The 247,858-nt window shown below is 51.1% G+C and overlaps 55 protein-coding genes across 55 annotated transcripts, besides 2 other annotated features; 27 read left to right on the top strand and 28 right to left on the bottom strand.

The window, feature by feature from the left end:
- Window positions 1-6,693: 6,693 nt before the first annotated feature.
- Window positions 6,694-10,023, bottom strand: CTRU02_205916 (cytochrome p450; the record flags this gene model as incomplete). The annotated part of the gene is made up of 7 exons (XM_036722990.1): window positions 6,694-6,853; window positions 6,904-7,067; window positions 7,123-7,248; window positions 7,302-7,595; window positions 7,655-7,889; window positions 7,944-8,256; window positions 9,936-10,023. 7 exons carry the CDS (start codon window positions 10,021-10,023, stop codon window positions 6,694-6,696), a joined length of 1,380 nt encoding a protein of 459 aa, XP_036585288.1.
- A 2,946-nt stretch (window positions 10,024-12,969) lies between these two features.
- On the top strand, window positions 12,970-14,035 carry CTRU02_205917 (uncharacterized protein; the record flags this gene model as incomplete). The annotated part of the gene is made up of 3 exons (XM_036722991.1): window positions 12,970-12,997; window positions 13,053-13,200; window positions 13,264-14,035. The coding sequence occupies 3 exons, from the start codon at window positions 12,970-12,972 to the stop codon at window positions 14,033-14,035; spliced, it is 948 nt and encodes a 315-aa protein (XP_036585289.1).
- Window positions 14,036-15,298: 1,263 nt separating this feature from the next.
- On the top strand, window positions 15,299-16,931 carry CTRU02_205918 (FAD dependent oxidoreductase/monooxygenase; the record flags this gene model as incomplete). The annotated part of the gene is made up of 5 exons (XM_036722992.2): window positions 15,299-15,814; window positions 15,865-16,027; window positions 16,080-16,275; window positions 16,337-16,522; window positions 16,673-16,931. 5 exons carry the CDS (start codon window positions 15,299-15,301, stop codon window positions 16,929-16,931), a joined length of 1,320 nt encoding a protein of 439 aa, XP_036585290.2.
- A 1,175-nt stretch (window positions 16,932-18,106) lies between these two features.
- On the bottom strand, window positions 18,107-20,423 carry CTRU02_205919 (3-phytase a precursor; the record flags this gene model as incomplete). Its single annotated transcript, XM_036722993.2, has 8 exons — window positions 18,107-18,673; window positions 18,729-18,845; window positions 18,896-19,130; window positions 19,182-19,243; window positions 19,300-19,391; window positions 19,450-19,612; window positions 19,693-19,777; window positions 19,828-20,423. The coding sequence occupies 8 exons, from the start codon at window positions 20,421-20,423 to the stop codon at window positions 18,107-18,109; spliced, it is 1,917 nt and encodes a 638-aa protein (XP_036585291.2).
- A 3,741-nt stretch (window positions 20,424-24,164) lies between these two features.
- Window positions 24,165-25,555, bottom strand: CTRU02_205920 (taurine catabolism dioxygenase; the record flags this gene model as incomplete). The annotated part of the gene is made up of 5 exons (XM_036722994.1): window positions 24,165-24,609; window positions 24,690-24,859; window positions 24,909-24,976; window positions 25,027-25,257; window positions 25,312-25,555. 5 exons carry the CDS (start codon window positions 25,553-25,555, stop codon window positions 24,165-24,167), a joined length of 1,158 nt encoding a protein of 385 aa, XP_036585292.1.
- A 5,359-nt stretch (window positions 25,556-30,914) lies between these two features.
- CTRU02_205921 (uncharacterized protein) lies at window positions 30,915-33,465 on the bottom strand (the record flags this gene model as incomplete). The annotated part of the gene is made up of 6 exons (XM_036722995.1): window positions 30,915-31,021; window positions 31,185-31,340; window positions 31,439-31,481; window positions 31,576-32,460; window positions 32,525-33,195; window positions 33,252-33,465. 6 exons carry the CDS (start codon window positions 33,463-33,465, stop codon window positions 30,915-30,917), a joined length of 2,076 nt encoding a protein of 691 aa, XP_036585293.1.
- A 7,539-nt stretch (window positions 33,466-41,004) lies between these two features.
- Window positions 41,005-42,723, top strand: CTRU02_205922 (uncharacterized protein; the record flags this gene model as incomplete). The annotated part of the gene is made up of 1 exon (XM_036722996.1): window positions 41,005-42,723. The coding sequence occupies one exon, from the start codon at window positions 41,005-41,007 to the stop codon at window positions 42,721-42,723; it is 1,719 nt and encodes a 572-aa protein (XP_036585294.1).
- A 416-nt stretch (window positions 42,724-43,139) lies between these two features.
- CTRU02_205923 (SWIM zinc finger protein) lies at window positions 43,140-44,714 on the bottom strand (the record flags this gene model as incomplete). The annotated part of the gene is made up of 1 exon (XM_036722997.1): window positions 43,140-44,714. The coding sequence occupies one exon, from the start codon at window positions 44,712-44,714 to the stop codon at window positions 43,140-43,142; it is 1,575 nt and encodes a 524-aa protein (XP_036585295.1).
- A 6,262-nt stretch (window positions 44,715-50,976) lies between these two features.
- Window positions 50,977-53,577, bottom strand: CTRU02_205924 (sulfate permease; the record flags this gene model as incomplete). Its single annotated transcript, XM_036722998.1, has 3 exons — window positions 50,977-52,511; window positions 52,565-53,105; window positions 53,155-53,577. 3 exons carry the CDS (start codon window positions 53,575-53,577, stop codon window positions 50,977-50,979), a joined length of 2,499 nt encoding a protein of 832 aa, XP_036585296.1.
- A 2,973-nt stretch (window positions 53,578-56,550) lies between these two features.
- On the top strand, window positions 56,551-58,111 carry CTRU02_205925 (mitotic check point protein; the record flags this gene model as incomplete). The annotated part of the gene is made up of 3 exons (XM_036722999.1): window positions 56,551-57,057; window positions 57,118-57,932; window positions 57,988-58,111. The coding sequence occupies 3 exons, from the start codon at window positions 56,551-56,553 to the stop codon at window positions 58,109-58,111; spliced, it is 1,446 nt and encodes a 481-aa protein (XP_036585297.1).
- Window positions 58,112-61,400: 3,289 nt separating this feature from the next.
- Window positions 61,401-63,051, bottom strand: CTRU02_205926 (izh family channel protein; the record flags this gene model as incomplete). Its single annotated transcript, XM_036723000.2, has 2 exons — window positions 61,401-62,732; window positions 62,854-63,051. 2 exons carry the CDS (start codon window positions 63,049-63,051, stop codon window positions 61,401-61,403), a joined length of 1,530 nt encoding a protein of 509 aa, XP_036585298.2.
- A 2,790-nt stretch (window positions 63,052-65,841) lies between these two features.
- CTRU02_205927 (THOC5 family protein) lies at window positions 65,842-66,595 on the top strand (the record flags this gene model as incomplete). The annotated part of the gene is made up of 3 exons (XM_036723001.1): window positions 65,842-66,197; window positions 66,254-66,497; window positions 66,554-66,595. The coding sequence occupies 3 exons, from the start codon at window positions 65,842-65,844 to the stop codon at window positions 66,593-66,595; spliced, it is 642 nt and encodes a 213-aa protein (XP_036585299.1).
- An 8,761-nt stretch (window positions 66,596-75,356) lies between these two features.
- Window positions 75,357-77,505, top strand: CTRU02_205928 (sphingomyelinase family; the record flags this gene model as incomplete). The annotated part of the gene is made up of 3 exons (XM_070204635.1): window positions 75,357-75,917; window positions 76,031-76,256; window positions 76,340-77,505. The coding sequence occupies 3 exons, from the start codon at window positions 75,357-75,359 to the stop codon at window positions 77,503-77,505; spliced, it is 1,953 nt and encodes a 650-aa protein (XP_070061739.1).
- A 262-nt stretch (window positions 77,506-77,767) lies between these two features.
- CTRU02_205929 (uncharacterized protein) lies at window positions 77,768-78,094 on the top strand (the record flags this gene model as incomplete). Its single annotated transcript, XM_036723003.1, has 1 exon — window positions 77,768-78,094. One exon carries the CDS (start codon window positions 77,768-77,770, stop codon window positions 78,092-78,094), a length of 327 nt encoding a protein of 108 aa, XP_036585301.1.
- Window positions 78,095-78,803: 709 nt separating this feature from the next.
- CTRU02_205930 (ThiJ/PfpI family protein) lies at window positions 78,804-79,672 on the top strand (the record flags this gene model as incomplete). Its single annotated transcript, XM_036723004.1, has 2 exons — window positions 78,804-79,380; window positions 79,458-79,672. The coding sequence occupies 2 exons, from the start codon at window positions 78,804-78,806 to the stop codon at window positions 79,670-79,672; spliced, it is 792 nt and encodes a 263-aa protein (XP_036585302.1).
- Window positions 79,673-80,489: 817 nt separating this feature from the next.
- Window positions 80,490-82,153, top strand: CTRU02_205931 (FK506-binding protein 4; the record flags this gene model as incomplete). The annotated part of the gene is made up of 4 exons (XM_036723005.1): window positions 80,490-80,573; window positions 80,700-81,176; window positions 81,232-81,892; window positions 81,948-82,153. 4 exons carry the CDS (start codon window positions 80,490-80,492, stop codon window positions 82,151-82,153), a joined length of 1,428 nt encoding a protein of 475 aa, XP_036585303.1.
- Window positions 82,154-82,944: 791 nt separating this feature from the next.
- CTRU02_205932 (Serine/threonine-protein kinase cbk1) lies at window positions 82,945-85,525 on the top strand (the record flags this gene model as incomplete). Its single annotated transcript, XM_036723006.1, has 5 exons — window positions 82,945-83,059; window positions 83,211-83,871; window positions 83,941-84,415; window positions 84,587-84,679; window positions 84,734-85,525. The coding sequence occupies 5 exons, from the start codon at window positions 82,945-82,947 to the stop codon at window positions 85,523-85,525; spliced, it is 2,136 nt and encodes a 711-aa protein (XP_036585304.1).
- Window positions 85,526-85,726: 201 nt separating this feature from the next.
- CTRU02_205933 (endonuclease/Exonuclease/phosphatase) lies at window positions 85,727-87,166 on the bottom strand (the record flags this gene model as incomplete). Its single annotated transcript, XM_036723007.1, has 1 exon — window positions 85,727-87,166. One exon carries the CDS (start codon window positions 87,164-87,166, stop codon window positions 85,727-85,729), a length of 1,440 nt encoding a protein of 479 aa, XP_036585305.1.
- An 828-nt stretch (window positions 87,167-87,994) lies between these two features.
- On the top strand, window positions 87,995-89,712 carry CTRU02_205934 (WD domain-containing protein; the record flags this gene model as incomplete). The annotated part of the gene is made up of 2 exons (XM_036723008.1): window positions 87,995-89,061; window positions 89,121-89,712. The coding sequence occupies 2 exons, from the start codon at window positions 87,995-87,997 to the stop codon at window positions 89,710-89,712; spliced, it is 1,659 nt and encodes a 552-aa protein (XP_036585306.1).
- Window positions 89,713-90,116: 404 nt separating this feature from the next.
- On the bottom strand, window positions 90,117-96,587 carry CTRU02_205935 (E3 ubiquitin-protein ligase ubr1; the record flags this gene model as incomplete). The annotated part of the gene is made up of 2 exons (XM_036723009.1): window positions 90,117-90,384; window positions 90,442-96,587. The coding sequence occupies 2 exons, from the start codon at window positions 96,585-96,587 to the stop codon at window positions 90,117-90,119; spliced, it is 6,414 nt and encodes a 2,137-aa protein (XP_036585307.1).
- Window positions 96,588-98,378: 1,791 nt separating this feature from the next.
- Window positions 98,379-99,589, bottom strand: CTRU02_205936 (WD repeat domain-containing protein; the record flags this gene model as incomplete). The annotated part of the gene is made up of 2 exons (XM_070204636.1): window positions 98,379-99,301; window positions 99,367-99,589. The coding sequence occupies 2 exons, from the start codon at window positions 99,587-99,589 to the stop codon at window positions 98,379-98,381; spliced, it is 1,146 nt and encodes a 381-aa protein (XP_070061740.1).
- A 537-nt stretch (window positions 99,590-100,126) lies between these two features.
- CTRU02_205937 (RNA recognition domain-containing protein) lies at window positions 100,127-100,830 on the top strand (the record flags this gene model as incomplete). Its single annotated transcript, XM_036723011.1, has 3 exons — window positions 100,127-100,209; window positions 100,256-100,472; window positions 100,531-100,830. The coding sequence occupies 3 exons, from the start codon at window positions 100,127-100,129 to the stop codon at window positions 100,828-100,830; spliced, it is 600 nt and encodes a 199-aa protein (XP_036585309.1).
- A 65-nt stretch (window positions 100,831-100,895) lies between these two features.
- Window positions 100,896-101,739, bottom strand: CTRU02_205938 (autophagy-related protein; the record flags this gene model as incomplete). The annotated part of the gene is made up of 3 exons (XM_036723012.1): window positions 100,896-101,069; window positions 101,155-101,373; window positions 101,428-101,739. The coding sequence occupies 3 exons, from the start codon at window positions 101,737-101,739 to the stop codon at window positions 100,896-100,898; spliced, it is 705 nt and encodes a 234-aa protein (XP_036585310.1).
- Window positions 101,740-102,686: 947 nt separating this feature from the next.
- On the top strand, window positions 102,687-104,924 carry CTRU02_205939 (glycosyl hydrolase family 47 protein; the record flags this gene model as incomplete). Its single annotated transcript, XM_036723013.1, has 3 exons — window positions 102,687-103,275; window positions 103,345-104,684; window positions 104,742-104,924. 3 exons carry the CDS (start codon window positions 102,687-102,689, stop codon window positions 104,922-104,924), a joined length of 2,112 nt encoding a protein of 703 aa, XP_036585311.1.
- A 1,610-nt stretch (window positions 104,925-106,534) lies between these two features.
- On the top strand, window positions 106,535-108,468 carry CTRU02_205940 (amino acid permease; the record flags this gene model as incomplete). The annotated part of the gene is made up of 3 exons (XM_036723014.1): window positions 106,535-107,082; window positions 107,139-107,348; window positions 107,400-108,468. 3 exons carry the CDS (start codon window positions 106,535-106,537, stop codon window positions 108,466-108,468), a joined length of 1,827 nt encoding a protein of 608 aa, XP_036585312.1.
- An 881-nt stretch (window positions 108,469-109,349) lies between these two features.
- Window positions 109,350-111,123, bottom strand: CTRU02_205941 (uncharacterized protein; the record flags this gene model as incomplete). The annotated part of the gene is made up of 2 exons (XM_036723015.1): window positions 109,350-110,753; window positions 110,821-111,123. 2 exons carry the CDS (start codon window positions 111,121-111,123, stop codon window positions 109,350-109,352), a joined length of 1,707 nt encoding a protein of 568 aa, XP_036585313.1.
- A 1,748-nt stretch (window positions 111,124-112,871) lies between these two features.
- On the bottom strand, window positions 112,872-113,872 carry CTRU02_205942 (oxidoreductase C4H3.08; the record flags this gene model as incomplete). The annotated part of the gene is made up of 3 exons (XM_036723016.2): window positions 112,872-113,301; window positions 113,355-113,793; window positions 113,845-113,872. The coding sequence occupies 3 exons, from the start codon at window positions 113,870-113,872 to the stop codon at window positions 112,872-112,874; spliced, it is 897 nt and encodes a 298-aa protein (XP_036585314.2).
- Window positions 113,873-114,919: 1,047 nt separating this feature from the next.
- CTRU02_205943 (uncharacterized protein) lies at window positions 114,920-115,063 on the top strand (the record flags this gene model as incomplete). The annotated part of the gene is made up of 1 exon (XM_036723017.1): window positions 114,920-115,063. The coding sequence occupies one exon, from the start codon at window positions 114,920-114,922 to the stop codon at window positions 115,061-115,063; it is 144 nt and encodes a 47-aa protein (XP_036585315.1).
- Window positions 115,064-117,707: 2,644 nt separating this feature from the next.
- On the top strand, window positions 117,708-119,210 carry CTRU02_205944 (uncharacterized protein; the record flags this gene model as incomplete). Its single annotated transcript, XM_036723018.2, has 4 exons — window positions 117,708-117,890; window positions 117,947-118,443; window positions 118,496-118,573; window positions 118,631-119,210. 4 exons carry the CDS (start codon window positions 117,708-117,710, stop codon window positions 119,208-119,210), a joined length of 1,338 nt encoding a protein of 445 aa, XP_036585316.2.
- A 4,040-nt stretch (window positions 119,211-123,250) lies between these two features.
- CTRU02_205945 (superoxide dismutase) lies at window positions 123,251-124,111 on the bottom strand (the record flags this gene model as incomplete). The annotated part of the gene is made up of 3 exons (XM_036723019.1): window positions 123,251-123,732; window positions 123,786-123,984; window positions 124,040-124,111. 3 exons carry the CDS (start codon window positions 124,109-124,111, stop codon window positions 123,251-123,253), a joined length of 753 nt encoding a protein of 250 aa, XP_036585317.1.
- A 4,521-nt stretch (window positions 124,112-128,632) lies between these two features.
- Window positions 128,633-129,227, top strand: CTRU02_205946 (uncharacterized protein; the record flags this gene model as incomplete). The annotated part of the gene is made up of 3 exons (XM_070204637.1): window positions 128,633-128,841; window positions 128,916-129,066; window positions 129,150-129,227. 3 exons carry the CDS (start codon window positions 128,633-128,635, stop codon window positions 129,225-129,227), a joined length of 438 nt encoding a protein of 145 aa, XP_070061741.1.
- Window positions 129,228-129,682: 455 nt separating this feature from the next.
- Window positions 129,683-129,811: a sequence feature (Protein overlapping with rRNA (CTRU02_205947, KAL0939337.1) was converted to a misc_feature.).
- Window positions 129,812-130,361: 550 nt separating this feature from the next.
- On the bottom strand, window positions 130,362-132,377 carry CTRU02_205948 (uncharacterized protein; the record flags this gene model as incomplete). Its single annotated transcript, XM_036723021.1, has 1 exon — window positions 130,362-132,377. One exon carries the CDS (start codon window positions 132,375-132,377, stop codon window positions 130,362-130,364), a length of 2,016 nt encoding a protein of 671 aa, XP_036585319.1.
- A 1,098-nt stretch (window positions 132,378-133,475) lies between these two features.
- CTRU02_205949 (uncharacterized protein) lies at window positions 133,476-137,808 on the top strand (the record flags this gene model as incomplete). The annotated part of the gene is made up of 5 exons (XM_036723023.2): window positions 133,476-134,130; window positions 134,291-134,482; window positions 134,544-134,568; window positions 134,637-135,224; window positions 135,486-137,808. 5 exons carry the CDS (start codon window positions 133,476-133,478, stop codon window positions 137,806-137,808), a joined length of 3,783 nt encoding a protein of 1,260 aa, XP_036585321.2.
- Window positions 137,809-138,025: 217 nt separating this feature from the next.
- Window positions 138,026-139,394, bottom strand: CTRU02_205950 (protein phosphatase methylesterase 1; the record flags this gene model as incomplete). The annotated part of the gene is made up of 3 exons (XM_036723024.1): window positions 138,026-138,192; window positions 138,252-139,078; window positions 139,168-139,394. The coding sequence occupies 3 exons, from the start codon at window positions 139,392-139,394 to the stop codon at window positions 138,026-138,028; spliced, it is 1,221 nt and encodes a 406-aa protein (XP_036585322.1).
- Window positions 139,395-142,097: 2,703 nt separating this feature from the next.
- CTRU02_205951 (transient receptor potential domain containing protein) lies at window positions 142,098-144,468 on the bottom strand (the record flags this gene model as incomplete). The annotated part of the gene is made up of 3 exons (XM_036723025.1): window positions 142,098-142,450; window positions 142,505-144,085; window positions 144,150-144,468. The coding sequence occupies 3 exons, from the start codon at window positions 144,466-144,468 to the stop codon at window positions 142,098-142,100; spliced, it is 2,253 nt and encodes a 750-aa protein (XP_036585323.1).
- Window positions 144,469-145,159: 691 nt separating this feature from the next.
- CTRU02_205952 (uncharacterized protein) lies at window positions 145,160-145,483 on the bottom strand (the record flags this gene model as incomplete). The annotated part of the gene is made up of 2 exons (XM_036723026.1): window positions 145,160-145,253; window positions 145,281-145,483. 2 exons carry the CDS (start codon window positions 145,481-145,483, stop codon window positions 145,160-145,162), a joined length of 297 nt encoding a protein of 98 aa, XP_036585324.1.
- A 422-nt stretch (window positions 145,484-145,905) lies between these two features.
- CTRU02_205953 (uncharacterized protein) lies at window positions 145,906-146,237 on the bottom strand (the record flags this gene model as incomplete). Its single annotated transcript, XM_036723027.1, has 2 exons — window positions 145,906-146,118; window positions 146,190-146,237. 2 exons carry the CDS (start codon window positions 146,235-146,237, stop codon window positions 145,906-145,908), a joined length of 261 nt encoding a protein of 86 aa, XP_036585325.1.
- Window positions 146,238-150,992: 4,755 nt separating this feature from the next.
- CTRU02_205954 (C2H2 finger domain-containing protein) lies at window positions 150,993-154,394 on the bottom strand (the record flags this gene model as incomplete). The annotated part of the gene is made up of 1 exon (XM_036723028.1): window positions 150,993-154,394. The coding sequence occupies one exon, from the start codon at window positions 154,392-154,394 to the stop codon at window positions 150,993-150,995; it is 3,402 nt and encodes a 1,133-aa protein (XP_036585326.1).
- Window positions 154,395-158,422: 4,028 nt separating this feature from the next.
- CTRU02_205955 (uncharacterized protein) lies at window positions 158,423-159,124 on the top strand (the record flags this gene model as incomplete). The annotated part of the gene is made up of 3 exons (XM_036723029.1): window positions 158,423-158,438; window positions 158,590-158,657; window positions 158,777-159,124. The coding sequence occupies 3 exons, from the start codon at window positions 158,423-158,425 to the stop codon at window positions 159,122-159,124; spliced, it is 432 nt and encodes a 143-aa protein (XP_036585327.1).
- A 2,223-nt stretch (window positions 159,125-161,347) lies between these two features.
- On the bottom strand, window positions 161,348-162,658 carry CTRU02_205956 (fungal zn binuclear cluster domain containing protein; the record flags this gene model as incomplete). The annotated part of the gene is made up of 3 exons (XM_036723030.2): window positions 161,348-161,889; window positions 161,945-162,265; window positions 162,352-162,658. 3 exons carry the CDS (start codon window positions 162,656-162,658, stop codon window positions 161,348-161,350), a joined length of 1,170 nt encoding a protein of 389 aa, XP_036585328.2.
- A 1,404-nt stretch (window positions 162,659-164,062) lies between these two features.
- CTRU02_205957 (uncharacterized protein) lies at window positions 164,063-164,273 on the top strand (the record flags this gene model as incomplete). Its single annotated transcript, XM_036723031.1, has 2 exons — window positions 164,063-164,097; window positions 164,171-164,273. 2 exons carry the CDS (start codon window positions 164,063-164,065, stop codon window positions 164,271-164,273), a joined length of 138 nt encoding a protein of 45 aa, XP_036585329.1.
- A 9,657-nt stretch (window positions 164,274-173,930) lies between these two features.
- Window positions 173,931-174,176, bottom strand: CTRU02_205958 (uncharacterized protein; the record flags this gene model as incomplete). Its single annotated transcript, XM_036723032.1, has 1 exon — window positions 173,931-174,176. The coding sequence occupies one exon, from the start codon at window positions 174,174-174,176 to the stop codon at window positions 173,931-173,933; it is 246 nt and encodes an 81-aa protein (XP_036585330.1).
- Window positions 174,177-176,847: 2,671 nt separating this feature from the next.
- On the top strand, window positions 176,848-177,744 carry CTRU02_205959 (DNA-binding protein; the record flags this gene model as incomplete). The annotated part of the gene is made up of 1 exon (XM_036723033.1): window positions 176,848-177,744. One exon carries the CDS (start codon window positions 176,848-176,850, stop codon window positions 177,742-177,744), a length of 897 nt encoding a protein of 298 aa, XP_036585331.1.
- A 2,932-nt stretch (window positions 177,745-180,676) lies between these two features.
- CTRU02_205960 (ww domain-containing protein) lies at window positions 180,677-182,177 on the bottom strand (the record flags this gene model as incomplete). The annotated part of the gene is made up of 4 exons (XM_036723034.1): window positions 180,677-180,978; window positions 181,065-181,489; window positions 181,556-181,811; window positions 182,054-182,177. 4 exons carry the CDS (start codon window positions 182,175-182,177, stop codon window positions 180,677-180,679), a joined length of 1,107 nt encoding a protein of 368 aa, XP_036585332.1.
- Window positions 182,178-185,419: 3,242 nt separating this feature from the next.
- Window positions 185,420-185,726, top strand: CTRU02_205961 (uncharacterized protein; the record flags this gene model as incomplete). The annotated part of the gene is made up of 2 exons (XM_036723035.2): window positions 185,420-185,422; window positions 185,496-185,726. 2 exons carry the CDS (start codon window positions 185,420-185,422, stop codon window positions 185,724-185,726), a joined length of 234 nt encoding a protein of 77 aa, XP_036585333.2.
- A 643-nt stretch (window positions 185,727-186,369) lies between these two features.
- On the bottom strand, window positions 186,370-187,556 carry CTRU02_205962 (calmodulin; the record flags this gene model as incomplete). Its single annotated transcript, XM_036723036.2, has 6 exons — window positions 186,370-186,416; window positions 186,672-186,896; window positions 187,025-187,150; window positions 187,266-187,281; window positions 187,392-187,451; window positions 187,554-187,556. 6 exons carry the CDS (start codon window positions 187,554-187,556, stop codon window positions 186,370-186,372), a joined length of 477 nt encoding a protein of 158 aa, XP_036585334.2.
- A 2,292-nt stretch (window positions 187,557-189,848) lies between these two features.
- CTRU02_205963 (caspase domain-containing protein) lies at window positions 189,849-191,377 on the top strand (the record flags this gene model as incomplete). Its single annotated transcript, XM_036723037.1, has 4 exons — window positions 189,849-190,179; window positions 190,230-191,055; window positions 191,114-191,283; window positions 191,352-191,377. 4 exons carry the CDS (start codon window positions 189,849-189,851, stop codon window positions 191,375-191,377), a joined length of 1,353 nt encoding a protein of 450 aa, XP_036585335.1.
- A 332-nt stretch (window positions 191,378-191,709) lies between these two features.
- On the bottom strand, window positions 191,710-195,457 carry CTRU02_205964 (uncharacterized protein; the record flags this gene model as incomplete). Its single annotated transcript, XM_036723038.1, has 3 exons — window positions 191,710-193,771; window positions 193,817-194,559; window positions 194,627-195,457. 3 exons carry the CDS (start codon window positions 195,455-195,457, stop codon window positions 191,710-191,712), a joined length of 3,636 nt encoding a protein of 1,211 aa, XP_036585336.1.
- A 958-nt stretch (window positions 195,458-196,415) lies between these two features.
- CTRU02_205965 (uncharacterized protein) lies at window positions 196,416-197,036 on the bottom strand (the record flags this gene model as incomplete). The annotated part of the gene is made up of 2 exons (XM_036723039.1): window positions 196,416-196,802; window positions 196,896-197,036. 2 exons carry the CDS (start codon window positions 197,034-197,036, stop codon window positions 196,416-196,418), a joined length of 528 nt encoding a protein of 175 aa, XP_036585337.1.
- An 811-nt stretch (window positions 197,037-197,847) lies between these two features.
- CTRU02_205966 (ATP phosphoribosyltransferase) lies at window positions 197,848-198,989 on the bottom strand (the record flags this gene model as incomplete). The annotated part of the gene is made up of 3 exons (XM_036723040.2): window positions 197,848-198,218; window positions 198,276-198,845; window positions 198,917-198,989. 3 exons carry the CDS (start codon window positions 198,987-198,989, stop codon window positions 197,848-197,850), a joined length of 1,014 nt encoding a protein of 337 aa, XP_036585338.2.
- A 2,406-nt stretch (window positions 198,990-201,395) lies between these two features.
- On the top strand, window positions 201,396-203,583 carry CTRU02_205967 (sucrose transport protein; the record flags this gene model as incomplete). The annotated part of the gene is made up of 5 exons (XM_070204638.1): window positions 201,396-201,799; window positions 201,862-201,887; window positions 201,946-202,257; window positions 202,315-202,386; window positions 202,445-203,583. 5 exons carry the CDS (start codon window positions 201,396-201,398, stop codon window positions 203,581-203,583), a joined length of 1,953 nt encoding a protein of 650 aa, XP_070061742.1.
- A 663-nt stretch (window positions 203,584-204,246) lies between these two features.
- On the bottom strand, window positions 204,247-204,786 carry CTRU02_205968 (ER membrane protein; the record flags this gene model as incomplete). The annotated part of the gene is made up of 1 exon (XM_036723042.1): window positions 204,247-204,786. One exon carries the CDS (start codon window positions 204,784-204,786, stop codon window positions 204,247-204,249), a length of 540 nt encoding a protein of 179 aa, XP_036585340.1.
- Window positions 204,787-207,569: 2,783 nt separating this feature from the next.
- On the top strand, window positions 207,570-210,504 carry CTRU02_205969 (uncharacterized protein; the record flags this gene model as incomplete). Its single annotated transcript, XM_036723043.1, has 3 exons — window positions 207,570-207,851; window positions 207,909-209,819; window positions 209,941-210,504. The coding sequence occupies 3 exons, from the start codon at window positions 207,570-207,572 to the stop codon at window positions 210,502-210,504; spliced, it is 2,757 nt and encodes a 918-aa protein (XP_036585341.1).
- A 14,116-nt stretch (window positions 210,505-224,620) lies between these two features.
- On the top strand, window positions 224,621-226,133 carry CTRU02_205970 (uncharacterized protein; the record flags this gene model as incomplete). The annotated part of the gene is made up of 4 exons (XM_036723045.2): window positions 224,621-225,033; window positions 225,103-225,167; window positions 225,244-225,724; window positions 225,818-226,133. The coding sequence occupies 4 exons, from the start codon at window positions 224,621-224,623 to the stop codon at window positions 226,131-226,133; spliced, it is 1,275 nt and encodes a 424-aa protein (XP_036585343.2).
- Window positions 226,134-235,896: 9,763 nt separating this feature from the next.
- Window positions 235,897-238,656, top strand: CTRU02_205971 (anaphase-promoting complex subunit (Cullin family protein); the record flags this gene model as incomplete). The annotated part of the gene is made up of 1 exon (XM_036723048.1): window positions 235,897-238,656. The coding sequence occupies one exon, from the start codon at window positions 235,897-235,899 to the stop codon at window positions 238,654-238,656; it is 2,760 nt and encodes a 919-aa protein (XP_036585346.1).
- A 1,586-nt stretch (window positions 238,657-240,242) lies between these two features.
- Window positions 240,243-240,371: a sequence feature (Protein overlapping with rRNA (CTRU02_205972, KAL0939362.1) was converted to a misc_feature.).
- Between the last annotated feature and the right edge of the window lie 7,487 nt (window positions 240,372-247,858).

Consider the following 247,858-nt stretch of genomic DNA (forward strand, 5'->3'; position numbering starts at 1 on the left):
CCCTATCTGTTGGAACGGTAGGTAGGAATCTCGTAGATAGTACGATATCCTTATAACAGGGTATTAGAGTAAGGGAACTTGTACTTATGAAGTAGGGCTTTAATAGTAAAGAATGTATAGGCTTATATTGAAGCTGAGTTGGTTGAGGAACTAATAGCTAGCTAAGGGAGAGAATTAGGCTAGTTATATAGTAATATAACGTCGCCTATAATAGCTAATATAGGAAGCTATAAGCTAGGTTTAGTATACGTAAGTATATACGTCAACTAGCTTATAAAGCAGCTTATAAATCAGACTAGAATCTTCTTTAACTAAATAGACTTTTAGATAAGGTTAAAGAGAGTATTCCATAGGGATCTGAATGTCATATGTTTAAACTAGCAAGCAGCCATTCTTAGCTAGTTACTTTTGTAAGTCCTACTAAGTCTTAGATAAGACTAAATAGGATAAATAAGTAAAATAGAAGTATAATATACTTATACTTCTAACACTATCCTATAGAGAATCGAAAGTATAATCGATCTAGTAGTATAAAGTAACTAGGCAATCGACTTTATAAACGCTAGCCTATAGTAACTAGGTTTCTATATAGGTTTCCTACTTAAGACTTATAAGAAGAGGAATCTTATAAGCCTCGAGCTATAGAACGAAGTTTCTCCCGATTTTGCCGACTAGTTAGAAGAAGACTTTTAGAACGTACCTCCCCTAATCCTACGATTCTTTAAAGACTATTTAATTGGTAACGGCGTCTATGTCGAAATAGATAGTAAGAAAATCTCGAAAAACGTAGTATTAGCCTTTAAAAAGGAAGAATTCTACTACTAGTTACCCTAAGAACTCGAACAAGGCGTTAAGAGATATCGTAACCTAAAGGCTTTGATAAAAGACCTTAAATTCTACGAAGAGATTACGAGACTGGTAATAATAGCTAATAGTATAGGAGGAAGAGTCGAACCAACCCTATAGCTACCTCCTCTATAAGAATAATAATAGTAGTAACTACCTTACCGACCGCTATATCCTACGGTCTCTCTGTTAATAGACTTCTAACTATACAAGTTAATAGACCGTATCGGAAAGCAATTAACAGAATTCGCAAAACTATACCCCGACGATATAAAATATAGCGGCGATATATACGATATACTCGAAAAGAAGATACTAGTATTCGTAGATTACTATAGAATGCTAGGAATTTATACCTCTTAATATAACAAGGTACTTCCCCTAATACTGAAAGGAATAGCTAAAACCTACTTCTACGCCTCGATTAAAGTAATCAACCTACAGCCTAACTTCGAGACTATAATTAACTAATTAAAATCATACTTCGAGACTAAGGAAAGGTAATAAGCGTACGTTACGTAGTAGAATATAACTACTCTTCCCTAAATCATTCGCGATAACCCTAGAAAGACTAAATCGGAGTATTTTAACATACTATATAATAAATTAAGCAAGATTCAGCCTAGTTTGCTATAACAAGATCATAATGACCGATCCCTCTATACCTAACTTTTATACGCTTATAGAGATATTCTAGAGTATATAATAGCGTTATTTATACCGGCTAAGACGTACGAGGGACTTCGTAGCTAATTAATCTTGTCGATCGAGATAGCTACCCGTCTTAACTAATAATAATTTAACATAGTAGCTAACCTACTAAAGCAGTACTAAACCGATAAAACTTTCAACGGTCGAAGGCGTTATTTACGATATAGTTATTTATTACGAAGTCGATTATTACGAGGAAGAAGCTATGACAAACCCTTATTACTACTAACGCCTAAGAAGTACTACGTATATAGAAAACCTAACTGCTAGTTAACTAAATATACTATAGAAGAGAGACGAAAAGCATACGAGAAGTTTAAAACTACCTAATATGCTTAGGATATATTACTTCTAGCATATAGCTAATTTCTCGTCTAATATAAGGGTTTCGATAGGTTAGACTTATAACCTACTGCCGAAGACCCCTAGCAATACTACTACGTAACTAAATAAACTAGTAAAGGTAACGAAGAGGAAGAGACTAGTAGCGATAGTCAATTCTAAGTTACCGCCTATTTTACTATAATAGCAATTAATAGCAATAAGATCGCTACGATCCTAGCAGACTAGTCAACCCGCTATGCTATTACGAAAGAAGACTTCTTCCGCAACTAACTAGAACCGAAAGAGCTACCTTCGCAATTTATACTCGAGAGACGCTACTCTGCCTAGAACTTCCAAGGGATCATGCCCGACTCGGGCGTAGCAGGATTCTTAACCGCTAGCTACCTATAATTTATAGCCTTATAACAAATTTATAAAGGAATTACGTTAAATACTAAGGCGGCTAGCGGCGTTATAGTAAAATTCGGCGATAAGATACTACTAAAGTCTATAAGGACTACTAAAGTGCTAACGCTGTTTAGAAGCGTTAAATTTTATATTATTAAGACTAATACTCCCTTCCTTATATGCCTAGGAGATATAGACCGATTAAAGGTCTACTTTAATAACGTTACGAATACCTTTATCTAAGGAAATAAGGTCGTATCTATTATTCGTAAATAAGGCTACCTATAGTTATTACTCGATAAGGAGAAACTACTTGCCTAGAACTACTTTATAGATGCTAAATTGCAATAGGTTTACCGTCGCTTCGGATACCTATCTATTTAACGATTACATAAGGTGCTTTAGAAGGCTAGCTACCTAGTTGAAATTACGGTAATTAAGCAACTATCGAAAGTCTACTATCGATACTAAATGCATATACTAACGCTATCACGGTTTAAATTTACGTTATAAGACGATTACGAATTTAACTACAAAGTTATTACCGACGTAATATACCTTGAAGGTAATAGACTAGTCTTCTACGTCGTCGATACCGCTATAGCGTTTAACGCTACCCGGTTCCTTAAGGATATTTCTACGAAAGCTACTTAGGAAGCCCTACGCCTCTGCTAGATAGATATATATTAAGGACCCCTAGACTAGCTAGTTACTAATGCTAGAATAAACTTCTACTTAACAAAATTCCGAAACGCGGCGAGAAGAATAGTAATTAAAATCAAGGAAATTCCTATAGAAGCCTATAATAGTATTAAGAAAGTTAAACGATACTATATACCTCTAAGGAAGGCATACGAAATCATCAAAATAAAAGACTTAACAATTACGCTAGAATCAGTACTTTAAATAGTAGTCAAAGCAGTTAACGATACTACTAGCCCGAACGGAATAGTACTAATACTCTTAGTATTTGGCTTATACTTACGAATTACTAACGATTTGCTACTATCTCCCGAAGTTATAAGGCAGGCGAAAGCGATTAAGAAGGCGATAAGCGAAGTATATAAACTTTACGCAAGGCGACAGGTAGTAGAAGCTATCGCTACCCGTAATAGCCTTGATATAAAGCTAATTATTAATTTACTACTACGGTCGTAAGTATGAGTATAGCGCGAAAAGAAAGGCTAGACCAGACTGTTTACTTTAGTAGCTATAAATAGCAAAACCTATACTATCGATACGCTATATAGTCTAAAGACCTTCTAGTCTACTATAGTTAAACTATACTACGAAGATCTTAATTAACTACTTAATTCCATTGCCGCGCTAGAAGAAGAAGAACCCGAAGCTAAGATACTATAGTAGGAAGTAGTATACGACGAAATTATCGTCGCCGGTAGAGGTAGTAAACCGGACGAACCGCAAGAGGCACCGGAGCTACTAAGAAGACGCCTAGGTAGACCCCGGAAGAGACTACTACTAATCGCTTACTTTATAAAGGAATTTAACGATAATCCGGATTATTAATAAATATTCCTATCGATTAAGGAGTAAGTAGACGAAGAATTAGTAATCAAACTACGACGAGAAGGTATTATTACTATACTAGGCAAACCGTTTGAATAGTTAACTAAATAAGAGATTAACAGCCTTATCGCTAGAAGAGTATTTAAATTTACTTAGTTTAATAAGAAAAGGTATTAGAACGTATAAATCTTCTAATCTCGTATCGTTAACAAAGTCAAGGGTAAAATAACTAAACTCTACGAGAAATCGAGACTTATAATATAAGGTTATGCTAACGATAGTAAGAAGGCTATATTAACCTAATTACTAACGATTTAGTAGGCAAGTTAACGGCTAATTCTATTAATTACCTTATTACTCCTACGAGAAGGGAAATAACTATAGCTTTAAGATATTATATAAGCTTATGTTTAATCTTCTATAAGGCTTAATCATACTATTCTCGCTTACCTACCGAAGCAAATTCAAGACTAGTTGTTGGAACGGTAGGTAGGAATCTCGTAGATAGTACGATATCCTTATAACAGGGTATTAGAGTAAGGGAACTTGTACTTATGAAGTAGGGCTTTAATAGTAAAGAATGTATAGGCTTATATTGAAGCTGAGTTGGTTGAGGAACTAATAGCTAGCTAAGGGAGAGAATTAGGCTAGTTATATAGTAGTATAACGTCGCCTATAATAGCTAATATAGGAAGCTATAAGCTAGGTTTAGTATACGTAAGTATATACGTCAACTAGCTTATAAAGCAGCTTATAAATCAGACTAGAATCTTCTTTAACTAAATAGACTTTTAGATAAGGTTAAAGAGAGTATTCCATAGGGATCTGAATATCATATGTTTAAACTAGCAAGCAGCCATTCTTAGCTAGTTACTTTTGTAAGTCCTACTAAGTCTTAGATAAGACTAAATAGGATAAATAAGTAAAATAGAAGTATAATATACTTATACTTCTAACACTAGTACTTAAAAAGGACTATTATAAAGGTTATAAAGCCTTTATACGGAATCGTAGAAGCTAGAACCTACTAGTAGGCAACGTATTATAAGCATTATAGAGAGAATCTCTAGATAGTTACTTCTTCGTACGATCTATGCCTATTAATCTTATCTACCGAAAATCTATACTTTAGCTATATCGGTATGTAAACCGACGATACCTTCGGTTTGTTAGACAAGGCGTTCTTATAATTAGAAGACGAATAGTTAGAAAAAGCAGCTTTTATAGCAAAAGCGAAGAATATCCTTATAATTAACAAACCCTTCTAATTTAATAAAGGGATAATCATGCTGTTAACTAATAATTCGATTAATTTAAAGCAAAAAGGATAAGCTAAGAAGTTACGATATATTAAGACTACTAAACCTAACTTAAAATAGTAATATATCGAACAACGCGCTAGAAAGGCGTATATCGCGTTAATTTGCTAACCTAAGGCTTATTTCGATTTATCTACTACTGCCTAATACTAAGACCCCTTGCTAGAAGCGATAAAAGTACTAAATCAACGGATTCGATAGTAAATAGAATCGCCTAACCGAGGAATAACGTTTATCCTACTCGACCTTATAATAGCTAAGCTATTCGTTTTCGTTAATAAGTCGTTTGCTAATAACTACGACCTTTCTTCCTAATTAAGGTTTCTAATTATCCTAGCTAACGATACTTCCTCTAATAGTAATAACGGAGAATTTACGATTTATAATAACCTCGTTTATTATAGCTTTATAAAAAGTAAATAAGTTACTTATAGCGTATTAGCGTTAGAGATCTACGGGATAGTTGCTAGCGTCGATATAGCCTACGCTTTTGCTATAACCCTAGCGATAATTACTAACTACCTTAACCTACTAACAATTTAGATAGTTGTCTATACTAATTCTTATTTGCTATACGAGTGTCTTATAAAGCTAGGTACTACTAAAGAAAAGCGACTTATAATCGATATTATAGCGTTAAGACAATCGTACGAAAGACGAGAACTATAAGAAATTCGTTAGATTAATAGCGAAGACAACCCTGCTAATGCCCTTACGAAGAGCAAACCAAATCGAGCCCTCGAGAGATTCGTTGATAGCAATACGATAACGATACGTATAGAGGGATAGGTAACAAGACCGTAACTACGGGAGAAAGTAGGGATAGGAGGCCGAATTAACGAGGAGACGGAACTATATAGGGATAACGTATTCCAACCGCTTCAACACTATAAAAAGAGAGTTTCCAGTGTTGCGATAGTTGGAATACGGAGTCGTGTAGCACTTCCAGCCATACGCCCGCCAGGCTGAGAGGCCCAAGCCTCCCAGACCCACGTGACAGGCCAAGGGGGGATATCCCCACCTTCTAGTCAACAACACTACTTTCAACTATCATGAACTATCGATTAGAACCAATTTACTGTTATTTGTTATTGACGAACGGAATTCCGTTTCACCCCCTGTGAACCCTACACTTACGTCCCTGCAGTTAACTTATGATTTACTCTCGATATACAAAAAATCTATCCACCTAATACATAAACTACAACCAACGCATCAGTTAACACACCTTACCCTAGTAAGGGCAAGCATCCCATACTTATCTGGATTTTTGAAGCATCTTTTTCTATGTTCGGAGTTCAGGCTAACGCCCCCAATCACGTTTATCACGAAAATGATAGCTCCATTGCGGAAGGCATTTCATATGCTAGCTGAGGAGCAATTTAAAACAGAGTAGAGCCCTCTATGGATCTTTGAGTCCTGTTTTCTTTCTACCGACTCTCAATTTCAAACTTAAACATCAACTAAGCTCGGTATCCGTGCGGTTTATAGTTAAGAAGCCGTCTAAAAAAAATCCTCGGCTTTTGGTGCCGCCTTTCTCTCCCATGGCAGCCAAATATCAGCCGGAGGAAACTTTGACACATGGACCTGAACCAACAAATCCGAATGTGAAGGAATCACGCAACTCCAGATCTTCCTTACTCAAAGTGGTGTCTTTCTCAAAATTGAACCGAGACATGAACATAGCCAAGGCCAGAGTGATTTCAGCGTAAGCTAAGCTACGTTCTGTCAGTGCTCTGCTCAATATTTGCCTATACGTGACACTTACTTGATCCCCAAACACTGCCTTGCACCTTTGGAAAAAGTGACAAGATACTTCTCCAGTTGTTTCCCCTCGGGCTCGAGCCAACGTTCGGGTTTGAACTCCCGGGCGTCGTCGCCCCAGATTTCTTTGTCAGTATGTACCGTATATGCGGACATTCCGACAACCGTCTGCGTGCTTGGTTAGCTTTTTGTTAAGTATTCTCTGTCGCTTAAAAATACCTACTCCTGGGGGAATAACTTTCTGATCGACTATCAGAGGGACAGTTTTGGATTGTGGCGGAGGGACAATACGAGGCAAACGGCCAGGCACAGCTGATGCGAAACGAAGTGCTTCCTTTACACATGCAGACTATCCGGGTCAGTTTCCTTTCCTGGAGAATATGTTATGTGCGGAGGACTCACCAAATATGAAAGTTTCTCAAGATCTTTTAAATCATAATCCCTGGCCGACTTCAGGTTTGCCCGTTGGATTTCGGTTTTAAGGGTGTCGTATTTATCTGGGTTGCAGGTGAGTTGGTGAACTGCCACAGCAAGCGTAGTTGCAGTGGTATCAGAGCCTGCAATTATAATGTCTGTTGCTTCTGCTAGCATTTCTCTGTCGTCCAATTCAGAAAGCCCATCGAAGATGGTCTCATGTTCGGGCGACTTCCCCGCAGCCTGCGTTGCTCTGAACCTAGCCACAACATCCTGGATGGCCTAAATAGTTTGTTAAAATACAGTGTATAAAACAAACTTGGTAGCAGGTGAAACTTTACCTCCGAAAGACGTATCATGTGTGCAGCTGGGCCTCCTAGCAGATTGATGAAGGCTGGTGGCATCTTGTTCAGCACTGTCCGAATTAGTGGAAAGTAAATTAGATCCCAGATAGAATCGGCAGCGATGTCAAAGACTTTCAGAAATTCTGCTTCAAATTGACTTCCTTTGGCATTGTCCGTTAGTCCAAAAGAACGACCAAAGCCTAAGTCTGAGATTATATCTATCGTCATGCATCTGAGACACATCAGCATGTTTTAACATACAATACAAACCGGCCTTGGCTCGCACCTGACAGCATTGTATATATTTAAAGAGTGGTTCTTATCCATTCCTGAGACTATGGTGCAGAGATTGTTCACCTTTTCATACAAGAGGTGTTGCATTCCGCGGATGGAAGATTTGGAGAAGAAGTTGTTGAGCATCTTGCGTCTTTGGCGATGTAGACTGCGATCAGTCTCCACGAAAACGGAGTGTGGCGTCATGAAGGCTTCATAGAAGTAGGGATGCTTTGCAAAGGCATGATCCTGGGAATACAGCGTGTGGTAGAGAGTAGAATCGGATATATGAAGCTCATTAGGTCCAATGCGGAGCGCGCGTGTGTCTGCCAAACCAGGCGTTAGAGCAACCAGCAACCGGTTCTAACAACACTTACTGTATTTTTGATGCAGTTTCTCAAACACTTGCGCTGCCCGACCAGATTTGTTGACTGAGTAGAGCCACCATGTCGACAAGGCCGCTCGGCGTGGGCCACGAAACGAAGCCAAGGGATGAAAGTAAAGGAGGTGAACCACACGTAGAAAACAGCAGGAAAAGGCACCAAGTAACAAGAAGCCCAGAGATTTCCACGTAACGAGATTCTCAAATGAAAGCAAAGCATGAGAAAACATTTTTTGCGATGGTCAGGAAAGAAATTCAAATTGTATGATTCAAATCTTTTCAAGTAATTTACAGATACAAAACGTGGCAATATATATCCCAGCCGACTTGGTACCAGAAGTGTCGTCCGCACAGCATTAGCCCTCGCCAGTGGCCTTCTCATGCGGTCAAAGCTAGTGGACCTGTTTCGTGTGGATCACGAACTGATTGTCGAGTGCTGTTCGACCTTACAACCTATACATAGGTTCGTATTACGTCCGTAGTAGTAAGCGGTCTCGGGTCTCAAGAGTTGGCGTCGCGGAATTCTTAGTCTTGACTTTTCCGGGTGCGGGGACGGCTGTGGTGGGGAGCCGTGATCGACGCACATCTCGTGCACGGCCCCATTTTTTTCCCGTGCTTCCCAATACTGCCACTGTGCAGGTCCGGAATCCTAGCTTGCCTTGTCTTCAGTTAGCTGCCAACTACATGCTTACCCGTCAAGAGTGGATTTCAGGGGAACCCAACTGCCGGAACATTCACCGCCTGGCCGAAACAGAAGCCGGCAATCACCAAGCTACACTCACGACATCTGCCAGAGGCGGGAAGCAGGTGGTGTAGGACCCCGTGCCACGTGTAGGGTAAGGAGAGACGTGGTGTTCTCTAACACCCGCACCATGCAATCCCGGACTGAATCTCTCTCTTGTGAGTATTGTGGAGAGGTTTTCCGGCGTAAAGAGCATCGCAACCGCCACATGCTTCGGCATTCAGGCCTGAAGCCTTTTAGTTGCGTCGCTTGTTCGAAGACGTTCCCTCGAAGGTATACACAAACCTAAAAGCCCTTCATCCAGCCTTCCACGTAAGTAGTCCGTGCTGACGGCTCTCTTCACAGAGATTCACTGGTCCGGCATTGGAGCACTCATCACCCACATTCCGAGTTGCCAGACTATCCCCCCAGACGCACGCCGCAGGCATGCATTCGCTGTGCTAGATTGAAGCAGCGTTGCGATGGCGGCCTTCCATGTCCTCGATGCGCCCGGCAGAACAGTCGCTGCGAGTACCCGCACGCAAAGCAACCAAGCAGGACAGAATCACAAGTCACTCAACGAAGCGTTGCAACGAACGCAACTAGTGATAAGAGCGATGCAAATCAGAGTTCTGCCTCTCACCAACAGTCTGATGTTATGGCTAACGTAGCTACATCTCCTCCTCGAAGCTCACATGTGCCATTGTTACAGGACTACTCAATGACAGTGGGTCATGCTCCTACATCTTCCATGGGACACCTGATAGATCCGGCATCTGTCACTAACCCCCCGGGCGCTTCGACGTTTGACATTTGTTCAACAGTTGACAGCTCCTCCGCACTTAACGGGACTGCTTGGGAAGTGGGTGATTGGTTGGCCCCTAGCAGTTTTCCCTCCTTACCAGGTATCCATGGATCCTCCATATTCGACTTGACAGGACCGAGGATAGCTGGGTTTCCATTCTTCCCAACGACGCCGGATCTTGACATCTTTCAAGAAGGCCATATCGGCATAGAGGATCCCGATCTCATGAGGCAATTGCAGAATACCACAGAGAGGATCGCTCCCTTGGCTGACGCGCAACATCAATCTCGAAGCGGCACTAGCAATCCGGTTCAAGACACCAGTGGCTCCAGGTCGAACCAACTAAGTTGCCCCGTGCCTGTTGTGTTTCAAACGATTAAACATTGTCCAAAGTTTCCTATCACTTCACCAGATCAACTTCAAGTGGCTAAAACCGAGATATTCGGTCATATCTCTGGCATTCCGAGCCACGTAGTCGACGCTATACGGTCGTTCTACAACCAGCAGCAGGACTGCGACTCACCGCAGTTCATAAGTACAGATATTCTCCATGCATTTGTAGAACTGTATATGGAATATTTTGACTCGACATTCCCCTTTCTCCATTCAACTAGGATGAGAGGAGACAAACAATCATGGGTTTTGATTATAGCCATCGCAGGCGTCGGAAGCCAATATTCCGAGATCCCAGACGCAGCACAGTACAGTGTAGTACTGCATGATTTGTTGAGAAGGGCCTTGGAGATTCAAGTAGGTTTGTTACTTCGAGTCTCTGGAATCTTAACTCACATACTCCGTAGATACGAACGCGACCTACTTGCCCAGATATTGATATAGTACAAAGTCTTTTCTTGCGTCATGTATTACTATTTTTCTCTTCTGGTCAAAGAGATCACATCATGTTACAGTTTGAAAAAAGCATACTCGTCACCACTCTACGGTTGTTTGCTTCTCACGATCGTATGATTGAACATGAAGTCGATCATAACAACACCTATGATGAATGGCAAGCTTGGCTATCAAGAGAAGAGAAAATCCGTCTCGTATATTGTGTTCACGGTGTGTAACAAGAGCTCAAAAGATACATTCAGCGCTAATCTCCTCTCAGCCTTGGCGTGTCTCAATCTCATCTTTTTGGATCAACCTCCTCTGTTCAATTTAGCTGACGTTATCCAAAAAATGCCTTGCGATGACGCAGCTTGGCGTTGCTTAAGCGCGGAGGAGTGGCGACATAACACTTGTGAAGACTCAGGTATATGATGCCCATGTGTTACTTTTGTCTAGTTAGGTAGCTCACGACTTCCAGATCAGTCACTTTGTGATGCCAATGATGAACAACAAGGCGGAGCAGACCAGACTCTTTCACAGTTTGGTTCTTTCGTTCAGCGAATACATGTGATGGAACTCTATGTAGATGAGAGACTACGAAGTCGTCATTTACGCTCATCAAAATTCTTGAAGTCAATCTTGACTAGTCAGAAGCTTTCAGAGCAGGATGTAGATGAGAACTTGTCTGGATCGAGTATTCCAAAGCCGGTCAAGAACGGTCCTGATGATAGCTTACTCGTCGATGAGTATATCGAAACGCAGGTTTATAACCACCTGAGTAGTCGAGACACACTGGACTTGGTCGTCCATGTGGTGGCAATTTTGAGGCTTGTTCCACTGGGTACGCTCTACAGGTTCACTGGTTGGCAAACTGACGAGGTTGGGATTGCGAGATCTAAAGCTTTCCTCGAAAAGTTCTTCCATCACAACCGTACCGCAGCCCGTAAGTGTCTCTGGCATGCGACGGTTATTTTTTCAGAGCTTCGAAACGCGCAGTATTTTGCTTGCTACAACTCATTAAGCCTATGCGTCGCAGTGTGCTACATCTGGGCATATGTGCATCTCAATCCAGAGCCACCGCAGAGAGAGCAACCATTCGCGGGAACCTCAACCAGGGTCCAAGCAGCCGCAATAAGGTTGGACAAGCTGGTGAAAAAGTTGGACGTGAAGAAGTGGATAATGTCAGAGGAAGATGGAGAAGTTCATATCACCGGTGTTGGCGTTTTGAGAGGCCCTAACAGCGGTCTAACACTTCTCACGGATGCAAGTAAAACCTTGAATAGGCAGGTAGCCTGGCCAGTAGTATGTCGAGGGTTGTCAGAAGCCTTCATGCTCTTGAAACGCGGCGATTTGCCAAGCAAAGTGTTACAATAGTCGGAAGTCCGGGTTGAAGTGGCTCCATGGTCGCCCAGCTGCCGGCTGTCGACCGCCAGGCCTCACGTGGGTAGGCGACCTCAACTGCCCACGCTACGGGCAACTGGAAGGGATATATTTCGACACACACTTCAATCTGCCCTTCTACAGCCTCTTATACAGATAAAACAACTTTTACCATAGCTTGAGAGGAGCCCTTCCCCTATGCCCACGTGGGTGTCTTTATGATGCCACCACGTAGGGTCGAGTGAGGTAGGGAGCAAAGTCGACCGGGCTGTTGCTGGCAACTTGTCAGTTGACACCCCAGGTCTTAGTGAATCCTAACAGAATTAAACGGGTTCCAGTGTTTGAATTGTACTCTATTTTGTGTTACGTGATATGCTTAGTTTATGCGAAGCCTCTGTCTTATCTTTGGCAGTTCGCTTTTGCCGAGAGGTCTAGCCGAGACTTTGCTCAACCGAAGCAGAGAAAAGAAAGATGGAGCATCTCTGATATCTTAAGGCACTAGCCTAGGATGAACTCCGCTAGACAAATTGGAAGGGCCTCGAATGGTTGACATACCTCTACCTAGATGTAGCCGCTCTATTGCGCCCAGCTGACTAGAATTGGTATATTAAGAACGCGACCTAATGCACATCATCGCCTAAAGTAGCAGTACAATCGTGGTTCGGCATCCTAAATACGTCCGGAACCGACAAGTGAATAATAACAAGCACTGCGTATTGGGGGTGGTTTTCTGCCTCCAGGGATTGTCAGCGCGGGAACCCCGCCGGAAGCCCCGCAGCGGCGAACGTCCAACTACCTATATTCAGATGTCCTTCACATCTCTTGTTCCACGATGGTACATCGACCTTTTCATTTGAATGTCTCGAAGCCTTAAACAAGCCATCTTTTGAGTTCAGCATTTGTGAGCACCGCGAGATTTCAGAATGGACCGTACCACACTGGAATGGTTTGGTTAGTGGATTGTCATCTCAAGCGTGCAAAAACGCTGCTAATTCCAGCCTGCCAGGAGCCACAACCTACCGACTTAGAGCCAAAGGTGTCACTATCTTCTTGGATACATGGCTAGATAGACCGGCCGTACTACCACAGTATCTTGGAGTCGATGATGTGAACGAAGCAGATTACATCTTCATTTCTCATGCTCATTTCGATCAGTAAGCTCTAGTATGCTCTCCTACTCTATATGTTGCATGACTGATGGTTTTCACTACCCGTAGTCTTCCAGGAGCTGATCGTATTGCAATCAAAACGGGGGCAATTGTAGTAGCGAACTGTGAGGCGATCAACTGCCTGAGGAAAGCTGGTGTTCCCGAGGAGCAATTATTTCCGGTCCAAGGAGGAGAACGTCTCCCATTGTTTACAAAAGAAGTTCGGCTTCAAGCACAGCGTCATGAGGTACCTTTGGCTGAATTTCCACCCGGTCGACCTCCTTATCCCCATCACTCTCTTGCAGCATTGTCAGTCCATGTGTGGCCTTCTCTACACTGCTTTATGCCGCACCCGACACCAGAAGTCATGGACACTGGAGTTCCATATAGGGACGAGAATCCTTATAGCAGCACACTGGATATCACTTTGGGCATGAAGCATTACTTGCTCAAAATGGGTGATGTAATTCCACCAGAACGCATGACTGATGGTATGAGATCGTTCTGCACTTACGTTGGCGACCGTGAGAGGCACATCTTTTCTCACTGCGATGGAGGTCAACTCATGTTTAACATCATTATCGACGGCAACGCTCTGCTTTGGAGTTCACATTTGGGTGGTTATGAGGGAATCCTAAAAAGCATCGAACCTAAACCCCGAGTAGCGATCCTCGGCATAGCTGGGCGAGCCAATCTCAACGGCAGACCATTCGTTGGGTCGGCAGCAGAATTCGCTGCGCAACAGATACAATGGCTGGGGCAGCCAAGCCAGGTAATATGGTGCTTGCAAGATGAAAGGTCAGAGATATCCACCACCAAACACGAAGTCTTAAATAAATAAGCTGATCCATATTCTAGCTGCATCATCCCATATCATGTGGATACAACTGCTGCCAGCGAAACAATTGAAAAAGAAACAAATTCAAAAGTTCTGCATTTGGAGCCAGGGAAACTTGTCATCCTAGATATGTAGCTGTTTTGAGTTCGAGTTTTTGTAGGACACTTTAGGAGACGCCAGTGAACAGCCATTCTAGCCATCTAAAAAGGATAGTGAATCGGTGTATACAACCATTGAATCAACAGGACACTCATTTCAATACTTAGTAGAGTACGGTCAAGATTGCCCATATGTGGTTGATATTATTCACTCCAAATGTACTACAGAAAAGCAAGGCTTTGCGTAGAATCGAATCTAAGAGTGCAATCTAGGAATACAGAAGCTATGTCAGGGCATGTTAGCACTAAAATGCCGCAGAAGTAAAGTCGAAATATGGAACTACAAAATCAAGGCTAAAGAGATTTGGTAGAAGGACGAATTTGGCAACAGCCAGTTCAACCCCCTAGGTACGCCCTTAACTCTACCTGTGAAGCTAATCCAATTTTGACAACAAATCACAAACAAAATCCTTGGAACAAGTAAGGATATAACAGGAGCCCACTCTCAATATTGCATGTATAACGATAAACCTTAACAAGAATCAGTTTCTCCTTTTGTAAGGCTACAACGTGAAAGTCACGCATCATTGTTACAGGCTGTTTACGACTTCCAACGAGCTCTATTCTAGTGGTAATGATAGCCAAGGTGTGCTTGATACAGATAACTATGTCCCGCATGCACAGTTTCTGATGTTGAAAGCCTGCGCGTCGGTCTACTATGTAAAGCCGAGACCAAAGAAACAGGAACAGACACAACGAAAGCTAGCTAGCCATTTTAATCCATCCATATGACGTATTCGTACTAAGATGGGCGGGCATTATGAAACACCAAGGTTTGCGTGTCCGTCTTTTTGGCTTGGCAACGGCAACCCCACGGCAACCCCGCCGGCAACCCCACAACGCCGATTGTTCCGACTGTTGACGAGGAAAAGGGGAACGGCGAGCAAACATAATGCGATGGCCGAGAGACTTCTGAGGTGCCTCTGGTTTGTCCTCAGGCACTCAGACTTACATATCAACCATAACACGATTCATTAGTGAGGCGCAGCTGTTTATGGTACGGTCTATATAACGGCACTTAGGACTTCTTCCAGTGAGCAAAGGATATACACCGACTTGGAGTCTTGAGGCGCCTCAGCAAACGGTTTTTCACGTACATTTTATCATCATGTCTAATTTCCGAGTCATCATCATTGGTGGTGGTCTATCAGGCCCCCTTCTTGGGAACGGTCTTTTGAAAAACGGGGTAGACTTCGTTCTGTATGAACGTGACTCTGAGGACTCCAAGTACGAAGGGTATCAGATCAGGCTGGGAGATGGGGCAATGAGAGGATTTTCAGCTTGTCTCACACAATCGCACACAGAAGCCATCTTACGCAAGCTTGGAAAGTCGGCCAACTCAGCTCAGACTGCGCCATCAATTTTTACGTCAAGGTTTGAGCAGCTGGTCGACTTTTCGAAAGTACCTTCCTACAGCAAATCTTCGGCCATTAACCGAGTAGTTCTGCGAGACCTTCTAATGGAACCGATCAAAGCCAGCAAACGAGTTCGATACCAGAAGGAGTTCTCGAGCTACGAAATCATTCACGACAAAGACGGCTCGGAAAAGGTCAAGGTCAATTTTCGAGATGGGTCGTCTGATACCTGCGACGTACTCATTGGTACCGATGGCAGTCGCTCAAAGGTACGTAACATTCTGTTTCAGTAAAACCATTGACTAAACTCGGCAACTAGATCAATCGACAAATCGGATTAAATAACTTGGTAACTCTCAAGTCGCACTGGGGATTTCTGGTAAAGGGCAAATTGCCGTACACTCGTGTGCTTGAACTGCCTGAACATTTGCGAAAGGGACCAATTATCGTGCTTTCGAAGAGAGTATCATTGTACTATGCTCGTAGGTTGACAGTTTCGAGGACTTGGCTGAGCATACGCTGACTGCTTCAAAGTATACCTTCCAGAGGATTTTAGTGGCTCAAGATCTTTCAACGACACTAAGAGCGTCATTTCTTACGACGAATCTGCAGCATCATACTACTGGGGACTGAACGTTCCCGTGGAAATGATTCCAGACAATAAAATCGAGAACGTCAAGGATCGCAGACAATTCTGTCTAGATGTTATCAAAGATTGGGCTCCTGAGTAGTAAGCAAAGTCTTGATTCTAAACGAACTCGAGCTGGCTGACAGTCCGCTCATTGCTGTAGTCATCAGATGCTCAGCGTTGGCAAAGGCGACGAGGGAGCATCGGATATGCATGTTACTATGATCACAGCTAGCACTGAGCCAAGCTTGAAGTGGCGCGAGAAAGTTCAGAAGGGAGCAGTCGCTGGTGAAGGACACCCACGAGTTTGGCTTGCCGGAGACGCAATCCACGCAATGCAACCCAATCGGTACGTCAAACCAAGCCAATTCTATGGCACACATTAGGCTCAATAACCGATGGCTACACTCGAACAGACGTCACTCCGACGCTGTTCTTCAATTCCGTAGTCTGCGGGCCTCAGAAAGCGTCCATCTTTTGTTAACTCTTCTCTTTGCAGCGGTCAAGGCGGCAATCAGTCTTTGTCCGACTGCGCGGATCTTCTTCCTCAGCTGTTAAACCTCCATTCACTGTCCAAAAAGACGTCAAGGCCTCCACCTAACCAAGCCATTATAACAGCTTGTGCGGAATATGAGGCAGCTATGATTCCTCGAGCCTTCAACTGGGTTCGAAAAAGTGGAGGCAGCAGTTATCCGGTAAGTAAATGTGTGGCTGTATCTATATGTAACTGTTACTTCTGTGCTGCAACCTACAGATGACTGCCGATGCTGACTGTGGGCAGAACATTGATTTCGACGGCTGGATGGGAACTCTTCTGAAAGTCGCCTCATTCGTTTTGCTGCCGTTGTTGCAAATGTATAACCGATTGACGGCGAACGCAGGCAACTAGATGAAGGGTTTGAGATATGATATCATTTGTGTTGCATCCTTGTGTATCTATATGCGTGTAGCTTTGATTAACCCCGGTTGGAGGCCTTAGCACGCCGCTTTAGCCATACAATCATCTCAAGTAATGTGATGTTTATAGCTCAAATAGTCTATGCCAGTGGGACAGAAAACGCAGATTATTGTAGAATTCGTGAAGAGTGTTCGAATGAACGGAGACAGGGTATCGAAGATACACAATGACGAGACATCAGAGAGATAAATAACAGCCAGGACTGAACTCGCAAACTTCAAGTGCCCCGAAAAATTCTCGCTTGCCTCCAGAGGCTCTTTCTCAGGAGATGGATTGGTAATATCCTGCTCAGGAGTCAAGACACCTAAGCTGGGTGTTGAGATTCGCAATAAAACTGGTCACAGACATTCTCTCATGTATCTAATAGATATTAAATGACGATTTGAAAGGTCGAGGGCCATTCAGAGACAATCAAAAACAATAAATAATGTTATTTGCCCTTGAATTTAACATGGAATTCCTTGTACATAACATCGGTTTGTTGAGACACTGGGGAAAGCATACTCAGCAATACCAGATACCCAGACTGGAAACTTCATAGTCTATCTCATCTTAAGGATCTGTCACATACGACCATACCCATTGGAAAACTCGAGATCCCGTCCGCTCTCCCATAGATAAGCCAATGAGGGCCGGATTAGTAGTTGGGTCGGTGACGACCAGCGAATACCTGGTGTTGTATGTTTTTTGCCATCATGGTGCGCTCTACTGGCTGGGATCACAATTTTTGGCCACAAGAGAGTCAAGGGCAGAGAGGTATGTTTCGCTGAGGACACAAGTTCGAAGTTGTTTATTATACTTTTCTTAAACCTGTTGACCAAGCACTTTACTTTCGGTAGCTGATGGGAAGAAAGTGACTAAAGAAACCTAAATTAAGCGCCCAAACGACTCCAAATAAGAACACTGTATCTTCACACGGCAATCCTCCCAATATATACACACAAACATACACTTAAACCTTACACTTACTTTCCCTTACATCGGCCTGCCATCATACACAACTCCATACGGCACTGTCTCGATATCTCCATGGCAAGCCCTCTCGTAGTCCGCAAGCTTCGGCATCTCCTCCTGCACCTTTAAGAAAGTATCTAACTCACACCAGCCGTCCTTCCTCTCGGCATCACACTCCGGAAAGCTCCAGCCAAGTGGAAGTGTCCTCTGGTTTAGTACGAAGTGGATGTACTTCGTCTCCCCTCCCTTATCCTCGTACCCAGACCGGTCAGCCTTGAACGGCTTCGGCGTCTTGATAATCTCGATATCGAGACGCGCGCCAAACGGAGTAATATGCGACACCGTGAAGTTGTGCGGGCCGGGGTACTCTGTGGGTTGTAATAGCTGTGCGAACTGCTTGAAGCCAAAGGCCGTGAGAATGGAAGCGATATTTGTGTCGTGGGAGAAGTCGAAGTACAGACTCTGGTTTAGGGGAAATGTTTCGGTGTTGTTGTCCAGAGTGACGTTGATCTGAGAGCCGGAGTAGCCGAGGGTGTGGTTCTGGAGGCGGGCAATGACTTCTTGCTGCCATCCAATGCCCACCGCACGCTGAAATTGGTCAGTTTGGAGTCTGCGAAGAACGCTTTCATGACACATGACTTACTCCTGTGGGGTTCTGAAAGGCGTTGTTGCCAGCAAAGGCAAGGTCGACAGAATACGAGAATCCGACCCACTCGTCGTAGGTGAAGAGATCGCAGAAGCGGCTATATCCATAGGCAACCTTATAGAAGTTAGCTTAATCGTCCCTCAGACCATAAAAAGTCGTCGTACCGTCTCATAGGGGCACATCGTCTGGGCGGCGTAGGAGTCATCAACAGTCCACTCGTAGCCTTCCACCAGGTCCTTCAGGCGAGCCGTAGCATTGGCCAGATAGTTCGAGGCCCAGATCTTGGCGGCCTCATTGCCTCCATTTTGCTTACGAGCGTTGGGACAGTTAAGGTAGCCGGCGAGCGAGTTGTTGGCCCTGTCCTGCTCGATGATAACCTCAATGGTTGCGTTTTTCGTCCTGCTAAGGATAAGCCACGGGCCATGTACTATATGATGCAATTGAACTTACCATTCAAGACCGAAGAAGCCGGCAAGCCAATACTCAGCTGATTTCAGCATTCTGTCTTGTGTCTACGAGCGTATCAGTCATCAAATACAGTGCGTTCCAAAAAGGGGTCGCATCCTACTGTAGTTCGCACGATGATCTTGCTATTCGGGTTGTAAAGAGAAGAGTACATGTACGAATGCAAGATACCCGAGTCAAAGAGTTCCTGACGACCTATGTTCGAGAGTTAGCAAAGTCACTCAAAAAAACATTAGCATACAACGCTCCTCACCCTTGGGTACGAGAATTTCATGTCCAAGTTGATACTTCCAGTTCTTCAAGAAACCCAGAGCGCCCTTGACTTTGAGCTTGTCTTGAGCCTTGGCGATCCTCTGTCCAAAATCGAAGACGTTGGAGCCTAATGTCGGATACCTTGACCCGTGACGGGAGAGCATCTAGCGGCTGTCAATTCTCCAAACAGCTTGAACTCGGCCATTTCTCATAATGGCCTGAATGTGCGAACGGAAGCCCATACCTGAACCTGAACAATATCCGCACCCTCCGGGAGAGCATACTCCTCAACACCAAACCCAGGACTGGGCTGATACGGCGTAAGGTATCTACTCCTCGTCAGTGCACATCCATCTCCGAGATTATATCCAAAACTCACCCCATCATGTTGAAGATACTCTCATTGGCACCTGACATCCCCTTAATTGGCACGTCTGTCTGCAGCGGAGCATTCGGCACGTAACTCCCTGTTGGCAAGACCCTCGTTTGTGCCATGAATGCAGGTTTACCCGTCGCCGTCGGGCCAGCCCACAGTTCGGGGCTCGTCCTGAAGTACTGCGGCACATCATCGTCTGGTCGACAAGGGCACTCATCATCGCTCAGGTTCTTCCAAATTCCTGACGGGCCCTTTCTTACACCGCCGACATCCCACGCGAATCCCAATACTACGAACGCGATGACGAAGCCTAGGAGGGTGAGAAGGATGGCAAGGCCGATAGCAACCGTCGCGCGGCGATAGCTCCGCTCGTTGGGTGAGACGTGGTGATCGTCATCACTCAAATCAATGGGGAAGGTTGCGTCAGTGGGAGTGACCGGCGGGAGGGCAGGGAGTGGCTTTTCGCTTGGGAGGGGCTTCTTCCTCCGCCCCGACGATCCGGAACGACTCCGGCGGGGCCGTTGCTGGTGGTGGTCTCCGTAAGGCGAGTCCTCTTCTTGTCCCGGGACCCGGAGGTACCCGGCCTGACGAGGTGCCATTTTCCAAGAGGTGAATGAAACAAGAACTGGTCAGCAGCTTGATAATGAGAGCACAATATTCCTCCCGCTGTGGCTTGGCGTAGTTGACGGAATATTGATGCACGCGAATTCGCACTAGGTCGGACGCCGGGTCTGTTGGTCGACTCGGTCGATCAGTCGGTATGCGACGGAACTCCACAACACGCGCAAGAACCGGCGATCAGCAGCCAGCCAGATGAGCCCGGTGACAGAAACACTTGAGGGAGAGGTGGAGGGGTGGCGGTTGCAGGTGCGGGTGCGGATGCAGGCCGGGAAAGGGAGCAAACGATCAGACGGACTACGTTTCACGTCTGAGTGCGCAGCGTTTCTTCTATCGATCTGTCAAAAAGCAAGGAAGGGTATATCCGAACAATGCATACAGAAGCGGTCAACGCAGTAGCAGCAATATTGTCATGAAAAGGTCGCCAGTATCGGCACGGATGCAGAGAAAGGGGGCGTCTCCCCTGCTTATCGGGATCAATGTTCCGCGAGACCCAATTGGCCGCCCTAGTGGGGGAGAAAGGGGGGGAAGCCGAACAGAGCGGGAGGAAGCAACGGGTTGGGAGGAAAATAACAAAGCGAACCGTACAAGGTTTAATCGCCTGGTGCCTTGCGGATGACACGCGCCACAGAGTCCAGATACGACGGTGTGATGGCAATGGTGATAGAGGCGTCGTTTGAGGGGGCTAGATATGCTCAGGGTAGGGAGGCTCTGAGTTAGGGGGCACCTGTCGTTGGATACGGCAATCCTATTCGATGACGACTCCACTACCTGGCTAGTCTTGGCTCAATCGGGGCGATGGATCCGGTCCGCAGAACATTTGCTTTGACCAATGGGATCGCTGGGAATTGCCCCGGGCCCAAGCACTGACTTGGAGGATTTCTTTGGAAACACGTGATGCTTGGGAATAGTAGTGGACTACATGCGGTCGGGGGCTGGCATAACCGTGGGGTCTATTTTCAACCAGCTGGCTTCCAAGGCCATATCCCGCTGTCACCGGAGCTCATCGAACGACACCGCGTTTCTGTCATCCTGACGACAACTTTCTTTTTCACCCACCTGCATATCTTCTGCTTCATCCAACCACGTCCTAATGAGGACAGGTTTGCCGTGCAGCTACTGTTCCGTAATCAGCCACCAGGGACTCAGCTCCTTTCTAGCTCCCCCTCCAGCTCTGACCCCAGCTCTTTTTAGCGAAGCGAACACTCCCACGAAATAATCACCATTCCACCAAACCCCTGCCCTACCTACATTGCCATGGGGCTCGATACAACGTACTGCACATATTTGACATGGACCCCGAATCGGTTGTTGTTCAATACGGATGAGCCCGCGCATGACTCCATCTTCATCTTGGCCGCATGCAGCAAACGGCGTTGATTAGGTCACCGTGTCGCTTATTTCCTAGAACTCCTCCCACTTCCTGTCTAATCATTTTCTGGTGACCCATCAGCTTTGCTTTTTCTCATCCTTTTTTTTTTTTTCTTTCTTTCCTTGCAAGATGCTGCTTAGCGCGCGCAAGGTAATAAGAAAGGACAAGGTAGGAAAGCAGAACAGGGCCCAATGTGCAAGTCCACCTCCCGTACAACTGTCTCATTTACAATGACGCCCCCAGCTCATTCGTCTCTCGATCGATCTCCCACGCTAAGAACCGATCACAACTCCCCGGCGATGTACAGCATGTCTTTGATGGGGGAAAAAGCAACGATTCGTAATCCAAAATTGGGGAGAAGCAACACAAACTTTTCAAAGAAGAGCTGGATGGGGACCGTGTTGCAACCGAGACCAACGCAGACTCTCCTACCCGCACTGCCGACGTCGGACCAGAGTCTTTTCAACCCTCTTGTGAAGGAGCTCCATGTGCAAGCCCAAAAAAGAAACTCCTCCTTAGTTGAACCCTGATTCCCCCTCAATGGCCGGCATACCAACAGGCCGCGGTTTAACCCTTGCTTGAACCATGATGGGAAGGTGTTCGTCAAGGGCAATCATCGTCATGACCCAGCCCCAGACCCTTCAACATTGAAGACATTTGAAAAGAAAAATACCCCGGCGTAGGGGTCTCAATACTGAGTCGATGCGATCTCAAGATAGCAAAAGTTCCCACAAGACTACCCTTCAATGTCTTCTTTTTTTTTTTTTTTTTCCATGCACACACCGTCGCCCTCTCCCTTGTACAGAAACAACGTACCTTTTTGTTCCGGTAGACCCCTCGATCCCGTCACTGACCCTGGATGCCGGGGAGTTTGACGACTGTAGCCAGCGATCCGGCAATCTCATGCACCTGATGAAAACATGCATTCTCTTCGGCATCAGTGACACCACCTGTCTGGCCATGGTGCAGACGTCAGACACCAGTCACTGTCCCGTCAAGTCTGCAGCCACATGTTTGCCTTCATGTTAATGGCCGACCTGGCGAAGTCGTCATCATCTCAATGCCGTGCATAACTTGAACCAGATGTTGAAACCGCTACTACTGCCTACCTCCATTGGCTGAAGGAGGAGGGAAAAAGAAGAAGAAGAAGAAGAAGGTTGAGCTCACGCCCTGGCCCCGATATCTGCGGCCTGCCATGCCCAACATGTCGGTCAGCCGTCGACCGGTCAATCTTTTGCAGACCGGAATGCACATGTTATCCGATGGACATTTGCCCCCATTTACGTTGGAATCTTGGGCATGAATGCTTGTTCAAGCCGAGTGTTTGCTTTTCTGCATACCCAACTGGCCTTTCGAATGCAAGGATGTTTGGCATTGCACCTAAGCGCCACATACACGTATTCGTACATTCAAGGCCAACCAAGAAGAAAGCACAAGAGCTCGAATTGCAACAACCCAAACATCTATCCGTTCATACAGTACAGAGTTTTCCCTTGTTACACGTGCAACAAATATGGGAAGGGGAGAACTTCTGGTTACGCTCTCCAGGACGAAATTTTTGGGAGAATCACCGACTCAAAGTTGCAAAATGGCACATTAGCGATTCGATATTCTCACTAAGTCTGGCCATTCTGTAGGTTCCCGTTCTTCGGTACGAAGAGGTTGTTAAGGCCGTTATTGAGACTTTCTGAGGCGGTCACAGATGGCTAGCTGAAGCAATGGCTTGACGTCCACTCTCGCGGCATTGGCAACCGCACACCGGTGTCCTGAACCGTCCAATCATTGATTCCGGTCTCTGACCGGTGCTGCATGCTTGCAGAGTTCCAGCACCACGGTCGTGTGATCTGTGACCGCCTCCATATGCAGCCACATAATTGGCAGGCAGGGAACCGCGCCGATTTGTCTCGCTCATGGCTCTGCAAAGGGTCAATGATCTGCGCTTTTCTCACCATGAGCCTCAATGGTTGGGAAAGACGGTGAATGGGTAATTAATTTCTATTACAGACAAACTCCTAGTTTTACATCCCATCCATGTACCCATGCTTTTTTCTTGCCGGGTTCTACTGCGCGAACTCCATCTGACTCCGTGCGCATCTGACCATGAAAGACAAGTAAGGAGAATAAACTTTTGGGGGGTTGGCGAGGGTAATAATATACGGTGAGGGAAAAAGCAAAGAAGAGAAGATGCATTTGTCGCTCCACGCCAGAGTGAGTCCGAGTCCCCAGGGATAATCAATGCAAGTCCAAGAAATGCAAGTCCAAGAAATGCAACCGTGACGCCCCTTCACCAATTTTCGACCATGTTCATTCGAGTGACCCTGCGCAAAAGTTGATAATCGAAAGAGCAGAACTAGTTGGGATACTTCCTCAGAGGGAAAAAAGCATCAGGCATGGGCTCCAGATGCCAAACACGGTCGGCGGGTTTCTCGAAGGCGTTGAACCACTCGCGCTGAAGCTCATTGGGAATGGACCAGCCTAGCTCCGTGTTACGTACTCGCATTCGTACAAGATGACGCTTTTCGCTAGGACCTTGCCCATTGACAAAGCCCTCGCGACGATGGAGGATGGCCAAGTTGTTGATGAAATGAATATCACCTGGTTGAGTCTGAATCTCAAGCTGTGTGGCCTTGGCGATGGTCTCAACTGCGTCGAGGGCCTCGATCTGCCGAGGGGTGAGGGAAGGGAGATGGTCAGGTCGGGGGTGGGTAGCATTGCCCATCAGGGGAGTGCGACCGAAATTGATGATGATTTTGCCATCGTGGTGAAACAGGACTGGACGGCACTGGAACTTGGGGCTATGAATAAGTCAGCATGCAAACCTAAATCTATGTGACTGACAGCAGATGCCACAATGACATTGGGGGAGTGAACATACAGGGCAAAAGGCCAATCTGAACGGGCTAATGTTCGGATAATATCCGGTCGAGTGGCGGCAAGGATATTGTAGACGGTGTGGGCAGAGGCAATAATACACTTGCCCCCAGTTGCAGCAGTGGCTCTGGTCAGCCAACTCACAATGTCGCCTGACTCTTCGTTGTGAAAGGTCTGAGTGTTTGGTTAGTGACTTGTCGACGACACGAGCAAAATTTCTTACAATGGATGATGTAGAATGGCGGTGGTGATCTGCCTTGGCTTGGGTAGTGTTGTCGGCAACAATGTGAACTGGGAAAGAGTTTAGTGATTTGCAGAGCACGGGCGGTTACCCGACGTACCAAGCATGTTTCCCTTCTTGTCCTGGCGGCCGCGCTGGTTGGCAACATACCCCTGGATGCCAAGATATAATACCGTGAGATCCTCGATGGAGTGTTTCTGCGGGTCAATGCCGCGGACTACAGCAAAACCCTTGCCATGATGGATGTCACCAGCAAGACGGCCAAGGGTAGCCCCTAGGGTAGGAAGAGGGAAGTTTTCCTGGTCAACCAGATCGCCGTCAAGTCCCAAAGCTTTGGAGGAACAGTTAGCGACTAGACTTATCGAATGAGCTAATTTCAAAATACCTTTGAAGTGTTTCAATGCAGCCATGAGCTCATCAAGATCTGAGTTGGTGAGGTAGTATGTGTACTGCAACTCTTGAGTGAATTGCGGGCCAGTCCAGGCTGATTCGAGGCCCAGTGTCTCGGGAAAGCCAGTGGGGAGATCAGGCATGCCCGCGACTGGAGCGTTGCAGTCGATCTGATAAATGTGGCGAGCAGCGGGTGGTACGGCAGCACCCATGACCGGGCCAACAGCAGTGGACGCCATCTTGCTGATGTGAGAACTGAAAACCGACGTGTTAGAAGCGGACAAGGTGCCGCAATGATTAACTCGCAGCAAGGGTCAACAAACCTGTAGGTCTCTGTTTTATATTGCTGGCTGTGATGAGTCTTGGGGCGTAGAACGAGGAAATGAGAGCGTGAATAGAAACTGAATCAGGGAATGGCTTGGAGCAAGACTGAGAGAGAACTACGCGACGACCGAACAGTCTCACGATCGTGAGAGAGAATACGTGTAGAGGTGGCTCCTGCGTGGAAACGGCCAGGCCTGAATGATGAGGACAGTCTTGTATACTAGTCCAAAGGAAAAGAGTAGAGAGGGACGAGGGTTAAAATGGCGACGTTGGCGGGAGAGGAAATTGTTGAGAGAAAGATGATTAGGAGGAGTTGTCATGATCTGGCAGACACCTAATATACCTTCTCGTGGGCCCCTTCAGGATGCAGTTGCAGTCCCAGTCGGTGTGGAAAGAATTCTCGAACAAGGCGGCAGGCAATATAGGCAGGCGAAGAAGGACAGGCGAAGGACAGCAAGATAACACGGCAAGAAGCAGCGTGATGTATGGGACCCTGGGAAAGCGGTTCCGGGAATGCGCCTGCCCGCGTGTAGGGGTTCGATGGCGACGAACTAGATGTAAGGAAGGAAACAGAAGGCGAGGTATGGGTACCGTAGTTGACAGTGTCGTCAGGATACTGTAGATGGCTACCTCAAATGCGCACGCCCGGAAGCAGGAAATCTCGCGGGAGAGCGGCAAGGGCTATGTGTAGTGAGCCGGGCCGTTGGGAGGGCTGGGGGGAGATGAGGCGATGTGATGCGATGCGAGGTTGTCCGTCAAGACATTTTAAGTCAAGGCGGGAGAAGAAACGGCCGTGAGGTCAGAGGACCAAAGAACGGAAGGGAGATGGAGTCGAAGCTACCTCAGGTAAGGTATCCAGAATAAAAATAAAGAATAGGGTAAGGAAAGTAAGGTAGGGACGGGATGCAAGGCAGGCACTATGCAAGAACGAGATGCAAAACGAAGCAAAGCGAGGCAAGAAGAGATGCAGCAAGGAAGGGCGGCACACACCTTCTACCTTACATTTGCTGCAAGCACTGTCATGGATCTTCCAAATCGGAGGGAAAGAAAAGATGGGTATTTCGCATATACCAGATAGGTAGGTATGGATGGTATGGGAGGCAAAGCAAGGTACAGCAAGCACGCTACCGAACCGGTGAAGTGCCGCTTCCCTGAGGTAGCCAGCCATACGGCCAAGTGTGCAACGGCATGATATGGAAGCGCACAGCAACCTCGCAGGTACCCGGCGAAGAAGAAGAAACGAAACAAGAGGAAAGGGTGTTTTGGGCTGGCCGGGCTAGGCCGAGCCGTGATTACGATGAACTACCTGAATCCAGCATGGGGATAGGAAAAAAAAAGAATAAAAAAAAGAGTAGGATAGGTACGCGCACACCCATTAAACAAACGATTGCTGTGCTTCAGCCAGCCCTTACCTCCTGGTCCTACCATACTTTGCTCATTCTCCGAGCAGGCATGCCCTTAGCTCGAGACATGGGTGTGGACATGAGAAACTGCACGTAAGAGTTGATTAAGCAATTGGTGTTGGTTCATGTGAAATGGCGGAGCCCACAAGGAAGGAGGGGGAATAAAAGATCGAGAGGGGGATGGGAGTACGAGACGCAAAGAACAGTGGCAGAGGAGGGGTGAGTACCTGCAATTATCCAGAGCAAGGGCCCAGTTCTTTTTTTTAAGAAGCTCCATTACAGCACGAAGGAAACGACTAGTTTGAGCGCATTGCCAGGGATACAAATAAATAAAAGTCGTAAAAGCAAGCAAGCAAGAGAAATTGAAATACAGAAGGTCTTCCTTGGATTGAAAAATAAAAGTAAAAATAAAAATAAAAACCATAGCAATCTTAGGCTTGTTGTCAAGAGAATCATTGATGTGTACGCTCATGTGTATGTTTGTATATGGTGCGTGTATGTGCCATGCACGTACGCACGTACAGACGGCTAGCTGGCTTGCGCTCAGAACAGCAACCAACCACGGAAACGGCCCAATGCACACGAGAAACAGAAACAGAAGTGGACTTACGCTGTTGGGGCACCTCGTGGTGGCACGGATGTCGCATTTCCATTCCACGTTGGGATCTTGACGGAGATCGAAGACATGTGGTGACTGGTTCCTTGCCATGTACTCTGTAGATAGACAGACTGACGCTTCCATGCAGCTGGAAGGCCAGGTACTGGTGGATAAGAGGAGGAATGCAACGGGGATTGTAGCGAGAGGTCGACATCAGGAACATGGAGCACCAATTCTCCTCCCTAGCAGTAGAAATGGCAGGGTGTAGAAGATACAGGGCGTGCATTCAGCAACTTGTATGATGACTTCGCGCTGAGAGAACCACGTTTTGTGGCTAGCGCCTCATGTGCCAGCGCGATCGACGGAGACTTATGAGAGGAGACGGGGAACACAAATGGGATTTCCGGAAAACTGAGGAAGGGGGGGAAACACTCAGGCGTGACGTTCCTGGAGCTGACAAGCCCTGGAAAATTTATGGAAAGCTGTGTAACGTACTCACTCTTGAGAAGCTCAAGTATCGGGACGACGTCGGGACGATTGTGAGTCGGAAACTTCAGCCACGCTCGAGCGGTGTGATTGGCATCACCTGGCTCCGCACTCTGTAAAATCGGGCGATGCAGAGTCTTGTGCGCCCCGGGAGGGAGATTATCGCAAATGACAGCCGATCCGATCTATGTTGCTGATTGTAAGGGTTGTACCATATTGTGACTATTCTTCTGTGTCCCTAGGCTAAAGCCGGGTAAGTCGCAGAATGAACGACCAACCTCCATCGGACTTCAGAGGATGGCTACCCCAAGCTCAGATTAGCTGTATCCTGTCGCTTCCCAAAATCGCTTGCTGCTGGTCACCACACTTACCCAACCCTGTCCGATCATCGGGGACTGCCTAACAAGTCGCCCATCAGACAGAACGGGGGTGAATCGTATGAGGATGTCCCTCATGGTGTATGACTGGTAAGCCATGGATGATAGCGAGATGGAGCATAAAACGATGTGTGTGGAAATGCTACGGGAGGGGGAAAATGAAGAATGAAAAGCAGAGCGTCTTGGGTTGCACGCTGGAAGACGCTGGTGGCTAGCTGGCTGGCTGGGACGCCCATCGCAGATAGTATCGCGTTCGTGTGAGTGTGTCCAAGGTATCCATGTCTAAACGTGGAGTAGGCGGCATGGGTAACGTAACTGATGTCCCGGCAAGAAAAGCAATGAAGAATACCATGAAGACGTGTACCTGCTAAATGCACATCGAGCACAAGGTACGTACCGAAATCGCGGGCACTTTTCATATGCAACTGTGGATAGGGGCGTTATGTCCCACAGACGCACGTAACTGGAGACATACAGGAATCGAGAATAGAATGAAGAAAAAGCAAGAAAGGGATTTGAGAAAAGGAAGGAAGAAAAAAAAAAAAAAGGGCGGAGATGAGGTAATAGTGAACAACGAGGGAGTCGGTGAAAAAGGGAAATGGAGAACTTCTCAACCCCTCGTCAGACTTGGGTGATATACAGAGAAGGGCATGTTTTTCTGCTCTCTTGATCCTACCTTGCATTTCCCACCCACACGAAAGTAGGCAAGAAGCCGAACAGTAGGAGAGCAGGGTGTGGAAGCCGCAATCCTTGACACCGATGGTTGGGGCTTGCTGCAAGCTGTTCCTGGGCGTAGCCTTATTGGCAAGTCAAAAGGTGTGTCTGGTGACTTCCAGTGGGAGGGACCCGGTGGGGTACCGATACGTACTTCCTAAGTTCCGGAGTATCCACTTTCGACTACACCTCATCCCCCCGCCCACCACATCTCCCACTTGGATACTATCTCCGTTCAGAACAAACCTTGCAACTTAATGCAGGTGCAGGCTAAGTTTGTGTAGTTCTCCGGGCCACTATCCGTACCGCTTGCTAGATCGTACATGTGCCAAGGACAATTTCTCCCATCCCAGAGTTCCGAAGAAAGGGTGGGCAAGGTAGGAATGCGAAGCGTGCGGCAAGGACCACCATTCTTTCTTCTTCACTGTTATGCTTCCTTTTGCTGCCCCTCCGTTTAATATTCATGCTCAATCTTGCCACAAACATCGCTTGGGTCAAGAGATCGTGAATTTCGAACCAACAGAAAGTCTAGACCGGCATGTACTCCCTCATTTCCATACCCACCTCGATATGCATGCTTGCTGAACGGCATTCGTTCGTAATCTCCTACCACCATCTCCATCCCCGTCTTCCTCCCCTCCCTAGTCTTCTGCTGACCTCCTCGATCCCCAGAGAGAAACATTCCGATGTTCATCTGTACTTTTTTTTTTTGGCCTGTTTATCTGTGTGTCTAAGGTGTCTTGTCTGGGATTTAACTTTTTGACAGCACTGGCTCGGCCCGCGAACCAGAAATGCAGATGAAATCTGATAGAAAAGTGGAGACTGTCACGGCCGGTGAAGGACTCCTGCCAAATAACATTCGACTCCACACCTTCCACGGAACGCCCGACTGCAGCACGCCTGCAGGACCCTGTCAACGGCGCACGTATTGCTGATCAACAAGCCACCCCGAGACATCATCCATCAAGAAAAATCAAAGGGAAGGATAGTTTCTGAACCGAGATTGGACCAGAAAGAATGACTGTTGATCATGAACCTGGTCGGATGCATTTTACACTCCATTTACATCCCCATCTCCAGCTTCAGCACCAGTAACTAGCTCCATCGGCATCCGGATCGAGTTCCATTGTGGATCTGCCTCTCGCATCTGCGATCAAAAGGTGCTTGTGAACGGGCACTATGATTTCGTCTCTCCACAACAAATTGTACACGTACTACCTAAGACGCACGATAACGCAATAGAAAGAACGGGAACTCAGGCAGACAGCAACATTCTCGCTCTGGAGCATGTTCTCCACTTTTTCAGTATCGTCATCATCCCCATCATCAGCTCATTCGTTCTCCCTGACAACCATGGTATCCCGAAAACAACGAGCCACTAAGACGCATTCTCCCTTGTAGCTCGCCAAACCAAACAGACATAGACAAATCTCCAATTGAGCGTCCCGGTCGAATGAGAATAGGAGAAACAGGCAAGGGCATGAACGAGAAAAAAAGAAAAAAAAAACACCTGAAAAAACAACTCCACATCCATGCCGGACGTTGAAAACCAACGACTTCGCTTTTGGCCTGCCCATATTGCGCCTTAGCTTATCGCCGCAGTACCTCCCTCCCTGGTTCCAAGAATGATCCAAAAATGGGGACAAATAAACGCCCCCGGAAAGCACACCACTCACGCCATGAAATCGCCCCCGCTTTAGTATACCCATTCTTGGGGCTTCCAGTCACGCTGGAACAGCTGGCTAACGAAAAAGTATGGCTTCTCGTACTCGTTGGCGTGGTGTAGCTTCTCCCATTCGTGTCCTGGTTTTGTCATGTCAGCCGCTAGTTCAACAACATTGTTGGTTCCCCCCTCCACGCCACTTCTCGTCCGGAAGGGAGCAACGAAGCGCTATGCAGAGGGCGATCTGAAGACCAAGATTGGAACCTTCTCTGTGCCTCACGAAAAAAGAGAGCAGTCACTTACTGTGCGCCATGGCCTGTGATCGCGTCCATTGAATAAATTGCATCGCCTGTTCGTCCAACTGGGCAAGCTGCCGCATATCTTGTTCTTTGAAATCTTCGGTAAACGGCAAATTTCCCTTGTTGCAGTAGTGGAAGTACGACAGAAGAATCGTACCGCCTATCCATCCGTCATTCGTCAGCATGTCTTACTCAACAAAACACAATTGAGGTAGCGGCAGTAATGAAATGTTGCCCCATCCCGTTGCTCATACATACCCCAGTGGTACTCTTTCACCTCTTGCTGTCGAGCGAACTTTGTCTGTTTAACAGTCACGAGTCAGTAAATTTTGCTCAAGTACAACACCCAAGACCACAAATGACCGAAAACTCCCAGCCTACTACATCCTACTTGCCTTCATCCCATGTTTCCTGGCATACGAGGCATCGTGGTTCGTAAGAAGTGCTATGTTATGCAGCAATATGAATGTGACAAGGTATGTGGTCAACCACGTCTTCTGCTTGTTTTGCTGTGTCATCTTCTGTAGTCTTTCCAGCATTTCCCGTCGCAGTTTTGTCTGTATATGCTGAATAAGAACCAAGTCCAGCTGTGCACCCATAACTGGCGGTAGAGGTATACTCCCGTGCTGTGGACTACTGCTGTCCAGAATACCGTGATCCATGCCGAGCGTCTCGTTTCCTACGATCTCTACCGACTTTGTCGTCAAACGGACGGCCAACCACAACTCCAAAGTGTGAAGCAAGAGTTCCCGCTCCTCTGCGGACGTCCTCAAATCTTGAGATAGCTCCCAGGCTTTGCGATAAGTGGCATAAAGAAGATGGTCTCGAGCGCCCATTACGCCCTCGATAACCGAGGTAAAGCATTCGACAACGCCTCTCCTAATGTAATCTTGGTAGGCCGACTGGGCTTCATCGAGATCCGTAATGGCGTAAGGGGGAATTGGCACAGACTTTTTGATACCATCAAGAGTAACCCAAGATCGCTCCAGCTTGTCTCCTCTCTGAGGGACGAATTGCCGCACATGAAGCTGTACTGACATGCCGCGCGTGTAGCCCTCCGTTACTTCAATCGTCTTTACCTCAGACGATGCCCAGTTCGCAATGTTGTCTACAGGGCCGTTGTCTCCCCAACGCAGTGTCCATTCAAAACCATGTACCTGCCCTGGCTTCATGCACTTGACTTCCGTAAGCTTAGCACGAACACAGGGCTGCCGAGGTAGTTGTTTGTGCTTGCTGCATGTTAGACAGCAACCCGTTGGGTCCTCTGGGTCCGGTACACACTGGCCGCAACGTCAGCCAACTTTCGGAGTCGTCCCACGTTGGTGTGATTTAGTGAATACTTACGCGTATTCTTTGCATTTTGCACCGTACACATGAGCCCAGTTTCCTGGTGTTAGCTGTTTCCTGTCGCTGTTTGATGTCCTTGAAGGGACCCCGCTTGGAAGCCGGCGGCCGCTGGTGAGGGTAAACAATGTCGAGTCTGGCGCTTGCTGCTGGCTGGCCCAAATCCTCACTCTGGACACCTATCTCCATGGTATACGGTGTGGTCATAGAGAAGCCCGAGGTTGTAACGGGTATCAGCGATTGGTGTTGCAGGGTGGAAGGCACGGCCATGTCAATCATGTTCCCGTCGTAGGGAGCTGGTACCAAGTCACTCGCGGGCACTGCATGGTTCGTGACATTGGATAAGCCATGAGATACCTCAGCAGCAGAAGTTGAGATGTTGGTGTAGTAGGGTGTCTCAGGGATGTCAGGAGTGTACACCAAGTTGTCAGGCGCACCGGGTGGAGCCGCCAGTCCTTGACTAGTACTCTCTCGCACAGGTTGGTAGCTGGTCACATAGGTACTCATCAATCCGTTTTCTTCGGTAGGGAAAGAATTGGCCCCGCTTGGCGAGATAGTTGTTGGCACGTAAACATCCTGCTGGGCGACATCTGCCGAGGGCCGCTTCTCAATCTCATAGCCGGTAGTTGTTCCATAGCCAAACGAGTTTGACTCAGGAATCAATTGATAGCCTGGCAAATACTATGTATCAGAGTTACTAACGTCATTGGGACAAGACATTACACACCATCAGGAACAGCAACCGGATAAAAGCAGTGCTGACAGCAAACAACCAGGTTTGCTAACCGTTCGGCCAGGCCGTTAGCAATACCGGAACCTTGCAAAGCCGATGATGGTCCCGCATCGACACTGGTAAGGCGATGCTGTCCATACTGTCCAGCCTGGTGAGCTTTCTCTGAGGAGTCCTGTGGAAAGGAACTGCCTGGGAAGTGGGACGACATGGGGTCGTATTGTAATGATCTGTGTCTTTTGTTAATGTGTTCAAGTTGTGATTCGTGATAAGCTTGAGAAGCTATTTGATGAAGCTGAGGGCCAGAGAGATGGTATACCGATGCGACTTCGGTAATCTGTTGTTGTAGGTCGGGGGGAAGGTAGTAGAAGTCAAGTGGGAGTTGTAATGGAAGCGGCGAAGTCTGTTGCGCTGGCACTATGGAAGAGTCGCTCTCGGTGCCAGGAGGCCGGCGCCTCTTGAGATTATTATGATTCTAAGACGAAATCAATTCACCGCACATTTGGGTGACAGGATAGAAGGGGGAAGGGGCGTGATCAGCAAAGATGAAAAAGTCAGGGCTAACCAAAAGGTATGAGGGAATGATGTGTGTGTAATGATGCGGGTGCTGAGACGGCAGCTGGGCTGGAAGGACAATGGGGAAGATCGGTGATATATCCCATGCACGCTGCCGCCAGCCGGGAAGCAGGGACATCTCTTACCATGATTGATGCAATGAGAGAGGGTGTGTTGGACAGAGCCTAGTAGCGAGACCAAGTACCACAACCGGTGGCATGTATAATGTATACAACAGAGACAAGCAGCAGCAGCAGTAGCAGCAGCAGCAGTAGGCAGGCAGGAGTGAGCAGGCACAGCAAGCACAAGGGGAGCGTAGAAAATTGCGCCTCACCGGGAGGGGGTGGGGGAGCTACGGTCTCACGAGAGCCATTGCCACATAATGGCACCCCTTGTGCGCGAGTGGAGTACTGAAAGAGGGCAGGTAGGTAGGGGAAAGGAGAGGAGGGTTGATGACTCGGCAAGAAACAGGCGGCGGAGAAGAACAGGTCAGTGTAGGGGAAAGAGGAGTGAGAGGTAACAGTAGGGAGTCGGGCTAGAATGGGCAAATGTGAAGAGCGACACAGAAAGACAGAGGCAGGCCCTGTTCGACAGCAGACACACTCGGCCGAAGGGGGGGGAAACAACCAAAGGAAAAGGCGGCAAGTGCGTTGCGTGCCGGTTTGGAAGCGAGCACACTGGACTGTCTGTCGCTCTGCTTTCTAGATGCGCCTGCTTCTGCTTCTGTTTCTGGTCGGTTTCTTGTTGGCTCTTCGCTGCTGTCACAACGTGATTCTGACCGTGGTCTGAGCCTATGTGTCTCTCGCTGTCTTGCCCGCTCGACAAGATTTTGGAGCCTCTGGGGTCCTCGTTGCTTGCTTTGTGCAATGTCGCCTGCGGTGGAGCACAGCGTTGCGCGCGCGGGCTGGCTAAGATCAGAGAGAGTGCCGATAGAGATTCTGTTACTGGCGATTGGCGTAGCCTGTGCTGGTCGGTCGGTCTGTCGAAGGAGTCGAGGCTGAAGTGAGAAGACTCGGTGAGAGAAGTTGAGGAAGTGGGCTGCACCCGTGCTGAATTGTATTTCACCGGTCTGAGGGGTACTCATGAAAAAGACAGGGGTCCTTGAGACCACGCCACGCGAGAGGAGGAGCCGAGCATCTTCCCGCCCCTGCCGAGTGGATGGATTTCAGGCTGCCCGTCTGATGGGAACAAGGCAGCAGGGGTGGGAAAGAACGGTATGGTACCAACCGTTGTGAGCACTGTTGATCCTGATTCTACCTCTCAAAGTGCATCTTCTCCTGTGCTACCAACAGTTGCCTGCTTGCCCTGTTTACGCCTCGGAAGGCTACACCAATAATGAAAAGAACTTCCTTCCGCAGCTAGGTCTGCAGATATCCTAACTGTTTTCCATAGTAAATACAATATACTATCGCCCGAAGAAGGATGCGCCGTCACTTCCAGTTTGGCATCGGCTGGTTTCGGGAAGGGGAAGGTTACTCGAGGCTGGGCGTTGCCTAACATGTGGGTTTTCAGGTGCGAGTTGCGAGTGCTTACGTGAAGCTGTCATTAGTGACCCCATGCGGGCGACGACGTGATCTGACGAGACTGGGAAGTCATCATCATCCATCGCCCGGCTAACAGCTTGTACCGTGTAACCAACAGGCCGAGTCAGCCAACCATCCTGTGTACAGCCGCGACCCCTGAATTTGATTCATTCATCACCCATGAACCAGTCTGACTTCTATGCTTTTTTATGTTTCATCGGAAAGCGCCACGGTCCCAAGGGTCTGACACTATTCATTCTGTCTATCAGGTGCCATTAGGTTGCTGGAGCAGCTGAGATAGATGTGCGTCAACGTGTACTGGTTGGTTGGTGCGTGGGAATGAAAATTGTGAGAGTTTAGTTGTCGAGTTTCTTTGGGGGAAAGGACCTGTCGTAACCGAGAGACTGTCACCGCTTATCCGAGAGACGGCACGAGGGGTTGGTCTTAGGAAGCGTCTGGGAAAAACATTGTGATAATACCCCTGTCGCCTCCACCATAGCGAGGTTCCAGAATAACGGTCAACAAAGAATCTTGGGGAGAAGCTTCATCTCCGTCTTTGCGGATCGTGAGTATTTAGTTGGCCAGAAATCGCATCTTGATTGGTTAGACTCCCAGTATATCGGTCGATCGGTCAGACTGTCAGTCGATTGTGTTGGTAGCTCGCATATGACTGAGGAACAATTAGCACTCTTTGCCCTAGACGATGATGTAGCCGCTCTGCTCCAGTAACCGGGTGTGCGTCCACCACCACCACCACCACCACCACCACCACCATCGCCGCCGCCGCCGCTGCCTGATTCCACATGGCCTGGCCGCGCCCGCCGCGCTGGGCCGTCAAGCGAGGCACAGTGTAAGGAGCCCTGCCGGTTGTCAAAAAAAGTGAAGCTTGCAGGATGCGCACTTTCGACAGCCCCATGTTTGCCGAACAGCCCTTGACCGCCTTCGATACCCCCTGCTTCCTCCCCCCCCCGGGTTAACCATGGTGGTCGGTGGCTAAACGCGTGGTGATTCAATCAAATCTTGACTAGATGATCCAGGAATCTGAAATGAGCGCGACCTGCAGCTCGCCCGCCAGTTCCAGAATAGTACCGACCTGCGTATTTTTTTTTTTCTTCTTAGCCACGACAAGTTGTCCTCATCCGGAAATCACATCTTTTAACCTGTTGGGCAGTTGACGAGGTGCATGATGCGGATTATGCAACTGGGCGACCCGGCAGAGAGCAAACAATGTACCTCCTTCTCGTCTTGAAAGAAATATGTCGGTCAACATTTTGGCTCCTTCTTACTGGTAAGGGTATCTATCGAGAGCAGGCCCTGCATGTGCGGCCGCCACGAATGACGGATGCCTCAGTCGATGCAGCTGATGAGGTCAGGGAAGCCCCCACTAATAGCCTCGTATCAAATCAACATCCGACGTTCCTCTGCATGATGCCGTACCGGTTTGTGTGAGGCGAAATGAAGTAAAGTAATATGCTCTGGCCGTACAATGTAGTTGATCCTTGAACCAAGCCTTGTTGTCTGCCGGGCCCATAAGGTCTGTTTGGCCCGTGTCTTGCCAGCAGCAGTAGCAGCGGCACAATTGAAAGCAAAAAGCAAGCATCAGGAGGAAGAGTGAGGGGCAACGGCGTGGTGGGACGCAGGATACTGTAGATGGTTTAAGCTCAAATGGGCAACCGGTGAGCTGGAATCGTCGTGTGTGGATGGTTACCCAACAAGCCGAGAAATTCGATCCGTAATCGTATGAACGAACCCTGGAACGGTCAGATGACGGGGCGTGTGCTGCTTCCATAAGTAAGTGCAGCGCGAATTATTGCTAGGTCCACCTGCACAAATAACACGTCGACTGTCAACCGGCCGTCATGGGTCTTTCTAGCGTCGTCGGTGTGCTTTTTCTCCTAGCCCTTTTCCCTGGAGTATACTTCGTACCAATATTTCGTACAAGCGGAATCTTGAACATCGCATTTCGTGCTAGGGTGTAAAAATCCGAGGGGGGGTGCACTTGGGTTGATGGAGGGCGGGACCGAAGGAACGGGTGTATCCACCGTAGTGGAAGTAACTTCGTGTGGGTGCCAAGACCGGTAGCAAATAGTCGACAGAGCGAATCAACCCACTGGGATGAGAGTCAACGCCCAACTGATTGCCAAGAGGCGCAGGGCAAACACTTAATATCAATCTGGCAACCGTTTCCCAGGGCCGCGACATTGCCTTTGAAAGGTCGATGTTAAACAATAGGAAGCTGCCCGTGAGAGCTATCACTAGGCGATAATCTCACTTAGGCATTGGGCCTAACTTAGAGTCTGTGTGTGAGCGTGTGTGCCAGTTTTGCGGGTTTCCTTTCAAGTCAAAATAACCTACAGTGTTCCATATGTAATGTAAGTGCAGCCGCACTTGCATGGTCCGCCTTTTGCGGAAGAGGTTCCGTTGCTATCGCTTCTGGCGGAGCAAGGACAACCTTGCGCTTCGGTCAAGCTAAAGTGCGTGGGCGGACGGGTAGCAGACTCGGGCGCCAGCATCTGCCCATGGCATGGAGTGGATATATCCACCCGGTGTGATGGGCATCGGGGGCTGGACAAGGTTCCTACGGAGCGCTTCTCACAAAAAGTAAGTGGAGAAATTGTCTTTCCTTCTTGAGCTGTGCTCGTCTTAGCAAGTAGCTATTTGACTGGTCAGAGTGGGAGGTATAGGGGAGTGAAACTTTCTGCAGCTTGCATCCAGGGTGTTTAGTTTCGTCCTAGATCTATCTGGTCCTTCGAATAATCACTGGCGATCGTAGAGGGGAAGGGCAGTGGTTCACTTGCTTCAACTCATAACGACGCCTTGTTGGCCCAGGTGTGACGGCACGGGATGCTCAAAGATTATCTCCTTCCATCTTACCGAGTGAAATAAGCCGAAAGATGCCGCCGCTAGAACCTCGCTAACGCCCTCGCTTTTTTTCTGCCCCACCATTGAATATGCGTGTGTCGCTGAGGGAAAGCCAGAGAAGAGAGTGGTATGATGGTTTAACGGCTTGCAGCGAGAAAACAGTGAGTGCTTCAGCCGAGCAATCGGCAGGAGAAATGTGCAGGTTCGTGGTTGGCGATGTGGATGTGATTCCTTCGCTACCAGAGTAAGACTTCTTGTTCGGCAAGTGCGATGTGGAAGCAGAATTAAGAAGTGTTATCTGTGCTTTTCGAGAAGTTGAACAGGGAACCATGATGAAGGGCGGGTGACCTTAGCAAAAGCTCACGGCATGTGGGATGAAGTAGATCTTACGGATCTCCGAATGTTCACTCATGTGCCCATGAGATACATGATGTACACTACGATAGGCGGAGATGGTTGGCTGAGAGGTGGCCAAGCTAAATCAACGAGCAGGAGATCCGTTCCGCTTGCGATCGGGCAGAGTTTTGCAATGGGTCTTGGAGATGGCGAGGAGCGAGATCTAATCCTTCATTTGAGTCCCCTGTCACGTGGGGTACACTCCAACTTCTTTGTCCGGATGCAGCGTCGAACCTTCCCAGGACGGAAGAGCGTCTCTAGCACACCTAAACGGCTGCTTTAGACTGAGCGTACCTGGCACTAACCTCGTAGATACAAGTCTGGGTGGGTGCCGTGACCCCCAGGCCAGTATGTTTCCCTGACGTTGTCCAGCTTGGCAGCAGCTTCCCAAACTCCCTACTGTGATACGTTCTTTCCTCGGTGCCGGCAGAAAGCCTCCAGATGTAACTATGGGACTGGCGCCTCCAGCTGCAAGTACGGTGCTTTTCAAGCAATGAGATCAGTAGAAGCAAGGCAAGGACCGTCCCATTACAGCCTCCCATGTATCTCTCCGTCCATGTTGGTGGTTGAACCACCTACTCAGTGAGACAGGCATGTGTCGTGGGTCACGAAACCAGTGGGATTTGTGCTCATTGTCGAACTAAATACGGATACAGTGCAGGGCTTTTGATGATTAGCCTTATGCTATAACATCTTACCTTGCTTGAAATTCCTTCGCGCAACGGGCGGTCCCGTCCTTACCATACAGTGCCAAAGGAAAGGGAATTATCGATTGAGACAGCCTGCTTGAATAAGCCTGCCAAGCCAAATACGCAAGGCAACCAATTGTGTTCCCCGAACATCGTGAACCACTCGAGACTATAAATGTACTTAGCGCCGGTCACTTATCAACATGGAGTTGACGAATACGGATACTCGCGTCAATAATTCTTTTTGCAAGCTTCTTAATGGATTTGCCTGCCACCAGTGTTACTGGCAACACTCTCCCGGAGGCATCTTCCGGTCAGCCTCTGGTACTCTGATTACGCGTTGCCACTCGACAGCCACTGGATGATACTTTCCTATCATATTTCATTTTGACTACTTCGGCCATCGACCAGCGATTTGGCAGAACAACTGGGGTTGCTTGTGTATAACGGAACATTGCCTGCATGATGCTTGCTGCATCGTCAACCCGGCGCTATCAACAGTATTCTGTGTGAAACTAGCTGGTCCGAAAACCACCTCGTCAATTCTGGCTTTCCAGGTTTGCAGTCACTGTAATCCCTCCCACTGGTGGATAGCCACTGCAACTACATCGCGGATTCATTTGGCGAGGGGCTGGTTTTAATGGGTGGGGCTATGACTGGGAAAGAAGCAATGGTTGCTAGAAATCGCCGGAATGAGGCAACCATGAAGAGAAAAAAGAAACGAAAAGTGTTGGAATGAAGCAATGATGGGAGGAGCCAATTGGCTTGGCACTGGACGTAGTTTCACTTGGCTTGGTCTCGCCTAGGTCAGCTTCCTTCCCTCAGCATCATTCCACAACCGTACCTTCCTTCCAACTGGAGTTGACCTACCTCGCACCAGCACGCAAGATCGCACCTGACTTCCCGCCTCGCCTTATACACGTGGTTACTCAGGCAGCCGCCGCAGCTCTTGGCAAGCCGATGCGGCTTACGAAGTACGGCTAAGGCCAGGTGTCTGGCGCCATTAGACAGCCCTTGCTGCAACGTGAGACTCCGGCCCAGATCGGCAGTCACGCAACTGCCTTGATTTGAAGACTATACTCCGTAAGTTGAAGCTTTGTATCAACTTCTGTCTATCGAGTATGGACTCACACAATTACAATCGCCAATCACCCTTGCTTTTTGCTGTCGACCAATCTGGTCTTGCTTCTTGCAGTCAGCCCCGACCAATTAGGTGACACCCTCGCAAACCCGTTACATTTTTATGCAGCTGCAGGGCAAGCACACAAAAACAAATCGGAGCCCGGCATGATCATGCAAAATATCCCCCCATGCCCGCGATCACGCTTAGAGCTGCAACTTCCCTGGTCTCCCTCGTCACCAACAGCGTCCATTCCAGCCACCTAGAACCTGCGGCCTGGTGCAACCTCGCTCCGCTGCTTGCCAACGTCTTCACTGGCTCGTAGATAATCGTCCCACCCAGGTAGAGCCGGCCTGACAGAGGGGCCTAAGTCCCCATCCTCTTCCTTCGCCAACGCACTACAGCATTGCACGACACAATCTTCCCCTCGAAGACCTGTCACTTGATCACCCCGTCCTCCTCCCCCACGCGCCACCTCTCACTTTGGCTAGCTCTGACTACCACATCTTCCTTCAATGCCGTGAAACACCTTCGCTACAGGACCTTCTACGCCATTGGGCCATTCAACCTTACTTGTTTCTGGTGCTGGATGCATTTGTCGCAACATGGAGTTGGCGTCGGACATAATTCACGACATCATCCATCCTACCGCTGCCTTCTCTGTAGCCCTCCATGGCGACCATACGACTCGTGGCGATGCCAACCCGCGTCAGTTCCCATTGTCAGACTGGGGGGTTTCCCAGCTCAATCCCAAAAACAGAATCGACAGCCTGGATCCTTTGCCTGAGCCCTTGTGGCGTATTGACGGTTGCACCGGACTGGGGACTCAGTTTTATGTGCTGCCGTTATTTTTGAGCTCCATACCGCCCATGCGCATCGACGCCTTCATCCCAGAGCAGTCGACGCAACCTCAAGAGGTACGGCAGTTGTTGGACCTAGATGTAGCCTTTCACACAAGGGATCGGGCTCGAGTCCAGCAGCTCAACATTGCCAAATACATTCTCCGTGCTCTACAGTACTGGACCAAAGAACTCTCTGAGCCTGAGTCGCTCTTCACATCGGTGCCATTCGGCTCTCGAATTGTCTTCAAAAACCTGTCGCTCAACTTCAGATCCATAGAAATCAATATTGCGCCAACCTATTATTTGGAACGACAGCTACTCTCATCCTCCGCCCTAACGGAGATGTGGGGGTCTGCAGTCGAAATACCTGAGTGTATCGACATATCCGAAGTACACGTTATCGAGCAGATCCACGACAGCGTCTGTCTTGTCAAGATCCAGGGCGTCTTGTGGATCCTCAAGACATTGACAAGTTACACCAAGTATTTGTATCATGAGCTAAAACTGTTGCTATCAGTGAAGCCACACCCAAACATCATGTCACGTCCGGCTCACCTTATCACGAAGCAATGTACTTTCGGCAGCAAGGTAGCCGTGCTTGGTTTTACTCTTGAGTATCATCAGTACGGTACCATGAGAGATATTGTGCCATTCTTGCGTGCCAGCAACACATTGTCGCCCGCCGAGCAGTTCAAATGGGCCATGCAAATTACCTCTGGTGTTATACATCATCGGGAAACTTCCGGTACTTTCTATCCAGACCTCCGCCTCGATAATGTAGTACTATCCAAGCATCGAGATGCAATCATGGTAGACTTTGAGCAACGCGGAGTATGGTGCGAATTTGCCTCTCCGGAAGTCAACGCTATCGAGTACATCCGCATCTTGGCTACCGATGAAAGCATGCCCGAAGATGTCAAAGACCGGTACGCCGAGATCTTGAGAGGGATTTGCCCAGAATTCGAGGCACTTCAAGATAGAGAAGAATACACTAACCCGGCCAAGGGTTACAACATCTGTTGGTGGGGTCTAAGCCCTGAGGAACAGGAAGCATCAGAGGTCTATATGCTCGGGAGGGTGCTCTGGTGTCTTTTCGAAGGAGCCGGGGCTCCACAGCAAACCTCTATTTGGCAGTCTTATCGTCGTGAGGCACACATTGAGTTTCCAGCCTACCTGAGGACGCCAATCAAGCTGAGAGCTTTAATCGATTATTGCACTCGCGGCCGTCGAGTGACACTGAACAGTAAGATCGTTAGAAAAGGAAGCAAATTGGTCTTCGTAAACACAGCGGACAGCGATGGACAACAAAATATCAGAAGTGCAGCCGCAGCCTGGTGGAAGAAGGAGGTATCGTGGGCAGAAGACTTTCTGGCGACAAGAGAAAAGTTGAAAGCAACTGGAGAGTGGAGAGATAACTACTTTGGCAGGCCTTCTCTGCGCGAGGTGCTTCACGAACTAGCTAAGCTGAAGGAAGAAAGTTGAAATTGTACAAAGAGAATCCTAGACATGAAGACAGACACATACAATTAATACGTAATTTAAGGCGGTAAACAGAGTTACTAGATGGAAAACCGACTATGATATGTTCAATTGCAGAAAATCTCCGTCGCAGACGAAAACATACAACACTTCAAAGACATCAGTACTCAATGCTGCAGAAGTTTGTACTCTATATACATGACATACGGTGGTCTAAACGAATAAGAGGCACCAACAAAACCTAATGGAATGGAGATGGGGTGGGAGGGAATAAAGTTGGAAAAGTGAAAGATAAAGAGGCGAGTGTCACAGACGGCCAGACAGAAGTGAAGCATTATAGGAAGCCAGCCTCCTTCAAGACTAAAACATTCCGAAGGTTACCAGTGGAAGGCTTCGGGCGAGGGGCGAGGGTCGATAAGTCACTTCACCCTCTTGCTGTCCCTATCAGGACCCTGGCTCTGACGCTTCGATCCCGCCGCGGACGACTGGGAGGCTACACTAGCCCTTCTCTTTAGCCTTGCCATCAAAGACCGGAGCTTCTCGACATAACTTGTCGGAGCACCGTTGACGCCCAGCCGGTCTTGGATGACATCCAGACTATGTAGGAAGGGGGCTGCCGCGTCGGGCGGAAGGAGGTTGAGGATGCTCACTACGAAACCCTCGTCGCGATCGCCCACGAGACGGAGATATATATTTCGGTCTTGGCGCGAGAGAGACGCTGCCGTCGCTCGGCCTGTGCTTGGTGGTATAAAATCACGGTTTCGCTCAACGACTCCTGAAAGAATGTGGATGAGCGCCCTTGCGGCGCTGGAACGCTCCCAGCCCTCCAGCGGCCGCTGCCGCTTGAAGATTGCGGCTCGTATGAGTCCTACAACTCCTGTAATGTGGCGCGCTGCCCATGCTACGTCTCGCGGTCCTTCAGTCAAAGTGGTTGAGGTAGTGCCGGCAGCGAAAGCGTCGAGTTCATGCAGGACGCGGTCGACACGCTGTGACAACTTGCGAAAGGGGTCGCTGACTGGATCGGTAGGGCGCATTTTGGAAAGAAAATAGTGGAAGAACTCGTCGTTGGTAAGAAGCATGCGGAAGATTGTACCTTCCAAGTCATGGCGCTTGATGGGGTTCTTGTTGATTATGACGGCAGCTTTCTTAATACTTGACGATACCAGATCTGGACGGAAGTCTTCCGGGGCAGAAGCAGATGTGACGACGGCAAGCATCTCGCGGATCTCTTGAATACGACGAGGAATTGGACGATCTAGGTAGTCTTCGCTATCACTTTCTCCCGAGTCTTCGGAGTCGCTGGAGCCATTGACATGCTCTGACTCGTCTCCGGCGACGGTAGTCGGATCAAAGATGTTACAGTGAAGGCCATCAGCCAGAACGTCCAAGTGGAAGGTTGAAATGTCTTTGTACGGGTCGCCGATCTCCTCCGGATAGCCACCAGAGGCCATGTTTAACGGCAACGTTAGGTCATGGTCGTATAGTGTTTGCTTGGAAAGCTGGTCTAGGAACCAAAGCAAATGCTCGCAAGGTGGCGCGTTCTCCTCCATGCAGGAGCAATAGGGTTTCGGCCAACGGCTGTCGGGAGAACCGATACGAATGGACCGGTCCACAAGCTCAGTCATATGGAAGGCATAGTAGTTGTCGCGTAGTAGACATTTTTTTAACGATAGCTGTGGTGGATGGTCAAAAGTGTCCCTGACGCGCTCGCGGGCCTCGGGTGATAGCCTGTCAAGGTTATAGCAGAGTTTGGAGGGTGACGTGACGACGATGGGTTCGTCCTCTTCTCTCCTATCATCGTCGTCATCATCGCTCATGGAGCTGCTGCCTGAGCCGCTCTCAGATTCGGAGTCCGTATCATTGTACTCGGAGGAAGTTCGGGTGGCTTGCTGGTGAGCCTGTGATCTGGTTGTGGGAGCCATCTTGCTGAGGGAGAGCTCTTCAAACTTGAAGTCTTCAAACTTGAAGAGGGGAACAGCAGTGGGAGAAGACATTAAGCTGAGAAGGTGCAGCAGGGTTCTATATGCTTCTCGGGACTGAGCATGTTGGGGTCTCCATGTTGATACGTCTCACCGACTTCTTATAGATGAAAAGGACCAGGCATTTACCAGAGAAGGAGTGGGGAGCGGCTGAACGAGGCCAACGAGTAGGGGACCCATACAGAATCAATGTTGGCGATGCTCTTTACCGTTGGAGCAGGGATTTAAAAAGAGACCTGACGAGGCCCGATAAAGAACAGGTGCTCACACGACTGCTGGGCGTCCACTGCTGTGGAGATGATATAGAAATGGGGGGGAAGGATATGCGGTAACAGAAGAGATGGCAAACTGAGGCCGGCTACTGGCCGGCATCCCCCGGTCTGGAAAGACTGATCAGATCACCTTCTAGAAAGAAACAATTCCATTTTTTCTCAGTCCACGTTTGGCATTATCCTTGGTCCCCTAAAGACCATTACCCTGGGATGATGGGAGTTGCCGTCCGTAAGCACACCACATATAGTTGGACGGTGACGACAGACTTTGGGGTTATGAAACTCGAATCAGGTGGTTTGCAGAAGTTTGGAAGGCAATCAAGGCACCACAGATTTCAGAAATACACAGAGAGAGGGCGTGGAAGGTCCAGTGTCTGGACAGGTGTGGTGCACGAACAAGGTGACAACGGTCCTATGAATATGGCCCTGTTGTTGTGAGGGCAGCATGCAGGGTGGGTATGAAAACCGAAGGAAGGATCGCAGAAGAGTTTTTGCATGACGGCGATGAGGGGAACAAATGACTTCGTATGTGTCGCGACCTGTGGTTCGCTGGAATGCGATGACGCCCGAGCATTTTTGTGAAAGACGAGTAGTCGAAGTTGGGAGTTGGCGGTACCCTAGTCCAGGTCCGGGTGAGAGGTAGTTAAAAGTGGGACTTTGCACGGCCGACACCGAGAGGGATGTTCCCCGTTGTGTTGCTCACCTCGTGCCATAAGGCGGAGCTTATCTAATCGGGCTCACCTTTGAATTGGCTCTTACTCGAGGCTCGGTTCTCAGCCACTGGCTTGCTCTCCTAAGGAGTGCTCTTATTGGTTGAGTGCCAGCGCCCTAGGGCAGGTTGACCCTCCTTCTGGGCCGCCCACACGGGCCGCTGGAACCCACTGACCTACACTGAAAACGGAACACACAGCCCCCAACGGCCGCTGAATAGGCCGGCTGCCCCGTCCGGATCCCATCTTTCTTCCACTCACACAATGTTCCTAGGGGACACTTTTAGACTGCTAGCCTGTCACAGCCTCTCCAGGCCGCATCAAACGCGACCTATACCAAACTTTTGGCCAGCCCGGCCCTCTCGTTCACCTCACAAGGCAGTATTGACGAGCAAATACCAGTCTGCTGGTAACATTCTCAGAAACGCCTCGCCGTCAGACTTAATGGCTCAGACGGTAATGTATATGGCCAGGCTAACCGTGAGGGCTTCGGCTCAACAGCTGCGACCCCGGACTGGTATGCAAACTGCATGCTGGTCGCCTGCTCACATCGTCATTAGTCCCAAGCTACCGGATTCCAACCAGACATATGACCAGGAAATACTGATACAGCTGTTGGCCCTAAGTTGCGCTGCGGCTGAGGTACACAATAAGTTGGTGCCCCATCTATTGCAACTGATGCAGCCAAGTTTCAACGGTCTGCAAGGCAGACGACAAGGGCGAACAGGGCTACTCCTAATCACTGGCTGCGTGCTTGCGGGAATGATGACATCGCTATTCATAGAAACTGGTGGTGAGGGGGTCATCGTGTGGCGCAAGGCTGAATTGCCACTGGCACTTTTAGCCGATGGGTATGTTTCTTCTTACTCTGGCTTTTAATGGTCCGCAAATCACCATGATATTCACTTGTCACATCTGGCAATGGCATGTGCTTAGATGGGTCAGGCCGCCAAGTTGGTAAGGAATATCATCTCAAGTCACATAAAGACAGATTGGCGCAGGCTAAGAACAGGCCAATGACAGGCGGGGATGGTTGAGGGCTCACTATTATGGCCGTTGACGATTCCGACCCTTGATCATAATTGGTTGCCCTTTATACAGAAGGGCCTAGCATGAGCGATGAACTAGCTAGCTAGCCATCAGTGCCATTTGGCAACCCAAAGTCAGGCGAGCCGTTACCGTGTTGAAAGCGAATTAGGCAGCAGAGCATCATGCTCAACCCCCGACACATTCTGATGCCCATCATCGGCCAGGCCGTAATAGCAAGGCGCTACTTCGGCTTCAGCTGACTTGATAGGATGAACGTGACCAGAAGGCCTTTTGATCATGCATGAGTCACTCATTTCCCGACCCTCAGTATATGCGGCCTTTCCCACTGAACAATTCTACCGTCTCATTCTTATCCAGTAACAGGGCACTCATGAGCAGAGCGAAATCCCCCTCCTACCTCGAATCTGTTCATTGTTGAAATGTGCTCGTCTGTATAATTGCTCGGGCTTAAGCTATACCCCCTTGAACGGCTTCAATCTGCTCACCTTCTCTGAAGGCTTTTGTGCTCTCGTGCCGCAATTATTGTTCTCGGGTATCTCTAAGTTCAATAATACCTCCGTTTTCAGACCTGCCAGATGGCTTTCTTACGATTCTATGTCACATCACATACTGGCCAAACGATAACAAACTTCGGGTATCTAAGTCCGGGCTCATAGATCTCGTCGCAATAGTCGAATCACCGGCAACCGGGTCTCTTTGGCCTCGCATGGGTAAGCGACTTCAACTACCCACATGGCGGGCACCTGGATGGAGGGGATATATCTTCTACCCATCTCAACCTACACTTCTCCAGCTTCAGCTTCCATAGACAGGAAATTAGATTTCACCGCACTTCGAGAAATATCCCTCTTCTTACGCCCGTACGGTTATCCTGCGACACTGTGAAGTGTCAGATCCGCCTACAAAGTTGCAGTGGCAGCCGCACAATAGTCTCCAACACGTGTAAAACAGACGTGCTACCCCGTTGGGCTAAAAGCGCAAATTTATACGTAACAAGTCGCTAAATTGTTGTTTGGCTGCACTTAAGTAGGGAATATGCGTAAGCACAGCTTACGCCACATCAACCGTGCATAGCCCCTAACACCCACGATGTAAAGAGACTGACCGGTAGTCGGTACGTTTAAGCAAATAAATGAGCAGGTGGATATTAATGAGCCACCTAAGCTTGGATTAACGATGTATGGCTTGACTTGAAGTCGCATACTAAAGTTTAACAAAACATGTCCAAATGCGACTCTCTAATGTCACAGTATCCCAACTAGAAATAAATCAGTAGACGTTTATATTCGGTAGGTAACCAAACCAGCCTCAATAGTTCTTCACAGAATCACGTCTTGCTGTGGCAGAACTAGCCACGTCGATCGCTGACGTCGAATTGCTGTTAAGCAGAACAAATTTGACAGGTAATAACCATTATGTAATTGACTATTAACACGTCTTTTATTTTGAGGTAATTGGGGCGAAACGTGTGGGAAGACGAACTCTTCTATTTAGCTTATAGAGTAAGAGGAACATCATGCGTATCTGGAAAGGACAGCAGGCTCGTTTTTTCAAATATGAAAGTTATCATTCCTGCATTACTCGCACTACTTCTATTTCTGCTATTCTAAAAGCTCCAGTATATGCTTATCACATAGCGCTGTTAGGTATCCTAAGCTAGTTACGCTTGGAAGCTTATAGGGGTCAATAAATGTCTTTACATTCGCAGGTTTACTTCGGCAGCTTTTTTTTGTAGAAGACTCTCATGAAACTCTAAAAGATTAACGAGTTAAAACTAAGTATCTTCCTTGACTAGTTCTACTACAAAAAAAGTGAGGTGATATTTCATCTTGTCACGACAACAATGCACCTGGGACACCTGCTTGTTAATTTTCAAGAACTAATTTTAATGTGTCAGGAAGGAAGCTGGTATGGCGGCAATAAAGATTAATAAGTGCCATATGCAAGGAAAACATTAGCAGGTAATATTCTATTCATTAAAAAAGTTCCTATGAACTGACATCAACGATAAATAAGGAAAACGTTGGATTTTCGGATGTAGATAATGAAATTTTTCGCAACTCGTGCGGTTTACGGAGAAGGGCAAGACACAACAATTAGTTCGACGTTTATTGTCTTTGGCTGCAACATGCTGCGTAATAAGAAGTGACTGTTGGTCTTGTGTATAGCGCTGCGACTGAATTAGCATGTACGGCCATTTCGGCCTGTCTCGAGCAAAGGGCCTAATCTCGAACGAGACTATAAACAACTTCATTTACATATTCATAGTCGCCCAGATGCCAAATAATTTTGGGCTGCTTGCTACATGATGTCTCTATTTATATAGTTGAGCGCACATTTTCTCTTTATGAAACAGGAAGTTACTTCTACAGCTTTAGCTGTGTCAGCAGACAGCCTTAAGTTCATTTCGAGTTCTTCAAAACAGCCTCTCTCTGTGCTCGAAACCCTGTATGATGCTGATATTGAGCTACTGTTGGCAACAGATCTGCTTGCACTTCACTTCGAACTGACGCTGAGGTTGACCACCGGCTTTCCTCACCACTGGTGTACCTATGACCTCGAGACCGGAGTCTGAAGCTGTGTCGTCAATGCCAAACAGGTGCAAAATTTCTCGCCCGTCACGGGTAGGCTGCATGCCACTCTCTACATTATATTCAAGGCCGATGGCAAACTGATTTTCTCCGCGCTCAAGATGGGCACTCTGTTGTGGTTGCAGGAGGATTGGAACTTAGCGTTGGCGGCGATATCGAACAGCATGAGGGGTATTTTGAATGAGAATGATGACAACACGTTTTGCATATTTGTACCCTGTCAGAGATTTATGGCCCTCTGTGTGAGTGGAAGCACGGAGCAAGCCTAAACTGTTTGCATTTGCATTAAAACATTTGAGATGAAGTAGGATTGATGCTTGTGTCTGCATCTGAATGCTAGAGCATCTGTTGCCTCTAAGCCGTCCTCGATCTTCGCTATGCTCAAACTGGAGATCAACCTTCGAGCACCAGGTGTCAATTACTGTACTTCGTACTCCCACTTACAGAAACCGATCCTTGTCAACTTCCGCGCTATAATACTACATTGCCTAAGTCCAAAGAGGCCCACAACATAAACTAGGCAGTAATACATAAAATCGAACAAGTGGAGATGAGCATCGGATCTCAACTGAAAGGGCACTCCTGACTTCGTAATACGTCCGTTTGTGGAAATAAGACCCTTGCGTACTTTAAAACGATTGCGGTCACGCGTAAGCCCGTAACTAAAGTTAGGCAATACAGCGTCAGATGCGGAACAGAACGGATAAAGCCGTTATGATGGCGTTCTGACTGAATTGCGTATTGAGAATCAAAGTCGCACTTTTGATTGCTTTCCGAGATTGGCCAGAAGCTGCGGGATGGGCACAGGGCTTGCTCTTCACGATTTTACCTATGAATCATATGAGCATATGGGTTTGTTGTCTTGGGTCGTCGCACCCTCCACATGCATAAGATGAAATACTCCGCAAGTCAGCTCGTAACATTGGTCACGGTAAGCGAAGAACTTCAAGAACAATAGAGGGTACATATGTGGTCTACAATAGCTGTTGAATGGATTATTGCCTTCAAACTCTCCTACACCTAAGACATTACTCCAGGTTGCTTGTCAGTTGAAACATTGCCATAGTGCTTAATGCTTCTGGATTAAAGGAGTTTCCCACCTAGCTAGAGGTTAAAGTATGCTGTTTGGGAACTATCAGGGGCGGTTACACGACCTTACTCTCTAAAGAGAGCAGTGTTATTCAGAAAGAACCACATCCTGTTTTTATTTCTTTTTCCTCTCGGAGCGTCTGATGCTCTTTTTCTAAGGATATACACGCAACAATCACTAGAGCTCATGTATTGTAAGGCTGGTCAAGTAATGTATCACGCTGCAGCGCCCTTAATTTAACGATGCTGCACATGTATCACTATTGAGAAGTATATTCGAAGGCTGCATCATGCGGGCAGTAAGGTTAAAAATAAAGAGGCAATGAGATAAAGACCGTCGCTGTCCAGTCACCTGTGCGTAACTCTGATCGGTCAGATAGAATAGCATGTTATTATGCCGAGTCTATTCAAGCTCGTGGCCTTATATGCAATAGCGTAACGTAAATATGACAAAACACTGCGTGTGCTACATCATCTAATAAGCAACTTTTCATGATCCATCCGCACCAATCTAACAAATGTTCCCACCAAGGGTATCAATCGCTAATCATATCAGAACTTCCGTTTAATCACTAGATGTATCCACGTTCTTTGATCCGTGAGCTTCATCTCCTCTTCCCTCACTGTTTGCGATAGCGCTTTGCAGCGCGCTCGTCAGATCGACGTGGAACAGCGGCCTGTTAAGGCCATGAACAACAACACCCCTCCGCTTGGCAGTTCGCTCCCTACGCTGCTCATGGTGCATTCCCGACGAGGCGACAGGATCTATCTCGTCGTATGCTCCACCACTCTTGCCCAATTCTTCATCTGCTTGTCTTGAGGACTTGCCATGCGACGAGATCTCCTTCTCGTTGGCCAACTTCTCCGCAACAGAAGCGGCAGATTCAGCGCCACCAATCTCTGCCACACTGAAGATGGACTTCCATCTGTGCTGTAGGCCATCGCCACGGTCGGCAGGATATCCAAAACCGGCAGCGACGAGCGCACGCTTAGTCCAGCGGTTGTTAATACAGGCAATGTGCCAGTTGACCTTGTCAGGGGCAGCGTAACGATCGAGCTGGTTGCGAACATCAATGAGCTGCTGAATGGAGGTAAGATCGACGTTGTTGACACAGCTGAAGTCGAGAATGATGGCTTTGAGGGTGGGCTTGCTCTCAGCCTCGGCAAGCTGGGCCTGAGCCTTCTTGGCTTTGCGAGACGGGCCCGGGTCGTTCCACGGGCGATCGCCAATGCTGCCATAAGCATCTAAATTCGTACGGCGAGTATGCTTGAAGATATAGTCGGTAAGATACTCCAGAGAATGGCTAGCATTGGGATAGTTGAAGCCCTCAGAAAAGCGGTAAATGAAAATACCGGGATAGGGGCTGTCAAGCGAGACCTCAGGGTTGGTGCCATCGCCGTGATCAATCGGGAGGAAGACATTGCGAGCGGCGTTGTCGCCGGCGTCGAAGGTTCCGTACTCGCCAACGACTTGTCTATGGTCGTCGCCGATAACGTGGTCGCCGATGACGGAGTGGATCTTGACCTTGCCGAGGAAACGGCCCTGACCCCTAAGGATGCGCCACAGAAGAAGGACAGCGGAAATGCAGACGGTCGCGTAGATACCGTTCTCGATGGAAGAGAAGATGGTAACAAAGACACCAACGAAGAAGATGACAACCTCAAGCGGGGATACACGCCAGAACTGGTAAACGGTGTTGGGAGGCGTAATCAAGTCTCCGACGGCGTGGATGATGACTGCTGCGAGAGAGGCACTGGAAATGTAAAAGAACACGGCCGTCAAGGCGTAGATGGCAAGTAAGACGATAAGACCAGTAATGACACCGGCGAAAGGTGTTCTGACACCAGCCTTGGACTTGATGGCCGTACGACTGAAGGATCCGGTGGAAGGATAACCGCCGAGGAAAGGAGCGATGACGTTAGTAACACCAATAGCCACAAACTCCTGAGAAGGGTTAATGGTGTAGTTGTTGACGCGACCGAAAGACTTAGAAATGGCTACGTGCTCGATAACCAGAACGATAACACTGGCCGGGAGGAATGGCAGAAAGGCACTGATGAGATGGGTGTCGATTTTCGGGGTGCCGACATCTTGGAAACCTGTGCAAATAGTTAGATTGGACAGCCAAGGCAAGTGTAATCATCGAACTGACCTCTAGGCACTTCTCCCAGAATCTTGAACATTGGGTTGTCTCGCCTATGCATGTTGACCAGCCAACTGATCATGGTGTAGAGCAAGATAACGAACACCGTGCGCAAGGTTGAGAGGAAGAAGAACAGCTTCGACTTTTGAGGGTATCGTTTCGCGGCGGTAGTGAAGACGTATCGAAGCAGGTAGAGCCATGCCAGTGCAGTCAAACCCATAGCCGCATCCATCTTCGTCTTGGGAAGGTTCTTGAGGGTATTAATGAATACCATATAGGTAGCCTCGCGCGTGTTTACACCCTTGATGCCCATCAACGTCGTGAGTTGACCGACAGCGATACTGATGGCAGAGCCAGTCATGAAGGCAGACAAAGAGGTCAGCGAGATTAGGTTGACAATCCATCCCATACGAATCAAGCCGATGAACAAAATGATAGCGCCAGCAATGATGGCCAGTGCTGACGCAATTTGATGGCCTTGGTATTGGGGAAATTCTGCTTGGACGTCGGTGATAAGGTTGCCGACGACAGTTGACATGACAGCCACAGGCTATGAAGGGTTAGTTCAGCGCATAAAGTTGGGCTGGGTTTCAACGTACGCCAATAGTAATATCCTTAGAAGTAGCGAAAAACCAGTAGATAATGACACCCATAAAGGATGAGTAGAGACCGAACTCGGGATCAAGCTTCGCGAGCAAAGCGTAAGCCATACCCTGGGGAACCACAACAGCGCCGACTGTAACGCCGGCAACGAGGTCACCAAGGAACCACTGCATGTTGTAATGACCGATCCAGTTGAGGAATGGGAATAGGGAACGAAGGTATTCGAGGGCCTCATCGCCTGTGGGGAGGAGCTCCAAAAACCATTCTGCGGTTGTTGGCTCCTCTTCCACGAAGGTGTCTGATGACTGGACTGAGAAGACAGATTCGCCGCGCAGCATCTCTTCGTTCTCAGGCCGTTCAAGCTTTATGCCCAAGACCTTGGCTAGGCCATGGCCAATCTTGGTTCTCGTGCTCGTCATTGTATTTGAGCTAGCGAGGTGTGACGGGGTTGTCGAGCGTGCAACTGGAAAGGCGAGTGACCAGAAGGTATTCGGCTCTCACTCGGGCGAAGATGAACCAAGGCTATATACAACTTTCTGGGGTGGTTACTGTGCCACACGGGTTGGGCCCACGCCAGACGCCGCGGAAGAAACCGACTGAGCGGTGGGTGGAAGGAATGAGAACCGGGGTGCGATATGCGCAAGCTGAATGTCGGAAAAGGCAACTAGAGCGCTTTCAGTCCTAGAACCTCAACGGAGGTGGCGGTTTGAGGCAGGAGGTGCGAAATTGACACCTGCCAAAAAGCCCCTTGCAAAGTTGCGCAATCGGTCCAGAGATATTAATTGGCTCAGGCCCGACTCAGGAAGCTGGTCGTGATTTGACAGCGTCTGATGAGATCAACTGATGTGCTTGCAACCAACAGCCGGGGAGGGGGTGTGTATTCGTTTGGCAACAATGACGACAAGATATCGAGGTTGGAAAAAAAAAAGGAAGCGGGAAATGTTGCGCCCGAGAGGCGTCTGTGTTATGCAACTGAAATGAAAGCTCTTCAGAAGCTCTTCAGAAGCTCTTCGAAGCTCTTCAACTGGTTCTGAGAAACGCAGGCAGTCAGGGTTAATAATTGAGTTCAGAGACTTCGGCAGTGGAGAGCGCCAAGGGAGGCTCTACGGCTCTCCCGCTGGAACAAGGCGATGGATCTCGTGGGCCAAGAGATGTGGCACCGGGATGACGGCGGTAGCCAAGAAATGAAGATTTGAGAGACGCCGAGGAGACGACGACAGGCAAAGACTGAGAAAACCCTGACGGGGGGTGGCTCAAGTGTACATCAAAGGATGAATGACAGGGGAAGATGGCGCGGATTTAACAGACGAACAATGTCCTGTTGGAGGGAGCAAAGGAGTCTTTGTTGTGGTGGTTTGTATCCGCACTCCTCCCGCAACGTATAAACCGGGGCGATGTCGCCATCGAGTCTTTGCCGGACCAAGGTTAGCGGAGCCCACTGATGGAGACGGGATGTGCAGCAAGCCCAATTATCTCATGTCCACACGAGAGGAGGCATATCCATTAGATATTAGAAATGACAACAGGACGGGACAAATCCGCATAGGTTTTTTTTTCCAATAAGCGCGATTAGGCGGAAATACGGGCGTGGGGGAACGGACCATGTGAGAAGTAGTTGGCGGTCTCGGAAGATGTATCGTGTGGTCAGCTCAGGAACCAACGTGGGCGCAGACAGCAGCTGCGTTACAAATGCACATTACCAGGGGAGAAAACTCGGGGTCCTTGTTCCCGAGTGGACATTCTGGAGACTACCGACACCGGAGTGTCGTCAGAGATGGGGCGGGACAAAGCTCTGCCTTGATGGCAAAGGTGATAATATGGAGATGTTGAAAAATCAGAGCTGACCGTCGGATGAGGATGTGCTTTCTGCCTATGCAACAAGTGTTCCAACGGAGGGGGTCGAGTCCCCAGAGAACTACCGCTTTTGGTGTGTTGCTGACCAATTCAGCCAATGATATTTAGCTACAGCAACTCGGCGATGGTGCAATAGCACCCTTGTTTGAGGTGATGTCTAGTGGGGCAGATGATGCGGAGATGCTCAACCTGGTTGGACCATTTCAGTGATGGATAGTTTGCCCCCTAGGCGAGGTGTGGTGTGAAGCTTTCTCAGGTGCGAGCATCAACTGGGCTGAACCTTGACCTGGCTGGAATCAATCTCCAAAGTGGCCGAAATGGTCGGAACGCTATTTCTTTCTAAACGTGCGAATGATACCGAGTGAAGTCGGTATTTAAACTGAACAGGATTGGATGGGGACACACTCTATCTAGTACTATCGTGACGGTCGAGGTTTGAGAATCTGGAGGGACCGGGGATCGGCGGCCCCAGGTTCCAGTGATGGAGATTGTGGATGGAAACTCGAGCACTTTGGATAGCTGCCAGCCGGAAAAGTTTTTTTTTTTTTCTTTTCCTTTTTTCGGTCATTCTGAGAAGAGTTACAAATTGCTCACAGACTCCGTTTAGGCGGGTGTTGCGGATGACTAGACGTCATGGGCTCCAGCCCGTGCCAACTGCCAAGACAACACTACCTTAACATGACGGAAATATTGCGACTAATATCATTCAGCCAATGGCGGTAGTTTTTCCGTTCCGAGGAAAAGATACCAACTTACATAAGAAGCGATGGTGGCTCATTGCTGGCAGACTGTGGCTAATTCACTTTGCTGTGGCTCAGTAAAATTTCCCTTTCCCATTATGCTCAGGACATCCAGGTCAGTCAAGCCCCTTTGTTGTGCATTGCCAGCCACGGCCCGAATGCACCAGCCTTCCGTTTATCATAGCGATGACCTCCGCCTGTTTTAATTGTTTTGGTTTTCAGCTAAGAAAAGGGGAAAGAGAGATCTTTGGAAAATAAGGAAGTTTTCAGTCATTCAAAAGGGGCTTGCATGCGCTGAAGCAGCATACGTTCTTGGTCTGCGAGGCTGGTGCTCTCTTCTTCAGATTGCCTTCTTTGGCTTGAGCTGAGCACATTGGCCAGTCAGGATGGCGGGAGCTGAACCCCAGCACGCGAAAAAAAACATGAGCGGTTGGACAGTCGCGGGCCCCCCTCCGGTCCCCTCTCACCGGGCAACTGAGCCGCCTTAGTCAGACAGCTAACGACCAGCAACACCAAGCCCGCCGTCGCTGCACTGTCACCATTGGCAACACCAAAAACTGCAATCACCAACCTCCTCACCCCGCCTTGGGCCAAAAATAGTAGCCCACGAGGTGTTCGTCACCTCGCTACGCTGTAGTTGCCCCTTTTTCTACCAGGTGTATCTTGTGATCCCCCGGCCCTACTTTTGTTTGATTATTTTCGTATAATTCCCCATTTTGTAATTCGTGTTATCCCAATTCATACAAGTAAATGTAGCGAAACCCTCTTCCGCTATCCGCTATATACCATTTCAGAAACATGTCATCGAGTCCGACAAGGGATCCATTCGCTGGGCCCCCAGCGCCGCACGCCTTTGTGCACTCACAGGCGAAAACAACCGAGCTCCTCCCGCCTCCCTCGCCACGGACGCATCGCGCTTTGCGCAAACTGCAGTCGGCGCACAACCTGGGCTCCAAAGCCGCTCTTCAGCTCCAAGCCTTGCAACCGCAGCCGTCTCTCATTTCTCAGCAACGATTGACTCAACGCAATATATCTCCTACGCGTCGCGATGCCAGCTCGTCCTCCACCACGATGCATAGATCACACCAGCGAGGGCGCTCCAACAGCGATGCGACGAACACGCACCACCTGAATGCGCTGGCCGCTAGCAAGCGAGGTATTGTGGGCGTTAACCCACGATACGCGAACATGTCCCTCTACCAGCTTATCAAGGACGGTCCGCCGGATGGTGATGCAGTCGAGGCATTGGGCATGGCGCGCCGCAAAGTCCTCAGCGAAGGTATCAAGAGCGACAGCGATGGCATGGTACACCTCCTCAAGAACCCCCAGCTCTTATACTCTCCTAGCTAATGCGCAGCCAAATAGTCAACATTGCGCATCTACGTCTGGTTAATCCTTCTTGACACTCCCGTACTACCAACCGACGACTACCTCGCCCTGATTCATCGCGGCGCGTCTCCAGCCTACTCTAAAATCCGCAACGACACCTTTCGCACCCTCACCACCGACCCCCTCTTCCGCAGACGCGTAAGCGAAGCAAGCCTCATCCGTCTCCTCAACGCTGTCGCATGGCGTCTGCACGACCTCCGGGAGGCGCAGCGCAGCCGTGATCGCGACCGCTCCCTTAGCCGGCCCAGCACTGGGCGTAGTTCTATATCTCATGACAGCTCGGCCTCAACAGCCACCGCGCACTCGCAGAACCCAGCCTCGCCATCTGCCAGGAACCGAGCGCGCGCGTTAACGCTGACGACGGAGGGCTCCGAATCCAGCCATGCGGGAGAGCCCGGGACGTATGTGCAGGGGATGAACGTGTTGGCGGCGCCGTTCCTGTACGCTGCACGTAGCGAGGCGGAGGCTTTCGCAGCGTTCTATACTCTTCTCACGCGGGAGTGCCCTGGATATATCCGAGGCGCTATGGATGGCGTGCATAAGGGCTTGGCCTTGGTGGATAAGGTCTTGGCTACTGTCGACTCCAAGTTGAGCGGATACCTTCATTCCAAAGGTCTAACGGCTGAGATCTACGCTTTCCCGTCGGTGTTGACTTTGTGCGCCTGCACGCCTCCACTGCCTGAAGTTTTGCGGCTATGGGACTTCTTATTTGCATACGGGCCTCATCTGAACATTCTCTGCATTGTAGCCCAGCTGATGGGTATGAGAGACCAGTTGATGAGCTCGCCAAGGTACGTTACTCTGTCAAGCCTCGGAGTAGAGGTTGGAATGCTAACAACGAACCAGCCCCAACAAGCTTCTACGCTCATTCCCTTCCTTGCAGGCGGACAAGATTATCGAACGCACGCTCTGGATCATAGAGAGGATACCGGACGATACGTACGCCGCTATTGTTAAGCACGCCCAGTAAATTTTCCGATATCCAAATGCCCTTCAGAGGCAAACGAACCAGGGCTGGAACAACCTGCTCCTGCCCAGAGCAACCGCGACAAGATCAAGGGGTCAAGAGTGCGACACATCCCTCAAGCTACGCAGAAATCACGAAGATGCCATGGACGTTTCAGGGGTATGGAAGACGTTATGAAATCCCCTTTTTTATGAATGTTGCGACGGATTGTACTATACGAAAAACCTTTTACGACTTGATGATGTGAACACACAAAAACGAACGGGGGTACCGAAACGAGGCTTAATGATATTACGCAGCCACAGGTGCGAGAACACGAGAAGCACGAGTAAAGAGTAAACGGGAAACGGGGAACGTTATGTTGCTCATGTATACATGCCTAACCTAAATAATGCGATTTGACGTATATGAACGCTTGTAATGCAGCCCCCTTGAGCCGTACATGTTTGTCTACATTCTTCTCGTATAGCGCCACTTAGGAAGCGTGCGTGATGTTGAGCTGCTCCCATAAATTCGTCAATATATCTTCGTTCGGCAGGAATATACCAGTCGAGTAGCTAGTCACAATGATGAACAATTTGTACAGACTATTCAGGTCCAGCACCAAACCATCAGGTCCCACCTAAGCGCAGACGCCGTTAAATGTGCTGTATTGACGTGTGATACAAATAGCAGCACCGGTGAGCATGATTCAACCCTTCCAAGCTCATCACCGTATACGCGAGGATGCCCAGCTCAGTCTCCGCAATTTCTCATAACTTGCGTTGTGCTTAAATGTTACGGAAAGAAAAAAAAAACGTCATGATGCTTCAGATGTACTATGATACACCAAAATCAGGTTTACTTGAGCTCCGAAGGGCGGTGGCCACAGATTCAATGATTGATCCAAGTCAACTCCTCCAACCGAACCGCAAAGCTCTGTAACCTGTGGCAAAGATGGCATCGAGTCGCTACTAGATAAGCCCCAGATCCCGCACTCGATCCGTGTTAACAAGCAGTAGTTCTAAGGCTTGGGTCCCATCAAGACGAAATCGAGACGTGGCGATTAGGTTAGGTAGGCGTGTGATGGCCACCCTTGTTCCACAAAGACAGCTTGAAACGCTCTTTATGCAATGCTCGACAAACCGTATACTCTGATTTCTCAGACAAATGCCCATGGGTATAGTGATATCCTCTGTGGTGGTGGCACTTGTAACACTGGGTAGATTAGAGATGGAGATCAGCATCTCGGCCTTGAACCATATACGCCGGGACGCCTGAGATTTCGGTAACAAGACACAGACAAGCTACACAGGTAAGTCATAACGCTGGAAATACACCATTTGGATTGTTGAGATTAAAAGAAGGACCGTAGATGATGCGAGAAGCTACATGTACGTTATGAGTGGAGGTGAGGCTTAGAAATGGGAATAACGTCTCACAAATGACATGAACTGACAGCATTCGTCCTAGAAAGCTCACATGAAAACGGGCATCAGCAATCACGAAGATGCGGCCATTATCAAACCACTCCAATTGCGTTACATGCTCCTACTATCTTCAAAATGCTTTCTCCTGCACGGCTTGGTCCACATGCTGTTGCCCAGGGGATCAAACAAGTACTCCTCTCCGATTCTGTTTCCTCAACTGATGCCTTCTTCCTTTTCCTGCTGCTATTTATTTTCACGTGGCTTCTTATCTGACGAGATTTCCTTTTACATAAGAAACAGTGGTTTCAGTGCCCTCACACCTCGAGCCTCGATCTCCGTCAAGCTGGACTTTACTTGCCTATGCCGCAGAGGGTTGCGAATAAGTAGTGAACGCCAGGGCGGAAAACACTAAAGTAGGAGGCTCTTATCATATTTTAGGGCTTCATACACAGATACCCGTGAATCAAAGCCGCAAAAGATTGGCAGGGAAGAAGGCACAGCCGAGTTTACATTGCAGATGGGAAGGTAGCGAAATACCTACCCCTCAACCACAAGCAAAATCTGAATTACAGTGGCAACGTACTGTCTTTAGCATGGTATTGTCTGCATCAGGCAGGCTGGATGTCGTCGATCCTTCCGAACAAAGCCACATCGATCGGATTCGCCTCCACGCCACAAGCTAACACCATGGAACGCCACTACTTCAGGCGCTCTTGACAAGCTTATCATGATGAAATGGGTTTTAAAAACGGAAGGAGGAACCCTAGCGGCCGGCTTCTCAGCAAATCGCACGCCTTAAGAGTGCCTTCTGTGTTTACTTCCCCTGCGGTGGCTATGGCTGCACAAAGGACACACTTGGCCAGCTTCGTTTGTCCTGCCTCGCGCTGTCGTTATTGTTGTCTCGCACGTCGGAATGTCGGTTGATCGAAGCTGGATACCAGCGGCTATCTGTTTAGTTCTGTGAGCATCATACTATGTAGGGCCTGCATACGTTATGAGCCATGTGTTAGGAACGTGTACGACTCTAGTGACAGGTGCTAAGGCTCCCAAGGTTCGATACGGGATAGAACACTCATTACATGCATAGTCTGGAGTCTGATCATCAACTAGTCATGCATCGTACTTTGATGATGTTTTAGAAGGTAGAAGCTTCGCGGATAGAGAAGGGTGCCGAATCTCGTCTTTTCTTCAAGGTGTTTTTACTGAGTGGAAGTTGGTTCAGAAACAAAATCACATTCTTGCGCATCAATGCCACTGTAGGCTGCAGTCAAATTCTTGAGTAGACGGGCTTCGACATCTATTATTATTCACGCATATCCTATGCTTCTAAGCTTTAAGCTACAATGTAGCAAATTCTAGTCTATCAGGTCCGTTCCGGAACCACTAATCGCAAGTGCACCGAGCAGTGTAGGCGTGAGAAATACGCCAGGTTTGAGCATGACAACTTTTATGACCTCATCATTATTATCCAGGGTAAGTATTGATTTGTTTTCTCGTCATAGCGGCGTAAGGCGTTGCGGCATTCTCGAAGGGGTATTGGGCCTCGTCCTTACCAAGTCATTTCGTTAAGCCGTGTGGGCATTAATGGCGCGTCAACGGTGCACTCAAAGCGATCCTTGAGCAGTTTGAAGCTACAGCGCTGCCCGTGAAGAGCGCCGTAAAAAACCATCTTCGCAGACGTGTCGTGTCTTACACGGTTGCTCTCAAAGGCGCGACATGCCGCGTTGCCAGGAGTGGGTGGGCTGAAAGTATGTACACAGGAGTACGATCCCCTGGCCCTTGGGGACTAGCAATCGCCCTTGCGGGCACCGAAACTCCGCTGCGGGAAGCATCGATGACCGAGAAGTAAGATCGTTGTATATAATCTCAACGAACCGTTTTGCTCAAAAGATGGAACATTCCGCCTGAGCTCTCCGGAAAGCATCCGCAAAGAATGACTGCATCGCCGTGTAGTGGAAAAGAATACCGCCAAGAACCGCAAGATGCCACAGGTTATGGCTGCCACCAATATAGTCAAACATGCCAGGGCACCATCTCTCAGGAATCTTGCTCGCGTAGACAAATGCACCCAAGAGGTAGACAAAAATAGACTTGGCAATGGGCGTATAAAATGTCCACACAAAGTCCGGGCCGTGAGAAAAGTACAGCTGCAGGATGGGCAAGAAGCCTGTGGCGCCCAGGCCAACGAAGAACGCAACGCGCGCCCATGCCATGTCCGCTCCGTTAAAAGTCGGATGCCAAGGGAGAATGACGCCGCCAATACCCAGGATAGCAGTCGTGGTCATGTAAGTCCATCGGCTTACAGGGTCGCAATAGAAGGCCGTGTATTCAGTAGTCACAATAGATGCAGCGATGAGGAGGGAGATGCCCGTATAATCCACGCACGCAAAAATGGAAATCGCATCGACATCCGCAACAGCGTTCATGGTGTGCCAGATAGTGGAGCACACCAGCGTCAGGCATGCGGTAAAGAAAAAGACAGCAGCGATGAAGATATCGGTCTTGGTGCTGAGCGAGAAGTTGACGTTGCGGGGATAGAAGTACAGCGCCACAGCCAGAACAATAACGAGGCCGATGGCATGGGACCAGATGTTGACGAGCTCGTTGGAGATGCCAAAGGCGGACTGGACACACTCAAGCTTTGATTCGGTAAAGCGGTATCCCTTGCGAATGTGTGGATTGATGCGCCAGGGCATAGGCAGGTCGTCGTATGTGATCAGCTTCGTCTTCCTAGCACGAGCAATGGCGCGCTCAATCTTCTCCTCAAGGCTCTCAGCAGCGCGCATGGCCCGCTCGATACCCTCGTCAACCACCTCGCGGGCGAGTCCAATGCCGCCATCAACAACTCGACGTCCCTCGGACATAAACGCCCCGGCAGCATCGGCGGCATTTGCCAATCCTTGCTCGCGAAGCTTGTACGCGCGGTTCTCGTAATCCGTAAGCATATCGTCAAGGAGTTCGATGCCGACCCGTGCCTTCTCGTTCAACGACTCGGCCGAGGCGAGGGCTTCCTGGTAGCGAGCCTCGAGTGTCTCGACCATGATGTGGAGGCGGCGGCGGCCGGCACCGAGGACCTCCTCGGAGGCATGGGAGCATCGGGCGCGAACAGTTTGCAAGGTGGAAAAGGCTCGAGAGATGCTCGCATCGAAGGTGAGCTCGCCATATTCTTCAATGAATTCAAGGCGTCGCTCCAGCTCGGTGAGGAAGAGGTCGACCTGTTCAGGTGTAACCAACACATGTCAGCAGCGGGACCTTTTTTTTAATCCTCCGACGCTCGGCGGGAGGTGGGACCAAACAAAACAAACATCATCACCAACAACGTGATATAAAACGCACCTTAAGTAACAAATGCTCCTCTCCATCCATGATGTGGCTGACAATCGATTTTCTTCTGGGGATAAAGAAAGAGTGTCGTCGTCTCCGGGTAAGTTCAGTGCCCTCGGCCTGAACGCCAGATGCCGTGGCCGCAGTGAAGTCGTCGTCGTCGTTGTCCTGGACGGCAGCGCCGGAGCAGGGGGATTGGATTGAAGCCATGTTGACTAGGGGTTCCATTACTGTTATACAAAAATAGAGATTGCAGTAGCCGTTCCGAGCTCGAGCGGTTCGAACTCGGCAGGAAGGAACAGAAACAGGAGTCGTGCACCAAAAAGGTGTGATTTGTCTCCGCCGACAATAGTGTTCCGCCTGCAACGAATAAATGTCCCGGTTCCTTGGGATTGGCCGTCAGTTGCACCGAATGTAATGCAGAAGCGTTGGCGGCTCTGCTTTGGAGGTTTGAAGGTGCGTAGGTTGCAGCTGCGGCGAACCGTCGGTGTTTGCGAACGAGACCACGGGTGGGAGGCGAAAGAGTCGATTGGCTTATACGTTTAGGGAAATGGGGGGCTGCTACTTTTGTTCGGCTTCTCCACGAAATAAAATGTTCTAGTCTGTTGAGGGAGGGGAGATTTGCGGGCGGAATCTCAACAATGCTGGAGTGATTGGTCGAGGCCAAGAACGTGTGCAGCAAGAAGCAGATGTACAGATCGGCGGCAGGAGACCTGGACCCTGATAGTAGTGTGATAGCGGAGGCGAACTGCGACTTTTTAGGGCGACGGTCCTGTGATTCAGGTTCCTGATAGGACTGGAGCAGACGCTGTGGTGGTTTGCATGTGTTTGTATATCGTTCGTCCTTTTTCTAAGGAAAGGCACTTCGGGAGCAGGTACGTATTATATGTACCTCAATTCAAAAGACAGGGAGGGGCAAGTATGTGTAGAAGAGAGAGAGTGTGTGTGTTTGTGTGAGCGCGCAAGAACGGATGAGGCGGAAGTATTTGAGACGAATTATTGGTATTGCCTTTTTTTGTTGTTGTGGCGGGCAATTACGAGGCCAAGATTGTGCGGTGAACAAGCAAAAGATAGCAAGCACACCGTTTACTTTTTGAGTCCCCGAAAGCCGATAAGTAAGAAAAGGGGATGATGAATGAAAAGAGGTCAAAACCCAGAATGAAGAAAGGGTTGCAGAGAAAGTGACCAGAACCCAAGCTTGCCGAGGGAAGATGGATTACCTCACAAGAGAGAGAATGACCAGGGTTATCTCTTCGGGGGACCTGTTCAAAAGGGTAGGTCATGGGAGAGCAGAGGAAGATCCGCTCTCCGGGAGAAAGTGGGAGGAGGAGCACCCAACGGAACGCTACTTTCGTATGTAAAGAGAAAACAAACAGTCAAAGTATCCGTAATACTAACTAAAAAGCGGTCGTCTTGCCGCTTTGCGGTTGCTAAGACGTACAGGCTACATGACACTTTACTAAGGGAGTAAGATTGCATACGAAGGCCTGATGGAGATCTCCAGCATAGTAAAAGGGCCAAGGATCACAGGCCCAACGAGCCCCTCCCGCGCGCATTGCGAAGACGGGCCCTATGGCTCTTCTGAATGGATGTCCGGTAAAGTTCGGGCCAGCGCGCGCCGTGGCGGACATGGCGCGCCACCAATAGCGTCATTCGATGCCACGCATGAAATCCACTGTCGAGGTTATTGGACCAATCTCATGTTTTGACGTCGGTCGCCCCAGGACAGGTGCAGAAGGTGCAGAAAACAGTCCTGCTTGGTGTCGGAGAGAGACACCGCATTGCTGCAGGTCAAGCTGGGCTGCCGTGGACTGCCCAATTGGAACAGCCAGTACCCATCATCCCCCCACGCGTTTTATGAGTGTACCTGTATCTTTCCCTTTGCTTTTTCCTGAAGAAGCAACCGAGGGTGCTGGGAGCTCGACGATCCTTTGGTGAAGAGCATTCTGTCCTTGGTCTGGTTGTGCACGGAGAACTTGGTTAAGCATGGAATATGTGTTAGTAAAGGCCTTTATGTTTCGGAGTCCGACGAATGACAACTACATACAGCCTGTTTGGTGTCAGCTTGACTGATGATGTAAAGTTCGCCAGTCAAGCCAAGTTCTTTTTCTCATGCCTCTCGCAGGATACCGCCCTAGCGTGCCTAATGATGGCGTTTCCGAGACCAAGATATCTAGCCTGAGCGCCGTTACGATAACGCCCGTCATACTAGCGACATGCGGAAGAACGCCCAATGCCATGCCCAACATGTCTGACTTCTAGTGCTCTGTTTAATACTGCGGCAGAGCTGCGGTGCATTCCATACGGCCCGTGTCTTAACTCATGGGGGGACGCCGAACAGGTGGATGACTAAAGTCAAACAGGCGCAAGATTTCAGCGGAAAAGAGAAGAAAGACTCAGTGAGACGCATTCGTGCAAGGCATCTGTGAATGGCTTGGATGGCTGAGATGACTGGCCCCAGGAAATTGGCACTGCTTTTGCTGAGTTTAGGTGAGACGGCACGCCATCCGTCGCCCTGCAGCACTGGAGATGCCCACTAACAAAGTTATCCCAATCTCGGAGCACGGTCCCCATGGCTGCCGTCAGTTTCTCTCCAATGCCCGTCTTGTTGCTCCAGCAAAACGCTCAGCCCTGCTACCTCTGCTGCAATTCCCTGTACTGCAGCAGTGCATTGATCTGCCTGTACCGCTTTTCAAACCCTGCAACGCCTGAATCTTAGGACCCCATCCCGCCGACAGCGCTTGAGCCGTTCTTTGTCCCGCGCACTCTCATTCCTGTCCGATCCGACCCAATCTTTCAGCCTTGCGAACGCGGTCGCGGCCGGGCCAACTCGACACGACCCAAAACATATTCAGCCTTGACCGTTGCATCACAAGGTTTTTTTTCTTTTTTTCTTCCTAATCTCCGACGACACGCGGCTACTCAAACGATACCATTGCCTTGAATCTTTGCTATTCCCTTGAACAGAATCTATCAATCACCCTAGTTCCCACAAAAATCATGACGGTCAACGAACTGGTGTCGGATCCTAAGCTGTCCGTGGTCCTGCAGACCTCTGGCTACGCCCAGGACCAAGCCGCGAAGCTCTTGCAGCTCCTCACCGACGTCACCCACGCCAGTCAAGACACACTCTCGCCTGAGCTGCAAGCGAACCTCTCCAAGGAGCAGAAACTGCTTCTCACCAACATCTCACACCTGCGCGGCTTCCATCGCGCTGCCAACTTCACGGCCCGGGAGACGAAGGCACAGACGGCTGAAGCCCGCCATGAGGTCGACCGCCTACACCTGCAGCTACAGAACCTATACTACGAACAGAGACATCTCGAGGGAGAGATTGAGGCCTGCGAATCCTACGAGTATGTGCATATGCGGGTCGCGATTGTCCCGGACGAGGTGCTGACGATAGCTACAGCCACACTTATCAGAAACTTCCACTTATCCCCGTAGAGGAGTTCCTAGAATTGCATCCGGAGCATGCTGACGACGACGAGAATGCCTTGATGGTTGCGCGGATCGGCCACGAGCGGGCGGAGCGGGAGACGCTCGAGCAACAGAGGTTGGAGTTAGTCGGAAGGAAACAGAAGCTTATCGCCGAGAATAAGAAAAGGAAAGACGACTTGGCCAATCTCGACAAAGATCTTGAGAAATTTATTGATGTGAGTCTCCGTTCCCTTCTGGAATCGACTTCATCAACCACTGACAACCAGCCCAGGCCGCGAAACCTATCCAGGAGCTCTTCGAGAAGGTTGCTTGAGAGCAAGGAGAGATCGAACCCATGGTCTTTACTCACTATGTATCGCAACTGCAGCTCTTTAAGGGACGTTCATCCATTGCGGACGGATACCGATCCAAGGAGAACATGGCCTCAATGGTTTGACTTGGACATGCTCCTCGACGCACTCTACGAGAAGTAATATCGATTATCCCACATTCACGTCGACAGGACAGAGCATCGAATACCTTGGTATCTAAGGGGGGAGGGGATTCAACAGGGCCATCTGCGGACAGGCGAGACGGACTCTCAAGGCCAGAACGGCGTGAATAAGCGACCAAGAATCCCCGTTCTCGCCCTCACTTGGTTGAAGAAGATGCGGTGTCCTTCTTCAAGGATATCTCGGCATCTATCGTCTGCGGTTACCGCGTGCAATCTGACGGAGCAGGTTGGGGGATGAATAATTGGCTCACTCAGCGAGCCGCATTTTCCGGACACCAGCGGGGCCTTGATGGCGGCCATCATCCGGACGCGGAGGGAGCTAGGTTGGTTTGAGCTCAAAACGGTCCAAAGCAGACAAAACGTCTCGACCCTGCGATCCAACAGCGTAGGTCGCGCCACATCTTCGGTTTTGACGGAGAAGAGAGAAGATACCGTCATGCCGTAGCCCGGTAGCTTGAAAAACAATGCAAACCCGACACATTCACCGTTCGGACTTTAATGCCCGTTGTGGCACTGTGACATGACATCTCCCCTCCGCACGCAGTCCGGAAAGGGCTGCCGAAGCGGTTTTCCATGCGGGTAATTCGCAATCACCGTTGCCCGGCCGCCACCACTTTGTTCTCCGAGACGGCACATGCCCGACTGACTTTGATGGGTGACAGACAGCGCCAGCGGTCCCGGCAACAGCAGCCCTTTGCAACATGGGCTAGGTTGGCGGGGGAGGGACATTTCATTTTTTTGGGTGGACACAGGGCAGCCGAAGGTCTCACCTCGGATCCGATGATGCGACATGTCAGTCCCCTACGGTGACTGGTTGGTTGATCCGTCCGGCTGTCGGGGTTTTCTATTTGTCCTGTATGTATGTGAGACCTCTGGGAGACTCGGGAGGTTTATTTGGCTTTTTGGGCGTCTGGGGCAAACCGTTTCATCGACATACGACGAGGGATGCCCCCGAGCCCTATCTTCCCCCTCCCCTGTTCGAAGGGAAAGTCAGGGAATGGGAAACATGCGGGTGGTAAAAGGGCCCCGTGCAAAAAAAGAATGTCATCTACTTGATCAGACGCTCTTGTCTCGGGCCAACTTTGGCCAGATTGTCCAGATTGTTCGAGAAAGTGTAGAGAAGACACGGAGGGACGGAGGAGTTCCCTAGCCCGTGAAACCAGCCTAACCATCAACACGGCAAGTGTCCTCGTTGCTGATGACTTGGCGATGTATACGATTTATGCCCGCGTCTTCACCATAGCAGGTCAAGTATAAAGTTACGACAATCCTTCGACCTTCTTGCAGGCAGTGTTTCAAAATCGTTTCCCGCATTGGGCAATTGCAGATACTATGTACCAGTCGGCCGACAAAAAACGGGGGTGCCCGGCGGGGCATGGACACTAGTAGGCAGGCACTCTATGGGTGGGTGGGTAGTGAGCATGGCATAGTGTACCGACTCCACGGAGCTGTCTGAATCGCAACACGTTGAGACATGCCAGTCTCCTGCCATCAGACGAGTCTGAGGGTTCTGGCTGTCAATGAAGGTGCATATCTGCGACAGCAAAACCGTCAAGCAACTAGTATACATGGACAACGATGTAATGCGAATTGGACGGCGGAAGGAGAATGTAGACATTCCAGACCCAACGACAACTTTTGAGGCTTTGGGAGTCATGTGAAAAAGGGATCGCATGTTGGCCCCAACTCAATCCTATAGGGGAAAAAAAAAAGTATCCCCTGAGAACGGCGCGACATTGGCTACTGTGTTCTTACGGATATGCCGTACCGAATACGTTGATGAATCAGCGTATTGCTCGCAATTGAAGTTGCGACTAGCTTGAGTCAAGTTCTTTCAACCTTAACTCCAGCTCCATCTTGGCAGTAGTCAGGGTGATTGAACCAATACGGAAGTGCAAGCGAGGCGAACGGAGGAGAAGAAAAAGAGAGAGAGAGAGAGAGAAAAAACAAAACCCCTGCCAGGGCCAAGTTGCCAAGGCAGAAGCGCAATGAGAAATTGCAATCTCTCGAGTGTAATAACTAAAGAGTGGGATAAGCCAGCCAAGCTGCCAAGGCATATATGAGGCCTAAGGATATAACAGACGCGGTCGCTACCCGTTGGATCGCGTCGATGGTGGTGTGACAGGAACAGGCTCCTGCTCCGTATCTCTGCAATACCTTTTTTCTTGGCCTCCTTTTTTTTTTTTTTTTTTTTCCTCCTTCCCATTCACCGTTGCGTCTGCATGTGGTATAGTTAATGATGATCCGCGAATGCGGGTCAGTGTGGGTGCCACGATTCCAAGCTAGAGAGAGTCGGGCTTATATTGGAGGGAGGGGGGCAACGGCGAGGCAAGGTTTCTTTCGAGAAAACACTCCGATCCCAGTCGAAATGACCCGGTCCTAGAACTAGGACGCCAGACAGTGACTTCGAACGAGTACGATGAATGAACAAGTGAACATGTTAACAGTAGGGCAATTTTGACATGACCAGTTGGCTGGCAGGAAACCTCGAACTCCAGGTTCTTGAAGGCCCACACCTAGCCAGTCAGGTTCGGAGCATCAGAAACATTCAATCTCAAACGCCGACCCGCCAAGGATTTCCCACCCCACCACCCCGGCACGTTCCCTCCACTGCTATTACTGTATCCGTACTTTTTGCGTTGTCGTCTACCGCTATGTCACTGGCTTGGCTTCTCGGTTGGCTTAAGATCACCACCAGTGGAAGTCCGCGGGAACGGCAAGCTTGCTAGGTCTTCAAGCACAGGAATTGTGCGGTTGTTCCCTCGCAGCAGAAATGTATTGAGACAACTAGAAGATTTATTGCCGTATTTTGCGCAACAGGCTGACGCGAGAGCTGCTCACGCGGACTGAGCAGCGCTTCAGGCGCTGAACTGTCGCTTATTCGTCGCTGACGAGAAAGGGCCCTTATCCATTTCTTCTCAAGGCTGCATCCTCCAGTACGGCAAAAAGCAAGCTCTCGCTTGTGATTTTGAAATTGCGGAGAGCTGTGGATACGCTCTTGTAAGCCGAAGGATACTTGGTCAGCGTGGAGCAAGTCGTTGGGGGCAAAGTACTCGTGTATTATTCGAGATACTAGGGAACTTTAGCTTGCTCTGGAAGAACAAGCACAATATGTTGCAGGGATGGTCGCCGCGTTCTTTTCCTTCCTTGCCTTTAGTCCTTGAGCCTTGGAAGCGCCACTCCGTCTCCGTGCGCTAAAAGGTAGATGTCGTTCGTTGGTGTGCTCCTGTCGTACAGAAGTCTCTGTACACCGATATTTCGTTCTGCGCACTTTGCCTACTACAACCACAATACGCTTCTGATTCTGCATTCTCCTCTGCGGTTATCCCATTTAAGGTGCGAAGAGAATGCGCTAAAACATGTGGTGTCTTTGGCCCTACCGTCGATAGCACGGATATTCGAAAGATGGCTTAATTGCGGTGAGCAGAGAACCACTCGGATGCGTTAGTATCAAACTGCACATTCAATGACGAATTTGCGGCTCGCGGTGGCATGCCGTACTAAGAAACGAAGCTCAGTCGAAGCTACTCAAGTCCGTGGCCAAGGACGAAAGGAAGGATATGCGCTTGTCAAGCACATGACTATATCGGGCGGTGTGACAAGGGCATCCACGCACCGTAGCAGACCATGTGCAGGTCGAAATCTCCCGTACTACGTATCGGCTGCCGTGACTGTTGGATCCCCCCTACATAGTATAGGCACACTGGTGGCCTGGCCAGCTCCAATAGTGGAGAATTGGCTGCAGTGACATGCGTTTTCCTTCATTCGACTGATTCTCGGTTCAGAATTTTCTGATTTTTTTTTTTGTTGCAATTCTGAATAGGAGAGAACGAGGAGAACGAAAATTGGTGAGCGGTCCTCAGTCTCCCATCATCTGGCAACAGCGATATCCCAGCTCGCCACGAGATCCTAGACCGGCACGGCAGCCGGTGGTAGATGGTATTGGAGGAGGGGAACGCACTAGGACTGGCTGGACTGGCTGGTTGGGTTGGGGGGAATGTCAAACTCGGCGACAGATTGGCACCAAATGAAGGTTTGCGATGGTGGGACGACCAAGAAAAACATGGTAGGGCCTCGGCCTCGAGCTAGTTTAGCAAAGTGCGATCATTATTGCAACCCCTGGAAATGTGTTAGACGGACTGGTTGAAGGTTGAATGCCATGGGATGACATTTGTTATGAGGGGGCATGTAAACAACCAAGCAAGCTGTCTTGCCCTGCATACCCTGTATTGACGCTGTCGATATTAATCTTCATTGGCATACCGGTGTCGTGAACTGCTTGCGTGGGCGCATTCGCATTCGGTCATCGATCAACTTTTCCCGACCTTTTTGTCCAGCATCCCCCGCCCAGGCCCTATGACGACGCCGCCACGGTATGACTGTGATGATGACGACTGCAGCCACAGCTTGCCATGCCATGCTGAAGCTCCAGATACGCCTCTCTTTGGTAGGCAGCGGCTATGGGGCACTCCAAGCTTCACTGGAGGTAAGTCTCAAGCAAATCATTACCCATACCCACCTGCGAGGGTGTAGCTGGCGACGACAAGTATACCTCCTAAGCCTTGATTGAGCCACGATTGTGCACTGCTTGGCATACGTACCACTTGCATGCGGGCCGGGTAGCTGTGGTTGCTGTTGTGCATAGTGTGCCATCCGCTCCATTGTGTATAATCCTTCAAACTGCAGCTTCGGCTGCCGCTCAGAGGTAGCGTGGTACAAGCCGCCGCGGTATATGCCCGCCGTGTGTCTCAACCTGGTTTCGCACGCATGGCAAAGGTGTAGGTAGCCACGACGGGTAGACTGGGGAACCACCTTTGTTCCGTTGCCCTGCGACATAGAATGGTTAGATTTCATGGCTCGTGGCAGTTCATTGCTGGCTCGTTCTCTTAGGCCAGGCAGGCATGAGTACAAGCAGGGCGCGCGCCACCACAAGCAAGTGGCTTTTACTCAAAGATTGAGGAACAATACCACGTCCGGTTCGACTTGTTCTGCTTGTGTAGGCGGCGAGTGTTGTCCGTTACCGAGCAGGGGTGGGACTCGAGAGCACATAAGCCAAAATATCTCGTCCAGCCAGACTCAGCAACATGTTTTTCGAGTAAACGATGCCCAAGTGTGGCTGTCGAAGGACTTTTCCAAGGGAGAGCTGCTACAACGACTAAACTCCCGTGTTGCCCGCAAACAGCAACATATGCACAAGCACGCTAGATGACTCGCATTCGTTAGATGTTTGGTTGGCTGTTTCCAGGAGCCTTGGGGCGAGGAATGGAGGGAGACAATGGCATTGGCTTCTTGGCTCAAGGTGGTGAGAGCATAGGATGAATAAAGGTGAAATTCCTAGGTTCAATGTCCCCATTGAGGTAACTGAGGTCAAAAGGTGTGTACGTAACTAAAGCAGGCAAGAAAATTAACCCATTGTTACGGAGTACTTACACGAGGCATGTGCCTTCCGACCAACTGCCTCCAAAGCAAGCAGTTACCTGTCCATGCATCAGCTGCAACAATAGGGTCAACCAAAAGTGGGCGATGCTTGTTCAAGCAAAGACAGGACAAGAGATGTTTTCGAGAGAAACTACTAGGTTTGATGTACGGTGTCTGAAGCAGCCAGCCACCAGCCTACACCTCGAAGGCTTACTACGCCGCCCCTAAATAGCCTTAGCACGGAGCTAAGAACACAACCTGAAGCGCCTGGAAGAAGTCCTTTATATGGCAGGTCCTTCTAGGGAAGTCGGGAAATACTTCTCATAGCAAAGCCGATGAAGAGTGAATAAGAGCCGTCATCACTTGGCTATATTATTAAGCACTCAAACATCTGGCTTCTTTGTTCACCAGTCCCGGGCGACGCTACGGCGGGCTCAGCAGACTTGAGCCGGTCAGAATATAGTGCCAGTGGAGAAGAGTGTATAGTAAGGGCAGGCTGGGGGCGGTGGGCACTGTGGCTCCCCCAGGCCAAGCACCGCAAATCTGGTACTGGGGGAGGTATTTTCAAATCCCCTAAAGGGGATGCCGTTTGGACCAACCAGCCCGTCAGAGCGGGAGGAGCAACCCTACAGCACCTTAGCGTTACTAGCGTCCAAGGGCACTGACAGAATGCGGCCCTTGGCCCCTTAGCCCTGCCTCCTGTTGTTTTGATGTCGCCCATGGGTACGAAAATGACCGCACTGTGCGGGTATTTGTCAGATTGTCACCTTTTGTGAAGGTCAGGTACACCTGCAGTTTGTCATCTGAATGCGGACGCCCATTGGGGGTTGACTGCTGGCCAGAACCCTCGCTGAAGAACGAACAAACCACAGCCCCAAGGACGAGGAATACAAACAAGAGAGGCGGTCTCTCAAGAATGCGTTCAAGAGGGGGTAGCAAGGGGGAAAGGAAAAAAAAAAAGTTGCCTAGCGAGGCTGTGCAATTGCCCGACGGACGCCGACTCGCAAGCGATGATGACGCAGACGTGGTAGACGACGACGCCAGACTCAAGCAGACAGTAATAGACAGTAAAATATACACGAAAAAGGATCCCGCGCGATGCGTATTGCGATGTGTCTCGATTAGGGCGAGGTTGTTAAGCTTGGCCTTGTACCGTGTGCCCAGGCAGAACGAACGATGGAGTGAGGCATATTAAGCCGAGCCACTCAGTTGAGCCATCTTCTGGGACCCATCCAGGCATAGCGAAGAGGGACGCCATGGCAAACGAATGGCGACATCGTGCTGCCGTCCAAAGGAGATTTTGTGGACGAAGAAAGCGGAGAGTGAGGCGGTGTTGACAGTAATTCTGCTGTGGATGACTAGAAGGGTTGGAGGAGAGAAAGTAGGAGGGACCTTAGCGCGACTGCGGGTACTCCGTACACAGTGTGATGCTCTGCAGCGCCGCCGCTTAGCCGGTAATCTTTCATTGCTCATTTCCCGCGGGGCGATTCAGTGCAGGCGCAGAAAATTCCCAAGCCCACTGAACCCTGCTTTAAGTCCGTGCAACCCCTGTCGGTTGCGAGAACCCACGTCGCACTTCGCTTTAACGCAATTATCGGAGGAATACAACTGTAGGAGCCAGAGAGACAGAGGCAGCCCATCAAAACTGATAGCAGGCGAGATGCACTAGCCCCAGTACGGTACACTAAGTAAGAAAAAAAAAATGCACCCCAGTGGTTTCTGGACCTCTTGATATCCCTACTGCCGACCAATTGGATTCCTTTCCTATTTGAAAGACCCGTTTTGCTATCCAATCATCAACCATGGCCAATCAGCCAAATCCAGCCAATGCCACTGTGGTCCATTGCCCATCTCGTTAGGTCTCTGAGAGAGCTCACTGAAGTGATGGGGCTGTAAGGTACATCTGCCCTCCTGGCTCCATTGCTCCAGTCTCACCCCAGTCTCTTACGGCTGCCATCAATTTTGCTGGGTTATCCCCTGGTCGTCGTCTCGCCAATCCAGAGGTCCCCTGGCTCCTTCGTCCGCTCCAGTCCCGCATCCCCAGTTGCTAGGCTCGCGCTTCTTTGCCGTGATGCTGCTCATCTTGTCTCGTCCCGTTGTGTTTTCTGCTGGCTTTTGTCTGGTCTTGCTGGCGCAACTCTCAGTGCTTCTTCACAGTCTTCTTCTCTGTACAGTGCTGTAAGAAGGGTAAGTGCCGGGGTTGGAGGGGGAAGGTACAAGCATCCGGCAAAGGACCATTCCCTTTCACTCCCCCCCGTGCGGCTACTTCAGACCTTCCTTTGGCTCAGACGCTGGCGCGTTTATGTATCTTTTATTAGCCTTACCTGCTGTGTGGTACTTCGCTGGCCTCTCAAACAAACCCAGGTCCAATCTGATCCAATACAACAAGCACGAAGCTCCCAGCTCCCACCTCAATTCCTAGTACCAGCACCAGCACCAGCACCAGCGCCAGCACACACACAACACACACACTTCCTAGGAATAGTAGCGTGTGCACCCCCTTTCCCCCCTTTGGGGTCGTCTCGATTGTACCGTGTCCACCACCTCCATGTTCCAGTCCCAGTCCCGTCCTGGTCTGTCCTATCCAAGAAATCATCCACTCTCTCAACCTTGCACTTCTTTCCCTCCTTCTCCTTCTCTGTTCCCGTCCCGTATCCATTAGTTGCTCTCCTCCTCGTGAATATCATCCGACAAGACGCTGTCTAATTTTCCCCCAGTCCCTCCCTTTTTTTTCCTCTTTCTCTCTCTTCCTCTCCTCCCCTCCTACTCTCCAATCACTCCTCCCCTTTCGAGACAAGAGAGAGAGCGCGAGAGACCACTATCGACCTGTTGGGTAGGGCTCCATTCGACAGGCAGCCTTTGCAATTTCGGGTTCTTGGTTCCTACTTCTTGGTTCTCCCTCCTCTGCCCTCCGTTCCTCTCTCCCTTCTCCGCTTGTTGCTTGTAGCTGTCGTTGGTCTCGCTCTCCCTCGAGCAATTTGACCCCAGGCTTCGCACATTCCCTCACAAGCCTCTCGCGGCTGCTCGATTCGACTCATTGACAGGCAGACACAGTCGCCTTCCGTTGTCGACCTCTCGTCACCGTCACTGTCGCTCTTCCGCCGACTAAACACCTCTCGCTGCCATCGCGCTTCACCACAACACGCTCTAGTGGTTCATCAACATGTCCATCTTCGCCTGGGCCTCGCGCCGCGCAGGCGGCCTGGCCATGCTGTCCCTACTGGCCCTGAGCTACTGGGTGATCTCGAAAGAATCAGCTGCTTCGGCACATGGTTACAATTATCTGCATCAAGACAGCCTTAGCGCCATCACTTCGACGACCAAAGGCGCTGGCTACTGGACCGTCATATTCGCATACTACTGCCTGTTTATTCACGTCCTTGTCTTCGCCTTCCCTATTCGATGCTGCTACGCCGTCTTCGACATGACCCGCAACATGAAGAAGATCGCCCGAAACAAGACCTTGAGAGATTACAAGTTCTCTCATCGTCGCCGTGGCTCCTCTACCTCTTTGTCTAGCTCCGAGACTCTGACATCCCACGCCTGTTCTGCCTCTAGCAGCGAAGCTGGAGACACTGAACCTGAGCTGTATACCGACGGGGATGGCGAATCCGATCGCGTCATTCACGCCATCGTTATTCCCAACTACAAGGAAGAAATGGACACTCTCAAGGAGACTCTGGAGGTTTTGGCCTCGCACCCCCAGGCCCGCAGCTGCTACGATGTGAGTTTCCCCGCTGGCGCCTATAGTCATTCTCAACTTCGCTGAGTTGCTCCGCCACTTGAAAAAGCGCCTCTTGCTAGTCAACACGTTCAATTGCTGACATGTCTCGTTAGGTCTACTTGGGAATGGAGCAACGTGAAGCGAACGTCGAGCTCAAGGCGATGACACTCATCCAGGAATTTGTCAAGAAGTTCCGTAGCATCGACTACACCATCCACCCGTCTGACATTCCAGGAGAGTCTGCTGGCAAAGGAAGCAATGTCGCTTGGGCTGCCCGCAAGTTGAGCCAAAAGTACTCAATGACTGCTCGCAAAGACGTGATTATCACTGGTATTGACGGTACGTGCGCATGTCAGACTCTTAGATTCTGCCGCAGTCAATGTTTCCGATTTTCTGCGCGTGTAGAATGATTCGCTGACAAGAACGTGGGGTATCTACAGCCGACAGCCACCTTTCGGCCAACTATTTCGCTCTACTCACTACCATGCACCTGTCCTACCCCGAAACAGCAAAGACCACCTTGTACTCGGCGCCAATCATCTTCGACCGCAACGCGCATGCTGTTCCCGCCATCGTCCGTGTTGCCGACATTCTCTGGGCCGCTGGTGGTATGTCCGGATTGTATGGCGGCTCGACAATCGCTCCTCCCACCTCCGTCTACTCTGTGCCACTTGATTTGGTCGACCGTGTCGGCGGCTGGGACTGTGACAACGAAGCCATCGGAGAGGATCTGCACATGTACTTGAAGTGCTTCTTTGCGCTCAACGGAAACTTGACCGTGAGGACCGTGCTCAGCCCCGTTAGCCAGAGCAACGTTTGCGGCAATGGTTCTAAGGGCCTTCGTGGACTCTACTCCGACATGCAAGCTCGGTACAAGCAGGCGATGAGACACATGTGGGGTGCTCTCGATTCTGGATACACTCTCCGCAAGGTTGTGGAACTCTGGCAGGAGCGTAAGCACACCTCTCGCGCCTTCCGCCCGTTACACACCTCCCTCGGTGACGCCTCAGACGTCTACGTTCCTGAGGCTCCTTTGGACCAGAACGACTCAGAGCAACCCCGCGAGAGCGGCATTTTCTCAGACGTTACTCATGACACCCTACAGGCCCCCAACTGGGAGCGCATCGTCTATCTTTTCCACCGCATGTTCGAAGCGCACTTCTTGCCTCTGCAAATGACCATTCTTGTTATCGCCTCGACTCTGTATGTCTGGGTTACTGAAGGCAACGAGGAGGTTGCTCACCTCAACTGGATTTTCGACATCTGTAATGTTTTGCGCACCCTCGGCTTCATGGAGATTGCCCTCTACTTGTTCTTGTACGAGGGCTTCCACCGCATCTGCGTCAAGGCTCGCCAGCGTGAGATGTCTGAGGCTGGTCTGTCCGACGGCATGAACTTCTCGTACCGCTCTGTCAAGAAGAACTTCATCGATTACGCCATGGTCCCCCTCGTCGCTCCTATTTACGGAGCTATCCCTTGCGCTCAGGCGCAACTGTGCCATTTCTGGACCCTAGACCTGGTCTACTCAGTCAGCAAAAAGGCTACCCGACAGAGGGCGAAATCGCTCACAGCAAACGACATGGCGTAACGAAACTTTCTTCCCTTCTTTGTTATCCTTTACCTACCTTCAAATGGATCTCGCTTCCTGTTTTGGAGCGTGATGGTTTCTTTTATTTTATTTTCGATTCGAAGCACAGCCCACTTCTAGGAAGACCCACCAAGCGGCGGTTTTAACTCGATTACGTGTTTGAAGATGCTGAGGCCCAAGAGCCTCACGTGTAAATAGATGAGGGCATTCTTGATATGCATGGCATGGCATGGTATCGGCATTCTAGAGATATTGGGGATTCATGGGGCCTCAAACCGGAGTTCTCGGAGCAATACGCAGGAACTTGACGAGCGAGAGAGCCGTCCAAGTGCATTCGCTTATAAGGAAGAAGGTGTGGAACAGAAGCAGCAGGACATATCCACGCCAGCATCATGACGTTCGACTACCAGAGGCAGAAAGATGCCAAGAGGGTGGGGAAAGACGACTGCATCCGCTGGGGACAGGACAAGCCCAGCAGGAACAACTAAAAACGGGTTCCGAAAACCAACAAGGGAGGCCGATACGACAGAATCCCAGGAACCCGTTAATATGGACGAGTCCTATAATATCTAATCTTGTGTGTACATAGAACGATTCATGATCATGGCAACTGACGCTAGGACGTGGATCGGGGGTGGTGAATGGGAAGAACTTTGCCACAGACAATACGAATGATGTGATTTGTAGAAATACAGAGTTTCAAATATGGGCCTTTTTTTATGACTATCGTGCGTATCTGCTGGGTAATTTCCGGACCCCGTTGCTGCAGTTGACATGTGCATAAGACTGGCGTCAATTCAAGCTTTACGATCCCCGCTCAAGATATATAGTCGAAGTTGACTTGGAGAATGTCGAATTTAAAACCAAGCCTTTTCAGCCTTTCCATTCGTGTGCCTACCGACCGGTAGTTATCGAGGCGGTTTCGTTCCGGATCGCCGCCAAGCACCGAGACCTTTCGGAAGTTACATGGTTCTGACCAATCAGCGCCTTCAGTAACAGCCAAGGGCTGCCTCGTCGCTCTTTCACAGTTGCCGGATGTTCTAGAAGACCGGCCCAGCTTAGCTTGCGGATGGGAGCAGTTCATTGTGCTCCGAGAGAAGATCAGGTGGAAGCTTTGGCGGTTTATAGTATATAAAGTTGGTGCCTTGCGGGAGGTTTGAGTCCATTAAACATCATCACCCAACAGCTTCTCGACTTATAGATGAAGTAAACCGCCATTGAAAGAAACCATTCCGAAAACCAAATTTTACACATTTGGGCAAAACTTCCGACTAAATCAAGAAGCGACAACTAGCAGCATGACGAACAATAAGGTGGTCAAGATCGGCGTGTTTGTGCCCTCTGAGACACAGCTCCTCGACATGGCCTGCATCGATATCTTCCACATGATGTCTAAGGAGTACCTCGGATTAGAGTCGATGGAGCTTTTGCCGAAACATCTGAAGGAACTTGCACCGAGCGTGCAGATATCATATATCACATCTAAGATCGATTCAGCTTCTCCCATTACCACCTCTTCTCCCAAGTTGTTGCCAGTTACAGCGGGGCTGAGAATCGCGACGACGCATGACGTTTCTCATCCAGACGTACAACCCGGCAAACTTGACATTCTCCTCGTCCCAGGTCCGGATCCGTATGGCACCTGGGATGAAGATGTGCTAGGGTTCTTGAAGGGCCATGTCGAGAGGAGCGAAACAACGGACGTGTTGAGCGTCTGTACGGGGATTTTTCTCTGCGGTGCTGCCGGAGTGTTAGAAGGAAGGACGGTCTGCGGGCCGAGAGGAGTTCAAGATATGCTGAGAAAAAAATACACCACAACAAAGTTTGTGGGTGAGAAGTATCGATATTTTCAGGATGGGAACCTTTGGACAGGCGGTATGTGTCTCCTGCTACGCTCCTCACTCCCAAACACTTGTAGGCTCAACTGGATGGTTTCTGACGGTTATTGATAGGCGGCATCACGAATGGCAATGACCTCGTCGCAGCGTATGCTAGGAAGAACAGCAAGCATTTCCCGGCGCCTATTGCTGAGATCGCATGCCAGATGGCGGATGTTGGCGATAGAGGGCAGTTTTATGGGGAAGGCCAGACGACGTATTTTATAGGATTCATATGGCAGGTTCTTAAGGCTTGGTTTACGAAGCCACAGAAGGCGAAAGACATCTGACGCCAGAAGTAGCGCTAAATTCTGATTGTGCGAATTGAAACTGAGAAAGGCATGTTACATCTAATCTTTTGATATGAGCACCCGGAACACGTTGGGCTTTGCTCAATGTCCGTGGAGGTTTTCTTTGTAAACTTCAAACTGAACATAGACACAATTTGATACTATGGCCTTCAATTTCGTGACTTGTGACGTTGGCTCAAATGATGATGCGCCTCAGATGGTGAGTAGTCTCCTTGAGTCGACCGTGAAAAGAAGCCACAGGGGGGAGTGGGAGAATACATTCAAGACGACCCATGTGAACCATGCTTCATTGGCGCCGAGGCAGAGACACAGGGGAGGGAGCGGTGTGCGTACTACAGAGTAGATGGTTCTCGGTGGCTCTATGGAACTCCCACCGACCCAAAGTCGCCGCATTTGTGCACTAGCCCTTTTTTTTTTTTTTTTTTTGCAAGGGTCCATCACAGCTCTTTCCCCAGATGCAGCTTCCCTGTCGTTGTGCAGTCGTTGCTATGGCAGGATAAGTCTGATAAGGTGGTGCTAGCGCCATGGTCGGTGGGGTCGACGCCAGAAAAAAAAAAAAGTTCCGGCTGGTCGTCAAGAAAAAAAATTTCAGGCAAAAGCTCGTCTACCTAGACCTCACTTTTTCTATACATCCTCCCACCTGCACCTCCATCTCCCTCAATCCATTTCGTACCGAACAAAAAATCTTCAAGTCGCCCTTTCTGACTTTAAGACCGCTTTCGAATTCGCATCAAAAGTCTCAACGAGGCATTCTTTTTAACTTGTTTTTACGTATTACTCCATCACATCCAGCAAAATGGCCCAGCCTGTCGCTCTCTATGGCCTTGAGATTCCTCCTGGCGAGGTTCTTATCCCCGCCTCCCCCGATTTCCCTGCCACTGTAAGTCTTGTTCTGTAGCCTGATTCTCAGGCTGGAGGCGGTGCGTATCTGCGAATTGCATCTTCACTGCAGTTTGCGACCGGCGCACGCAATTTACTCCGCGGATTACTAACTGGGCGATGACAGTTCCGCATCACAATGGCTGCCATTGATCCCACGGAGGCTCCCGAGGCCGACAGCGATGGCAACATCCCCTCTGTCCCCCGTTCTACTCTCCGCCTAGTCAAGCAGCGCTTTGGCGACGACCTCGAGGACGGTGATGATGATGAGATCGATGAGGAGTATATGAAGGCTCTCATCGCCGCCAACGACGATGAGGACGACTCTGATGACGACGAAGAGCCCAACGGTGGCCCCAGCGACCCCTCCAAGTCTAAGAAGCAGAAGCAGGCTGATGCCATCAAGAAGCTCATCGAGGCTGTTGGCGAGGAGGAGGACTCTGACGAGGATATGGACGACGCCAAGCCCAACGGCAAGTCCAGCAAGAAGGGCAAGGGTAAGGCCTCCGACGATGACGACGACGAGGACGATGAGGAGGACAGCGATGATGAGGAAGGCCTTGACCTCGAGAACTTTGTCATCTGCACTCTTGACACCGAGCGCGTAAGCTACGCCATAACCCACAGGCACTGCGCATTCCTCGCTAACAATGTGACAGAACTACCAGCAGCCCCTTGACATCACCGTCTCCGAGGGTGAGAAGGTCTTCTTCGTCGTCTCTGGTACCCACACTGTTCACCTTACTGGTAACTACGTGATCGACGCTGAGGAGGGCTCTGACGACGAGGACGAGGATGATGAGGATGGCGAGTACGACTTGTCCCCTGATGAGCTCGAATACGCGATGGGCGAGGTCTCTGACGAGGACAGCGATGACCTCGACGACACCGCTGACCCTCGCGTCATGGAGATCGACTCCGACGAGGAGGAGGCTCCCAAGTTGGTCGAGACCAAGAAGGGCAAGAACAAGCGCGGTGCCGAGAGCCTCGACGACCTCATCGCCGAGAGCAAGGACGACTCCAAGCTGTCCAAGAAGGACAAGAAGAAGCTCAAGAACAACAAGGGTGAGCCCGTCGCCGCCGAGGAGAAGTCCACCCCCAAGTCCGACAAGAAGGTTCAGTTTGCCAAGAACCTCGAGCAGGGCCCCACGGGCTCCGCCGAGAAGGCCAAGCAGGCTGGCAAGGCCGCCGTCGGTGTCAAGGTCGTTCAGGGAGTGACCATTGACGACCGCAAGGTCGGCTCTGGCCGCGCTGTCAAGAACGGCGACACCGTCGGTGTTCGCTACATTGGCAAGCTCGATGACGGCAAGGTCTTTGATGGTAAGCAGTAGTCTTTCAACACTTCAATCTTCAAGCCACTAACGCCATGATATAGCCAACAAGAAGGGCAAGCCTTTCTCTTTCAAGGCCGGTAAGGGCCAGGTTATCAAGGGCTGGGACATCGGCATCGTTGGCATGACCATTGGCGGCGAGCGTCGCCTTACTATCCCCGCCCACCTTGCCTACGGCTCCAAGGGCCTGCCTGGCATCCCCGCCAACAGCACCTTGACCTTCGACGTTAAGCTCCTTGAGATCAAGTAAACGTCTCAACATTGCGCCTGCTTTCGGCGAAGAGACGTCGACAGAGGGTGCCCCCAATTGTACTCTACATACCTGCCTAGAATGTCTGCCACGAATGATGGCTTGGACCAGCTCGGCACCGGCGTCCCAGACGACGACTTCACCTTATAATGATGTGAGACCGCGAGAAATGCGGGCCCACGCTTGCGCCGTGCCGCAATGGATAGTCTCCGACCTGTGGCTATCTGTGAAGATCCGCAATCATCAAGATGCGGGAAGCAGATTTTGTTTGACGGGATGACGAGGCGAGGACTTACACTGCATTGGTTGGCGTACCATAAAAGAGTTTCTGTTGTTCCAGGAATTTCATCACCGGAAATGGTTTCTTCCGGTTCTGTACTTAGCTCAGGTTTCCTAACGAAAAGATTTCCTATTATTTTCATCTTGTGACCCTGGCCTCTTGTGTTGGTAATGCGTTATTTTGTGGTGTTGTTTCTTTTTTGACGGGCATGAGCCTTGCTTTGGAAAGGGGTCATGAGACTCCTACCATTCATGTCAAGCACGATCGGACTATCGTTCCTTGAGGGAAGACCGAACGAGACCACAATATCCATGAATGCGGGACATGCTTCCAGAACATCTCCCCGTGTTTCCGATGTACTTCTCTGAACATCAACATCCAGACCCATCGTCAAGACCGAGCACTGCCAAAGCCGGTCGACTTTGTTCGTCTTTCTTTTTTCAATCTTTACATATATACAAATCGTTTAACAGCAGGAGTTATCCTTTATACCAGACCCCCAATTATCAACATGCATCAGTTCCTCCATAACCGTAGCAGCAGCACTCCGCTGCCCGGTCCTCTGCCCGCCGTTATGACCATTGAGCCCAACGACCTTTTCCCGAACTGTTACCACGAATTTGATGGTCAGGCGCACCATAGTTTCTAGCGTAGGCCCGAACGGTCGCCTGCAAACCTCAACCACAGTCTCTTCCCCAAGTACTTTGAAACCGTGAAACGCGGTGCAGGTAAATACGCTGCTATGAGTGCTGTGAAGAAATGCTCACATCGCGCTAGTGCCTACCAGCTCAAGCAGCGGCAGCACCATCCAACGCGCCTTCCAGAAAGTGATTGGAGGCTGGGGGCAGCGGTTTCCTCGTTATCTACCAGCTGCTGGAAAAGCGCCAGGTACCCAAGAGGCAGATGTTGTTCAACTGCAATCAGCCTTTGACCTCGGGAGGATCCAGACCATAGAAAAGGCAGCAGCAGCCAAGATCTACTTGGAGACATATTATAACGAGGTTATCGGTAGCTGCGAGACACCGCGCGAGCGGCGTGTTACTGAGTTTCAGCGCCTTGTGGACGAGACCATACCCTCCGTCGAAAGTAAAGACAAGGATTATTACATGGGCCGTTTCTTCCAGGAAGAATCAAACCATCTCCGTGCACAAAGGGTCGCCAAAGCTCAAAGCTGCAGGACGACCCGGTCTTCTTGGGCAACGAGAACAATCCACGAGCAAATTTCTGAGGAACCTTGCAAGTCATATTTGAACAGCCTCGAAACTCTTCAAATACTCGGTAAAGGGAGCTTTGGGGTGGTCAAGCTTGTCCGTGAGCGGCGCGGGCCCAAGGTGTTTGCTATGAAGGTCATTCGAAAATCGGACATGATTCGAAGCTGCCAGGAAGGTCACTTGCGAGCTGAAAGAGACTTTTTGGTCGCTGCATCGAATTCAAACTGGTAAGTTCGTCACCTAACAACCCTCGCGTTCACTATTCTCGTCATGCCACGATACTGACCGTCTATCAGGGTTGTCCCCTTGATGTACAGTTTTCAAGACTCTACCAACCTATATCTTGTCATGGATTACATGCCTGGGGGGGACTTTCTAGGACTACTGATCCGCGAGAATGTCCTTAGCGAACCCAGAACCCGCTACTACATTGCTGAAATGATACTCTGCGTCGAAGAAGCACACAAGCTTGGCTGCATTCACCGAGACGTCAAGCCAGACAATTTCCTTATTGGCGCTGACGGCCATCTCAAGATTTCAGACTTTGGACTGGCATTTGACGATCACTGGTCCCATGACACCACATATTACAAGTGGCACCGTCAAAGTTTGCTCTCTTCTAACAACATTATACTTAATGGCGACAATGAGGATCTCAAAGCCTTGCAAGACGGGAGTTCACAAAAACGGAACACATCTCAGTTAGGTTCTTCGAGACATGAACCTCCGCCTGAGTTTGTCCAAGCGGGTCAGCTTCCACGGTTAGCGTCAGTAGGTAGTAGGCTTCAGCTTCAAGTTTCGGAGCTGTGTTTGGTTGATGACTTACTTGACTGGAGAGCTGATGCTACAAGCCGGTCTTATGCCCGCTCTGTCGTTGGCACAAGCCAGTATATGGCTCCAGAAGTGGTTAAGGGTGACAGATATGACGGAAGATGCGACTAGTGGAGTATCGGAATTATTCTCTACGAATGTCTTTACGGCCACACGCCATTCCTCTCAGACAAGGGTCGTCACTATACCAAGCAGAATATCATTGTAAGTTCATCTGCACATGTAATAGCCATTGAAGCCGAGATTGACTTGTTCAAGGGCCACAAGGAGACTCTAGAGTTTCCCGCGGGGTCCACAGTATCAGAAAATTGTCTGGATTTGATAGTTTGTCTGCTCCAAGACAAAGAAACGCGACTCTCATCGCCTCAGTATCACTACCAAGACAGACAATATCGAAGAGGTGTTTCACAGCCCCCACGAAAATATGTATTCCCAGATGATGCATCCGATATCAAGAAACATGCATGGTTTCGGGGGATTCGTTGGTCTGATTTGCATCTGAGAAAGCCGGAGTGGTTGCCCCGGATTCACAGTTTCCTTGATACGCATTACTTTGAGGAAGATGAGCCTATCAGTGACTGGTCTGAGTCGGTAGACTCCTGCACGGCGGAAGAGCCCACGGATATAGACGGAATTGTTTTGGAACTTCAATCTGTTGGTTTCAAGCCTGAACACATCAACTTCTTTGTTGAGGCCATTGACAAGCCTTACGATTCGACAAGACTCAAGCAAATTGATCATAACATCGATGCTTACTCAAGGTTGAGTTCTAAGGGAAAGCAGTGCATGAAGGAATTCGTCCGCAGATATGGTCACAAGGAACGCAAGCGGCCCCGAGACAAGCTGCTCAGGGATCCTGCAACGAAGAGCGAAGTCATGAGACTGAGGAAACAGATGGCATTTTTAGGGTACTCGTGGCGAAGGGCTCCGACTCAGCGTCAACCTTTCAACACGATTTACAACATGGACACCTACGATGTCACGTCTCAGGGACGGATGCTAGGTTACAAAGTTGGTTGCGTGAGGGTTACGATTGCGCTGCCATTATGAAACTGAAAATCAGAACTGGCCAGTGCAGAACAGAACAGTACGATGTGAGGTGATTAAACAAAAGGATAGAGTAATGAATAGCAATAGACATTATTGTTCATTAATGTTCTCCGTATCGTGCTCATAATTTGCATCCTCGTCCAACTCGAACGACACGATTGAATCGCAAAATGAAGTACATACTGATGCTTCTTGTAGTCTTTAAATCTTCGTTTCTCTTCGGGGCTCAGAAGAGTTATGATGGGCCCTTGTTTTCACGTTGTTTATCTCCCATTCAAACTCTTTGAGAGCTCTCAGCTCGGAGTTGAAGAATAACAGGGACATGAGACCATCGACAACACCAGCAACCATTCCCAAGCTGCTCAAAAGCATGAGTATGAAAGCTACAAAATTGTACGGGCTGAACCACACGCCAACTAGGCATGCGATTAGAACAAAAAACCAGGCGAAGAAGTGCAGGCCCCTCCAGTAACGCTGCTTCTCTTCGCGCTGCACGTATTCGCGTGTCACGGACAGAATCTTCTCGTATTCATCACCTGAAAGATACACATCATTAGTAGTGATAGGCTCGAGTTGAGCGGAGAGCAAGGTATTCGCAGATGACTTGTTGTTTCCACCAGGGCTTGGATCGTGGTATACCAGCGTCGCTTCGACGGAGAAGTGGTCGCTGAGAGAACACCCAAGCGTGGGATGCGGCTCAACCATACCTACTTGGGCCTCCCTAACAACCCAACCTCCACCATCTTGAGATGGTGGGCTTCCAAGGAAGATGTAATCCAGCCGCTTCCCTTTGAGATCAATCGTATCCGGAGCAACCACGATAGGCTTCTTTCCCTCGCCCAGCTTCTTCTGCAGCTCTTTAGGCCACCTCCAAGTGTTGTAGGACCCGTCAGACGTGGCGCCGTTCTCGCGAAGATTAAACTCTGCCGTGGGAGGCTGCTTGGCCCTTGGCTTCTCTAGAGGATCTTCCACCGCCCCTAGGGATGAATCGGGGTGGAGAACACGCCAAATGTCGCGGACAGGCGCGTGAGCAGTGATGGTTTTGTGCGGGAGACTCAGCGGCCGCATGTTAAAGTCGCCCAACGCGAGGACAAGGTGGCCCTTTTGCGCGGCGCCCCGGAGCAGTTTGGACATTTCCCAGGCCTGGGCAAGGCGGTGAGCGAGGTAGCTGTCTCCCGGCTGGTTTTCGGTGTAGGGCGAGTGCGTGTGGGTGTTAAAGATGCTCAGCATTTGCTCCTTAGGTTCTCCGCCAGGGCCGGATATGCGGATGCGGATTTGGGCACAAGCAACCCCTTTTCCCACGTACCAATCTCCCCTCCAGAACGCTGTCGGACGGCCGTTGAGAGGGTAGCGATGCACGGAACTTTCTTCGATGGGCCAGCGAGATAGGATGGCGAGACCTCCGCCGAATGCGCCTCCGTAGTAGAACTTGGCATGGGGGAGGATGGAGGCGCACGAGGCACGGATGGAGTCGAAGTCTTGAGTTACAAAACATTCTTGCAGCGCAACAATATGCGGTGGGTTTGGGAGGGAGGCGACGCGCCGGCCTATTTCTGAGAGACGCTCAGTACGGAGCTTGGAAATGAATTTGAGTCCCCAGCAGTTTAGGGTCAGCACTCGGAGCTCGCTGGGCAGGTCCATGATAGTGTAAGTGAGGCGATAGCAAGCTGGGTCAGGTATCTGGTAGTGAATTGGACCGACTACGTAAAAAGAGAAAGAGTAGTAGTATTAGTATAACCAGCAGTTCCGAGGATGTTGTGAGCTGAAGAAGCAGTGTTCAAGGTATGAAGCAGCGGAGGCGTGTAGGCGTTTGACCTTGAAGTCGTTCAGGATGCGCCGAAGCTCCCGGATGCAGCAAGGTTGGCTTCGAATGAAAAATGAGCACGAGCTAAAATCGAGTAGCCTGACGCCTCAGTCACAAATAGACTCGACTGATGGGTTTGGTTATCGGGTGTACGAGTGGATGAGACGAAATTGTCGTCAGCCGCTGGGACGTCTCAGTGAGTGACGTTTGCTTTCGAGATTCTCTCTGCTCTGTTTACTCCTGCCGGGGTTGTTGGGATAGATCCACTCTAAATCACTTGTACGGCGGCCGTGCCCCATCAACCAATCAATTGACCAATCGGTAGCTTCTTTGTCGCTGTAGCATGACGGGTTGCGTTAGCCAATTCTTTCTTCTTTAGCGTCTCCAGTTCACTGTCAACCTAGACCCTCGAACGACCCGTGTGGTGGGGACGAGGCTGAGGGGGAGCTTACCACCAGTTGTCAAGGCCCCCTGCTCCTTGCACCCCAAAAGTTGATGCTCATCATCACTTTTTGTTCAGCCTTGTCTTTCCTTCCTCCTGTCACCACCCCAAAGCCCGCTTGCAATTCTCGACGAGAACCTCAAACATAGCCTTAATCGATATCGAACGTAATCTGCAGATAGATTATAAAACATCAACAGGAGCGCCGTCAACAAACACAAAAATGTCCAATCCTGACTCCCCAGCAGCCGCGATGGCGGTCCCAGAACCACCCCCCAAGCGCCGCAAAGTCCTCGACCACACCACCGCAGCAGCTCGATACAGCTCGCCAGATGAGCTTAACTTACCGACAATCGAAAACGGGAACGATAGTAAGGAGAAGCGCAATTCGACTACTACCGGCACCACACGCCGCCGCCGGCTCTCCACCCACCGAGGCCGTCCTAGCATGACGCCTAGCAGGTCTCCAAGTGATGACGAACTCAACGGGGCATACTACTCTCGCTCCTCCCATTCAAGGTCGCGTTCACCAACGCGCTCCCCAACGGCCTCGCCCTCCCGCTCTCGCAGCGACTCTCGTACACGATCGCGCTCGCCGGCATCTACGTCGGGAGGAAGCTCCCCGCGCAGCTTAGCAGACAATGTCGATCGCCGCCTACGCCTTTCACCGGGAACAGGTGATGTAACAACAGGCGCAGTGACACCGGCGACGCCTACGAGAAAAGGTCCCGTGCGGCCAAAATATGAAGAGACGAAGGTTCTGAGCGGGCATGCTGGCAAGCCCATCTCGCAAGTGAGGATATCGCCGGATGGGCGCTGGATTGCCAGCGCATCGGCCGACGGCACCGTCAAAGTCTGGGATGCTGCCACTGGAGCGCATATGGACACGCTTGTCGGCCACATGGCTGGCGTAAGCTGCGTCGCTTGGAGTCCCGACAGTGGCACCCTGGCTACGGGAAGCGACGACAAGGCGATCCGTTTGTGGGATAGAGTGACGGGTCGTCCGAAGATGACGGGCAAGGGTGTCGCAGCTCTGGCAAAAGATGGCAATGTTCCATTTGCGAGGCCGATGCCTCCTTTGCGGGGCCATCACAATTACGTGCACTGTCTTGCGTTCTCACCCAAGGGAAATGTTCTTGCGTCCGGGTCCTATGACGAAGCTGTTTTCCTGTGGGATGTGAGGGCTGGGAGATTGATGAGGAGTCTGCCAGCACATAGCGACCCTGTAAGCGGGATTGACTTTTGCTGCGATGGGACGTTGGTCGTCAGTTGTTCGACGGACGGCCTGATGTAAGATACGCCCATCTCCCTCTATCCAAAAGTGTTGTGCTGACAAGGTACTGTTGCAGTCGTATCTGGGATACATATACAGGCCAATGCCTCCGCACCCTCGTTCACGAAGACAACCCCGCCGTAACATCCGTCTGCTTCTCTCCTAACGGCCGCTTCGTCCTCGCCTTCAACCTCGATAACAGCATTCGTCTCTGGGACTACGTTGATGGCTCTGTGAAGAAGACATACCAAGGTCACGCCAACAGCCGCTTCGCCATTGGTGGGTGTTTTGGCATCGTGCCCGGTGAGGGCGCCTTCATCGCTTCTGCGAGCGAAGATGGCGAGATTGTGCTATGGGACGTTATAACGAAAGAGGTCGTCCACAGAATTCCTGCCCACCGACAGGATCGAGATGGAAAGGGAAGTGTATGCTTTTGGGTCGATGTACATGGGGACAACATGGTGAGTGCGGGGCAGGATGGGTCCATCCGTATTTTCAGGAGAGTGGTGAGCAACGGCGATGCAGCAGCAGCAATTGCTGCCGCCGCTGCCGTGGCCAATGGTCATGTGGAGGACGGGATGGAGGAAGAAGAGACAAAGGCGGAGGAGACCAGCAGTACGGAACCGCCAATAAAACAGGAAGAGGACATGGAGATGGCTGGGACATAAAAGGATTTTCATTGCAATGAATCGACAAATACGCCGAAAGATATCCTAGGATCAGCTTGGCGGGCTGACATGCAATAAATGATACCGAAAGGAGACGAGATGATTGCTCATATGAAGAAATATTTCAGATGGCATTCCTCACATCAATATATGTATAGCAAAGTGCTATGATATCAACCGCGGCAATCAACAACTTTGACCACCCCTCCCTATGGAACTCCTTTCTGCCCATAAACCCCGGAGGCCGTGAGATGCGGACGTCTATCGACTGTAATTCACAAACACATCTAGCCACCAACCCGATGTACTCCCTCCCTCTTTTACAAGTGATCAATGGAAGACATCACACACTGGTCTTGATCGTACGCACGAATCACCCCCCTCCCCCAAGTTTACCCCTAAGTTTAAATCGTCTCCCACCCTCCATTGTTGATCTCCGCCTCTAGCTTACGGCTAATGAAGCTAGGAATGCCGTGGCTGAGGAACGTGTTCCTGAGCATGGAGTCATAGCGCTTCTGGTTCAGGTAGAGTTGACGACCATGACGCAGGCCCAGGTCTGTTTCGCCGTACTTATCAATGTACGGGGCACTGCTAAACGAGCCTGATAACCGGAATAGGTAGAATATGCAGCACTTGCGAATGTTGAGGAACAACCCTATGTTTTTCTGGCACCTGGAAACGTCTGAGTTAGCATGGTTTATGCAAAAACATGAAAAAGTGTCTGCTTACTTTCGCATATGCTGCTGCGAGCCACCAATCCTCTGAGGCTCGCGATCTCCGGCTGATGTCTCTTCCTTTAAGCAACAGACAGCTTGGCCACAGAACACTTCGCCGCAGAGCAGGCAGATCATTGGGTCAGAGACGTCTTTGCCTGTGGTAGGACATTTGCGTCTGGTTGCCTCTTCAATCAGCGCGTCGTAATTCTTGGGGAGCCCCACCAGTTCAAATATGCCTGGATGACTGATAAGTGCGGAGTTTGGGAGTTTGCCTTCAATATCCCCAGGCCACATGATCTGATGCCGAATCCAACCGTTGACTAGGCTTGCTGTTGAGGCTGGCCAACCACAAGATGGTCCGTGATCCGTAATAGCTGCGCACATCTCGTCGAATGACGGGACCCGAAGCGCTTCAGTGAGACGATCCAGCTCGTCTGCGTCAGGTTGTGGGGAGTTGTGACTATTAAAATCAATGCCGAATTTGACGTAAAGAAGAACAATAGCCTTTCTGAGGAAGGTTAGGGCATATTTCTTGACAAAAGTGTAGTAGCCCTCCAAATTATCCAGCTCCGGCTGGCTGAATCCGCGGTTCTGGCCCAAATCTGCTGGCATTTCGTGATGAGACACATTGATTTCCATGCCGGCCTTGGTGACCGTGAGGCAAAAGTCGGCAAAGTTTTTCAGAGCTGGATCTTGCGTCTCCTTGTTGAGAATATGGTTCACCCATACAGATACTGGAATGTTCCTTCCCATGTGGTAGACAACCTTGACAATCTCTGCGAGATAGCAAAGCCTCAAAATATGCGTGATCTCAAAGTTCTGAGCAGGGACCAGGCCAAAAACGCACTCAGAGAAAAATATAAAAGGATCCTGACCCAGCAACGGCGGGTAAGTGTCAATCGGCCGTCGAACGTGCTCGGTTTCTTGCCCAAAGTATTGAGAAACAAACAGCTGGCAGTGCTGACGTTCGCTGTCTTTGCGGAATTCTTCGTCTACAAGGTTATCGCCACCAGCCTTCAGCCCGCCAACAGCAATGTAAGAGGTTGCTGTTTCAGCTAGTATGCGTAGATGTGTCAGACTCTGCTCGGGAATCTTCTCAAGCAAGGTTAAGCCATATTGTGCTTCAACACCCCGCTGCTGAATTTCTACGGCAGAAATCGAATAGCCAACCAGCTTAGCCAGCACATCGCTATAGACAAGTTCGTTCTTTTCTCGAAGTTCTAGTGGAATGTACTTGTGGCGACTCTCAAACCCGTTAGACGACATCGTGTCACGAAGACGACGGTATACCTTAGCCAGTTCACCCACGATCGTCGAGCTGTTGCTGGGCACTGATCGGCGGTTAGAAACTGGTGTTGTGGCCGTCGGAAATACAGATGTCAGGGGTGTGTTGACAACAACAGAGTCAGGACCCGACTCATCGGCCGTCCAGGCTTCGTCAATCAGCTGGGATGCCTTTTCTGCCAAGGATCCAGTGATATGTCCGGCAGTATAGTTGGCAAACGAAGTTTGCACCTGATCCGGGGGCCGATTCGCGCCAAGGATGTAGTAGCCTGACTTTAGCTGAGTGTCGAGGAAGTCTGCGAAGATGTGTTGTGTCTGTAATGGGCCTGGGAATGACTCCTCTTGTCCCTTCCAAATGATGGGTAAGAAAGCATTACCTAAGGCCTTGCACAACGGGCAAACAAATTCCTGCCTCCGCAAGTTCTCGGGATGATGTCTTGCGATTTGGTGGTGATGCCGGCGACTAGTTGCGTCAAAGTACATTTCGAAGCAGCTGTAATGCATCATATGACCACAGCCGGTAGAGACGGGTCCGGGGCGCGACAGATTGGAAGGGAATCCCTTGCCTATCGTCTGCCGCTCCGCAGCAAACTTCTCACCCTTGGCATTAACCTTGACAACTTCCTCTCGGTTTTCGTGGGCTACTCCAAAAGGTCGTATGTCTTCCGCGGATCGATCAAGGTTTGAGGGGGTGTGGAAAGCTTCTCGGACGAAATCAGGATCCTGCAAATCTGTCTGTCTGAGGATAAGGCTCTCGTTGAAGAGAGCAAAAGTTCCGTAGAGGCGTCTATCGTCTGTGTCCTCCTGACACAAGATGCAAGTGCCTGTGGGGTACTTCCAGTTGTTCTTGCGGTCGACATTTTGTTCGGCTTCCTCCTCATCTTCAAGGTCGGAGCCCCAGTCAATATTGCCTTGATTTTCTAGGAAGCTCTTTTGTTGCTGCTGGAATTGCGCCATGACCTTAGCTTGACGGCTCAAAGCAGCTTTTTTCTTTCGCTCGCGCTCTTCCTCCGCAGAATTGGTTGCTGGTGAGGCAGTGTCGATGCGGTCAACCGAGACACCCAGCCTCATGTAGGCACTCTCAAAGTTACGTGGCCGTTTCTGGCGCATTCTCTTGAGAATAAGGGCAATCTTGGGGTGGCATGCCTTGAACTCCTCCTTGGTTGACATCATGTCAAGCAAGGCGACAATCGTCTTCGCGTTGGGTGTTTCTGGCATGAAATTGCTTCGGCCTGTTCGCGTCAAAGAAACAAAGACAAACGAGTTGAGTGATTCCTCCGTCATGGCGCTCTCATCCTCCTTGTCTTCCGAAATAGCAATGAGTATTAGGTGAAGGACAACCTGAAGGAAGGTCTCAATCCGAGTAGAAGGCACGCTAGGTGTAAGCTTGGCGGCCACAAGCGGATACAGCAAGGAGTAGTAGATAATCTGTGCGAACATGCCTGTGCTAGTGAAAGCAGCTAGATCTTTGAACAGCCCCGAAGGTATGGGCCGAAGCTTAGGCTCGTAGACAATTTCCTCCACGGGCTTGCCAGTCTTGATGGCCATCTTCTTTCGATAGGCCAACTCAGACTCTTCTCTTTGGTTCTTGTTGTAATGGGCAATGTAAGGGTCGATATGCTCAACGAATTCAGGCTTCAACTCAAAAGTACCCACATCGGAGACGCCCTCGGGAGGTTTGAATGACGCCATTTCATCCAGAACGCTGTGGAAATCTTCTTGTTCCTGCCACTTCTCCGGCAGCTTGTTGCTAATCTCATTGAACGAGAGTGGCTTGAAGCACAGGATGTGGGTGAGGTCCCGACGAATAGCAAGGATGTTGGCGTTGGGCTCATCCTCAGGAGCAATCAGTGATGTACGATCACTCAAAAGCACGATCAGTAAGTGGATCATGTCTTCAACCACATCGAGATGCTGTGCATCGTCCTGCGCTGCCGACTTCTGTTCGAAGAATCCCTTTACCCATTTTTCCATGCCAAATCGGTCAACTATAGATGCAAGAACGCGACTAGGGTCAACAACAACCATGGCGGTTTGAAGGAGAAAGATGTCCCGGTGGTGAGACACGTCTCTTTGGCTAACTCCGCGGTATGTTGCCGCTTGATGGCGCAAGCTGATACCGTTGCGAACCCACATGTTCGCTTTGATCTGGGCTAGCCAAGCACAAACCCGAAGAGGATAATCGAAAGCAGCCATGAGGTTGTCTTCAGGGGAATTTTCCCGTTTCGGCATGAGCTTACGACCCATTGTGCGTGGTGGGAGCCTCAAATCTTGGGTAGTGAAGCTGAGGAGCGCTTTCATACTGGCAGCTGGCAAAGACTTTCCACACTCGACGAGCCATGAGAGCGTGTAGTGCAGCGCGTGGTGAAAGCTGATTGGATCTTCTTCCACCGTGAACTTGACAACATCGTATCGAGATGATTCGTTATCAAACTCAAAATCGCCCAGGGTCTTAAACTTAACCTCCTCTTTGATTTCTGCTTGTTTGAATCTGTGACGTTCTGCGCCAACGGAGTGCAATATCACAGCCTTGGCCGTCATTCTGATAGCTTGGGCAACGAAATGGGCTTCATTTTCAGGAACGTTTCTGAATGCGTCCGCAAGTTGCCGAGCTAGTCTGTTAATCTCCCTTGTCACAAGGGAAGCGGTGATCCAGCTGTCAGTCTCATACTCAACGTGTTCCCCAACAGCACGAACGTTTGGTCCTATGCCCTGGTGCAACTTGACAAGATCTAGGAACTGCAAAAGATAACGTTCTTCACTTCTGAGTTTCTCTTGGACATGGGGCGAACCGAATAGATATTTCAAATCCAAATAGAAATGATACATGCGTCGGTTCGTCACTGAGCCAGAATCAAATGCCAAAACAGCATTGGATGAGACATCCCAAGGGTACCCCACCTGCCTAGTAGTGAGGAACGTGTAGAAGATGGCCAGCAAGCTTGTCATGAAGTTGCCACGCTCCACAATCTCTGCGGTGATAGATGGTGTAGTGAGCATCTGTAGCGACAAGTTAATGATGGAGTGGTCGGGCTCTCGATCTCCAATCAAGTAAAGCTGTGCTAGTGTCGTATAAAGTCCAGCGAATCGAAGACCGAGTATACGTTTGAACTCTGGTATGGAAACAACTGTGGAGATATATAGAGACCGCAAATCGTTTCTGACCTTCTTCCACATGCGAAGGTCGAACAGAATGAGCCAATCGAGACGGACGCGTTGAAAGACATCTTCTGCCGGTGGTACGTTCTCCCGATTCATGTATCCTGGCGGCGTCTCAAGCCAGTATCTACCTGGCTTCGGTGATGGGGTCTTGTCCCCTTGGCCAGGCGTTTTGGGGATTTCCAGATTGGCCTTGGCGTAGATAGCTGGCGCTATCAGAGGTTCCGCCGTGTCCGAGTCTGACGGTGTCAAATCGCGGTCTCGTGCACTTCGCCGTGCCGGGGGAGGCGGAGGTGGCGGGTAGCCGGCCATAGTGGCCTCGTCCTCCTCCAAAGCCTGATCGTTTCCGCGCCACTCGAGGCCGATATCACCAGGGGCTTCAGCTCGGACATCAACCATCATGATGTCATCGTCATCTAAGTCATCATCGTCATCGTCATCTCCCGCATCGCTGTCCGGCGTACCATTGCCTCTGCCCATGTCGATGTCTTCATCGTCACTAACATCAAACGCACGAGCTGCCTGTTGGGCCGCAATACGTTGCATTTGCAGAAGGACATGCTGAGTAAAAGACTGAGATTGTTCAAGATTCCTGAGAAATCGTTCCTCGTCATATATGCCGTCCTTTCCTACTATGGCGTGAGTACCTGGGCTACCCTTCCTCCAGGGTTTCATCATTTCCTGGCAGACTGTGTGACGTAGAATGGCATGGTCTGTTCCGACACTGCATCCAGATATGTCACTGAGCCATTCAATCATGGCTCCACACATCTGCTCGCGGAACGTGTCCCGTGATGATCGAATAGTGACGGTGACCTTGATGTGCTCCAGCTTCGTCGCCATCTCAAGAAGAGTATCAAGGTCGTCAAGGCGTTTGAGGATACTTCGGCCGATAAGATCCGTCTCAGTAGCACGTTCCAAGGCCTGGGCTTCTGTAGTTCTGCAAGCCCGCGCAATCTGGTTCTGGACATCCTCCACTGTATGCTTCTCGTCATTCCAGAGCACCAGCGCATATTCAGAATGACCAGAAGCGCCTTCCCCGTATGTGTCGGGAGACAGACGCGAGAGCTCCTCGTCAGCTTGGATAGAGTCCAAGGTCTTGGCCTGTCGGAGCTGTTCCGGAGAGCACGATATAACGTCGCAAATGTAATCAAAAACCCGGCCGATCGTCATCTGCATGTTTTGCACCAGATCCTCTGGTAGACCGGCCGCTTCCTTTCCCTTACCCTCCGACTTGTCTGGGCTCGTTTCGGAGTGGATCGTGCAGAACATGGGGACCTTCCATGCCTCATCGTCGCCACAGTCACAGCAACCGCTGTTCCCAACAGAGATGCTTATGCGGACCATGTGGCCGGCGTGATCGGTCGAGTCGAAGCATCTGCTGCATAAAACGCAGGTATCATCCGTACTGCAAGTCCTGCAGGAGTAAGAAGCCTCTCCAGGTTTGAAGATGTGGCCGCAGCGTTTGCCTCGGGCGGCCTCGGTGTACTCGGCGCCCTCGACTGCGCCTTGGGCATCGTGGAGCTTGTGGTTGTGGGAAGGGCGGCCGGATGGGAAGAAGAGAGGCATGTAACGTTCGCCGCCTGCTAATGACCAAAAGAGGCTGTCGAGGAGGTCATGATGCGCATTTTCGTCATACTGGTAGTTCCATCTCGCAGGCAGGTCTCTAAGAAACTCACAGAGCTGGCGCTCTTGAGTTGACATGGAAGGCTCCATTACGTCGACTCAGTCATGTCGCTATATCGGTGCTCGCTCGAGAAACCTTCGCTGAAGCAAGGAGAGGGTAGTGCTGATATCGAGCGTGGGGGGCGGCGTCGTCTTTGGTGGTTTGCTCGGCAGTGTGAAGGGTGCAACGAGCTTTGGCGGGGTCCTTAGGCAAAGGCCCAGTGGCGGCTAGTCCGCGTGTGCGGTGAGTAATCTTGGCGGAATATAATGGATTTCTGGCAATGTATCTAGCCAGGGGATGCAGCAAGGGCAAAAGAAGGTGCTTTCTGCAATGTAAGGCCGCAAGAATCGTCATAGACCGGCACCGTGTGCTTTCCTCAGAAAAAAAAAAGTGCCTGGATAAACGTAGTGTTGAGAGGTGGTTGACGAAAGCACGGATGGAAGCTGAGAGGTCCAGACATAGTACTAGCTGGTGTTGGTGGGGTGGGTTAGATCAGCGTCAGTGGGCAGTCGACGCTTGCTGTTGACGTTTGAGCGCGCGGTCGCAGGGGCATGGGTTCCTGCTGCAAGTAACCCCCACTGAGTCCCCAGTAGGAGGCTCACGAAAGGCTGGTAAAATAGAACAACCTACAGATACAGTCACTAGCAGATTATCCTGGCTTGTTTCACTAAACCCGACCGTTTAAGAGCAGATGCAGAACTGACCTCCAGTGTGCAAATCACGCACCCTTGAACATTCTGTAATCCTTAACTTGCGATTTGATCTACAAGCAAGCTAGAAGCCAGAATACTTCAATGTCAAGGTGGAGAAGTATGTACATCTAGGATTACATCTTGAACGACTTCATGTCCTTACTATCTGCTCTAAATTTCAAATCCCGGATAGATAGTCAAAGATCTAACGTGTTGATTGGGCGAGCCAATCTAATCTAGCACGCGGTTTCATCAGTCACATTGGAAACTCTCACCAAATACCCTAGCACAAAGTCATTCAACCAATCCGGACACATCGAGCATAGTAATTACCTCTCACCAGTACACATTGCTTATTTCGTAGAACATGACCCCGAGTGTTGGTAAACAGCATCCGGAATATTCGGTGGCATCACCAACTACTTCTATACAGCAGCCCTGTCCACCCAAGAAGATGTCACTTTCTCAACGCCTCGCTAATTTGCCATGACATGGGGTCTTCCATGGCAGCCCTGTCACAGATTCAACGAATATCACGTGAAGCAAATTGTGAGACGCATTTTCAACTGCAACACTTGATTCATACAACATCAAACTCTCGCGGCCAAGATAATGCCTTTTATGTTTATTTTGTAACGTGAAAGTGGAACGAAAGCTTCCGTAAGATGATGGTGAGGAGTAGTCCGTATCATGAAGGACAGTACTACAAAGTAACTGAAGTAGAGCTTCGCACGTATTATTTGATGAATCCATCTTTCAAATTTGTGATCTCAAACGTTGTCCGTTGTCCATTCGGTGCGCTAAGTTATCCGTATAGATGATGTCGCTTGGGCAGGAAACAAAAATAGAGAATGATGGTGATAGTCGTCGGGCACTGCCGCCAGCGTCATAGATGAATTTGCTGAGTAGAGCAGGAGAGCCTACGCAGAATGCAGAACACGGGGGCCCTTTGGAATCGCTCAACAGATGGCTGGTCTCTTGTACTTCTATTGAGCACTTACCACATCCGGCGAGCTTCTCAAAGAGTTGAAATCACTAGCCAGATGGCCTTTGTATGGAGTAGACGTTAGAGATTCGAATTGGGACGCACGTAATTGATTCAGTATAAACCCCATTGAAGAAAGGCTACGAGTGGTACTGCGAGATATTCTAAGTGCTCCAAATGACAATCCTTCCGTCGACGCCGCTTGCTATATGTATGGTCAGCCTCGTGCTCTTGATCAGACAAACATTAATGAACTTACAGGTAAACTTTGTCACATTGCCGCCCGACTCTTCATACGAGCGGATTCTTGTCACAGTGTTTTGGTGAACTGTCTTGAGTTGGGTATCATCCTTAGCCTTGCCCTTAAGATCCATCTGCCTAAACATGTTCAAGGCGGACTCTTCGCGGGCGTCGCTGAGGCCCGGGCGCCCCTTGGACTCCAGAGTTCCGGCCAGACCCCAACCGCTTTCACCTCCCTTGAATCGGAAGGCCTCGCAGTCGTAGCCGGCAGCAATAATCTCGTCCTCACTGCTCCAGATAAGACTCATGAAGGGCAGAAGCTGGGTGGTAATGGTAACGACAGCACGAGGCGGCTGTTCGGGGGCACTAGGGTACACAACGGTAATGCTGCTGTCGTGGGCAGCAAAAGCCAGAGCGTTTCCACTAGGCGAGAAAGAAACAGAGTGCACCCAGCCGGCAGAGTTGTTCAGGTACTCTCCGCAGACAGTGTTGAATGGCAGTCTCTCACCCCAGGCGGTAGGCTCTGGGCGTTGGTCAACGCCCTTGATGAAGCTAGAGAGAACTCTGGCATGGGCATCGGTGGATCCGGCAGCAAGAAGGACGGAGTTAGGGTGCCAGGCGACGGATGTAATGGTGCTGCGAATAGGCTTCTTCAAGTGTTTCGAAACCCACCAATCGTTTTCCTCCTCGAAGTAGCAAACTGCAATGACACGATCGCCGGAACCGACGGCGAACTTCGTCTCAGAAGGCGACCAGCGCACGAATGTCGCAGCACGACTGATTCGGAGGAGGACAAGCGTAGGCTTGTATCCGTTCGGCGAAGGCTCCCACACGAGAGCGTTGCGATCTAGCGATACCCGTTAGCTCTTATTCCAGTAGCAATTCGGGAGGTCGTCGAGCGCATCAACGAACCTTGGGAGCAGGAGACAATGCGACCACTGTTAGGAGCAATGTCGACACTGGTTACAGTCTTGTCATGTCCTTTAAGTTCATCCTTCAGCTTGAAGGAGTTGCCGGCAGTCCCATACAGCTCAATGGTAGAATCGCGAGCGATGGCCAGTGTCTGGCGGTCGGCCGAGAACGAGTGGTCAGCGATAGGAGCGTGGAAGAGGTGGTGAACTTGAGGAGCCGCCATAGTGAGATATTCTTCGTGATAGGAGTATAGCTCTCTACTACCACTTTAATCGAATGGCGGGAGATATTCAGGGGAACTGAGAATGTAATGTAGCAAGATGGTCTGTTGAGGAAGTTGCGATCCAAGTGGCAGTGCTAGACGCTGTGCAAGTAAGGTACCTACATACGTAAGGTGCTGCAATCCATACCTTACTGGGTACCATCAGGCGGGTGCCTGTGGTGGGGCAGACGGGTTACGTAGGTGCTCAGCAAGGCAGGTTCCTCTGCTTGCATGATTTCAGGCAGTAAGGCCACCCTGGGGGTCCCCTCAATTCGACCGCCGCGCTAGTAAGGACGTAAGGAAGCTCCTGAGTTCAGCCATCCGACCAAACTGCGGTGGCCGGACACAAGTCAAAAATTTAGATCGCGACAAGTGCACAACATAACAACCGCGACGCCCAACCTTAACCACCTCGATTCTGAATATCTACTGCCGACTCCGAGAAAAGGTAGCAAACCATCGACTTTGTAACTGGATTGTCCCAGCTACAAACCCGCAATGGCAGCCGTCGCTCCTCCTCGCGGCCTTGCGCCGAACTCATCATTACCCGCCAAGATTTCTACGATTTCTCCTAATCAGACGTACGTCGATCATCCCGAGACGTTGGATATTTACTCATCTTTATAGTCTTTATGTTAAAAACCTGCCATCCGCGAAAATTCAGAAAAACGATCTGCGAACGGAGCTCTACTTGCTTTTCTCTACTTATGGCCCCGTCCTTGATATTGTTGCCATGAAGACAATGAAGATGCGAGGCCAGGCACACATCACTTTTCGTGATGTGCAAGCAGCGACTCAAGCTATGCGCTCGCTGGAAGGCTTCGAATTTCTTGGCCGCCCTCTGGTATGTCTCCCTTATGTTTTGACTCTCTTCACCGTTTCTTGACTAACCAATCGTGTAGACGATCCAATATGCCAAGTCTAAGTCTGACTTCGTTGCGAAACTCGACGGCACGTACAAGATGCCGAACTCAACCGCCGGTGCCTCTAATATCGAAGTCACGGAGCTCCAACAAAGCATCTTTAACGCGCCGGCACCGGGTGGCGCGCCTGCGCCCGCAGCAGCGAAGCCCACCACTGCCAATGATCAGCCAATGGGTGACGCGCAAGCTTCTGATGCGAGGGGCCAGAAGCGGCAGCGAGATGAGGAAGAAGACGATGATAGCGACGTCGCGATGGAAGAGGACAGCGACGACGATTGATCTATTCAAGGTCTTGCAATCCGATTCAGCAAGGGGAGATGGCGGAGGGATGAGTGCGACATGCCTCAGCCAGACATATCGATAGCCATCTCTTTGGGCACCCAAAGCCCTACACACCCACCCACCAAGCCCAACCAAAGCATCATATACTGTTCCTTGGAACAATCAAACCCCGACATGGCATCCCCGAGAAGGCATGGGTGGATAAAAAAAGAGGGAAGTCCCGTGACGGGGTGGTGCTGCGACATGATGTGTTAGTACAGACCTGCACATGGTCTCTTTCAGAACTCATAATTGACTGGTTCACAGCTGAGGCGCACTCACGTCGCCTGAGATACCCCCGATCCCGCCCGTTTTACGAAGCGCGTCTTTAAACTGATCGGGAACGAGCCTTCGAAAGACGGTATCAAGGTTGAAAGCTGGCTCGTCCGATGGCAACCCGTGCAATGTAAACCAGAGGCATGGCATCCGATAAGTTGGATGCAAATGTACCTCATAGACGACGTGCCCAGCATCAGGGACGCGTGGTTTGGACAGAGCAGCCTGTCATATCGTAAGGTCAGGCAACAAGTCACATGATGGCCATCGCGACGTTACCTCGTCAGATTCCTCGGCATCTACCATAGCCTCATCATCCAATCCAATATCTTCTCCTTCTCGAAACGTAAATTTGTCCAGGCACGACGAGAGGTCACCATAGTCCAATGTGGCTTCAAGTGGTCGTGTAACTTGCAAGTACGTTGTGTATTCAACACCAGTAGCGAAAGACGTGTCTAATGCTGTACAAAGCCTCAACTTCCAGCGCTGGCGGAGGGGACCCAAGGTTGCGCGGCAATATTGACTGTCAAAGTGATGACAAACCTCGGCGAACTCTTCCGAGTCTAGGAATGGGAACTCTTTGAAAGACATCCTGATTCTATCATGTGTTGGTTTGATGAAGAAATAAACTCTTCCCGTCGAACGAAGGCTGATCTAGGACGTCGACAATCTTGTGGCACCGACCAAATGTAAACTTGCCAATGCAAATTTTTGTGTCATAGACTCGCCAGAATTTCCTATTCTGAGGCACTTCTCTCTCGTGATATGGCAAAATGACCGTGTAAAGGGCGTTGCAGCTGGCGTGTATACCTTTGTGAAATCCTGCACTTGTCCGTCGAAGTCGGAGGCTTTGAGCGCATATCATCACCGTACTGCCGGTGTCTCTGCTGATGCTTGCCGCCGATTGTGTGCCCTGCCAGACCCCACCAGACCGAAGAACGGGAAGCGGAGGTCTGGGCACCATGTTGCTGGCACGCTTACCCAAGAGTGGCTCTCTCACTCAGCCTAATGACTTAATTATGGGGCACCGGAATCGTCGGCATGTTTTTCTCCCGGCCGACCAAAATCCACCACAGCATTTCCGGGAGTGGTCTCTGGGATCCCCGTCCACTATTTGGCGACTGACTTACAGGTGGCCTTTTCTAAGTTCAGGGGGTCCACGAGTGGCTGGCAACCAAGGCCAAGCCTGCTAAAGCGTGCCGGCAACCTCTAGGCGTGCAAAGAATATGGGATTGGTATGGGGCGGCCGGGGAGGAGCTCGACGCCTTAGTGTTCGTGGGTAATGAGGCGTTCGTTACCGCGCCTGCCACGCCTGCCACTTTGCTCCAGTGAAATCGGAAAGTCCACATCATCGAGATTCGCATGCGCATGTCTCAGTTGTTCTGTCATTGCTTCCATTGATGCACAGCAGCACCTCTAATCCTTGTTGTCGGGGGTGATCTTGTGTTTTACATTTTTCGAGTTCAATTTGGACCTGCCCAGCTCTTCGTTTCTTCGAAACCGCCAGGTATCCACTGCGACAATGCTGAGAGCGTAATATGAACGTACGCGACCCTTTCAACCTACATCGGAACTCTGCCCTCGACATTTTCAAAGTCACGGCTTCCCGTGCTGCCCAGAACATCAAGGAGAAGGCAGTAGAGGCGGGAAATAACGCACTGAACGATATGGCCTTCTCGATTCCCAAGAATGTCCCTTCTTTTAGCAACCCGCAGCGAGCTCTGGAGGATCGGTACTGGGGATCTGGCTCCGTGAACAATCGGGGCCGTGGAGGCAACTCTAGTCTTTTTCAGGGTGTCCAAGGAAGAGTCGAGGGCCTCTTGGGCACAAAGGGACAGCTTCCCATGTACAAGGACAAGCCCTACACCTATCACGCCTCTCGGAGGTTTCGACCTCTTTGGCGGAGGAAACGGTCGATAATCGGCTTTCTGCTGTTTTTTCTTACTGGCCTCTGGTGGTTTGGTTTCTTCTCTGAAGGATCCAAAACTCGGGAATCGGCGTCACAATGGAGGGGCTGGCTAGGCTCGTCTGAACCGCCAGGCAAGAAGGTGGATTGGTCAAAGAGGCGTGAGAGAGTCGTCGAGGCCTTCCAACTCAGCTGGGATGCATACGAGCGCTACGCATGGGGTACAGTTGAACCAAGCCGCATTATCAGGACATTCGGATTTTGAGGTTAACGTTACTTTTTTACTGCAGGCCACGACGAGTACCACCCCATTGCGAAAACCGGCCGGCAGATGGCACCAAAGGGCCTCGGTTGGATCATTGTCGATTCGCTAGACACCATGATATTGATGAACCAAACCTCGCGACTCGCCCACGCCCGAGAGTGGCTTTCGAAGACTTTGACGTATGATCAAGATCAAGACGTCAACACCTTTGAAACGACCATCAGAATGCTCGGTGGCCTTCTTTCCGCCCACTATCTCTCGACCGAATACCCCGATCTGGCTCCCATGAAGGACGACGACCCTGGGCAACCAGGCGAGGACTTATACTTGGAGAAGGCGAGGGACTTGGCAGATCGGTTGATGTCAGCCTTCAATTCACCGTCTGGAGTCCCCTACGCTAGCGTCAACCTGGCTCAGTACAAGGGCATTGTTTCTCACGCCGACGGTGGCGCCTCTTCTACTGCCGAAACGACAACACTTCAACTTGAGTTCAAGTATCTGGCCAAGCTCACTGGCGAGAAAGACTTCTGGGACAAGGTAGAGAAGGTCATGGAAGTTGTTGATGATAATGGCGCTGAGGATGGTCTTGTCCCAATTTACATCTACGCCACTGACGGGAAATTTAGAGGTGACAACATTCGCCTGGGCTCCCGCGGCGACTCGTACTATGAGTACCTGATCAAGCAGTACCTGCAGACGAACAAGCAGGAGCCAGTCTACTTGGAGATGTGGGACGAGGCCCTCGAAGGCGTGCGCAAGCACCTTATCACTTATAGCAAGCCTTCTGGCTTTACTGTTCTTGGAGAGCGGCCGAGCGGTCTGCAAAACGATCTGTCCCCGAAAATGGACCATCTGGTGTGCTTCATGCCAGGAACGATCGCACTGGGAGTTACGGGAGGTATCCCTGAGGCCGAGGCAAGGAGGTTGCCAACATGGGACAAAAAGAAGGAGGACGATATGAAGCTAGCTCGCGAGCTGATGCAGACCTGCTGGGGCATGTACAAGTGGATGGCGACTGGTCTTGCTGCGGAGATCACCTATTTCAACATCGACAATCCTCCAAAACCCGCTTCGGCCCCGCACCATCCTCCTCAAAACTTCGACCCAGACCCCGAGGCAACCTGGCGCAAGGACTTCGAGGTCCATGCTATGGACGTTCATAACTTGCAGCGGCCGGAGACTGTGGAAAGTCTGTTCTACATGTGGAGAATTACTGGCGAACAGAAGTACCGAGATTGGGGCTGGGAGATGTTCAAGTCTTTTGTCAATTACACTGCTGTCGAGGAAGGCGGTGGCTTCACCAGCTTGAGCAACGCCAACACAATCCCTCCCGTCACCCGCGACAACCTAGAGAGTTTTTGGATGGTAAGGCGACCCACGTATCGTCATTTCAAGGAATACTTACTAACGAGGTGAAACTAGGCGGAGACTCTCAAATACTTTTACCTCCTGTTCTCGCCCAACGACCTGTTGCCCTTGGACAAGATCGTCCTCAACACCGAGGCACACCCTCTTCCACGTTTCGACATGGGCAAGCTATTCAACACAGGCTGGAAGCGCAAGCCTAGAGACGCAAATGGCAAAATTATCACCGACAAGGCATGATTTATATGAACGTCTGGAGATGGTTTCCATCTTGTAATGAAAAGCCGAGAATGAGATGTTTATATAACATAGCATGACTGTGTCTTTGGAGGTATCTTGATCCGAGTGGCACGGCCTGGCGTTGTAACAGGAGTAGTTGGGTTTATTTTTTTTCACAAGCAGCTGCAGAAATAAATGTACTAGACGTGATACCGCGGGCTGTTACGCAGGTAGTCTTCTACCACATGGGTTCCCACTGTCACTGGCACTGCCATCTAATTGTCTGGAGAGTCTGGAATGGGAGCGTCCTGGATAAGATACAGTCCTTGCCCTTGGCGCGGACATTCACATCACGAGTGATGGGACTTATGATCCTCATATTTGATAACTCTAATCTGTTCCAACATTGGAGGGCTGGGCATGAGTGTTTTAAATACTACATACTCTCAAGAGAATGGCCGACTATTGCATATAAAATTTAACTGAAGAAGGTCTTCGTCTGTGCGTGTGGCGTTAAAATGTCACACAAGGGAGTACAAGTACAGCGGGACGAGACAGCCCATTGTCGGCAGGAATTCAAACTGGGTTTGAGAACAAATGCGTAGATCTCAGGTGGGTGCACGGCGTACTAAACATGTCGTTCAGTCTAAAGTATAGACCCTGAGGAGGTTCAAGAGATGGTGTTGCGTGACCACATGGGATCTTAAGGGATGGAAGGGTCTCGCCCCTTTGGCCCCCAAGTTCATGCACTTGACTAGTGCTGGCTGGGTATGTCCTGTTAGTCAGTGGAGCGGTCCCCATCTTCTCCAGCTGAAAGCAGGAGATGGCCCTGCGACGGTAGGACGCCCCCCATTAAGCACCCCGGACAAGCGCACATGCTTGCATGCACAGATTGCGACGACGCGGGATGCGATAAAGTCGACAGAGAGCTGGAGACATGGAGATACAGTAGCGAGAGTGGGCACATCACATATTTGGGTGGGATAAACGTTTGTAGAAGTAGTCCAGACTCAAAACAGGGTGCGAAAGAAACTAGGGGATCCGAGGACTAGTCGTGGCAACTAGTCCCCTCATTCGTCCAGCCCGGCTCGGCCTTTGCCCTCGTTCGTCCTGTCACTGGCGATTGGTGTGGTTGTTGTAGGATGGATTGGATGGCCGCCTGGCAACATCCTTGTCGCCTGATTGAGCACCCGTTCCGTCCGTCACTCAACGCCAACGCAACAGATGGGCTACGCTGCTTCGGTGCCGCAGCATGATAAGCCTCTCCCTCCACGGGCGAGTTACCCAACCCCTTTAGTTGGCCAGATTCTCGTTGCAACAACGACGCCGAAGCTCCCTTGCGTTTTCAAAATACATCCATCATCGAACGACAATAAACGACGACGTACAATCGCCCTTCGAACCTTTAATCACGACAAAAGCGCCCGATTTCTTGTCATCGATAGGCATGAAGTCCTTCATGGGGCTGATCGACACCTGAAGCCCCGTTAACTGTATTAAACGATTGAAACGAAGCCTACGAACTACTCACGAACGATTGATACGGCGAGAAACGTTGGCAGCTGCAAATAGTACCCCGCGACGAGCGGTGAGCCAGTACCAAGCCCACCCTCGACACTTTTTACAGCGGGATGGCGCCGTACCACGAAGACGTAGAACTTAGTACGCTCAAAGTGAAAGAAGACTCCCTCACCGTCGGGAGCAGTTACAGTATGCGACGCGAACCGATTTACGACCCGAGCGATGCGCCGGGCGTCTTCAGCCGGATGCTGGAGAGCTTCAGGCGCGACCCGGCCCAGATGATGCGCCCGAAAGACTCGCCCACCGATATGGAATCCGGCAGCGATAGAGTCCTCAACGGAGTGCATTATTTCGATATCCACCGCGCAAACCTTCAAACCTCAAATACTTTGCTATCGAGAAGGTTGAAGGGGAGGCACCTACAGATGATTGCCATCGGCGGCTCCATCGGCACGGGTCTGTTTGTGGCCTCGGGCACTGCTCTCGAGGTCGGCGGACCGGCGTCGCTATTAATTGCGTTTTCTTTGATTGGTGGCATGTTGTATTGCACTTGTCAGGCACTGGGAGAATTGGCTGTCGCATTCCCGGTCGCTGGTTCGTTCTCGGCCTACTCGACGCGCTTCTTGGACCCCTCATGGGGATTCGCTATGGGCTGGAAGTAAGTCCTGCGGCGTTCTACCGCAATTCACATACTTGAAAGCTGACATGGAGCAGTTATGCTTTGCAATGGCTGATTGTCTTGCCACTCGAAATCATTGCGGCATCTATAACTATCACGTATTGGGACAAGGGCATCACGAAAGCCATATTCGTCACTGTCTTCCTCGTCGGTATCATTGCTATTAACCTTTTCGGCGTAAAAGGTTATGGTGAAGCCGAATTTTTGTTCTCCATCATTAAAGTCATAGCAGTGATAGGTTTCATGTGAGTGTCCCTCAGGTGTCTTCTCAGGTCCTTACGGCTGACGCATCAAAGTTTGCTCGGCATAGTTCTCAACTGCGGAGGAACGCCGACAACAGGCTACATAGGCGGCAGGTACTGGCAAGATCCGGGCGCATTTCACAATGGCTTCAAAGGTCTCTGCAGCGTCTTCGTCACGGCCGCCTTCGCCTTCGCAGGCACTGAACTTGTTGGCCTCGCCGCGGCTGAGACTGCCAACCCGCGGAAATCCCTCCCAACTGCAATCAAGCAGGTCTTCTGGCGCATTACGCTCTTCTATGTTGTCGCCTTAACTCTGATCGGCTTACTGGTGCCCTACGATGAGACACGCCTCCTCGGAGCCTCCAAGTCCTCCTCGGCTGACGCGAACACATCCCCTTTCGTCATCGCTATTGAGAACGCTAAAATCGACGTTCTCCCTTCCGTCATGAACGCTGTCATTCTCATCGCCGTTCTATCTGTAGGCAACTCTGCTGTCTTCGGTTCGTCTAGAACCCTTGCTGCCTTGGCAGACCAACAACAAGCGCCCCGCTTCCTCTCTTACGTAGACCGCAAGGGTCGCCCCCTGACAGCCATTGGCGTTGCAGCCGTCGTGGGGCTAATCGCCTACCTCGCGGACCTTGACGCTCAGGACGAGGTCCTCGACTGGCTGCTCGCCATCTCCGGGCTGTCGTCTATCTTCACCTGGGCATCGATCTGCCTGTGCCACATCCGCTTCCGCCACGCCTGGCGGCAAAAGGGACACGGTCTGCATGAGCTCGCGTTCCGGAGCCAGGTCGGCGTTCTCGGGTCCTGGTGCGGCTTTATCATGAACGTGCTCGTCCTGATCGCACAGTTCTGGGTCGGCGCGTTCCCTGTAGGATGGGAGAAGAGGGAGCCAGAGTGGGTGGCGCGAAACTTTTTCCTACGATACGCCGCCTTCCCGATCGTCCTAATCTTTTACATCGGCCATAAGCTGTGGTTCCGTACCGTGTACATCCGCATCGAGGACATGGATCTCAACACCGGTCGTCGCGACTTCAATTTGAGCATCCTCGTCGCCCAAGAACAGGAGGAGAAGAGGTCTTGGCCGAGGTGGAAGCGTGTTTACAAGTTTTTGTGTTAGCCGCACCGGTAACAATAATCCCCGAGGAGGGGGAGGGGGAGGGGGGAGGGCGTTGGTTGGATCTGTGCGTCAGATTTTCATGAAATGTAGAATGAACAACGGTAGTAAAGCGAGGCGTTTGGATGCCATGGGATTTTTTTTTTTTTTTTTTTTTTTACACACCGGCGGAGGACCAGCTGATGTATAGCAGCTCCTGGAGATTTGCAACCCAGATAGATATGAATAGGAGAGCGGCGATGATACGGAGCTGTTGGGCACTTTACAATGCGCAATCCAATGCAAATGCTCGTCAGTTTGAGAATCGCGTGGTTTCGTCATTCTTGTGATGCAAGGTTCAGCTGAACAGGGCGTTCTCCATTTCATGTGTCTACACGTGAGCTTATCTGCCCTCATCGCATATTGCCGTTGGTATGTATTTGTAACGAATCAACTACCGTGCTCTCTCTCTCTCTCTCTTTTTCTCTCTCTTTTTCTCATTCACACACACAAAGCAGGCAAGTGGAATTAATGTAAATAGGTGTTCTGTTGGATATCATGGGCTTTGCAACTTTACGCAGTACAATAACAGAGGAACCTATCAATCTCTCTTCAGTCCATGCCCCTGATCCAACAATACTCTCACTCTCCTTCCACCACGGGGGTTGATACAGTATTTCACTTCCAGGTGTTTTCCAGCCAGTCAAACTCGACGCACCTGGATGGCCAGTGGAGCCAAACTGTTCTCAAGTAAACAAGACAAACTCTGACAATATTGCAACAGTACACGCTCCCGTGAATCATGGGCAGCATAGGAGACATTGAGTCATAATAAAAACAATCAATAAGTTAGAACCCTCAAGGTCTTGGTCCGTATCACGGACACGAGCCGGTCAAGACGGAACTTAAAAGTCCCAGAAGCTCTTCTGAGCCGCATTCAGGCCTGGCTTCTTGGGTGGAATGGCCTTGGGGGTATCCTCATCATCGTCGCCGTAGAGCCAGTTGCGGTTAGTACCCTTCCTGCCGCCCATGCCGTCTCCGGCAATGTTGATGCCGCGGCTATCGTCCTCATCGTCGGCATTAGCCTTCCTGGAACCCATGCCATCTCCGGCAATGTGGATGCCGCCCTTGCCCTTTGCCTGCGGCTCGGGCACATTCTCTTTCTGGGAGACAGGGGACTGGTCGTATGAGTCCCAGTTGGAGTTCATCATGTTGACCGCCTTCTTGCGAGAATCACTGACCGTGGGACGTTGCTGCTGGCCGGCCTGGCTAGGAGAGTCATCAGCCATGGCAAAGTGCGGGTCGAAGTCCTTGTGACGGTGATTCAAGTTCGTGATGTTGCCCAGGGCCCGGTCAGTGTCAGGAGGAAGAGGCTTGCCATCTTCGCTGTATAGGTTGTTCTCGTAAAGGTGCAGGCCAGTGTTGTGAGCGCTGCCCTTGGGGCGTCCGGCGGGCCGAGGCTCGCCATCTGGGCCGTCATCCTGGAAGTCGAAGTGCGCCTCAGCGTCGCGGCGGGGCTTCTGTTGAACGGGACGAGCGAGCGGGGTCTCCTTGACAGAGTCGTTGGTCACGTCGGTATCCCAGTGGCGAACATCCTGGTGGCGCAAGGTCTTTGTGGGCTTGATCTTCTGAGGGGTAACAAAATCTTCAAAGCCCCAGGTGCTGTCGTGCTTGGTCGGCTTAGGGCGGCCGTCGGCAGGCTTGGGTGTGTCTTGAGGGTCCGAATCGTCGGCGAAGTCAAAGTGGTGGAACTTCTTGGGGTTGGGGCGATAGAACTTCTCGGGTGACTTTTGCTGCTCGGGGCTATCAGGCTCCTCAGCATGCTGGTCAGCGTCGAACAAACGGCTGGGCTGGAAGTTCTTTCCAGCACCAATCTTGGGGGCAACACGGTCGCGTCCCGCGCTGGGAGAGCTGGGCTCATCGGTGGGTTCGTCGCCCAAAATCTCGGTGAAAGACCGTTGCTGCGGTCGGGTGCCCGCATAAGGAGACACGACAGACTGCGCCGGGGTTTCTTCGGCCTGCTGTTCTCTAGGCGCAAACAGGGAGAGGGACGCGTGGGGGTCGCGGAGCGCGTTGGTCGAGCTACCACGGGATCGATTGATCAGCTCGTTGGTGTCAGGAGCGTCTGCGACCTTGCCGGTAGCCTTGAGGCCCTTGGTTATCATTTTGATCTGCTCCTGACTGTCCCGAATGGGCCAGTTGCGACCAGACTTTCCAATAATGTCGAGCTGCTTGAGGAGGGAGCCCTGGTCCCAGCTTTGCCGAATTTGCGTGATCTTGCCCTCGCTGTCGAAGTTCACAACGTGCATCTGTAAAGTTCACATATTAGCTCGGCGGCCTGTAAAAAGGGCAGTGTTGGTTAGGAGCAGTACGCACAATCGGCAGGTGGACGGTGCGATCGGCCAAGAAGTTGTCATCGAGACCAGGAAGATAGACGCCTCCGCTGGTGACGAATTCCAGGGAGGTCTCAATCTCAGCGGCAATGGCATCGCGGCCCTCAACGACATCCAGAATGTCCTCCTTCTTCTTCTTCACCTGATTGCGCAGAGTGTTGAGATGCTTGATGATGTCGGTAGGGCCATTATAAGAGGTGGTGGTAGTGATGTACAGGAGGGTTGCGTTCGGCGCAAGAAGCGACGAGTTGGGGGCAGTCAGGAACTGCCTGTACGTGGCGGACATTGTAACCAGGGTTCGCGGTAAGAAGCTGTGGAATGCGACAAGATGCGAAGCGAAAAGGAGGGTTCGATTGTTTACTTGATCCTTGTGGAGTCTCGCAGCAGCTAATGTGCACGGCTCGAGGGGTCCAAGCAGATACAGAAGAAAGGAGAGCAAGCCAGATGGTCAAGAAACATGAGCAAGTAGGCGACGACACTCAAGTGTAGAAGAAGTGAAAAAGAAGAAGAAAAAACAACGGATGGAGTACGTGTGGGTGGCTCAGCCCAAACAAGCAGTGCAGACCAGATGAGTTGTTCTGGAAGGGGAGAGAGAAAATGAAGGGATGGCCCTGCGACATAGAGTGAGGAAGAAGGGGAAAGCGCGACACGTCGAGGGGCCATTCTGGTTCACTGACGATGGATCTGGCAGTTGGGGTACTCAATACCAATATTCCCCTGATGTTTGCGCCCACTTGTCACATGCGCTCCAAGTATATAGTACCTCAGAAACAGAGCTGGGGCCGAGCGGCCCCGGACTCAGTGATGGCTTGCCATTGGGCGTTCATTTCGCTAGGTAGGTATTCCTTGACAAAGGGGTCTCATTCCGGCTCCTGGCAGTCGATGTTACTCTTTGGCAACGGCCCGCACTAATACCACGACGCCACAATAGAGTTCCCCAGAGATCTCAGTGCGCAATGCATCCCGCTGCCTTAATCAGGACACGGAAATATGACGCTGTTCTCCTAGCGGAAACGACGTCAAAGTTCGTACCGGGTTGTGCCCCAATTTAAACGCGTCATGGCATATCATGAAAAACCAAACAGTCCATGGTGCAGCATCGGTAGGTACCCAGTGATTTACGAATATGGGGACCAGAGATCTGTGGTGCGATGAGGCAATCAGATACGCGAATATATCCACTCACTTTCATCGCGTCACTGAGTCTGGTTCTGTAAATTTAACCCTGTGCTTTGCCCAAACCTTGTGACTTGCAGCGGTTTAGGAGCTTCCACTTGAAAGTTTTGGTGGCAAGACCATCTCTTCAGCCAGGCCAAATGAAGGTTTCTAATGCCTCAGTGGCATATGGTTGGCCAGCTTGTCGGCTACATTCTCAGTCAGGCAGCTTTGTCTAGACAACAACCCGTGGCGCGCCAACAGTGAAAGCAAGATAAAGGGGTCAACGTTTTTGTGGCGGTTTTAGACAGGAGACGTTGTTCCTATCCAATAAGGAGAAGTTGGTGGTCTAGTACTAATACGCCTCAATATGGACCGATATGCACAAAATGCACCAGAACCACCTTTCTAAATGCAGGTCATGCGAAACGCGCTGTTCCCGCCGCTCTTTAGCAGCTAGCTACTGGATTCTCAAGTTGTGGTTGGATGAGTTTCATGATCATCCCTGTTTCATCCATGCTGGGCCGCCTATTATGGTTAGTCTTGCCGCCTCCAGTGGGTGTCCCCTAATTATTGCAGTGCATATTTAGATATTTTGAGCACTACACTTCATAGTATGATTATACCCGCGTTCGGAGGTTACAAAAAGAAAAGGTCACTGCCAACACAACGGCCAGAGTCTTTCCCAGCGACTCGACTCTAGGAATTATGTGTAAGAGAATTTAAGTGCGTGGCGGTATGAGGCATCAGTAAAAAGCCTAGCTTGGAATCTTCAAGATATCTTTATCATTGCGTCATACGTCATTCATCTGGTTGTGCCAGTTGATTATTTGACTAGTATACATGCCATTCAACGTCGGACACGTGAATTTCCCACCCTTAACCGTTGACAATGGTACCACCGTTGCAGTGAATGGTCTGTCCACTGATGCTAGAGCTATCGGTGGAAGCAAGGAACACCACGCAAGTCGCAATCTCGGAGGGTTGAGATGGGCGTCCCATGGGGGCGGTAAACTGCTTCTGAGCCTCCTCGTTCATCGTAGCGGGGATCAGTGGCGTCCAGACAGGCCCCGGAGCGATCGCGTTGACACGGATGCCCTTATCGACAAACTGGTTGCTTAGACCACGGGTGAAGGAGATGATAGCACCCTTGGTGGAGGTGTAATCGAGGAGGTCGGGGCGACCAACATAGGCATTGATGCTTGCGTTGTTAATGATAGTTGAGCCCTTCTTCATATGAGGCAGGGAGTATTTGGCAAGGTAAAAGTAAGGGTGAATGTTGGTGTTAAAAGTGTGAATCCATTGCTCCCTAGTCAGTGTTAGCAGCGAGCCCAAGGGGGTGCGGGAAGGGTGTGAACCTACTCAGAGAGGTCATGGATGCTCTCCTTCATCATTTGATACGCCGCGTTGTTGAACAAAATGTCAATGCCACCCAGCTTTTCGAGGGCCTCGTCAACGACCTTCTTGCAGTTGGCACGGTCGGTGAGGTCAGTTGCCAGAAGGTAGCATTTCCGGCCGTAAGCCTCGACACGCTTCTTAGTTTCCTGAGCATCATCCTCTTCCTCCTTCAGATAAGCAATGAGCGAATCGGCGCCTTCCATAGCGAAGAGAATCGCTGTGGCACGGCCAATACCAGAGTCACCTCCAGTAATGATGGCCTTCTTGCCCTCCAGCTTTCCAGCAGCTTGGTACAGCTTAGAACCGCCATCGCTTGTGGGAATGCGATCAAACTGAGGAGTAGGGTTGGGCATGTTGCCCTCCTTTCCTGGGAAGTCCTGGTCCGTCACTGGCACCGAATGGCCTGTGGACAATTAGCGTGCATTCATCCAGAAGATTCCGTCGGCGAGCATACCCTCCTGGAACTGTGACTTGTCCGTCATCTTTACAACAATATCGACACAAAAATCTGTAGCCTTGTGATGGATGAATACAATGAAATGGGTATTGTGCCGTCTGTCGTTGAAATTGAAGCAATGAAAGGGTGCGACTTGAAATTTCTCAATGGGAATGAGTCGTCTGTATATATTGTTGAGCCGACCTTGAGATGGATTGAGGGAGGTGGATTATCCACATACCTCATTGACGACGTCATCGTGACTGCAATTGCAGGAACATTACACGGTCTAGACCCAGACGCTACTCATTTCCTCCGTCATTAATACGCAGATATCTACGATTACACAGAAAAGATGAGATAGCGAAGCTACTTGAACTTTCTTTGTGTCACTTTATTGAGAACATTTGGCAAGAGGCACGATAACGCCCACCTCGCGGTTCTGTCGCCGGACCCAGGTATCCAAGTCCACCATCAAATATTTCGAATCTTTATCCAAATTAGACCAGGACATCCATCTAATATTCCAAGTGTCTGCGCAACTCAAGGTTGCAGAGGTATGAGCGACTGATTCGACATGATCATGCTATGGCAGCGTTGACATCATAAAAATAATCGGAGGATTTGGCCGAGAAGTCTGTGCGTCCCCGCAGCAAGACCGGCCCCGCCTCCGTCCACAGGGCTGACCGCATATCCGGTACCCGTAGTCGGCGCCGCGATCGGATATTTCGGAGGATCCAGTCGGTCAGGCCGCTTCAAGGAATACTTTATTTGAAAAGGGTCCAGCTGGCTCCGTTATTGCCTTATTTAACTTTTCATTGATCCCCTCGCCCCTCTTCCTTTCATCCAGTTGCAGCCTCAAGCGAGCTTGTACCCTTGTTAACAGACGTCATAATCTGACCATCAGTTTAGAATGCTTGCTTTTTTCTTCGTGGCTTGACATCCGAGAAAAAAAATTCAGATTACAAAAAAGGTCGGTAAGAGGATTCTTCTCCTCTCCAGCAGCAATTCAGCGCTTTTGAGCTGTTGTATGTCCTCATGTCTCTGATCTCTGCGTAAGGCGTTAGTCAGGCTATCTGGCCTCGCATATTGAATGAATACATGTGCTGGCACTAGGTCTTTGAATCTCCCAGGTCTGGGGGCGCCACTGGGAATCACTCTATATGGACTTTCGTTCCTATTCGTCCGCTTGAGACAGCAGGCCGGACATTACCCGGCAAAATCAGAACGTGGCTGATAACCTGCAAGCCGCTCCCGCGAGACATCTATAAGGCACACAACAAGATGAAGAAAATAAAGAGACCGAGTCAGAAATGGTGCGGAGTTGCTAGAACATCGGCTAAGAATGAGGGTACGGATATGGATACCGCATCGAGATTCTTCACAAATGATGTGTCACCTTTCTTAGCAATTCTCAGGTAACGAACCAACAGCACAAGAAAGAAGCCAATTCAAACTGGTCACTTGAGAGTACCTGAAAGAAAGGAATAAGCTGCAGGCATTGCCCAGAAAAAAATTGAATGGTCATGGTCAGCCGGATCATACGGCCTACTCCGCGGCACATGGCAGCTTGCAGCCGGGGAATATGTAGTGTCAGGTCTTCCTGGTGAGCATCTACTTATAAGACAATCTTATAGTTACATTATCATGTGCGTCTCACATCTTGAAGCATGCTGCAGCGTAGGCTTCATATAAAAAATTGAGGGCTGGATCTGCCGCCTTGTAGCCATGCACCAGCTCTAGTCGCTGTAGCCCATCAAGGCTGGTAGGCCCCCCCCCCCCCCCCCCCCCCCCAAAAAAAAAGTCCCGCCTCGAATGACACCGCGGTACATGGTCAAATTCCGAAATTTCCTTCAGATGGCATTTCTGTGCGTCTGGCACATTTGCCCTGCGCCGAAGACTGGCGAGGTGACCCTCCATCAGATGGCAACAGAGATCCCTCAGGCTTGTACCATCCAAGTGTCTGAACCCGCCAACCTCCACCACAACCTCCCTCTCCACCTCAGCTTTCTTTTTTTTCATTAGCTTAACCTCAGATAATATGCGAGGTGTCTGTTAACACTGACCAAATGTAACAGTCCATCTTTTCTGCTAACAGTCCTGGATGTCTTCCCATTATCCTTTTTTTCGGCATTTGACATGTCACTTGGATTGTGTGGTCTTGGTCTGAGCTTTTCTTTTACATTTGCTTTTAGGCACAACCTTGCACACATGATGGCATTGCCGTTGACTGTTCAATTTAACTAGCTCTAGCGACTCACATACTGCTAAAGCGCTTCGGAAGCTGCGGCGGGGAAGGTTGAGAACCAGGCACAGGTCGTCACTACGATTTGTGGTGGATGACCCACACTTATCGCCATCTTGCCTTGAGTCAATCTGCACACCACTTTATTTTACGTGGCTCACTTTCCCAGAATCGTACGACAGCAAACCCTGCCGGCAATGCGGCTTTGACTGCCCGTCTGGGGTCAATTGTGTTTCCTAACATAGAAAGTAGCAATCTCGTTGTTACTCTGAGTTTGAAGTCCACCTCTGGACCGGTCTTTTTGCTGTTCCTTTCAGGGTTGAACAGCAGCCCTGCGAGAGATTTCGAGCAGCAAAACCCTCGGAGACAATATAATTATGTTTCGGAGTGGGTCGTATCGATGGGGCACAAATGGCTTGACCGTTGAGATCGGATGAGTCTATCCGCAAGCTCACTCAGCACTCATTTAATAAACGAAGAGTTTTGCAATAAGACGTTTACCGCGAAGTAGGGTTTTCTAATACGCGAGGGCATTGTGTGGCTACCTCGTCGTTTCTTTTCTCGTGGAATTTGAAGGCCAAAGCACATTGGCGACTTATCGGATCGTTCGAGGATCGCCACCATCTCGTCACCGTTATGCTGACGATCTTAGGTGATGTCCAAGACATCATCGGTACTGCACGATGACTCTGTGTTTCCAGAAGGTGACATGTTGAACCTCGGCAATCGGCCACGAGGGGCATGATCGTGATCAGTTTTCGTCTAGTTTGGGCTTTCAGACCCGAATCCGAATACTAGGGTCAAATTGCGAGTCAAGCCAGGTCCTTAAACTAAAGGCTGTCATGGGCTAAATCAGCATTGGTCGTCCCTGAATAAACCAGCAATGGGTTCGGAGTATTCTTATGGCCGGCCAGAATGTTTCTACCAGAACGCGATCGTCCCTTGAACCCTCCTCAAAGTCGCGAAGATCTGTAATCCAGACTCATCAGAGGTAACTTTCCGGACCCTCCGCCTTCCAAGGGATACAATATTCTAGTTCTGGTTTGTTTGTCCGGCAACACGGCTGGGTTCATCTGAACTCGCGTGCTAGTAAACTTTCCCCATCAAACCTAAACCCCATTACCATTGTGTGGGGGTTTCTTATCTCCAGTTGTGGGTTGTCTTCTCTTTCAGAATACGTACGACTTGCAGACAGGGCCGGTCAGTACCTTGAAATGACACCACCCTTTACTTGTGGGCACTTCGTTAACTGGCAATATCCTTCATACATGTACAGCCCTTGTCGAGGACCCTGATCGGTCTCATTCATCCACTCAGAACTCGTGCTATGGAAGTGTCTGCCTGGCCCCTGTCTACCTGCACGGGGGCCTGCGGGTTGCTGTCCTTGCCCCCATCGAGATGCAGATGGACCATGAACCCGCTCACTCATACGGCCGGACAGCCCTCTATGAACCCACGTTTCTTTTTCATTTCCTTCCCTTGAACCCCCGCTGAGTTTGTTCGTGTTGACAGATGTGCCATGTAAGATGGCGGGCTCTCTGAACTTTATAAGTCTGCTTATTGTCCGCCGCCATGGCGCTGCGCGTGACGACCTTTCTGGTGGATGGCTGAGACACTGTTGATGTCTTTCGACAACATGGACAGCTCAATCTACGAACGAGCCGACAAGGAGGAGTTTCCATATCGTGGAATGGAGCTGTTTGGCGTTCAGCTAGCCTTCATCATTGCCGCCAGTATCTTCGTCCTCGCCAGAGCGTACGTCAAAGTGTTTATAGTCAAAAGTGTGGCGGCGGATGACTGGCTCATATTCGGCGCAACGGCAAGTCTTGGTTATCGACCGCATTGTCCATATATAAGCTAACGTCACTGTCGTAGGTCGGGTACGTGGTCTACGGAGTTATCGCCATGCATGGAATCACCGAAGGCGCTACCGGTAGACATGTCACGGAACTCATCCGCTCGAAAGCCGTTATATCTTTGAGAGCTTGGTACATCTGCGAAGTCCTCTATCCCCCAATTACGCTAGCGATACGACTGTCCATCTGCGTCCTGCTTCTACGGCTCGCCGTCAACAAAGTCCACCGATGGATCATTTACGTCAACCTGGTAGTCGTCTGCATGATCTCCATCGCCTTCTTCTGCATCATGACCTTTCAGTGCAAACCGGTGTCGTATTTTTGGAAGCAGCTTGAGGGAATGAAGGGATCCTGCATCAACTACAACATCGTTCCGGATGCCGTCGTTGCCCACAGCGTCGTCTCCGCGGTATCTGACTGGGTTATGGGGTTGTTACCAATAGCCCTACTCTGGAATGTGAATCTTAACCGTCGAACCAAGGTGTTGGTAGCTGTACTTTTGAGTATGGGCATGATGTAAGTGGAAACAAAACCTGGAAGGGCTACCTCGTGGCTAATGCGTCTACAGCGCTGGTGTTGCCCTAATCATACGTATTCCTTATGTCAGGCGCCTTGCGATCTCAGCAGACTTTCTTTACGAGACAATGTAAGATCATCCGTCGATCTCTTTTGTACATGAACAAACCGCTGATGTTCTCGACAGCGACGTTGCCATCTGGAGCGTGATGGAGCCTGCACTAGGCATCATTGCCGCCTCCGTCACCAGCCTGCGACCGCTATTCCATGGTTGGGGCTTCGGCTGGAGCTCCAAGAGCAAACAGTCTCGCCCGACATATGCAGGCTGGGCAGACTCGAGCCGTCGCCCTGCACAAAACGAAACTCCCGCACCGAACACCAGGGGCACCACCTCCGAAAACTGCAGTTCCACGAATCAGACGTACGACGACCTCACGCTATCCCCTACAAGCTCTGACATAGAGCTGAACAAGACGGTTCGTGATCAGAGGCAGAGCGAGGAGCACGAGTATCCCGAATCCCGCCCATCGTCCGATCTTGGGCAGAGGAGCCATACCAATGAGACACAAACTTCATCAAGGCCAGTGATAAATGTCCGCACGACTATCAAAATCACCTCGCAGTCCATAAAGGAGGTCTTGCCAGCGAAAGACTCCGAGTCAAATGACAATGAAAAGGTACCTCGAAAGGGGGACATGCCGGCTGAGCATATTGGCCATCACCATGCCAAGTCAGAGGTGGAAAAGAATGTCTCTTATACCCGTTAATAATCTGTAGACAAAATGTAAAATCACGAGTGGAAAATTGGCGTTTGGGCAAGCTGCAGCATTGCAGCGGAAAAGCACTTACAGGAGGGGTCGGTCCTCTTATTCGGACACGGCTTGTGTATTCTAGGCGGGTATTTTGACCCAAGCTTATGACGGGCGATGACTTATGACCAGTAACACTATAAAAAGAGCCTTTTATGATTCTTGAAAAGCCGTACACAGTTGGGTCAGAGGAAATAAGGTGTACAAGCAGGGGATTTGGGATCAGTACAAAAAAACAATGGGTATCGATGTTTGAACTTGAGTATATCTAGATCACGCACGCTTGATTTCTTGCTCGCCGTGACTCAGTATCAGGCTTGATACCTAGCAGACTTTTCGGGTGAGCGTTGATGATGGGGAAGGTGCCCAGGTCTCATTGACTTGTATCATTTTTATCTGGCATTATGGAGGCCGTGACAATTGCACATCCCGCTGCTCGCCGCCTCATCTTTTCATAAGACCTACATCGCACATGCGGAAGTTGAGCACTTATTGAAGTGGTATGGTTGTGCGGTATTCTTTGATTCATAGTCTTTTTTGGGTCATCGATTCCAACGATGACCAAACAAGAAGGGCGCCATCTTGATGGTTCGTTATCTGTTAATAGGTCATTATTGAGAAGTCAAAGATGGCACTGCATCTTTATCAACATGAAGCAGGCGTCTTATGATATAATTTTTTGTCTATAAGATAGCTCTGACAAGAAATAGCGGTCGGGGAAACAGGATTCAAAAGCAAGCGATTGGCGCCCCATATCAAGATTAGACACGTAGAGAACCGACCTGTTATGACAGGTAATCCGAGTATTGAAGCTTCAGGAGAACTTGGATTCAGGATTGAAACAAAATCAGATGCGAAATGGCATCGTTGGAAGGTTTGAGTGTCTAATGTGCATCTGAAGCCCATGTCCGTAACAAATTACTGGTACTTGGGATGGCCAGTACACTAAAATGGCAAGGCAAACAGCAAAAATAATATTATTAATTCTAAATAGTCTTTGTGGCAGTTGATAAGTCACATCAGGGAAAGGATAAATGCAAACGTTTACTACCGTCGATGAGTGATTGCAGGCTGAGGCGGTTGCTACTTCGTGCTGACCACAAAGCAACCCTCACTCCTGAGAGAAAACTTACTCTGCCGCCGCCGCCACAATATCAAGTAGCACCGCCGAAGCATAACAATCAAAATCAACCTGCCAAACACGGAGATCCGACGAGCATTGACAGGGCACTACTACGCTTGAAAGCTAGCCAGAAAGCTATAGCATCTGTATGAAACCCCAATTATTTGTGGACAATTTACAGGTTCCATGTGGAGGTGGAATCAATTAGCCTATTGCGGTTTTGAACTCAATAGATTTGTAGACACGGACTAATTCGTGCCGAGGATACCATAGAGGACCTCAACTTACCACAACCATCGACTCTACTGCTCCCGTACGGTAACTCTCGTTACAGTATGTGGTGAATTTTGCCTCGTCTGAGATTTGGAATACCATCATTTCTGATCTGACAGACCAAAAGTCAAATCAAGGCTACATCAACACCCTTCGACGCTGGCCATGACAATTGAGGTTTTTATCCCCTTACGGTTGTCGCTGGCAGAACCATTTGGAGTCACGTTGCCACGTGGAACTTGAGATGAGTATACCTCACTGTTAATATACCTCTTGCCCCTTCTTTTAAACCCAAATATTCTCCCCTGCCGATTAGGGAGAATCAAGGTATCGAGCTAGACTGGAGCGGATCAAAGTTGTAGTTAGTTGCCCGCAACTCTAGATTTCCCCTGACTTTAAACTCCGCACTTCAAGGAATTGAATTAAACTGTGCCAAAGACTGTTGAAATTGCAATACGTCTTCCATTCGCGGAGCCTATCCACCCGTCGGTGTTAAGGCCCGATATCACCCTCCTTCAGGGGCCCAGCAAACTCTGCCGCGCTCCATTGACCTGATTTTCGAAACCAGTTGAGAAGACTGCCTCGGTCGTCTTTTAAATCCGAAGGGGGCCCTGCATCATGACCTTACGGAAATTCAATCCTAGAAAACGAATCCAAGAAAGACTGTAGGATAAGAAGGACCAGGCTACAGAGTTACCGGCTACCGAGCCCAGAACCCCAAATCCCCACCCCCAACTTACCCTGACCAAAGAGAAGCCAAGCCCTAGAAACTGGCCGAAAAAGCGATCGGCACCCCTCGCATGGAAGAAGCCATGGTACGGGTCAATTCGCCGGCACTCAAACTCTGAGGCTAATTGGGGAGCAGGCGTTCGAACGGTCTATCAAAGTGTTCGTTGAGGAGGGCACACGGAGCAATTGGTGGTCTAGCCGTGGGGTAATAGGGAAAGTAGAGAATGCTCTGCGCCAAAAACGAGAAGAAAAAAACCAAAACCCCCCACGAGAAAACAAACGAGGCATTAGGATTAGAATGTGTGCGCGATGTAAGAGATGTGTTGCATGTAATGCGCGATTCTTGAGTAGTGTGTCTCCTTCCTTTCTTCCTCAACGACCCATATATATCGCCGGTCCCGGAGCCGTTCAATGACCGGCTATTAAATAAGTCGCCGGCGCTGCAGACGCACACTGGCCCCCCCCCCCCCCCCCCCCCACATCTCCGCGCCGGCGCCCGCGGTACATGTCAACCAGCCAGCGATCTGTCACCACCACAGCATGAAACCACACGACGGTCTGACCATCTACAGCAAAAAACTTAACACGCCAAAACCACTTGAATGTTAACTTGTCAAACCCTCATCCCCACGACGAACCATCCGCCCTGAAAACATCATCCCCTCGCAGACTACAGGTCGGTCCAAACTCGTACCGGAGCAGTGGTCTCACTGGCATAAACCTCATTTGCACGCAAGCTTTTCCCTGTCTCTGTACGACGCCTCCAAACACAAGGCAGACAAAAGTGTCAGAACCGTCAGCCCCAGACTACTCCATCAACCTTTTTCCATCGCACGCAAACTTGCCGTAGATTCCGACCCTTGTCTGAAAAGAAGTGCCCCTGCAAAACTAGTGAAATTACCCAGCGCAAACTTTGAAAAACCCCCAAAATTCTAAATCAGTCTCCATGGAACAAACCCCCACCCCGGCTCGACGTCACCGGCCGAATAGACGGAGAAGAGAGAGAGAGGAGAGAGAAAACGGAACGAAACGGCCGTGGTTCCTCCGAACCGTCGTCCACTCTCCCATCTCAACGTTTCATCATCGCGCTGTCATGGACCTTGAAGAACGCACAAACAGGCACTGTCCCTGCTGACGTCCGCATCCAGCATCCAGCATCCACACACCACCAACCGGAAATCTCCGGACGCGAGGAATCGTTCGCAACGGTCCCGCGGGCGGACGACGCTTTCTTTGCCAAGGGACAAGATGGCTGCTGTCATTTGACTTTGACCCCCGTTTCCTGTCGCTCTTATATGTTCCCTGCAATATGTGCTGGCCGCCGGGTAGTAGATGGCAGCATTGGGACAACCTCACTTTGGACGCAGATACCGACGTCTTGGCTTGACACATTGTGATAAACGTCATCCATTGACCTAGATCCCCGTCAATGCGACGTTGTACCTGCTTTGGTGTTTGTTGCTCGCGAGGACCTTATCCGAGCACCGATGCGCATACGTATCCTTTGGTACTTGGCATCTTTTGAGGCTCATAGAGTTCACGCTAGTCAACACAGTGCAATACTCGTTAACAAAATGGTAAGTCAACTTTTGTCAATTACCCGTCTAATCCTGGTATCATCTAAAACTGTGACCAAAGGAACGTATGTACAGGTTGAAAATATGCTCTGCCATATTCCGCACTGGATTCGGCCTTGCTCATTAGGTGTAAAGGTGGAAAAGAACTCAGAACCCTCCTAGATACCTTGCTCAGGTACCTTTAATAAAATCCGCATAACGTATGTCGTTTAGCCGCAAATGAAACAGAGAAGAAAATGTTTGGTGAGAAGCAAAATCAGTTGTCAATTCGCTTTCGAGTACTCGATGAACTTGTTTCATAGCGCGAACATGACGACACCGAAAGCCGCAACTAGCAGAGAGAAGGAGGCACCACTCGTAGAGGCAGCTCCGGGGAAAGGAACCGTGCCGGGAGGCTTTGTCGATGTGGGGGCGGGGACGGCACCGGTGCCTGCAATGGTCGTGGTGGTGCAGTTGCTGTGGGGAGCATCGGGCTTGGAAATGAGCTTGAAGTTTGCGCAGCTGATGCGGGTCTTGTTGGCGAAGTGGAAGACGAAGCTGCGGTTGCCGAAGAAGGAGCCAGGACCCTCAACGATGGACAAGTAGGGGTCGACATAGGTCTGCTCGAAGCCATCGACAGCGACAGAGCCGTGCTTGCCGCTCAGGTCACCAGTTTGGCAAGTCTCTGGCTTGGACGAGTCGCAAGGAGTAGCCTCGCCACGGATGAAAGGGTCATGATGAGCGAGAGTCTTGGTGCAGTTGCCATCGGCGGGGACAGGGTCGACGTGGAGATGGTAGGCTGGAGGTTGTCAGATGCTGGTCGTGATGTGTGGGCATAGTTCATGAGCTTACTGAATGGGCCACCCTCCTCGGGGAGGTTGGAAAACTTGACCTTGAACTGGACACCTTTTCCGTCCGGCGCAGACAAGGCAACGATGGATCCCTTAACGTTACCGTCAAGAGAGCCAGCCTTGAAGAAAGGCTGCTCAGGCAGGACGGCCTCGTAGACATAACCAGGAGGGTTGCTAACAACGGTGGCGTCACCGAGCTCCTATTTTTAAGAATGTGAGAATCGACGGCGGACACGATGACCAAGTAGAACATACGCCAGTGGTTTGGGCGGCAACACGGCCAAGAGCCGCTGCGGCGATGATGGAGAGAATCGACTGAGAGCGCATTGTGACCTCGTGTGATATATTCAGGTACGTGAAAGATAGGCTGTTGTGGAGAAGTGGACAGAATTGTTGATCAAGACCGATTGTAAGACGAGAGCCCTGGCGGAATCGAAGGATTTAAGGGGAAATATTTTTCTCGAAGAAGAAGGGACTACTAGGTTGGCCTACCCGAGATGGAAGGTCGATTGTGTGGTAAGGAACGGAGGTCGAAACCGGAACTCTAATGGATAGATCTGCAGTAAACAAGTGAAGGTATTGGGCTACGGTCCTTATATGGTCCACACAAGAGATTTTGGTCAGGTTGGGTCTAGCGACGATCGAATGTCGACGACGCTTGGCACATATGTACTTGTTGACGACAGGGCTAGCACACCTGTCCAGGTTACGCCCTTTCAGGTTAATCAAAGAAAGGAACGGGAGCCAGAAGGAGCAAGAACAACATCGGATGCTCTGATCCATCGTATACGGATGGGGTCAACGGCACCTAGCCGTCGACAAGCAAACAAGCCTCTCGCAAGGTACGTACCGGCGGCACCTTTGCTGTTCAGGGGTTGACCTTGTGCCTGTTCTGTGTGACGGGGGGGTTAAAGAAGAGATGATGGAGGGGGGCAGGAGGTAGGAGGCAGGGGACAAGGGTGTTTGGTGGCGGGGAGTCTGCCGTTGGTGTTGCTGCTTCTCTGCAGGTGTTTAGTCGAAAGGTAACGGCATAGCTCACGGCCTGAAAGCCCTGCATGCTTTTTTTGCGGTAAGGCCGGGTCACCAACCAAAGCCTGGGCGTTGTGGCCGTCCAGCCGTAAATGACGAGAAGAAAGCGCACAGAAGACACCGAAAACCTGCCAGACAAAAACGTCAAATGCGAGAGGGAAGGGAAGTTTGCGCCAGGAGTCATGATGACAAGCAAATCTGTTGGGCCCCGGCAGACGGGCCAGGGGATTTGGATCTGGGCTGCATATCGGAACCTTGTACAAAAACAAAATAAGCGGCTGGCTGTGTCTGACTCTGTTTCTTCTTAGCACAGCGCCAGTCACCTGGGGGGGATGCCTGTTGTTCCCTCCCTACCAATCGGAATGAAATAGTGGACATCTAAGAAACGTGCCAATACGGCGAACCGAAGTGAAAATAGCCGCCTGAAGCAAAATCCAGGGTGATGGGGTCAATCACACACTATGTAATTGGGGAACAGAATGAAGACGCCATGCGACGCCTCAGCATGCCGCAGCATGCAGCGTAGTTTTTTTTCCATTTTTTTTTTTTATGACAAGGCGAGGCAAGCCAAACAAACAGCCTATACTGGCTGCAGTAGTAGAGGCCCCCTTGAAACCAACCTCCATAATACCCAGCCTTTTGTTTCCTTACCTACCTATCTAGGACAAATGATATTGTTGGTTGGGCCTGGTGCTTCGATTTGCAAGCCTTTTCGTCGACGTCAGCACAGGGCAGAACACAACGCCGAGAATGTCGCTTAGACGCCGAGGCCGCATTGGTGTGAGATGATGGATGGGCAGTGCTGGTGGTGGGCTGCCTACTATACACGATGATGAATGAATTTGGTGTCAGGATGGGTGCGAGGAGTGGAATGGGAGTCGAGATTAGAGTATGAGTGGAGCCGCAGTGGGATCCCGAGGCCTCGCTTCAGGCCACTATGGGCTGTGGGCCAGTGACTGCGACCTGACAGCGCCCAGCGTCTCCAATGCTCCTAACGCCCCCAAGTTGGTCTTCTCTGCCCTATGATCTATGATCCTCGTCACTCCCCCGGCCCTCGGACCCCAAAAAAAGCGAACAGCGGGACACTGCAAAAGACGGCCGCCAGAGCCCCTCAATGACCGGCAACTAATGCGAATCAAGGCACACTCCAGGACTATTCGCTGTATCCAAAGTGCACTGTCTCGCCCGCTCTGATGCGTCTGTCATCTTGTTAGCACAGGGAATCTTTAATGGCGTGTTTTGAATAGCAACGTTTTTCTGCAAGGTGCCGTATTCGTCTTGCCCTTTTGCAACTGGCAAGGAGCCCTTCGAACCCATGAACCTGGTCATTCTAGCAATAACCGGTAGGACGAACGAAGGAATACGGCTATGGCTTAACGAAATGTGTTCATCGGTGCCAGTGCCAACCCTGGGAACTTTGTCTACCAAATCGACCACAATTTCCCACCCTATTCGCAATTAGGCTTCCTTCTTCCCTTCCCATGGCGTTTCATAAAGCCCCTTACAGGAACTGCAGTTTGGCGGGCACAACTCGTGCGATGATGCCTGGTTAACCATGTGGCATATTCTGTCCACGTTGATTGCCGTTGTCTCGCAGAACTACCAACGCCCAGTCTTGGAAACCACCGTACCTAGTACCAAGAAAGATGACATGGTTCCCTTTTCGGTACGGAAATCCGCATCGAAGTCACTATGCGGAATCCTACTCATGTCACCGTCATGGCCCGGTCATACTTCCCGCCCCAATATCGATGATGAAAGGCACACCTGTGCAGTATGCTGGCTGGGCGTAGTCGCAAACATATTGGTGACAGCCAGTCATTTTGGCCGGTGTCACACGTAATGAATGCATTCCGTCGCCTGATTTGTTTCTCCGGATGTACATCCAGTGCAACCTTACCAATGTTTCTCGATATGTGTCGCATCCTAATTATCAAATGGCTTGCCCCTTCTCCCTGTCACACCCGTCCGGCGTCCGGCTTTGGTTGGCCAGCGACTAAAAGTGCCACTCCCAGCCGACAGGCAGCGTTGCTAGCGCTGACCACATAGAAAAGCCCCCAGCGCCAGTGCCTTGCAGATCGCTTACGATTCCGTTGACTTCGATTGATTGAGTTCCCATCCCCCTGGCAGCAGCCGTGGGGTCGTCACTAGTGCGTCTCGGTCTCACTTTTTCTACTAACCTTGTCTCCCAAGAAGCTCTGATTCCGAGGTGACGGGCACATGTAGACAGTAAATGGAATCTACGGGTACCCTAGGATCGTCTATAGGATTGGCGATGTGATTACGGATAGGCAACACCTGAACTGGGTCCCTCGGCTAGCCAGTAAAGTGGTTCTAGCTGAGTTGGAAAGATATCCCAGCTCCGGACAGCATGGAACCCAGGCGTTCTCAAAATGCCCAATCTCTCTTCAGGGGGCCAATCCGTCGTCCTATGTCAGACCCCCCTATGACACCTTTCATCCTGCAACTGTGACGGGCAATCATCTGGTGAAGTGACCAGAGCCACCATGGCATCACTTTCGCCAGAACCTCGCCCTAGCGTCAGGACGAACACCAAAAAAAAAAATGAGGTGGTTTCCGCCAAAGCCGGAAGAGAACTTTCCTTTTTGGGGGGCTCATTTGCGAAGTCGCAGAGCAAACTTGTGTGTAAGAGGCTCTGCGTAATGTCAGTGCTTTCGAGAGACGGCTAATAGATACCCACCGTGTCCGTTACCGTGCACCGTTTGATATGCCAGTTACCCATTTAGCCATAACGCAGTTTCAACATGTCCAAGTGTTCATCGCTTGGGCAGCTTTTCCAGCAGGCCTATCCTAGAGAAGTCGACACGCTTGCTCTGTGAAAGACACCGTACCTAGCTAGCATCCTGACTTTGGGCGACCTGCATCGTTCATTGCTGTCAAGCGCCCAGACTGAACGGCCATCTCTTGGCATTCGATCTTTCTCCTTAAGCTTCTTTTCTTTCCTTTGACCGACCTGTCCGTCAATGAACGTCACGGTCCGTAAACTCCATGCTAGAGTCCGTTGGGCGTTGACCAGGGCGCACTGGACGTTTGACTGGGCACTCAACACTGGCGTCAGCCAGATGACCCGTGATTCTAGCTTGGATAGCGTAGAGGGCCCAAGTCTGTTATGCCGAAATGCGTTCTACTTCAACAAAATTTCCCAGGGCTTCTCGCGAGAGACGATCCTGCCGAGGAGTTATTGTACACTGCGCTGTCGGCTCGTATTGAGTTGAACTCAGGACGAGAGTTGGTGTTTCAGGCGCTGGTGCCGGGTAGTGGAAACAGCTGGTTGAAATGGGGCAATACGAAAAAGACCCCTATCGTACCGTTTCTGTCGTGCATCTCCGAGCCTGACCTGAAGCGACTATAATTCACAGTTCAAAAAATCCACCGAGTGCGCAAGTTGACTAGTGAACACCGCGAGTCGGCAACAGAGCTGATTCAGGTGAAGGTTCAGAAGTTCGTTGGAACAACCAGTGTCGGGCAGTCATGAACTTTGAGAAACCCTCGAGTCAAGACAGTAGATCACCGCAAGGAAGAAGTCAAACTGATTCTCGAAGTTCGCAATACGTGCACAGATAGACCGGCTTCTATCGGCGCCGAACTCCTTCCTCTAGTTTGCGACATACATATATCGGATTGCGATGTAAGATAGAGGCCCGGGCGGGATCGCGGCGCGGTCTGGTTGTGTCCACCGGAGATACGGATCCAACCCTTCCGAAGTGTGGCTGGAGCTCTTCGAATGTGGCTGATGCATGTCATAACAACCGGGGCCGGCAGCCTAGGAAATAAGGCATTACTATTGGACGTCACCGAATGGATGTGGAGCTTGGCGAGACAGGAGCAATAGCACCGACCTGCCGCATCAGCCTCATCATCGCCAACATTAACGAACATCGCCTTGCTCATCAAGGCACGACAAGCCCGCATCACCTTTCTCATCGACCTCGAACCGGGAGGGCAACGCCCCCGTCACATACCGCAATCATGAAGCCCGTCGTTAGTGCCATGCAAGCATGGCAATGGTATGTCCCTCTCCCGGAGACTTGAACCCTCCCCAGGGAACCCACGAAACTGACAGCTCGGCACCGCCCTTCAGCACCGTCATCTCCGTTTTCGCGATCATCATCCTCGGCGTTCTCAGCATTCTCTTCAACAAGAACCACCCCGAGCTCGTCGGCGGCACGGATGACCCCGAGAATGGCCCTGCCGTCGCAAGCACTCTCTTCGTCGCCGTGCTCGTCTACATTGTATGTCGAACCCCGCTGCCCGATGATTTCAGACAGACGAGGCCACTCAATTGCCGAATACTGACCGTGCGGGCTCGCAACAGGGTTTCTTCGTTTTCTGCGGCCTCCAGGGCCTGCTCCACATCCGCGAGAATCGACGGGGAGCGATCGCGTTGCAATGATTCAGAAGAGGGGGAAGAGCAGTGTATGGCATCAAAAGACATTACGGTTTCCTGGCGTTCGGCATCATGTTGGAATTATCTTTGCACCGCAGGCCTCGAGCCTGTGTTCGAATCGTGGGAGGGGTACCATCTTCGGGAGAGGTTTGGTCAGAGGGTCCAGTAAGGGGGGAGGCTTGAGGAGTAGCGCTTCATCAAGTGGAGGAAAAGGGCCCAATGTACGAAAGGATTGTTAGAGGCTCTGTTTGAGTCACGCATATAATAAGCAAGCACGATTTGTCTACAGCCTCCACGTCAAGAAGTCGTATTACCGGTACGTTCTATTGGCACGGATTTGGATTGCACCCGGAACCACGGCAAGTGACAACAGACTTGGTGATATCCTAGGCTCATGATTGCAACAACCAAAAGATAGTGCTATGGACGAAATCAAGACCTCAGGTCATCGGCGGTTATGCTCAAATTTCTGAGACAGTCGCGGGCAGCATCACGCTTAGACACCTCACGATATAATCAACTACAATCCCCCCTCTTAGCACATACGACCATACCCACTGGAAAACTCGGGATCCCGTCCGCTCTCCCATAGATAAGCCAGTGAGGGCCGGATTAGTAGTTGGGTCGGTGACGACCAGCGAATACCTGGTGTTGTATGTTTTTTTGGTTGAACATCATCATGCTTTTTCGTTGGGTTGGCCACGATATGACCAGTCTTAGGGAAAGAAGAAAGGTTCAGACGTTCATCGCCAAGCTGTACTTTGCTTCGTCAATATCTTTGCGCAACCTTTTGGAGCCTTCTGATTCTTTACTTGTCTTTTCAAGCAACTGCGAATTTCTAACGTAATGATTGTGTTCTGTCTCCAAAGCAAGGCACTCGAATTCAGATATTGTTAGATATATTGCAAACACGTCTCTTTCGCTATTACTAAGGTATCTAAGTAGTAGCCGTATACTCATTCAGTCGTTATGCGTTAGCTTCGAAGTATATCTCTGATGCGCACCCCTCATCGTACACAAATTCCTAAACCAAAATCTACATGCTTGCCTAGCACAATCTCAATCTTCTTCAAGTGAGCTGGACCCCAATCTCGACTTCATGTCGTCTATATCAAATCCACATCCAGGGGAGTAGCCCCCTTATCTATGAGGAGGCTCTGGTGCGACAGGTGGTGGAGGTGCCTCCCTGCCCGGCCCGCGATTGCGATGAGACTGGGATCTTTGCGATCTCACATTCGGCGGGTTTCTCTCCTCATCAAAATAATCATCTTGGTGCCCAGAGCCGGGTTGCCTGTTGATCCCGGCATGGTTGATCGAAACTCTTCGTGATGGACGGGCATTTACCCCCATGTCCTGGAAGGTTCCGCCATTTCCACCACTCATGTAATCGGCGCCCCGCGTGTCAGTCCTGGTAGGAGAAACGCCTGTGTTGCCCGCGATATGAACAGAGCTTCGAGGCTGGCCATTTCTCTGGCTAGCAGTATTCGACTCCCGCTCATCGTTACCTTCGGCACGGGGTCTACGCCTAGGTGGCCTGCCCACCCAGTCAGCGTCAGTGGTTTGCGGTCTAAATGATGCTCGACCAGGACCTGGCGGTGCACGAGAGTCAAAACCATTATAGTCTGGTCGCCCTTGGCTCAAGTTTGGTGCACTCGACGGCTCGAACATCTCTCTACCATAGGCGTCAGTCGGCCGAGCGTTTGGGTATCTCGAAAGAGGATCTCTGTCAGCGTATCCATCAGTGGCGGATCTTGGTACGGACAATCTGGAAGCTGGGCCATAGACGACCGATTCTGCTTCGTCAAGACTTCTCAGCGCCACCTCTAAGCCAGCGTTGAATGCCCTTCGTAGGTTTTCTGAGTCGGTTCGGCCGCTCATTGTCGATCTTCGATCGGATTCCATCTTCTCCCTATACGTATCACCCTGCCTACTTGGCGTTGAGCCCTGGTACGATGACCGAAGCTCACTTTGCCGTCTTCCATTCCTAAACTTGTCAAGTTCTTGTTGATATGAGTCCTGATATCCCTCTTCTCTTCCACTCCAAGGTGTTGGACCATCCTGAACAGAACGCGCAGGCGTAGTGTACGGTCTGTTTTCATATTCTGATCTTCCCACCCCCCAACCAGGCTCTGATTGTATTTCTGTGTCTCTAAGTAAGAAACTTTGTCGCAACTCGTCAAATCCAAATTTCATCCTCTCCAACTCACGCCGTAGCAGGTCGATTTCCTTCGTTGCAGCTGCTTCCCGCTCGGCCGCTTCTTGCGCCTGTTCTCTCAAGGTAATTTGTCTGGTCCTTTCTTGTTCTCGTTCCAGAGCTTCCAGTCTCTTTTGCAAATCTTGCTCTCGGCGAGACGGCCTAATCCTTGGTTGAAGTGGTTGTGGCTTGGGCCGGCTATTGTGTGTGGGATCGTATGACGGCATACTTCGTGGTTGAAGGGGTACATAATCCTCATAATATTCCTCCTCTTCGTTCGGATATACTGTTGGATGTGGCACAGGTGTAGAATTGCCGAAAGGATTGGGTTGGAAGTAGCCGCTAGGAGGCCCTGGAGGTGGCGGCACATTTTTGGCATAGTGACTATGGGGATTGCCGTTCCACACGTTCGGCGGCGGGTATGGATTGGAAGGGGGCGGATATGCAGGAGGAGTCGGGCTCATGAAGTTACCTCCTTGGGGGTAGGCATTTATATCCGTGGGATAAGGGGCGAAGGGTGAATGAAGGTGTTGGCTTGGATGCTGTGGGATAAAAGGGTTGCTTTGGTTGCTTTGAGGTTGCGGGTTAAGAGAGACTGGCCTGTAAGAAGGATTATATCGATCTGGGTGACTGTAAGAGTATCCCCGGGGTCTAAACGGAACAGCTTGTCCACCTGAGTTCCGCGAGTAACGGCCGGTACGATTATCGTCCAGTTCAACGTGGGGCCGGGGGTGAGTGTTGCGAGAGACCGGGTTCTGAGATTGGGACTGTCCAAATCCACGATCTACGAAATGTGGCCTCGGTCTCTGATGAGTTCTCGTCTCCTGCCCCGGTTCCTCATCGCTCCAATCTTCGCTATCTCTGAAAAAGCTTCCATTGTCGGATACGTCGCTATCCTCTTCGCCGTCTATGCTTTGAGTCCGAGGGGTGTAAGGCAGTGCTCTCTGGGCTGCTCGATTCATCATGTAGTTGAACTACAACGTGGGCCCGATCAACAGGGTCTGTTGTCGCTAATACCGAGTTCGAACCCAATGTTGTACGTGTTTCTCAACGTCGGTTTGCGACGCACTTCTTTACAAGCGAGGTTGACAGTTTGTGGTTGGACAGTAGGACACAAGTCTTACGCCCATGTCGTGATATCTGGCTTGTAAGCGGGAATTTGCGCACGAAAGTTTCGAGAACTCGATTGCTTCAATTTGGGCGTTCAACTTCCGTTCTATGAGCTTGCAACTGCCAGCCACATTCCGATCTCCTCCAATTGGCAAGAGGAAGGTCTGGGCCGTTCATGCAGCTCTGTTCAATCAGACTACCCCGCTCCCCCTCTGTTCTTAGAGTATTAATACAACCTGGAAGCAGGCTGTGAGGCAACCTCTGCACCCATTTGCCTGGCGGTGCGCCTAGCTAGTGGGAGCCTGCCTGCTGCCAAAACCGCTCGTATGCCATCCCCACTCCACCCAGGAGGCAGCTGAACTAGCATCACAAGTCCCCTTCCTTATCTCCAGGGCCTGCGCTAGCGACGCTGATTTGTGGTTAGCGATTGCGATCCGGGTCTTGCATAGCCCTCCCATAGCCATCCTATCAACCCTTAGTACACAAGCCTAATGAGGCTGTCGGGCCAATTGACGTCACATCGGCAATGCATCCTGATGGTGGTTTAGAATTCTCTTTTGGGGAACAAAAACGCCATCTAGGCAGCCTGATGCTTATTGACGTGGCATCATATTCATGCATGCGACTGTGGCGCGGGTGTTTATACAGTTCTTTCATGAAGGGACGACAGTGGAGATGCAGAAGACTAACCCCTCCAAAAAGTTGGCTATATCTGTATCCAGTCCATCTTGTCCTTAATGGTCAGACGCCTCGTGAGCCTGTCGTCCAAATACGTTCAATCTCAATTCTATGTGAAAAAGGTGCTGGAAGGGCCGTGACTTCTGCAGAGACATTAAGGTAAAAGTGATAGATTTGTAGCATACGAGCATTATGCTAATATTTTCTTACAACAGTTTACCACTCACAGAGGATTTGCAGCATCTTGGTCGACAGTCACGGAGCCAACCAATATGGATCCTCTCAGCATAACTGGATCTACAATTGCCATTATTCAGTCGCTGGTGGTTGCATACGAAGCATTGAAGCACGTCAAGGGCCTCCCAAAAGCGTTTAAAGAGGTGGGACAAAGCCTACCACTTGTAAATGAAACCTTGGAACTTGCACAGAGAGCCCTAGAAACAGATGCTCCGAAAGACTCGGACAAGCAGGCGATTGAGCCCGTCCTTAAGAGCTGCAAAAAGAGAGCCACTATAATTAGAGACATCTTCGTTGAGATTGAGAAGGGTAAGAAGAAGGAAAATGACGGAAAGGACTGGAACGTGATCGTCCGGTTTTACAAGGACAAGGTTGCTCCATTGGGTAAAGCACACAAGGTTGAGACCCTGATGAAAGAGATCCTCGACAAGTTGAAAATGTTAGCCATTCACCAAGTCTTTAAGGCCCATGCAGATTTGCAAGGGCAAGTTGGGAAACTGGAAAACGCCATCAAGGCGTTGTCGGAAGTGGAACCATCCCTACCAGATTCCGATTTCCACGATTCTGCCATGACCAACATCCAGAGCAACTATGATAACGCAAGAGGGCTCCAGGCACCGGGGAATATGGGTGAAATTACAATGGGGAACACAAATAATTTCTCCTCAGCTGGCGGAGCCATGAACTTTGGTACGGATTTCCTGAAATAACGGAATAGACGATCAGAAGCAAGTCATGAGTGAACTAACGCTCAGATTATCTTAGTAAATCATATCCATCAATCTGTCCCAAGCAGTTCGTTTTGCCTTGTAACCTCCATTGCCACTCGAGTTTATTGACAGGAAGAAAGGCCTTAATGCCGACTCAAATGTTATGGATTGGATAAAGTCCATTTCTCGCCCTCTCGATTTTGAAAAGGTTCAATTGGAAATGTTCCAAATTGCCAAGACGACACCCAGGGCAGGCGACTGGCTACTGAGCTCTCCCGAATTTAAGAAATGGAGGAATGGAGAGTTGAGGAGGTTGTGGTGCCATGGGAATCGTAAGATATACCATCCAAAGTGTCGACGAAGTATTCCTCCTAATGACTGATGGCGCTACAGCTGGCACAGGCAAAACTGTCCTCGCGTACGACAACCACCTACGGCTCTTAATGGTCTTCTGAAACCTGCGAAAACTAATCTATACTTATACAGGTCTATTGTCATCGACTACCTCCGCAGTAAATTCTCATGCAATGATAAAACCGCCTGCATCTATGTCTACTTCGACTACAGGAGACAACAGTACCAAGGCCTTGGCAACATACTCGCAAGCCTGTTATTACAGCTATTGCAGGTCCGCGATGTGGTTTCTTCCGATGTTCAAAAGCTTCACACCGCATGGAAGAAAACAGGCGTGAGTCCTTGCGAGGAAGACTATGTCAAGATGCTAAAATCCCAAATGGCCGCATTTGACGAGGTATATATGGTTGTCGATGCGTTGGACGAATGTAGTGACGACGTACAGACAAACACCCTGTCGAACTTTCTGTCAGATTGCAAGAAGCTCCCTCAGAATGTGCATATTCTATTCACTTCAAGAAAGTTCACCAAATTCTCGGGCTTGATAGAACCAAGCGACGACCTCGAAATCATTGCACACGACAGTGATATCAAAGCATACCTTAACAAGTTCATCGATAGTCGAACCCGCTTGCACAGGTTAATCGAAAACGGCCCACAAACAAAGTCATCATTTAGAGACAAGGTTATATCGACAATTGTGGAAAAATCACAAGGAATGTAAGTCATGCCAATGCTGCTCTGAGCGGATTCTCATGGATCATTATGGTTCGTTATGGATCGGCCATTCCATCCTCCAAGACTCGTCTATTACCCGCTTGACGTTGGGTCATGATTCCTTCGTATCTCGTCTGAGACTCTCAGAAGTTCTCTCGCAGAGAAATCAATCAGTCGAGAGGAAGTCGGGATTTCCTGTAGAGTCACACCCTTAGTTTTTTCAGCAAATTTCGGAAGTGCCCGACACTGACAATGGCTGCTTAGGTTCCTCCTTGCCCACCTGCATATCGAATCGTTAGCTCTGGCGCACGACCTCGCGGGGTTGAAAGACGGCCTTGAGAAGCTTCCTACAAAGCTGGATGAATTCTATACCGAAGCTCTGAGGCGCATTGGAACGCAGGCCGAGCCGGATCGTGACAGGGCTTTCAATGTCCTTACCTGGCTGGTGTTTTCTCAGAGACCGCTTGAAGTCGAAGAACTGACACACGCCCTTACAATCAGGGATGCCTCTGCCTATTTCAAGTCCGGCAAAAGGACCTTGCCGAAAGCTTCGGAGACGCTTGGTAGTGAGGAAGCCCTAACATCAGCCTGTGCGGGCCTCGTCGTGGTCGTCTCGGGTGGCAATAATAAGAAAATCGTCCGTCTGGCGCATACGACAGCTGAGAAATACCTCCAAGACAAACGGCCCGACTTCCTCCTTCACAATGCGCAGTCCATGATGGCAAACACCTGTCTCTACTGCCTCCTCATGATACCGACGAAAAAGCTGTCTGCATCACAAGACGAGCTGAAAGAAAATCACAAAGACTACCCTTTTCTCAGGTACGCAGCTAACTACTGGGGGACTCATCTCTTCGAGTCGTCGGCACCGCCCGGAGAGCTGTATAAGCTAGCTTGGGCTGTCGTGTCCAACAAGCCAAAATTGAATGCCACACTGCGGATCATGGCCGACCCTTTTCTCTCATACGAAACCAATGTCTCCGACCTACACATAGCCGCATACTATGGGCTGGTGGAGTTGGTTGCGAAGGCAATGACGAAGCACAAAGACATCGATATCAACGCGCAAACTAAACGCCAAGAGACTCCCCTCCACTGGGCGACTGCTCACCGTCAGTGGGATTTCATGGCGTTTCTGATAGATAGAGGCGCAGATCTAAACATGCCCAACGCGGACAAGAGAACAGCCTTGCACAGAGCAGTTATGATGGATGATAAGGTTGCCGTTGAGATTCTGTTGTCATCCAAGCGTGTCAATCTCGAACTGCAGGACTGTGCAGGTTACACGTGTCTGAGATGGGCCGCAAAGTACGGACAGGTGGATATGGTAAATATGCTGTTGAAAGCCAAGGCAGAAGTGGATGCTCATGATGAGCACGGATATACGGCTCTTCGCTGGGCAGCGCACGAGGGTGACAGGGCCATCATCAAGACCCTTGTTCGGCACAAAGCATCGCTCGAGGCGCAGAACGGAGGAGACAACTGGACGCTTCTCCGGTGGGCGGCACAAGATGGACAAGACGAAATCATCAGATTCCTGGCGAAGAGGAAAATCGACCTGAACGTGACCGATGACGAAGGCCGGACAGCTCTGAGATGGGCTGTAGACTACCACCGGGCGAAAGCGGCATGGATGCTGATACAGTGTCGCGCAGACGTCGGCAAGCCGGACAACGAGGGGAAACAGCCATTGCACGCCGTGGTTGAAAATTGCTGTACCTCAAGTGATAGCAACAGCAAAAAAAGCTTTCTAAATATCCTCTGGCTTCTCCTGCAGAGTCGTGTCGACGTCAACGCCCGCACCAGGAATCCCTGCCTGACACCGCTTCACATGGCCGCTTCGGGGGGCTGCAACCCGGCAGTCTGGGTTCTCCTCGAAAACGGAGCTGATCCGAGGCGTGTTGATGCCAACGAACGCACCGCTTTGCACTACGCTGTCGGAGGTGGGCACCTCGAGACATGTCAAGCCTTGATTGGAAAGGCCGATGACCTGATCCGCGCCGTTGATCACGAGAGGCGGACGGCGCTGCACTGGGCGGTATCTACGAGTAACCTCCAACTAGTCCAGATGCTATTGGGCCACCAAGCCCCTGTCGACGCGCAGGACAGCAACGGACAGACCCCTCTACACATTGCAGCGTCCCTGGACCACGCTCTTATCGTCCAGACGCTCTTGGACCATGGGGCACGCATCAATGTCCAGGACGGTGAGGGGAAGACGCCTCTTCATCTCGCAGCAGCTTTGGGCAGCGCTGTCGTGATCGAGGAGCTTTTGGACCATGGGGTTCCGATCGACTTGCGGGATAACAAGACGCAAACGCCACTCCATTTGGCGATATTACAGCAGCGTGAGGATATCGTAGACTGTTTGGTAGCAAGAGGTGCCGACTTGCAGTTCCGAAACGCTGAGAGATTGACGGCAGTCGACCTGGCGATTTCCTCAGGCAACACTCGCATCGTTGAGTTAATTCATCAGGCCGCCGGATTAGGCATGAGACTGAGGCGTGAGGAAAACATGCCACACGAGGAGCCTACGGTGCAGAGGACTTGGGATAGGAGATTTGCAGCATCGGTCGAGGATGAGTAGTTAGGTTCTGTTCACAAATGTGACATCCTCAATTTAAAGCCATCCCATACCCTGGGTAGAAGATGACGCACGCATGGCAGCGGTCTTGGGTAAGTTTGAACAATGACTTATATCCTGCGGTATGCTCTTCCAGCGCAGTATCATAATGCGGCGAGCCAAATCCAGGGGTATAATTGAATGCATAGAAGATGATTGTCTAAATGCGCGCGCCCCAGCTCTAGACTCTCTTTCCCTGCTTCAAAAGATCGCCGACCTTGGGCGGCAGAACTAATGCACTCCTATCGTTCCTCCTGTAAAAGTCGACGACCGCCATAGCCGTCTTTTCAGGCAGGTCTTCGTGGATGAAGTGGCCCGCTTCGGGAAAGACCTGCAAAGCGTATTTTCCTAGTCGGCAATTTAGCTTAGCATTTACAAAAGAACTCGAGGTAAACAACTAGGCTTACCTTGCATTTGACCAATGGTCAACTCCGTGTCTAGCCTGTCCGTCCCGGCCAGCAACAGCAGCTTGCCTCCTCTGGCCTCGAGAAATTTCTTGCTGAGCCCGACAAACCAGCCTTCCCAGAACGGCTGCGTTGCCGCCAGGTCCGTCCTCCACCTCCACGGCCGCGTGGGATCCGTCTGGTCATCGAAGACCAAAAGCGCGGGCACAGACGTCCGCGCAGAAACAGAGTTGCGGACAGTGCGTGAACGAATATGCCAGTCGATGCCCGCCTGCAAACTCGCGAAGCCGCTCGGCCGCGTTGAGAGATACGTCAGCATGCTCTGCAGGGCGTCCATCGCCGAGCCCTCTACGACGTCTAGCACGCCGTATCCCAACAGCGAGTTGCCCAGCTTGCCCGACTTGGCGAGATCAGTGACGACAGCGCCGCCAAGGGAGTGCCCGATGAGTACTACGGCAGGTAGCTCGGACCAGCCCATCTGGGCCTTTGTCAGTTGGATGACGTTAAACAAATCCGTCGTCAAGACGTCTAGTTTAAGATCCAGCTCAGTGCCGTCTGTAATGGAGGTTGAGCCGTGGCCCCTCGCATCTGGAGACAGAATGCCGGCCGATGGGAGCCGTTTCCGGATTTCGGACGACAAAGCGGCGAAGGAGAGGCCAGAGGAGCCGGCGCCGTGGTGCATCACGAAAAGCGGACCTTTGTCGACGGGTGAGTTGAGGTAGGCGTGGTACGTGACGGCGCTCCCGCCTTCACCTGCGGGCTTCAAGAAGAGCTCGCGTTCGAAGTAAGTCGTCCAGGGTATTTGCTCCAGCGTGCGGCCCCTCGACACACTATAAGCTGGATCAGCGGCCCGAACCTCCTCTGTTTCCGTTGGCCGCTCTGAGGCCGGGGGAGCGCAAAGACGGCAGACGTTTCTTACCCTTGAGGTCGTGCAAACAGATTCTGGCTCGGTGACGGAATGACCGTACCGGTGGACGAAGCCGATGAGGCGGACGAGGCTGAAGATGAATCCCCATCGTCAGGGTGCTCCGGCAGCTCGGGGACCTGGTCGTACTCTGGTTCCTCGTCAAGGTCGTTGAGAGGTTCCGGCAAGGGGTGCAAGGGGTCGAGTTTCCTCTTTGCCCAAGCCTTTTGCAACTCACTCATAATGGCGTTATTTGAGCTGCCAAGAAATGCTTAGTCCATGCGAGTTGGCGGGAGCAGATGCAGAGGTGTTGCTTGGGCAGCGGGGCTTGCGAAGCTGGGCACGTGGCTTAGTAGGTTGCTCCCTGCGCCGTAAGAAAATGTGTTAATTAGCAATCTGGAAGAATGAGCCGGAGCCAGACGTTTGCCGGAGGGTATTCCAGAGCAGACGGGTGTCAGCAAGAGTAGCAGGTGACGAGTTGGATTGACGACAAGCTGAGACCAAGTTTGAGGTTCGCGGTTTGGTGCGGATGACGTTCAGTGGGGTGATGAGGGGCAGCGGGGTTGTTCGTACTGTACTGGCAGGCACGAAAAGGAGGCGCTGTACGGAGTACTGTATGACTGTAACGGCCATTTCAGCTGGGGTCTACTGTGCACCTGGACCCTTCAAAGAAGCCCACTGGAAAGGAAGCGGCCCCTCTCAGCGTAACCGCCTGGGTTGGGTGAATGCGCAGTTTCTTGCTTGACCGCCAATTGAGAGGTGTTCCGCGATTGCTTATTGGGATTTCAAGAGATTTCTCATCAGAATAAAAGTAAAAACCCCCTTAGCAAAGACCCCAATTGGATGAAGTGAGGGACATTCGCTCTCTTGTCTACAGCGACCAAGAGTAGGCAGATTGATCTTAATCATGGATGGTGAGTGAAGAACCCAGACATGTAACCAGCGTGATCGTCAGTCTGGCATTGCAAGAGTCCTGGCCATCTGCCAGACACCAGTATGTGCCGGAGAAGTGAGTTGGTTTCCCTGAATTAATTGTTTGCAAATCCCAACCGATTCCGTCGACCAATCCATTTCTCGGGTTGCCTACACTAGGAATATTATATAGACCAAATCGGTGCCGGTGACAACTGCCACTTCAACACGTATGGGCTGTAACGAGACGAGCCCACCTTGCTGGCTCATGATAAATAGGAAACTTTAGTGGTGAGCGTCGGTTGAGTATCAAGAGAGTACTCTTCGAGGTATTTCAGGGCCCCCACCCCCGACAGGAAGGCTTTGCATGAGGAGCAAACGAGACTAAGTCCGCTTCTGAGGACAAAATGACTCGAATGCAAAGACGACATGGGTTTGTCCAATGGAAACCAGTGATAACGCTTTATCTGGCAAAAGAATAGCCGTGAGCAGGTGCGGAGAAGTTGATATAAGCGTGGTCTTGCCTCTACAAGCGATTTCGGTCGAGGGCAAGATGCTGGCACGTGGAGTAAATGTAGGTCAACTAGAATGATCGAGATGATAGCACGCATCACAACAAGCTTTACTGCAGCTTGGTCTAAGAAGTCGCAACCAAGCGGTATCCGCCCTAGAGTTATTGGAGGACTAACCACTATTATCCTCTGCATACTTGACGCTGCTGATGCAAGACTTGTGCGTGGGGAGGCTGTAGGGTCTCTGCAACTCCAATGAAATAGGTAGGTTAGACCGGGTCAAGCAGGGTCACAGACGGCTTCAGCTAAACACTTAGATATCTACAAAGTATTTCCTCTATTTTGAGTAAACACATCTCAAATGAGCACCTGTTTGTAGTAACCATTGGACCAACAAAACTTTCATAATTAGCTCTCTCTGAGGAGCTAGTCGGCTCAGCTCTCGGGGTAGGCTAATTGAACATAAAACCAACTACAAATCAAACGCACAACCAAAGCAATGTTGGGGGGAAAAAACGTATCTACCCAAACCCTTTCACATAACACACATTCCCAGGCCTCTAAACTATTGCCACGGATCACAGTATCCACCATATGAAGAACTCTCAACTCAGCCAAGAACCACACATACCTCAACTCTCACAGGGGGCCGTCAGATAAAAAGATGGGTGGGGGGTGGGGGTAAACGCAAACTCAGTCGTGGGGACGGCCCAGGATACGGATACACAACAAGCATTTCCATCTTCAGCTCGCCAACGCACTGGCGATGATCTTTGCCCTCAAACGAAGAAAAGGTACACGCGCCGTAAAACGTGGGCCGTCGTAATGTAAACCCACCATAGCTGATACACATCCTTGACATCGTCGATCTCCCGGCTTTTCTGTAAATCTAGGTACATACCGATACACTCTATCAGATATTCACTTCAATGCTACAGCAAAAACAAGGCCAGTCAGATTTTCAGTATTAGTTTTCAATTCCGTTGTAGTTTGTATATATATACTGATGTGAAGCCCATCGCGGGAAAAAAAAAGGAAAGGTTCGCGATGTTGCGAGGTAGCAATACACAAAAAAAAGGTATCTGAACACCCTCCTCCCAGTCGCTACCATGCACCCGTTTTGTCTTGAAGAAGCCCTAGAAAAACCTTGCGGTCGAATTCGAAATGTCATTTAGCAAGACACTCCTATATAAGACACGACTGCATGCCCTTCAACCCCAGCCTCCCTCCCTGTGTTTCAAGACGAAGAAAAAGAAGAAGAAACACGGCAGCCGTCGATATCATGACCATGTGCAAAGGTTTTTGATGTGAGAAATGATACTAGATGCAAGGAAATAATATAAATAAAAGTTAAGGGAAAAAAAGAAAAGAGGTATAAAGTGGCTCTTTCTGGATCCTTGATGTCGGATCCATTGGTCATACATTCCACACTTTTGAGGATTCTGGTTTTCTATCTTCATTGTTCATTCAGGGAGGCCATGTCAACTGGTGACAATGGCCTCTTCCCATCTTCCATCACATTTAGTGATACACTCCCCGGTACCCATTGCTACCACCGTATCCAACGTTGTGATAGTCACCACCCACGTTGGGCAGCGTGGGCTTCCTGTCGGCGATTGGCGCCGCGCCGAGCACGAGGTTCTCTCTGCTCTGGTCAGGGTTGCCGTTGTAAGGTGTGTTGGGTGCTAGTGGTTGGTAAGGGGTATGGCCGGCGGCGCCATAGTGGCTGGGGGACTCGGAGCGGATGCCCTTCTCGGGGACGCTGCTCATGGAGAAGGTGGTGCCATGACCGTGCTCAGCGTCCTTGCGGTCCATGAGGAGGGAGTTGCGGGCGTCGAGGGGAGTGAGAGTATCCATGTCACGCTGCATCTTTTCTGTAAGGGGGTTAGTGACGCTATCATTTAGGTGAGGCTCGTGGGATAACTTACCCATCTCCTTTCTGCGCTTGCGGTGAGGGTTCTCCTTGATGCAAGCGTTGATGGCGTTCCAGACAATGAGCAGTGCCAAAACACCAGTAAGAGCTGACTGAACGGCAATAAGGACAACACCGGTGACGTTCTGAGTGGTCTGGGCGATGCCAAACTCCTCGACAAAGACCAAAATACACGCAACGGAGAGGACACGGACGACCTGGATGGCGATGTTGATGACGTTGCCGGACTTGCGCTCAAAGGGGCGGCTCCAGAGCAAGATAATGAGCATAATACCCTCGACGATGAGTTGAGCAGAAGTCTGAGCCATGCCGTGGCCGTCGCCAGCGGCAAGGATGGTGCCCTTGGCGAACATGTAGATGATAACGGGGATGAAGACCCACCAGTAGCTCTTCTTGTAGGACTCGTAAAAGAGACTGTACTTCATCCAGTTGGTCTTGTCGTCGTACAGGCCGTTCACGTCTCCCTCGGCCTGCTTCAGTTTGCGAGCGGTGCTCCAGATCTTGTAGGAGAAGAAGGCGAGGATGGCCGTGAAGACACCCAGACTGACACCGGCCAAAACCTTGGCAGCCCATGAATCTCCATTGGTGAACTGGAAAATGCAATACAAGACCCAGATGCCATAAAGCAGCAGGATGAGCTGAGTAATGGCACGGGCAATGGAGCCCCAGTAATGCTCACGGAAACCAGTAAGGCTCTTCGGGAAGTTACCAAACAGCGCCCAGAACTCGAGGATGACCTTGACAAGAAGAATTCCTACAATGATAGCGGCGATGACGATGGCGACAATGAGGAGGACGGTCATAAAGGTGTTGGACTTGGGAACACTGAGGGTGTTGACGAAGGCAGTGATACCCTGGACCTGCTTCTTGATGGTGCTCATGGGATCATCGCCGGCGTCGCCACTGGTGGTTCCGTTAACGCTGGTCTCGATCTCTCTGGCAAGGAGGGTGCCGACGGTATCCAGGGCGCGCTTGGCCTTGAAGAAGGTGCTGTTGCCGTCAATAGTCGAGCCATCACCAAGAACAAGGGTGCTGTTCTTCAGGATCTCAACGCTGTCCTTGGTGAGGTCACCGCCAGTCATTCCGCGAAAGTTGTCAATGGCGATCTGCATGTCGGTCCAGGGGATGATGCCGGTGGAGAAGGCAAAGTTCTTGGTGAAGCTTCGGTAAACGGGAGGGTAGTTGACGGAAAGCATGCCGTTCATGGCCATGCCCTGGAACCAACCGGCAACCTCAGTGAAACTGGGACTCATGGTACCGGCACCGGCGGCATGGCCGCTGCTAAGAGCCGCGCTGCCTCCAGCGAAGGCAGAGCTGACGGCGGAGACACCCGTGGCGACGAGAGCAAGACCGGCAACACCAGCCGAGATGTAAGAAACGGCGGGCACGCTAGCAGTCTTGCCATTGGTGACTTGAGACTGAATACAGGCGACCTCTTGATTCGTGTCGAGGGTCTTGAGCTGCAGCTTGGCCTGAGCAGCAATGTCGGGAAATTGGAAGGCAATGGCGGGAACCATGTTGGCGTACTGCTCAGGGATTTTCTGGGTGCCACGGGCACCGAAAGTTCCGGCGGGAACTGTGGGATATTAGTTCCATGTGCCTCACTCAAGGCAGCGAGCGTGTACGAAATGGGCACTTACCAGGACAAAGCTGCTCGACGAAAGTACCAGAATCGCAAGGGTTGAAGCTGTTAGAGTAGATATCGATTCCATAGGCCTTGACATCCAAAACAGCAGTTACATTCTGGACCTTGGAGCTCGTTCCTGCTACGTCGAAGGTGACGGTCTTGTCGTCGTTATTGTACTGAATGTCGATCTTCTGCACGGATATGGCGGATTCGTCGCCGCAGGTGGTGAAACTGCTGGTCTTGAGAATCGAGTTGGCGAGGGTGGTAGTAGCAAAGGTGGTGGCCAGGGCCAGCAGCCTCTTGGGGCCCCAGTTGGGAGCGGTTCGCGTCATCGTGTCAGAAGGATTTGATGGTGGTTTTGTTTGTTTTTTTTACTTTTGTTGATTTTCGGGTTAGGAAATTCGTGGTTCGTCGTCGTTTCTGTTCGGGAATCGATAGTGGCTCCCAAGCGGGTATATCCAAAGTCTATGCTGTCTGAGCCTTTACAAGCTTCTTTCTTTCCAAAACACTCCTAAACTCTTTTGCCGTCCCTTGCCCAAGCTAGAACAGATTTGACACGCTTTGATGCAGATGTGAGAGAGAGAAATACGCTGGTATGCCGTGTTCGTCGGTTGCAAAGAGTGGATGTTTCCTTGGCGAAGCGGGTGATTTGCTATCGAAGTCGTCGTCGCGTCGGTTGGGTATATAGGCGAGTCGTGAGACCAAAGGAAACAAACAACTGGAGGAGTACTAGAGAAGATGGATTGGAAAGAAGGTTGTAAGAGCCAAGGGGAAGCAAGCACAGCTTTACAGAACAGGACGAAGAGAGAGAGGAAACAAATGTGGCCGAGGATCAACCTGGAAAGAAGGGAAAAGAGGGCGGGCAACGAAGTGCCTTTGCGAAGCCCGAATCGTGACAATGGGGTGAGCCTTCAACTGGGCTCTTGAAAGTCGAGAGAGATGGACCGCTTAAGAGAGAGTGAGAAGCTATGGCGACTGATGTGGTTTTGACAGTCAATGCTATTGTTGCGGGTGAGAGAAGGTCTAGAAGAAACAGCCGGAAGGAGAGAGAGACAGTGGCTGGTCGAAAGAGGCTAAAAGTCCACAGGCGGGTATATGAAACGAGCGGAAGACGACGATGCTAAGAAGGCACGTCGGTCAGGAGGTGGTGTGTGTGGTGTGTGGTGTGGAAGGAAGGAGAGGAAGGGAGAGGATGTGTGGGTGGTTCAGGACCAAGAAGGACAAGAAGGACGGAGAGGGAAAAGGACGAACACGAACTGGGCAAGAAGGGGAAGCGATTGGCGATCGATGGTTGGCGGGAGACGGGGACCCAAGCCTGGAAGCGACCTCAGCGTTGTCTGTTCCCATCCACAGGCCCATGAAAATGGGACATGGACCCTGGACGCTGCCTCTCGACTGAGAAAGCATTCGCTCACGGTTCACTGTCTAGAGAGGCATGGAGAGGTAGACAGATAGGTCGGTCCAGGTTGTCGTGTTCAACCCGCCCACATCCACGCACACACCCCCCCGAGACCTCCACCGGGCGCAAGCTCGATTGGAGTCTCGTCCCTGACATAAACCTTGCCCACGGAGTCCTCTCAGCCAGCCGAAGCCCTGCAAAACGTCGTTGCCCCTGTTCGGGTTCATTTGTCCAGTAATAGCCCAAGGATTGGGTCGACCCACAACGCGGCGCTGACGAACTGGGGCCCTTTTTCTCCCAAGGTTGGGCCTTTAGGTCTTCCCCTCCCCTCCCTCTGTGCTAGCTTGCTATGGCACGGCACTGGCATTAGCTATGGATGGCATGGTGCGGCTGCGTGTCGCTCACTGTCTGTCCCGTGTCGCGGCACGGGAGTGGTTGCAAGCCGCTCGTATTTAGCATGAGTTTTGGCGTTGAGGTTAGGTGCAGATGGGATGAAGCTACTGCAGGAGGTGAAAAAAAAAAAGATTCGACGAATACTTACGTAGACTATACAGAGTACAATAGCATGTATTGAACAGAGTACCTGCAGCAATACGGACGACTTAGTACGCAAGCAAAACCCAAAGTCAAAAACACATCACACACGTTACGTACCTGAACACCCCCCGTCCAAGCCCCTGATTGGCATCTGTCTAGACTCATGGTGGTGCTGTGAGTTGGGCCAGTCTGGACTGGTCGGTCGCTCATTGAGGTCCTTGCTGGTGAGGAAACAAGAGATTGAGGGGTCCGGGTTTTCTGACAGGGAACAGATTTGATTACAGCGGTGGAGGATTTCCCAAAGTATCTTTGCACCTAGTTCGTGGTGCATGAGTACCTTCCAAGTCCAATCTGCCCAGTACAACCTACCACCACAACCACCAAATTACCACTGTCGCTTGTATTTTACTAGCAGGCACGCCAGAGAGGATGCAACGGGTAGCCGGGCATGAAGGTTGAATGAACCAACGGATGGGATGCTTGACCATTGAACAAACAGCACGGAAGTACGTTATCCTCCCTGTGCCTTACGAGGCTCTTTACCTGACATAAGCTATGCGCTGCCCATTCTTTCCTGTGGGGCCTGAAACACGACCTTGAATTCCTCATGGAGGAGCAGGTGTCGGTAATTCCGCTGATGATGATTCATTGACGCAGTTTCTTTTGCAGCGTTCCATCTTCTTGTATGAAGGTCTGTACAGCCAGTATCCGTAGAGCACAGATAGATGACTGCGTAAAACACAAAACCATCATTCACTCCGTAGAGGGCCAGTGTATAACCCAAGACAGGGGGTGGACGACGCCGTTCACAACTCTTTTGCCCCCGTTGCAAGCGCCCCTGCATAGGTCAGGGGTCTCCGAGGGGCTTGGCTGGGAGATCGACAGGGGATCTAACTGGTCTTTCTTTTCTACGGTTTTTTTTTTTTCTCGCGCTTTTCCTTAGTGAGTGGGAAAAGGTTCCGGGGGGGAGGAAGGAGGAGGGGCGGGTCAAGAATTCCTCGACGGGGCTTTTTTGATTGGATCCATTGGCTGCCGCCGTTCGACGTTTTGCCTTTTTAGCAGCGAGTGAGAGGAGAGAACGTGGGGCGGCGGCGGCGGGCGTCACGCACCAAGCAGGGAATCCCGAACCATACCGGTCCCGTACCCCGGTCTTGTCTGAAACTGCGCCATCACGGAGAAGGAGAAGGCCATTTCTCTGAGTAACTGGGAAATTCTTCACTGAGGAGACGACGCCATCAACTGCAAAAGACAAAATTCCACCGAGTGGTTTACGAGCGGAGGTAGTCACGTCACCAGGGGAGAGGGGAAGAAAAAAAAAACCCCGCCGAGACAGGAAGGAAGACAAGACCAGACTACGGAAATTTGTTTGTCGTTCCGTTCGTCTGACTCTTGCCAGAACCACTGTTTCCTTGATCTGGTCAATTGATAGATTAAATCCAATATACCAACGAACCCAACTCTTGGAACGGCCAGGCGGGCTTGTCTGGATTGACACCATGTCTTCAAAATTACCTGCCTTTAAAAATAACCCTCTGCCAGCCGCTTTACCCATCATCACTACCACCCGGCTCACCACGGCATAACTTGTTGATGCTACCAGCATTATCAACATTCTAGTGTACTATACATCGCCCATTACTACTTCTCCACCCCGTCTTAGTAGCAGCGCAGCAGCAGCAGCAGCAGCACACTCACTATCCAATATCCGATATGCCATGCGCGCAATGAACCACTGCCGACCTGGTTCCACTACGTAGTACAGAGATAAGACAAGGCAATCCCGTCTCCATGCGCCTGGCCCTAAGTACTTCGGATTATCACCTTCCCTCCCATCCCATCTCCCGCGCGCTCTATTCTTTCTTCCGCCCGTGCCCTCCTGGGGTCGGCCTTGTTAATTACCGCTATGCTGCGCGCCATCTGTCAGTGGCGCAAGGGCATTTAATGCCTTGGTCCTTGGATCTTCTTGCCTCACAGACTTACTTACATAATCTCTCGCTCCTTCTCTATCTCAACCCACAGACTTACTTTCAAGTCGTGAGAATTGCGTATGCGGTGTCCACATGCTTTTAACCGTCCGTCCATACGTCAAATGGACAGACTGCTCATCCATCTCATCTTCCTCCAGACGGTAGTGCGTCGCGCCGTCTCTTGTCTCTGCGTGTCTGCCCTCCGCTCTGAGCCCCAGGCGTCCGTTCGCCTTCGTACATGCGCCACCTCCCTCCACTCTCGAACCTCCTCCTCGGTTCGGATGCACCGTGTCACGTAACGATTCGCGCGTCAGACCCCCGCCCAAAACTGCCAGTTGACGTTAAACTTGTCATTTTCGTCTGATCATATCCTCACTTGACTTCACCCATCAGCCATCTTCGGCTGAGCCACTTTACCCAACTTGACTGACCCCTCCCTCTCAAACCTAGATTTCACCTAGTCCCTTCATCAGCGACTTTGTAAAACAAGTCTGTTTCCTGCGGGATCCCCGCGGCTGCCTCAACATCCCCCGAAACCTTGTGACCCCCTAACTCCCAAGCCATCGTCGCCTGCTTGTCTGCTTTACGGTTCTTCCTCTGAGAGCAGTATACTCCATCACATGGCCCTATCCTGATGCCATGGGGCCATCGTTAACATGCCCTCAAACGAACCCAAAATCTTGGGCTCAATGCCCCTATGCTTCACAGAGACAACATCTCTAGTCGTTATCCTTTCCCATCTCTCCTACAAAACTCGTCCTCAGAACAGAAAGCAAGCCGTCTTCATCTGTCCTCCAACAAAATCTCACCGTAAAGAAACACCCACTAGCCATTACAGCGAGCCGTAGCCCCTCACCTCAACATGCATCATGCCTCCATCGTCCACCCCATGCCCCAACCACTCGGGACGCGCTACTCATCGCGGTGTCAGGCCGGTAGCATAGCCGTTAACAAAACCCAACTATACCTCCTCCTCCTCTTCCTCCATCTACTCCCATCTCCGGCACTCCAAGACAATGCGTAGCCGTTCATCCGGGCTTCTTACCCCAGAAAAAATTCCGTACCAAAGAGAAGAAGCGAGGGGGAGAAGAAAAAAAAAATCGAAACCCAAGAACAATGCCTTTGTCCCAGCCATCTCTCCCCCCTCGCCAATCTGCTAAAAACTGGTCCGGGTTACTTTGCTTTTCCTTCCCGCCCCCCTTGGAATGCTAAAGCGCCCCCATTTCCATCTCTTGGTATTCCGTAGCCGGCCGGGCCGTTGGCCAAGATGAGACAAGAAAAGACAAGACAAGCAAAATGTCTTGCTTCGCGGCCTTAGTCAAAACAGAACGAGAGACAAACAACCAACCTCTCGATTCCATACCGTTGTGATGATATAAAAAAAAAACCGCATCAACGACAAGTCATTGACCTCGACCGCCGATAATAAACGACGAACGAAGAACAAACTCAACTCTCTCCCATCCCTGTCCTATCCCTTCCCTCTCATCCAGAAATCTGGACCGCGAAACCTACTCAGCACACTTCCCCCTCCCCATATCATGTCATATCTCAAAAGACCCTTCTAGCCCGCCAATCAAATCCTTCTCAGCGCCGTCCTGACAGGAAACGGGGGGGTCCCTCCCTGACCTCTATACCTCATGCACGCTTCCATGCAGACTACCGACAATCAGGCACAGATCCAGAATAACGTCCGTCCGTCCCAGGTCCCCGTCCAGCCTACCCACCTCGTCTCTATAATTGTGGTTTTTTTTTTTTTTTTTCCCTCTCTTCTTATTTATTTCGGCGAGCACAATACCATACACAAACCCGCCCCCCCTCCCCCTTCAAATCCTCCCTCCATCTCTTTGGCTCCATCCATCCCAGCGGCCCGCCGGGGTCTAGCTGGCTGGCGCTGTCGACCTCCCGTCGCCGTCCGCTCCGCCCTTTAACACTATAGTATAACACCCCCGACCCGGGGGGTGGAAAAGAAGGGCATTGCGCCTCGTATGAAGCGGGCCCCCATTCCAAAAAAAAACCTCCCTTCCTCCTCCTCCTCCCCCCCTTCTCCATCCTTTCGCGATTGCAACGCTTGCCTTGGAAACTTGGGTGGGCTCCTCAAGAAACTTGACATAGGGGGGGGGGGCGTGCGTGACACGGCCGGGCCGGCTGGGCTGGGCTAAGTTGGGTCTTGATAACTCCTCGGGAGCCCAGGATCCTCGCTTCTTCGCTTCGGCAGCTTTGCAGTTCACCTCGAAATGGGCTTCATTCGCCCGCCCTTTTCGAAAATGGGGACGCCGGATGCTAAAAATGCTTCTCTGGTGGAGATATCCTGCCGGCTCTCATGAATGTCTCTGGGTCACATCGCGTGAGTGCACTGCCAAGCACGTGCGTAGTAATACCATGGAAGTCTGCTTCACATATTAGGTACGATTTATCTATCCGGGCTGTGAACAGCAAAGAAATACTCTCCCGCCCACTCCAACCAGCATGTCGTCTGTTGGTTCCTGGAGGCCTCATCTTATCCGCTGCCGGCCTCGGCATTCGCCGTCAATGTGTATATGGACAAACGACACCATGCTTATGACCAAACTTTGACATCAACCCTAATATATAACTAACTACTAGGCCGTCATGGAGTACACCTCACAGATCGACATCACACACCGTGCCGTAAGCTTAGGCATCCAAGAAATTTCCGCGCACATGTTCCCTTTTCTTTTGATGTTTCGTTTCGTTCATGGACGCCCCTGTTTACTCCAAACCTGTGTCGGCCGTGATTGAAGCTCATGGAAAAAAAAAAAAAAAACTGGCGAAGAAAAAAATTCAAAAATAAAAAACCTTCCAAACAGAGTCTCGCCAAAGCAGCTTTGTTGGAATTGGTGCTTTACAAGTAGAAAGGGTATCCAAAACTACGCGTCGATATGAAAAGAAGGTGCAGCCTCTAGATCAACATGAGCAGCTTGCACCACGCTTACTGAGGAGGGTGATAGAAGCCCGAGGCACCTTGGAGAGGAGAATTTGAGTATGGCGAGATGGGCCCCTGAGGGTTATTGTTCTGCGTCATGAGTCCGTCGTAGCTCATATGAGGCCCCAACTGGGTGGGTTGGTGCAAACCAAGAGCATTCTGGTCCATGGCTGGGAAAGGCTCCGTCTCTGGCGCCATTGACATGTACTGTTGCTGGGTTCCCATGTAAGGGCCGCCAGCCATGGCCATATTGTTGGCGTTGTCATATTGCTGGTTGAACCCTTGAGTTCCACGGTTAAGGGGTTGCAGTCCCAGCATGTTCTGTCCTATCGACTGAGCATTGTTCGAGTACTGTGGGCCATACATGTAATCCGGGAACTGGGAGTTACCAGCGCCACTAGCTGAGAACCCAAACTGATCCATGCTTTGAAATACTCCATTGTTGTTTGGCATCATCGTGTGAGGCTGGTACGAAGGGTGCGTATAGTTCGGAACCTGAGACATCTCACTCTTCACAACGGAGCCCGCGCTCGTGGGTTCCGGTACGTTAAATAGGGACCTTGGTGGCGGATCTGGCACGGGGCTGATAAGGGTGTCCGGTTCCAGCTCCTTGGCCGCGACCAGGCGAAGAATAGGCAAGCTGATGTGCTCCATATGTTTGGCCAGGTGGACCGTGAGTTTCTTCCAAGACGGGAACTGCTTGCCACAGAATCGGCATGGCTCTTCTTGTGGCCTCTTTGTAGTTTCGTGGCGACACAGCTCTACCTTGTGCCACGTGGGATCTACACCGCCAGCTTTCTTGATGGCCGCCTTCGTTTTATTCTTCGGCTCAATGAACTTGTGCTCACGAACCAGGTGCTGAAGGAAGTTGTCCCGACGGTAACAGGTATGCCGGCAGTCCTCAACATCACACGTCCACCATTCTAAATGGCGGTGGCCTTCGTTTTCATGACGCACCCAGTCAGCCTTGCGTTTGAAGATCTTCGGATCACGGCATCTGTCCCATGTACAAGTGAATGGCTGCACATCCTCATGAACGTGCTTGGTCCAGTCGGAGGGTTTCTTGGGCTTTTTGAGCGCGAAGCAAAGCTGGCACTCAAACTCGGCCGGCAGCGACTGCGTAGGCGGCATAGGAATGTCTTGAGGGAAGCTGTCTTTTGTAATAGCACCCTCAATGGGTGTCGAGTCGCCGTCTCCTGAATCGAGCCCAGTGGACAGGGGGTCTAGTTCACGAAGATCTCCCTTCTGGTCGAGCAAGACGGCACGACCACCGCGAGCTTGGCATAGAGACCCGCTACTGCAGGCTGCTCCGAGGCCAAGGTGCTTTACCTTGGTGTTGAGAAGGCTTTTGTACCGTACAAGCTGCTGGTGAGCTATCCGATCAACTAAGAAGTTGTTCATGTTCTCCAGATCGGGGTTCAGGCAGATGATATGTCGTTGGAAACCGGCAAAGTTGGGCGTGATGTTATCAATCAATTTGCTGGACTCGGAATTGATCTCACCCTCCTCAAAGCCATCATCCTCATCGTCATCATCATCCAAATCTAGGTTTGTGGAAGATGTCTTGGCGAGAGCAGCTACAGGTGGCCCGCCGGTCTTCTTCCACATGTTGACAAGAGTAGGATGGGTCTCGGTGCTGCTGGCCTTCGGAAGGTCAGATTTGCTCCTCGGTCTACGAAGTGTGTTCTTGACTTGTAAGCCACCAAAAGGGCTCTTGGGTGATGTAATGGGGGTGGCACTGATAGAGCCGGTTCGGGCATGAGTTGTTCCAATGGAACCAATACCGGTACCCATAGACACCAGAGCAGTGTTGATACTAGGAGTAGGCGTTTTCTTTGTGCCCCAGCTGCCAGTGCGAGCCTGCAGGAGGTTGGGCAGGCTATCACGCTTTTCAGGAGGCGAGGCTTCGGACTTGACAGGATCCTCCTCGTGAATGCTTCTAGAGCGTTTAAAAGTGGCACTGGGTCTGCGGACGATGCCGCGCAGCTCTTTCAGGATGCTCGGTCTCCGGCCACCTTCGCCCCTGCTGATGGATAGTTTCTTTAGTATATTGCCGCTGGTGACGTTTTCGATGTCCGCGTCGTGGAGACTTGGCAGAGAGTTCCGCCGACGTGTACCCCACGTGGCCGCTTTGGAGATGATGGACGCATTATCCATGCACATCCTGTTGAAGCGAGCGATGGCGGCATTTGAAGACTCTGGCTGATATCTGTCTGCGTTTGGTCCACTGATTGGGTGGATCATTGCAGCGTCGCCCCAGACTCGGTTCGAGTGCATAATGTGCAAGTCTGTAGCTGTCATTTCACCGATCCCAGGCACGAAGTAAGTTTGCCCAGGTTGATAGCGATTTTCGGTTTGGTCGCCCATGTGGATCTGGTCATCTCCAGCTACAAACTCGGGACTAGTCTGCAGGTTGGTGTCTTGCTGAGGCGGCGCTGAAATAGAACCATTCAGCCATTGGTCGACTTCGAGGTTCTTTTCCTCGATCTCACGGCGCGTCAACATCTCGTTAACACTCGCAACTTCGATCGAGGGTCTGTGGTCTGGATCCAACCCACGGCGGCCGAATGATGAGCGTCGCGAGGGCGACATGAAGGGGGGTTGGTCTTGCGAAGAAATCAAGTCACCTGCAGAGCCAACGCCTCCTCCCTGCGCCGTCGACGAGTCCTCGTCATCCGGCGTAAAGGTGCGTTCAATCGACTGGATAGGCTCAGCATTATCTCTACCCCACATCGAAACGGTGACTCGGGGGCTCTGGGCTGCTCTCATGGCAGGCGATGGCACGGCCCCGTCCTCACTGGACCGGCCGCTGCCGCTTGGATCGGGCGTCGGCTGAGGGGCGGGAGCAGTAGGTACGGCATGGGTGACAATAGGCGGAGGTGCGAACGGCTTTTGCAATTCATGGGGCGAGATAGAGGTAGGCAAGCGGTTGACTACGGGCTTGGCGATTGTCCTCCGGTCGCTTCCCGGCGAGGTTGTGTGAAGTGAGGCTGTTTGCTCGGGTGTGAAGGGATACGAGTGGGCATCTAGAGTCCCGTTGCGAGTCCTTGAGCCTTCGTTTGTCGCAATTTGACCAAAGCTCTCGGCCCCGGACTGAGGGCCCAAAAACGAAGGTGTACCAGGCTCTGTTGCGCTGAAGTCCACACCAAAGAAGGGGTCGAGCGAGTCATCGATATCACTGTAATCGCTATGATACTGGCTGAATGTTGAGATGGATTCAGCTGGGGTATCGTTGAAGGAGGGCGAAACCGAGCTGCTCTGGAACTGCGATGAGGGCGAAAGATGGTTCGGGTCAAACGAACTGGCAGTTAGTCGGCGCTGAGCGCCCGTCGGTGGAGAGGGGTTGCGGGGTTCGTTCACCTGCCCGTCATGGAGCGAAGCAGGAGGGACGGCGTAGGTCGAAGCCATGATGACGGTGGAGCCGGGGGCAAAGACAGGCGACAGTCAGGATGGGTTTAGGATTTTGTTGAAAGCGCTGGCCCGTCTTCAAGTTGGTCAGACGACTGGGGACCAATACTGAGGCCGGTTTGCTCCCGAGGCTTAGAAAGACGATGTCATGTTCTTGCCCAGCAGTAATTGGTTCAGCAGCAACACGATGCGCTATGCCGGTGCAATGGACGGCGAGCACGAGATGACACAACAAGATGCGGGTCGCCTAGAGTCTTTGAGAGCAGAGAAATGAGCAACTGGACCGACGAAATAAGGTGGCGGCCTGATGTAAATGTTGTTTCTGGAAGAAAATGTCTAGCCCTCGGCAGGCTGGGGGGAAGCCACAAGAAATGTGTTTCCGTGTGTGGAGGGGCGGCGGTGCGGTGGCCTAGGTGGATGGGTTGGTCGTCTCTTTTGACCAGCGCTTATTCTGGATACTACTACGTCTTGCGCGCCGCAACCAAGAGCTGGGGACGAGAAGCAAGGGGGGTTGGGGGGCCACACGAGCAAGGCCGTTGGCTGAGTGAGTGCACTTGAATTCAGAACGACCAAATCGGGATTGTACGTTGCAGTTACCGGTGATCAGGCTGGTTAGATGTTGGTCGCAAAGATGAGAGGAGGCCAAGACAGAAAGACTGGTGGACCGGTGGTGGTTTGACGTGGGTTTCTAGCAGGGAGCGCGAAGCGAGATATGCGACAAGCTATCCGCGATGTTTGGCTGAAGAGGCTTGAGTCCACGGATGACGGAAAGATGGGAGACAAGACCCGATGAGCTCATACAAGCACAGGAAAACGAGGCGCGAGAGAGCCTAGGGCCGTGGCATCGGTAGATTGTGGCAGAGTCGACAAGCCTGAGATGGGTTGAAGGAGGGGAGGGGGGATGAGAGAATGGAAGATGCTCAAGGATGATGGGGAGGGATGGATGGAAAGATGGATGGTTACTGGATGATTGGCAGGCTAGGTGGTGGGACTGGGAGTGACAGCGACCCAAATTCAATCTAAGGGAGCGGAAGCCAAGTTGGGTTCGGTGGGTTCAATTTGCATCAAAGTAAGGTAATTACTGTGTGTACATAGTGGTCAAGCTAATGCCAGTCAGTTAGTTAGGGGCAGGTGCATGTACCTTTTTGCTGGACCAACATGAGGAGAAGGGAGGAGGCGGCACCAGATGGAAGGGGTCCTGGAGGCTAAGCTGTCTAGGGCTGGGTTCGGGCTGCAGTCTGCCTACCTTCTCACCTACTTGTCTTTATTCTGTGTTCAGCTCTTCCACCTTAACCTGTCTCAGTGAAAGCGTGTGGGCGGTAACATCCTGGTCAGAATGCGCAGCCCACCGAGGCGGTAATGCGCCGCCACAACGCTGCCTCTCGCTGCCACTGTGAGACGCAGTTGGACTAATGACACGGGAAGCTCCACGACCACAAGGTTCCTGGTTTATCCATTTTGTCTGAGGCTTCTTGACCAACGATCGTTCAGACCACTTTTTAATCGGCCGAAACCTCATGAAAAGCATCTTTGACACCCCGTACCTTCCTCATTGACCCTGCCCCCTGGAGTGAGTAGGGTTTGGTTTTCGGTTTGTAATGTAATGGGCAGGCAGCCAGACAGGTACGGAAGGAGACATAATTCGCATTATTGCTGACGGGGGGTTCTGGTTGCCTTCTTTGGTTTTTTTCCCTTCCCTCCTCCCTCTTGTCTTCCTGTTTGTTGTAAGGCGTCCAGTGGAATGCCCTCATAGTTATAATGGTTCGCATTTGATGTACACTCCGCAGTTTGTTTCTTCCCTTAGGCCCCTCCCAAAATGTTTCCCCCCCAACTGGTTCCTTCCTTATCATCGTTAGTGGGAGAGCGTTCTTCGCTCCGCGGGACCTCATGCAGCACCACGCCCCGCTCTGTGGGTCTCCAAGTCAAGCCTAGATACGGCTGTGAGTGGACGATGGTCCGACTGTCCACAGGCACACTTGCCTGTAGGGCGGATTGGGGGCCGGGATCGGTTAGATTAGAAGGGACCTGAGACAGCCACCAGTACTTCGTGACAGACCAAAGTATTACCCTAATACTTCCATTCTCACGAGGCTTTCTCAATGCACTCGTTGGGCGCATTTCTCTCAGCCCCAGGACAGAAGCAGCCCGGCAATCGAAATACAGGCACCCTGTCCTAGACACCGCCAAATCAATCGAAACCACGCAGGAACTGCCCTGGTTATCATTCATGACACCCTGACCCTGCTCTGCCTCTCCCGTGTCGCACAGGTTGCAAGCTAAGCATTGCCCTACTGTCGTTCATCAACCACCCAGACAACATTCCCCCGCCACCGTCATCCTCTCTGTGTCTACTGCTGCTAAAACATCATGGCCATCAGGGCCCCAGTCACAGAAAGAAGCCACTGGATCGCCAGCTCTCCCGTCATCTTGTCCTCACCGGGGAGGCAGATTTCCACATCCGGCTGATTCAGAGTTAACCCTTTGGCATACTGCTACGCAAATCTTTTTTACCTTGAGAAGAACCTTGAACATGCCCCGTCAGACCTGCAGACACTGATGTCATCTGCCAGTAGACAGTCTGGATTAAATTCCGGATATCAGGCAACCACGCCGAGGAATCGCTGGCAATCATTAAAGTGCAGCATCCAGAGCTTCGACAATTATTTCCGTATTTGGCCCAGCGTCCAAGTCCCGGCTGGGTACCGTCTGGGTCCGGGCTAGCACGGGGGGGAGGGGGCATTAACATCACACATGGCTCTTTGGTGTCGCTTTCGCATCTACGAGATTCCCATCGTCGCTCCGCACCGGTCACCGGGGAGCCTGATATTTGGATGTGGGGTCTGGCACGATTGTGCACAGCCGCACGCCGCGGCGATGGAACTCGGATATTTCTTCATGTTGGGATCCTGGGCATAAACATTCTACCTCGAGGGCGGTGCACATGGCACATCGCGGCACGAAACGAATGAAGCATTGAGGCTGCGCAGCGCCACAAGTGTTCCCAGCGGTCCGCTTTGCCATGTCTTGCTGCGGCACAGGACGGTACTAACAGTCTATGACAAACCGGCATTTCCAACACGCAGCGGCTCTCCAGCTATTTCTTGTTTGTTCCGTGGAGGTGCACCCGACGAGCGAACCTGGCTCTAAACATGTGCCTGACAAGAGCAACGAGTGCGAATTACTGGGGAATCTTTAGCATCGCCGATGTAAAGGGCACTCGGCGGTTAGCAGCTGAATCAAGGGGTCTGTTGGCACCAGTGGACAGAGACATGGGATTGCGATCGTTGCGTCACATTGCCGAAAATACAGCAAAACGAGGAGCCTGGTCGTTCATCTGACGAATGACAATGTGCCATCCCGTCAGCCAGACCGGTGCACTATCCGAACCTCTCTGCACAAATGCTTTTAGCATCAGCCAACCGGGAACGCACCAATTGAATCCAGGCTCTTGAATGCCAAGGCTCTTCGTACCTACCCAGCATCAAAAGTCCTCAAGCAACGTTGTAGATAAATCATATGCAAAGCTGACGAAGCATCCGTTGTAGCCCATGCAAGGTCGAGGCATGTCAAAGAGGACACCACTGGCACATCAGATGAGATGCGCAACGCCATGCGACGCCATGCGAGCAATCTGAGAATCTGCTTGTCTCTACAGACTCAGAATGTTACGCACTGTTGATACAGCTACTCCACATCAATGGCATTCATTGGTTATCATTTCCATCCCCTTATCTAATCGTTGGTTTTTACCCACTATATATACCGATCTCATTGGTTAGCCAAGATTTGATGGGGATCACCTGGTGGGGAACTCCAAACCTCCCTCCGTGAACGTTATCCTCGGACATGGGAATGGAGCCATCTCAGCCCTGTATCTCGTCACTACTAGTTCCGAGCATTTGATTTTGTCTACCGCGACAACGAAGCAGACCATCCCCGACCTGTTATTTGGATAACAATTCGGAATCTTAACAAAGCGGTTTCTGGCTACTCGCCGTTACTTGGAGAACGGATCTCGGCCTAAACTGATGCGCAATGTTCCAGGTCCGTGTTTTCGAAACCATTCCCTTTGGACAGGAAGGTGATACATCTTTCGTCCATCCCAATTAACTGATGAGGACCTCAAGCATTTATCACGATGCTATGCAACTCACAAACGGAAACGCCGTTGCTGACTCGTAGATATCCGTGACAGCCAAACCCCCAAGACCATCTCCACCTGCGCCTTCACAGGGCCCGGTCAGTCATCTTGACAGCCGAAGAGTAAGCATCCATATCAAATGAGTTGAAAGCATCAAGCTCCATGCTCCTTTCTGTCATATCCCCCTCGCACGCTGGTCAAGCGTCGCAAAGATTGTACAAATCCCAGGCTGACACACTTCAGACTTGTCGAGATCCGTGCAGCACAGAGGACCTTTGAGGGCGCTTACATGCGCACCGCCCTTTCGCAGTTCTCCTTCGCACTCATTATCCTGAAGATTTTCACCTCTGAGTTCTATGCCATCGGGGCTCTCTTCGCCGTTTACGGCGCCGCTGTCATGCTCGTCGCCATCTACCGCCGTCATGAGGGCAACCGCCAGTTCTTTACCTCCCCAAAGGAGGACGTGGATGGCTCCGTCTCCGTTGTCCGCAAGTTCCGCACCTCGGGCAACAGCGTCGCTCTGCTCACCGTCCTCAGTTTAGCTGCATACATTACGCTTCTGGTGCTCACGTGGCAACTCGTACATTGAAGGCCTTGCTCCACGGACGGAGGAAGGGGGGTTAGAAGAGTATTAATAGCCGTATGGCAAATGGCACATGAATGACGAGATGACCTGCTTAGCGTACTAGCATTTATATCGGCCTTTTTTTTCTCTTGCAATTTCTCCAATGGGAAACGACTTAAGGAGGCCTTCAAATCAACATATGCGTGATTGGTGACGGCTTCTCCATGCAGCGTCACAGGGGGAGCACATTCCTGAGATCCCTCTGCCGTTTTGGATTCCAGCAATTCGAGAAAGGCCTATCAGCAGCAAGACAAAAGCGAGTGACATGATGCGAAGCCACGGCTCATGCAGGATTGGGCGAATGGAGTAGGGTTGCATTTCGGCGGGTAGGGTGAATCCCGACAAGTCCGGAAGGAAGCCCGTCGCGGGATTACCTATGTTGGTTGTATGATGAGGTCTCTCATCGTGACGGACTTACAAAATGGACGCAGCTTTCAACTCGATGTAATGGTGAATTAGCACTGAACCCAGTAGTTTTTACAACACCTGAATAATTTTCAGCTGGGTGGTAGCCAAGGTCAATGTCCCCCTCCCCCCCTCCCCCTTCCTTTTTTGGGGGGTTTTCCGAGTTTACGTCATGTAGAGCACGGCCAGCATATATTACAACTTCTTTTGTGGCTCCGGAAGACATTATATCACGCGCAGTTTTCATTTCAGTCATAATGGCTGTCATCAAAGCACAAGTAACATTTACACGGTACATGAATGCAACCATTCAATGGCGAAAGTAATCTATTCCTATAAGAAATGAGAAAGAAGAAGTAAAAGAGAAAGGGAAAGAAAAAAAAAAAAAAGCAACCAAACATGTCTGGTAATGTGAACAAGAAGGGGAAGTGGGGGGGACGTAAAGCTGTCGTGTCGAAGGGAATCAAAGCGTCAAATCTACATGATCGTGAAGGAAAAAGAAATAGGGGGAAAGAAACGAGTGCGGGGAAAAGGGGAGGGAGCGAAAAGAATGTAGACGAATCGAAAAAAAAAAAAAAATAGCGTGAAGAAAAGAAAAGAAACATGAAAAACGCGGCGATAACGAATGGCAAAAGGGGGAGGGGGAAGAGAAAGAAACAAAATAAAAGAGTGAAGGTGATAAAAAGCCATCATCGAAGCCCTTGGGAATGCGTATGCTTCCCAAAATGTCTTGCTCTCCCCCCTTTTTAAACTTTTCCCCGCCAGACTGGTTTGAAATCCTTCCCGCCGTCCATCACACCTTAATCCCACCTCTGTACACCGAGCTCCGCCTTCTCACTATGGGGTTGCTCCGGAAGCTCATTGTTGGTTCGCCGTATAACCACCGGAAGGGTTTTTGAATCCTTTGCCGTGGCGAACACCGGGTCTTCGGTTTCGGTTTGGTTAGACTTCGTGTTTACCGTCTGGGTTACCCGGTGTCCGCCCTTGCGGCCCCACTCTCCTCCGCCTGCGCCATGCTTGGTACCCAAATTCGACGTCCTCCATCCCCTTCTGGAACAATGGCCGGTCGAGAGACACGGCTTAGGGAGAACGGAAGGTAAGTTGTGTTGTCGGGCGAGGTCATGGCGCTGACGGTGGCAGTGACGGCCCGCGACATCATTTCTCGGCAAAGCTACCACCCATCCGCTATGTATCGTGCGTATGCCGGGGGATTATTGGGGGGTTTGGGTTGACTGAAGCCTTCGCGCCCAGAGCAGATTTCAAAGCTTCTCCGGGCTCGTCAGCTCTTTCCGAGGATCCATCACTTGGCGTCTCGTGTGACCCCCGTGTCACAGACCCATCAAGCTTGGACCTCGCACCCAAACAAATGTGTCTGCTCCAGGGGTTTTGGCCGCTTGTCGTATCTCAGTTTCTCAAAAACTTGCTTAAAATCGAACCTGGTCTCCAATCCTTTTTTTCACTCTCTGTTGTCAAAGAATCGAAGTCGCTCAAATGCCGCTGCCATATCTGCGCCGGACTGCATGGTGCCGCTTTCAAAGCGGGTGCGGGTATCTTTCGAATTTCAATATGGTCCGTAAAATGCAAATGCTTTCCATAAATCCTTCCTTTTCGCTGCTTCTGCTGTCTTGTTCTGACTTCTGTGGTCCGAATAGCGTTCAATAGCCTCTCTAAGGCTTGCCGCATATGTTGTCCCTTCTATTGACGCAAACACCACTGAGGGCTTTCGAGCACCACCGAAATCGCGTCTATCCGTTCGTAAGTATGCGCTGCCGGACTGATAGTTCATTCGCGGCTCTCTTCATATTCCCAATTGTCGTAGCCTTCATTTGTTTTGGTATAAGTGTACGGCTGGTCCCATGAGCCGTAGCCCGAAGGTGGGACTGCGCCCGCCGAGAGTGATGCACCTTGTGGATCAATGCCAGAAACCGAGGTGGTTATCTGAGTAGGGTACATATCCATAGACATCGCAGACGATTTCCTACCAAAGACGCGGCCATGTGGTACTGCAGTGTAGTGGGAAGGCAACTGAGCTTCACTAGGATACGCCATGGCACCCTGTGGTACGAAAGAGGCCCATCCCATCTCTTCCCGGGCGCTTGGGTCTGCGTTGATAGCTGTTCCCCATCCAGCTGAGGAAGGCCCCTGAGGAGTGTACGGCGAGAAAGATGGTGTGATTGGCGACTCCTGAGGATATGTTCTCCAGGTCTCATTCAAACCGGGCGGTTTCGCTGCACCGCCAGAGCTGACATCCGATGGCATCCAATTCACCACTGTTTGGTGCGGAAAGTCATAGGAACGAGAAGCCGACGAGGCGCCTGGAGGCACTGGTTTCACTTCTGTCAATTACTGCTCAAGTCTTCAGCGAGTGCTGATACCTACTTGTTTCAATGTTCGATGACCGCATAGTGGGCGGCGCCATGTTCTGGGCGGAAGGCATCGCCACGTGTTGATACTGCTGGTATTGTGAAATCTCCGGTGACTGCCCAGAAGCCATGGCGGGGGAAGAAGACGCCGAAGCAACCTTGGGTCCAGTTGATGCTCGGGAAGTCGCCTTTGGACGCGCCTCTGTCGGCTGTGGCGGCGGTGGCTGATCTACGGGGTAAAAGCTACATTCTTTCTTCAACCTGATGCAGTTTATACACCGGCCCTGGATGTCTCCTGGAGAAGGGATGCAGCGAATTTTCCGTCGACGGCAGTGCCCTTGTTAAAGGTCGTTTTAGCACACTTCTGCGGCATCGGCATGGGGGTGTCTGGGCTAATCAAAGCATCTGGAGTTAAGCACTTACCACAAGCTACTGAGGTTCGATGATAACCCAGCTTATTCCTCTTCTTTTCACCAGCTAGGCCGGCCTGGTTCGGGTCGGACATGTTGGCCTGCCACGATCTAATATTAGGCGTGGAAATGGAATGTTTCAATATCATACTTGCCTGAGAGAAGGATTCGTTTCGATCTTTCTGGGATTGTTCATGGGACCGCGGGACCATGAGCGGAGGACCGGCAGCTGGCGCGCTGTAGTTAGGCGCGTACCCGGAATGAGACATATCCACTTCGGGGCCACTCGAGGGTAGAGGCGGAGGGTATTGGTAAGACATGATCCAGACCATTTGCCCCAGGCCTAAAGAATATGGTACGATATAGATAGCTGTCCAGAAGTTGCGTCTTGAGATCAGAGTCCGAGAGGTGCTAGGTCACGCCGTGATGGGCTCGGCACAGGGGCTGCGACGACAAAGCCAGTGCAAGGCTAGATAGGAGTGAGACGAGAGGGTTCGATGTTCCGGGCAAGAGTTGGCAAGTCGGCCTCCAACAAAGAACCGGATCGTTATGAGTCGTTGGGATCAACCTCTAAGAAGGCCAACTGATAGAGAGACCGGATGCCCGTGCCCTCTTCAACAAGGTGTTGATGGAAGTATCAACAAGTGCACGTTGGAAAAGAGGGACCAAGCTTTGCTGCCGGCAGAGAGTCTGGTGCAATAACGCGCGCAGAACCAATGCGGAAACAGGACGGGGGGCGAGAAGCGAAGACGAGTATGAGCCAATCGAGATGCCTTAAGCGGTCGTGCCTGGCTGCGAGTGCGGCACTGACAAAGTAGTGTACCGAAGTTGTAAGGCTTGCTTGCTGAGGTGACCAGCGTCAAAATTGGGTCGGCTCCCCAACTTATTTCTCTTGCCGTGGGCTGATTGCAACCCAAGCTGGGGGAAGACAAGAGAAGGGTGCCAAGGAAGGGCAATACCAGTCAAGGTATCCCAAGCCTCCTACCACGGAATGCAAATGCGACAGTTATGTTCAACGAGTGTTGGGCTAGCTGATGCTAGGAGCCTTATACGCGAGGCGGACGTGGTGGTTGTAGGGCGAGGTGATCGAGGAAGAAAATGAGCTGTAAGCAAGGTACAATGAGATTTTTGATACAACCCTAAGTGAACGACTTGGTACGCGGCCATTAGAGAGGTTGAAAAATCAACCTAAAAAAAGAGAACGAATGCCCGAGGAAGAAGCGAGTGAAACCAAGGAAAAAACGAAGGGAACGTACCTCTCACGCTGCTGATCCTACCAATATTTGTTCTTTTTCCTTTTTTTTCGCCTCTCCAAGTATAGAACCAAGCTGGTCATCCAAGTACTGGCGATGTCATTCCACTTTGGGCATCCAATTTTTTTTTATCTTTTTTTTTCTTTTTGGGGGGGTGTATGATCGGTGAGGTAACGGCAAGATGTACCTGATCTGTCGGGCTGGCCGCCATGGCCAAAGCTGTCAGGGATTGCTAGGGTTCTTGATGTGGAAGTCAACAAATACCTTCCGAGTCCAATAACCATGGGCCTGGCCCTGGACCGAATTACCCCTGCCACCCAAACTTCACTTCTTTCGGGAGCTTGAAGGCCTGAAAAGTCTTAGTCAGGGCTTTGATTACCTTGAGGCGGAGAGAATCATGACGCGAGACGCTGACCAAAGAGATCGAGGGTTGGGGGCAAAGAGGAAAGACGAAGATTGTTGTGAGCCTCAATGAGGCGAGCGAGGGTACGGCGATTACAGAAAGGGTGAGTAGTGACGGGTGTTCCCATACCTTGGTTTCCGGCTGCATTCAGGGAATGCCCGACTAATAGCACGCAGCGCGAGGACTTGTGTTCGATGGCGAATGGACCGCGGCAGACGGCTGTATCTTCCAGCGCCACCAGATGGCAATCTCAGCTTATTAGTCGTATGTCCGCGCTAGTACCAGCGTACTGATTGAATGATGGCCGCTTGTTGACAACTGTGCGTGGGGGCTGGGCAGCTGTGTCTCAGAAGACAGATACGAGTCTTTTTATTCGCCCAATCTTTTACCGCCTCTCTTCGTGGTGTTTGATCGTTGTTGGTGCAAAGTGAGGAGATCAAGGTCGACTCGCAGATATGGCGTATTAGGTTAGGAAGAGGTCTTCGCCTAAACGAGCAGATGAAGCTGAACTTCGCGCAACGGGGTAGATTATTGTTGGGCTGTGACGGTAGTTGGGGCGAGTCTCGTTTATAGGAAGATCTGTATCGATTCCGTGGTGGCGAGGGGGCTCACAACAGCCCTCCAGTCATCAGAGGCGCCTGATTGAGGTTTTCAAGGGTCAAGAAGAAAGAAAAACGGCCTGGTAGGGATGGTAGAACTTGTCGAAGGCGAACGGACGTGATCCTGAGAACGAGAACCAGACTTCCCGCTGCTTAAGTCCTCATCAGTATCGAGCGTTGCCCGGCTTGATCCTATGTACCGCCCTACGAGAGACGCAGTGCACGACTGAAGTCTCAGCCAAAGTAGTTGAACCAAGAGACAAGACCGCGAGAAATGACAAGGGGGAGGGAGCAAGGAGGGTGGGGAGAGAGAGATGTAATCAGACAGAAACTGAAGAGCTTGCTGCAGGTACCAGATCTTGTCATTGTAACGACCCTGTGTGCGAGGCCAAAGAGGAAAGGCAAAAAACTGAGTAGATGACTTTTCTCGGCCCTCTTTTCGGAGGGCCTGAAACTGCATGTCGAAAGGCGCTTGCTCGGAATGACATGCGGACCTCTCGCCTGTGTCTTTCTGATGACCCCTCCTGCTCCAGATTCTCTGTCTGGGCAATAAGTCGCTATGATAAGCGCCAGGTATGATGACAGCCTTGGACGTCGCAGGCGTTCTACGACTATTCTTCCCTAGACAGTCCCCTGTGCAATCCGTTGTCCATGTTGCACATCAGAGAGCCTCCAAAGGCCACCTGGTGAGCCCGCTGGGTACCTAGCGTCTCATCTAACGCGGCCGACTTGACGATTGGCTGGCTGTTGTCACATCCCATCTCACCCCATCTTAAACCCCATGCTCATCTTGCAAGCTCTTCGCGGGTACTAGGAAGCACGGGGCCACACGCCGTCAACTTGCTTGAGAGCGGCCCTTTCCTCAAACCCTTGTCCCACTACGACGGGGGTAACGAGGGGTGGGTGTGGGAGGTCTGGGCAGGACAGGGTTGCTTGGAGGAGGGTGGCCAACTTCGGATGACAGAGCGAAGAGCGAGAAGGTCACCATGCTGCAGAAAATCAGGTACAGGAAGCACCCGCTCACTAAGATGTGCAAGCTCGATATTGGTGGATACCAGCTTTGATTGAGATGTATGCAACCACCAGGTGACAAGGCGGGGGATACGACTTGAATTTCATCTTACTGGCGCTGTAGCCGTCGCATTCCACACTGCCTGGGCGGTTCCTAACTCGTGATCTTTTCTCTCAACTCTCGATTTTGATCAAATTGAGCATGGCCGACGGGGTCGCGCCGGGCCACTTCTGCATTCATCCCTGTCTTTACTTGTCAGTCCATACGAATCCTAGCCGGGCCTCTGTCCAAGCACAGACATGGGACGAATGATGAAAGAACTGTCCCGTTGCCGCCCCTTGGTCCATCATTGCGCACAAGAGCCTTAAACTACCGCCACGGGCTGCCTCTTAACTCAATCGACTCTTTGGGGTTTGAAGAGGAGCGTGCTTCTGGGTTTCAAGTATCCCAGGCGGTTGGTTGTCAAGAGTATCGTAAATAACAATAATGGACAGTATTAGACAATGGCGAGCTAAGAGTGAGTTTTGGTGAAGACCTTCTTGTTACCAAGCTACCGCAAGGTTTGCATGAACAAGTCTGACTCACGCAGACGCTTGTGTTGGCTTTCGAAATGAATCACGGTCTTGCAGTTGCTAGATAGTTTGACTTTCAAGACTAGTACATCCGACGACATGCTTCAGCCTCCCAAAAAAAAAATTTGAAAATAAAAAATAAAAGTAAAAATGCAGACAACACATTGGCCTCTATTTTGGATCTATATGTGCCTTAGTATCGTCTGCTATCTCACGTCAATTGGTTAAACTCAGATCAGTCAAGGAAAGATGGGCTACCGATGACGGGTTGTAACCTCACCACGTTCGCGGCCTCAACAGTGCGTAGGTAAGGTTAGGGAATCCTCATTAGGGACAACATAAAAAATGATAGCGCTCTGCAATATCTTCTGGCCCCAGGGAAAGTTCGGCGACTATGTTGGCAATTCAATGGTCTGGACTTTTTGGCCAACGGGCGCTGTCGCTTATGCTTTGGCCCTGTGACTGGTGCTTTGAACAATCCTTTCATCTCGCTTTCTGTCATGCATGCGTCGACTTCATCTTCCCTGTTGCAGCCAAAGGTCGCAGGCCTAGCGGGCCGCGACACGGATGCCGAGCAGTTCCAGCTACATGGTAACTGCTTGAGCCGAACGCTCCTTGCTCCTCACCTCGGCGCGCGTTGTTAAGATCATCCGGTCATGCAACGCTGCAGAAGCACCTTGCAAGCTGTGTATGATGGGTGACATGGCGGTCTGGAACCAACACTGCCGGCGCCTGTTCAATCAACCTCGATGATAATGTAATCAGGCTGATGTCTAAGGCGCTGATACATTTAATCGGAATAGAATTAGGACAGCAAGCTGCAAATGTGACAATTGCCCCTCAGATCGCACTCTTGTCAAGCCCCACGATACCACTCGGGCCCCTTAATAATTAGAGAGCTGATGTTTCCAACCCACAGCGGGGAAAACACACAGCAAAAGTTAGGGTTCGAGTCGCTTCTCAAAAGGAAGGGCCAAGTCAGTTAACCCCAGCGAGTTGCCTGAGAGGCACCCGAGGAGTGCAATTCTCTCAAAACGGTAGCATCATCCGACAGTTGGGACGAACTGGATCTGAGAATGTGAGGATGTATTGACGGTCATACTCAGGCGCGCCGCGTCCGCATCAACTTGCAGGAGTCGATCTGGTATGATGTGTAACTAGGGTGTGCTTTCTAGCGAGTTACTGGTTCATAGCAGTGCTAGGATTTCAAGCAGCTCCACTGCACCCCGCATTTTCTGTTATTGTTATCGTTAAAGCTACAAGCAGAGCCGCCGCAAGTCTGCATAGCGTAGTCATCCCATAAGAGGTCGGCGATCAAACATGATCTGAATCATCCCGTCGTCTTCGGAACTGAGAGACATCAGACAACCGATGTTCCCGAGGTCAGGCGAGAAGCAACAAAGACTTGGCATGGTGCTATTTTTCTTTTTCCTTGACTAAATTCACTCCATTGGAAAGACCAAGGAGGATGCGTATAGGCAGTCAAGACTTGGTTGAGCTAACTAGTATGCACAGTGTTAGGTTGGCATACTTGTTGCCAGATAGGTTGCGCAGTTTCGTCTCACAGGGTTCTTGGGCTATCCCATGGCTTCATCAGTCGACATGTGCACGTAATGCGTCAATTGAATGTTATTTCGAGGTAAGAGATGGCCCCATGGCTAGTGGAACGGTGCAACCAGATCGTTTCTGCCGTAGCACAGAGCCGTTGGCTGCGATTTCCGAGATGGTGTCATCATGGGAGATCAATGGAAGAGACAGCGGGTTGATCTTGGTGTCCAAGTTAGAATTCCTGGGCCAGATCTCCCAGAGTCAGATAGCCCAGTCAGATTTCGACAATTGCCGAACAAGGATAGTCTATCCTGGGGGTGTGACTTGCAACTTTCATCCTTGCAGAAGTGACTGAACTGGTTCGATCCGCGGGCCGCAGCTCTAAACTGGAAAAGAAGGTGACAGCAACCGTCGCCCACAGCCCGGAGATGCGCCCATGTTCTGTAGCCGATCAGTCGTCCGGTCGTACGGGAGCATCTGAGCTTAGGGAAGATCTTCGTAATGTGGCATCCTCGAAGATTTCAGACGACGGATGCCATTGTCGATCTAGCTGCACGGATCAAAATGGTCGACACCACCCTGGGCTGAGTGCCACTAACCCCTCTATTTCATCCAGCCCTTGCGCTTTAAGGCAGTCGCCTTCTTTTGGTCTCAGGAATTTCGAGCTCCGAAGTTCCTGTTGCAGGTAGGGAGTGCCCTGGCAAGTTCGGCAGTGGACCCGGGAAGTCTTTTTCTCCCAGTCCCCAAACCGTCGGATATGCAATTCCCTTCATGCAAGGAACCAAATCGATGTTGAGCTCCCCCAAGACCTTGTTCGGCAAAGAAGCTGTAGACGTTCCGGATGATCTGCTACACCACTCGCATAAGTGAATAACGACAAGTTCTAAGCAAGGTCGACGTCACTCCAGGGTTTGATCTCCCTTTACCCATTAGCTTTCAATCTCTGGTAATGGTCGCCATTGTGTCCCCACCAACGAGCTAAGACCCGTAGAGCAATACCTGGCAAGCCCAGGTTATAGCTCGGTCGAGAACAGGAGGCCGAAGTTGTGTAGGTGGGCCAGGTCACCCGCGTTGATTGAATAATAATTGGCAACGGTCGGAAGTCTGCTGTTACCGGCGACATGTTGAGCAGGGTGTCAGCCCCTGAAAAGTGTAGACGAACAAAGTAGGAACGAAATGGGCAGCAAGATCAAGCTGGAGCGAGGTGTAGTGAGCGGTGGGTGCATCGTCATCGAAGTTGTCACGAAGCTTACAGGTCCAATTCATGGTAATTGATGGTTCAGGTTTGTCAATGCCAAGTAGAGTGCTAAACCAGAGGCTACGCAACTCGCAAGCTGCGCACTTCTTTGTCTCCGGTATTACTGCCGGTATCACAATTTTCCGAGGTAGCGAGGCGCGTCGAGGGTTTCAATGCATTTGTCTTGCAGGCGACTCTTGTTGGTCGAATCTAAGACTCTCAGCAACCGTCGAAGGTTTCAGCGTCCTGGGCAGGCTTTTTTTTTTTAGGCGAGAGTGGATCCAAAAGACGTAAAGGGTTCGATTGTAGACGGCGACGGAAACCATTGATGGAACTCGGTGAGTGGGCAAACATGCTCAGCATGGAGTGATTTTGTGTTGCTCCCACAGTCGACACCATTTACGAGATGTTGAGAAATTCTGTCGTATTGCTCTTGTAAAATGAGCAAGGGCAGCTCCTTCAGAAAACGTCACACCACAGGATTAGAAGGAGCCCTCGGCTTGACTTTCCCCTCTTCCATCATGGCAAGACGGGTACCGCAGTGGCGGAAGGCGCGAAACCATCAAGGAAAGCACACGTGCTCCAGGCTCAGGGAGACATTTGTACCAAGCAAAAGCGGAAATAAGACCATGCGTTCCGGTCGAGCCTGCCAGTGTCGGATAGCTTTCGGGAGTGCCCGAAGAATGAATGTGTCAACCATGACTTTGCAGGACCGCTGTGTCAGGTAGATTGAGGAAGAGGGGCAAGCGCTGCTTTGGGCAAGCTGGACAATGTCGTGACTTGAGGTTGCGAAAAGACCCAGACTCTTGGTGGTGCTAAGCTCCCCTCTCTGATGCCGTGCCCTGGACAAGATAGGTCTATCTTTCAATCATCCATCGCTGCCGTGGGTCTCGCTTGCCCGCCAATACGTCCGGGCTATCAATCTTTGCCATTCTTCTAGAACCATGGTAACGTATTCACTCTTGGAGATTTTGTCCGCCAATGATTATGCGTAGAATTACACTGGCCTCGACATCGAGAGATTGAACAAGCTGCCTTCTCTGAACTCTGAGCCGTTGGCTGGCTCATTGAGTTTTAGCTCATCTCCCAACAATACGAGACCCGTTCCTTTGGTTGGGTTGCCCCATAGGTACTTAGCTATCACAACGAACGGCTTTGACAGCTTGTCAGTGGCCTCATACTTCATCTGCTCGACCCACAAGATCCATTGCTACCCTCATTTTGGTTCATTGGGGGTTAATATAACCAAAATTTCGATTGCAATAGGTCTGGACTTGTGAGGTTTGCCTCAGCCTACGTAACCAGACATGGAAGATGTAATCACTCGGTGGGATGCTGGATTCTCTCGTCGAAAACTAGATCATAGAAGATGTAACTGCATGATTTTCAATATGATGGACCCCTTGTCTTTGGGGCCGATTTCAGGGCATGGCCATAAACTAAAGCGGGCTGAGCGGCGGCTCAGTAGCGAAAACATACGAGCAGAACGAGGTCATTGTGGCCCAGTAGAAACGATGCCGATCTGAAGAATTTATGTGTCTGCGAATATCAATCCCTCAGAGACTAGAAGGTCAACCGATAGCCCAATTAACAGTTCAATCAAGTATCTCTCCCGCTCTCTTATAGACTCGGCACATGTAGCAGTACTCTTGCGGAGCTTGTTTCCAAGAGCAACATAACGAACAAATACAGAACGCGACGAGTTCCCTGGGAGTTGGTGTCACAACTGACCAGAACGCATGCTGTTACTTTACACACTCGCACACATACCCCTTTCTTCCCGTCAGCACATGAAGCGGCTAGACATTCACCATTCCACTGTGGCGACTTAGTCCTTGAGTACCGCACAGCAGGCATCTTATCCCGCCCCCGGCACATCTACAGATAGGTTTGGGATGGTTCCGATTCGCTGATTCGTGATGCTGTAGTGAGACCCAAAGACGCCAAACGTTTCGCCTAGGCGGCCGACGGGCTTCGTGCCCTGCCCTGGTGCTGTGATGTGTGCCCACCTCAAACCAAGGTTTCCGCCGACTTCTCCTAAACTGGAAATGCTGAGAGAAACTTACCACGATCACAGATGATACTGGGCGATGAGCGAAGTAATATCAGTGAAATCCTTGTATTAACAGATTTGTTTCTTGGGATTCTCATTTCCATTCCGGCAGTGACGTCTGATGACTGGAAGTAGCCTGTTCTGACTATGCTTACCTCCAAAAATAGTAGATCCACGTACTCTCCGTACCTGACGGGATGTTGATGGTTGTCTTGGTGAAGCTGGTTCTTATCCATGTATCATAATGAAGGATTAGGTTCGCTGTGGCAATACTTTGAACAGGCAATGCAGTGCCTAGGAAAGGGGTGACGGTAACGGCCGGCGCAACGGGCAATAAAGCTACCGATAGTAAACTATATCCACTCTTAGAAAAGCAGGAATGACAATCACGTTCCTATTGACAGATAGTTCGACTCTTTGCCAATTCCAACAGACTTTTCAAATATTTCCAGCCATCTCTAATGATTTTGGGCTGATTTAGGTGCGTCTTGAGCTATGAATATGTCGCCGTGATGAAACATCTCTTTTCTCCAGTACATCCAAACTAGCAAAGACTCAAACTCGTGGCCTGAGGAGGAAAGACTATTTAATGAAAAGCAGAAGATATACCTCACTAAGGAGGAGCAGAGGTAATTGCGCGATGCCGTCACGATGTAGTAGCCAAAGGTAAAGCGCAGCCCTCCCAAGTCGATGCGAACCTCGTTCGCGGAAAGGAGCCTTCTTTGGTTCAGATTACTGCGTCTTCCCCATATCTGTCCGTACTTTAGTCCAATCCTATATTGAAAACGTCACTTCTCACTGCGGTGGACTCGTGTTCCTTTCGCCACGTAGTTACCAGCCTGATGATAGGAGAAAGACCACCTTTGGCATTCCTCCAGAACTGTTTGTGAGTGCGCCGAAACTTGAGAAAGACTAACCATTGTTAGAACCCACACTGTCTCCTCCCCAATCCGACACCGGCGATAGCGGGCATTATAATGGAGTAACGACCATGGTCATGGAGCTCGAAGATGGTATCTCTCGAGATACCGAGTGTTTCTTCAACAGCACTGTTAAAGGTCTATTTCAGGACCGAATCCTTAAAGTTGCCCACAAGCTCATTGCTGACAACATGGAAAGACAAAGAATGAATAGGCGCCTCAGGTGGGCTTGGTAAATGAGCACGAATACTGGCAGCAAGAGCCACTCACTACGCTGATAACAGATCCCGTATAATACAAAAATAACTTGTGCGCAACCGTCACTGCAGTCGAGCGGCATTGAATCAGTTATTGATTATTTCAAGTTAGCGATACCGAAGTCTATCAGACTATTTCCTCTGAGAAGGTCTATTGAAGCCCAGCGGAATCAAAGTAAGTAGTAGTGCGACATCATTTTTCAACAGCTACCAGTTTGGCTCATAGAAAGTATCACTGAAATAGCAACTGACAGCTTCTAGTCATCATAATAGCCCTAATCCAAGCCTACAAGACATCTATATGAAATACGATAAACATCGCAACGAGCCATGCCGCTTCACAAATGACCAACAAGGTCTCTGAAATCTCACAAGTGCCGCAAGAGAAGCAAAGGGGAATGGTTCCTTGTCCCACGTGATTTTTAAACACCAAATTGCTTAATTACCTCCACTGTTCCGATTATAAACAGACGGGTGATTTGGCCCTGTGATGTTGAACATGGTGATCAAAAACCAGCTGGCTGGTGATAAAGTTTGACCACAGCCCAGACTGTGACGCCATGAGATGTCGGGAGGAATCCGACGCCTAGTGACAATTGTACAAACTCGGCTAAACTCGCTCGGCACACCGCCAGAGCTGCGGGACACTGGCGGCATGCATAAGATCAGTTGAAAGAGTTAAGAAGATGGAGCGGAGCGAAGAATATGTAGTCCTTTAGACGTGGACGGTGTGGCCTCCATAAAGTTGCTATGAATGATTATACGATGCAGAGATCCGCGTTGACCATGCACTAGTTCCATCGAACAGGTTTCGGCAACTGCCGGTCATGATTCCAAAAAAAAAAAAAAAACAGGCGAGACTTCGGGTGTGTGCAATGGTACGTTGTCTGTCGACCTACACAGGTCCTCGACCGTTTCATCAAACGTCGGCGGATCCTGCACCTGGTTGCTATGACGACTGAGGTGAATGAAGCGAAAGCAGATAAAGCAGAAAAAAACCAGAAGAAGAAGCGCAGAAATGTGGAGAGAGAATCCTGGGGCAGGGAGCAATTTCGCCATGCCATCCCGTCCATACCGTTGCGGCACCACTCTTCGCAGCAACTGCCCCCGCCTCCCCCCCCCGTCATGCCGGCCGAGCCTGAGAAGCAAGTATGTCCAAAGAGGCGTTACCTGAGCTCACAGACCAGGTTTGTGGCGGATGTCAGAGTTGGGGTCGCAAAGTGACGATGGATAAGGCGACGGGTACGTATCAAGCGAGGGCAGGGTAAAATGACAAAGAGACCCACAACCCGTACCGGCGCACTGTGTCGGATGAAACGGTCTGTAGCTTGATGAGCCAATGAGACAAGACATGTCCACCACGACCGGTGCTGATTGGCCAATGGTGTCTGCAAGCAATTAAACGCCAGTCGCGTCTGCGACGCGTTATGACGCGGGAGGCACGCGACACGCGACGACCGCATCGCAGAAGTTGGCAGGCTTAACGACCACCCACCTTTGGGCGACCACTTTGGGCACACTTTCCCCTCGTTCTTTTTATTGTGACGACCTGGCGGTAACCGCGGGTGGCATTTCCACTCCCACTCGTCTCATCACTGGTTGTCTACTTATAATCCGCTGTCGTATAAATTGATATCTGATCTGATGCTCGCAGTCGGGCATCACTGCTGACATCAACCTGCGTGTGCGTCGTTACTTGGCTGTCGATGTTCAGGAGTCAGAGGAGAGTTCCTACATCCTATTTTTGACATTGTTCAATTTGTGGCCGAAGCCCACATGGCCCTTGTGGGCCGAACGAGAGAGAAAGAGAGAGAGAGAGAGAGAGTGGAAGCAAGCGGGGGCTGAGAGATCGATTATCCACGTTTCTGATGCAAGCCATTAAAAGAAGGGCCCCTCTTTGAGGCCAGGGCGCCTGTCCTGCGGAGCACACATTGTCCCTGATACGATACTGGGCCCTGGTGGGTAACCACGAGTTCTTTGTCATGACAACGTACCATTGGCACCGCCATCCACCTGTACTCTTGAATGCCCCTGTGGTCACCCTGACGGCTGGTCACTTTGCACCGAAGGGGTGTAAATGTGTGTTTGAGGGCGGTTGCCAGGAAATTACAGCACTTTGAGCGGGCGTCTCGGAAGCATACTCGATCGGCTGGATTGATGGTCAGGAGCACTGTGAGTCATGCGTCATCATCATCCGGGAGGGAGGGTTGAGGTCAGGAGTGACGAAGGATGGTGACCAGGCACATCACGTAGAAAATTAAGATTCAAAGGTGACTGGTAGCGTTCCCTATAGACTTGCAACGCCCAAGATGGAGGGGGGAGAGGGAGAGGGCCGAGAGGGTAATAGTGTGTCGGATCCATGAGCTATGATGTCGTTGGGGGCTGATCAGAATATCTCGCACGAGACTGGGAAACTTGGCCAGATAATTCGCTAAGCCCGCCGGCTGGCTGGATCTGGATCGCTCAAATCACAGAACCGGTTCGATGGAGCCAATAGAGAGAGCACACCGCAAAGGGCAAACAGTCGGCCGGATATAGACCCATATCTCTCTGTACAGTTGTCAAGCGCCTTCGAGGTGGGGATTGAAAGTTTGGAAAAGGCCACCACAAACTCTAAACGAAAGAGATGGAGGCACGGCATGAGGGATGCGTTTTACCCTCGTGGCTTGGCTTGAGGATGGCGGGCGGGGTGAATAGAATGGTTAGGTGGACATTCATCTTCTGAATCTGCAGAGAATGACGATGGTGGTTTGCTAGCTGCAGTCCTACGCTTCGACGTCTGCAGATGGATCATTCGGGCGGAGTATCCGTAGTGAGGCCCAGACGCAGCTGGAGGGAGGATGATTGACAACAAGCAATTTACAATCTCGAGTCAAAAATGTGAACCAGGCTATTGTCAGAAACAATGGCGTCGAGAATGAGAAGCTGAGTCAAGCCAGACACGATCAGAACATCTACGAGATGGTGTCGTCTGTGTGGCCACCATAGTGGAATTGGAAGAAGGGAGGGATCGAGCCGCAGCTCTAGCACCAAAGTCTGAGCGGACGTAAGGCTTTTGGGAGAGAGTGGACGGGCGGACATTGTCTGTGTGGAGGCAGTAGGAGCCTCGCCGAGGAAGGTGAAAGTGGCGCAATAGCGATGTAAGATACAGAGATGGGGAGATAAAGCCAGGGTGAAGAAAGATTGATGTCCGTGAGAGACGTCTGTCTTACATTTCTTGCAGGTTCTCCAGACGAGAAAGTCCAGGGAGAATGGTTATAGGCGATAGTCGAAAGGTGTAATTGGGGGTGAAAGGAGGGTGGTAAGAAAGGCTAGGTCAGGTCAAGAGTAGTATGGCTTTGCATGAACATGAGGAGAGACAGAGAGAGAGAGATGCAACCGTAGCGTGAACGAAGCAAGGAGTCAAAGCAGCCGAAGCTGTAAAAGAGCAAGAGGCAGAGAGATCAAAGAAGAACTAACAAAAGGTGCACAAGTCAATCAAGCCAAGGGGTGGTTGTTGGTGGTCTCTTTCGATACACCAAGACAACCCTTGCAGATAGGGACGAGGATACAGGCTCGACAAGAAAGGGCTACACTACTGCAGGTCGGTGAGGATGAGAAGGGGGGCGGGGGACAGAATTGAAAGACACGAAGCAAACGCACCGTCCCAGATTCGAGGCACAAACCGAAAAGGATCAAGACACCTGAAAAGGGTTTGGATGGAGACAGTGTGGGTGAAAGTCAATGTTGAGTACTGGTGAGTGTGGCCTAGCCAGCCATCCTGCGTCCTTGTCTACCTCATCCATACCTAGTCTCTCTGTTCTTAGGGTATATCCATATAATGCGGGCTGTTTCGGAGACTCCCTACAACCATCCACACGCCCCCGACGCACCCTTGACCGTCTGGATTTTCTAGACTTTCGACTAGTCGCCCTCGTAGTCTGGGAATAGTGTACAACTTTTGCGCCGTGTAGAGAGACCCTAACGAGGAACGGCAAACAGGTGAACTGACTTGACGGAAGGGTCGGTCAGAGCTCGGACCCTCAACTCCCACAATCCATTAAAATCCCTGGCGGGAAAGATACGTATCTGAATGCTCCATACAGTGATGGCGTCAGGCGATAGCGCTGTTTCTTAGCACTCCAGACACTGTGAATCCACCCAAGGTGCAGCTTGCAGTTTGCGACAGCCAGTGAACGGACCCTGTCAGGTGGCCCACCGCACACACTGGGGGGGCACCATCTTTTCCCATCATTTAGTTCCCCCCATTAATCCTCCGCCATCCCATCTGCCACCTGCCACTCTGCCGCCATCTAGGTCCGTCCCAGCCAACCTTCCCTTCTTCATCCACCGCCTCCCTCCCGAAACTCCTCACACCGACACACACAACTATATCCCGCCAACATTCCTCAAAAACCCTTAGAATCGCCAGACCCCCAACTCTCTGACAACGACCACCATCTTATACAAAGATCACCGATCCAATACTCCCGCCCTTGATATCGTCGCGCGAACCTACAGTCACCCAGCGCATTCCAACCCTCACTCGCCCTTCCCCAGTCGCAAAGTCGCGCAAGCAACCCTCTCATAGCACTTGTCGCAAACCCTCACCTGGCAGCCCAGCACCCACAAGTCAAGAACATCGCGTCTACAGCACCGAATAGACTATCGCCAAGATGCTGATGCCCTCCGCCCTTTCGTGCGACACGTCGCAGCCGCCCCTCACCCGCCTTCAGGCCGCGATGTTCGCTTCGCCGCCCGCAAGCCCTCCCTCTCTCTCCAACCAAGGCGGCTTCGGCAACATCTTCGACACTTGCCGTTCCCTTCAGGCCCTCCTCTCCATGCCCCAGAACCACCAAAACCACCAGAACCACAACGCGACACAGCAGTTGCCATCTCCGCCGCCGCACCGTCAGCTCCCAACTCCCCCTCTCGCCCATGCGCCGCCGCCTCTCAAGCTCCGTCTACGCCCGCGCACAAAGCCTGCTTCAGATGCGAACCTCAACAACGACCATCTCCCGCGCAAGCGCATCGCGAAACGTGCGCCGCCCCGCGGGGTGAACAAGCGCCGTCGCGCCGCCGACGATGACATGGGCCGTGACGACGCCCTCCTCACGGACGAGGATGTCGACAGCGACCTCGAGGTCTCGTCACAACAAGAACAACAGCAACTCCCATCCGCGCCCTCCACTCCCAAGCGGGCACGCATTGCGCCTGAGGCACTCCCTCTCGGCCTCGAGCGCTCCGACTACCACACATTACATCTCCTCAATGGCGGTGCTTTGCCACAAAACCTCAACAGCAACTACGCAGCAGAAGATGCCCAGGGCTCCAACGTCGAGATCGAAGCCGACGGTGAGCCTTGGAGCGCCGAGGATGACAGGATACTGGTCGAGCTGGTGCTCGAGAAGCTCAAGCTCAGCAAATCAGAGTGGCAGGACTGCGCGCGCAGTCTGGGCAAGGACAGGAATTGCCTGTCGCGGAGGTGGAAGAGCCTCATGCTACAAGGCGAAGTAGGCCTCAAAGGCCGCAGGACCAGCCAGAGGACCAAGCTCCACGGTACCTGGCGGTAGATTGTCCCGTCTACATTTTGACCCTTCCAACCTTTGTTCTTTCGAGCGCTTCTATTTTCCACTGTACCATATTCCCAACTGGCAGACACGAGCCAGGAATCCAGGGTTAGGGTAGCCCCCCTCCATCGGGGGCTGGCGTATTTCAGGGTGGAGCCAAGCAAGGCTTTTTTGCTGTCTTTTCAGTTTTGTTTTTCAAGAATGGGGGATGCGCGTTTGATCTCGAGCTATACGTAGTTCTTGAGTTACTGGTTTGTTTTGTGCACTATTCCCTACAGCTAGAATCTCTGAGACGGGGACCAAATATTATCATCATACCAAAAAAAAAAAAACAAGAACAAAGACAAAACATATTTCACCAATTTCTGTATCTTGTTACCACTTGTGACATTGACTCTTCTACTCGACGACAAAACGTCCTTCCCCGCGAAATGTCATGCAGCATCCCTCCCCCCGGCCTCCGTCTAACACATACATGCATCAAATCACCAAAACACGCATGTGCGACATATGGCCCCATACGAACCCGCACACTGCGGCGCCCAGTCCGCCTTCCCATTTTGACTTTCGGTTATCAGCCGTCCAAAGAAATCTAACCAGCCATCTTTCTCTCTTTTTTTCCACGCGGCTCGGCCGACTTACGAACGGGAGAGGTCGAACGGGAAGGAAGGGAGCTAGCTATTCGCGCACGCCATTTTTTGTTTTTTTTTCCCCCAGCACCCTTCAGACGACGGATCGCACGGCCGCCGGGCGGCCAGTAAAGTCCAAACTAACCCGTACCATCCAGCCGGGGAGGCCACCAAACGCGACGGCGGCTACCGCTTCTGGCGTGAACTACGGATTCAAGACAGGGAAGGGGAAAAAAAAGACCTGTCCTTCTTTTGGTGTGTTTACTGTCCACAGGGACCTTTCTCAGCCCAGCCACCTCGTGCATCGGGAAGGCTGGGAGATCTGGGTATCCATTCTGACTTGCAGACGGGGGCGGGAAGAAGATGGGAGGGGCAAAACCACTATCGGGAAACCCATCCTACACCCATCCATCAATCCCACGATGGGGGCGGTTCGAAAGCACGGACTACGGGCAGAACTTTTTTTTTTGGGAAAGGGGAGACCCTGAGAGGGGACGAACGCATTGGCGGGGATAGGCTTATCTCTCCCTCTCCCTCTCTGTCTCTCTCTCAATCTATGGCGCCCCTCCCCCAGCCCTGCTTTTCCAGCCTCCTCCCTTCTTTCTTCTCTGGATTCCCCGGTCTACAGGCGCAAATAGCCACAGTGTTAGTTGGTAGTAACGCAGTTAGCCTTCCCGAAGAAATCAAACCAGCCAGCCTGTGGATGACTTTGCATCAATCGACACAGCATCTTACCCCAAGTACTCAAGCTTTTTATTTTTTATTTTTTTATTAGTAAAAACTAATGGTTCTCTCTCGAACCGGCGCGTCGTCCCAATCTCTCAAGACGTGACCCCAAAAAGGACGCGATGAGCAGCCGATCCCCGGATGAAGCCTCTGGAAGAGAGACCAGCAAGGGAAAAGATTAGAAATAGAAAATGGCTGGGGAAGGGGGCCCCGATGGTGGGCGAGAAGGCCCTGAAACATTTCATGGGGCCGGTATCCGTACGCCTCTCTGTTTTTTTCTTGGTCCCCCCATCGAAACTGGTGCATGAACGAACGATCGAAACGGAACGGCTCTGGGGGCAGGCGGGCTAGGCTGGGCTGGGCGGACAGGGCGAGAGAGCTGGATTCGAATCCAGCCTGTCATCGTCGTCGGGTACCTGAAAAAGGGAAGCGGCAGCTCGCCGAGTTTACCAGGCTGGACCTGGTGTGTGGTGTGGGTTATGGTTGGTGGTGGTGGTTCCTGACCCGATTTGTGGGCGATCAATTGAGGGGATGGGGAGAGCCAGTCGAAACGAACCGGGTAGGCACCTTGTCCAGTCAGTTGTAAGTGAAGGACTTGGGGAAAGGGATGAGAGAAAACGACATGTCAAAAAAAAAAAAAAATACAAACGTCCGCAAATGGTTCACACTTGGTCCCTTGGGGACGAGATGCAAGTCGTGTCCTCCATGGTAAATTTCATTTCCTTTCCCACTTTCCCATCCTAGATTCAGGTAGACCGGATTTATGATCCCTTTTCGAGACAAAGAGTTAGTTGGTATTGTCTTGTAATCCTGGGGAAGAAGACCCCCTCGGAAGATATTCCCCCATACATCATGTAATCTACGATCGTGCTGTTCTGTACATGAACTTTGCAGACAGCAACGGAATAAGAAAGCTTTCTCAAACCTTGGACATCCATTCATACACTACATAGTAGGTCCACACGCCCCCTCGTTCAGGAAACTTGTTGTCTGAGATGCAGACTACCACCTTGACGATCGTCGATCTAAGGGATGGCCGAGACATGGTTACGAGAGCCTGGAACACGATTCCCAAGCTATGAAAAGAGTACATCCCTGCGACAAGGCGAACGTCGTCTCTTACTCACCAAGAGTCATGGTCGTCACGGTGAGGTCAAAATAGTCGCATCATTGTCGCGTGAGTGGCTGTCGTGGGCCACGTACAATCTCTCACTACCCCCTTTCCTAGCTGTAATCGAGGTAGGGGTGAGATAGGGCCGTCTTTCACGCTTCGCCCTCCCCTCCACATCATGACAACCCATCATCCCGAGTGCTCATCACTTGTCTCGCACGGTTGGAGCCATATTGCTACTGATCAACTAGCAAGACCTGAAACGCGTCTTTGCTTCTAATATTCCGAGATTTATGAATGCTGTAAGCAAGAGGTAGAGACTGTATCGACACCACAAAGCTGTTTATCCCCCGATGCCTTCCCAACTGCCACGCAATGCTGAGCTATCATTTCTCGTCATGTCGTCATAGGAAACCGCAGCCGAGCTATCCTCCGACTGCCTTTACACTCAAAGCCAAACACAGCTTGTTTAATCATCGTAAACCTCCTCGTAAGTCTCCTCGTACTCCTCCCTAGCCTCCTCGAGACGCTCGTGGTCACTACTGCTGGCGTCCGAGTCGTTAGCAGCTGCGAGAGCCTCCTCGTATTCCGCTCTAGCCTCCTGGACGTCCTCACGGTCGCTGGAGGAGATGGAGTCACCATCGTTGTCAGTGGGAGGAAGAACAGCAGGAGGAGCGCTGGGGTCCTGGTAGGGGTCCTGGTAGCCACCGTACGCAGGCTGAGCGGCGGGTGTGGCAGCGGCAGCGGCCTTGGCCTCATCATCCGAGTCGTCTACATCAATTGTCAGCACAAGCCCGAAATTGAAAGCAGCAGAAACTGATCTAATCTATGGCAACAGGCTGGAGGAGGTTACTCACTGAGGGCATCGGCAATCAGGGCGCCACCAATGGCACCGACCGCAAGACCACCGGCAGCTCCAAGGAGCATGCCACTGCTGCCGCTCTTCTTCTCCTTGTCAGCCCCGTAGGGGTTCTGGCCGTGCTGCTGGGCGTAGGGATCACCGCCGCCGTAGGGAGCCGGGGCACCACCGTAGGGAGCACCGCCATAGGGGGCAGGAGAGCCACCATAGCTGGGAGCGGCGCCGTAGCCGGGAGCACCGCCACCGTAGGGGGCGGGGGAGCCGTAGCCGCCGTGGCCCTGGTCACCTCCGAAAGATCTGGTATCGGTAGGAGGAACGGGAGGGGCGCCGTAGCTGGGGGTTCCCACGGGACCGCTAGGAGGGGAAGGGTGCTCCCACTGGGAGCGACCACTGCTCTGGTCAACGTAGAACCATCTCTGGTAGCTGCCAAGGAAGTTAGTGGTTGGGATGTTCTCGAATGATGGGGGTCGGAGTGCGGTTCTAACTTACTTGGTATCCCACTGGCAGAGCCAGCCCTGGGAAACGGAAGGAGCGGCCATCGGGGGCGCAGACTGGGCAACCGGAGGGGGAGACTGGCCGTAATTGGGCTGGCCGCCGTAACCTTGGTTCGGGCCGGGTTGAGGCTGTGCCTGCGGGGGGTAAGGGTAGTTGGAGGGAGGAGGAGGAGCACCGTACTGCTGCTGCTGCGGGTGATCACCGTAGCTGCGGGTGCCTAGTAAGAAGAAGCACGAGTCAGCAACCTTATCATAACGACGATGACAGATCGGTGAGATCGATCAGACATCAAGGTGAGGGAATTTGTTTGGCAAGATAGAGAGAAAAAAAGGTATTGAATGTAATATGAACATGAGCCAAGCAAGAGTACCAAGCTTGTCATGGTTCAATGGCTTTTTCCCTCTCCAAAGATTCAAAGGGCGAACATGGTTTTTCGACCCCCCTCTCTTCCGGGGAAGGCAGGAAGGCCAAGGCAAGTGAAGGGCAACTTACCAGTCTGCTCTTGACTCTGTTGCTGTTGCTGAGAGTGATCGTCCTTCTTCTCGGCAGGCTTGTCGTCCGAGAAGGAAGTCTTGAGCTCCTCGAACTCTTTTGTGAGCTTCTTGAAGAAAGACATGGTTCCTTTCTCTGGTTCGGATAGGCCGGTTTAGTAAGGCGAGCAGATGGGGATACGAGAGGTTGTGAGTGGTGTAGGACGGATGAGACGGCAGAGGCCGAGAAAGATCGAGGGGCTCCTGGCGCTGCGTAAGCTTTTCTGTTGTTTTTATGGGCGGTGAATGCAAGAAGAGGAGATCTGTCGGAAACACGTCAAGGGAGAGGAGGGGAGCGGGCGGTTACCTGTGATGCGTTGACAGCTGTATGGTCCACGCGATGTTCGTCAAAAATCTTGGCCTCTTTGTACTGCGGCGAGGAGGGCCAAGTGGATTCTCGCAGATGTGTGGAGGGCGATGGGTTCCCTCCCGGGGCAGATTAGTGCAGCGAGCCGAGCTTTGTGAAGAGCAACCTCAGACACCCAAGGTAAGTGTAAGAGATAGGCCAGGTACAGATGAATTGTGTACGGGTCAGGGTCTAGGTACACGGGAAAGGCAAGGTTCGTGGTCACTACCAAGGTTGGGATGAAGTGCCGCCGCACTAGGGTGCCTCTGCCTGCCTCAATGGTCTCTTGGGCGAGGGTGAAGTGAGGCTTCACTACAATCAATGCAAAGCGTTACCGCCACGGAGCGGTTGTGCCTGAGATGCGGGTTGCAGAAGAACGCCCCAATTGTTTGAACACGTTTGGGTATCCCCTCCCCACCAGTTCAAGTCACTGTGGCGGTCATGGTACCTGGTTGGGAGACCTAAATCCTAACCCTTTTTCTGTATCGTGGTACCACAGTACGGTGAATGTTCGAGAGGGGAGTTGAGAAGGAAGGAGGTGGATGCTTCTACGCTAGAGCCCGTAGTGCCCGGGGGGATTTTAGGGTGAACGGCCGTAGTGCATAGAAAAAGGCAGGAACGATTGGGACGGTCACTGATTGGCAGTTTCTGCTTTCCAAACTGGTAGGGCAGGCACCGGCAAGGGTCCGGGGACCCAAACAATTGGAGCAAGGGGATCGGACTTCAGGCTGCTTTGCACTTACTGGCCTTGTACTTGACTCTAGGGTGCCCGCCTTGGAAGTGAATGTGACTGTGTCAGTTTGAGTTCGAACTCGGAACTCTGTCGCTCTTTCCCCCCTCCCCATTGCAGAAAAGCAGAAATAGAGATAGAGAGAGAGTTCCAGCGACTGTGAGAACGTGAGACGTGCCTCAGCTTCTTTCTTGTCATTGCACCCGCAGCCGCGCTCCGCCCTGTCCGCCGTCCTCCACCATAGGGTTTAAACAGGGTGCGCTCGGCTAAAAATGGCATAGCTTGGCATCTTTTCGCACTTGCCTTACCCACCAGACTATGAACAAATTGAGTTTCTACCTTATTACCTGTGGAGGCATGCCATCTTACTGCGAATTAAGAGCCTAACCGACTGAGGAAAGGATATCACTTGCGAAGAAAACCGCCTCCCGCATGTCCCAGACTCCGTTGGGGGCGGCTGACTCTCTCACACTACCTTATCCGTACGTACGTCGATGATCAGTTGCATATTGCAACATACTTCATCGACACCCGAGCAAGTGGGGTGACCTGGCCTGGTCTGGTGATTTGCGTGCGGGCAAAATAAAAAAAGAAAAGAGTCAGATGTCTTGCGCGTTCGTGTGTGCGTGCGTGTGTGCTGTGCTGTGCTGTGCTGAGTTTGTGTTGTTATGTTGTTACCACGTATGAGAAAAAAAAAAAAAAACGTACATCGTCAAACCGTGGCCGTCCCGTTTTATTGACATTGAGCAGCCGCATTTTGCATCGCCATCCAATGCCAGCGGCTCTAATGGACCCGAGGGCGAGCGGTGCGGTTTCCAAGGGTCTCAGAGAACACCCAAGGCCTTCCAACGGGCTGGGCAACGGGTCTCAAGACTTGTCGACGAGCGTCTATTTGCTGTCAAACGGCATGCCGAGCTGAGGAGCTGCAGATAACCTAACGCTTTTGGATGTGGACGCGTAACTCCGCCAAGAGAAAAAAGATGGGCTGCTCGCTGCCGATTTATCCACCACCATCACATCTTTGGAAGAAGCCAAGACAAAAAACCTTCGAGAGAGCCACATGGATCGGTATGACCTTTCGATACCCATGCCGGTCTTACTACCTACATAGTTGTACACGTTCTCTCTGCGCGCTGCATCCTCATAACGGTCGGAAGTGCAGCCCTGCCCTATTGTTGTGCAGAGCAGCTCTGCAAACAGATACTATCTTCCTGCACACTTGGGTATTATCTGCACATACATACGGTTACTTTAGTATAGAGATTAGCATGCCAAGAAACCTAGACAGTTGTACCTCGCCATCCCCTTTTAGTCTGCCTACCAAGACTTTTTCTCTGCCGAGAGAGCCCGGTATCCCGGCCGGAACCCCGTGCAATTCTCTCTCGGCTCTGGCAGCGATCCTTGTGTTCTGAAATGATCATTGGTTCCCTTTTTGGTCTCCTTCTGCACGCCCGCGGCCCCGAAGGTCCCACGCACTAGGTGGACAAGACCCCTTGAGCCACGCCCCAGAACCCAAATTTGTATATGTGTGAGGCGTAGCAGTAGTAGCCCGGATGGCTTAGGTAGTAACGCGTATAAGGGAAGTCAGCAAGTCGCCGCAGCACCAACGACTCGGCGTGTAAAACGGGGACCAGGGAACCACCTTCACCTCGGACCTCCCGTACACTAATAAGCAACTTTTCTTATGTTGTGACTGACCAAAAGGGCAATTTATTCGATCCCATCCTACTTCCTCCCTTCCAACCCATCCTGTTCTCCTTTCCACCCCTGAGTCGCTCAACCTTTCATATTCCTCGCTCTTTCCGTTTGCCTTTATTTTTCACTCACCTTACCCACTTTCCCTTCTATCTATACCACCTCGTCTTCACCGACACACCTGCCAACCTTTCGCACTTTGCGACCTACACCACCACCAACAACAACAACAAACACTCAACCACCTAATCACCATGTCTGGATACCCTCCTCAGCAGCAGTACGTCTCAACCTGCCGCTCGGCCTCATCCCAACTCTCTCTCTCTTTCAAGCTTGGACCACAGTACTGACAAGCGCCTGCGTCTAGGCCCTACGGCGCTCCTCCCCCTCCCCAGGGCTACGGATACCCTCCTCCGGGCCAGCAGCCCGTAAGAATAACCTCACCTACCTCTAAAGATGAACACTTGCTCACATAACGCTTAGATGTACTACCCTCCCCAGGGTCAAGCTCCCCCTCCCCAGGAGGAGAAGAAGGATGACAAGGGCTGCCTCTACGGATGGTAAGCAAGCATCACAACCGCCCAAAAGAAAGCATGGGCCATCATGAAACATTTACTGACTTCACCTTGATAGTATCGCCACTCTCTGCTGCTGTTGGCTTTGCGGCGAGACCTGCGAGTGCTGCCTGGAATGCCTAACATGCTGCTTCTAATCCACCAACACGCAAAAACTTATAACAACATACGAGTGCAACAACAAAGAGATTCCCCCGACGCGATCACGGCCTTACTATTATTTGGTTCGGAAACGGATGGACGGATGGTAATGGGCGGTGGAAGGCAAAGAGATCTTCTTTCGACCTGAGCTTCTTTTTGCGCCGGACAGACCAAACGATGAATTCGATTATCTTCGAACCGCATTCATTATCCCGCTCGCCTTTGGATAGCGATTGTTACCGCCTGCCTCGCACGTTAAGTTCATTCTCTGGGGTAGATGGCGATATTCCCCACGGCATTCGGCTACACCCCCTTGTTTTTTTTTCCCAGATTCTCTTACGATTACCCACATGGCGATTGCGTTTCGCATAATTTCCCTTGTCGATTCATCAAACGAGTGGACTGTCAGCCTTCTGGTGAGTGGCATTCAGATAAGTAACGTCACACAACTTTCGAACGCAATACGAAGAACGAGTCCATATAAAGTCCTTTTTGTCATGTGTGTTTGTGAATGTGTCAATGTGATTGATGCGTAAATGCGTGAAATGTTTGATTGAATATGTGTTTGCTGTAATTTGTATTGCCAAGTGTTTCGCCCTTCATCAAACACTCGAATACCACCTCACTGTACCTTTCTAGAGAAAAGGGTATCAAGGCAGCAGTGCTTTTCCCACCCTCTCCCCCCTCCATTTCCACCAAAGACAAAAAAACTTTCCCAAAAGAAAAAAAAAATTTGTAATAAGATTTCCAAGCCAGTCCTCTTTTTGTCGCCGTTCAAAATTGCTAATCGCTTACTTCTTACCCTCCTTCGGGGCCATGAGCTGAACGAATTCCTGGTCTGTTCGTTTCACACCATGCAAGTCAGCCGCAATCCTCCGACGCATCATTCAATTAATAAAAACAAAATTTGGGTGGGGGGCGGGGAAGGGGTAAAAGCGAGATGCAGTCGGCAGGCAGGACTGCAGAGAGCAGTAGCGCAGAGCTGTTTTTTTTTTTTTTTTAAACAGCCATGTGGTGGTGCACCCCGTTGTGGTTGTGCAGGGTGCGGTGCATATACGTGTGTGCAGAGGGTTGATTCGGGGTGAAAGCTTACAGTCGATGGAGCCGTTTCCATCCAGGTCGGCGTGTCTAATCATCTCCTCAATCTCCTCGTCCGTGGCGCGCTGGCCGAGGGAGAGCAGCACCTGACGCAGCTCCGACGGCGATACGGAGCCGCTGTTGTCCTTGTCGAACACCTTGAAAGCGGCGACGAGTTCCTTGTTGGTGTCGCTGTCCTTGCTTGACGGCGCGGGGGCCTCGCTCATGAGCTGGAGGAATTCTAATCAGATGCAGTAGGGTTAGTCATTGTCACATGGGCAGGGACTTTGGTTAAAGCAAAACATGTGCCATCGCGTTTTGCAGTGCTTGCCGAAAAGAGATGGTACAGAAGATAGGGCGACGTCTTACCGTTGAAATCGATGTCGCCGTCACCGTTGGGGTCGACTTCCCTGATGAGGTCCTTGACCTCTTGGATGCTGGGGTTCAGGCCCAAGGACTTCATGGCGATCTGGAACTCCTCGGCGTTGATGCCGCCTGGTCACGAGACCGTGTCAGTGAACAAATCGCATTTCATTGTATGCATTGCACGAGCGTATGAGCGGTAGCATGAGAGCTGCTGCATGGAGAATGTGTGTTGGTTGAGACTAACCGGTGCCATCGCGGTCCTGTTCGTTGTCGGTGACATGTCAGTAAACAGAAGGGTTCGTCCCAAAATCTCAACCTGCCTGGCAATAATGCGATGGCCAAGCTCAAGCAGGGGTGTTTGCAAACTTACGAAGACGGCAAAGACTGCCTTGTAGTCCTTGTATTGCTCTTCGGTAAGATTGTAAGGCGGCTGCGTTGACGTCCAAGTCAAAACATCAGTTTTGGGTCGGAAACGAGACTGGGAGGGAGCTCTCTATTCGAAGCTGCGAAAGGAGGGGCGGCACAAACGAACCATTTTGAGTTCTGTGGACGCGGAGAGGAAGGGTCTCGTGGGTAAAATCGTCGTCGATGAAGAAGTGTTTCTAGCGGCGCGGGCGATTGATGCGAAGATGCGAGGTGGAAAGTCTGGATACGGCTTCGCTCAGTTCGCCTGGGTCGGGTCTATCTTTCGTCGCTGAGTCGAATTATTTGTTGACGTGGAAGTGAAGATTGGAGGGGAAAGAGAAGGGCAGAAAACGTTAAAGTGAGGAAGCGGTAGCCCCTCGCCTGGCATCAGCCTGATTGATTGATTCACCACCACCACTGCCCCTCTGGTTTAGTTGCTAACTAGCTAGCTACCTTGTCTTGCTCACTCCTTGGACAGACAGATTGCCGGCGCTGGCGCCCCAGCTTGACTGGGCTGGGCTGAGCGAGGGGAGCTCCAGCTGGGTAGCTAAAGATAGCTGATGCTGGTCCTGGTGCCTTGTTTTGTCCCACTAGGACTCCTGCGGGGACAAAAAGCCAGCAGCTCAGGCGCTGACACAGAATAGCTTCAAAACTTCAATTTCGCTACCTGGTTTTGAATGACTTTCCACGAGATGGTGGTTGTTAACATGCACTATTGCTATCAAGTTCTCTCAGAGGCTGTTCCCCTCCTCAGCCATCGCTCTTCAGCCCCTCCTAAACTGATCACCCGCCAGCATGTGAGGTATGACGCCAGGCCGCCCTACGACTCTACCTTACCTTAGCGCCTTCGCCTGTGAGGGTCTTGGCGGCAGAGCCCATTCCGCCCGCGGACCTGTAAGCGTACGCGGCCACATCCACATGGCGCCAACCGAGACGGTCGCGCCCTAAGCTCAGAGAGGATTAGCCGCTCTCCTCCTTCTAAATGGGAAACCACCTCACTTGGCCGCTATCTTCTCTTGCTCTGGGCCCTAGGACTGAGCGCCATTCGCTCAGATGTAAAGGAGAGTAGCGGGCAGATGCCATACATAGTAGGGATGGGAGATTCCCGCTGTCCGCCCTCCTCCCGCATGCTGTGCTGCAGCCTCTCACTCGTCCGCTACGGTCTCCTTAGCGTTCACACAAGTCTGGGCACTCTTCGTCCCTTCTTTTTCCCTCCGAGCCTCCTGCGGGAGACAAAAGTGACAGCCGCTCGGGCTTGGCAGGCAACTTCTCACGTAGAACGGACATGGGGTTGGGCCTTGGGACCCATGTTGCCTTTGATGATCTGGATTGCGGGCGCCGTGATGAGCCCATGGTGTATGCGTTGTGCTTAGATGACAAGGCGAGGCGAGGCAGTTAAGCTCATTGTCGCTCGGTACTTCGATGAGAAGTACCTTAATCATTAGAATGACTTGCAGGCCCTGGTAACATTTGTTCTGCATGGGCGATTTCGGTCCTGCTTGGATGTCGTTCCAGATGTGAGCCTGAGTAGGCAATCATTACGGATGATGCGCTGTTTATCAAGTGAGATGCCCAAGACTGTCTAGTCCATGAGGTGTTTTTCATAATACGAGGAAAACAACTGGGTTTGCGGAAGTAATACATGTAATTTGAACAGAGTAAACATACCTCACCTTACTTTTTGTTTTTGTTTTTTGTTTTTTATTTTTATACATGAAGCATTGGGATACGGATACGCGGAAATGGCGGATCTGTTGGGCAAGGAGAAGCTCCTCTTGGTGTAATCCAAGTATGTCACTGAGGCGGGTGTGAATTCTAGGAGACTCGTATCCAAAACGGTGAAGCAGTGCACTACCTACCACTCCTGGTCAACTGGAACCGATGATTCCTCTTGCCGCCCCCCTTCTTCCCCTTTCTCCGCCTGAAACCCCACCACGCCGGCCTCAAAGGTGTCTCATCCTGGGCTGCCTCTTGGGCCGCCCCTCCAAACCATGCCCCTTACCGTCTTACCTGCTACATGTACCCTTTAGGTTGCTCTAGCAGCTGACGGGCCCCTCACCATCCACCTCACATTTCAATCGGCCGCTCGTTGGGGCCCCTCTTACATTTCACCCCACTCACTTCTCGACTTATTGGCATACCATTATTAACGACACTTGGTCGTCGGTGCCGCTCCCGAGACTTGCGACTCTTCAGATCCTCGTTGCAGAAGCCGCTTTCCGTCTTGATTTTCGGGGGTTTGCTTATTCCAAAAAGCTTGCCCTTGTCTGGATACTTTTATTTATTCACTCAAAGTGGGTTTTACCCCTCCCCCGCCTTTCAGCACAGCCATTCACATTGCATTCCAAAGGTGTAGAGATACCTCCACCATAAACACAACGCCAACCTGTCATCAAGCACCGACAGCTTGACCTTGCACAGAATGTCTGGCTACCCTGGACAGTACGGTTACGGCGGTGGTCATGGCGGTGGCCACGACGGAGGCTACGGTGGAGGTTATGGCGGAGGTTACGGCGGCGGGTACCAGCCTCCCTCCGGTCCGCCCCCCTCTCACCACGGTGGCTACGGCGGAGGCTATGACCGCCCTCCTCCCGGCCCTCCGGAGGGCTACGGCTCCTACAGAGAAGCGCCTCCCAACCCGAACCCTGACAGCAGCTACATCGGGAGATACCCTCCTCCCTCCCATCCACCCCCTCCTGGCTTGGACGTTTATGGTTACCCCATCAATCACCGCGGTGACCAGGGAAGACCTCGTAAGCAACCCTATCCCATGGTGGTACATCACAGCGTTAACACGCAATAGACATGCCCACCGTGAACTCCAACGACTGGGCTCACGGTAACAGAAGTGCTCCTCCTCCCCCACCGTCAGGTATTCAGCAGTTTGGTCATGGTGCTCCTGAGGGTTACGGTTTCCAGTACTCCACTTGCCAGGGCAAGAGGAAAGCCCTTCTTATCGGCATCAACTACTTCGGTCAGGATGGTGAGCTACGCGGCTGCATCAACGATGTTAAGAACGTCTCCGCCTTCCTCATTGAGCGCTATGGCTACAAGCGCGAGGACATGGTCGTACTGACCGACGACCAACGCGAGCCCATGGGCCAGCCTACTAAGCAGAACATCCTCCGTGCCATGCACTGGCTCGTTCAAGGCGCTCAGCCCAACGACTCGCTCTTCTTCCATTATTCGGGTCACGGCGGTCAGACCGAGGATCTCGACGGCGACGAGGACGACGGTTATGACGAGGTCATTTATCCGGTCGACTTTAAGGAGGCCGGCCACATCGTCGATGACGAGATGCACCACATCATGGTCAAGCCGCTGCAGCCCGGGGTCAGGTTGACGGCCATCTTCGACTCGTGCCACTCTGGTTCCGCGCTGGACCTGCCATACATCTACTCAACCAAGGGCGTTCTCAAGGAGCCTAACCTGGCCAAGGAGGCTGGCCAGGGTCTTCTCAATGCCTTTACGGCCTACGCCTCTGGTGATCTTGGTGGTGTCGCCAGCTCCATCTTCAGCTTTGGCAAGCGTGCCATTGCGGGTGACGACGCTTACGAGCACACCAAGGAGACCCGTACCTCGCCTGCCGACGTCATCATGTGGTCCGGCAGCAAGGACAGTCAGACATCGTAAGTAGTACATCCTTTCGTAGTTGCGGTAAAGACGCATCGACTAACGCCAGAGCAGTGCCGACGCTACCATCGCGAACCAGGCCACCGGCGCCATGTCGTACGCCTTCATCTCAGCCCTCAAGGCCAACCCTCAGCAGAGCTACGTGCAGCTCCTCAACAGCATCCGTGACGTGCTCGAGGAGAAGTACACCCAGCTGCCCCAGCTTTCTAGCAGTCACCCCATTGGTAAGCAAACACACACACGAACGCACTATGGTCTGGCCTATTGTTCCCATCCCACTAACATCTATAAGACACCGATATCTTGTACGTGATGTAAGCGGCGGCCAGGACTTGCTTTGATTCTGCGACGAAGCATGGGCAAACAAAACTGGAAGGTTATTTTAAATCTAGCATAGCAATGATGAAGCGTATTCAATGACCACCTTTATGACGCAAATGCTCTGTCTCTCTCTCTTGGGGTATCGATCCTGCCTAGCTCCTAAACCAAGATTGCTGATGGGAACTACCCTCTAAAACGCCCCTGATGCCCTGTAGCCGTAGAACCAAAAATAAAAAACAACATGTGCAAAAAAATAAAAATAAAAATAGGAACTCTATCCACAAAGCGCTCTCCAAGTGCGCTAAATGCCTTCCCACGTCCATGTCTTCTTAATCTGCAAAAGGGTCGTCGTCGTCGGGTGCATCAAATACAGCGGTCCTCCTTACCCGCTTGCTCGGCCCCAACTCGGGGCTACTGCCGCAAAGATCAATGATCGCATCGTCTTCCGCCTTCCTCTTGCTCCCTGCCGTCAATGCCGAAGACCTGTTGACCGGCCTCACGTTAGGTGACCGCGCCGCCAGGACTTCCGAGCTCGGAGTCATGCTCAACCGCCCGGAAACGGGCTTGCTCAGCCCGATGTGGTGCGTGTTCTCCTTGTCTCTCGCCGATGGCCATGTCTCTGGCGCCGCATTTCCGGACGCCCCCTGTGACCCAGGAGCTGAACCTGACGATCGTGCGCCCTTCGCTCGTTCCGCATCGAAAATGGATAAGCCACCTTGCCCCGTGGTACGCGGCGACTCGGTGCTGGTCGACGAAGTGTTGTAATTGCTCGTAGGATGAGGCCGAGTGCTCGATACTCCAGGCGTGAAACCCAGCTGCGTTGAAGTCGTTGACGGCCCCGGGGTGGCGTTGGTTCTGCCCGAAAGTCCGAATCCCTTCATAGTTGGCGCCGTATGTCCTTTTGCTGAGCCAGCGGTCTGTGTACCCGTGCGCACAGGTCCTCTGCTTCGGATACCCCCGAAAGACGCGAGCGGGTCCCGTCTGGTGGCAGGCTCCAACGTCTTCGAGCTGCTGCTCTCAGGTCCTCCCGCCGAACTCAGGAAGTTGCCATGAGTTCGGTCAGTCCTGTCCTTTGGCACGCTTGAATAGTCGTTGAACTTGGGTGTAGAGTTCCGTCTGGGTGGTTGAAGGCTTTTGAGTCGATCTCTCGTAGACACCCCAGTAGCTCTGGGCTGTGCTTGGCTGCTGCTCGGTATCGCCTCCTTCTTGACTGACCCGGGCATATCGTGAGTATGGTTTCCATCAACGGGGCGCTCGGAAGAAGTCAAAATCGTGGCTTCAGTTTTAACCGCATGCCGTTTGCTTGGAGACTCGGTCTTCGGTGTGACTCTGTTTGTAGAATAGTCGATGCTTGACGCCGCTTCTTTTTTGACGGTGGAATCGCTGGGATCCTTCTTGGGTGTCACCGCAGAGCCAGCAGATGTGTTAGATGGTTTTGATGGGGTCTTCCCTGGAGCATTCTCTTGCGACTCTGCATTCCCGAGCCTCCACAAGATGTCCCCCTTGTCGCCGAGGAAAGGCAGTAGCCCCTCAGGGTCGAACTGTTGGGCAATTCTTGTAGCCTCCTGCTTCCGCAACTCCTGTGCCTTTTGAAGTTGTTTGTTTACCATTGAGACCTTGTTAAGCTGCATGGTCAATGCCTGCTCGTTCTTGCCAAAAATGTTCACCTCAACAGCCTTCTTTTGGCTGCGAAGCTGATCCTGGATATGGTCAATCACTGTTCTTGGTTTCACCACGTGAAACCTCTTCCAGTTAGGTTGCTCGAGAAAGGCGTCGAGATATTTGCAGTCGTCGCAGCATGGTGCCATGGGCGGAATGTGCTCTGGAGCATCTTCAAAAGAGCCCGAAACATCTTCAAACACCGTATTCTCATATCGCTCGAAAATAGCCTGGAAGAGCTTCTGATATGCCGAAGTCTCGGGGTCTACGAGATCCTGAAGGGCCCTGAGACACGGTAGCCATAACGTTGCCATGTGGATGGGCTTGATTTCATCTTGGCGTGCAATTATGTGCTCCACAAGATTAGCGGTTTCCTCGCGAAGACCTAGTTGATCAAGACTTCTAAAGAGACCGGCGAGCACGGCAAAACTGGTCGGCGGCGGTACATCCTTGTTTTCGAGGTAGTCGATCGTCGGCTCAGGTTCGCACCAGGCCTGTCTTGCGATTTGTGCCTCGGAACTCTGGTCTTTCAACGCATTACTGACAAGGCTGCCAACTTGACCTGTCGAATCGGTTGTGATGACGAGCTTTTCAAATTTTCGGTAGAATGCTATTACTTGGTCAAGTGGTAGGTTCTCCCGCACCGTTACTTCCAAAAGCCTGTTTAGTAGGCCGAGGATAAACTGAGTGTGCCTCCATAACTCCCGGGGCTGATCGATGGCTGAATCCACTCTGGACACTGTCAGATAACACTCATCATGAAGCCGGTATACTCACATTTCACTCCAGCTTTGAAAGTTTCCGCATAGCCTCAAGAGCTCCACTATGGCACGGCCATGGTTTGCCGAAAGAGGTGTTTCCAACCGAGCGGTCACGGCCGCCTGAACAAGTTCTCGGGAGATGTCGATTGCTTCGCCGTCATCGCGCAACATGGGTATCGTACTGATGTCATTCGCAATTTGCAAGAAGTTGACGTCCTGAAAGGCCAAGCGGCACAGTCTATCCCCCGTACCGGACTTGTTCACTCGTTGTGATAGATGTAGATATGCTTTGTGTGCAAGCCCCACGGGGTAAACGTATGTGCCCCTTTTTCGACTTAACCATATGTAATTGATGACCGGGTGAAAAGGGACACATGTGGCAAGGTGTTCAAAAAACTCATCGTCATCGAATATCAAGGACGTCATCATCAAGTCGCCCAACAATTCAGAATCGATGGCTTCCGCCCATGCCTTCCGATTCTGTATCCACATGCTGAGAATGTTGGTCTCAGCTACAGCATCGTCTCCTCCCGGGAAGGCGTAGTTGCAGAGGGCTTTTAAAGCTTTGGTATAGGTTTCCTGCTTGTCGGGTTTTAAGTATTGTGTTCCTGGCGGCACATATTTATCAAACATGGTTAGCACGTCGAAAGATCTCTCGCATTGCTGCAAAAGGTACCGCCAGACGTTGATGACGGGCGGCGGCTTTCCCGCGAGATTTATAAAATGCAACTGAGTTTCCAGGGGCACTATCATGATGGCCTGTATGATGATGAGTTTGGGGCACACGGCACAGGGATATATCACCCTCAGGCAGAAGTGGACATACTGGTGCATAATACTTGCCGAGATCAACGCGCGTTCCAGGTACAATCATCTCACGCCAGTTAGGGTTGTTCCTGCGAGCTTGCCATTCTTCTTCAAAAGCTCGCTGTTCAGACCGTCCCTGCCAGGAGAAAATACCACGCCGAGCGCGCTCCCAAGCAACATTCCTTTTATCCAGCACGTCGTCCTCTCTGCAGTCGATCTCCTCGGCCATTATCGCCCCTGATAAGTTTCTGACCTGGTGGATATGGGGGGAGTGCTGCACGTGTTGATACGTCTTCCAGTAGCCGTCTTCACCAAGCTGCCCTTGAATGGACTGACCCCTCGCTTGCTGGCGAGGTACCCAAGCATTGAACTGGTAGGTAATGCCAGTATATTCCAAGACGACAAGAAAGACTTCGAAGCCGGATTTTGGGCACGAAAAACGGAGATGTTGGACAAGCTCAGAATCAGCGGCGGACATGCTTTGGCCCATAACGAGGCTTTCCAAGTCATCACTGTTTTCCGGCGGGTGGAGGTGGTAAAAGGCCCGCTGATGACGCGGATCGTAAGCATTGAGCCTCGACTTCCACGTTTCCATGTGTCTAGCAAGTCGGCCACAGGCACTCCCATTAGACATCCGCGGTACAGAATGGTATGGCGCATGAGCGGGATCGCGGGTTGTCGTGGCAGGACGGGGTTTGAGATCGGGTTGCGGTCCAAAGCGGGGAGGAGACGCGTAAACAGCTTCAATGGCCGCGTAAAGTTCAGATCGCAGCGCGTCGTCCAGCGCCGAGGGCCCGGATGAAGTGCCGGGCCCATTGCTGCGTTCTGGTTCCGGCTCCAGGCCCGACATGTTTTATTTCATCTAACGGTCGTGTAAGTGCAATCCATTGGCGTGAGATGATCCCAAAAAAGTGACGCGGGTGGTGAGTGAGTGTGTGCGCCAAATTCGCGTGTTGAAAGCCGAAAAAGAAAGAACCATTCAGAACGTTAAACGGCCCTATGTGACGTGGGTGGGGGAGCACCAATAGCGAGGAGCGGGAGCTACGGTGCCTAAAACTTGCCGGGTACTGGGATCCGACACTGGAGTTTCGGTCTGTCCCGCTACTACGGCACTTGAATCGATTAGTGTGACCGGAAGGATTCTAGAAGTGGTACGGAGTACTTGTGCCCAGAGGCGACCTACAAATGAATGTGTGCGCTGAGATTTAGTAGGATCTTCACTTTTGGTCATAGGAAATGAGGCTGATTAAATAGAGAAGAAACGGTGAAATTTAGCCCATCAAGTAACAATCGTGGACAGTGAGAAAATTTCTACCTGGCCTTCCTACAGGCCCGCCGATACAAAGAAGCTATGTACAGGCAATCACATTACTCCTCATTTTCATCCTGCCTGGACAGGTTCCTATTCTTCTGTCTTTTTGTCTTTCTTACATCTTATTAGGTTGGTCTTCGTCTTAGTTTCAGGCTGGTTCGAGCCCAAAGCTCAATGGCGGAGTGTATCTATCTTGAACTGACACTATTTACTAAACACCGACGTCATCATATCCATCACGCTCGTTTATCGATTTCGGTTTCCGCCACCAAGACCATTGCCATTGATAATCCGCTTGCCAGGTGGGCCGAAAGCTTAGGTGATGACCCTAATCGGTGGACCGTGCTGAATATCGTTCGTCCAAAGTCTTCGCCATCATCCTGGGAGACGACCATGGGAGACATGAGCATCATTGAGCCGACGGAAGCTATGCCCATGTGTGCATGTGCCTTTTCAATATCAAAAAACTTTTCCTCACTCACATAGTTTTAGCTAGTCATAGACTCCGCCACCAGATATTCTTCAACATCCAGCTCGACAATATCCAAAAGCCCCAGACCATTGCGAGAGACATGATTCCCAAGACCACCAGGACGCGCCCTCTGACCTCGAACGCATCGTCGACTTCCATGTGCATCAACTTCTTCTGCTTACTGTGGTAGTACCACTCACCCTGCTCATCGCTAGGGCTTGGCGAGGAGTGTTTCTGTGCTTGTTCGTAGTAGTACGGGGAGCGGCGATACACAATGCTATGCAGCCAAGCAGGCATCCAACCACCACCATGGTCATGGCCGTGGTTTCTCGATCTCTTGAGAGTATATTTGATATCAACCCAGGCGAGTGAGAGCAGAAAGGAGACGAAGATGATGGGGGTCATAACACCCTGCAAGTATGTGAGCCTCGACTGTAACTAGAACAAAATGACGCCAAGTGCCCAAGGACACACAGTCCGATGAATCTAGATATGAAAACTGACCTTGTAAATGGTTGACTGCTGGATAGTACCAGCCTCACTACCTCCCCGCGAGGTCGTGATTTTGGCGGATGTTGCTGATGACGACATACTTTTGTTGTTGTTAGAACCCAGCGTGGTTGTCGCAGGCTCGTGTTCCGGCATTCCTGGGCAAATCAGTTGCAGAGCAAAGCAGTCTCCGATAGACGGCGATAAATCGAGTACTTGAATTTTGGTTTACATGGGATGTCAGAAAAAGGAAGATGCCTGTGAAGATGTTCGTCGTGCAGAGGGGAAATACAGTTAAATATTTCCGTCGTCAGCCCACATACAAATATACACACACACCGGCCGCTTCGGGGGCTACGGGACACCAGCCATTGTCGGGACGCCTATTGTCTCGCACATGCCTTTCAACCACCACTTCGCTCCGCCGTATGGCCATTCCTTCTGTTCGCCCTGTTTCACGGGTACACTGCGTACGGAATACGGGAGTGACGGAGTGGGCCCCACTTGGCGCCTGTCGAGATCAGCAGGAGAAGTCCAATTGACATCAGTCTCAACGCGGTCCAGACACTTTGGTGAATGGTATCCGACACTCCCAACCTAAAGTTTCGATGGACGGCCGATTTGTGCAGACTCACACCATGCACCATTGTTGATCAGGAACGGCCAGTGCGTTGGTCTTACACATCGACAGGGCTGATGCTGCCGAGCTGGTGTGAAGCCTCGGGAACGCGACGCTAGAGACGCAAGCATTGTCGACACTCGATGCGGCCAACAGTTTCGCAGCCACAACTGCGGCATATATGGGCTGAGATCAACAGGCGTTTCCACCACACAGTTCCATTTCCACGTTTTGACAATTGGCTCGTAATTTTCAAAGGGTGCGGTCCAACAAACAGAGTTGTCCGGTACTCTCACACGTGTATTACATATCTCGTGGTCGTCGTCTATTTTCCACCTATGCAAAAGTCTATCTAGTGTTGTGGATATCAAGCACCAAAATGTCCTGGGCGCCAACGCGGGTCAAATCATCCATCACCAAAGCAATCTTCTTCTTCTCAACCATCGAGCTGACAGCAACCCAGCCCTCCTCGTCCAACGTCGTGATGGTCGGCGCCCGCTTACCGGGGGTGATCTGCTTGGCCTCGGCGAGGCGTGACCTCTCGATGTTGTACTGGCACAGGACGAACTTCTGAGCGGTGATGACACCGCGGATACGAGCAGCGATGAGCTCGACGAGCTCAACGTTTGACGGCGAGCGAGACTTGATGAGGACCGACTGCGAGTCGACGACGGTATCGATGGCCTTGAGGCCAGCGGCTCTCATGGTCTCACCAGACTCTGCATATAAGTTAGTCATCTATCTCTCGTAACAGTGAGTGTCTTGGCGCTACTTACCAACAAGGTCGACAATACCGTCGGCAACTCCCAGAGCGCATGCAGCCTCGACACTTCCACTGAGCTCAATAATCTTGGTGCGCAGCTTTCTCGGCGAGGTGTTGCTGTTTCCTTCAGCATCAACACCCAGCTCGAGCTTCGCGAAGTGCTCCTCCGCCAAGTTGACGAAGCTGGTGCCAATGGTCTTGCCAATCAGGTCCTGTGTGGTGGCGTAGGCGCCCTTTTCAGGGACCTGGACCTGCAACTTGCAGGCGCCGAAGCCGAGGTCCATGACCATCTCGCAGCCTCCGGTAGGCTTGAGGTCGCTGCCATCGGCGCTGATATCGACTGAGGCCCTGCGGGACTTGTTGTAGGCAATGATGCCGGCATCGTGCTCTCGAACCTGGTCCCAACCTGTGATTCCAAGGTCGACGCGGCCCTCGCCGACGAAGGTAGGAATATCGGCAGCGGGAAGGAAGATGAGGGCGATAGGGAGGTTCTTGACAAGCGCGATGTCAAGACGGCTCTCACGACGGAACTGAATATCAGCACCCTCGAGCAGGTTCAGCGTAGCGGCGTTAAGGCGGCCCTCTGCAAGGAGTCATTGTCAGACTATGCTTTCACGGTCTCTGGATCTGTCTGGTACGTAGGGGTTGACTCACTCTTGGGCACGGCGAACAACAGCCGACCCTCTAGGCTTTCCTTTGCAATTAGCTTCTCTTTCAACTGGGCCATGATTGTTTGGCTGGTGGAAGGGTAAAACCAACTGGTTCACCAAATCCATGGTAGGCTAGGTATGTGTATGCTCTGTGGCGTCGCGGACGAATAAACGAGTAGAGGAGAAACGCCCTCGATGTCGTGATGGACTCGCAAATTGGGTGGGAATGTCGGGCGCGCAAGAATGGAGCACGGCGTCGAGGTGAAGCCAATGGGTGTGGCGAGATTTCTGCAGGAGCGAGAAGGGCCAGCAGTGAGTCCGTCGTGCAACGGAGGATAATCGGCTGGCGGGTGGTGGTGGTGTTGGCAAGCGAGCTAAGAGGGGGGGGAGCAAGCGAGATCCCGAGTCAATTGGCCAGGCCTGGAGGCTTTGGAGGTTTAAAAAAAGGGAGGAGGAAGAAAGCCTGTCTCGTTGGTGATGCGCGACTTTGTATCCTCGTTCTCGTTCGTCGCGGAAGCTGTCCGGCGGGGTGGTTCTGCGGTGAGTCAAAGACGGCAGCGAGCCAGACGACGGAAATTTTGTGTGGGCTAGGACGTTAGTGTAGTTAGTGTGCCAGTAGCACTAGTCGTCACCACGCACCACACCCACGTTGGCCTATGTCGGAGCTCGACTGGCCGCGAAAAAAAATCGCAAGAGGTGCGACTGGATGGCGGGGCACGCCGTTGAACGCGGGGCAGTCCTGGGCTGCGACGGCGGCAGATGCCGGAGGGGCAGCGGCCACTTTGAACAGGTCTGACGCACGTCCTGCGCGGCATTGCCCTATTCGTAGATGGGGGTCCGCAGCAGTGGATCATGGAAATAGATGGTAGCAATTGAGAATGCCATCATCGAGTGAGATAAGTACTAGGTAGGTACTCGGCTGATTGCGATTAGATTAGCCGCAGGAACTGTTGTTGGACGAAGTCAACTTTGCCCTTGACCAACTAACAAAATTAGCAAGCCAATCCAGAGCGAAGACTGCACATTTCCAGGAATACGGACAGACCACTACGTCGTTTCCCATCCTGATTACCACTAAATCAGCCGAGACGACTACTATCTATCTGACTTTCTTTGACATTAATTAAGTTGAACGTCCAAGAACGATGTGATGCTAAAGAGGCCGGAATCAACACACCATGGACTCATTTGGGCTGGCTCGAAGCTCGTTGGGAATGAATACTCCAACATGGCTTTTAGTTTCACGTGTTGCAGCGACATGTTTCAAAAACATTCCTTTCCAGAGTCAAGAGATAGAGGGCATATAATTATCACCTGGCTAGGTCGTGCACTTGGGCCGCCATCTTATGAGGAAAACCCCCGATACCATCAGCACAACCGAGAGACGTGTCCTTCTCCAGCGGCAGACTCAGCTTCAGTCAATTAACTCTAAGACATGAGAATGAGAACGAGTCCCCTTGGAAGCTGTTGGCGTTACTACAACACCGATATTTGTGACTAAAGTCAGTACTGACCATGCCGACAGAATGGCTCTGGTTCCCAGCTTAATTAGGTAGATGCATTACTAGCGTGCCAAACGAAACCAGGAACTGGATCTCGCTGATTGGGTATCCCGACAACAGACCAGGGCTGCTGAACTACTCAGGATATTCGGAGTCCTTCCTTTCGCCGTGATGGCCAGAGCTTCAGCCATGTTTCCACCTTGATTGATATTCAACCAGTGGTTTGCACGTACTGGAGCTGTCCAGGGGAAACACGTACCACCCACAGTGGTCAGAGTTCAGCGGTAGGGAGATGAGGTATGGCGAAGTAAGGTAGGGAGATACCTTACACGAAATGACTTAGACGAGACAAATTAGTCCCCTCTCCTCAGCATTGTGGCCCCCCTCATTAAGTTTTTTTATGAATGTCACAGTATCTCCAATGAGCCACGCAGTCTTTCCAGAAGCTGAAGCTTCCCCCGACAAACCGTCATGCTTGTCAGTCTTGTCTACTCGTGTATCACATATCCCGCGCATTCCCGAGACGCTCTCCATCCTCTCATCCAGTCAGTACTCTGAGCAGTACATTTACCCCAACTGCCCTCAGCTCAGCCGGTCAAAGTTCAAGCTGGGCAACAACCAACGGCCGCCTCAAGCAGATGGTAATCCTCGTCTCGTGTTCCTCCCTGCTGCATACTCCCACGACACCTGGTCGAATCTCCCTCTTACAATACGCTGCAGCACGCATCCCGCTCCATAATTTTTTCGCATCGCCCGGTCCACCATAGCTTTCGCAGCTTTCTTTCCCACCCCCTCCCTTACCTTTGCTTCTGTCGCATATTCCCCCCAAACCGCCAAACATCCCTGGCTAGACACTGCGAATTGTGGGCATGACGCGCGCGCCGCCCGGTTCTGACATCCGCAGAGGCCGCGACGCCCCCCCGGATCTACTTTAATATTCTGGCCCACCTGGCCTTTCCCCATCCTCCCCCGGGCCTTCAAATGGACCAGACGTCGACCTCAACGACGTCGTCGCATGATTCTTCTCGCCATCCACAGTCACTCGACGGCTCCGGCGGTAAATCTACACCAATAAGGACACCTTCGCGATCCTCCTCCAGCAGCGACAGTGCAAGACACGTCGCCGAGCTTGATGACGTCTCCAAACTACAGAAACCACCCCAAGCGCATCGAGGGGAACCGATAAGGACGCCCGGTTCCCAGGATATTGCCGATCGAAGAGACGAATCAGACGACGGCTATAACAGCGACAACGCCGAAGACGACGCCCTCGTCCTAGAGCAGGATCCCGCCGAGATGTCGAGCTGGTCGGGGCAGCCCTCCATCAGGGGGAGCTCCGAAGCCATGCGCATGATCCTCTTGACCTTTAACACCCTTGGTATCACGTACGCTACACCATGCTACTCAACATTGTGACATTTCTGTTCTAACACGGGCTTGCCTGCAGCTTTACATGGGGAATTGAGATGACATGTACGTCACCGTGTCGCCAGTTACGCATGTGCCTTTTTAAGCTGACTTGATGCCATAGATTGCACACCATACCTCCTAAATCTTGGCCTGACGAAGAGCAACACATCGCTGGTGTGGGTCGCAGGACCGCTGTCTGGCCTGATTGTCCAACCCATCGTCGGAGCCATTGCGGATGAGTCCAAGTCGAAATGGGGCAGACGGCGGCCCTTCATAGTGATGGGATCGGTCATTGTGGCTTTTGCCCTGCTTACACTAGGCTTCACGAAGGAGATCGTAGGACTATTCATATCAGATAAGGAGACTGCTCGCATTTTCACCATTATTCTCGCCGTGATGGCTATTTATGTGGTGGACTTTGCCATCAACGCCGGTAGGCAGAGCTTGCATCTGAGACGTACGAATGTACCCGCTAACTGTCTTGTCATAGTCATGTCTTGCGCAAGAAGCTTGATTGTAGACACCCTGCCAATTGAAAAGCAGCAAACGGGCGCCGCTTGGTGTAAGTGTGTTCGTTGCGTTGCAGATTCAGTGTGCATCACTAACACTTGCCTCCTTAGCTAGCAGAATGTCTGCGGTCGGACACATGTTGGGCTACATATCTGGAGCTGTGGATCTGGTCGGCATCTTTGGGTCATGGCTGGGTGATTCGCAGTTCCAGATACTCACGGTGATAGCTACCTTCTTGATGATCTTCTCCTCGGCAGTTACATGCTGGGCTGTGACGGAACGGGTGCTGGTCTCCACAAGACAAGACCCGCGACAGGCGACCGGGAGGTTCAAGGTATTCCGCCAGATCTGGTCGACACTGCTACACCTGCCGCCGAGAATTCAGGCCATATGCTGGGTTCAGTTCTGGTCCTGGATCGGTTGGTTTCCGTTCCTGTTCTACAGCACCACATGGGTCGGCGAGACCTACTTCCGCTACGACGCCCCCGCAGATGGCAACGACTCCAAGGACGCGTTGGGAGACATCGGTAGAATCGGCAGCATGGCTCTGGTCATTTACTCCACCATCACATTCCTGGGCGCATGGTTGCTTCCGTTTATCGTTAAGTCGCCAGATGACGAGGGCTTCACCGCCCGGCCACCACAGAGCATCGCGCCGTTCCTGGAGAAGTTCTCCAAAAAGAAGCCCGATCTCATGACGGCTTGGATCTGTGGTCACCTCATGTTCGCTGCAGCCATGTTCATGGCGCCCTTCGCCACCAGCTTCCGCTTTGCGACGTTCCTCGTCGCCTTCTGCGGTTTCTCCTGGACGATCGCCATGTGGGCCCCGTCAGCCTTCCTAGGTGTCGAGGTCAACAAGCTCAGCGGTGCTCGCGAAGGAGGCGGCGCAGCGTACCGCCGGCTTTCGGACGCCTCGAACATTGAGCTCCCCACCCTCGGCCAGGACCAACCCTTACACCTCGAACACGGCCCAGAAGACAACTCTCATTCATCGTCCACTGGCGAGTTGTCGGGCATTTACTTTGGTATTCTAAACATTTATACGACCCTGCCGCAATTCATCGGCACCTTCATCAGCACCATTGTCTTTTCCATTCTAGAGCCCGGCAAGAGCCCCGAATTGTCGGACGCGCCCGAGAGCGAGCACCACAACACGGACGGCCCCAACGCCATTGCTGTATGCCTCTTTATCGGAGCCATATGTGCCGTGGTTGCCGCCTTTGCAACACGCAAGTTGAAATATCTTTAAAACTTGTAATGCTGCCTGTGACTGGACATACCACGAGAGCAGGAGGAGGAAGACCAGGAGGGGCGCTGTCGTTGTAAAATTAGCGTGGGCATGAACATGGCGTTCCGGAAGAGGATCGGAGGGCGGGTCTCTGACATATATTCATGTTGTATAAAAAAAGAAAGAAAGGGCAAAAAAATAACTTTGTAAAGTGTGGTTGATATAGGAGGTTTGGGGTTTATGTATCGCGATTTCGCAGGTTACACAAGAGGTCTCAATCGACTCCTGCTGGACGCAGGAGCGCATCTTCAATGCAAATAACTTTCTTTGACGGGGAAAACCCCCCTCTAAAAAAAAAAAAAAAAAAAAAAAGTAACCACCAGCTGCGATGATGATGATGATGATGGGTTTCTGATCACCAACAATATTTGTACTGAGCTACTACTCTTTTGCGGAGTATACTGCCCGCGTCATATGTACAGCAAGTCTGTTCCACTTCGCTCTCCTCCACGCGCTGCCAAAAGTTGGTCATCATGTCGACGCTGCCCATGGGTATCTCGAATATCTCTTCGCGCCGATGCGTGCCCTCCCCCTCCTACTGCCTCCGTCGCATCGCATCGCTTTGACGGGATTAGGCGCGTCGCAATGAAGTCTTCCACTTTTTTTTCCCACCCGTGCGAGCCCTTATTTATCCTTCTCATTCTCGGCCTCTGAAACCTTCTCCCACTCGTCCTCGGTGCTCACGCTCGAATGCGTCCCCTCCACGTTGCTACTCTCGGCACCAGATTCCGCAGCCGCAGCGACCCGACGCTTCAACTCGGCCGCCTGTCTCTGTTCCTCCGTCTCGACCTGGCTGCTACCAGCGACCGGCTTGGATCCCTTCTTCTTCTTTTGGCCAACCGGCCCCTCGACCTCGGTGTCGCTATCATCTGTGTGTACGGCGCCGGTGGCCGCGTTGGTCTCCCCAGACGCCGCCGCGAGGCGGGCTTTCTTCTCCTCCTGCTCGGCGTGAACCGATAGCTCGCGGGCGAACCAGTTTATGCTATACCATAGGCCGCCCGAGAGGATGGAAAGAATGGCAAAGTGTATGCTATAGGTCGCAAGGAGGAGGACGAAAAGTAGAGACTGGAGAGCAGCGAAGGTCACGTTGGTCGCGATGAGGAGGGTGGGTGTCGGGCCTGGGGTGAAGATGGATTCCCAGAGTTTCACGATGAAGTCCGCCATGATGTCTTGTCGTGTCACGGTCTCTCTCTTTTTTAATTCGGCTTCGCTGTTGGTCGTGCGTATTCTCGTCGGTATGGTTGCTTGACCGCTCGATTCGTAAGTATTACAGGTGAATACTTTTAAAGGGTGATAGATGGAGGTGTCTCTTTCGGAGGGGTGGACTCCGTTGCCGTTGAGTTCTACTGACGGTGCACGTAATGATCCGGGGTGCCCGGAACTTTTGGTATTCGAGGCACAGAAGCTTTTCGTCTGACGAGATGATGTGATGTTGATGTTTTTCGCAGTCAGACGGTAAAGTCAAGGCGGTAAGAGCGCATAAATAGTGGCTTTCTGGGCGAGTTCGCTCACAGCTGGGGAAAGCGTAGCGTTGCGTGGTGGTTAGTGTGGGTGTGCAGGAGAGGGGTCCGGTGGTCGTCAAAGGTACGGTACCTACCTTTGGCTAAGGCGGGCCACGGCGGTGGGCGGGGAAGAGCAATAATAAGTATGTATCTGTATCCCTTCGAGACAGAGTAACAACAACCACGAAGGGACAAGACACGGTTTATTTTTTGGCTGAACTAGCATGGAATTACAACAGACTAATCATCTGCAACGTGGACTGAAGGTAAATGGTCAGTTGTTGCCTTGGGTCAAAGTTTAGCGAGTAAACAGGTGGCATCTTGTAGAGGTGACCGTGGCCTCGCGATGGTTTACGTTGACGTGGGAAAGTGAAGGGGGGGACAATATGCGTCAATTCAATGCGGTTCTTTCTGGTGTCATACGGGTGCATGTTAGGCAGACAGTGAAATCCCGTCCACCAAATGGCAAGCCGAGAAGAAGAAACTGCCAGATAAGGCACGCGCCCCCAACAACGTAATACGCGCCGTGAGCCAGCAAGTAAGTTGCAAGGCAACCCGCACCAAAATGACCCCTCCATTGCGGGAAACGTCACCGTTGTGGCCATTTTCGTGGGGTCGTGACCTCTTGTACACAATGCCTTAATTAAGCCGATCCGAGGCGACAGACCTGCTGACCCGATATGGCCGTGTAAGCCGGAAACAGTTGTAACAACGTCGGGCTGCCGTTTACTTTATTTTCGCCTTTTATTTTTATTTTCGTTTGGTTTCTTTATCTTTTACCAACGTCCCTCTCTTCCAGGATTTCTGTCAAAGCTCTCCTAACACAACCCCAGACGCACAGTCCAGAGGTATGAGCGACAACCTTTGTGAGTAAGCAGTTTCACTTCCAGAAAGGGATGACAGGGTGAAGAGCCTAAGAGCCGATTCAGGCGGCCTGACTGGTTCTGGGTGTACTAGTAACTGCCGGGTTGGCTCTGCAACAACGCCGCGGAGAGCTCCAGGAGCTCAGACAGATGATGGCCCTGGGGTGTCAACTGAAGATCGCTTGCACGCAGATCGTGCATGAAGCTTAATTTTCAATTCTCAATGTCGGAACCAAAGCCGGATATGTTCAACGGTTGGGCTTTACAATTGAGTGCCAGGGCAATGCGATATCATGGCCGACCCTACGTGTGAACTGGACCTAGAAAGGGCTGAGCTGTGTTACGCTGAAAAATTTTCCGGGGACCAAGATAGCTGGAATAAGTCGCGACTTTGTTTTGCTAATCTTGCATCCACGATCCAGATAAGCATCTGAGGAAGATGAAGCCAGGGTTTTGGGATAGGGCAGCGGCGAAAGAATGCGTAAAGGCGAATGAATCAGGTAGCACACCATCCCTCCACAGAACGGGCCGAGATGCCAGGTCTGGGTACCGCCTTTTAGTCCATGCATCTGTGTTCCCTCCACATTCATCGGCATTTTTGGAGCTGTAGGTGCGTTTAATTTACCTCATTCTCAGCACGCGTGGCAGGCCTGTCTCTGTAGGTGTGAAGCGACGGCGGGACGGGTCTGCCAACTGCCCTGTCCTGGGCCACCTCAAACGGAGCTGGAGCTCCTAATTCCAATGCGGTACTTCATCAGGCGTCTCCTCGCAGCGTCAAACACCACTGGTTGAATCAAATTCCGGGGTACCTATTGACCCCAAGCGGAATCTGGAACTGCGGGTCCTGTGAAAATGTGGGTCTACGGTGACTGACCTCCCACAGTTCCAGTCCCTGGCCACCAGCGAACCTACCTGGCCTGGGGAAGCAGCACTTGCCTTGCTTTGCCTCACCATTTGACTAGTACCTCACCTGAAGTTGGAGGTTTTTTTTTTTTTGTCTTTTCTTTTCTCCATCCCCCCTGGCATCCCTCAGTCCTTTTCCCTATTTTCTTGAGACTCGATTAACGAAGGAAGGTACGTACATATAGCATCTGGGGAAATTGCGATAGAACAGACCGTCATCACCTTAGCGCGGAGCAAGGCTGGGAACGGGTGACCAACGACGACCACCACCGACCAACGCACCACCACCGCACTTCCATTCCACCGAAGAGCCGCAGCATCACCACAACCTTCATACCTGCTCATGATCTTAACATAACATGATTGGTCTTGTTCGGTTTGCGCTGTCGCTTGGTCTGCTTTGATTTACCCAACAAAGCGCATTCACTCCCCTCCCATCTCCAAACTCGTCCTACCGCGCGTTCTTTGAACTCAGTACCAAGTTCAAATCAAGATCACATATTTTCCCGGTCTCTCCGGTGTCGTCACCGGCACACTTTACGTCTTGCCTGCTGCGCATATCTACTTTATTTCCTGCCGATCGAGAAGGAAGATATCCTCAAATACCTTGACGGGGGTCATTCCGATTGCCCGGATATTGCTATTCATCAAGAAGCATGCGTTGAGCCCGTTCGCAACCATGGCTCCAGCCCTACAAACAACGGACCCTACCACCCATCAATTCGCTCAATCTCATCCGAATCAACATGCAGACCCCGTCAACGACGAAATACACGAATATCATGCCACTTCAGTCGATGACGACAGCACTGATGCTGGAGAGGATCCATCCGCCGTCATGCGCAAGCTTATGAAGGGCAAGGACAAGGAATGGGATGCTGTCGCATCCACCCGGTTGCCAGGCAAGAAGCTCACCTTGCTTGAGCTACCGGTAGACATCTTGCGGTTGATAATTAAGGAGGCAAGTCCGGCATACCGCTCCTGCCTTGTAACTGGTTATTGACCGTTGTTCTTCTAGATCACCCATACGAATGATCTTACCTCTCTAGCACTGACGAATTCTAACCTCCATAACCTTGCAATCCCTCACATCTACTCTCGATTCGATATTGTTTGGCCCGATGCGACCCAAATGAATACAGCCGATTCTAAAAGCGTAGACGCGCTTACTTACGGCCTCTCCACGATCTGCCTCGGCAGCTCCTTTGCCTACCGAACGCGCAAGATGCTCAATCCTTCATACAACATGGCGAACCCCGGCCCTATCAAACGGAGGCCAAAAAATGACTACGCCAAATACACGAGAAAATTCTCGCTCGGCAACGGCCCTACTGACTGGGTTGCGGAATACATGATCTCGAAGGAAAGTGGCAAAATGCTGGGTACGCTGGTGGCGCTTGCCATAGAGAAGATGGTCAACTTGGAGACATTCGTCTGGGATATGCCAACCGGAGTTCTGTCTGATATCTTCATGGCACTGGCATCTATCCCAGAACACAGTCCGGACGGCGAATCGAAACTGGAGAAGGTCTGGGTCAGGTGGCATGACAACTATGAGGGCACTACATCTTCCACGTCTACAAGCCCGGCTCCTCCCCCGCCTCATCTGGCAGCGCCAGGCGGCAACAACATTACATCTATCGGCTATTTGATCGCTTCAGGTGCTGCTCACGCCGCTTCGCGACCCCCCTTACCCTATGCAGATACCCGGGTTGAGTTCCCTACATTCTGCGTTCTGCCCCCCCTCAAAAGTTTGACCGTCTTAGACATTGACGAACTGGCCTACTTGGATGAGATGGCGATGGTAATTGAACGATCGAAAGATAGTCTCCAGGAACTGCGCGTTGGCATATCTCCAAAGGCTGTACACCGGGATTTCGCTCAGCCCTGGGATGGGCCTGACTTGCACCAAATCGATCGGGAAGCTAGATGGCCTGGCGAAAGCTCCATAGGGGAAAGGAGACTGGGCGGTGTCTTGGGAGTGCTCGTGGGTCGGGTGTATGATATTCGTCGGAAGGCAAGCTCGAGAGCCAGGGAAAAGGCGCCAATGTCCTCTGCCCCGGCAACACAAACCACGAGTAACGCGGCCCCGCATACCGACAGCGCGGACACTTCGCCTGAGTTGGAGGTGATTGAGCACTCTCATACAGATGCCGGTCAAGATACTGCCCCAGCGGACGATACAACCGAGATTGACTCGGAGGACCAGCCTTCGGCCCTTTCCGTGGGAACAACTGCCGTGACAGACACTGAACAAGCCCGCGAGCCCGAGCCCCAGCCTGAGCCTGAGCAACAGGATACAACTTTTGGCGACAAGACCCCTGAACAGGCTTCCATCTCCTCGCGAAAGAGGTTAGAAGGCAAGCTTAGGCTGCGGACCCTCGAACTTGAGCGGGTCAGTCTCTCGATTCAGGTCTGCATTCAAGCGTTTGACTGGACCGTTTTGACAAACATTGCCATCTTGGATTGTAGTCAGAGTGAGCATCTTTGGAAGGGCCTTCGACGGCAGTTTGCGCCAACCCCGGCATCAAGACTTGGACCTCACGCAACCGGTTCTAACAAGCAAGCCATGGAATATCATCTCTGCCTCAAGAGTATTCATACCGACACTGTGTCGAATTCCCTTATCAGCTTCTTGAGAGACACATTGGCGCCCAACAGCTTGGAGGTGCTCTTCTTGCAAGACCGTCGACGAGTTAACCCCCAACCCGTCACCATTGATCAAGTCTTTAAGGGGGTCATTAAGAAACATCGAGCGAGCTTGCAAAAGGTGCTTCTAGATAGCTCAGACCGTAAGCAAAACGAGGCGCCAGGCGACAGCTCTCGTTGGCGTAATTGGGTGCTCACGACAGACATGTTGCTGTACATGACAAGCGGACGAATGTCGAACCTGAGGGAACTCGCCATCTCCCTGCATTACAAGGACTGGGTAAGTCAACTTTGGGTCCCTCACGAGGCACTTGTATTTTTTGACATGTCCCAACTGTCGTGGCACGACAAATTCCCAGCCGTGTTTGCCAATCTAGACTGAAGCTAACTCAAAACCACAGCATACCTTCCTTCAACGCTTACCAAACATTCCTCATATACGATCACTAAATCTGCAATATGTTGCCGATCACATAATTGGCACCTTTGAGCCAAGAGAGTTGGCGTTGCAAATGGTTGACATCATAACTTTGCGTCCTGAGATACAGCTTTGCTACGTGGGCATTTCTACAAAGTGCTTCGAAATTTTGGAAAGCAAGCCAGCAGAAGACAGCAGCGTTTCGAGCACGAGCGTTGCGATAGATTCTGGTGTCTTGGCACACGACTCGGGAGTCGATGATGAGGAAGACGAAGATGACAATGTCGTAACCGATGAGGAGACAGCCAGTCAGGTGGATGAAGAGACCTCGGAGGAAGAGGATGAAGACGACGACGATGATGATACCCCCGCGAGTGCGGTAGAAGCGGACGACACACAGTCAGAGACATCTGTTGCGCAGGACTCGGACGACGAATCGCTCCGAGATGTAGACTACGAGCCTTCGAGGCCACGCCTCCGACTCCGCGAAATCCTGTTTTACGACGACAAGGTGGCAATTTTCAAGGCTAGGCACGGGAGACTGTGAAAAACGGCACGGCTGTAGGCAAGCGGAAGTGCGCAGAAGGTGAAGGAGCATTAGGGATTAAGGGTCAGCAGCAAGCTTGCATCAGGCGGCAGCGGCATATGCAGTCACACGGATGAATACCGCAGGAACGTTTGATGACATGTTTCTGGAGATCTGGATGCTTCTTTCTTTTTTTTTTTTTTCTTTCCCTGAAGCCAGCTTTTCTCTTAGTTGATATCCCCCCTTGTTAAATACATTAAAAGGAGAGTTCACAAGTTTGTTAACGTACATGATTGTGTCGTGAGGTTTTTTATCTGTCAATGTGGGTTCTGTTGTCTGTTTTCAACTTAATCCAAGTGAGGCAGTGAACCACGGAGTTCAAAACATCTGTCATATGAAGACGTGTAGATTGACGTAGGTCCCTTTGGAATTTTCCATGCTCCAGATGTGATGTCTTTTTTTTTTCTGGTACAGCTTCACTGCGAATGTCTGCTTCTACTCGTCAACAAAAGTGCAAGATCAATCATGAGTTTTATTTGGAAACACCGCCCCCCCCCCCCCCGAGAGAGAGATGGTACTTCATTTTCAGAGGCTAAAGATTTTACTGCTGACAGGGCATATTACAAATTATGCCTCTTCCAAATCTCGACCGACCACCCTTGGTTTTTTGTTTTTGTTCTTTAAAAAAAGATTCTCCTGGACTCCTTCTTCCCCATCTCGGTAAGCATGGAAACAAACACAAATACTTGCATATCTAGCCGTTTCTTCTTCTCTATAACCGGAAGAGGAAGAAACGGGGAAGGAATAAGCTCCTCCTTCTGTTGAACTACACATGTGCGTTACGTTGCGGATGGTGTGCGTGAAAAGTGTGTGTGTGTGTGTGTGTGTGTAAGTTGGTTGGTACGACTACATCTACGTCCACGGCGTCGTGTGCCCGCCGCATCTTTGGAGAAAGTAGCAAGTTGCAGACGATGCCGTCACACATCCACATCATCATCCCCATCTTGAAACTATCCATCTCACCACCCACGCCAACGCCAACTATTCAAATATATCCCGGCTTTTCCAGAGCATTATTCTAGCGACGGTGATTCGAGCGAGTAAAAGCAAACACACACACACACACATACGCACATACATACATACAAAAAGTTTCCACACAAGAAATGGCCTGATTTAGCAGAGCCTGAAATGGCGGTTTATTTTGGCGGTTTATTTTGCCTCCCGCCACCTCTTCATCCAGCACATCTTTGCCCTTGCTCCACCATCCTCTCTTTCGCTTCTTCTTTTGCCTGTTATCGCTCGTCCCTCTACCCGGCCGTCGGTTGTAACGTGTACACACCGCCCAGGCAAGACGCAGTACGGAAATATGTACTTACGTACACGGAGGATCCCGTCTGTACAGTCCGCCTTGTTTGCTTGCTTGCTTGCTGCCACCTACCCACCACCCACTCACCACGGGGTATGTCTATGCGAGATATCCCGCGGATGGACGGCCTCAGTTACGAAAAGAAGAAGGGTGGGGGGTGAGAAGAAAAAAAAGGGCGACTAGATGGACAAGTAGTTAGAATGCAGGCGGGAATACAACCAATCGTTCAGGCATCACGTCCAAGTAACGAAACATTTGATAGAAAGGGGATACCCAACATGTAATAGCCCGAAAACAGGGATAGCGTGGTATCCTGAACCCCTCTCTGGTTATACGTTGCCCTTGCTCCATCTCCTTTTCTTTATTGTTCACTTACAGCGAAGCACATCGCCTTCTCTTCTTTTACTCACCAGGGCAGGGCAGGGCAGGGAAGGGAGGGCAGCCTAGAAGGGAACAAGGCGAAGACAAGGCAGAGGCAGGTGTACAGCCACCGTTGCAGGTACAGGTACACGATCCCACTACCAAGACCGTGACTGGTTGGGTCTTGCTGCTGGCCCTTCTTCCTGCCGCTGAAGGAGCAAGAAGCAGGGAATAGTACATGAGAAGGGGGGAGAAGAAAGAGGGAAAAAAATCAAATCCAAGCCGAGGGGAAGGAGTCGAACGGGAGGATCTAAATCCTTGTTGTACATGTAGGAGGAGGGGGGAGAGCTCGACTGTAATGGGGATAGGACACCAGACAGGGCAGGACAGGGCAGGGAGAGGGGGACAACGAACGAATTGGGAGTGACGGAAGAGGGCCACTCCATCACCCTTTTTCACTTCGTTGGGGGGGAGAGCTTTCAGCGGGGGTTGGAGTTGGCCACTAGGGTGTGGAGGCTATACCGAGATAGTCTCTCGACGAAGGGGCTTTTCGTTGGGCGAGTTCAAGTGATTATATTCGATATAATGCCGAAGAAGGGGCGGCAATGTTTGCCCTTGGCCGATTCAGGGAAAGGATGATGACGATGATGAGAGAGAGAGAGAGAGAAAGAGAGAGAGACCAAAACAGGGCCGGGCAGGTAGACAGACAGCCACGTATGTAGCTATCTCAGTACGGACGACGAAACGGAAAGAGCGGAGAACACGCTTGACTGCTCATTTTGTGAGAATGAAACCGGATAAGTCTCCTCAATGGGTGGTTGAGAAGGAACACACCAAGAGCTCTTCCAGTTAGGTTCCCTGTACAAGGCCATTTGGTCTGAACCAGGTTCGCTGGTCTACAAAATTGAGACGAGGCCTCAGAGGGGCCCTTCGGCTGCATAGTGTTTTCCTTAGGAGACGTCGCCGCCACCCATTATCGCCTCATGGGGGGAGGAGCGATATCCACGGCAAATCTTGTCGAAATTGAGCGGGCTTCCGCTACGGTTGAGGCCAGCCAGTTGCTGCGGTCCCAGGCCATCCCCACTGGTGATTCCTTCCTCCCTCTTCGCCCCCTTCCTAGTGGGAACCGATGCCCTGCAAGTGGTGCCGGTCTCGAACGCCGCACCCACTCCCGTTCGGATCAAGAGAAACGGTGGTTCGGACCCTAGGCCCGTTGAACAGGCGTTTGTCGGAGCGCAACACACGTGGTTATGAGACCTTCTCTCCGGTAAGCCGGCATCGCCAATCTCATCTCTGATTTTGCGGCACCATTGCCTGGGTCCGTCCTTCACTGACCCCGTCATTAATAAGCCCTTTTGTTCCACCCTTCAGAACCCGCACTGGCGGCTCTCCGGTGGACGACTTGTCGGCCAGACAATAAACATGGTGAGAGAAAAACAAGAATGTACAAACAAAAGCAGGAGATAATAAGGCGTACACCCTGTCAAGAGTTAGTTGAGCTGATATCCTTTTCAAAATTAGAAACAGGAATAATTCTGTAGCCTAGAATCTGTCACTCCCCAGTAACCGGACGTGTGGTGGTTGGCTCGTGGGGCCATGGGATCGACCTCCCTGTGCGGCCACGCCTCGATACCACAAGAGCCTCAGCCACAAATTTGGGAGGATCACACGCAGCACGCTCAAGCCACGTCGTCAAACCCAAGGTCAGAAAAGGGTAAGACTTGGTTAGGTCGGACCGGGCTGAGGTGAGAGCGAGAGAGAGAGAGAGAGCGAGACACTCACACACATTGCTGACTTGTGTCGAGACACACCACAGTTGCTCACTCGCATTACACCCTCCCCGTCTCTTGATGCTGTCTTGGCTTGTCTCGTTCTCCAAGTCGACTCAGTCCTGGCTTCATTTTGCATGGCTGGAGTACGGTGCCTTGTACCATATTGTAGACGCAGGGCTTCGAGATCGGATCTTGGCCGCTAGTCTCTCAGACGTCGCTCCTCCTTAGTTGAGACATGCCAGTCCAAGACCGTCATCAGCCACGGCGCATGAATCGTCTGGCCTTACGAACCGTGCACATTTCCAATTACCCGGATGGCAGAATGTAAGTCATGTTCGAGGTCTGAAAGAAACCAGCAACCAAACTGCCCCAAGTCTCATCGGTGGGCTAAGCCAGCCAGCAGCCGCGGGGTTAATAACCCAAGTCCGACCGCGAGGGGCGAAATGGCTTTTAGCGTTAATCGTCTCATCCGCATGCTGACCGAGCAGCATGGAATGTTCTCCTCTCTTGTTGCGAAGATTCAGGGACTATAGCCTCTGTGTGCCCAGTCCGATTCATCAGCTTTGGCTGGGAACTGAATCACAGCGATTCGAGGTGGCCCGTTGAAGGGTTGTTGCTAACCTCCCCTGAGCTGAGGCGCCATCTTTCTACATTGGAAAAGATAATGAGGGTTTGCGAATCGCAGTGAAGAATGATGGACTAGATGCACCCACCAGACGTGTGCTGGTGGTGTCCCTGCACATGGTAAATGATGGTGCATTGTGAGGGGCTTCTGCGTTGCGACGGATTAAATGCGCCATTTGAAGCGGTACATTCCGACCTACTACTTGATCACCGTTTATTTAAGGAGGGGGCGTGGTTTTGGCATCTTTTGGTCACGCTCCCTGCAGGGCGTGGGCGACGAGACGTTGAATCCTCCCGATGAGCCAAATCATCCATGCGCACATGAATCTCATTAAAGGGCAACGTGCTGGGTCTCACCGTTACATTTCTCGGGTAGAAGAACGATACAGTCTGCCGTGGATTGTCCCATTCTATTGGGGATAGACAAGAATGACCATTGGCAGGTTCGGATTGGTATATCGGGTCCGTAAAAAGACGGCAAAGAGGTTGCACGCGGGATCCATTCGGTCAGTCTGTGTGACTGTGAGCAGTATTGCTGCCCACTTTATCCGTGTACAGCTGTGACCAAGCTGATGCTGCAAGGTGAGCTTTTGCACTGTCGCTGGGCGGCACGGCCGCAGAATGCCGGGCTCACTGGACAACTGAATGTAACGGCCCTTGGCCACGTCGAGAATGCAGATGACGGCCCTGTGTGTATAGAAGGCTTCACCTCACGCAAAGCTGAAGCCTCCCGCTCGCATGGGCTTTGTGAGACGCAACTGGTCGATTTGAGACCTAGGCGGGTAGCAGTAGACTGTTTTGGAGTTCGTTGCTGCATGTCAGACTTTGGATCCTTTCCACGAAGCGGCGAGAGGTCGGTCGGTCCCTCGTAGGGCTGGGAGGAACATTGGGGGTGGCAGCGGAAGGATTCTAAGTGTACTGTTGTATGGGGAGGAAGGTAGCATGTGTGACGGTAAGAAAACGTACTTCAGCAGGTGTACACGTAAAACCTACGGCCGAGGGCGCAATGCAGGGCCAATAATATGTGGTTTCTCTGGTTCAGCCACTGCAGCAGGTGGGAGTGAGAACTGGATCCAGACAACCAGAAACGGCCTTACTAGACGAGAGACATGACGTTTGGCGGAGCAGATTCCGCTGCGGATGTCCAAACGTAGACCAATTCAGCAGGGACAAAACAGTTGAAGAAGAAAAGAGCGCACTCATTTTGGGGAGGGTGGTGAATGAACTGAGGAACCGAGACGGCCCCTATCTGAAGATGACGTCGTCATGTCATCGTAAACCACGCCGCCAATTTGCATGATTGCTGTCCGCGAGCCGGCAGCACCAGTCCCGGAATTTCGCGGGCGCATGTACAAGCGGAGAGTGAGCCAAAAGAAGTAGCTTGGCCCCTCCAGCTATGCAGGCTGCCGTGAGTAGTGTGACACAACATTCTCCCAAACCCAGCCTAAAACCATTTCTCGCCCTACAAGGCCAGATGGTCTCCGGTTCGTCAACGGGCGCAAGATGGGATAGCGGTCTCCCAGCCCAGCTGCAATATGAAAGTTCTATCGCCATCCGACTTAGTGTCTCCAGTAGTTTGGTACGATATCCGCCCGTCGTTCAGTGATTGCATTTGTAAGCTAATGCCATATCAAAAGGTGCCCCTAGCTCTAGCCCAAGGTGTCCGAAGGTGTCCGTGTATTGCTACGAAGCTTTCAGGGGTTGCCAACTGGGAGACCAAAAAAATCTGGTATGTCGTGATCAGGTAGCCGTCGTTGATCGCTTGACCATAGCTTTCGGACGCCAAAGGTTACTGGAATATTGACGAATCGGAGACTTGAATCGTCGCTCGGCGAGTTTCTGGTCCGGGCATTGAGATATTAATTGAAATCTGGGGTAGTGGACATAACCCGGATCGGCACAGCATTCAATGGTTTTTATTTTTTATTTTATTTTAACCATGTCAAGTCCTCCATTTTTCAGGCCAATCGTCATAGATCAGTATACCATACGCAGGCGTGTTACGGCGAGAATCGAATGTAGTTGCAAAGAGCAATTTTGGAGTCGGGCGATGTTTGGTCTTTGGGGGCAATCTCCACGTAAAGCGACCCAGCCGACTGTGGAGACAGCCAGCAAACAGACTCCATTTGCGATGTGAGGCTATGCGCTACATACGAAGAGTCGGTGACGCTAACAATTTACAAACCTGGGAGTCGAATGTGGACGGCGAAGTGGTTCAATAGTGTGCAGTGATGCGCGATTGAGGCCATGGTGGTGTCGCTCGGTGCGTGTCGTATCTCGTGTATTGTACGAATGTGCTCTGTCGAGCAGGAGGATGAGCTTCCGCCAAGGGAAGTTGGAAATCAGTAAATCTCAGCGCAACACCTCTGGCCATGCTCATTGGGGAAATAAGAGGGTGCGCGTTTAGCTAATTGCGTATCCGTAGGTTCTCATTTGTTGCAATCTTGCAGGCAATAGCAGTGTCTGTGCGGTCTCGACTAGCGCCGTTGTTATCATCAAGCTTGTCCTCATTGCTGCATTTACGGTCTACTGTGTGGTCTGCTGTCGGAGCTCGGAGCCCTATCAAGCTCCCCTAACCACGTCGTTGGGCGAGTTCCGAATTCTCGGAGTGCCTACGCCCTTGCCAGTGGCCTGAGCCCTGGTAGTCCTGGGTTCTGCCGGTCTCCATTTTGATGGGCAATCACCAACGTGGCAGCCGTCGTCGCTTTTCCCCATCGACAGGGTGCTGACCGCCCGTGCCGCTGTGGGCACTCGATGAAGCAGGCTCCTGCCAGTGTGTCCTGTCGTGCCTCTGAATCGAACCATCACAATGAGTGCAGTGTGTAAGTACGCGGCAGATTCTGGAATGCTTTCCCAACTGATTCTTCCCTTCATGCGACACGAATAACCATGATTGACGGGCTTTCGTCTTTCCGCCATGAACCGAACAGCTCATCCTAGTGCCAATGTACAACGGCTCTAATCATTCCCCTTTAATGTCCCTTGACGCGCCTTGATGCTGTCAGCAACAAGAAACCGTCGCAAGAAAAATAGCTGCCCGTTTCCAACATATTGTGCACAAAGCCTTGCTAACGGTTATGAGCCGCTTGGCTCCGTGTGTTCCTAACCTAAACAGAGTTTAGACTGAGTTACACCCGATCTTATGGTTTTCGAATCGGGCTATATGAATCAAGGGGACTCATCCGAGGTGGGTACTTCTTCCCAGACTGGAAAGTCGTACATCTGGCCAGACAACTGACGCTGATTCTACGCGATCCTCCCGCTCATGTGCATCTCCATCTGTCGCCATCTCACATAATCAGGGACGGTCTGTGAGCAGTGTAGACTTTCAAGAATGCAATGAATGGGGGCCGTGGAGCGTAAAGATGAGAACCCAAAACGTCGGATTGCTCCTTCCTCAATTGAATGAGAGAAAGCGCCCGTCGTCAATCGGATGCATACATGGGGGGATGTTGATAGTATAGTGAGTTTTCGGCCTTCGCCGTCTCGGCCAGGGTCCTTTCCGGCGACGCGGACGTTCTCTTCCTCTAAGCTGATGGGGTCGTATTCAATCATAAGGCTTGTCTTGTACACATATTCCGCTTGTGGTATCCGCGTTGTGCATACGGACTTTTGAAATCTCTCAGGCCACTGTCGTGATTATACCCATCTATTACCGGCTTTTGTGTCTTCGGTTTCGACCTAACCACAAAGGCTAGCGGTCACGACAGGCTCCTTGGCTCTCACCCATCGAAGGTATCGAGTGTTCTAGCTTCCACCCGTAATCAAATATCGCAACCCGCCACCCGTGCTTGGCTTCATTTGGTTGGCTAGTGGCGGCCGCCTGCTTTGGTCCAGAGGCATGCGCGCGTAGAACATTGCCGTTGCATGTGTAAGCAGGTGCGCCATTGTTAATTGGCTTGAATAGACGCTCGTTACCCCCTCATCATCATCAGCAGCCCTTTCTAGTCTTGTAGTGCGCTGACAAGAACTCATATTGGTTTTTGGTGGGCGTGGTCAGATGTGCCCGGATATACTGCTTCCCCTGGCAAAAAGTTATTTGACGGACATAACATCGACATGTTAGTGCAGGCCCGTCCCAACCCCGAGCCTAAGCCTTGTGGATCTCTGGTCTTCGGGTGACAGGGACTTTCCCACTCTACATAGTACGTGCTGAGCAGCACCGTCGGTGGTCGGTGTTTGGCTGTCTGAGCACCGTCTGGAGTTTTGAGTCGGAAGACCTCCGGCCTAAATGTGGCTCCAGCGCTGGACTCGGGTCTCGAACTGTGGAGAGGAGCTCAGCTTCGTGGATGCCGGTCTTGTCCCTGAGCCAGGGCTTCATTTGACTTCGGGTTCCGTCCGAAGGTGGTCTTGGGACCCTCTTTGGACGGCCTGAAAGCAACCATCACATTTCATGTCGCAAGGCAGCAGTACTAGTAGCTTGTACCCCCTAAGTCCAAACAGCGCTAATTCCCCGTCTAATTTAGAACGTCCAATGCTCTGGGGACGCCAGAACACGATTGGCGCTAGCGCCACAGCTCAGATACGATGTGAATGTAGCAGAAGTCATTCGCGTGTGAGGGCGGGATTGAGGGTGTCGAAAGTGTCTTCATATATGGTTGAAACAGCGTAGGCCAGAGTGGATTCGTGACAGGTGCGACGCTGGCAATGGTGTTTATAACGGGAAAACATGCTCCAGGGCGTGCGATTAAGACACAGAGTATGGCGCTCTCCAATGCACAGGTTTTAGGACGGCCACTAAGCGGTGCAAATGATGATACTGATTACCAATGTGGGACCGAGTTTTTCCAAGATTATCTGGCAGTCCGTCATCAATCAACAGGGTCGTCGCCGAAGGCGAGCAGTGTTCGATGCCCCGCAAGTTGGGATAAGAGTATGGCCCAATGTAGAGAAGTCCGAGGGGAACTTTTGTCGGCTGTTAAGCGGGAGAGAGGTGCGGAGAAGAAGGGAGGGCGTATGACGAACGCCCGTGGGATAAGTCCAGCCACTGGAGAGATGCCGGGAGTGTCCTATCCGTTGATTGAATGTGAGATGAATATTCTTGTGGTGCGTCAAGCCCTAGCGTGGTAAAGATGCGGCAAGCCTTTGGGCGTGATGTCTTAGAGCACCAGCCTTAGGGGCATTAAGACATGGTCGACGACGCCATGTGATGTGGGTGGATCTCAAGAATACTGGGGCGGCTGAATCGAAAAGGAAAATGCCCGAGATTTGGCCCCCAAGCAGAAGAGAGGAAGTTATCGGACAAGACAGGCAGGTCACTGGGCAAAATGTTGGAGAACGGCAGCAGTATCGTCTGCGAGGTGAGATAGGAAAGTCAAGGCTGGCGAGCTGAAGCGACAGGGTAGGCGAGGTGCAGAAGGATGAAGCGCGGCCAAGCAAAGAAAAAAGATGTTGCCTAGTCTGAAGGCAATGCTAATGTTGAATTGATAATGAGATGAAGCTGAAGCCTTGTAGCGATGGCAGTGCAGGCGGAGCGCAGGCGCGATGCATGCGGCAATGCTTTAGTGGAGAGAAAGGAAGGCTTTCTTTCCGTTTGAAACAGTAACTGGGGGGAGCAAAACAGTTGGAATTCTCTGCCCATGGTGGGCCATAGGCTGAGGGCCGTGGGCCATATGGCCAGGCCGGGTTTAAGGGCCAGCAAGAGGCAACGATGTCCCTAATTTACCTTAATCCAGCCACTGTAATTCATTAGATTTAAGGCGAAATGGGGAAGCTATGAATCAATGGCCGCTTGTGCCTCTCTAAGTCACTTTGGGAGAAGGGTTTATGACGATGACGTCCAAAGGCCGTGCTGCAAAAGATTTCCGGCAGGCAACTGCCGTCAAGTCCCCAGCCGCACATCGACCGCTGACACAAGCCGGCAAGCAGCACGGGGCGCTTGACACGACCAGTCTCATGATATTCAAGGACGGTGCTCGGATGAAGGCATGCAAGGAAATAAGGTGCCTTGGGACCTATTGCAGACAGGCCATGTGTTGAAAAAAGCTGACGTCTGTATTCTCCTTACCAAGGCTTACCAAGGCTTTCCAAGGGGCCCAGTTATGAAAAACCAGGAGTCAATATAGCTGGCAAAAGCCTGAAAACGCTAACACGACCCGTCACGGTGCACGGAATGGTCAGCCCAGCACATAACAACACACACAGTCAGTTCTGACGGTATACTTGACGGGGAGTAAGAATGCCTGTATCATATACTTCGTTGTAAGACCCTAGGGGGGAAAAAAAAGCAAGAATGGTGCTCAGCTGAATGTTTCTGGAACAACGTAGGGAAAGTTTAGCATGGTACAGTTTAGCTTAAGGTCTTACTATGTAGTAAGCTATGGACATAAAACTGGCAACCCCATTCGACAAACTTGCGTATCAAGGAAAAAGAAAAAAAAGAAAACAAAAGAGTCTTTACAGTGTGGCGTTTGGAAAGGATGTTGTTGCTGACGGACGCTACGTGATCTTCCCGCGCGGGAAAGCCTCTACCTTGTACACACACCACCCACACATAAGTTCTCAGGTGCTAATTTCGCCGCCTACGAAGCTTTCGGGGATGAATATAATCTAGAGAGACAAATGAGGCAAGGTACACTGTAGTCTTGCTGGTTTTGGAAGGAAAAAGAAGCTGCGGCAGACCTGATGAGCCGGGCAAAGTTGTGGAAGGCAGCCAGAAACAAAAAAAGGGCAGCAGAACGCCTAACTGGCAAATGTCAACACACCACCTGCATCATGAGAACGCCTAGCGCAAGTCGCGCACCCACTGCGGCTACCCTGGCGCAGACATCTCACACGCTCGTCTAACCTTCTAAATTGAGCCAAAGTTGGCCGGTCACCTTTGCCGTTGCGGTACCGGTCGGAATCAACCTGGACATAACATCCACAGGGACTTATGCAGTGATCGCAAAGCTGGGCGGCCTGACCTTGTCTTCGCCCCGTACCGTCATGGTACTTGATAGTATTAGTGTGCCTCACTGAGAGGGTACTGTACTCTTTCAGTGTCCGTAGGTGCAGATGGATGGGGTTTTGCCCCCAGTTGCGGACAAGGAGCGAGTGAGGACAGTCAGAAACCGACCACCTGCGGGGTTCTTCGAGAACACCAGAGATCAAACCTCAAATATCTGCCTTGGCTTAGACCTGGGCTAAGAGTGATGGATCTTATGAATAGGCAAGCAGCGTGGAATACCTTACTCATGTTTTTGGGTCAAATTCCATAGCATGTGGAAATCCATATTTGTTCGAAATGCCTTAATGAGAGGACAAGACCGGGCCTCCGTGGACGAATGTTGTTTGCTGGTCTTTCTCTCGTCATCATGTTTCCTTCCTCTACCTCGCCCCGTACCTGCCTCTTGCAGGTTCCTTACGAGGCGTATGCCGCTATACCAAAGGCGACTAGCGCTCTAAGACCCACTAGGTGCGTACACCACTCTTCCCGACCTCGTGCTGTCTCCACCTTGGACTGACGACGAACGATTTTGTTATTATCATTTTTTTTTTCCTCCCTCTCTCTGGTCCCCGACTTCCCTCCATCGTGCTCACGTTCTCTCCACCACACCATCCAAAGGGGGGCCACAAGCAGCACAAGCATCAGCAGGGATTATGATCCTTTGTTCCAATCTCTCTTTTGGAGGGTTTCCTACGTACCTTTCCTCTCGCCTTCTGTCGTTCTTGCTCCCGAGTTGCCCTTCGTCTCGCGGATGCATGTTGTCACAGGTCAATTTCTCTGATGGACCGTCCTGCAACCCGACGGGGGACGGACGGTACCTCCCAAATATGCCCCAATTCTGTCCATTGTTACTCCGTACCTTTGACAGCTATCTTATTCGAATGTAATGCTGCAGGTCTGGCTGGCTTCTCCTTCCTTCAGTCCCCCAACATGATACCCCTCGATTGGAAGTCCTTCCCAAACGACCGTTTCCAGCAGCTCTTCCTCTTTAAAAAGACTTACCGGGAAAAGGTTTCGTTTTTCTTCAATTGCACGTTCTTTATCGGTTCTTGCCGCCTGCTAACATTCTCATGGTTATGGCCAAGGGAACGCACGAGCAATAAAAAGAAAACATGATTAATTGTTGATTGGGAGCATCACAAAAATTTTGTCGGACCAACATGCATCATTTTTTGCCCTGACCAGTGCCGGACTAGGCTTGCTACACAAAACCGCCGTCCCGGCGTACTGGCTCCCGGCCCAACTGTGCCAGTCTCTTGGGGTCCAGCGGGCGTCGAGTCTCTACACATTGAACAACCTGAAAGGCGCATATTTACGCACTCATACACCCATATACGCACAAGCGCAAACTTGGTACATTGACACTCCATTTGTATGTCTCTCTCACACAACCAATGCAGCCCAGCCCGTCAGCTAGTCGCAGGACCTCTCTCATGTGGTCTCCAGTCCGTCGTCTCGTCAATTGTCTTGATGCCAGTCCTTCCTCTCAATTCCTCCCATGCCTTTTTTTCTCCCTCCCCCATGACTGTTCTTTTCAGTCTTTGAAATGGCTTCACAACTCGCACGCCCCCCGTTCCTCGTCGGTGTCGAAACTGCTGCCCCAATAGGGAATTAAGAGTGAATAATCCACCTTACGCGATCACAGACCAACTCTACACTACGACGTTAGTTTGTCCAGTGGCCCGCCCACGCCCTGTAAATTTGTACCACAGTACACTATCCGAACCCAGAACCCAGTGATCTGTCTCCCCTCACTCTTTTTCGTGTCGCCAGCCAGTGCCCGAGCGATGTCATCCGTTGCGTGAGAGAAACCCTCTTCTCTTTTCACCATGCATGTACGGAGTAGCTACGGAAAGCTACCTTCCCTGCCTTGCCTCGCTGGCCCTGCCCTGCCCTTCAACTTTCCTGAGCTGGGTTCGCAGCACCCGTACCTTGGACCTTAGAACTGAAGTGCGCTAGCCATAGCCCTGCAGCCCATCCCAAGCAGGGACGTTGAGGGTACCGACCGGGGCGTTCATACGATGGCTGCCAATGCTTTTGCAGAAAATGCTGGAGCCTATCGATCCCTTCCCCGTCCCCGCCACAGCCCCCCCTTGTCTTTCTTCACTTGTTTGACTGTACCCATCTACTGCTCATCATCCCCCTCCCAGAAACCGAGGATTGAGAGGTTCACTCCCCAAGGTCCATACCTGGGTATTACATGTCACACATACAGCGCATAGCGCACGCACACACACACACACACACACCACACACACCTCTCTCGACGCCGCCGCCGCCGCCGCACTTACACCTTGCTCACTCTATCCAGAGAGAGACAATCTCTCGCGCTCTCATCCGCGTCTACACACCCCTCCAAGTTTGGTCTTACACGCCTCCCTACACACCCTCCCCTCCCTGTCCCCCGACCGTTGGGACCACACCCCTCCTCCTCTTCCTCTCACGCTGGTCTGATGCTGGCCTGGTACCTTTCTCTCTTCCCCATCCTGGTCACTTCAATCCCATCTCCTCTGCTTCCTCGAACCCCTGCCACCGTCTGGGGCCTACCTTCATGTAGCGTAGCTTGTCTCTTTGAACATGCCCGTCTATGGGTGCTTTCCCTCCGCCTGTTGCTGCTGCTACTACTGCTGCAACTACTACATGGGTGGAGGGTACGTCAACAAGAGGTCGGGATCTAGTAACTCCACTACATCTTTTCACTGCCCACTTGCCATTTATAAGACAGTGCCCGCTCCTTGACCTGTGAGGCTGAGATTTTTAACCTTCTGATGATATCCAAGTATAGCATCCGTGATCTCAGTTGAACGGAAAGCCTCCACCTGGCCAGCAAGCAATCCTTCCTTCTCCAGATTTCTTAACTTCGGTGCCTGATTTGCATTGGTCTGTTATAAGTCCAACTCACTCTCCGCCTCTTCAGACATCGTCACTGGCTTCACTGCATCAACACATACATACACATACACACAACCGGTAGACGGCGTTTCACATATACCCAACATCAACAACACTACCGGCTTCGACCATCACCACCTCGTCCGTATGTGCCATCCAGAGTTTCTTCCTAGTCTTTCTTCTTCTTCATCAATGGCTTCAAGTTATTCTGAGCAGGGTTGCGAGAACTCTTACTCACTGCCACCCAGATCCAGAGCAGGAAGCCACGTATCGGCCACAGCTGCTCAATTTGCAAACATCCAGCTCATCGACTCCCCAAGAACCCTACCGATCGAGTCCAGCCCCTCCATTAGCTCCGAGGCTCTTCATTCCTCTGGCTATATCAGTCCCAACCCTCCCCACTCGGCCTCGTTTCTCTCAACTCCCAGCTCGCAGGGATACTCGCCTTTCCCTCTCCTGCCACCCGAGATCTTGAATGCAGAGTGGAACGACAGCGAAGTACATCGACAGACTTCAGACTCGACGCCCCTCGTCCGAGTAGACCCAGCCCAGGACTACTCTCACCATCAATCCTCCTCACCACTGCCAACCGGAGCAAGCATGAGGTTCGCTCCAGGCCTTGCACCAGTTTAAATCTTCAAGACGTCTCTAACTTTTTTTTTTCTCTTCTTCAGCACCGTTGCTCTCCAATTTGACCCCACGTTCACTATGGGAAGCCGTTCAACATTCACCTGGCCTGGTAATTACCCCTAAAGCTCTTGACCCCTCTTTCTTGTGTATTTTCGAGCTTCTCTAACGCGTGTAAATGTACAAAGGCCTCGACAACAGCGAATCAAGCGGGACACTTCTCGGCCACAACCTCGCATCCCTTGGCTCTGCATCAGACGCCAGCCTCACACCGCCCAGCGGATCCAGATCAGTAACGGCGAGCCCTCCGCGGGGCGTCTTGACTCCTGAGCAGCGGGAACTGAAAAAGCAGAGGGACCAGGCACGCCGAGACTCCAAAGCGTCCGCACGCGGAAGGAGGACCGGAAGCAACCCTTACATTCACTCGCCTCCTCTGTCGATGCCCGATGTCTCTAGCACCATGGGCGTTCCCGTCTACACAACAGCTCCCGCTCCAATTTCACTCCTCGCCGAGCCGACAACGACTATGGGAGCCTCATCATACCTCCCCTCGTACAGCCCGCCCCTATCAGACCATGGCTACCAGAACGGATACCCACCAATGGCGCCGGCGTACAGCCTAGGCGGAATGGACTATTCCAACCAATTCCAGCCCCCAGCACAGTATAGGTACGTATGGAACGAGAAGCCACCAACGCTTCCACAAAAGGGACTTTGGTTGGCTTGGCAAGGCTTCATCAAACTAACGTGCAGCCCGCGCAGTAGCAGACCCCCGATGCCAGTTGGCCAGGACCCGAGCATGATGTACGGCGTACCGCCCACGATGGCCCCCGGGGCCGGACCAGACCAGGGAGGACATGTTAGGGTGGTGCAGAGCCGCCCTAAGCCCCAGTGCTGGGAGCACGGGTGCAACGGGCGACAATTCTCGACGTTCAGCAACCTTCTAAGGCACCAGCGCGAAAAGTCTGGTCAGGCGGCGAAGGCAACCTGCCCCAACTGCGGAGCAGAGTTCACAAGGACAACAGCAAGGAACGGCCACCTTCTCCACGACAAGTGCAAGCAACGCCGCAACACATAGGTAGTCCTCACGTGTGTGCCTTGATTTTGTTTTCCGCCAGCCAGCATTAACGACCGCGAAGACGCGTATGAAATGAAACAATTATTCCGTTGGCTGGGCAAAGAGGAGGGGAAGATGGGTGAGGGCAACATGGCTTTGGCTTGCTTGCCCTGGCCCAACCCGCCAACGACCAACAACGTATGAAAACGACCAACACCGCACTGCGCACCGACCCTCATTCCCGCTCCCCCTCCTTCATTTTATTTATGCTTCCTCTCACCGTCTATCATTCGAACTGTATATCCTAGGGAACAGGGCAAGGGGGAAAAGGGACTTTGGCAAAGATGTGGGGAGCGGAGGAACGAAGGACAAAGATTCCGCCTTACAAGAAAAAAAACAAGCTCGACTTATTAGAAGGACACTGGGACAAATGCTTAGGAGGATGGTGTTATTTTGTTTTGATTTTTCTTTTCTTCTTCTGCCTCTATTGTTTTGCTTTTCCGCTGCATTTTCCTTTCTTTGGAGGGTGGCATTTTTTGGCCTATGCTTTACGCAAGTGACAGCAGCAAGCACCACGGGCGTTGAGAGGAGACTCTTTTTCTCTCTTGCCGACAATTATTCTTCTTCTTCTTCTTATTCTATAAGGTTGCTTCTTCTTTTCTTCACGCTTTTCATCTTTCAAGATATACCCTTTCTTTAGCGTTTCCGGTGGGCAAAAAAAAAAAACGCATCATTCTAGCCAGACTTACATATATTCTGCCCTCCACTGGATATAGCATCCTCGATCTGGATATACTCCTCTCGATGAAAATGACCCGAAAAAAAGGGCCATCAAATCAAAATCTGATCAGTTTACCATGACGGAGTTCCCTCAAAACCCCACCGTGAACCGTGACCCCCCCCTCCTTAATTGGAAATTTCCTATTTCCACAGTTATCTCGCGAATCCAGGTACAAGTTTACTTGCCCACTGGCATCGATGATGACGCCGTGAAATGAAGAACACGATGAAAAAGTTGGGAGAGTACATACAAGCATACAAGCAATAACAGTAGCAGGCAGGGGAAGAATGGAAAGAGAGCCCAAAAAAAAAAAAAAAAAAAGAACTTCCATGTCCATGCTCGATGGCACACCCCAAGCTGGTCCCAACCAAACCAGGGTCCCATGGGCAGGGTCACAATGGTCGCTTTCCAAAACAATGGAACTTGGGTTTTTCTCCCCCCCCCCCCCCCCCCCCCCTTCGACATGGCCGGCCGACCATAACTGCTACACTACGGCGACCTGCCAGGCCCCCTGTCCATCCATGGAGCAGGCAAGCGACCGCGGCGAGCGGCGGCCGCGCCGTGAAGAGGGGGTTAAAAAAAATAAAAAAAGATAAAGGTACTACGATGGGCCCTAAATTATTACGGATACTCTACCAAGGGAACAATAAGCATTTTTGGGAAGGATTACGAGATGGGGCCGATACGGTTGCGTTAGTTGGGGGCAGTATACGAACAGAGATTAGAGAGTTGAGAGCCTAAAAGGGAAAATGCGATTCAGTTTTGTGATTCACACTCGTACTTTTATTCTTTGATCCGATGTCAATCGGACTTTTGTCCCAGTTGTCGTCGTCAATATGGAGATGGAGATACGACGGGTTGTGGTGGGCGGAAGAGGGGGGGTAGAGTAAAAGGAAGGGAAGGGAAGGGGGCCGCCATGTTTCCAGACGACAAGCGGCCCTGGCCTTTCGGAGTCGCTCTCCGTCTAAAGGAGGGAGACGCTGTTGCATAAGCGCCTCCGCCAAGTGGTTTATGACTGGGTGTTTCCTAGTGATGTCAAGATCATTCGAGCGGAGTTTGGAGGATACCAAGCGTGCTTTATCCGGCGAGCCAGGCCAGGGTTAAAATCACAACCTAGCTCATGGGGCCCCTACTTAATAACTGGGTCCCCGTTTGGGGGCCCCAGTTCCCAGCGACGGAGCCACGGATCGTGGGGCTACGGCGGTATAATACCAAGAAGCCGGCGGGAATAATTTGTCGTCCACGTGTAAGTGAATGCACTACCGCGCCGCGCGCAGCATCTCATACCGCCTATCAACGTCAAGGCAGTTGATGATACCAAGGATTTTGGGTGTTCCCGGTAGAGTGGATAGTCTCCTCTTTGTGCTGGCGCTGGATCAAGACGGTGCGGCCCCAGCATGATGCTTTGATGCTGTTTTTGCGGATCTCTGAGTGTCACCATTGATGGTTTTGAGACGGCGCCTTGAGGTTCCTTCCCATGAGTCGTAAGGAAGTTCAACACAGAGATCTTTGGGAGATGCAATGAGTTTTCCGGCTTCATGGGTCAATACAGCTGCCTGCTGTTAAGATGTTAGGGGGGTCCTCCCGAGATCCTGTTCACGGATCGACAGATAAAAGATTAGCGCTGTATGACACAGCAGCAAGGCGAAAACAGACAGGCGGGTTGAATTCTATTGACGGGCCTCTCCTTCTCATCCCAGTTCCCAACCTGTGGAGCAAAGATGCTCTGGGTCGTAACTGTAGTCCCAAGGCGACTGACATGACGGGCGGTGATGAAACCATATGCAATCGTCATTTCGTACACGCCATACTGGGTTTAGCCAGGCAGAAGTAAAGCTTTCAAGGGGGAAGGAGACAAGCAGGTGAAGGATGCAGATTGCTCAAAACAGGCCATGACGACGTGCATCTTCCCATCTGGAAAAGCACGGGAGACGGGGCTTATCGAATCCGACTCGATCCATACCTCTTCTGTCGACACTAGCCCCGGGGAGGCAATTGCAGACCCGCCTCCCGTCGCAGCGGCCCTAGGCCTGGCTCTGGGCCCGGACTGGAACCTGGAACCCGGGCTCGCGGTTTCTAGGACTCTGGCGACAGTTGGCAGATCGACGTCCGCGGATAGCCCAGCCTCAGTTGAGGCAAGATAACGAAGTTGTTGCACCCTGTCGAGTCACAGAACCGCTGTATTTTGCAAGCGTCCTTTCAAGAATCAGAATAAGAAAGGTGTGTTTAACCAGCAATATGGAGCTCAGCGCTGGGCATCTCGCAATCTCGACCACCTGCGTTGGTTGCCGGTGGTTGCGGTGAGCGTCCAGCAACGAGCGATGCGGTAGGTACGTAACTAGTTGCAGGGTATCCCAAGGTAGCGAACTGCAGGTGTAGCTTCCCCCGCCCTTCTCGACCCCCCCTCCCTGTCCTACACAGCCGCGATGGAAATAGTATGGGTCCTATTATGTAGGGACGCTCTCAGGTTGCGACCGAATGAGAGCCCAAGGCCGGTTTTAACGTCCATCTTTCCCCGAGTTCATTTGACAATGATTGGGGTTGAGCGAGATGGGGGGTTGCAAACGAAAGTCTGTCTTTAGGCATCGACATAAGATCAAGTCAGAGGCGCACTAATGCATCATTCTTCTTGCGGGATTGAGATGAGAGTTGCTTTTTTGGAAATTGGGAATTGGGGCTTGGAACGGGGCCGGCTGGGCGAGAAGGAGCAAGCGGGCGGGCAGCGGGCAATGACGCGCGATGGCGAGCGTCCGGCGGTTGTTGTTGTTGTTGGTGGCCACCACTCCGAGTCTGACAATGTCCGTCGGTCGCTTGTCATCCCAAGCCTCTTCGTCCTGCAGGCGCCGCGGTCGAGGCATCACGCGCGCTGGTGCGCGGATTCCGTGAGAAAACTGAACCATGTTGGTGTTGGCGAGGTGTGTGCGTGCTGCTGTTGCTGCCACCGCTGCGTCAAGGGCGTGTCATCCTCCCAGTCCAACACACACGCAGACGCAGCCAGGTGGCGTACACACGCCCACCATGACTATGGAATCAAAAGGCATGCATTTGCAGTGCAATGCATCGCGCAGTAAGAAGCGGCGTGGGTGCCACCCGGTTGGTGTCAGGTCAGAAGCAGGCGTTGGAGGGGGGAGGTAAAGAGGGTGATTTGAAGAGGGACCAATGACAGAATCTAAGTGGACAGGCCGGACTTGATGCTGCGCGGCCCACTTGAAGCACCAGCCTGTCAGCCCTCATCCGACAGACATGGGGGGAAACTGCGGATGACAGTGAAGAAAGTGCAGGGAAAGTGCGGTTTGGTGGGCACAAACCAAGACCTGCACCTCGTCTATCAACACCAAAGTACCTCTGCCTGCCTTGCGTATCCATTACCTGGCCTGCGGAGGTGCTGCTTGAGCAACTTGGGGAACCATTGAAAGCTGGTCCTCTCTCTGTCCCTCTTTTTTTTTTTTTTTTTAACCATCCGATATTTCTCCCCACTACCACCTTCAAGCATGGTACCCCCAACATCCCATCCATACACACATGTGTAATATACTACGTGGTAGTGTGCTTATGCTTCGGTCCCGAGTCTTCGTCCGAAACACCGCTGGGTTTATCGATGTATGATATTCGTGATTGGTTTATAATACATCTTTTATCGGACTCTCCGCCCCCAAATTCCAGAGTGGAGTGTGCGGTCGCTACCCGAAACTCTCGCAATGACCAGCTTTTGGCACCAACTTTTTTTTTTGTAGTGTTACTTCAGTTGTGTAGCATTCACCACCGGTACGTCGCTTACTATGTCTACTTCATCCTCTGGGGGGGGGGAGGGGGGAAACAGCTCATCGACGTTTCTCCACTCACTCCCTCCAACCCCTTCCCTTCGAAAAGCTCGAGCCCTGCCCTATGAGGCACATGGCTTACAGGGAACTTTCAAACTGGGAAAGCGCGGCGGAAACAGAGCATGGAGATAAGCGGCTTCATTGGGGAGGGGGTGAGCAATATACCCACAAGGCAATGCGAAGTGTGAGACAGAAGAGGGGAAACAGCTGATTGAATCTGAGGTAATCTCTCGCAAATTCACCTATTGCCTCAATCCAGTCATGTACGTACGTGCCGTGGGATGCCGGGACGGTAGCGGAACCCCGCGAGCGAGTACCGTAAGCTTCCCCTCGTCGTGAATCTTGTAACCGTATACGACTAGTTATTTCAGTCCCGACATGTTGATAGGCTAGCTAGGTCAGTTCGTTCGCCCCATGGACTCCATAGGCCGATGTGATGAAGAAAGGTCACGTCAGTTGAACTTCGATTGCCTTGCTTCTTTAGGCCCGAGAGAGAAGGTCATGGGTAGAGGCTTTCTCCGACATCGAATCCGACACGTCGGGAATTGTCCTGGGTGGTAAAGAGTACTAAGTAGTCATTTGCTCCTTTGAAGACTCGGCACGCCTCCCCTGACAATTGGCCTGGGGTTTTTGCTGGGTTAGGACGCTGTTAAATGGGGTGGACGGGTCCTTGGCCTGGATATTAAATAATGCCCAGCTAGTTGTCCATGCACTTCAGCTGTTGGCCACTGAACCCAGAAACCCGTGTAGAGAGCCAAGCAGGGGTGGATGTGTACAGGGGGTGGGGTTGCAACGGAGCGCAAGTCCGTACCGATCACCCTTGATGGAGCGCTCTGCACAAATGTACTATTCAGATGCATGGAGGACAGGTCCGTTCTTCGAGAACAAAGACCAAAGTGTTCGGGACTTGCCCTAATCAGGTTCAGACAGCGAGCCCAAAACCTCGAGGCGAGACCATGGATGAAGAGTACTTTAGATCGTGGGTCATAGTCTAGAATATGGAGACCTGGCGGAGAGCATATAAGAAATAAAAACAATACAACGAGATAAAAGACTGCCCAAAGTGAAGTAGTGTCTGTCCTTGCTAAAGTAGGCAATAGTATGCACTCAGCGGATAACAAGATTGCGTCTATCTCTTTGCAAAGCTCTCCTGGAAGTCTCCCATAGGGAGATTGCAGTCATTAGAGTGGCCTCATGCTCCACTAAGAGGGACCCAGTGGGTTCAACAGATACCCAAGGTCCGTGGCAAACCGACCCTAGTCCCGACCTCTCTTGCGTACTTTCGGCCCCGTTACGCCCGTCGGTGAATGCCTGCGACGGGGTTTCTAGGCCCTGTAAATATCGGGCAGGTCGGTATTCTTCTCCGGCTCTCAATTTCCACGGCCCAGTATTCGGCCGTCAACTCTCGCCATCTGGTACAAGCGACGTCCTAGGGGCGACTACTAGGACTAGGACTTGCAGTGTATTGCGTCGATCCGAAAGGAGAGAACATGGTAAGGGGTATATCAAGACTCGGCAAACTGCGACAAGGCCAAGGATCAGTCGGCTATTAGGAAAATGACATGACCGCATACAGCTGCCTACGCAGCGAGCACGAAAGCTGCAATGCCTGTTGATCCGTTCGTGGAGGCGACCATGTGGAATTGAAATTGTTTTGACAATGTGATATCAAGGGCGCTGGAGCCCCCTGAATATAGCTGCGTGACTTTTGACAATGATCTCATGCTGGGCTCGCTGCAGATGGGTTGAGGCGCACTCAAAGTGCGGCCAACAGCGCTGCATGGCAACTTCAAGTGAGGTCAACGAGTGAGTCGGCGACCACAGTATGCCGATGCCCGACGACGATTGTTCGGTCCAGTTTTGGGGGCCAAAAGGAGAGACAGGGTCGAGGTCTGATACGTAAGTGGGCATGGGGCCGCCTCACGTGATGACGCGATGGACAGCCCAGTGGGACAGTCCAACAACCAGGTACACTGATTTCCCAAATAAGGTAGTCGTTGTAAGGGACCCACCTTTTCCCCTTCTGGGCAATTGCCTCAAGGTAGTATTCTTACCATTATTGATGACCCATATCTGCAGGCACCACAATTGGAGTTGACAGGCTGTGCTGCTTTTTCGCTTCAAGCTACCTGCTATTGGACAGAATACTCAACGGTTTTCTTGATGCCTAGTCTTTAATTGGCCAGCATGCGAGCTCCAAGTTGATGTTCTTTCAACGCCCCCCTTCAGAATACGCCCAGCAAGGTATGCGGGCGAGTGATAGGGACTTTAGTCTAGCCGACTGCCCATGGCCAACTCTCAATATGTGAGCCGCGCCTCTATCGATAGGGCCGATGATTTGAACCTGATCATGCGATTATGCTGGCTCCTGGAAGGCGTGGGCCCTCGGTGTCGCAGTAAAATCCCATGACATTCGGGTCACCTCGGTGTTTTCAGTAGGGTCTTAGGCTTGTTTAACTATGGCTTTTATTTCGGTACTGTTACTTGCCATGTCAGTTACTACCTGCAATATCCAGCAAGCGATTAACATTGGAGTGGTCGTCGGGCTGAGTCACGTGGTTTGTCGCCGAACTCAACAAAATCCACCGGGGCCCAAATTCAAGAACTCGGAGCGGGTCATCACGTTAGATTGGTACCGACTAGCTGTGCATCGGCTCCTAACACTCATCCCGTTAAGGCGACCACTCATCACCATGGACAAGCCCTCATAGGGCAGGAGCTGCCCGTTGTGTCTGGCAAAGGTGGTGCCTGCGCGCTGCGGTGAGGTTGACAGCGTGAACGGTTCAAGGCGAGCGTCCAGGCAGCAGAATTAAGCTAGGTCCACCAGTGAGCTGGGTGGTAGTGTGGAAATGAACAAGGTTTGTGGCTTGGTTCACTGCCGTGCCGACCGGGAACTCCCTCTAACCCATCCGCTCCGCCATTTACTGCATTGTACTGCTCCTCTCTGGTAGCAGACCCGCGGCCCTGCCCTGCCAGTCCGACAGAGACAGTCAATCAGATCGCTTGAGCAGCATCTACTTGCGTGGATGTAGCATGTGTCATGGCTGCTATGCATACTTCATAGGTAGTCATTTGGAAGGATCATGAAGCAACATTCTCGGTCGACGGCTAGTGAGGGCTGTAAAGCAGGGGCCAGTTCATAAGGCGGTGGCGGGCGCCAGATGGAAGCTTTGGAGAACGACTGCGCCACGGCCGAGCATGCAGTATTCTTTAGCCAGCTGGTTTATCTTTCAAATACACCCTACAAAACAATAGATCGGTGCTCTTTGGCCTACAAGTACCGCAATCGGGAAAGATGCAGATAATCTCTCATTCTTTCTTATACCCGTGAAAGTTTAGACATCAAGACAAATCAGAGGGGAGATCAGCCTCTAGGACAGTCAGACTGACTGGGAAGTTGGCAAGCTCCATCTGAAATTTCAAGCAGAGGAGCAACGGTGGTAATAAAAAAAAACGCGACAGGGCACCCCAGAATTTGCTCGTTTGTGTTCAGGTCAACCGAAGCCATTCTGGGGCAATGGCAGTAGAGCTAGCTTCCTACAAGCTAAAGAACTTATGTTTGCTTCGGACCCAGCTCCTGACCTCGACAACTCTGTGGGTTCCTGGGGGCCATGCCCCCCGTTTCCAGTTCGAAGGAAGAGGCTTGTCATCCTGGAGGCCCTTTGATCGATCATGGCAATGACCACTTTGGTTAAATGCGCACCGCGTGTTGGATGTTGAGCCACTTTCCCACCGGCATGTCCAGACCTCTATTCGTCTACTAGCCCGCCTGACAGAATGTTCCCGGATGGGCAGGCGAACCGAGAACCCGCGATGTTGAGATAAACGGACACCCCAGATGACGCGACAGCTCCCGGGCTCGATTACGAAATATGACATCCGTAGACGACCACGGCGCCCGCTACTTGGGGTGACCTTGCACGCAGTCGATAATTGCAAAAGTCTGGCCCGTCAACAAGCAGGCCTATGCACGACGTCTTGAATGGTCTTGAAATTGTCCATCGCCCTATTTACTGGCTAGAACACTCTATGCTGACTCCGAAACGCGTTTAGTCGTCAGCGAACTGTGGAACATCACGCTTGTGGCGGTATGAAGATAAAATACTACCAGGGCTATTGCTTGAGATTAGCCTTCATTGTTCAATCCAAGGAAAGTAATTGTTGTACTAATACTTTACCTGATCTCAGAGGCACCGCATTTCTCTCGTTCCTGCTTCTGGAGTTTGTATTCGTACCATACCTTACCTTACCTTCATGTCCCTTTCATTTGACCAGCGGAAGTTCCATGCTCTGCCTCCTGTCTCTTCTGCATAGCGCCATGCAAGTGAAGCCAGGTTCGAGGTCGCCTGTCTCGATCCTTCGCGTCGTTACCCCACATTCGGTCTCTGGATGGTGCCAGTCAAAGGCATGCTTGTACATCCTGGCTTGACATTGGCAGGGAAAGCCCATGGGCGCGTTAGGCGAAGAGTTGTGGGCGCTTCGCAACGTTGCCGAGGACTCAGCGTAAATACGGGCCGTAAGGCGCATCGGAGGGTTCAGTTACTCGCAACGATGTGAAGGAAGGATTCGATCATTAGGAGCCGCTTGTACATGATGAAAGCCCGCGATAGCTTAGATAAGACACCCCGGGGAGGGGGTTTAGCATGCTCATTGTGGAAGAGAGGATGTGTGCATAACAGGCAGGGGTGAGTGTAGATAAGCAAGCGACAAGGAGGGCGTAGATGCAACATTCGTTAAGATGGGGGTCAGGAGTATACTGTGCGTTATGTCACCTGCCGCACTTCTCGCACATGGCGGCGATTGGCACTAACAGAGCCTGCGCCTGTCTCGCTTCTTCCGCTACTTTCCCGGAGTGCGCTAGCGCCAGTCGCCAGCTATGTGTGAGTTAAGCGCGGCCCTGCGATAGGCTGGACTTCCACTCCCAAATTTGAGGTTTTGACATGCACCTAAGCGCTGCGCTTAGTCGGTCATCACAGCCAGACAAAGTAAACAGAGCCGACGACCCTCTCTCATCGCGACAACAACAGCACGACAACAATTGAGGCTGCACAGCGCAGACACGAGCTAGGATTGTTGATTCTCATTTGAGAAAGCGACGTCGCCAACGCTGGAACTCTGCAATGAGGGGGACCTCGAATCCTTCCGCTTGAGAACGCTGCGTGGATGCCGAGTAACCATAACTATGACGATGAACGCGCCGTTAAGGTGGAACAATAGGAGACAGAGGGTGTTCAAATCTGTCTTTGACACAGAAATTTTGCAACCCACTCCCTATTCGACACCCTCGCAAAGGTTCTCAGGCCGAGGTGAGCCATTTGGTGGCCCACCTCCCTCACCACTGCCACCACTACACCATCAGTCACCAGCCCGCCCGCACTTTCCCAGCAGTAGCAAGGCCTTGGACCTTCAAGGATCACCTCCATCGACACGTTTAAGTGCGAGTGCGCCCTCTCCTACTCAGGCCAGCGATCAAGTTCGTTGGGACCGGGCGTGGCATGTTGTAACGACCCGTATTCAGCTACCCCCTTCGGTCGCCGCAGAAGACTCCTTCGGCAACCTGGCTCCCGAATCGCAGGACTATGATGCGGAATTCTACGAGAGTCTAAACCTGGTACTGCATCCCATGAGGCATGCCCAGCACGCCACTCACACCGAAGACATTCTTGCCTGGCACACCCAGCAGGTTCGCCACCACTTTGCCCACCACGTCCTGCCCCTGCTCTCTGCATGCAACAGCTACGGTGACCAGGGGCAAGTGCTCCTTGGAAGCATCCATACTCTAGAAGCGGCGCACCGCCAATATCTCTATGGTTTGTCCCTCATCGTGCGGGGTCTCGACAGCAAAAATGCAGACATTGCGGTTGATAAGTTCCGGCGGGATTTGCACGCTGTCATCGGCAACTCCATGTCCCAGGCGCTTATGGAATCCCTTCGGGCTGTTCTGGGCCGCTTGATGAGGGTGATTCTGCCCATGCAGGCCCAGTCTTCCTCCGGACGATCTTGGGAGACTGGCCTGCAAGGGGAGAACCAGGCAGCAACAACGGCAGCGGCAGCGCGCCAGGAGCTACTTCAAATGGTTGAGGCGCTGCACAAAGCTGGGCTCGCCGGAGAGAAGTTTGAAGTCCTATTCGCTGAGCTGATGGATGCCATCATGGTTGAGCACATCAAGACATCCTTCGCCGGGGTTTGGACGCAGTCGAAAGCGGGTAACGGGAAGGATGCGCCGCGGTCGTCTTTATCGTCTCGTGCGGCGAAGCTGGGTACCCCCTCACGCTGCATTGCTGCACTCAATGATTGGGTGGAAAACCACTACGCACGGCTAGCCGTCGAGGTGTTTGCTCGCTTGGGAAGCGGGGAGATTGCCTGGGGCGATGTCGAAAAGTGGAAGGAGATTGCAACCGGAAGATTGGCAGTCATGCGCATACATGAGCTTTTTGACATTGTGTTGCAATGGCCCGAGAGCAAAGGGGCGTTGGATGACCTGCGGATGGCCATCACAACTCCGCAGAGACGGTTACAGTTGACAGATACATTTTCGGCGGCACTGCAAAAACGCCTGTTACACCCTGGACGGTCAACCCTGGACATACTCCGCGTGTACATTTCGATGATCCGGACTTTCCACGTCCTGGATCATTCCAAAGTACTCCTAAGCCGAGTGGTTCACTCCCTTCAGCTCTACCTATGTCAGAGAGATGATGCTATTCCTATTGTTGTTACTGGCCTTTTGTCCAACCCTGATGACATCAGCACAGAGGCTGGCAAAAGCAAGCTTGTTGAGTTGGCGGTCCTTCTTAATGACCCGTCCCAACAACGGCGTCCAGCGACAGACGATGAGGATCTGGATTGGGATGACATGGAGTGGATTCCCGACCCGGTTGATGCCGGTGTCAATTACAAGCGCCCCAAGTCAGAAGATGTCATTGGCACTCTCATCAATGCTCTGGGCTCGCAGGACATTTTTATCAAAGAGTTTCAGCACATTATTGCGGAAAGGCTATTGTCTACACAAACCGAGTTCCCGCAAGAAATCAGAGTGCTCAATCTCTTAAAGAGGCGCTTCGGAGAGAACGCCTTGCAAAACTGCGATGTCATGATCAAGGACATTCAAGACTCGAGGAGAGTCGACTCTATCATATCCAAGACCATCAGAACAGGCTACATTGGCGGGCCTCCTCGTAGATCCAAGGATCTTCCATCTTATCACACAAAGATCCTATCTCGACTCTTCTGGCCCAGTCTGGATAGAGAGCACTTCATCCTTCCTCCACCAGTCGTCGAGATTCAAAGTCGTTATGATGAAGAGTTTGAGCACCTCAAGTCTTCTCGAAAGCTCACGTGGCTCAACAATCTCGGTAATGCCACTGTGAACTTGGATTTGGAAGACCGCACGATTGAGAAAGAATGCAAAACCTATGAAGCGGTCGTTATCTACGCCTTCCAAGAAGATGAATCCTATACTGGGCCATTTCCATTTAGGCGGACAGTCAGCCAGCTTGAGGAAACGCTCCAGATGGATGATGATCTCATTCGCTCTGCCATATCCTTCTGGGTCGGCCAACGCGTCCTTCGTGAGATTGATCCCGGTGCTTTTGCCGTCCTCGAGAAGCTGGAGGACGATGCCGACGCAGGCGCAGCGGCTACTGGGCCCTCCCCTGCCGGAGCTCTGGCCCCTGAATCGGGCGATTTGTCTCCAAAGAAGCCTGCCGCCATGGACAGCAAGGAGAAGGAGAGGCGGCAGGTTTACTGGCAGTTTATCGTAGGCATGCTTACCAACTCGAGCCCGGCCATGCCACTTTTTCAAATTGCGATGATGATGAAGATGCTCATCGCGGACGGTTTTCCCTGGAGCAACGAGGAGCTGCAAGAGTTCCTCGGCGAGAAGATTGCAGGAGGAGAGTTGGAGTTGGTTGGGGGCAAATACCGACTTCCTAAGAAATGAGTAGATGCTGCCTTTAGTCTTTTCTTCGCATGGCCCAGCTGACTCGTCTTGGCTGGGACCTGGGGCATGGTGCTTTACGTGGCTAGCAAGGGTTTGATGTGCAAATATTAGCTGCGCCCTCCAGCTTGGGCAAGCAGATTGAGAGATGGGTTTTAATGACAGCCCAGTGAAGTACTCGTACTATCTTTCACCAAAGACCGTTGCGCGAACAATAAGATTATGATACCCTGAACATCCGGTCATCTTGAACTGAAAGTGGTGCTGTTAGTAACAGAAACCCTATATTGCATTCGACTAGTCAATGGAGTTGGTAAGGCAGCCCACTGAGAGCTTCTTACTACGTCAATACCGAAACCCTATACTTAGTCAAGCAGGCTGTTTGTTGCCAAAGACCCCCGCTGGCTGCGGAGACAATGGTGATCGTCACCATTGTGTCCAGTCGCCGAAGAGAAAGGATCAGCTTCGAAACACTCGATATTCGCGAGATGATGCAGTGCGTTTGATAAGTGCTCGCCTGTGGCCGTTCATATTCCGTAACGTGTTCTTGATCATCTTTCTCAGTTGACAGTTGTCAGTCTGTCGCTCACCTGAGACAGTTGACCTACCCATGAGCCCTGATATTCAGCGGTGACAGGTCTGAAACGATTAGGATATAGGAACTCGCAAAATAGAGACTTTTTTATCACCCCGTTTAATGATGACCTTTCACAGATACTCGTGCTCTATGACTTCCTTGAGTGCATCAGAAACTGACAATGCGTTGGCTGCTTGGCCATCAGCGCGACTCCTGTTCAAGAAGCTTGTCGCATCTCCTACTTGAAGCACCGTATTAGCTGCTCCAGGCGTTCTCACGACATGTCGAAAGTTTGCGTTTTCATAATCATTACGTATGTATAGCCAACGGCTTATAGCAGATCATTGTAGTATTCGACGGTCAGACTATTATTGACTGTGATTTAGCATACTCGAAGCGCCCAAACCCCCTGATAAGAGTCTCAAGCTTCTCGCTTGATTTGTTCACTTGTTCACTTTTTGATAAAGACCTCGTGAGTGCGTCGGAATGCTTTCGTTGGTCGTCTGTTTGTCTTAACTTTTATCTGGGTTTATCTTTTTAAAACGCAATTATTGACGTTTGTAAGTGCGGCATCGGTATCAAAAGAGAATAGAAGCTGCTATAACATGTGATTGCTGTCACTATACTAGAACCTGGCTGCTACCTCCATGCCTGCGAGTTTGCGAGGGGCTAGACCCAACGACACCGTTTGGTCGGATAGTGGAAGCAACTATGACAGAAGTATCGGGTAATGTACTAGAAACCCACGAAAACTTCCTGCTGCCCTTGAATGAACAGCTTCCCTCATAAGAAATAGACTTATGACGATGGTATAGTCAGTGAGCTTGCGTCCAGGATCTATATCGAGTGCCATTTTGTCGAAGCATGACAAGGCATGAGCTCCAAAAGCAGCAAGCTGCCCCGTCACGAAGACAGTATCGGCCAAATTGCATTCAAAACCAACGTTAGGTGACTTTGGACTGGCGAGGATATTATGGGAGCACGCTTCACCCTTTCGATGATGGCTGTGCTATCACCTGCTAAGGGTCTCTGACGGGACCTTGCTCTGCTCGCTTGTTGATTTATATACAACGATTGTTGACCTAGCCAGCACATACGACCATACCCACTGGAAAACTCGGGATCCCGTCCGCTCTCCCATAGATAAGCCAGTGAGGGCCGGATTAGTAGTTGGGTCGGTGACGACCAGCGAACACCTGGTGTTGTATGTATTTTGACGTTATCCATGATTTCTTTTGTTTTTCCTCCCTATTCTTACTGGACGTCACAAAATCAGGGATGGGGTCGACATCCGCAAAGCGAAAAGCGCTATGCATAACTGAAAGAACTACAACTACAATTGTATTGTTGACACGGTGTGATCTTATTCGTTGTTTTCCTAAATATGCAGCACGAACCTTTGCGGGCTATGCTCAGAAAGCTCAGCCTTGAACGCTGGCATGTATACCTGCTTGCTCATTGCAGATGTACAAGTATAGCCGGATGATCATGCCCAAGTCCGAAGGAACCTTTGGGTCAGGTATCTATTTCATAAGCGGCTCCTACACCCGGGCTATAATGTTAAAGTGGACTCCAGAGCTAGCTGCGGCGCGAGCGCTGCAACGTTTTGAGTAGGCATCTACCTTCGAGCATCACGGCCAGTACACTTAGATACCATAATTGCACATTACGGGATCAACTACGATATAGTAGTCAACAGACGTATGGAAGCTGACATTATATGCAAGCTAGGAACAGGTGGCCAAATCCATTATCCGGATAACCATAAGCCGTCGGATGTTGACCTGGAACGATCTCGATGGGCTTAGTTCCGGGATGCCGGCGGCCTTAACCCGAAACTCATCCTGGGCCTTTTCTTGCATTTAACCTCTTCTAGTCTGGAGGAAGCTGCCGAGAAGGGGCTCAAAGTGACCTAGAATCTAACGTTAAACGGTCATCTGCGCTCCGGTATTGCCGACATACCCGCTTATCATAAGAACAACGTCTCCGACTGGTTTAGGCATTGATGGTGAAGCAAACAGCGACCGCAGTAACCCATTCGAGAATATGAGGAGAGGCCTCTTCGCCGAATGTGGAGGATAAATGGATCCAATAGTTCTCAAGCCGTATTGCGCGTTTTTCATATACCTACGCCGGTGCCGTGGAGGTGTTGGTCATTGAGAAAACAAGCAGAAATTGTTCCTCTGGATCTTCCATATGTTAGTTCTTTGGAGGGTCCAGTCTCAGCCTTCGTGTTTTCATCTGTCGGAGAGCGCATCAAAGCTGTCTTCATTGGCTTCCAGAAGTTCTGGCCGTAGGGGAAGCCCTTGGTAATAGCTCCACAGAACTGGCCTGCGGGGGGAGGGTTTGGAGGCAAGTACGGATAAACAGGTAGCTAAGTGAGTAAATCTTTAGGATTAATACAAGAACAAGGTTGATGTTTACGTCCTTTGAAATCCAGACCCTTGAACCTTCTTGCTGTTGATGTGATTGGACACTAAGGAGCGATCCCTCCGTTGGGAAAGTTGTATGGACTGTCAATCTCCAGACGGTGTTCCCAACAAAAGGTCAAAGTCTGAGCTATGATTAGCTAATTTTTCTTGAAGAATACTTTCACTCCATGCTGGCCGAAAAAGCAAGGCGTACTCAAGTCAGACTACCTGTTTACTTGTTTAAGGACTGTGAAGTAAGGTATACAATCTCACATGGTCATCTCAGGAGTTTAGTTTGGCTACATTTTCACAGTAACCCCAAAGAAGAGAAAGGTACTCCACCAACTCCCTGTCCATAAGCTTCTGTAATGCTGTATCCTGTATAGCCCTGTTTGGCAGTGGCCTCGCACTTGGCCGGGTATTGCTGGATCTTAAAGTGCAAGTTCCACAGGTAAAAAGTACCGTAAGAGTACATAGTAACTAAAAAGTGAGTTTAGGTGCCCTCATGATGTGTTGAACCGCAGGAAAGTGGTGATATGAAGGGAATGGGAGAGATATGCCGCCTCCCGGGCCATCACGTTCGGAAGTGAGGTCACCGGACCCCACTTGACAGGGTGGCCGGCCGCATGGCTATACAAGGCTGTATTCGAACTATTGCAACATCTGTGGTAGTAGTTGGGCTGGTGATAATCAGTTGATCCCTGCTATTGCATCTTAGTTAAACGTCCTGCAATTTGTCTCCCCAAGGAAAGAGTGTTCAAACTCAACTAAAGACGACATTCCTTCTATGGCGCGGAATAAGTGCTCACTATTTTATCTTCTTTCCATGTTCATACCGTTTGGAACCTGGTAGGCTCAATAAGAAGGCAGGCATACCATGGAGCCCAACCTTAAACCGTATGTGGGAACAAGATGTTCTCGTCTAGAAACCTGCCTTTTTCATTCTACGAAACATACGAATGACATCAACAAGTGAGGCCACAATGTGCTATTTTCGCCGTGCCGGCAACAGCGAAAATACTGCCAAGTTTTGATGGTAAGTTTGAAGCGGGGAACATTCTCAAACAATTCCTCCCATCTCGCAAAGGTTCACGAACATGAAGATGGGTATGAGCAAACAAAGGTAAGAGAAATCGCACCTCCTAATCATTGCCGCATCCTGGCTAGCTGGCTAGTGTATGTAATTGCTATTCGGCAACAACCTGAGGAGTGTTAATTACTGCCGTACAAGTCAATAGTAATGACAGACATTATTTAGTTCCTCATCCATACCTCAAACTTTAATGAAAAATATCAGCATGCATGTCCTCCCCCGACATCCCAAAGACCCGTGCAACATCATTCAAGGCTATCAGGAAGATCTGCGCCGAACATTTGGATGCAACCTCTCATGCCGCCGGATCAGTCTAGTGGCTGGCTGAGGAGTATACGGTGGCACATGACGACAGCGCGCTTGTCATTTAGATAGAAAGGAGGGTCCCCAAAAATGATTCGGATACCGGTCCCATGACCAAACCTATGTCGAGCTACTAGGGATAGATTACAGGTTTTGTCTCAGTATCGCGGAGTCGAGGACTCTTTGTTGGTAAGGAACTCGACGTTCTTCAAAGCCTTACCAGCTGCGCTAATCTCAGTGGCATGTATGGGGCAAAGTTCAATTTGACGTCAATCTAACATGAATCCACAGCTTCGGATAGCTCCGCAGAAGGCGATAACTCAAACTTTTGTCGGCGGTAGCAGCAAATCTCACTCAACCTTTCTTTTGTATAACATGGCTGCGGACCCGAATCGTTCCACGTGAGCAGACTACGTTACCCTTCGCGATGAATAGCAGCCATGCCCGTGTTACCATCATGCCATGATCATGATCACAGTTCCACGATGGATGCGGTAAGAGCTCAAAAAAGACGGGCCGTAAAGTGCTTGCATCGCGAGCAGGTGGGGTCCTCTCCATTGGCACGAGACCAAGATGCAGTTAGCTGAGAGAGGGCGAAGCGGGGTCAGCCCAAGCCGAGACCGACAGTCCAGCGTCATACTTTTCTACCCCCCCCCCGGGGCTGCCCCGCCCATGGTTCTCCGTCCCGTTTGCCAAGCACACTCGGGCATGGCGGCGAGTCAGCCGTCGGAACTTGAATCGGAGCAGGAATGTGTATGTGTGTGTGGAAGGTTGGCCCCGCTCGACAACTTTCATGTTTCTCGAGTGCTTTTTGTTCGTTTTTCTTTCACGTATGAGTCGGCATGATATTCGCACCAGTTGTACAATGGTATTTGCGGGTATCAGATTGCTACAGGCGCACGGGTCGGGTACTCGCTTCACCGCACGTGTACGCGTATGACCGACATGGAGGTTATCTATATCTGCACCTTTTCGGAATCCTGTGGAAGCTTGCGAGAAACACGAAAGTTGTATTGAAGGGCTGTTCCGAATGGAGAAACTTCTTTTGTTTGCTGGTCAGCGCACTCGCCTTGCGAGACGGCTCGCAGCAGAATTTGACGGCCGTGCGAGGTGTCTAATTTCATATTTAATGCGGTACAAGTCTTGCAGCTTGGCTTGGCTTTGAGTGTGATTGCGAAGAGCGGCTGTTGATTGTAGGTAACCGATGTGACCCAGACAAGTTTTAAGAGCCCGCAAAGAATGACGGTAGTAAGATGCTGCTCGTGTCTTGGGTTAAAAGATGCTCGTAAGACAGCAGAACAGGCGGCATCAACAACCCGCACTACTAAGGCGTGACTTTTTGCTACGAAGTTTGTTACATGTGGGCCAAAAATTGCGTAGCGACACGCCGATTGATTCGAATGTGGGCGTCATTGGGAGGAATTGGGAAAGTTTGGAACACACTCTGACGCCCAAGAGTTATCAATTAAGGCCAGGTAGGCCATCTGCCAAAAAAAGTTAGCTTGCCCATCAGCCCTTATTTTGTGAGTGACAGAGAAGGCGGTAACGTAGCACGGTGGTCGGATATATCAGATTTCTGTCTTAATCTGCCTTGTCTAGTCCATTTGTCTTAATCTTCATTGCTGATGGTCTCATTTTGGGCCACGCGCGGGGGGTAAGGGTTATGCTCAATAATAGGCGTGAAAGCTTTTGATTGTTTCCGTCCTTCCTTCTCTAATAAAGGTAGGTGAACGCCAATGCAAACCGTCTGTTCGTAGCGGTCATGCGTGTCCCCAATATGCGATTAAAGCAGATATGTGTTTGGCACGCAGCGAGCGCACTGAATACCACCCTCATTCGATGTGTATGGCGACACTGAAGGGAGCCATCCGTGCAGGGATCCCAGAACCTTGCACAGAGGAATTTTGAGACGAACTTTTGAAGCATACAAGGTGTGGCTTAATGGGGGAGTCGCAATAAAACAAGTGTTTGTCGAATTATTCATTCGATGGTGCCAAAGCAAGAAGACCGATTCGGAGGAAAACCAAGTGACAAAAAGCAGTGTGGAAGCGACCAGCTTAAACGGGGCTCCTTTATCTTAGCGCGAACCGGGGGCTCACTGATCGTCGCGGGGATCTCGTCGCATTTGAAGCGAATCAGAGGCGGCTTTTATGACTGAAATGGGGTCCAGCCAATTGATAAGTGTTTCTGCTCGCACCTTGTGAGTTTAGGAGCAGGGGTTTAGCTGGTAGTTCTTAAGATAGATCCGTGGGATCCTTGTCTTTTTTTTTTTTCATGTCGGTCCCGATGAAAAGAGAGTCGGAAGTTATGATGACGTATGCAACCGGCTGGAAAATAGCCAGTTTTATCTACTAAAAAAAAAAAAAAGAAAAAAAAAGAAGAAGAAGAAGAAGAAAAAGACACCAGCTGGCGAAGGCCGGTCCAATTGTTGTGAGAAGAGAAAGCAGCCTGGGGTATCGATAAGAGGTTAACAATTCACCAATCGAGGAGAAATCGTAGACACCACGCTGCTATATCCAGAATGTCCGAATGGAAAACGCGATCGGAAGTAACTAAGCATAGGCCCTTGGCGATCAGGACGTAAGTTGAGAGTGTTGCCAGTTCAGCTCAGGCAGCATGACCGGAGGCGGTTGCATCTCGGCCATGACGGCAGTGGTTGGCTGTGAAGTGTGGTTGAGGGTGCGAAGGACTCGGCGCAAACGTTCCAAAGCTAACAATGGAGCCCCGCAGCCCCCTTCCTCTGTTCCACTTTGCATACTCCCCAAGTGACGGAACACAAAGTCGCAGAAACACTGCACACACCCAGCAAAAGAGCAAGGGGTGATAAAATGGCAAAAGTGCGGGTGAAAACATTCCCAGGCTGAGTATGACGGAGGGGTAATTATTGGGGGATGATGTGGATATGTGGTTCAGCCACCGACCAACCTGCCCCTCCGTGCTCCTCTCCCCCCCTTATCGTTATCGGGATTCCCGGCCGGCAAGTCGGCGGTCAGTCGGTGGACGTGCCTCATCTAATGTAAGAGAGCCTGGGATGATGCTGGACGGGTAGTGGTCGTTTTCTCTGTGCGTGAACCAAGACTGAAATACCGAGAAATAGCTTCTATGTTAATTGGTTTTCCGCACCTGCACTTGATGGCGTTTGGGGCCTCTTTTTGCTTCGATTTTTCAAGTCACTTCCCAAGGTGTCAATTTCTCTTGGGTTTACGACAGGTACCAATCCGTTCCATCTTCGCGTAGCCGCGGCCACATTCCGCAGCAGCCATGGTGCATGCCGCCACCGAGACAGTGTAGCTGGAGCTTGCCATATCCTGGCGAGACAACATCTCGTGGTCGACCTGAATTTTCCTGTCGCTTTCAGACCAGGCCTCCCTATGCCCAGTGCGAAAACCGGCGGAGATATCAGGGTATCCATAAGATCAGGGGGGTTTGCCAGGCCTCCAGGCCTATCCTGGGATTTTTTTTTTTTTCCATGATTAAGGCGGGCGCTCGGCAAGGGGTTCAAGCTATCGAGGCGTCCTTCCAACCAGGTTCGCTTACATCCATTAGGAGGAGGGAATATCTGTACTGTTAGTAAGAGAAATGAGAAGTTGAAAGAAACTTTGGGAACTGTCTGAAGCGAAGATGACCACGACAGATGAGGGGGATAAAGGTGGTGAATTGACGGCTGGTTTTGAGCACTGGTTGACTTTGATGAGTGAAGGATCTAACAAATGGTGGTGAGGGGAGTGTATGTATGTATGTGTGTTTTGATAGGACCAAGAGATGTGTAGCGGTTCAGGGTCCATTTGGTCGAATGAGGCAAAGCGCAAGGTAGGGTGACTAAGGCACCTTCTGGTAATGGAAGGCGGGGAAGCGGCGTCTTGGACGGAGTGGAAAAAGGCGAATACTACACAGTATCAGGTGCTGGCTGAGGAAGGGAAGAGATGGTAGCTATTGCCCAAAGGGGACAAGAAGACAAGTTGGCAGGTGCTAAGGCCCTCTTCATGTATAGCAAGCCGAAAACACACTGGTGCTGCGAATCTGGCCACCTGTGCGTGCGAGTGGCTCATTTGAAGGTCGACTTGTAACACCTGACAAGCCTGTGGAGCATGGTTTTTGTTAGTCTCACCTCCTATGGTATTGGGTTTGTCCAGCCTGGCTCCAGACGGAGAGCCGACACACAAGTGTAGACGACGGGGAGCTTGCGCTCACCGGAAAGGATACTGGATACAGTAGGAAGACCTGTGAGAATTCATCAATCATCCCTGTTGGCCAGCAAATAGGCTCCCTGGTGAGAGGTTGGCTTGCGTCTGTGGTGCCACCAAGCATTAGCATACATCATTAGCAGACGGAACATGCATGGATATTGAGTAAATGAAAATGAGAAACTAAACTGTTGCGTACAGGGCCACCAACCTCTGCACTGCAGCCGAGCCCAGCCATGTTGATGCTGCCATGATATCCTAGTCGGTAACCCATGAGACCCTACCGACCAGTTAATCCAGGTGGGGGGAGGGGAACATGCCAAACTAGATGGGCAAAATGACGAGAACAGTATCTAATCATGAACCAAGGATGCTCTTATTCGTTAACACAACCTGCATCCACAGTACGAATCTCCTGCCCGAGTCGGGCGAGCTCACCCAGCTTTCATGTATGGCACTTGGAACAATCAACTCTGCCTGTCCGAGAGCCCTTGTTTGCATGGTCTTTGGCTTGTTCAGCCAGCCCTGGTCTGGTCAGCGGCGGTCGATGAGTTAAGTTGCTGAGGCAGAGAAGGGGGCAATGACGCCCCAGGTAGGCTAGAAAAGGCGCACCTGACGTTTTCAGAGGATTGAACGC

Source organism: Colletotrichum truncatum (assembly GCF_014235925.2).
Source record: "Colletotrichum truncatum strain CMES1059 chromosome Unknown Contig_0003, whole genome shotgun sequence".
Lineage (NCBI taxonomy): Eukaryota > Fungi > Ascomycota > Sordariomycetes > Glomerellales > Glomerellaceae > Colletotrichum > Colletotrichum truncatum.